This window comes from Cupressus sempervirens, chromosome 10 (assembly GCF_028749045.1).
Source record: "Cupressus sempervirens isolate cs-2001-9-10 chromosome 10, ASM2874904v1, whole genome shotgun sequence".
In the NCBI taxonomy this organism is placed as follows: Eukaryota; Viridiplantae; Streptophyta; class Pinopsida; order Cupressales; family Cupressaceae; genus Cupressus; species Cupressus sempervirens.
In genome coordinates, this window is record NC_143127.1 from 853,008,088 (window position 1) to 853,296,445 (window position 288,358).

The window sequence follows — 288,358 nt, forward strand, 5'->3', positions numbered from 1 at the left end:
ACTAAGAAGTCCACATTTAACAAGGTGATTAAATCCTTTAACAAGTTCACATTCAAAAGTGTAATTTGAAAAAATTTAATAGGGTTGGCTTGTAACAGAGCTCACTTCAAAAGAGTGAAAATATTGGTGACATTTTACGAGTACTTTTTCCTAAATTTGGTGTCTATGTTAAATCCTTGTGTTAAACTTGTGTGGATGTTATTTTCGGTGTTTAGTGTTTATATTTATATTCTACAAGTCTTTTATATTTAGGATAGTGTACTAGTAGTTGATGTTACTAAAAGTTGAATATAGAAATCAAGCTATGGAATGTTAAGATCTGAAGTAGTGTAAGTGTTTGTTTGTTCAATTGGTACATTTAGACCTTAGATAATTGATCTAAGCCCCCCCAGTTATTTCAAATATTATAATACGATTATGGCCATTACCCATGATAAAAAGAAATACACATTCACATCGTTTCATAATCCTTCACAACAAATTATTCTAAGAAATTATTTCTATCTAGATAAATAAAAGAGTAAAAGTTTTTTTATTCTATGAAATCATATGGAGTATATTTTCATCACTCAAAAATTCATTTTAAGTGGATTACATTAGTATTTCTCTAATAACACCCATTTTGGTCAACTTTATATTGAGTACTATTTCATTTTTTAAAATCTTTAACTACAATAAATTATATCAAGAATACCTCTTTATAAACTGTCCTGAATTTAACTAAGCTTAAGTAAAGAAGAGAATAGCCACCCTTACAAATTGATCATATATTTTTTAATTTAGTTAATAAGTTAATAAATATCCTTTAGACCAACATTCCTAGTCTTGCATTTTGTATCATTGGCAATGCTTAGGAAAAGACATTTAATGCATTTTTATCCTTAATTTCTATTGTTATCAATCTTGGCATCCATCATAATTCAATGAAAATAAAGCTTAATACACCATTAAAAGACATAAAATCCTATTTAAATAAGCACAAAAGCTTTAATGGATATCCTAAAATCATCCCCCAACCAAATAATTTTATTTTATCCCTCATTTTATGTCTAATATTATCAAGCAAATTCAAGTACATATTCACTATCATAGTTTCTCCCAATTCAAAATGTTAGGATTTAGTATTTTTCTTGCATACAAATCCCATCAAGTTAAAACAAAAACCATTTGAAAGTGTATAAAAATATACTATCAAATTCTAGACAACTCTAATTTTTTGATAGTTGAATTTGAAGTTACCAAATACTTGTATCAAAAACTTTGATAGTCAAGTTTTGGAGATGTATTTGAAAAGAATTATGGGATCTTTCTTTTCAAAACATGGAAAAAATTGAAAGTTATGTAAATTAAAGTATAAAACCCCAATATACCTTACAAAGGTGGATTTTTAATGATTTACATCAATAAGATGAAGATATATATGTCTATCATTGAGAACTATAGAGAAAATGATATTAAAATGCAACCCTTATTATTCAAACTTTCAATAAATCACCAATCTCATTAGTTACAAACTGAAAGCTAGTATTTAAGTATCTTTAAGTTTTATCTTCAATTTCTTAAAACTATTTTTAACTATCTTGGACAATAGTTTCTAGTTATACTAAAATTAGTGGAATGTTCTATCATGGAAGGATGCTTTACATCACATATCCTCCCCTATAATTGGGAAACCATCAAAACTCTTTGAAATCATCCTATACACTTATAATATCTTGTATATCCATATGGAATTGAATTTTTATATGTGATTTCAATCATCTTCATTAAAAAAATGCTATTGATGGATTCAAATCATCTAAATTGGAGAAATCAATGAGAGGATTTTCATAGCATCAAGTAAGCCATCACACTACCTCTTTCACTAGAAGTAGAAAGACACTTCATGAATTTTCACTTCGAGCTCATTCACCTTTTGAATAACATAACTATTCTTGTGTGTTTACTTATTTCAAAATTGTCTGACCAATACACATTCACATAGTACCATCCTTCTTAACAAGATTATATTATAAGTAATCATTTATTGTAATTGATCAATAAAAAAATTATTCTAAGAGATCACTTTTTGGAAAACTTTATCCTCCCTCTATGAAACATTGTTATTATTATTTAAATCTATATTTTAAGTGGACAAAATTATTTTTTCACTAATAATGCCCCTTGAGGCCAACTATATATTAACTATTATTTCATTATTTTCAAATATTTAGTTGTGAATTATCATTAGTAGAGAGAATATCTCCATAATACATAGGATTCTTAGAATGTTTATGGATTTAATTGTGTTACTATTTTTCCATCAAATTTTTGGATGACACTCTATAAATTATCATGTTAAGGATACCTCTATGCATACCCTCCTTAGTTTCACTAAGCTCAAATTAAAAGAGAGAATACCCACCCTTATAAATTGATCTTATATTATTAATATTTAACTTAAATAATTTAATAAATCCCCATTAGACCAACATTGACAACCCTTGAACTGGATTTATAAGTCTAGGAGTATGGAGCTTCAATTTTGGATATCAAAATGGGATACATATTCTTCTACATAAATCACTACTATCATACAAATAGATAACAAACCACCAATATCTATCATAGAAGTTCTTATAACAAAAATGTGTATATCTAGGTTTTGTTTAGTGCAATAAAATAAAATGTTCTTCCATTTCATGCAATTTCGATTCAAATAAATATTTCAATGATCTAAATGAATGTAATTAAATGATTTTAAATATACATAAACAAAATTAAAAAATCAATTTATAAAATACTTTGTTGATTTTTTTATTTAAAAAAATTAGTAGGTATAGAACCAAATTTCACAAAGTTCTTCATTATCTTTTCTAATATTTCCAGAGCAGCAACTATTGAGTAGGGTATGGACATCCAACAAAGCATGGTGGAAGGGTATACATTTTTCATCTTTAAAGGATATAATTTAAAAATAAATAAAATTAAAAAAAAATCATTGAGGACATAGTTTTTTATGAATGTGAATGAGTAGGGTATGGACATCCAACAAAGCATGGTGGAAGGGTATACAGTTTTCATCTGTAAAGGATATAATTTTTTAAAAATAAAATAAAATAAAATCATTGAAGACATAATTTTTTATGAATGTGAATGTGAATAATTATCTGTATTCTTAACGCTATCATATATTCACAATAGATGAAAGATAGGATAGAAAAATAAATAAAAATTAACCACTCTAACTATGATGAATGAAAACAAGACGACACAACATTATAATGGACATTTAATTTCCAATGAATGTTATTCTTAACACTATCCTATATAGGATAGATGAAGCATATGCTCAAAAAAAATTTAATTGGCCCAACTACGATAAATGAAAGAAGAAGGCACTATCAAAGAATGAAGTGAAACATAAAATAAAATAATAAATTCTTGATAGGAACAATATTCCCTTTCCAATCCAAGATCTCTAACTTTGACAAAATCCTACTATACTAAGAGGATTACCTTCCTCAATCTGAGGGAAATGAAGAAATGATTGGCACTGACTTATCTTTATACTTATGTAGATGTGCCCAATTCCTAGTATAACTAGACACCAAAATATGTATTCTTTAAAATAGTGGGGTTCCTTCTAGTTTACTCTTTATAAGCCAAAAATGATTAATTTTTTTATATTTCTTCATATTAGCATTACCTAAGAATCAATGAAGGATCTTCAAAAGCCCTTTGCGAATAGCTATGTTAAAGCTATTATTTTATAAATTTATTGAAAGGTAGGATAAAAGTACATAGCTAAAATAGAATAAATAAAAATAGAGCCTCTAAAGCTAGAATGAAATGATTGGAATGCATAGTATTTATAAATTAATCGATTGTGTTAAATTATGACAACCGGTTCTTGCAGTGCCCTGATAAATATATCTTGCACTCTCCTCAATATATATTTTGTAAGCCAAGGATACTATATGTCATTACTATTAATTTTTTTTAAATGGAATTTAATAAGTGGATACTAGAAGAAATAATCTACACTTATGTCTACACAAACATTAAGAGTGATCTTGAGATTGAGAACATCTAATAACTTAAGTTTAACTATGTGTTGAGTTATAAAAATTTAGCATCCATCACACACACAAATGAGTGGTTTATTATTATGGTAGGTCTTCACTAGAATTTTAGATATAGGCTATTATGACTAATTTAGTAACAATCTATGAGTTAGTTGAATTATTTTTCTCTAAAAATAATACACAAATTTGACACCCTTGAAATGAAAAAACCTTGCATTCTTTTTAAAAACTCACCATTTCATAGGTTCCACCATTTTTAGACTTTGAAAGTACTAAGTTGAAATATCTTGTGCAAGATATATATCTTTTAAAATTAATTCTATTAAGAATGATGCATGTAGAAGCACTGCAGGAGAAAATTCATGTAGAGGATTCATATCTTTATGGTTGAAGTGGGTTGTCAATTGTTGTGGGATTATATTGTAATGAAAAATGAGAAACTATAATCCCATGTTTTTATTTTTTAGATATTGCTTGAATTTATCAAAATTCTCAAAATAACTCCTCTCATCATAATTATGATGAATGTGGGTATATTTATTTTTAAAACACCTTTTTCTTTGGATATGTTCAGAAACTACACCGAAATGTACTAGTGTCATTAAGGGAGTATGGGGTAGGAGAACCTTGAAGACAAATGTAATACTCATAGAATTCTATGAACCTAAACTATGTAGTAAGGTGTTCTAAATAGGTTAGCAACTAATGGACTATTTTTTCTTGTAATAATGATCCAATTTTAAAGCCATAACATGTTTTCAATGCATACTCCTATGTGGTCAAAACAAGTTGAAAGGTCAATAATAGAGTAGGAATTAATGTTTTGTGTTATTAGAAGGATTTTAGATCATAAATAATATATTTATGATTTTGTTAAATGTTTGGGTAAAAGATGTCAAAAATGTCAAAATGTTGCTCGAGAACTTTTTGACAACAAATTGTGCCTTTTGGGCTCTAGCCAAACTTATCCTTCCAATAATCATGAACACTTAAAAAGTCAAATAATGGAGTTATTTTGTGCCTACATAAGGGCATGTATGTAAAAAATATACATGGTTGTTGTATTTTTATGAATGAAGAAAACAAATGTTAATTTTCTTACAATTTTCCTCTTTGTTCATCCTATTATTCTTCCATAATGATTGGTGGTGATTTAAATTGAACAAACATGCAGAGCTATATTAAGTAGGATGACACTAAACTTATAGGAGTATGGAGATTTTTAGAAGCAACTTACTAAGATCCGGTTTGGAACCCTCTCCATTTCAAGGGTTTGGACATCAAATGCCCCTAACATGATTTTCCATTGTGGTAAATTCATCGACCTAGGAGGAAAGTGCATAGAGCTTATGTGAAATATGATCCCAAAATAATTTTTAAGGGATGTTTTTGGGAGTCAAAGATTTTGAAATCCCTAACATGGTATCTTCATGTGATCAATTTGTAAAGAAGGGTAAATTATTGTGCATATGAGCATTTTGAATGGATCAACCCAATTTGATTATGGGATTGATGTTCTGAGGTTTTTCTTATCACTATTGAAATAATTTCCTTGTTCTTTCAAATCCATTGGAGGACACGTACTTTATAATTCAAGCCTAATTAGGCCTAGTAGACCTAATTAGCCAAATAAGTGTTTACACAATAGGAGGGTGAGTTAGAACTTGCAGCTTTGGAAACTAAAACAAATTGAAAAAAGGTGGTCAGAAATCAAATTAATTTGAGAGGCCCTTTGGATAGTTCAAGAAATAATATAAAATTACTCATTAGGTCAACTTGATTCAATCAAGCCTATTTCCTAGTAAAGTTTTGGTAGTCAATGAAATAGTTGTAGAATATTACCAATGGTGGTGGGATTGAGATATCTTGAGTATGGTAAGTATTCTTTGATCCACTCCATATTAACATGGATTAATTTTCATGCATATAGAGAGTAGGTCCTACTCTATCTGGGATTAGGTCAAGTAAGTGATCTTAAGGATCTTGTATATAGATTACCTCTATATTTGTGATGAAGTCTCTAAAGCTCCAAAAGCACTAGAAATATCATTTAGGACCTTAAGGTGATAAGGGACCTTATGATTGTTGGGTTTGTACACCAAAGTTGATTAGTTTGTCAACATAGTCCAAAGAAAACAAGTTTCCATGTTGGCTCTGCTTTACCATCACTAGAAGCATAATAAAATGTCTTCTAATATCTAGGTTTTAAGTTTCTCATTTTATGTTTAGCGAAACTTTCTAGAAATCTAGATAAAAAAATGAAAAATACTTTTTACATGCAAAATATTTCAAAGACAATTTTCCTTCACACTTACCTTAACCTCTCGATAACATCTTAGAAATCATGGTTTCAAACTTTTCTTGTTCCCTTTCCTCTTTATTAATTTCTACTAATTCATTAAAATATCTACCAAATCTTGCAAAACTAGTAGAATGTGTAGAAATATCACAATAAATTTTATTTTTTCCTTTAAACTTTAGGTAAATAGTCGCTAAGCTTATTCATTTTAAAGGTTAATAACTTACTAGTTATTGCTTCTCTTGTTTCATGCATAATAGTGTTTTTATCCTCAGTAGAAACCCACCTTGCTTCCAGAGAAAGATAAGATACTCAAATCCATAGTACAAAATCACTTTTGTATATGAATGTTAGATGTATCATATAATAGGAGACATAAGAAAATGCCAACATCTAAAATAAATTAATAAAATTAGTTAGGGATAAAATTGTAACAAGTGTCATAATCATAGTATTCAAAGGGTAAATTAATATGTTTAAAATTAGAAAATTAAATCTCAATGAAAATTTAGAATTATATATGATTTAATAATATTAATTATAGATATTATAGATAAGATATGGTCACATGAGTTGTATTGAATCCTCCAAGTTTGAAGTAAAACAATATTTTATATAGTGTATTTAAAAAAAAAAATTAAACAACTTTATTAGAAAAATCTAAATAAAATGCATGGATATAAAAATAGTTTACACAAGCTAATAATCTTTACTGCTAGTGAGGAATGGTAACCTAATAATTAATGAATATAAGTAAATAGGAAATAAGTGTACTTAGTGCTATTAGATAAACACACACGAGGACAAGTTAGGGTATTATAGACAACCCACCATTATGGATATGTATGGTGCATTCAATCATGTACAATGTAGCACATGGCCTAGTTATGTTCACTTTGTGTATTGTTTCTTAACTTCTATGATTCCCCATATATATGGATTATTGATATCTTAACCTTGTAAGGATAATAATAGACCAAGGGAATATGGTCTCCTTGCTCAATATGGACAAATAATTGAACATATCAATCTCTATTCATACCTATGTTCCTAAACTGATTGTATCAAATGAATCTTTTTGTGTCTACATATTAAAGAATATAATTGTTTTAAGTAGTAATCAATTTTTTTTTGAAATGTAAAATAATTCAAATAAATGTGTTGAATTTCTTCAAACACAATGACATACTAGTATATTAGATCAGTATGTATTTAGTTTACAAAAAAAAATGAAACCTAAGAATTAACTTCATTTAAATTTAGCTAAGATAAATTTATAATTGTGACAAATATTCCTTAACCATAAATTTATAAAACCCATATCACATAGTATCAAATGAAAATTTGCATAAAAATTTGCTATCTTGATTAATTGAAATAATCATCTTATAATTAGGAATAAAAAGAAAATTAAAAATAATAAAAACACGGTAACATACGAATTTCATTTACTATTTTGGGATTTTTTCTAATGATATCGGGTAAGAATAAATCGAATAACTTCTGGCATCTTCACGAGTCGGCAGCTGGGTGAATCATTAGCTATTTTATTAAACCATATATATTTGTTCCTCTGATCTTATGTTATTTTACCACCATTCCCAAGCTTCTATTCAGTTGTAGGAATCAGTTTGGTTGGTTGCTATCATAGCTGTTCTTTCTCTTCCCCTAAACCTTCTATATATTCATGTTCCTCCGATCATAACTTATTGAGAAGGTTTATAAAAATCATAGATAATTAAGTAAATTTAGAGAAGAACGCGAAGATGCAGATATTCGTGAAGAGCCTGAAAGGAGAACCTATCACCCTTGAGGTCGAGAGCCGTGACACTATCGAAAATGTCAAGGCAAAAATACAAGTGAGTGTTAACATTTGTAAAAAATTAGGTCTTCTGAATTTCATTCTTTTTACTAATTGGCATTTGAGTGATAGAAACTTTTATTTCAATATTTTTAGATTATTTCTTTAAGTGTGGGCCGTTTCATCTTTTATGTAAGATGAGTGGTGTATCTTAGCAGTAGCTTTTGTACGTTGATTGCTGTCTTGGGCATATTTTTCTACTTGCATTGAGTTTAGACTGAAATTGACTGTGTTGCTGCAGGCAGGGGAGGGTATCGCAGCAGATCAGCAGCGGCTGATATATAATGGGAAAGAAATGGAAGATGGAAGAAAAATTTCGGATTACAACATCCAAAAGGAATCAACTCTTCTTTCGAGATTGGGGTTAAGGGGAGGCCTTTCCATCAAGGTGAAAACCCTAACTGGGAAAGAGGTGGAGCTTAATATCCAACCCACTGATACCGTTCAACGGATCAAAGAGATGGTTGAGGAAAAGGAAAGAATACCACCGCTACAGCAAAGGTAGGAAGTTTTGTTGACATAATTGTAGCATCCTTAGGAGTTTCAATTTCATGGTATTTTAAAAGAATGGAAAGAGGCAAGATATATGGAATGGTATTTCATAATGAATATTGTCGTGCAGACTCATATGTGGTGGAAGGCAAATGAATGATGATGGTAAACTCGAACAATATGATGTTGAGGGAGGCTGTGTTCTACACCTTGTACTTGCTTTACGCGGTGGCTGCTAGTAATTTTTCTTAGAACTATGCATTAGTAATAGTCGGCATTCTTCTGTCTGCAGCTTTTATGGTGCTGTTCGTAGGCCTCTTATTTGTTGAAAGGGAAAACATTTTGAACAAAGCATTTACGCTATTTTGCTCCATTATTGTTTTTTCCTCTTAACTATCTCAAAATCTACATGTTTTGCATCTCGGTGTTTGATTTTCATATCTGCTTGGCAATGCAGAAATTAATAAATATGGAGACAAACATTCATTTTATTTTATCTATTGATTAATTTGGAACAATGAATATCTATGTGAGTGACCTTGATGCCTGTCATAATGCTGGGTTAGCATTACTATTCATAGATGGTATTAAACAGAAGTATCTTATGCTTAATCCTTGCAGCACTTCGTCAATATAGAAAGATTGTTTTGCATTAGCCCAGATGTTTTTTGCATTTTATAGTTAGAAGGCTTAGTTCTGTACTTGTGTCTCAACTAAAGATCTATTTTTATGTTCTCTTTGGTATCTGACGGATTTTAATCTAAGGAGAGCTTAGTTTGGGCTTGAAAGCTCTTTGGCTGAATGAGTTTGTGGCTTAAGACAAGTCGTGAGTCTAAATGTATCTAAAAGATTCATGTTCTAGAGGAATATATTTGTTGTAATAACATAGATTCTTTTACTAACGTAGTTTTTCTAAATCTAGATTGTTTGTGAGAGATTCAAGTGAGACAAACCTCTAAATTCAAATTGTAAGATCTAGGAAAAACGATTTGTCTTTGCCTCTCGGCCTTGGTTGCATATGGTTATGTTCACAGACATAAAAATTGGTCCAAATTTTCAACAGAATCTTCGTCATGTTAAACTATAGTTATTCTTTGGACACACTTCTTTTTAAAGAATAAAATTATTGCTTCTTCTCAAATCTTTTAAGCATTTTTGTCTTTGAAATCTGGTTCCCTAGTCTCAAGTTATCAAAGGTTAATGAAGCATTCCAAAAAACGTGTTTCATTTCAAAATCTGAACTTTTCCATCAAAAAGGTTAAGATATGTTTCCAAAATACATGTTTTCATTTCAATCATTAACCATTAACCTTATCTAAAAAGATTAAGGTTTGGGCTCTAAAACACTTATTTCAGTTTCAAATCTTAACATCTCCACTTTAAAAAAAAAGGTTAAGATAAATTGCTAAAATTAACCTCTCATCCAAAAAGTTCAGATAAGAAGTTCAAAATAAACATTTTCAAAACAGTTATTAACTTTTTTTTTCAGCTGATAAAAATAAAATATTGAAAAGTGGAGAGAATAGGTAAATACAGAACCAAAGAGAAGGCGTCCAATTTTGACAAACTAGCATCACTGCTTGTATATGATGAAGAGCTCCAAATGTTTCAAAGAAACTGAAGAGTATCTTATACGCATCTATCAACCTACGACACAATTACAATGTTGTAGGAGATTCTTAAGACATTTTTGCAATGAATTTAGTGGTCCATGTGAGTTTGAAGGTAACGAATAAGTTGAATAATGATTGGTAATTCTCAAGTCCACTCCCAAGGCCAGTTTGCAGATGTAAGTTTCAAAGCAATTAGCAGCGGAGTTTTGAAGTTTTAAGAGGGAACATGTTGAAGCTTATTACATTCCAACCCACGTGCAAATGCCCTCGCCTTTAATGAAATCTCATTTGCGCTTCCTTTTAACAATACATGAGAACCCTTTGACATAATACTCCATGATGGGAATCGCCTTCATTAGCTTAGTGGATTAATCTAAAATATCAAGATTGTAAATGGGTCAACGCAGGTGCACAATTCTCTCCTTCATGCCTGCGCACGGAAGGGACATCTTCACATGAGCAGTCAGTGTGTCGATGAGGATCACTTAGACTTGAGGATACCTTGAACAAAACGAACCTGCAGTGTAGTACATTGCCTCACACCATGAATGTGAACAATCCACGTGGGTAAGGAATTCCTTGAGCGCCTCATTACTAACCCACGATACTACCTAATGTTTTAAAATTTGAATATCTGTACTCTCAACCCGTGGCATCTAGAATGGTGGAGGTACAACCACAGTCACGGGTCATTTGATGTAATGCCTCGATAGAAAGGTGGTGAGCATGGACAGAGCATGTAAACTGTTTACCGGAATGCTTGACAAGCTTAGGGTCATTATAGAGAAGTCGTATAATGCATAGCGTTCCAGTAAGCACCCCGTGGTCTTGATCAAGTGGGAGGCAATTGTGCAATGTCACTAAGAATCAGCTCCATTGGCATTGAATCCGCAGGCATTGAATCTCTTCTCACAATGGGTCTCGAATGGGCTCAAAACCATGCCATGCAAAACTCAATGACTTGCTGAGAGAATTTAAGAAGAATGGCAAGGCATGTGAAATGCTTGACAAAATGAAATGCTCGTGTCTTCCTCCTGGCCCACAGCTCTAGAAGCTTCACTGAGCTTATCTTCAAACATTGAGTATGTGAGTATCACACCCCGATCTTGGTTTACCTGTGAACGCACAAAGGAACCACTCAAGCACACGCATTGAAAGAAAAACTGTGTGTACATGTCATTGTCTGGAATCCAATCAAGTATGCAGTTGTGAATCATTGTGCTACTTTCAATAATCACAAAATGCTAAGTTCGCAGATGATATTACCACACCAATAGAGTCATGTGAGCTATCTGTTTTCTCTTAAATATATCGTCAAGGACAGGTCATCCAAATTCAGATTATCATCCTTGGCAAGTGACAACTTACATATAGAATGGGGTGTCATATACGTTATCCAGAGCCTTAAGAAATGACAGATTTGGTATGATAAAATAAACACAGAATAGCAATATCAAAGAATTCAGGGTGGTATCAAAAGAATTACACAGAAATATTCAGTCCAATACAATTTGTGCATGTGATTAAATGATCTTCAGTAGTACCCCTATGAATGCTTAGTACGAGATCCTGAACATGGTGATTCTCAGGTCAAATGCATAATGGCAAGCTGCATGTAGGCAAAATGTATAATCACTTGACAAAATGATTCAAAGTAACGATGGAATATACAATTATGAGATGTGAGACCAAACAATCACATGGATTGTAGTGGTTGAGAGTTGTACACAAAATGAAGTGTTCAATCATGTCTTAAGCTTGTCTCGATAAAATGAAAATAGTGAGCATGGAAGCTAAATCACCACCTTGGTTGTAGTTATAGATATCAAGTTCATCTTTTGATTCTATTTGTAAAGTTGTAGGAGGAGCCACCATCTAGAAGAATGGCCGATATGTGATCAAAGTTTAGATGAAGAAATTCTTTGACATAGTCCAAGTTTAGATTTTTCATCTAAGTTAAGACTACAAAAGCTCTCTCAAAACACATAATTGGAGGAAGTTATTAACCACTAGGTAGTAGTTCGTAACCTCTATCTCTATAAATAGGATCATTTTGGCTTTGTAAGGGACTTTTTTGGACTTTGGAATATGAGAACACTTATGTTAGAATTTTGGTGATAAGATAATATTTGGAAAGTGTGTACAGATTTTGTCTTTGTAATCGAAAATTCTTCTTAGCTTCTTAGTGCAAAAAAATAAAAGAATGTGCAATTTGAGTTCTCTTCTTTCAAAATCTAAATGGTTAAAAATGTTGATTCTCTTTGTAGTAAGCATTTTCATGGTATTATGCAAATGTTTATGAATCTTTGAATCAACCTTGTGCTAGTGGCAATTCTCAAGAGTAGATCTTGATTGTTGTTATTAGTGGTTTAAGTTAGTCCCAGAAATTTGTGAAGTCATGTGGTGGATTCGTCATCAATAACTTTCTCTCTATCTTTCAAGTTTTAATTCATTTTTATTGAAAAATCAAATACACCCATAACACAAGGGTGCTGCCCCTCTCAAATGCATAGGAAGATTGTAATCTGGTAATGATTGGTTTCAATCTCTCCAACTGTTGGTACAATTGTCATTTTTTACAGGGCAAACAGGGTCAATTTAAGAAATTGTTATCACAGTGACAAATCTATTTACCAACATGTCAACAACATATGATCCATTGTCAGTAGTAAACTTCTAAAGTGAAGTGGAATAGAGAGAATTATTTACAATGGTAATGATAAATGCACACATGCCTTAATCATAGGCCCTAATACTATAAACCTAACTACTTAGAGTTTGTCTATAAACTAGATATGCAAAAGAGTTTGTTTATGAACAAACGTTATCTCTATGAGTATATGCTATGAGAAGTAAAGGAAGGGTATCCGTGTAGAAAAGAAATAGTTGAGTTCTATTTAGAAATTTTTAGTTTTCTTATAATTTTATTTGGAAAGGTTTCTTTTCAAAAAGATTAACAAAACTATTCAAAGAGGCCATTTTGATTTGAATAAGTAAAGCAGTATTATGTTTTGAGAAAAACTAAAAAGCATAATATTGATTGGGTTTAATAATAAAAGCATTATGGTCATTAAAAAGATTATAAAAAAATAGAATAGAAACAGTATTGTTTCTCTTGTTAGAACAATTTACACTATGTGAATTCCTGAGCAAAGAGTCTAAAACACATGCCAATAAATTGCAAGAAATTATGAAAACAATATTAAAGTAATGAAGAACAATATTTTTAATCAATGAAATAGAAAAACTTGGGAGGAGATATCGATAGAAAAAAAAAGTAGATTTTATGAGAGAAAATAATAGTTCATATTGAATCAGTACAAAGCCCTTGGCCCTGACGGGTTCCCCATACCTTCTTCCAGGTTTTTTAGGACATTTTTAAGTATGACGTTGTTCATGCTATAGGAGACTTTTTTAGAATAGGGAAGCAATGGAAGGAACTCAATCAAACCTTCATTGTTCTCATTCCTAAGTTTGAGGACACCCAAAGGATGTAGATCTTTGCTAAAGTTATAGTGAATCACCTCAAGACCCTCCTTGACAAATTTATTAGTCCTCATCAGAATGGCTATGCCTAGAAGATAGATTCTTGACATAGTCATAACTACTCATGAGGTGATACACTCAAAGGAAAAATCTAAAAACCCAAATATGGCCCTTAAACTTGATATTTCTAAAGCTTATGATAAGGTTAGGCATAACCTTTTGTTTGACATTCTTGCCAAACTTGGCTTTAATGAGAGGGTCCTACAAATTATTAAGAATGTTGTGACTTTTGTTACCTTCTTGGTTATTGTTAATGGTGCCCTAGGTAACTTATTCTCTTCCTCTCAAGACCTTCATCAATGTGACCCCTATCCCCTTATCTCTTTATTGTTGTTATAGAAGTTTTAAACTGAAATATTGTCACTTTATCTAACTCTGGTAAAATTAAGGGTATCAAGCCTACTTCTTGGTGCCTCCCCCAAGTCCTACAATAGTTTTTGGATGATTTTTTTCTATTTGGCATCTCTTCCATCCATGAAGCTAGAGGGTGGAAGGACACCCTGACTCTGTATGCTCTAGTCTCTGGCCAATGTGTAAACCACCACAAAAGTAAAGTTTATTTTTTCAACACTTGTGCCAGTCTACAAGAAAAGGTTACTAGCATCCTTGGGTGCTAGGAGGTGATCCTCCATGAAACCTATCTTGGTTTACTACTCACTATTAAGGAGATCCTAAACCATTTCTAGAATGGCCTTGTGGGATGTCTCCAAAGAAAGCTAGTAGGGTGGAAAGGGAAAATATTGAGTAATGTTGGGAAAATTCAACTCCTCTCAGCCTCCCTAAAAGGCATCTTGGTGTATTTCCTATCTATTTTCAATCTCCCAGGCCAATTTAGAGATATCATTGAAAAAAATTCAGCATAATTTCCTGTGGACTAGAACTAAAGAAAAGGAAAGAATGACCCTAGTTAGCTAGGAGAAAGTTTGCAAGCCTAAAGCTTAAGGAGAATTGAGTCTAAGAAGAATTGGAAAATTGAATCAGGCTCCATTAACTAAAATTGGCTAGAAGTTAGTGAATTCCCAAGGTAGCTGGAGTAACATCATAATAGCCAAATAGTTTGGGGAATTGTCTTCCCACCAATTTATAGTGGCACAGGCTCTGTCCTAGGGCTTTAAGGTCTGGAATAACATTGTTAACACCTAAAAGATCCTAAGAAAAGGGTGTCATTATATCATGGAGAATGGTAATTCAAAGACCTTTGGTAAGACCAATGGATCCATGAGGAACCCCTCATGCAAACTAAGTTTTCCCCTTTGCATGAGATGTGCACTAGAATGTATGGCCCTTGGACTCGGGACTTTATTAGGGCACCCCTAAAATAAATGGATTACTTTTGGAAATCTCTAGCCAAGACAATTGATTTTAGCTCGAGAACTGTAGAATCTCTTTCACACCTATAGGATTCCCCTCATCCTAGTTGAGGACTCCTTGGTGTGGAAACTCACACCCACGGGGGAGTTTACTATTAAGCTTGCTTATATTAGTGGGCTAGCAGGGGAAGCGACACATGCCGATTGGTGAAAAGCTTGGCACCCTTGGAATCTACCTAAAATAAACTTATTTTGGTGGTTGACTCTACATGGGTCAATCCTCACTATTGACAACCTCCAGTGGTGTGCTTGCCAACTTGCCAACTATTGCATTTGATGCCTCAAAGATGTTGAATCCATTATGCACGTACTTATCCATTGTTCCTTTGCCATGGACGTGTGAAGGGAGGTTCTTGCTTTATTGGGAGTTGGTTGGTGTATGGATAATGAGTTGAAGAAATTTTCCCACTGGGAGGGCCTGACTACCCACCCTTATCTTAGAAACCTTTGGTTGATTCTCCCACCTTATGTCTCATAGAAAATGTGGAAGGAGAAAAAAAATAGGATTTTCAAGGAGCAAGCCACAACTAGCTTGGGGTGGCCCAAATAATGTTATCAAGATTGCAAAGGAATGTAGCCAGATTTGGTGATGGAAACTTCCCCCGCCGCCCCCACCCCCGCCCCCCGCCCCCCCTCCACTTTCATCCCTCAAGTGAAACTAATAGGAAGTGGGCTTTGGCTTGGAACATGGCACCAATGGTGACATAGTTTGACAATTCCAAAATCCACCCCCCCCCCCCCCGCCCCCCCTCCACTTTCATCCCTCAAGTGAAACTAATAGGAAGTGGGCTTTGGCTTGGAACATGGCACCAATGGTGACATAGTTTGACAATTCCAAAATCCAAGAAAGAAAGGATACAGTTTGGCACTACCCCCCAAGTATTGGATAAAGTTAAATTTTGATGGGTCGGCCATGATGGGCAACAGTGTTGTGGGGGGTATCCTCTGGAACAACATGAGAAAGTTGGTGGCCACTTATTCAATAAATTATGGTGAAGGTTCTAATAATAAAGCTGAGATGATTGTGCCTTTGTCTAAAAATGGCGAGAACTCAGGGAGAAACTAAGCTGATCATAGAGGGGGACTCTATGCTAATCATCAAAGCTGCTAAGGCAAAGGGAAAACGCAATTGGTCAGTTAAAATAATTATCGATGAAATACAAATGATGATGGAGGATTATCAATATATCCGCATGGCACATATATATATCGGGAATGAAATAGCGTATGACGTTGCCAAAGCAGGCCACAGTGTCATGCAGTTAGTGGAATGAGATGGTGCTAGTTTATTGCCATCATCAACTCAAATGGTGATTGAAATGGAGCATACCTCCAATAATGACACATGAAATATCAAATTAAGTGGTAGGTCTCCTTGTCTACACATGACCATTAGAATGTGTGCTCAGTAAGGGGGTTTTTTGGCATGTTTGGATGTTGATTAACATTTATGTTTTGACTACCATGAACATTGATGACTACAGTAAAAAGACGTAGAGGGTGATATTCAGTAAGATTTAACGATTAATTTCATAATAACCATAAAGGTAGGTTGGTTAATTCCAACAATTGGCAATGAGCATTTGCGGATGGAAACGATTTGCCCATGCATACTGTTATAGGAGATTTTGGATTTTTGGGAAATATTGCGGATTCATGATGACTATACAATGTGTTTTGACATTTTATATTTTGCAACTCTAAAACCTGGTGCAAGGCTATGTCATCGGAAGAGTTTGTTGCGGACCCGGGCAAAAGAAAACATTGAGGGCTGAGGATTTTCCTCTAGATGGCAAGAAATGGCAAAGGCAAGGTAAGGTCAATGAGGAGGCAAGTTTATAGAAATTCTTCAAATCCAAGGAAGAACCAACAAGATTGTGTGATGGGTTTGTGTAGGCTGCCCTCCCTAAGCCTTGGGATACCATTTGCTATGTGATATTAGATACTTGGAGGACAATTGTCAGGAACTATGTTATTATCATTTTCCTATCCTAAATCATTTCAGAAATCTTGACCTTATTTCCTTTCTGTTTCTGCTACTGCAATCGGTGGAGGATAGTATCTTTAAGACTAAAAAGAAAGACAAGGAGGGGAAACCCTTCTACCTTATCCACTAAAGACTGATATATAAACTTTTCATCCAGCACTTGACTCATATATGGAGGAAGGAAAATAACTGATTATGCTAAACTCGAACAATATGGTGTTGAGGGAGGCTGTGTTCTACACCTTGTACTGAAATTACGCGGTGGCTGCTAATAACTTTTTCTTAGAACTATGCATTAGTAATAGTCGGTATTCTTCTGTCTGCAGCTTTTATGGTGCTGTTCGTATGCCCCTTATTTGTACAAGCATTTACGCTATTATGCTCCATTATTATTTTTCCCTCTTAACTATCTCAAAATCTACATGTTTTGCATCTCGGTGTTTGATTTTCATATCTGCTTGGCAATGCAGAAATTAATAAATATGGAGACAAACATTCATTTTATTTTATATATTGATTAATCTGGAACAATGAATATCTATGTGAGTGACCTTGATGCCTGTCATGACGCTGGGTTAGCATTACTATTCGTTGATGGTATTTAACAGAAGTATCTTATGCTTAATCCTTGCGGCACTTCGTCAATATAGAAAGATTGTTTTGCATTACACCAGATGTCTTTTGCATTTTATAGTTAGAAGGCTTAGGTCTGTACTTGTGTCTCAACTAAAGATCTATTTTTATGTTCTCTTTGGTATCTGACGGATCTTAATCTAAGGAGAGCTTAGTTTGGGCTTGAAAGCTCTTTGACTGAATGAGTTTGTTGCTGAAGACAAGTCGTGATTCTAAATGTATCTAAAAGATTGATGTTCTAATAAACATACATTCTTTTCCTAACCTAGTTTTATTGAGCCTAGATTGTTTATGAGATACTCAAGTGAAACAAACCTCTAAATTCAAATTGTAAGATCTAGGAAAAACGATTTGTCTTCGCCTCTCAACCTTGGCTGCATGGTTAAAAACATATGAACCGTTGTTGGTAGTAAATTTCTCAAGTGAAGTGGAATAGAGAGAATTATTTACAATGGTAAGAATAAATGCACACATGCCTTAATCACAAGCCCTAATAATAGAAACCTAACTGCATTCACCATGACCAACACTTCAAACAGCCCCACTGTCCTTAGAGGTTGTCTATAAACTAGATATGCACGAGAGTTTGTTTATGAATAAACGTTATCTCTTTCATAGATTTATATGAAATTTCTATGAGTGTATGCTGCAAGAAGTAGAGGAAGGGTAACCATGTATAAAACAAATAGCTAAGTTCTATTTGGAAAATTTTCGTTTTCTTATAGTTTTATTTGTAAAGGTCTCTTTTCAAAAATATTAACAAAACCATTCAAAGAGGCCAATTTGAATAAGTAAAGCAGTATTATATTTTGAGAAATACTAAAAAGCATAATATTCACGGGGTTTAATAATAAGAGCATTGTGGTCATTAAAAAGATACAAAAAAATAAGAATAGAAACAGTAGTGTTTCCCTTGTTAGAGCAAATTTACATCTGTGTGAATTGCTGGCCAAAGAGTAGAAAACACATGCCAAAAAATTGCAAGAAATTATGCAAACAATATTAAAGTAATATAGAACAATACTTTTAATTAATAAAATAGAAAACCTCCGCAGGAGTGCTCTATAGAAAAAAAAGTACATTTTATTAGAGAAAATAACAGTTCCAAGAATTTCAATAGTAGGATGAAAAAGAATAAAATAATTAAAGCTTGTTTTTTCCTTTCTTACTATATGTTTATATTTTTACAATGCGTACTATCCTCATAAAATGTGTCAACATGGGAACTAAAGATATGAAGATTTCAAAAATTTATAATAATTAAAACTAAATTGAGTAGGAAGAAAATCATATCATGATGATAGTATATAAAGAATAAACTAATATGCATTCTCAAAAACTAAGTGAAAGATAATTATTTTATAAAAATAAATTAAAATTTTACAAAATTACAAATGAGTGATTTTTTCTTATTAATTAGAATATATATATGGGAAACATTATATTTATATTAATAATAACTAGTTCAAAAGAGCTCCTAGAGAAAAGAACTAGAAAAGAAAAACTATGATCATTGTCTTATACAGAAAAGGAATGCAAAACAAGAAATACTGCATCAAGAGAGAGTATCTATCAACACTAATGGATCTTGTCTTAGGGATTGTAAGATAAAGAATATAGTAACTACAAAGAGGCAAAAACTCATATGAATTCCCAAAGACAAGACCCAGAGCCCAGTGAAAAATGTCACAAAGATTACTGTCCCTAAGCTACATCGAAAAATCCATTTAAGAACATTATATTAGAAAGCCATCTAATGCAAGTGTAATCTAGGACCTTGACCTGCATATAATATCTCAAAAGAGCAAGTGAGATCCATAAAAGAAAAAACATGTGAAATCATAGAGAAGTCATGGTTTACTGTCAAATAAAAAATGAGGGTTCAATCTTATTCAAAACATATTCTTTTGTAATAATATTAACCAAGTTTGGGAGATAAAGGAGGTTAAGTGGGAAAAGTAAAGAGTAAATATAAACACCATCAGTATTCAAATTAGTCAGACAATCAACTAAAAGATTTTCTTCTCTATAAGTATGCATGATGTAACATTTAAAGATTGAATCAAGAAGAGACTATACTTGATGTAATATATATTGTATGGACCAACTAGGTACAAGATTATTAATACATGAATTAATAATAATTGATGAATCCGCTTCAACATGTAGCTTAGAAATAGAAAGTGATTTTGCAAGTTCCAAACTAAAAAGCATGGCCAAGGCCTCAGCTTTGTTATTGGTACTCTAACGGAGAGAAGAAGAATTTTCTACAATCACATGACCTTTAAAATCTCTAATGACTATGCCATAGCTAGAGCTACCTAGATTTCATCTAGAGGCCCCATCAAAATTGAGTTTAAAATAACCCTCACTTGGAGGAATCCACTTGGTTTGTGCTCGGATAAGAGGAATCTTGGGAGGACAAAATGGAGCAAGAAGATGAGGGAAAAGTAAACCCTTCCACCACTAAATAATGTAGCCATCCCAAGGAGAAAAAAAAATGTTTAACCTTATATTTACTTACTGAAGCATTAACAAGCTCAATAGTTGATCTCTCTAATCCTTCCAAAAATTGAGATATTGGAGATGATGTCTGTCTAATATTTCTCTTGTTTCTTTTCCATCAAATTTCTCATACTACAAATGCTAGGATGCACTTCCGAAGACATGAAAAAATTGATTTAGAGTATAATATTAGCCATGCTTGGAATAAATCCCATAGATATTTTGTGCAAAAGGGCAGTTTAAGAGGAGGTGGTCTATTGTTTTTATAGCTTGCAGACATTGCACACAGTTAAAGGGATCATAAATGCTCAATCTATGAAGATGATCACTAGTTAAAATTTGATTCTTAAGTGCAAGCCATGCAAAGCATCTTTCTTTTGGTAGGATTGAGCTATTCCAGTAGAATTCAAAAGCACGATACGTGGTCTGATTATATTGGTTGTGTTGGAGAGCCAAGTATCCTACTTTAATAGAGTATTTACCATCTTTAGCTGCAACCCAAAAGAGGTAAAATGGATGATTATACATAAAGACATTTCTTTCAGCTAGAGCTTGTTTGAAAGAAGCAACGTGGTTATGGGATATGGGAAGAGTTGAGGGTCTTGCCAAATGACTAGCTCTGTGAATCTATGAATAGATGAGACATAAGTAGAAAATGATGTCCCCCAAGCTTCAATCACTATGTTTGAAAAATCCTTTAGCGAATCAATAGTGGCCGGGGGAGGAGATTTTTGAAAGTTATTTTTTGATAGATTAGTCTCTTGAAGAAAGACTAGATCACATTAGATAGCATCAAGACACTGCTTGATCCTATTACATTTGTCAGGGGCATTAATGCCCATGACATTCTATGAGAGGATCTTCATACTAATAAGGAGCACTCTTGTCTCTCCTTGCCAATCATTTAGATGTAGGAAAATTACCATCCAAAGTTGATTGGATCCCTGCATCAACTTCTATTTTAACTTTAGATGCTTTCGACGGTCTACCCCTAGGTTTAGAAAATTTCATAGTTATAGGAGATGTGTAGAGGGGGGGTTTCAATATAGACAATCTCTAGGAGAAATAAAAACTAATATTAGTAAGAAGTGGACCATCACAGAGGGACCTAATCTGACTAGAACTATCTATTTGAGCAATAGACTTTTGGATCTAAAACATTCATGGAGTTGTCCAACCTAGGTGAAGGGGGATCTAAATTAAAGTTTAAACTATCCTCATGTGGGTCATGGAGCATGTTATCTTCATCAAAGAATTTGGGAGGAATTGGAATAGTACACTCTACTGCTAAAATTTGGGCATATACAAAAGATAATGAATGTCCTTGGGAAACTAATGCATCTTCTAATCTAGACAAGAAAGAAAGAGGTTGATCATTAAAAATGAGCTCATTAACAACAAAATCCATCTCAGAGGGATGAATAACATCTTCTTCACTGGCACTCAGGTATGTAATTGCAAGTTTAGAAGGTTTCAATGATGTGAAAAGAGATTGATGTAGACTTATATAGTTATCTCGATGAGTATTCCATTCAGAAACAAGATGGGTCAAAAACAACATAGTATAGCTAAGGAAAATCTAAATAAAATGAATAGATATAAACATAATTTACAACTACTAAGGATTGATAATAAAAAATTAATGAATATAAATTATGTGTGTTTGGCTCTATCAAATGAATACATGTATTTGAATATATATTATTAAAATTAAAATTGATGGTTGCATTAGAAAAAAAGTATTTGTTGAAATGTGTGAAAGAAAGTTATTTATTAGGCACAATCCATCATTATGGGTCTATCTTGTACATTTAAACTTGTAAAATGTATTATATTCAAATATACATTCCTAACATTTGTATAGAAAGATCAAATATTTTGTGAAGCACTAACTTTCTTTTTTGGTGACGACAAGTTGGTGGAAGTATGAAATTAGAGATTGCACAAAACTACACAATCTATATATGTTGAAACTATTATATTTTAATGAAAAATGATATAGACACAAATTTTACATACAATAAGTTGTTATGTAGAAGTATTGTTGAACATAATTTTTCATATAGTCTTAGCCTTTTACAATCTATTAACTTGGGAACTACATGAACATTTTAGAGATTTCTAGTTGGTAGTATTTTGTATCTTACAACTATAAATTTTTGTATTTAACAATTATAAAACTTAATATTTTGCATGTTATTTTGCTATAATTATTAATGTAGAATTTATCAAAAAATAATAATTGTAAAATGTATGTAGTGTTTAAATTGTTCAACATATATACCTACAAATAATTTTGGTTTAAGTAGATATTAGATAGTGTTCGGGTTGGTTTTATAGATAATCCAAGAAAATTAGATACTAATTTATGTTTACTCTTGTTTAGAAAAGTTAACCATCACTATCGTTTTCGTCAACTAGAGCATAATGCATTGTTGAAACATTAGCTTCCTCTTTCCATAGTAGCACAATAATTTATATTACTCATGATTCTAATTTTCATTGTAGTATCTATTATCATATATTTGAAATTTAAAAAGTGTCACATTGTTGCTTTTTTTCCCATAATTTTTTTGATGAATAGTTCCTTCATTATATTAAAAAAATAGAATAAAGTTACATATTCAAAAAAAAAGGGGCTAGGGGAAATAAGACCGCCCCACAAGTTCATATGGCCAAAGGCCAGAAATCAACTATTCATCAAAAGAAACTCTTAGAAAACATAAAAATCCTCAAGATGCCAATGCAATCCCAACCAAAGGAGGAGGATCCTTATCATCAGAGCCCCACCCAAGTGTGGTGCGAGTACATAGCTTAGGGGGAGCCCATCTATCATTAGTAGCATTAGCATTATCTTCATCCTTCTCTCTCTTAGGCTTGTGAGCAGAAATGGCTAAGTCCAGCCAGGAAAACACCCACTTGGGTCTGAGTGCGTTGAGGGCCAACAAGTAGTAGGAGTAGTAGGAGGAGCTATTAGGGACCACCCTGAGCCAAGCCTCCAAGGAGGCAAGGTAGAGAAGTGTCGACCACTAGATCCTCCAGAAGAGCGGCACCAACCAAAAGCACCACCACTGGGAGAGCAGTGCGGTAGAGAGCGAGGTGTGTGTGAGAAGCAAGTAGAATTGCTACATCCTCAACAATGACTACAAGGAGGAGTACGATCACTAGAGGCCAAATCCAATGGAACATGAGCTACCATACAAGGGGCATTTCCCCAATGAGCCAAGAGCTCCTATAAGTAAGCGACCTCCAAAGCCACTTTATTTGTTTGTACTTGAATCTGCAACATGACATTGTTATAAATACATACTTTAGCATACATAGTAACATTAATGTCAAGTGTTTTGTGAGAATAAATAGATGTATTGTGATCTTTCCAAATGGTAAATAATATCTCCAATCTAAAAGCATGCCATATCTGGGTGTACTTGAAGGGTATGTGAGTATTGTCATCTAGAACAACCGTATGCCAAGAAAAAGCTTTTGGGTGGAAGAGGTAAAAGAGATCATGGATCCATTGCCAGTAACATTGATCCCATCTACATAACCAAAAAATGTGCAAAAAGGTCTCTGATTGACCACTAAAAGGGCAACGGGGGTCAAGAACACCTAGGTACTATAGCCAAGGGCCCAAAGGAAAGCCTTGGAAAAGAATACAGTAGGAAAAATATGCAATTTTAGGTTCAATAATGGCTTTCCACACAATGAAGAACCTATAACTCCAAGTACGGTGAGAAGATTGCAAATGCCATTGATGGTTGAGAGCTTCAACCATGGGTAGGTGAGGAACTAGCCATTGGTAGCCCAACCTAGGCTTATAGCTAGTTACTAGGGTGTCTGGATACTACTTCCAGTCTTTCCACCAAGGGCAAGAGGATTGAATTCCTACTTTATGTAACAAATGTGGAGGCAACATAGAAACTAGAAGATGAAAGGTTTGTTGATATGGACGAGTGAGCTAGAATTGCACTTTCATATCCTCCCACAATTGTAAGATTATAGTAACTTTGGAGAAAAGGTCTTTAGGGGTCCTTATGCAATGTTTTAAAAAATGTAGAGCACTTGCCCCATGCACTTTAGCCAGGGGAACACCTTGGGTAGAAAATAAAGGTGACCACAAGAGATTGTGTTGCTTCATAGAGAGCCCATCTCTAAACCCATTGCCAAGCCAATGAAGCCAACCATTAACTACTTCCTAGGCTTTCCAAATAATCTTGGCAACAAAAGCACCCTGAATCTAGATAGGTTCAATGGTGACAAGAAGGGTCTGAAATCCAATCCACTTATAGGCTAACCAGTGAACTAGAAAGCCTAAAAAAATACAATGTCTTAACAAAATCTTCTAGGCTTCATTGCTGGAAAGAGATTGGATGACCCATTTGGCACATAAAGAAATAACTTTCTTCTGGGTGGATAGTAAGCCTAGGCCACCAAACTCTTTGGGAAGACAACAAAAATCCTGGGAGACTCTATGAAAGCCTTGATGAGAAGCATTTGATGCCTAGAGGAAGTCATGTAATAGGCACTCAAGTTTGAGATAAGAGGCCTTTGAAGGAACCCAATAGGATGAATAGTACACATGGGTGGTGGCCAACACTTTGGAACAAATCTAGAATTTTCCCACAAGGAAGAGAGGTTTGGTGATCCAATACTCTATCTTCTTTTCTATTCTAGTAAGAATCACATTCTAAAGCTCGACGATAGAGGCTTGCAAGGAAAAGGGATGCCCGAAAAATGAAAGACTTCCCCATGGTAAACCCATCTCCATTGATATTTCCCAAGCCAACTAGGATAGGGAAGGGAATACTACCTATAGCAAAGGGTTTGTGCCACTAAATAGTACACCCTGAAGCAAGACAAAATGTGTTAAGACATTGGGAAGTGGAGGAAAGATTCTCTTCATCCTAAATGAGAGTGAGGAAGGAGTCATCTAGAAAATGACCATTCACAAGATAATCAAGGGAATTAAAAAGAAAAATACCATGGACCCTCCCTTGTGAGATGGCATTTGCGAACAAATACCCAAAACCTTTGGCTACCAACACATATAAAGTGGGTGCCAATGGGAAGCCTTGTTGAATTGAATGATAAAGGCCAAAGGCTTGAGACTAATAGCCATTAATGGAAATGCAAATAGAGGAATCCCCAAAAAGCATCTAGACTGACTATAAAAAAAAGTAGGGCCAAACCCAAATGCCTGAAGCATTGCAAGGATGACAAGCCACTCAATCTGGTCATAAGCTTTGGAAAAATCAATCTTGAGAAAGATAGCCTATTGCTTGGAATGTCAAGCCTATTCCATCCCTTCCCACATAGAAATTATATTGTCCAAGATGTAATAGTATTTGATAAAACCCATTTATTCAAGGTGAATGATCTAAGGAAGAAGATGATGGATTTTAAGAGAGAGAGCCTTGGCAATGATCTTGTAGAAGACATTCAAAAAATTGAAGGTCTTACAATTGCATATATTTTCAGGGTCACCTAACTTAGGTATGAATTTGATATTCCCCTTGTTATTGATATTTCCTAGAGAGTAGGAATTCTAGGCCTCAATGTAAGCCTTATGTAGGTCTAGTCCAATCTCATCCCAAAAGATTTTGTAAAATTCATGAGGGAAACCATCACAGCTAGGGACCTTATCATCTACCATGGAGAAGAAAACTTCCTTGAGGTCTACTAAAGTGAGCTTTTATTCATAGAATGCATATTTTTTTGGAGCAACTCTTTTAGGAGTGACATCTAAACAAACCTGCAAGGCTTGATTCTGGGCTTTTGAGGGACCCTGTACTGTGAAAAAAAAATCATAGTGGTAAATGAAAGCTTGGAGAATGTTAGGAAGCTCACAAAAGGTATGCTAACCCTCCCAAATGCATTGGATCCCCATCGCAGAATGGCGAGCCATTAACACATTGAAAAGTTTCTTCGAAGCTTGATCACCAACCTCCAGTGAGTGAAAGTGGGCTTTGAATTAAGCTCCCTGGGTAGTATAATTGTTTGCAAACTACTTTTGATGGTAAAGATTAGTAAGCTGAACCTAGAGATCTATATCAAACATATTCATGGCTAGAACTTTAGTGCCTATAAAAATATCTTTGGTAGTGGCCTCATAGGATCTCTTTCTCTAACTGGCCAACTACCTCCCATAAATGTGAAAAAAAACTCATAGTAGGGGTGATGGCATCATTCCACCACTAAATCCACCTAGAGGAAGATTGAGGCCTAGGTTCAAGGCTCCAAGATTGTAAAATATGAGTAGAAGTGGGCGGATGTGACAGCACTAAAGTATTAAGGTAAAACTAAGTTTTATAATTATAAGGAGGGGTAGAATGCCAGGTAGTAGAGAAGTGGATGGGAAAATGGTCAGAAAGAGTCACATCAGGTAGGGGAGTGACAGGTAGCAGACTTGTGTGAGAAAAAGAAATAAAGGACTGAGCAAAAATCATATCACAGTCCAACCTTTTAAGGAACTTGTTAGCTTCCTCTCAAAACTTGGACCATGTGTACCAAAAACCATCAGTCTGGCAGAAATTAACATTGGGATAAAAAAGACCCAACTTGTTCCATATGTAAAACTAGGCTTCTCACTCTCCAGCTAACCATCAAAAATGTAGAAGGCCCACTTTATCGATAGCCAACTCAACCATATTAAAATCTTTGCAGAATATCTAGGTGGTAGGTGACAAAGAACTAGCTAGCCACCTACACAAGTATGAGTGATCAACTGCATCATTAGGGGCATAGATATTGACAATGCGAAATAAATGATTTTGAAAAGATAAAAAAATTCAAACAACTCCTTGCTTGGGGTTAGAACCATGGGAAATAATAAAAGGGAAAAGCCAAGGGGAGAAGAGAGTGACTGCACCACCTTCACCAGCTTCATTTTGACAAGAAAAGCTAACATATCACATGGCAAGATGAGTTGAGAAGAAACCTAGAGACTTTGATCTCTTATAGGTGCAAAACATCAATATTGCCAAGCCTATGCTTGGTATCATGAACAAAATATTTTCTAAGTAGGTCTATTAGCCCCCACACATTCTAAGAGAGAAAATTCATATCAAAATAGCTTTCATATTCTCCTCATCACAAAGCGAGGAAAAGTTGTTATATAAGAAAGTAGATGATTCAAACAAGGGGTCACCCAAAGTTATGGCTCTTCAATTATCCCTAGTGATAGAAACTACATTTTGACCTTTAGGGCTATGAGAGTGACAAAGAGATAGAGAGGAAATCATGGAAGCTGCTTGAGGCACTTGATCCCAAGTGGCTTGGACCTTTGACTATTATGTCCCGTACAATGCAAGGTTTAAAATAGGTGGCGGTACAACCATGGGAGCCTCAAGTGTTGTGGGGGCAAGAGGAGCCACACTAGAGCTGGGACGGTTGGGTTCTCAAGAAATAGGGCTTGGCTTAGTAGTACCCTTTCCTTTCTTGACAACCATTGTCCATTCATCCTTTTTAATGGCCAGAGCTGGATTGGGTTCCTATACCAAAGAGTGATTGTGCTTGGAAAGAGGATAATCCTTTATCTTGTGGCTAACAGATCGACACCAAAAGTAGGTATTCAAGAGATTTAGTTAAAGCACCTTTTGGGTAAAGGTGGTAGCATGAATCTAAATTTCCATGAATTCCTTAAAGTCCCTATAGAGGTTGACCTCAACACAGACCCTCCGCTAATGGCAGGCATTGAAAAATTTGTTTAGTTCGACACAAATCACTTTGTCCATAATTTGGGAAATTTTTAGGAGGAAAGACCAGTAAGCGATGGGTAACCCAGGAAATTCTATCCAAACTAGAACCCTAAGTTTATAGTCATCTGAGACACAAAAGTCTCATAAACATCTATGAAAAACAAGCAGAGATGAGTGAACTGTCCATGACCCATGGCTGAAAATAATCTCAACCTAGGAGGGATTACCAAAACAAAACAAAAGGAAGCCCTTAGTGAGGCTCTGAATCCCTTCAGGGCGAATCTCGTGGGGGGTCAAGGCCTTGGTTACCCATTCATGTAGCATGCTTTTAGATGGAGTGCAACCCACAAAATACCAAAGAAGAGTTTGGGTTTCTATCGATTGACAAGCATATTCAAAAGTAGACATATTCAAAACCAGGTTAGGAGAGGAATTACCTTGTGAAATACCTTGGGCACAAATTTGTGCGAGTTTTTTCTCGATAGGGCTGTTTTTGTATGTAGGAACAACTCTAGCACTAGCAGCATCTAAAGGGATGGAGAAGGCCGAGGCCATTATATCCTAAAGTAAATTCCCACACTAAATGTGGAATGATAGACAGTAAGGTAGAAAAGGGCTCAGACACAAGCTATACAAACCCTAGAAAAGTACATTTCCTCTCAAAACACGAAAACTAGCTCATTTCTTGTAATTTTAATGATTTAAGGTTCGTTAAAATATCAAATAAATTTAATAAATAGAAGAGAATAATGTCCAATATATGAATGACCTTGCAATAAAATAATTTTAATGATTTAATAAATTAAAAAAATTATATATTTACTTTTGCAAAATTTGATTAAAATAAAAAATATTAATCATTAATTAAGTATATGAGCACAATAGTTGATATTATGCTATACTATTGCAATCACGTGCCTTAGTAGTGATTAATTTTTTTCAATTTTAAATTATTTTATCTAAGTATTTAAATGGAAATTTATTATCACTTTTCATTTTTCTACTGATTATTTTAATTTTCTAAATCATTAAAATTATTCTAATCTAATTTGATTGGCTAATATATCTGAGTGTTATAGAGGGCACTTTTAGAAAACACTAACTATATCATGAGGCAACATTTTAGAATGATCCTATATATTAAAATATATAAAAAAATTAATATTTTTAGATTAATTGTCTCTCTTATAGTTTTAGATTAAAAATCACCTGACTTGCTAATAGGTTAAATACTTAATTTATGTTTTAGGTCATAACATTATCCCAATTTAATGTCTAATGTCCAATTTATATTGAATTCATGCTATTTAAAAGTATCTTAACTACAAATGGATTCTTTATCAAACTTTTATTATCTATGTTCAACTATTTAATAAATTTATTTAATAATTTAATAAACTAGAAATTATGGCAAATTATGACAAATAAAAGCCACTGTGTGGCACTTGTGTTACTAGAAATCTTGATCTTGTGGAAAATCTTTATTATAAGTTTTACAAAACCATAGGTCAAATTTTTGATATACTTACCAAATCCATTTCAAATGAATGTAACATTAAGGGCAATATATGAGTAAGAACTATTGTATTTTTTTTTAATGTTTACCAATGTCATCATTTGACAAACGATTACTTTGTTCTTACATGTTTATGAAATATTTGTATTTATAGGATTCATCAATTGTAAATAAAACCTCTCTTCTTCTTCCTTTTGTATGTTACATTGTAGCTTCTTCTTATTTGTACATTTTGTGAAGAAGTTCTACTATTTTCCATTTGATGGTATCAACATATATAACCTTTTTCAAGTACGCTCTTCACCATTTAAGCTAGCACTTATTTGTTTCTTTACCTATTGGTTTATCTCTCTAGAGTATTCAATCTCCTATTTTAGAGCTAATGATACGTCCTATCCATGCTACTCTTGGATTTCCTCTTGATGCTCCATCATAGTTTAATTTTTTCCATCTAATTCGAGGTAGAACCCATCTAGTTGTAGGTTTTTCTTGGTGTAAATTAAAGGTAGGTTAATTAAATTTGTCAAATTCTTTTTCATTTCAGCATCCCATTCTAAAAATGATCCTTCTTCTTTTACAACTTTTCTTAGGGTCTATACATAACCTTTGTAATGCAAGTTTCTATTTTATTGAGAAGGGAGTGGATGTTGAGTTTTGAATTTACAAAAATACTCGTATTTCATTCTTTCCAAATTTCCCACAAGAGGATAGAAGGAGAGATTTCCATAATTTACCATCTATCTTACCTTTTCATTTAGTAGGCCAACTCATTAAATGCTTTTATAAATTCTCTAATAGTGTAGAAGACAAATTCAACATCTTACTAAGCCATCTCCAAAAAAATTGCATGAAAAGACATAGATATAATATATGATGTGTTGTTTCTAAGTTTTCTTTAAACATAGTGGACATCTACATGGTCCCTTGAAGGCCATCTTGCTCAACCTTTCAACTATAACTATCCTCTTTTGAATTTCTAACCAAAGGAATAATCCTTCTTTGGGTAAGCATGATGAATCCCAACATAGCTTAAGGGAAATGCATGTCTTTTCTCATCTTTATGGTGAGGTTAATTTCATATCCTCTCTTTACACTATACTTCCCATCTTTATGATACTAGCCTATCCTCTCTATTTATGTGATTGACCTATCTTTAATTGAGGGTCTATTTAGAGATTTCTTTTTCTTCATATGTTCAATCTATTTCTTTCAAAGATATTGATTTCCATAGATCGTTCCCATTTACTCTTTCTTGAATCTTATAGTTGGCTAATTGATTACCCCATAGGTTTATTCAAGAAATTTTTATATTAATAGGGAGGTTGAGAGAGTCCAGGGGGGATGCCCATCCTAGAAATCTTCCCTAAATAAAGCTTCATTTCTATTTATTGCATCCCAACTTAAGAATTTGTTGATAAGATTTTGATATTTCAACATAAAGTTCCATATCTTGGATCCTTTGGGTGAATTACCAACTCTGAATAAAGATGTTGGGTCAATGTAGTTTCAATATTTATGATATAGGATATAAACCCATTTATTGTTTCATTATTGGTACATTCTCCAAACTATTTTTGCACCTAATGCTTCCTCCTGCCAATTTAGGTTGTTGATTCCCAACCCTCCCACTTCTTTGGGTTTCCATATATTATCCCAGTTTATGAGTGCCAATTTCTTTTTCTCTTCCAATCGTTTCCAAAAAAATTCCTAACTTTTCCTTCAAGTTTTTCATTCACACTCTTGGGTAAATATGACAATAGGTATGTATGAATATCTAAAAGAACCACTTTAATTTTTAGATTTATTCCTACCTTGGTCAGCCATCTCCATTTCCAATTTTATGTTTTCTTTGCTATTTTTTCTAATATGCTATTCCATGTTTTGACACTTTTCCTATATCTTTCTAAATATATCCCTAGATACCTACATTGGAATACACCTTTTTTAAATCTCATTTCTATAAATATGACTTCCTTCATTTCTTCTTCTAGATTGATGAAAAAATTATCTATTTTTTCTACATTTACTTTTTGCCTAGATGCTTCCATGTATTTTAGTATAATTTGTCTAAAATTTTGAGCTTCTATTATTGTACTTTCCCCAGGTATAATAGTGTCATCTATGATTTTTTTATGTGAGACATTCAGGGTATTTTTTTCTTTCATCACTCCTTAAATTTTTCCTCATGTTTGTGCTTTAGTTATTGCTCTACCAAATCCTTTTTCCATAATAATAAATAGAAAGGTGAAATAGGATCTCCTTGCCTAAGACCTCTTAAAATATTAAGAAAATGTTCTAGTGAACCATTAATAAAAAATGAGATCTTTGGAGTTGATATACAATTAAAAGTAATATTTATCCATTTTCATAAGAGCCCAAAGGCTTCTAATGTTTTAAAAAGGAACTGCAATCTAACATATCATAAGCTTTTCGTGTGTCTAGTTTCATGAGCATGTATTCTTTTTTGTTAATTTTTGCTAAGTGTATAGTTTCTTGAATGATTGTAATTTCATCCAGAATAGATCTACCTAGTACAAATCTGGTTTTCTCTATTGAAATGAGATTAGGTAGGATACTCTTTATCCTAAGAGCTAGTGTTTTGGATAATATTTTATATATTGTATTACATAATGCTATCAGTCTGAAATCTCTAGGTCTTCCATGATTCATTTTCTTAGGAATAAGTGTTAAGAAGGTATGATTAGTCTTTGACAGTATTGACCCAAAATTCCTTGTTGCTTCAATTTCTTTAAAAAGTTCTACTCCTTTGATATCTCAACATTTTTGGAAGAAAAATGCTTGAAATCCATTGAGTTCTAGAGATTTGTTTGGGTTCATACTAAATAAATCTTGTTGGATATTCTCTAATGTAAAAGTGTTTTTTTTTTTTTTTTTTTTTAAATTAGTTGTTTGAAGCATTGACCAATTGGGGGATATTTTCTAGTAGAGCTTCTTAAGCTTTCAAATAAGAGAAATTGAAGTTGTTAAGAATAGTCTTATGGATTACTGTTCTTAAATTCCTTTATTGTTTTTTATTTTTTGGATTCTATTTATTGATCTATTATTAATGGTGCTATTGTGAAATAAAATTTTATTTTGGTCCCATGCTTGTAGCTAGTTTTCTAGATAGATTTTTGTTTCTTGTATATTTCCTCTTTTGCTAATATAGATTCCTATTTTGTTAATAATTCTTTTTCTTTACAATATTTCTAATTATCCATGCCTCTTTTAATGATATCCTCATTTAGTTTTTTTTCTCTTCATTTTCTCATTTTTCTTTGAAAATATTATTAAAATGGGTTTTGTTCCATTTTAGAATTCGTTCTTTTAATAATTTAAGTTTAGAAACAAAGAAAAACCTTCTTGATACTATAAATTTTCCTTCTTTCCACCATCTTCTAATGTTGTCCATGAAGAAATCATCCATAAACCACATTTTTTACATTTAAATGGGTTCCTTGCTAGTTTAAGAGGCTCTAAAAGTTCAATACTATTTGGAAAATGATTTTTGCATGTAAAGGGTAGAATGGGGGAATTGTAATGTCAATTCCAAGTCACCAAGATCTTCTTTGATAAAAAAATCAATATAATCTTTCTACTATACAACAAAACCCTTTTCTTCTATTGTTCCACATGTACACCCCATTATTGGTTGGTATATCCAATAAATTGTTACCATGTTCCCGTTCTCTAAAATCTATCATTACTTGATTTACTAAGCGTATCCCACCAAATTTCTCTTCCAATTTTAGGATAGAATCAAAATCTCCACTAATAGTAATACACTTATTGATATCATCCATAAAGTGACTAATATCATTCCATATCTTTTTTTCTCTACTATTTGGATTGGCCCAAATACATTAATCAGAGTAAATTGTATATTATGTCTAAAAATTTTAATTATGCTCCCCATCCAATTGTTTTTAGTGGTTATCTTGGTGTTTGATGCTATTTTCTGAGGGCTCCAGATTATTCTTATGCCTCCTCAAGATCCATTAGATTCTATTAGATCCATATTCCAACTGCCTAGTTTCTTTTCTAATTTATTGCCTTCCTCTTTGTTTAGTTTAGTTTTTTGAATTAGAATGTGATTCAAATAAAGTTAAATTCCTCTTTAGCAAGCATTTCTTGCTAGAGTCATTTAGTCCTCTAAGATTCCATGTTGTTACCCTCATTGGTGTATGGGAAGGTCCTTCCCCTTTACTACTTTCATAATTTCACTTATCTTTTTCTGGTCCATTGATTGCCCTATTATAGAGCTTAGCTCCTGAAGTGATTCTCTCCCCCTCTTCTTTTTTTGTTTGCCATAGTTTGGGTTTTCACACCTTCTTGATTAATTGTTATTCCAAGGTTTTTCAAGTAGTTTTGGTCCTTTGTTAAGCTATCTATAGCATTAACTATTTTTGAATCCTTTTCTACTTCTTCTATTTCATTCGACATCCTTTCTTCTATCTTAGTTTCAATGAAGTCTTGGTCCCTATCGCTTTCCTCTCCTTGCTATACTATTATTTCTGACTTTTCTAGACATTTATCTCTTATTAAGACACCAAATTCTTCCCAAGCTTGGTTGTTGATTATTTTTCTACTCATGTTCATTCTCTATTCCTCCCCTTCACTCTAGCCTTCTATACTAGCAACCTCTATTAGGTCAAGGGAGGTTGCTACTTCAATAGGCATTTCAATAACCTCTTTTTGATTGCTATTATTTTCTCATTATTTTTTGTTATCATTTCTTACCATGGAGTCCTCTCCATTTTTTGCCATTTGCCAAAAATTGTGAGATCTATTAGTTTTTTTCTTTCCAATAGTAATATTACTCTAATGATTTGAAGAAGTTGGTGGAATTATAACTTCCTTAGAGCATTGTTCTTTATTGTATGTTTTCTTTAGATCATCTTCTTTGTTTCTTTTTTCTATGATGTCTATTTGTGTTGAGAGTTCTTATGTTCTAAATGTGTCATCTATCATACTTCTATCTAATCCTTTATATTAGTTTAAGTCAATAGTAGGTTGTGTATCAATTATTTGAATTCACTTAGACTTTTCTCTATTTCTCTTCTAATTGTGTTGGACATAATTCACAATGCTATAAACTTTTTATTTTTTGATAACACTTAGACATGTTTGTTATCTGCATAGTTTCCTATGTTCCCTTTTTCTACTCTATCTATAAGTTCTCACTCTTCTCTTCCTCTTGTTATAGTCTCTCATCTAGTTAGCTCTTGTTTGGATTCCTTACTCCCTTTTTTAATTTCCACAATTTTTCTAGATTTGAAGTTAGTTTTAGATTCTCTCGTTGATTTGCAGAGTCCATATTTTTTATTTTCTTAATTTAACCTTAATATTTTGCAAATTTTAGACTATATATAGATCTATTTGTTATAATCCTTTTGTTTATTTCCTGAGATCCTACTTCTAGATTTAGTAAAACTTTGATGTCACTTGATAGATGATCTCCTACTTCTAATCCTATGAAATTTCCTAGGACTCTTCTTATAAATGTTCTATAATTTGAGATTGATTTAATTTTGGGGATATTGATTTATTGCAAAGCCATGTTGGAACTATGTTTTGTTTTATTGTTTGTTCACTTAGGTTTGGTTCCCATGAAAAAAAAATTAATGCATGTCCTCTAAAGAACCATTGAGAATTAGAAATCATCTTATTTGTAACATTAATATTTCTATAATGAAAGTAAATTAATTTACTCAAAATTATAGAGATACTTACCTTGTCATTGAACACTCCCTGTATCTAGCTTCTTAATTTGTAAATTTTCCTACCTAGGCCATTCCAATATCCATATAAACTAACTCTCTAACATTCATTCCATCTTTGTTCCAAATGATGGTTGCTAATAATTTCAATTTAAGAGTGGCCTATATTTGTGGAAGTAGTTTGAATCTTCTTATTTTCTAGAAATTTATTGACCCTATTATAAGGGGATTTTCAAAAAGGTTCAATTGTGATAGTTTTATTCTCTAAGATTTCTTCGCTAAAGGATCCAAATTTAAACTAAACTAATTTCTTAGGTAAGGTTTTCCTTTGTGACAGAATATATGGACTTGAGTTTAAGGGAGAATTCAAAAGAGGTAAATAAGTCGAGACAATTTAAATTCTAAAGGTACCTTATCCACTACTAATATTTTGGAAGGCATCAGAAGAGTGATCATATATGTGTTGTTAATCTTTGTCCTATTTGACCTTTGAGATCTTATTGTAGTTGTCATGATCTCTCCTTTGGTGTAAAATTCACTTCTTCTTTTTGTGAAAAAAGAATTTTATTTATCTATGTTTTTACATCTATGGCTCTATTTTTTAGTAGCTCTCTTTCCCTAAGATTTCTTTCTCCCATATTTTAGGCTACCAAAAGTTTTTATTTTCTAATTTTTCTAGGGTTTCTGACTGTTTTCCACCCATTGTCCCTAGCCATTCCATTCAGATTTATTTTTTCTATGAATGATGTTTCTTAAATCCTTTAATTAGAGGTCTTAGGGATAAAATATTGAATTTTATTTTTTTGCATTGTGTTCTTCATGGAATTTGATTAGGGCTTCAAAAATATTTCTACAAATCACTCTGTCGGCATGTGGAAATTTTAAATTCTTGGCTCTGAATGGGATGCTTTTTTTATTAATGTGACATACTTTTTCATATGTCTAATTACTTTTTTTCAAGCAAGGCTACCCCTTGCCAATTTTTTTCTGACTTATTTTGAAACAATACTTAATAAGTGCACTTACATAACAAAATGTTCTTCATCTTCATACAAATGGTGTTCAAATAAATGTTTCAATTATCAAAATGAATGAAATTAATTTATTTTAAAGATACATAAATAACTTAATAAATCACACTAACTTTTATAAAATAAAAAATCAATTCATAAAATACAATGTTGAAATTTGGTTTAAAAATTATTAGTTGTAGAATCACATTTCAAAAAGTTCTTCATTATTATTTTTTAATATTTCCAAAGTGACAACTATTGAGGAGGGTAAGAACATCCAACAAAGCATGGTGGAAGGGTATCCCTTTTAATCTATAAAGGATAGGATTTTTTTATCAATTTTTTTAGTTGTACACATTTAGTTTTTTATGAATGTGAATGTGAATAATTATCTCTATTCTTAACACTATCCTATATTTGTAATAAATGAAGGATAGAATAGAAACAAAATTAATCACTCTAACTACATTGAATGAAAAGAGGAAACAAGCTATTATAATGCACATTAAATTTCTCATGAATGTGAATAAGAACAATTATTTCTATTCTTATGACTATCCTATATTTACAGTAGATTAAATACATGCCTTAAAAAAAAAAATCAGTCCAATGAAAACAAGAAGGCACTATTAAAGAATCAAGTGACACACAATTTGTGACAAGTACTACGTAGTGACATGTACTTGCATTATAATTTAATTGTGATTGTATTAAATATATAGAATATAAATTGTTATATTTTATATTTTAAATAAATTTGATTTAGTCTAATTCAAATATTCTTTTATTCAAGACTTATATTATAGTTAGAAAATTATTGTCAAATGTAAAAAATAATTCATAATTAATAAATTTTAGAGTATAGTTGTAAAAAAGCTAATAGAATTGTTGAATAAAAAAGAAAAAATTTACATTAATTAATTTTAATGTAGGCAATTCCTTTTTAGCATGAAGCTAAACAATGTAATTAGCATTAAAACTAATATATGTTATTACTATATGTGGTATCTATTTCTTATATTTTGATTACAATTGATCTTTTTAACATATATTAAATTCACTTCAGTTATAAATTTATTTTTTTATATTACATTGTTTTTTTTTAAATGCACTTCATTCTTTCCAAAAATGTCTAACATAACACAATTTTACTAATTATTATTCAAACATTTTTTTATCACAATAACCCAAATATACCTAAAAATCTATGTAACTATATTTTATTACATTTTACTTGCTACAATCTAGATTAAACATTAATATGAGGGTAGCATAATTTTATAATTTTTTTATATTTATTTTTAAAAAATTAAAATTTTATTTTATATATATATATATTTTTTTTCTATATTCATTATTAATGATATACTAGCATAAATGCTCTTTAACAATAGAAATTTTGTCGAAAAGATTGCAATATGGAGAACCTCTTTAAAAAGGGCTCCTATAACACAAAACCAATTTAGGAAATCATGCAATTCGTATAAAATATAAATCTTATAAGTGAAGAAAAATTTGGCTAATAGATGATAAACTAATATAGTACTTGTGCAAAGTCAATGCAATAGTACTAGCCTATTAACTTATCTTTTTTCTTGCATAGATGTTAGTGTCGATCTACTCTAATTTTGAAAAAACCCTACTATGCTAAAGTGAGTACATTCATGAATAAGAGGGAAATGAAGAAATGATCGACACTAACTTATCATTTTCCTTATGTAGATTTGGTTAATTCCTAGTACAACTACACACTAGAATATGCATTCTTTAAAGTAGTGTGGTTGCTTCTAGTTTACTCTTTATGAGACAAAAATGATTTTAATTTTTCTATTTGTTCATATTAGCATTACATAATAATCAATGAAGGATTCTTTAAAAGCCCTTCCCAACTAGCTATGTTAAAGTTATTATTTTCTAGATTTATTGAAAGGGAGGATAAAAGTACACAATTCAAGTAGAATAAATAAAAAGAGATCCTCAAAAGCTATAATGAAATTATTGGAATATATAGTATTTATGAGTCAATAAATTGTGCTAAATTATGATAAGTGGTTCTTACAATTATGCCCTAATAAATATATCTCGCACTCTCCTCAGTATCTACATGGATTTTTTTAGCCAAGGATACTATATGCAATTACTCCTAAAGTTAAAAAATGGAGTTTAATAAGTGTCTACTAGTAGAAATAATTCATACTTATGTCTATAAAAATATCAAATTGACCTACAAATTGACAACATATGATATCTTAAGTTGAAGTATGTGTTGAACAATGAGAATTTAGAATCAATCAGACACACAAACAAGTGGTTTTTTATTATGGTAGGTCTTGACTTGAGTTCTAGATACAGGATGATATGACTAACTTAATAACAAACTTTGAGATAGAAAAACTATTTTTCCTAAAAGATAATACATAAATGTGACACTATTGAAATGAAAAACCTTGCATTCTTTAAAAAAAAATCATTTCACCATTTCATAGGTTCCACTGTTTTTAGACTTTGAAACTAGTAAGTGAAATGTATAAGCACTCCAATAGAAAATTCATGTAGAGAACTCATATCTTTATATCTTCTCAAAATACTATTCCAAGCCCATAAACAAGGAAATGATCTATAATTTATACTTGAAGTTGTTTCTCAGGTGTTGTAAGATGATGTTGTAATTAAAAATTAGAAACAATAAACCCATGGTTTATTTGTAGAATTGCTTGCATTCATCAAAATTCAAAAAAAAAACTCCTATTGTTACAATTGTGATAACTGTGGGTAATATTTCTTTTTTAAATACCCAAACTACCTTGTTCAATGGACATGTTCATTAGCAATTGCACCCAAATGCACTAATGCCATTAAGGAAGTAAGAGGTAGGAGAACCTTGAAGACAAATTTAATACTCATGGAATTCCATGAATGTAAACTATTTAGTAAGGTCTCCTAAATATGTTAGGGGCTTACACACCATTTTTGCTTGTACTATTGACCCAATTTTAATAGAATTGCCATGTTTTAGATGCATACTCCTACATAGCCAAAACTAGACAGAAGGTCAATAATAGCATAGAAATTAATATTTTTAGTTATTACGAGGATTTTAGATCATAATGAATCTATTGATGATGTTATAAAGGTTTGAGTGAAAGTTGTAAAAAAGTGTCAAAATGTTGCTTGACACGTTTTTGACAACAAATTGTGCCTTTTGGCCTCTAGCCAAACTAATCCTTCCAATAGTCATGAGAACTAAAAGGACTATTCATGGAGTTATTTTGTGCCTACATAAGAGCTACTATGTAAAAATCACACATGGTTGTTGGATTTTTATGAATGAAGAAATCAAAAGTTCTAATTTTCTTAGAATTTTCTAGTTTTTCCATTTTGTTATTCTTCCAAAATTATTGGTGGTGATTTAAATTGAACACAAATGCAGAGGTATATTAAGTAGGATGGCACTAAATTTGGAGGACTTTGGATATTTTTATATGCAACTTGTACTAAGATCTAGTTTGAAACTCTCTCCATTTCAAGGGTTTGGACTTCAAATAACCATGACATGGGGTAAACGCAGAAACCTGTGTCACTTTTTATAAAGAAATAAGATATTAGAATGTGATAGTTCAAAATTAATGACAAAAAAAGTGGTATTTGTTTTAAGGATTTGAAGATGATGTAAACTGATGAAATGTTTAGAAATGGATAAATTTTATCCCTATAATTTTTATTAAAATTTTGAATGAGAATTTATTCATTTTAAAAATTTTTGAAGTCCCTTTTTAAACTGTAAAAAGTATAGGGTGTAGTTCCCGTTAAACAAGTATATGCAAATCATCCTTTTTTTTCTAATTTGAAAATATCTTATAGATGACATAGCTAGGGAAGAAAAAGGTAAATGTTTTTCATGTATATTTTTTTCATTATAAGTACTCAAGCTCGACCTTAGTAGAATCCAATTTTCTTTTTTTCCTATCAAAGCTTCCCTATCAAATCTACACCTTCAAAAAAAATTACATATTCATGAAGAGGACTCTCTCCTCTAGACATAAATTTAATTATTTTATTTTTTTGATATGACTTACTATTTTTTTCCTTTCTTGGAGAAGCGTCTTCTTAATTGTTGAAATATTGACTTATAATATTTTTAAATTATAACATATTATAACTAATAAAAAAACTCCAGAATTTTTATAATGATGATATTGAATCTAAGATCTATAAAAGGGTATTTTAAGTTTTTGAAAACAATTTAGTTTTCATAGAGAAATGAGCTTTGACCAAAATAGATTTTGGTATTCTAAATGGTGACACAAATCTATGGGTTTACCCCATGATTTTCAATTTTAGGAATTTCATGGACCTAGAAGGAAATTGACTACAGTTCATGTAAAATAGGATCCCAAAATAATTTTTTAGGAAAGTGTTGGGTAGTCATAAACTTTGCAAACCCTAACGAGGTATCTTCATGTGATCTATTTATAAAGAAGGGTAAATTATTGTGCATATGAGCATTTAGAATGGATCAAACCAATTTGATTATGGGATTGATGTTCCAAGGATTTTTTTTATCACTATTAAATAATTTTCTTGTTCTTTCCAATCCATTTGAGGACATATACTTTGTAATTCAAGCCTAATTAGGCATAGTAGTCCTAATTAGCCAAATAAGTGGTTAGACATTATGAGGGGGAGTTGAAACTTATAGCTTAGGAAACTGAAATAAATTGACAAATGGTGGTGAAAAGTCAATTAATTTGAGATTTCCTTTGTATACTTGGTGAAATAAGGAAAAATTACACATTAGGTCAACCTGATTCAATTAGGCCTCCTTCCTAGTCAAGTTTTTGTGTTGAATGAAATATTTGTAAAATATTATCAATGGTGGTTGATTTGAGGTATCTTAACCATGAAAAATATTGTTTTATCCACTCCATGTTAACATGAAGACATTTTCATGAATAACTATATTACCTTACTCTATGTGGGATTAGGTCTAGTAAGTCATCTTAAGGATCTTGTCACACAGATTAATTCTATCTTTTTTATAAAGCTTGTAAATCCCCAAAAGCACTACAAATATTATTTTGAACCCTAAGGTAATAAAAAGTCTTGATTGTTGGGTTGTAGAAAAAAGTTCATTAGCTTATAGTCAATATAGGCAAAGAAAATCAAGTTTCCATTTTGGCTCCACTTCACCATCACTAGAAGCATAATAAGATGTCTTCTAATATCTAGGTTTAAAGTTCCTTATTTTATGTTTAGGGACACTCTCTGGACATCTAGATGCCAAATAAAAATATTTTTACTTGCAAAATATTTCAACTCCAATATTCCTTCACACTTACCTTAATCTCATGATAATATCTTAGCAAATATGGTTTCTAAATATTCTCGTTTCCTTTCATCTTCATCAATTTCTTCTTATTCCTTAGCATATCTACCAAATCTTGCAAAACTTCTAGAATTTGTAGAAATATCATCATCAATGTTATTTGTATCTTTAAATGTCAATTCTATGATAGGTAAATAGTCTCCAAGTTTAATCATTTTAAAGGCTAATACCTTAGTAGTTATTATTTCTCTTGCTACATGCACAATAGTTTTTGTCTTTTGACTAGAAACCCAACTTGGTGTCATAGAAAGATAAGACACTTAAATCCATAGCATAAAATTACATTTGTATATTATTTCTAGATGTATCATATACTAGGAGACAAACGAAAATTTTCCAACATCTAAAATAAATAACTTAGAAATAGCTAGGGATAAAATTGTAACAAGAGTCATAATCATAGTATAAAAAGGATAAATGAATATGTATTCTCAAACACTAATTGAAAGGTGGATGTATATAAGAATTTAAAATTATAAAAGTAAATCTCAAATAATATTTATAATTATATATTATTTGGTAATATTAATTATAAATATTATAGTTAAGATAAGGTTGTATGAGCTCTATTGAATTCTCCAATTTTGAAGTAAAACAATATATTTTATAGTGTATATTTTTTTTTTTAAATAAACAACTTTATTAGAAAAATTTAAATAAAATACATAGCTATAAATAGAGTTTACACAAGCTAATAATCTTTACCACTAGAGAGGAATGATAACCTAATAAATATCAAATATAACTAAATAGGAAAGAAGTGTACTTAGTTATATTAGATGAACACACACATGAGTACAAGTAAGGGAATTATGGACAATCCATCATTATGGATATGTATGGTACTTTCAATCTTGTATAATGTAGCAAATGGACCAGTTATCTTTACCTTGTGTATTGTGTCTTAACTTCTACGATTTCCAATATATATGGATTTTTGATATTTGAACCTTGTTAGGATACTAGTAGACTAGGGGGATATTCTCTCCTTGCTCAATATGGACAAATAATTGAACATATCAATCTCTTTTCATGCATATGTTCCTAAAATGTGTGTATCAAAAGAATATTTTTGTGTGAGGATATTAAAGAATATGAATGTAAATAGTAATCATTTATTTTTGATTCTAAAATAATTCAAATAAATGCATTGAATTTATTTAAACACAAGGACATAATATTACATTAAATCAGTATGTATTTAGTTTACAGAAAGAATGAAAACTAAGAATTAATTTCATTTAAATTTAGTTAGACAAAATTTGTAATTGTGACAAAAATCCAATGATTACAAATTTATCATAGAAGATGAAAAAATTGAATAACTATATTCATAAACAAGTAAGTAGCGGGTCTCATAGAGTACGAAATGAAAATTTGCACAAAATTTTACTATCTTTATAAATTGAAATAAACATATTATAATAAACTTTAAAAAAAATTGAAAAAAAGACTGTAACATAATAATTTCATTTACTATATGGAATGTTTTGTAATAATATTGGATCAAAATAAGTCAAATACCCTTCCCCATCTTCACGTGTTGGAAGCTATGTGAATTAATAGTTATTTCATTAATCCATATATATATATATGTGTGTGTGTGTGTGTGTGTGTGTGTGTGTGTTCCTCTCATCTTATTTATTTTTACCACCATTCATATGGTTTTTTTCAGTTGTAGGAATCAGTTTGGTTGGTTGCTATCATATTTGTTCTTTCCCTTCCTTAAAACCATCTATATGTTCATGTTCCTCCAAGCATAAATTATTGAGGAGGTTTATAGAAATCATATATAATTAGACAAATTTAGAGAAGAACGCAAAGATACAGATATTCATGAACAACCTGAGAGGAGAAACAATCACCCTTGAGGTTGAGAGTTGTGATACTATTAAAAATGTCGAGGAAAAAATTCCAATGGGCATTAACATTTGTATAGAATTAGGTCTTTTGAGTTTCATTCATTTAAGGAGGATTCTAACCCTAGACTTTATACTATTTAGGAGTTGATATGCATAAGGATTGTATGCACATGTGAAGGTGTAAATCAAACTTTCATAAACATTTGAAGGAAAGAGAAGTCAAAGTAGTGAAGGACTAAATAGAGTTATAAGCTTAGGAAGATTCTAATCCTAGAATCTATACCATTTAAGAGTTGATATGCAGAAGGAGTGTATGCGCATGTAAATGTGTAAATCAAAATTTTGGAAACATTCCAAGAAATGAGCAATCAGAGTAGTGAAGGACTGAATAGAGTTATTGTAGTGCATGCCCTCATTCACATCTTTCTGGACAGATTGTGGTTATTTTTGTCGGACTATGTTAGACTAGTTTTATGTTGATGATTAGTAGCTTTGTTATGAGACTATCAGACATTATATTATGGATTCAGTTGATTTATGATGGGATTATTTAGACTCTACATTTCATGTATTCATGATGATTATTACATTGCTTTCAGTTATTGATGATGATTTGTTAGATGGTTTATTATCATATGTATTTTATTATGGATACTTACCCCATACTTGCATGTGTATGTTGTGCATGTTTGTTTTTATGTATGGCATTTCTGATGTGGTTAATGAAGGGAGTCGTAGTCACCTACTAGTTGGGATCTACACGATGCACCACTTCTTTCCATTTCCTGTTTAGCTTAGCATATATATATATATATAATGTACATGCATGGTTTTTATGCAAGTTGCAGGTACTGGGTATCGACTTCCCTAAATTTCCAAGATGAGCGCATCCTATCGCACTATGTCAATGGTAAGAGAGGGGAGATAAATTCTCAATTCCAAATTCCAAACCCTTAAACTATTTGTCCTAGAGAGATAGGACAAGTATCTGAATATTTTACCTTATGAATGTGTTGGATGACATAATTCATGATTTTTAACCCTTTAGACTGATTTTGTATGAATTGTTCTATGATGGGTTTTCATATTTTATCTTGGAGGTCTATGGTGAATTATCTATTACTTAAGTCTTAAATAAATAGATTTAATTAATAAAATTAATTATTTGGGAAAAATTAATATAATATCATGACCTTTAGATATTTTGATTTTAATTAATTAAATGAGAATTAATTGAGAAAAAGAATTAAATAAAAGAAATTAGAAGTTAAAATTAATAATAATTATAAAATAATAATAAGAAAAGTAATAAAAGAATCAAAATAAAAGTTATAAGCTTGCCTAGGAGTAAATGCACCTCTTGATTGCACTTATGTGAACAACATAGGAGTTAGTGCATCAATTAAACACATGGTGTCTGCAACCTTATGATCATCTAGAAGGTCAGAATAGACTCATGCCTAGTTGTCAACACCTTCTAGTTGTTTCTAGAGACATTCTAGGTGCTTCTTGAAAGTTCTTTATATTCAGGCACTCCTAGAAGCTTAGGGAGAGCATTTTGGAGAGCATTTTTGGAGGACTCGAGAATGTGGGAGAAGGAAGGAGCTTGCTCTGTAATTTTTGAGGAGAAGCGAATTAGCATCGGTGTCCGAGTAGACACTTGTGATTTTTCCTATGTTATTCCCACTTCTTGCACTTCTTGTCTTCTTCGTGTCTTCTGAATACTTTTTGAGGATTCTATGTGTGAATGTTCCAATTATTTTAATCTTGTCATGGAAATTTAATTCTTATGTGAGAAAACTCCTCATTCATAGATCTGATAAAATTATGGAGCTAGGGTTAAAATTTATAGTCAAACCTATTAGAAGAATTATTGGGTAAATTTAGAAAAAAAATGTTATTCTTAGAAGCCCTTTAAATTATGTATATCTCTCATTTTTAAATATTACATATTTGTACAAATCTGCATGCTTGTATATATATATATATATATATATATATATATATATATATATATATATATATATATATGTATGTATGTATTTATGTATGTATGTATGTATGTATGTATGTATGTATGTATTTATTTTTTAAAATACGTTTGTCATATCATAGTAGAAAAATTGTTTAAGGAAATTCTTTATTAAAAATTGAAATATCAAAATTTCGTACTGGGTCGAACGTTAGTAAAAATGTTTTGGAAAAACTTTATTAAAATTTGGAGGGGGGACAGAACCCACACCCCCATACTCTCTGTCCTCATGAGTACCTACTGTCGCAAGCACTGCGATGACAGAGGGTACGAAGTACCCGCTGTCGCTACAGGCCCTGTGACTGTAGGGTACCGCATGCCAACGAAGGTACTTCATAAATATGTGTTATGTGTTATGAAATTTGATGGGGGTGAAATCAAATTTCTCCATTTCAATTTTCTTAAAACATTTTAAAATATTATTATTATCACTAAATATAATAATTATATATATATATATATGTATGTATATATGTAAGTATGTATATATGTTATTTATAATTAATAATTATTAAATTTGTTAAAATTTTTGTATTAATAGATCTTTTCTTTTAATAATAAATTAATATAAGTTTAATTTAATTATTTAATTGACTTGAATTATGATAATGAAAAGAATTGGTAAATTTTCATGTCTAAAATTTACAATGTAAATTTGATGGGGGTCATTTTTAATTAATGTCTCAATCATTAGAATATTTGGTAAATTGATTCTAGGGTTATGGGAAATTTTAAACTAGTACATGGGTTAAGTAATAATGTGCAAAATTTCTCCACTCAATATTTAATTTTGAAAATGAAAACTAAGACCTCCACATTCCATTCAATTATGTAATTTTAAAACAAAACCCAAAAATGTGCTTGCATTGTGTATTCTCTATGCTATCTATTTTGGGTTTTTGGGTTGACTAGTGTTGACCAGTTATAGGACGTCTACCAGAGGCTCAAGGGTTATGATTGTGATGTCATGATGATGTTTTTTGATTTCAATCTTTATAAACCCAACCATGGTTATGTGATGGAATTCTCTATGAGATATCTGTATTTATTGATTGTTATTGCTTTCCAGTCTTCCTGCGTGAAGCTGAGAATCATATGTATGAGAAATTTGACTTAAGCATTTTGATTCATCGATCAATTATACTTGGGTATGCTTTCCAGTCATTGGATGGAATTGAATCGTTATCTGATCTTGATGATGTGATGTTGGGACATATTTTGACTCAAACATTTTGGAGTCTACGATCAGTATTATTTTGAGATACTTTTGGTTGCTTATTAAGAACCAAGGATTATTGTGATTATTAGGGATACCTTCAGTTGCCAATAGAGAACTGTTGTGGTCATGATTATCTATGGATGATTTCTAGTTGACTCATGGAGATTTGATGTTTATATTGTGGATTATCTTTTGTGATTTTGAGATTTATGATTCCATGAGCTTAGGGTAGGTTATCTACTTGTAGTGTCGAGAAGTGGCTTGCAATGGGGGTCGAGGCCCTAAGAGGCTGCTAGGGTAACTCATTGTAAGTTGTCTTAATAAGTGAAAACACTCACACCTAATATTGACATAATGAACCTAAAAAGATAATTGTTTGTTCTTACCCATGCCTTGAGTGCTAGTATAGACTAGGATGGGAGTAGAGAGAACGCTTGGTTGCGACCTTGCATTTTGTAGTATGCCTCATCTATATGAGAGGATACTAGTGGCTGCACAGGGATCACTAGGGGGCCGGGGTCTATTGGGAGACTACCAGGGTAACTCTAATGTGATCCGTGTGATGACACTTTCCCGCTTGCATAGTAGGTTTCCTACATGTCATTGTGTGCCTCTGGGATTAGATGTCAATATTGTGTTGGAACCTTTGAGTTACTATACTTTTAGGATTCCTTGACTTAGAGAGTATTTATTCTATGTGATTTGAAAACCTGTTTGGGACTTGAGATAATCTCCTTAATGCAGTGGGAGTGGACTATTTAGGTTCCATGCAGTCAAGTGGTAGTGCTTTATTACTCTTATCATTTGAGATTCGTTTGTGTCATGCCCAAACTACGGGGCAAAAACACACACAACTTTCTTTTTTTTTTTTTTCAATTTAAAATTTTAATAATAATTAAAATGCTCTAAGTTTTACTCTGATCTCAAGCAAGAGAAGTGAAGGTTCACTACAATACAACTCAAGTTTAAAAGTCTAGAGGATGATTACAATGCTAAGATTTTGAAGCTTTCGTTATTAGACTGATATCAATCATAAGATACGTTATTATTTTTAGCTTACAACAATATGAAACAATTATTTAAATCATAATGTAAATGTATTCGAATCTAGATTAATTGAAAGATATCTAAATCAAAAACCACTATAAATCTCTTTGACAAATATTGATTGACAATCTAACCGATATTGTAAAGTCACTTTTAAGAAAAATAATTAACTACAATTAAAACTATATATATATATATATATATCTAAAATTTATTAACTTTAAACATTTCAACTATCTTAACATAAAAATTAACTATCTAATCTTACTAAATTTAAATGATGATAGAACCTAAAATTTAATATTAATTTAGCATGATACTTAATTCACAACAAAATTAAACTTATCCTTTTAATTCTAATAAGATCACCATTCAAACACCAATTTATTTAATCACTAAATTAAGACTATAATTATAACTAAGCTATATTAAAACATATATATATTTAAAAAAATACTAACTAATTTAAAATCTAAACTATATTATATTTAATATTAATTTGATACTAAACTAACTTAATTTGATATAAAATAACTAATAGCTAATCATCAAAATATACCTATAACATCATGTCAAAAAAATTAACTACTTAAAATATGATAATAAACTAACACTACTAATTATATAATAAATTTTAAAACAAATAGCTTAAATAAATGTATCAACATAACCAAATTTACTACTAATCCATTTATTAAATTAACTAACTAAATTTTAAAACATAAAAATTACATTTCCTAAATCAAAGCTATCTAATAAACTTAAACTAACTAGCAAATAAACTAATCTAACCTAACTAACATCTAAACTAACCCCTTAACACTCTAATTTAATTTAATCATAAAATAAAACACAAACTAAAATTAACAACAAACTAACTCACATACTAAACAACTAAACTATAATCATAAAAATTTAATAACAAACTAACCTATACTAACATCTAAACCCTACTCTAACCCTAAACTCCCACTCCATTTTGCCCCACTCCCACCGGTCACATCAGTCTCCCAAACCCCCAAATGCCTGCGCAATACCAAGCGCTGCAACAAGTACAATGCTCTACCCAAGGGGGGGGGGGGGGGGGGGGGGGGGGTCAAGTGCAGACTAAGGCCTTTATACATGCGCAGGCCAAAACTTGAAATAGAGGGTGACCATCATGCAAAGGTTTTAAACAAACTTTAATCTTTTCATGGTTAGTCAACATTGATGGAGGGGACAGAGGGTCACGTCATCCATATGATGACCAAAGACTTTGCAAAAACTTAAAACATTTTTAAAACCTCCTTCCAAATTGACATTCACCAAGGTGAGGGAATACATTAATGACATAAAGTTTATATGGTAGGAAAATATATTAGTAGCTAGGATATTTGGATTTTTATAAAGTATTGGTTTTAATTCATTGAGGGTCTATTATTTTATTAGTCTGTAATAGTATCAACTATATTTGTGTTTGCCATACAATTTCTAGAATGATATATGTGCTACTATAGGCTTTTTTTTTTACATGCATTTTGAAACTTACTTGTTGGTTTAAGTCTTACTATGGAGTCTTATAGGATTGGTGTTTTTAATTCTTAATGATATTAACTTATCATCTTATTAAACATCATGCTCAACAAAAAAACTATTGCAAGATCATCAAAATTTACGTCAATCTCTGATGAATTCCTGGTTAATAATTTCCATTAACCCCAAATGCTATGCATTTCAATGATACCTACATTTCATGGAATAATCATCTAAATATTCATTTAACTATCTATTATAACTGATGGAGCACAAATTGAATAACATAGTGACTAAACTAATCTTAGGGCAATTGAGAAAATAAAGAGATCAGAATGATAATGCTCTATTCATTTTGAAGGGAGTATCAAAACACACCAAGTTCTTTCCTCTATTGTGTTTCAAATTTAATTTTGGATATCTAGACATAATTCTTTCCTGCATGTTCTTGCAAATTTACTTTCAACACAACCAACCATGAACTAAATCATATCAAACTCAAAGGAGATACCATACATTTACAAATTGAATCTTGCATAATTGAACATCATCGTTTCATCTTATCTTTGATATACATTCATATGATGAAATAAAATATGAAAACTTCAAGAGAAGCAAAAATTACTCAATCACTTATTTTATTAACAACCTGATTCAAGGGCTCAGTCGGGAAAGAAATAAGAAGAAAACCTGGAATCGTGGCCACTACAACAAAATTGAAATTACAAATTACATAGGATAACAATCCCAATTACAACAATTTAATTGAGTTTTCTTCATGACCCTCATCAAGGGATTCATAATGATTTTTGCAACACATTTCAAGAACCATGGAGGAAACATAGTTCTGATCAGGTGACAACAAGCATGACCAAGAACCATTCAACCATGCATATTCACACAAGGTTATCACTATATGATTCACAATGAATCAACACTAGGGAAAGGTGGATTCTTCCAACCAAGAGAAGTCAAGCACAACACCAAATAGATGCCCAATCGGGGCTATAAACCAAGAACTTTCGTTCTTCCATTTCAACATACCATAATCATACAAGGTTTGTGCTGACAGGTAGGGGCCCATAACACCCTACCCTTTCTCCCTCTTCTCATCCTGAGAAGAGACTCTACACTGGTTGGAGTCCAACTAAACAAACCTGAAAAGAAATGATCCAAAATAACATGCTTTTCAAATCTTCCCAACATACCCACAAACATACAAACATTAAAAAAACAACAAGGTAGCATAAGCATGAATCAAGAATAAAATCTAAACAAGGGAGATGACAATTCCTACCTTCACAAAGAGGTAATGGCAATGAACAAGTTTGAATAGAGCTTCCCTTTCCTTGCTTCAATCTTCAAGAACTCCTCTCTAAATGTGGATATTGGGTAACAACCTCCACTAGACCAAGAAAGGCCTCTAAATAAGCCTCAAACTCAACCACCCAAAAGGATCAATAACTTCTCCCACCCACTAACAATTCTAGAAACTCCTAACTCAACCCACACTATGGTTAATCACTAAGTGGAGATGAGGTAAGGCAACTCATGGTAACCACTTGCAATTTTCGCACATAGGCAAAAAGAGACTTTTTGAGTTACCTCAAAAGTCAATAAAAGGGGCTTAGGGGTTGGAAAAGACCCCTAACACATACCCATACCCTTTGGGTATAATTATTTCATGTTTTGAAGCCTTAAAAATAGGTTTAGAGCCAAACAAAATCTAGGAATAGAATAGGACCAACTAACAACTCAAAAAAATGCAGATTAAGCACTAATCCAGATTAGGGTGACTAAACTTGATTAAGAACCAAATTAGAAAAATGACACTAACTAAATTTGACCCAGGTCCAAAGGTTACATAGCTAACCGTAATCAGCACACTGAAGAACATAAACAATTCACGAGTGTCAAGTGACAACACAAGAACACAATCACGAACATTAACATTTACTGATCACATAAGGATACATACATACATCTCACAGTTAAAATACTTGAATTACGAACAAAAAGGTTTTCAAAATTAACACATAGAGATCAGTTATCTTCCTCCGTCGATTTCCTTGGCTAAAATATCTGCACACTCATTGCACACATTAGTAGTCCCAAAAATCACATGTACATATGTATATATATACATATCAAAAAATCACATAAATTGAAACATACATCAATAAGGGTTTCATTCATCCTACTTATATCCTTAATTATAAAGATTCCAAAATCAATGTGTTAATCCTACATTTTACTTAATTCATGAACATACATATACCTAACACCTTAAATGAAGAACATCAAATATCTAGAAGTAACATCACATAGCATGAAATAATATAATATGTTCAAGTATCTGATAATGTCTCGACATCCCAAGCCGTGAGTATCAAAAAGATAAAGTAACAACTAAGGCTACAAAGGGTCGAGGCGAGGCCTCACTGTTTGAGACACCGTAGCTGATGCATTCATGATTATGATGGTGGACATGTATCCTTATATTGATGATTTTCATATGTTAGATGATTATATCTTATGCTTTACTTTTTATGTTAGATTAATTTCTGCATATGATGTAGTATGATTTAGGAGTGACATTCCTACTATGTTAATACCAATGATCTATTTGGTGATTTGGAATTTTATGCACAGAGGGATGGCTAGGACCCATGATGGTCTGATGATGCTATTAACGGTTAGGAGGAACCGTACACTTAGTTAATTATGTTTGATGATTTATGGTTATCTCTTATGATGATGTATCATGTATGATGTATGGTTTCATTTATGTTGTTGCATCATGGATTAGATTTAGGATGATGATGTACTTTATTTCACATATGTATATTCTTTTTAGCCTATCATACCCTGTGACATGTACAATGGATGATTGAGCATTCGAAAATGTAATTTATGAACTTTGGACTTTTCATTACTGTTTCATGTGGATGTTGTATTAGATGGATTCATTAATAGTTAATTTAGATGTGATTCAACGTTAAGGGATCGTTAAAGTATGTAACCGGTTATGTATGTTTATGTTTACTTTCATTTGGATTGTTTCTATTGCTTCCATTACTATGCATAAGTTGTAGATGGTTTTACTTCCATGTTTAAAAAAAAAAAATGCTACCAAACTTAGTGAAATTCTAGGTTAATTCTTTTGATCCCTTGGCAGGGTGTTATAGTTATAATATTAGGTTCTCAAATCAAAGATACAACAAAGAGGAGACCCAAGATCATATTGTAGAGAAAATTGATGGTTAGGTACTAAATCAGTTATTTGGTAATTTAGGCAAGGTAAATCTCTTTACAAAGTAGTCCTCGTAGACCTATGTAAACCTCCTAAGAGAGTCTTTACATAATTGTGAGTCTAAAATCCTTTAACAAGGTGAGACCTAATAGTCTCTTTAGCTTTTAATAGGGCAGACCCGTCAAGGGTAGATCATATCTTATGATCAAATAATGTAACCCTAATAGGTTAACTTTATTGTTGCAACCATGAAGATTTATGAGTCTCATCCCAACCCTAGTTTTACCTTTATGTTAAAGTGTTTCTAGGTAACCAAATCATTGTGTTATGTGTTTAACATTTTATGGATGTGATGTATCTCATTTATGTTTTAGCATTAAAGTTTGAATGATAGACCTATGAGATAAATTAGGTGTGGATTGTGAAATTGGTTTTGAAGATAAAAATTTAAGATCCATATTTACCCCACCCTCTCAATATCTTTTTTCTAATATACTTATTCCAAAATCCCACTCCATTGTGAGACCTCACTTTGATACCACTTGGTAGGATTAACTATAGACATAAAAATAAGTTACATACAAATGTAACCAATAGGAGAAAATAAATCACAAAGAAGAGAACAAAAGACACAAAGATTTAATGTGGTTCACCCAATCCTTGGGCTATGTCCACCAAATGAGTCTAATATTATTATTATACAGTGATTATATAATCTACAATCTCTTAAAGCTCAATACTGCTGCAAGAAGCTACAATATCATCATACATTATGACATCCCTAACCCTAAGCCCTTTTATACATGCTTTTGATGTTTACAAAATTAGGTCTAGAATAATTTGTCCAATAGAAAAATAATCATTGGGTTAAATTTTAGAAAAATAGCTTCCCTAGGACCTTGTATGGGGTGCTAGTCCTTGACACTATCTTGGAGACACTTCCCTAAAAACCCATCGAAATAATCTTTGGGGAAAATGCACCGAATAAAGTGACAAAATATTAACCTTCGAGTCTAATTAGGCTCTACATCACAACACTTTTTTTGGGTTTTAAAATGGAGGTTGTAATATTTAATTTGATTTATTTTTTGGGTGCAACAAGATAGTAGAATCCTTTGTAGTGTCCTTTGCTACCTCTTTGCAAAATATTATAGTGGGGTGCTAGTTCGAATTGATAGGAAAATGAAGAGTTTTATTAGAATTTTGTGAAGCCTTATGTCTAGGTGTTGGAGTAGGTGATTTTGAGGTGTTTTGTGATATTATGGTTACCATTTCCATACTACTTGATTGTATCTCCTTCTATGGGACTTGGCCAATTACATCTCTTTAACTTACCTTTACTAATTGTGATCTTTCCTTTACTATATCAATTTTTCTTGCATCAAAATGCTTAAAAGTAGGTAAAATTGAAACATAACACCATAGTAAACCCTCCAAAATTTTATTTTAATCAATTCTATCAATCATAAGAGAATATTTATGACTCTTGTCAAGAATTATAGAAAAACTTTCATGAGATATAACACTCATATTATTCAAAAATTCAATCAACAACATATTTCATGAGTCCCAAACCAAAAGCCAAGGATATTTAAAGAATATCAATTAATGTTGGAACTTCTTAAAACGATTTTATATCAAATTGGACTTTAGCTTCTAGTTCATCAAAAAACTAGAGAAATGTTGCATTATGAGAGGATGCTTTGCATCACATATCCTCCCAAAAATTTGGATAACCCTTGCATCTATTTGGAATCATCCTATAGCATTATACTCACTTGCAATTTCTCTATATTAATGTGACTTCCATGATTTTATTTTGATCGTCTTTAATTGGAGAATTCTTGATAGATTTTCCATACCATCATGTGAGCCAACAAGTTGCATCTTTAATTATAAATAGGAAGGTGATTTGTATATTTCTCCTATTATTACATTTATCTTTTGAATAGAATAACTATTCTTTATGATTTAATAATTTTTAAACCATGTGGTTCCAATACACACTCACATAGTAGGAAAGAGACTACACCACAATACTCAATTACGAGTCTCTTATCTACGAAGTCTTACAATTGAGTGTACTTGAGATTAACTAATAATAATAATTAATCATGACAAAAAATAATAATTAGCCTTGGATTAAGTCCATTACCCATCAAAAATAGATATACACATTCACATAGTTTCATCCTTCTTTCACAAAAAACTACTCTAAGGAAGCATTTATAGTGATTAATAAAAAAAAAAGTTTTTATTCTACAAAATCATATATTGCATAACTTCATCTTGCATATATGTGTTATAAAGGCTAGGGTTGTCATTTAACTAAAACATTAACCTGTCAATGCTCGATACAACCAATAGTCTTATATAACCATAGGAGGTGGTTAAGCCATGTTGTGAATCCAATGAGGGGCTCTAGCCCACTCCCAACAATATGAAACATAGTCATTATTAGCTCCAAAAGTCATTTTATGTGGATTACCTTAGATTTTTTCTAATAAATCCCCTTGGGACCAACTTTATATTTTGTACTATTAAATTTTTTCTAATCTTTAGCTATGATTAATTATGTCGAGAACACATCTACATAGATCATTCCTAGTTTAACCAAGCTTAAAGTAAAGGAGAGAATATCCACCCTTATAAATTGATCATATATTATTCAAATTTAGTTAACAAGTTAATAAATCCCCATTAGACTATCATTTGTAACCTTGCTTTGTGTATCCTTGGCAATGCCTAGGTGAAGACATTTAAAGCATTATTATCCTTAATTCTCATTGTTATCAATCTTGACATGCATCATAATCAAGTTAAATTGAAACCTAATACACCACTAAAAGGTGTAAAATCTTATTCAAATTATCATGAAATATTTAATGGATATCCTATAATTTTCCCCCAAGAAAGTAGTTTTATTTTGATTTTAATTGAAGTACATGTGATGTTGGCATGACATCATATCAAAGAAAATAAAATGTAGGTTGCCCCAGAGAAGGGAGGAGAATCCTGATGCCCCCTCACGAAAATTGTGCAAAAAATACAAATTTGGGCAATTTTCGTGAAAAGGTTGCAGAACAGAAAGAAGGGAAAGAAAGAAATGAGAAAACATGATGAAAATATGGAGAAATCATGAGACAGGCAGGGCTCAGAGTGAAGAAGGGTGCAAATGGGGTCCACGGGGTCTACATAAGCCTCCAAGGGACCTATAGGAAGGTCATTGTCAAACCATGAGAAGAGCATCCAGAGCAGCTATGGACCCGATCGAGAGATTGCAACTTGGTGAGCGTGTTCGGGAGCACCAAACACTAGCCGCGATGGGGGCACCGGTGAGTCATCTGATCCTCCTGGTAATTTGATAGGTAGATTAGGTTAGATGCATTTATGATGCCCTAAATGTGGTGAAACACAATCTTGGGCAGAGACGAGAGTCTTCATCTTGTCGTCTACGAAGACGACAAAGAAGGGATACCTGCGCCTGCGAAGACAACAAGAAGCATCCTGTCATCTGCGCAGACGCCAAGGCTGCGGCAAGACCATCGAAGATGATAGACCCTAGTCTGTTGTCTACGCAATAGGGACAGTGTATCAGAGATGACAGAGCTTGTCGTGTCATCTTCACGATCAAAGCGGAGACAAAAACATAGGTTTTGCGTAAGCGTAGACCAGTGTCTCCGTTGATTGGCGTCTGCATTGATCAGCGTCTATGCCGATCAACATCTGCGCTGGACATAATAAAAATAAGAAATGGTGAGCATGAAATGCCCCATTCTGGAAATGAAATGACTGACTTACTGCATGTCCATGCTGCAGGAGGGTATGGTGCTTTTTAGGTCACAGGAACACTATCCACCGACTATGGTGATACAGGAGAGACTGACAGACACGAATTGGGGACACGTGTAGTTGTGTGGACTAGAGCATGTCCACGAGTGGCTAGACTTGAGAGCTCACACAGCATAGCTATCGGCTCTCATAGAGCGATAGAATACACCCACAGGGAGCTTCCATCTACCGAAAGGGGAGGCCACCATCACCCTCCTGGATGTGTGGCGAATCCTGAGAGTACCTATCAGAGGCACATACCTAGAGTATGTAGTTGAGGGAGCTGATCCCTTCCTGAGAGAGTGTTTTGGCAAGCGACGACAGAGACTACCAGTACAATGATCTTGGTTATCCTGGCGGGGAGCCTTGGAGCAGAGACTACCGAGACTGGTGGTATATCTAGCCTCTTTGATATGGCAGATGCTACCAGATCATGCAGGGCATGGGTGGCCTATTGGCTGGGCATGGGTGTTGAGCACCCTATTATAGGAGGATGGCGAGGTCTACTGCTGGGGACAGACCATCTTAGCAGAGTTATATCATGACTTACATATGTGTGCATACCGGACACAGCGTACTATGGGACCAGGACTGACACTACTGATGGTCTGGTCTTGGGAGCACATCGGGGTTACTCGACCCATCACACGGAGAGAGACCAAGCAGCTTGGAGAGCCATATGCATGCAGATATCAACCTCCTATCCAGTATACATCGACAAAGTCAGTGGGATTCTGGCATAGGTGCCTGGATGAGATCATCATGTTTGACTGGACTCCTTATGATGGAGTGGAGCACTAGGGAAGAGTACAGGCGACAGGGGGTGAGGATGATACAGAGGATCAGATGTATCTCCCATTTACTCAGACTGATTACTAGATTATTGGTCGATCCACTCACGTGATCATGCGATATATGCCTTCTCAGGTGCGACGACAGCTTGGGCGTATGCAGGATGTGGTTCTAGACAGATTCCTGTATCTTGTTGTGACCTGCGAGTATGGTCGGCTGTGGGGTCAGGGGACAACGCTACAATTCGCCCAAGCATCGTGGTTACCATTGGATAGAGTGCCATGGGTTCATGGTCAGGATAGGGGAGACACTGGTATGACACCGGCATATGCACAGTGGTGGGCAGCACACCAACCAGTCAAACTGACAGTGCCTAGAGTAGTTCCACCAGTAGAGTAGGCACAGGGGGAGGGAGATGGTGTAGGAGATGGGGGACAGGCTACTATGGTAGCTGTGCTAGCTCAGGGGGCACAACAGGGAACACATGGTCGCAGGGCAGTTGCTAGGAGGGGTGTCGTAGCAGCACAGGTGCCACCACAGAGGAGACCTCAGATACAAGCACAGGCACAGGCACAGGCACAAGTACCACCACAGGTGCCTCCACAGAGATAGGCACTAGGAGAGGAGCCAGACATAGTCAGGGTTGAGCAGGATAATCTACAAGTAGAGGTTGCCAGGCTATAGGCAGAGGTACAGCTGCAGAGAGTCAGAGTAGAGAGCACATAGGAGGCACTAGCAGCGTTACAGGCATGAGTGGATGCAGGGGATTTTGTGAGTATGGCAGTTCATGCTGATGCCGAGGAGCTAGCGAGAGTAAAGGGAGAGGTGGCTACCTTTCATGCCGAGCGAGCGACATATCAGGCTTAGGTCGATGAGTATCGCAGGCAGCGAGACATAGCGAGGCAGATGGTTACACCAGGGGCCAGCATGACAGTGATGCATGAGGCCATCTTAGCCAGGCGATCTGAGGCATGGGCAGTATGAGAGGCTATCTATTATAGGTCACTATATCATGATGGCGTACCTGCCGACCAGCGATAGCCTGATTTTGAGAGAGGGGCTAGTTCCTGGACCACGGGTTGCAGAGCTAGATCAGAGTAGTCAGTAGGGCAGAGCCAACCACCTCGAGGGGGTGACACAGGAGGAGCAGGACCCTCATAGCATGTTTCCTGGATTTTGTATAGAGACTCGATACTTTGACAGATATGTGCAGATGCAGCGAGTTTTTTGATGATGCATTTGTACTATATGATTCTACATGTATTTGAACTGTACAAACATTGATTCTTTTGAGATATATACCTGATGATTCCATATGTGTATGAGTGTTTATGATGCATATGTATGGAATTTTTGTGATGCTTATGAGACTGACATTTATGATGTAGGATGTGATGTATCTTTTCTATATACTATATGATGCTTAACATATGTGATGCAGATTAGCTAGCGATTATGAGACTTATGCATCATGATATGTATGTGCCCCTAAATGTAATGTTAATGCTAAAATGAACTAGACTATCTAATGAGCACTAAGAAATGTAATTTGATGAGTAAACTAATGCAATCTATATTGAACAATTAATGTAACTTAAAAGAATGAAAAATGAACACTCCATCTAAAGATGCAACCTAATGAATATCTGTCAAAAATCATCATCTATAAAGATCTAGGAGCATAGCATAGGAGGAGGACATAAATAGAACCTTGTCTCAAGCACGACTCGAATGAAACCCTATACTACATGGACCCTAACTAAGTGAAAACAAGGGATTCTGTTGTGTTTATATGGAGAGCACACCATTAGTTTTATTTTGCAAAAAGAGTGTATGCATTATATGCTATAGAAGCATAAATGTTAAAGCTCTTTTGCGTAATTTCCCCCATTGTGGCAGGCAGTAATATCCGAGACAAACACACAATAAAAATAATAAAAGACATAAAGAAAATACAACAAACCAAACAAAATAGACTTCATGACCAAGTAGTCTTTTATCTCACAATTCCTGCCAAGAGCCTTAAGTCTAGAAAAGTGAAAGTCCCCATATTGCCTACAGGAAGGACTCAACCTACAAGGAAATGTTGAGTCAAGTGTTTTGTGATAATATGATTATGTAATTCCGGCAGGGGTTTGTGAAACGAACGAACTTCTCGAATCATAAGCCTCCAAAAAGGTGATTTTATGTGTATCCAAGTGTGGTTACTATCATAAGAGTGTGCAATAGAATGCGATTAAACAACCATTTGACAGGAAGCATGCAAGAATGAAAATGAAAAAAAATGAAGCCTCACGGACAAGAGGTCTTTGTTGGATTTAGGAACAAGCAAAAAATTAAGTACTTTGCACAAATGGAAAAGGAATAATGGTAGGACATGAAAGGTTTGGATAGACAATGTATTGGCATTTTTTTTTTTTTTTTTAAATTTTTTTTTTTTTTTTTTTTGGGTTTTTTCAGGACCTTTTAAACGACTATACAAGATCTACAAATGCTCAAGCATAAAAGCGCTTGAGATGCTGAATATTTACAGGTTTAGGGAGTGGATCCCCCTCAGGTGTAGCAATCTGATATGCCCCAAAACCATACTTGGCTGTAACAACGAATGGACCTAGCCAATTTGCTTCAAATTTTCCTTTCTTTTCATGGTTCTAGAGATTCCTCATATTATGTTGTAGCACTAGATCACCCACTTCAAATTCTCTCGGCTGGACCCTCTTATTATATTGTAGTTGGAGGCGATATTGATACACGTGAAGGTGATTAAGGGCGCGGAGGCATCTCTCATCAAGGAGTGCCAGCTCTTGCAAGCGAGCAACTTGGTATTCTTCATCGGATATAAGGTTTTGTAGAGAGACTCTACGGCGGGTAACTCAATCTCAATGGGTAATATGGCTTCAGAACCATAGATGAGGGAGAATGGAGTGGCTCTTGTGGGGGTGTGAATGGAGGTTCAATAGGCCCAAAGTGTTGGAGCAATCTGGAGATGCCAATTACGGCCAGCTGCATCAACAGTTTTCTTTAGGATTTTCAGGAGGGTTTTATTTGTGGCTTCAGCTTGGCCATTTCCTTGAGGGTAGTATCTGGTGGAGAAATAATGGGTTATTCCAAATTTTCGGCATAATGTGGCTACTTCTTGGTTTTTAAATGGGGTTCCATTATCAGTGATAATATCTTGATGTATACCAAAGCGACAAATAATATAGTTGAGGATAAATTTAGAAATTTGCTTGCCGGTGATGTAGGTTAAGGGAATGGCTTCAACCCATTTCATGAAATACTCAATTGCATCAATAATATACTTGTGGCCATTAGAAGAATTAGGATACACTTGACCAACAAGATCAAATCCCCAACGGGAAAAGGGCCATGGTGTGATGGTAGGTTGCAAGTCTTGGGCAGGAGCGTGTATCAAATCGCCATGCTGTTGACAAGGGATACATCTCTTCACAAAATGATATGCATCTGCTTCCATAGTGGGCCAATAATAGCCTGTCCTAAGAAGCTTTTTTGCTAATGTAAAGCCGCTAGAGTGGGCACCACAAATCCCTTGGTGAACCTCTTCTAACGCCATTTTGGCTTCATCTAAATTGAGACATCAGAGGAGGGTTCCATCAAAGTGTTTTCGGAAAAGGGTATCACCTATAATGGTATAGCGAGCAACTCGGCGAATAAAGGTCTTACTTTGGTTTGGAGTGAGGGTTATGGGAATAGTTTAATGACATAGATAGGAAAAGATATCGACATACCATGGGGACTCAGGACCAACAATCTTGCACACCACTTTAGAATCGTTGTGCTCATAAGCAGAAGTAACAAGATTCTCAACAAGAAACTCACATTTTGGACTATATTCTGGCATGGCAATCATAGAAGCAATAGTGGCCATGGCATCTGCTACTTTATTGTTAGCCCTTGGAACTTGTTGAAAGACAATTTCTGTAAAGTGTTGTTTAAGATTCTCAACTATTTGGCGGTAGGGCAACAATTTTTCATCTTTGGTGTGATATTCATCAGTTACTTGTTTGATAACCAGTTGTGAGCCTCCATAGACAAGAAGGTTCTTAATATTCCATTTAATGGCTTGGCGCATTCCTGTCACTAATGCTTCATACTCAGCTATGTTATTTGTACAAGGGAATGAAATTTTGTAGGACTTAGGAATTAAATCCCCTTGTGGCATTACAAACAAAACTCTTGCCCCTGATCCCTTCTTTGTAAAGGATCCATCAAAAAACAATTTCCATGATATACTAGGGGCTATAGTCATAATGGTATCATCTAGAAAGTCTGCCACAATAGGGTGATTGCTTGGAAGTGGTGCTTCAGCTAACTGATCTGCGATTACTTGTCCCTTAATAGCTTTACGATCCTTATACACAATGTCAAATTCACTTAGGATTAAGACCCACTTTGTTGCTCGACCAATGAGGGCGGCTTTTGACAATAGGTACTTGAGTGGATCAATTTTGGCAATGAGAAATGTAGTATGGTTAAGCATATAATGGCATAGTTTTTGTGTACAAAAGACCACGGCCAAACATGCTTTTTCAATAGGAGTGTAATTAAGCTCATAACCAACTAGTGTTCGACTGAGGTAATATATGGCTTGTTCATTTCCATTATCATCTAATTGTGCCAGGAGTGCTCCTAAGGCAACTGAAGTAGCTGAAATGTACAAGATCAATGGTCGTCCTATTACTGGAGGGACTAAGACTAGAGGATTAACCAAATATGCCTTGATTTGTTCAAATGCTTTTTCGCACAAGCAATCCCATTGAAACTGATTTCCTTTATGAAGCAAATGCTGAAGGGGATGAACTTTATCAGCTAGCTATGACATGAATCTTCTGATTGATTGTAATATTCCTTGAAAACTATGAAGCTCTCTTAATGAGGAAGGAGGAGGCATATCCATGATGGCCTTTACTTTTGCAGGGTCTACTTTAATTCCTCTTCTGGATACAATGTAACCTAATAATTTATCGGATTTGACCCCAAATACACATTTTTTTGGATTAAGGTGCACTTTGTACTTTTCCAATCTTTCAAAAATAGTAGTAAGGACATCAATGTGGGCTTCTCTAGTCTTGGATTTTCCTAAGATGTCATCAACATAGTCCTCCATTATGATGTGTAGAAGATCATGGAATATGGTAGTCATTGCGCGTTGATATGTGGCACCAGCATTTTTCAAACCAAAGGGCATGACTTGATAACAAAAGGTTCCCCAAGGCATGATAAATGCCGTTTTATGTTGATCTTCTTCCGCAATTTTGATTTGGTTATAACTGGAAAATCCATCCATCAAAGACAACATCTCATGTCTAGCCGTCAGATCCACTATGATGTCTATGTTGGGTAGTGGAAAATCATCCTTAGGACATGCAAGATTCAAGTCTCAAAAATTAGAACAAACATGAATGCCCCCAGACGCTTTTCCTACTGGCACAATATTGGAGATCCACTCAGGATAGTCAATGGGTCGAATGAACTTTGCTTCTAGCATCTTTTGTAATTCTGCCTTGACTAGAAGTGCTACCTTAGGATGCATTTTACGCAACTTTTGTTTTACTGGCTTAATTTTGGGATCAACTGTCAAATGATGTGCTACCAAATCTGTATCCAATCCAGGCATATCCTTATAGGTCCAAGCAAAATTGATCTTTCGTTTTGTCAAGAATATTGTCATACCTTTTTGTTCTTTAGGACTCAAGGTGGCAGCAATGTAGGTAATCTGCGGATTATCTTCTGTTCCCAAGTTTATTGCAATAGTGTCTTCATTCAAAATGGATGACTTTTCTGGTGGCAAGGATCTGAATGGAAAATTCAACTCTCCCTCTTCTGGCACCTCTAGGAGGTTTTCACTAGAGGATGTTTCTTTGATTTTTTTATTTTCTTTTTCTTTTTCACTTTTGCGACTAAGAGAGTTGATTTGGCTACCAAAGTAGGCTTTTTCATCATATTGGATCTCATGCTCATAATCTCGAAGATTCTTAAGGCCAAAAAGTGCCATCACTGCCTCATCAGACTTACAAATGTCCAAACTTGGTGGCGTATCTTGAAGGTCCCAGTCTACCATGTCAGGGTTCTTGAGAGGTAGATCAACGGATGAAAGGTCATTTACGGTAATGGTATGGACACGATTGTTTAGGTCATCTTCAATGTATTGGAAAGGCACTTCAAAGAATTCCTCCTCTTCAGTCTCAGATTTAGGTTCGGCCAAATAGTTGTCAGCAAAGGTAACCTTAGGTTTGAGGGAACCCAAACCGCTTCTTTTAGGATAGCTATTAGCTTCTAAGGGTTGTCTAATTCTATTTTCATTTGGGCCAGGACCAGTACCATGATACCCCATGCTTTCAACAATGGGAAGTTCTTTGACATATTTGTCCTTAGGAAACTCCACAGGTTCATCTTTGCCATCATAATATAACCAATCTAAAATATTATCTTCCATGTGTTCATCACTAAGGGAACCCCAATGTTCAAATGTCATTTTTTTAACTTGCATGGTGTCCCTATTAGTAGAGGATGGAAATTGTGAAGGCTTTCTAAGGGAACGAGGGGAGAGTGGTAATTGTACAATACACAAGGCATTTTTGAACTTATACTCTCCCATTCCCAAGTCAGTAAATGTGGTCTTTTTCCCTGTAGTGTTAACTTTAACAACTTCAACTTTCTCTTTTCCTTTACGAGAATTTGAATGCTCATGGGCTAATTTTGGTACTATATGGGAAGCAGTTTCTTTAATGACAAGAGACTTAGGTATGACTGCAGAAAACTCACTTATGGGACAAAGATTTGTTGGAGTACCTTCCAATCTTCTACAAAATTCAAAAGGTGTGGGATCCCCTGGAATTGTAACTTCTCTTCCTTGGTGCGGGAATTTCAAACATTGATGATAGGTGGAAGGCACTGCTTTGAGAGTATGTATCCATGGTCTACCAAGCAAGATGTTATATGGCAAATCTAAATCTAGGACATGACATTCAGTATTGATAATGGCTGGTCCAACTTTGAGAGGCAACATAATAACTCCTTTTGATTCCCTTTCTCTTTCATCATATGCCTTTATAGTAATTCTTTTGCTAGAATCGAGGAGATCCTTTGGAAGTCCCAGGAAATGAATCATCTGTAATGTACAAAGATTTAGACCGGATCCATTGTCTATGAGGATTCTTTTTATTTTATGTCGTTGTATGAGGACTTCAATATGGAGCGACATATTATGGTTGCGATTGGGAGCTTGGAAATCTTTATCTGTGAAGACCAAATGTTTTTGAGCGGCAAGTTTTCCAATTATGGCGGTGAATTGGGCAGCATTTATATTATCAGGGACATAGGACTTTAAAAGGGCTTTTTCCAAGATTTCCTTATGTACAGGCGAGGTGGTAAGAAGCTCAAGGATGGATATTTGTGCAGGAGTCTTACCTAGTTGGGATAACACATCATAGCGTGAAGCGGGCCTTTGTGGAGTGGATGGTACAGCAGGCACATGTGGAGCTGGTGAATTATTGTTATTAGGAGTAGCTACTTGCAAGGTGAGTCTTCCACGTTGAGTGGTTGCATCACAATCAGCTGCTTGTAAGACAAGGGTATTCACATGAGTGTCTACCCTTTCGATGTGACCACACAAGGAGTCAAAACTACATATATCGTTGGTATCTATTTTTCCACACAAGGAGTTAAACCCTGATATGTGGTTAGTAGAGTAATCATAAGGTACAACATTTGATGTGGAGGCTTGATTCGTATTATTGTTACCATCGTTGTGATCAGGAAATGGCTTTTGAAATATTTTCAACTTAGCATTCTTAGAGGAAGGACCTCCTTCCACTTCAATTTCTCCATTATCAACAAGGTTTTGGATAAACACCTTGAGTTTGAAACACTTATTGGTATCATGTCCTTTGACGCAATGGTACTTGCAATATTCATTTTCTTGATACCACCTAGGTTTTGGTTGATTTTCATCAAAAGGACATGTATTAGGAAACACCATTAAGTTATGATCTACCACCTTTTGAAAGATGGCTTCCAATGGTTCACAGAAGTTGGTGAACGTCCTGTTTCGATCATAATCACGATTGTAATTGTTATGCGGAAAGAATCAAGTTTACTGATTACCCTGGTTGTCTTGATTTGAGTTATTGTTGTTGCAGTTGCGGTAATTATTATTGCTACCTCCTCAAAGTTTTTTGACATCCATAACACCATCATGTGTAACACCCCTATTCTTAGACCATGATCTAGGCTTGTTATCATTGTTTGATTCATTGTGAGAAGATGAAGAACTATAATTTTTGATGGTGCCTTTTTCTAAAAGTCCACTTTCAATGTTTTTACCCTTTTTGATTAGAGTAGGAAAGTCCTCAGGACTCGCCATTTTCAAGTGAAAGAACATTTCGGGTATCAAATTTTTGATGAACATAAGTACAAGATGAGAGTCCTCAATTCTTTATGGCATACGACTAGCAAGATGTCTCCATCTTTGCAAGAAATTGGCAAAAGTTTCTCCATTTCATTGCTTGGTATTACACAAGTCACTTAATGAAACTTGATTGTCCGTGTTGTAAGAGTATTGTGCTATGAACTTATTTGCCAACTCATCAAAGGTAGAATGAGAATCCTTAGGTAGATTTATGAACCACTCAAATGCAGGGCCTCCAAGACTTCATGGAAAGAGCCTCTTAAGGTAATCATCACTGTATGCCACCTCTTGACACAAAATATAGAATTCCCTTATATGTGTGACAGGGCATGTTTTTCCCATATATTTGTCAAACTTTGGAATCTCGAAACTAACTGGGAATGGAGTAACAGGAACAGATTTATCAAAAGGACAAATCTCACCAAGAGACAAGTGTTTTACCCCTTTATTGTTTGTGTTGTGCACCTCATTTTGTAGTTCATGAATCATTTGAGTGAGGTGTGTTACTTCAGAGCTCGTTTGGGCTTGTGACTGCTGGGGTGGTGGAGTTGTTCCATTTGAACCACCTTGCCTATATGCACTTGTTGCATTTGGCGCAGATTTTTTTACCATGGTTATAGGCACATGCAACTAAGGTGAAGGTGTAGGCTATGTAGAAATGACGATTGGTTGAGTTGGTGCTTGACTAATACCAAGGCCTCCTACATTTGAAGTTGTTGAGATGTTTTGTGGAGTATTAGCATATGTGGAAAAATTCTATAGAGCGTTGATGAATTGTTGAAAGATATCAGGGTTGGTTTGAAGCGTTGGTTTTGGTAAAGTGCTAGATGTGGGCATTGCACTAGTTGTCACCGTAGGTCCTTTTCCTTTGCTTGATGTTGGTATTGCACTTGAACTAGGTGCTAAGGGAGCACCACCTTTCTTGACTTGAGTAAATAGGATGTTCTCATCGAAACTTGTAGGAATGTTAATACCATCCTTGATCAGATTTAAGAATATGTCGATCTTTTTTTCCTTAATGGATTTCTCCATCATCTCTACATTGTAAGGGTCTGCAAGGAAGGTCTTAACCTCACTAGAAATATCACCAAAACCAATAGGGTCTTCATCTTGGTCTACTTCTTCATCATTATCACCTGGATTGCTATTATGAAAAGGTTGTTGTGGCTCTTGGATATTAGGCATACCAAGGTTCGGATTAGAGGGAAACACATCCCCTAATGAAGTTGTACCTGCAGGAGGAAGATTCTCCATTACTGATTGCTTTGTTGATTCCCACAAATGTGTTTTGGGGTTGAATGTAAACCTTCTTGATCGTGTATTTACCATACAAGAATGGCCAAATGATGAATGAAGGCTTATGAGAGAAATAGAAAATGAAAATGAGAGCTCTTAACCTTAGATGATCAGTGGATCAACTACCCAAATTTGAACAAGAGACCTTAGTTTAGCAAAAAAAATGATATTGAAAGATAATAGTATCCTTTTCTTACCAAAGATAGTCAAATATGATCTTGTAGGCAAGATAAGACACCAAATGGATCACTTACTATTTGGAGACTGACTTGTGGTCCCAAATAAGCAAGATAAGATATTCAGTGAACTGCTTACTATTTGGAGATTGACTTGTGATCCCAAATAAGTAAGACTTGAGTATCCTTCTCCCACCAAAGATAGTCAAATATGATCTTATAGGCAAGATAGGACACTAAATAGATTTCTTACTATTTGGAGACTGACTTGTGGTCCCAAATAAGAGAATGTGATTAGGATAAGGTGTTTGCTTATGGATGTAAGGTCTAATGTCACGATAAAAAGATGTTTTTAGGTTTTTAGCTCTCTTAGAAGGAAGTTTGAAGATGGGAGAAATGGAAATGAATAAGAAAGACGAATGTATGATGGCCACTTGTACAGTTGATTCAATTTTCATTTACAAGAAATAAGAACCTTGGGTTTATACCTGGGAAAATAGACCAGTTCCGCAGTTTTCCATTATAGGTGATCCTATCATAGCGGTCTTGCCTAGCTTCTTCTTTTTGGATGTCCTTGATCACGTAGGTAAATTGTTTATCACCGTGGTTTAGTCTCTTCCTTTCTTTGTAGACAAGGGGTTTGGACAGTTTCACTTTCTTATGCTTGGTCTGGTTGACTTTTTTGGTCATGGCAAGAACAAAACAAGACTCCAACTTTTTGACATCAAAAATAAACTCAACCACAACTCAAAAACATGACTCTAGTGCAAAAACTTCCCAAAAGATGAGCGTGAGTCAAAGAGACCTCACCTAACCTATCTTACTGCAAAGGTTCCCTCACAATTTCACTCATTTTTTTTAAATTATTTATTTATTTATTTATTTATTTTATTTTTTGATTATTTAAACAAACACACCAAACACAACAACAATCCTAATAAGGCTGATACTAGGCTGTACAAGGCTTAGCTAAAGAGCATCCTCGATATACACTAGGTACGTAAGGCTCAATTCTATAGATGAAAGGAAATACTTCCACACAGCCAGGGGGAAACAATAACCCAATCTCCTCCTTCACTTCCCAAAGGTATAAAGTTCTTTGGGGCTTAGCCAAGAGTGACAATATTTACACTTCCAAGAGAGGTGTCTTTCGATTCACCTCCCGATTTTTATACTCCGCCTGAACACTAGAGTTGAGGTCATCCCAAGGGGTGATGAAATCCCTAAGCAGGCCTCCTAATAAAATGAAAAACAAATCCACTTATTTCTTGTGCACCCAAGGTCACCCAAAGGCGCGAGGGGAGAGAATACATAGGTGGATTTGGGGTTTAAAAGACACTTGTTCGTTATCCACAAAAATTTAGGTTTGCTACTCTAATTGAAGACACGCATGTTTAAAGCATACAAGGTTCTTTCCAACTTTAAATAACAGAAAATAAAGTACTAAAAGAAAATGCTAAAAATGAAAATACCGAAACGAAAATACTGAAATGAAAATGCTGAAAAGAAGTTAATTTTCTTTAAGGCTTTGAATGTGAGTTCATTTTAAGACCCAAATCCAAATGTGCTCTATACTAAATGTACCATTGAAAATGCTCCAATTTCAAATGTGACCAAGCCTTTTTTTGCACTTTAGTTCATCCTCTAACACAAATCTTCGACCTGCAAACTCACAAAATGCTCAAGAAAACTGTTAACTGTTAGTTTAAATCTTGATAGTCATAGATGCCAATAATCGGAGATGCCAAAACATGGAGATGACGCAGATGACAAAACATAGAGCGCAGACGACAAAGTGCAGAATGAAGATGCCAAACCGCAAAACGCAGATGCCAAAATATAGAGCGCAGATGCCAAAATGCAGAGCGTAGACACCAAACTGCAAAGCATAAACGCTAAAACAAAAATCAAAGATGCTAAAATGAAAATCAGAGACGCCAATTTTAGATCGCAGACGACAGATCAGAGAGCAAGAATGACAGAGAAATAACCGAAGACGAAAAAAACCCTAATGTAGACGACAGAATAATCAATACACAGACGCAAAAAGAAAAGAACCTAATTTTTCAGCGGCGGCGCAGATGCTTGTTCTCGGAGACGCTGATATGCGGAGATGCTGATATGCATAGATGCGCAACGTGAACGGCACTGCGACTATCAGAGATGAAAAAATGCTATTTCAATCTAATATGCAAAAAATTGTATTAGCAGATTTTTGAAGCGAGATCAAGGATGTGGGTCCCACCAGGCATGCCAAAATGTGTGCTGGAAAAATGTACAAATTACTGGAAGCCTAAGGAATCAAGCTAAAATAAATTCTCAAAAGCAACCAACAAACCAAAATTCCAACCACCTCTAATACTCAACAAGGGCAGCTATGTGTAGCCATTGTTGGTGTATCCTTGATGGAGGGTATATTTGGTATGCTCTCACAAACACAACAATAAGTAAGTCCCTTGTGTGGAAGTGAAAATGTGAGTGTGAGTGCAAAGATGAATGTGCAATATGATCCTAGACTATATGAAAAGGAGAATACTTTCAAGATATGACTATGGAGGAAGTCACACTCAAAGGTATTCTATGAAATTATGAAAACTATCTAGAGATGCAAGCTATAACTAAATGAAAACTAAAATTAGAATGTAAACTGAATATGCAAGATGTAAGCTATAACTAGAATGAAAGCTAAACTAGAATGTAAAACTAAATGTGCATGCACCACAAAAACTAAAATTCAATACAAAATATAAATCTTATCCACTATCAAATCACTAAAATGTAGCCTATGAACTCCATATGAAACGTACCTATAATGCAAGCTCTCAATGTGGTGACTCTAGACTCAACGCGACGGCGTATTGATGCAATCCAATAATCCTCTCTATGCCATGCTTGAGACAAGACTTCTATTTAAAGACTCTCAGGAAACATCTAGAGGGTGTCTAGAAGATAAGGATAAGGATTAAGCACCTTATCTCCTTATCTCATACCCTTGGTTGGGAGGATAAAATTATGAGGTGGCACATGTGTGTAGAAAGTTCTCAAGTTGTAGACACCATGTGCTTAAAAAGAAATGAAAAACCCTTATGATGACAACTCATAAGAATACACATACTCTTAGGCTCATAGATTAGGATTTAAATTAAATTAAATAAAAATTTAATTTAATTTAGGTCTAGAAGAAATTAATAGGATATGGAGGATAAAATAAATAAAATTTATTTTAAAAAAGAAATAAATGGAGAATCATGTGTTAATTAAATTTAACACATTAAGGCTAGGAAGTATTTAAATTAAATTTAAATACTTGGGCCAAAAGTGAACCTATTTAATTAAAATAATTTTAATTAAATAAGTAGAAGAATGTGGCTATTGTTAATTAAATTAATAAAGTCATTCGGGACAATTTTTAGTGTATACAGTACATATTCACTATCATAGGTTCTTCTAATTCAACATGTTAGGGTCTAGAATTTCTCCTTCCATAAAAATACCAACAAGGTAAAACAGAATTTTTTTAAAGTGTATATAAATCTACTACAAAATTCTAGACAACTAGAATTTCTTGACACTTGAATTCCATGTTATCAAAAAATTTATATGAAAACCTTTGATAGTCAAGGTTTGAAGGTGTATTTGAAAAGTATTGTTCGATCTCTCTTCTCAAAGCATGGGAAAAAAATTGAAAATTGGTTAAATTAAAATATAACAACTTCAATATACCTTCTAAATTTTTATTTTTAATTAATAAGATCAATTATTGAGAACTATAGAGAAAATAGAATTAAAATAGAACTTTTATTATTCAAACTTTCAATAAATCACCAATCTCAGTAGTTCCAAAACAAAAGTTGGTATTTGAATATACTTAAGGTACTTGTTATTTTCTTAAATCCATTTAAAACTAGTTTGGACAATAGTTTCTAATTATACAAAAATTAGTGTAATTTTTCATCATGGGAGAATGTCTTGCATCACATATTCTCAAGAATAATTAAAGAACAATAAAAATTATTTGAAACCATCTATACCCTTATAAGATATTTATTATCCATATGAAAGTTAGTTTCCTTATTGGATTTGGATCATCTTTATAGAAAAAAATATATTGAAAACTTTGGATCATTTTCGATTGTAAAATTCATTGATGTCTTTTTCACCACATCAGGTGAGCCATCAAGTTACCTCTTTCACTACAAATAGAAAGATAGTTCATGCATTTTACCTATGAGCTCAATCATATTTGAAATAAGATAAATATTCTTGATAGTTTACTTATTTCAAAACTATGTAACTAATACACATTCACATAGTACCATCCTCCATCACAAGAAACTATTAGAAGGAAGCCTTTATAGTGAGCAACGCATGATTTTATTCTATAAGATCATATTTTTATAAACTATTTCCTTTCTTTATGAAAAATTGTTCTTATTAACTCAAACTATATTTTGAGTGCATCAAGTTATTTTTTCTCTAATTATTCCCATTCAGGCCAACTCTACATTGGGTATTGTAATACCATGCTTGGGGATACTTGGAACAAGAATAAATAAAGTCCAATACATTTTTTTCAGGAATAAATCATGAACAAATACAAAACAAACATGCAACTGGTCACAAAGATTACAATGGAAGACTTAACCAAACAATCCAAGTAGCCAACGATCTCCAAGCATCACTACTTACCAACACATATGTTAGCCAATATGTGAGCTAAAAATGCAATGTCCATTTTCAATTATAATGAACATACAAGGAATATTTATTAGCGATCCTAAAAGCTAACTAAGCTTGAAATCATAAAAAAATGTCCAAGTCTAAAATCCTAAAAGCTCTTAGGATCTAGAATCTTATCTTAACTCCAAGAGGTCTAGAACCTAGCTCAAATTAATGGTCGTATATATAAAATATATCTTAAGTATAAGTGAAGAAGTAAGAAGGGAATGTAATTTATACTAAAATGATAGATTTTATATCGAAACTATCAAGATCTAGGAAGGTGTACAACCTAATAGCGTATCAAAAACTCCAAATATTATTTCCTAAAATCATACAAAAATGCTCCATGTTTGTTGTGTAAAGAAGTACAATATTACATACTTGTACAAGCAAATGTATGCATGCATGAGAAAGTACCATGCTTCACACAAGAGAATGCTACTTCAAGTGAGTAAACACCTTAAGCCTGAATAAACATTAGCTCAGATGAGTAAATGTTAGGCCACACAAGAGTACATTCTCTCATAGAAGCATCTACCAAGTCCTATGCGAGAGAATGCTTACATCACACAAGGAAATGTATCTCTAATGTAAAATTTACTAACAACATAATTAAGATACATAATAGGAAGTATAATAAGAGTAAATTCTCAATATCGGGGAGTACCTAAAACACAAATATCGAGGCCTAAACATTCTAGAGAATGGAACACATTATACATGCTAATAAAGGAGAATCTAACATCTAACTATTTAATCCATAGCATCTAATATAATGAGACAAAAGGAAAACATCATAGTGAACATATATGTGCACAAATCAACTATCTCAATACACCAAAATAACATAAATCTAATGTGAAATATATGCTAGAAAGAAACAAAGAACTATATGAGCATCTAGCTCCAAGACTAAACTAGAAGAATGCTAACACTATATGCCTATCTCCAATAGTGGTATAGATAGCAACATATCCCAATCATGTGGTACCTATTGGACCACTCTTGTTGTGTTGATGAAGATAGTGATCCCACAAAAAGTACAAACAATACAGTCATCCATGGCTAACACATGTAAGTGCATGCTCATTGTCTCTTGTGTTGGCTCACCACTTACAAGTAGGTCAAAAAAAATAAGGCTTGGATAAGCAACAATAAAACACCAAGTATAAAAATTACTTAATCAAGCACATTACTCAAAGTATGCATTCGACATGTATCCCAATGCATGAAGAATAGATCCATGGTCAAATTGGAATACTCATGAATAATACAAGTTTACAACCAACATGAGTACCTAGAAACACCTAAGAAAACTCAACAACACACAAATAAAGGAAAAGTAAAAAAATGCCAAATATTCAATATTGACGAAAATCAATCAATATTGAAAACCTCTTTTCAATTGGGTATAAAATCCCTAAATATCAAATTAAATTCAAGTTTAGAGTTTATATGTAAAAAATGGCTAGCAAAATAGTTAAAAAACCCAAAACCCCAAGTCAAGAGGTAGTCAAATGCTCATACCTACCCAACTAGATAGAGAAAACATATAGTAATAGAGGAGAACACTAGTTCTCTAGATCCTAATAAATTACTAGCCAACAAAGACTCTAACATGGAGTTGAAACATAAAAATGGGGGAGCCCTACCTAGCAACCAAAAGGGAAAATATGGGAATGGTCATGATAAAATAAATGCTCTACTAAAGCTACCAAAAGTCTCAAAAAATCAAGGTTTTGCGAGCCAGATCCATCGAGATAAACCTTGCATTGATCCCATGCCAACAACTCCCACAATAAGAAAAATAGTAATTCCTCCTTAAGACAGTTTTGGGATTTTTCTCTCAAGAATCAAATGTGAAAGTGAGAAGTTAGAAAGAACTCACTCTTTGGGATATATATATTCACTCCATAAGTGAAATATTAAAATAGAAAAATAACTGTCTCTTTTAATTATACCCCGTTTTAACTCTTATCAAATTGAGCAATTTTAATTAAATAGAATTCAACTATGGAAAAGTTTCTGATAATAAAAATAATAAAATTCTCTTAAGACATTTGATCACAATACTCCTTGGTTATTTCTACAAAAAATGTGGACATCTAATTACATAAATATAATACTAGTCTAGCCACAATTACAAATGAATATAAATTTATTAAATTGTTAGAAAGTTTGATTAAATCATTAAATAAGATATATTGCCCATACATGGATGAAATTTACTAAGTACAAATAGTTGAATCACTAACTCCATGTGCCACTACTGAGGATATAAATTATGCACCTCAAAGAACACGATCAAGACCAATTTTGTATAATAATATAATCAAAGTGATAAATGCATTAATTACATAATTAGTCATTTATTTAATTACATCAAAATAACCTATTTAATTATTTCACTACATAATAAAATATCCCAAGGAAAGAATGAAGTAAGTATCCGTAGCATCAAATAATAGTATCCAAAATCCAATAAGTCCACCATATAATCATAAACAAAGTATATGTCTGAATACAAAATAACCAAATCTCATCATCATTCAGATATAATCAAACTAAAAAACATAACATCTATCATCTATGATACTAGAAATCAAAATATAATATCCCAGCATAAGTTCATCATGAATGTCATCCAACATAGGCTAGCTCTAAGAAGCCTATAAAAGATAAGGGTAAAAATATCCCAACTATGTAGCATCCTCCCAAGTAGTAGAAGACTCATCATTTAGGTTCTAGAGGACCCCTACCAACTCACATCTAGAGATATAGAGATAAGGTACAAGTTCACATTGATTCAACTTCAACTATTGCCACATATAGAGATAATTCAAAAGGTAGTCTCAACTCCTAGAGATATTTTCATGAAAGAGAAAAACATTTCACACATTCTAGGATTTATTGATCTAGCTTCTAAGATAGAAATTCAATTTCAAATTTTGGAACAGGTACATGAAAGTTACAATTGAGCCTATGCCAATATTGTGGCAAGTCATCAATAATTCTTTGATAAATTTCAGTTAGCCCCTATAGCCCCAAGTTCTATCATTGACTAAAACAAGGGGGGATGAGGAATGAAGTTGATAAGGATAAGAAAGAATAAAAGGGGGAATAAAATATTAAGAAAGGGGGAGATGATAAATAAAGGAGAAGAAATATGAAGATCACAAATCAGATATAAGATTGTACAACATAAGTTTTGGTCTCAAGGGGAGAATACATATTTGAACAAAATAATTTCATGAAAAAATGTTTTTTCTTCTAATTTCAAAGGGGAAGATTGTTGATCTCTAAACCTATATTGTTTAATAGTTTCCAAAAGTCATTTACCAGTAAATATTATAAGGTCATCACATGGACTAAGTTATCTAGTGAAGGTCGAGCATACAATGCTTATACGAAGCAGGATGGTTATTTTTTAGCATTTAGTAGTGACAGAGAAGATGAATATGTTGAGTAATATAGTTGGAGCTGACTGATATAGTTGAGACCAAGAATTATTATAGGTTATAATGTGCTGAAAAAATAGGTATATAAAAGTAGAGCAACAACATAAACATTTATACATGACCATGCATTAGATCATTCAAGTGTTGAGTACTTCAAATTTGATATCTTAGTTTGTAATTGCACAAACTCATATGTAAACCATTTTGGTCACATTTTCTATGATATTTGATATTTGTTGAGATAGATAAGGATTTGATCTCATGTTATTAAAGAAGGCACTAATCCCAAGGTATACAATTCAACCAATACAAAAAATGATAAGTGTAATTCATTAATAAAGATCTAAAAGCTTCACTGAATGTCTATTTGAGGAGGATTATAACCTTAGAATCTGTACTATTGAGGAGCCGATATGTGTAAAGTGTGTATGTACATGTGGAGGTGTAAATCAAACTTTTAGAGACATTCTAAGTGGAGAGAAATTAGAGTAGTGAATGATTGAACAAAGTTACAATAACTGGAGATTATATTAGAGATGTGACAAAGATCGCCTTGTAGAAAAAACTGAGAGTTAGGTACTAAATAAGTTATTTGGTATTTGAGACAAGATAAATCTCTTAATAGAGTGGTTTTAATACACCTATGTAGACCTCCTAAAAGAGTCCTTCCATCATTGTGAATATAAAATCCTTTAACAAGGTGAGATCTAATAGTCTCTTTAGATTTTAACATGGAAAACCTATCATGGGGTAGATCATATCTTATGATCAAACAATGTCACCCTAACACATTAATATTATTGTTGCAATTGTGAAAATTTGTGAGTTTCATCCCAACCCCAGTCTTACCTTCATCTTGAAGTGTATCTAGGTAATTGAATCATTGTGTTATGTGTGGAACATTTTATGGATGTGATGTATTTCATTTATGTTTTAGTATTACATTTTTAATGATAGATCTATGAGATAAATTAGGTGTGGATTGTGAAATTGGTTTTAAAGATAAAATTTTAAGATCCATATTCACCCCACCCTCTCAATATCTTGTTTCACACATACTTATACCAAAATCTCACTCAACCATGAGACCTTCCTACAAATGATAGATAAATATTTCATGACACTTCACTTTGATACCATAAATACATGCAAATATAATCAATATGAGAAAATAAACCATAAAGAAGAGAACACAAGAGACAAAGATTTAATGTGGTTCACCCAATCCTTGGGGTACATCCACCAAATGACTCCAATTTTATTTTTATATAGTGATTATAATATACAACCCCTTATAGCTCAATACTGCTACAATAAGCTACAATATCATCATAGATTATGAGATCCGTAACCCTAAGCCATTTTATAGATTTTTTTGTTGCTTACAAAGTTAGGGCTTGAATAAGTTATCCAATAGAAAAATAGAAGTCACCACATTTTACTGAAATAGCTTCCTTAGGACCCTGCAAAGGGTGCTACTCCTTGACTCTATCTTGGAGGTGCCTCCCTAAAAATCTATCATAATAATTTTAGGAGAAACTACACCGAATAAAGTTGGAAACTATTAACCTTCAAGTCTAATTAGGCTCTACATCACAACACTTTTTCTAGGTGTTAAAATGGAGGTTTTAATCATTTATTTGATTTTTTTTGGTGGATCAAGATAGTAGAAGCCTAAAAAGGGCTTAGGTTTTGTGCTTATTTCATAAGGTGATGCAAAAATTAGTTCTTGCAGTGGTATTGAGTTGTAAGGGATTATGGATTGTAATCAATTTGTAATCACTGGATCGTAAAATATTGGACTTGCTATTTGGTGGACGCAGCCCACGGTTTGGGTGAAGCACATTAAATCTTGATGTCTTGTGTTATTTTCTATGTGATGTATTATTTTCTAATATTGGTTATATTTTCATGTAATTTTTATTTATGTTTGTGGTTTAACACTAACAACTGGTAATGGGGCAATGTTTTTTTTCAGTTATCCTTTGCATGAAAGTCTCATGGTTGAGTGGGAGTCTCATAGTTGAGTGGGAGCAATGGAAAATGAGGGTAAGCTAAGGGTTGGTAGGTTTAATGGGTAGAACTTCTAGTTATGGAAGATGCAAATTGAAGACTATCTTTATCAGAAGGATTTATGGAAGTCATTGGAAGGCAAAGCCAAGAATTAGGGATCTATGTCAAATGTTGAATGGGATCTTTTGGATAGAAAGGAACTTAGAAGAATTTGATTATGCCTAGTGCCATCAGTGGCATTTAATATTACAAAAGCAAAGACAACAAAAGAGTTAATGAAAAGCCTAGCGACATTGTATGAAAAGCCCTCCACTTGAAACAAGGTATTTCTCATGAAGCATTTATTTAATATGAAAATCGCTAAAGGTAGATCTATTGTAGATCATTTATATGAGTTTAATACTATTACAAATTAGTTATCTTCTATGGGTATCAATTTTGATGAAGAAATTAGGGCTGTCTTGATTTTGTGTTCTTTGCCTGAAAGTTGGAATGGCTTGGTAATGGCTATGAGTAATTCTATTCTTGGATCTAGTACACTAAAATATGATGATGTTATTGGTTCTATTTTGAGAGAGGAAACTCATAGGAAATCCTCAAGTGGATCTATATCTGGAAGTTCTTTGAACGCACAAAGTTGAGGTAGAATGATTGAGAGAGGAAGAAATTTTAGAAATCATGGGAAATCAAGAGAAAAGTCAAAGGGGAGGAGGTCTCAATTGAGAGGACCAAATGAGTACTAGTACTATGAGAAACTAGGGCATAAAAAGAAAGATTCTTGGAATTGAAAGAAAAATGAAGGTGATAAAATAGATGTAGACAAGGAGGCAAATGTGGTAAGTAAAAAATTTGAAGAGGATGTTTTGCTTCTGCCTTTAGAAAGTGTTTATGATTCATGGGTTTTAGATTCTGGTGCTTCATTTCATGCTACACCTCATAGAGGTTACTTCATTGATTATGTCCAAGGGGATTTTTAACTTGTTTATTTGGGGGATAATGAACCATGTTGAATTGTTGGAAACAAAAAAATTAAGGTTAAGTTGCATAATGGGAATCATTGGCTACTACATAAGGTAAGACATGTTCCAAGGCTAAGTAGGAATTTAATTTTAGTAGGGAAACTTGGTGATGAGGGTTGTGTATTTACTTTTAATGATAAAAGTTGGAAGGTTTCAAAAGGTTCCCTTGTAGTAGAAAAAGGTGTGAAAGTAGGCACCTTATATCTTTGTATAGGTCATATTGTTCCTTCTACTTTAATTATTTAAGAGAAAAATGAATGTTCAAGAACAATTATTGCAATTGAGCAGGGAAAACAAATAGTTACTATAGATTATGATACAACACTATGGCACAACAGACTTGGGCACATTAGTGAGAAAGGTATGAAAGTACTTCATTCAAAGAAATTTTTACTAGGTCTAAAATGTGTTAATATGGATTTCTATGAAATTTGTGTGTATGGAAAATAAAAGAGAGTGAGTTTTGTGAAGACTGGAAAGGAAGATAAAAAGGAGAAATTAGAGCTTGTGCATACAAATGTATGAGGACTAGCCTAGGTTTCTTCCCTTGATGGCTCTCACTATTATGTTACATTCATTGATGATGCAACTAGAAATGTATGGGTTTATCTCCTTAGACGAAAATCTAATGTATTTCAAACTTTTAAGAAATGGAAATGCTTGGTTGAAAATGAGACTAGTAAAAAATTAAAATGTCTCAGATCTAACAATGGTAGTGAGTATTACAATCATGAATTTGAAGATTATTGCTCAACTAATGGTATTCATAGATAGAAAACTATTCCAAGGACTCCATAGCAAAAAGGAGTGGCTGAACGCATGAATAGGACCATAATGGAGCATGCAAGGAACATGAGGTTGCATGCTGGATTGCCCTTGGACATGTGGGTGGAGGCTATCAAAACTACTATATATTTTATTAATAGAGGTCCCTCTACTCCTTTGGGCTATGGTATTCTAGAGGAAGCATGCGCTGGTAAGAATGTGAGTTATTCTTTTCTCAAAACCTTTAGTTTTGAAGATTTTTCTCATATAGATTTTGAAAATAGAAACAAGCTGGAAGCTAAGTCAAGGAAATTTGTATTTTTTGGATATGGCATTAATGAATTTGTTTATAGGCTTTGGGATTTTGAAAATCATAAAATTGTAAGAAGCAAGGATGTCATATTCAATGAGAAACTGTTGTACAAAGATCTATTGCAGCAACATGAGAAGAAACGAGATGATTATGTAGTGCTAGATGATACTTCAAAATCTGGTGTTCCAGCCATTCCTCATTATGTGCAACAACGGTGACAAAAAATACCATACACACCAGTGAATGTTAGATGGTCAACAAGACAAATTAGACCTCCAAAATATTTTCTCCCTCTTTGAATTCTATTTTACTTATTGATGTTGGTGAACCTAAATGTTATTATGAAGCTGTATAGGTGGATACTGAAATTCAATGGAAGTCTACAATGAAATATGAAATGGACTCTTTTCTAAAGAATAAGACATGGGATTACTGCAAGTTGCCTGTAGGTAAAAGAGCGTTAAAAAATAAGTGGGTTTACAAGTTAAAAGAAGAGGATGGAGGTAATAAAATAATTAACACCTTATTGGAACTTCATTAAGCCTTATGTTTGAGTTTAGGAGTAGATGAGTTTGAGGAGCTTGGTGATATTATAGGCACTATTTCCCTACTACTTGATTGTATGACCCTTTGGGGGACTTGGCTAATTACATTGCTTTAGCTTACCTTACTAATTGTGATCTTTCCTTTCGTAAATAAATTTTACTTGCATCAAAATATTTAAACATAGGGGAAATTTAAATATAGCAGCCTAATAAACATTCTACAATTTTATTTTAATGAATTTTATCAATCATAAGAAAATATTTATGAATCTCATCTAGAATTATAATGAAAATGTCATAAAAAATATCACTCTTATTATTAAAATATTTGATTAACCACATATCTAATGAATCCCAAATAAAAAGACATGCATATTTTAAGACCCTTGATTAATTTTGTAACTAATTACAACTATTTTTATAAACTTAGACTTTAGTTTCTAGTTAATCTAAAAACTAGAGAAATGTTGCATCACGAGAGGATACTTTGCATCACATATCCTCCCCAACACTTGGATAACCCTTAAAGCTATTTGGAATCATCCTATACCAATCTCTATATTAATGTGAATTCCATGATTTTATTTGGACCATCTTTAATTGGAAAATTTTTGATAGATTTTCCATAGCATCATGTGAGGCAAAAAGTTGCATCTTTCATTATAAATAGAAAGTTGATTTATGTATTTTACCTATTATTTCATTCATCTTTTGAATAGGATAACTATTCATTATGGTTTAATCATTTTTAAAACCATTTGGTCCCAATAAAAGATCACATTACTTAGGAAAGAGACAATAACACATTACTGAATTGTGAGTCTCTTATCTACGAAGTCTTAGGATCAAGTTTACTTGAGATTAACTAGTAATAATAATTAATCATGACAAAAAATAATATTGATCCTTGGATTAAGTCCATTACCCTTGAAAAATATAAATACACATTCACATAGGCTCATCCTTCTTTCACAAAAAACTATTCTAAGGAAGCATTTGTAGTGATTAATAAAAGAATAAATGTCTTTATTCTATAATATCATATATTTTAAGACTTTATCTTGCATATATGTACTAGAAAGGCAAGGGTTGTCATTTCACTAAAAGATTGACTTGCCAATGCTTGATAGAACCAATGGTCTTATATAACCATAGAAGGCGGTTAAGCCATATGGTGAATCTTGTGAGGGACAGTGGCCCACTCCCAACAATATGAAACACAATCATTCTTAGCTCAAAAAGTTAGTTTATGTTAATTACATTATATTTCATCTAATAAATCCTCTTTGGGCCAACTTTATATTTTGTACTATTAATTTTTTTCTAATCTTTAGCTATGATTAATTATGTCTTGAACACATTTGCATAGATCATCCCTAGTTTAACCAAGCTTAAAGTAAAGTAGAGAATAGCCACCCTTATAAATTGGTCATATATTATTCATGTTTAGTTAATAAGTTAATGAATCACCATTAGGCGATAATTTTTAACCTTGCATTGTGTATCCCTGAAAATGCTTAGGAGAAGACATTTAAAGCATTATTATCCTTAATTCTCATTATTATTAGTCTTGACATGCATCCTAATCAAGTTAAATTGAAACCTAATACACCACTAAAAGGTGTAAAATCATATTCAAATGATCACAAAATATTTTATTGATATCCTATAATCTTCTCACAAGAAAATAATTTTATTTTTATTAAATTGAAGTACATATTCACTATCATAGGTTCTTTCAATTCAAAATGCTAGGGTTTAGTATTTATCATTCCATAAAAATACCATCAAGGTAAAAAAATTTTTTTTAAAGTGTATAGAAATATACTACAAAATCCTAGACAACTAGAATTTTTTGAGACTTCAATTTCAACTTATCGAAGCAATTGTATGAAAACCTTTTATAGTCAAGGTTTGAAGGTGTATTTGAAAAGAACTATTGGATAACTCTTCTCAAAGCATGAAAAAAATTAAAGTTGGTTAAATTGAAATATGACAACCCCAATAAGCCTCACATATTTTTATTTTTAATTAATTACATCAATCATTGAGAACTATAGAGAAAATGGTATTAAAATAGAACTTATATTATTCAACCTTTTTATTAATCACCAATCTCATCGGTTCCAAACAAAAACTTGGTATTTAAATTTACTTAAGGTACATTTTATTTGACTAAATACATTTTGAAAGAGTTTGGACAATACTATCTAGTTATACCAAAATTAGTGTAATATTTTATCATGGGAGGATTCCTTGCCTCACTTATTCCCCCAAACATTTGGACAACCATATTATTTGAAATCATCCTATACCCTTATAAAATCTTTCTTATCTATATGAAAGTTACTTTCCTTATTGGATTTATATTATCTTCATAAAAAAAGAACCTATTGGAAACTTTGGAACATTTTCAAATGGAGAAGTTGTTGATATATTTTTCATAACATTAGGTGAGCTGTAAAGTTGTTTCTTTGACTAGAAACAGAAAGATACTCTACATGCATTTTACCTATGAGCTCATTCATCTTTAAAATAGGATAATATTCCTTGTGGTATACTTATTTGAAAGCCATGTGATGAATACACATTCACATTGTATCATTCTATATCATAAGAAACTATAAGAAGGAAGCATTTATAGTGAGCAATACATGTTTTTATTCTATGAGATCATAATTTTAAAAAAAAGTTCCTTTCTCTATGAAACTTTTTTTTTTTAACTCAAACTATATTTTGAGTGCATTAAGTTGATTTTTATCTAATTATTCCCATTGAGGCCAACTCTATATTGAGTACTATAATGCCCTTCTTGGAGATCCTTGCAAGAAGAATATAGAAAAGCCAATACATTTTTTTCAAGGAATAAATCATGAAAACATACAAAACCAACATGCAATTGATCAAAAAGATTGCAATAGAAGACTTAACCAAATAATCCAAGCAGACACTATTCTCCAAGCATCACTACTTACCAACACATATATTAACCAATATGTGAGCTAAACATATAATTCTATTTCTAATTATAATGAACATACAAGGAATATTGATTAACCATCCTGAAAGATAACTAAGCCTAAAATCCTAAAAAACTATCTATGCTTGAAATCCTCAAACCCATTAGGATCTAGAATCTTTATCCTAACTCCTAGAGTTCTGGAACTTAGCTCAAATTAATGGTCATATATAAAAAAAAATATCTTAAGTATAAGTGAATAAGTAAGAAGGGAATGCCACTTAAATGATGGATCTTTTATATCCCAACTATCAAGATCTAGAAAGGTGTACAACCCAATGGAATTATTGTTTCTCTAATTATGCCCACTAAGACCAACTATATATTTAGGCAATGCCCTACCCAGAGTTTCTTGGAACAAGAATAAATAAAATCTCATACATTTTTTTAAGGAATAAAGTATGAACACATACAAAACCAACATGCAACTCATCTCAAAGATTATAACAAAAGACTTAACCAGACAATCCAAGCAACCAATGCTCCCTAAGAATCACTACTTACCAACACATACATTGACCAATATGTGAGCTAAGCATATAGTGTTCATTTCTAATTATAAAAAACATATATAAAATATTGATTAGCCATCCACAAATGTTACTAACCTTGAAATCCTATAAAATTATTTAAGTCTAAAATCCTATAGTTGCATTGTTCTACTGACATCCCTTTTTCAGGGTCTTTTTGGTTTTGACCACATTGTTCCAAATCTTGGAGCCTTGGGGGAGAGCTTGTGCCCAAGGGAATTATTGGGGAGACAATCCTCTAAGATATTTAGCCTTGAAAATATTATACCAGGTGCCCTAAAAGCTCACCAAATTCTAATCAATTTTGGTTAATATAGCCTTATTCAAGTGTCCTATTCCTCTTAAATTTAGGCCTCCAAAATATTTTGGTCAACACACTATCTCCCAACTAACCAAAATTCATTCGTGACTTCTCTTCAATGTTGGACCTAAATATTTTCCACTAGATTTTATTAATAATGTCTCTTAACCTACCTAGAATTTTTAAAATGGAGAGGAAATACACCAAGATGCCTTGTAGGGAGGTTGAGAGTAATTGAAGTTTCCCAACATTACTCAACATTTTCCCTTTTTATCCTTCTAGTCCTTTTTGGAATTGTTCAACCAGACCATTCCAAAACCAATTGGGGATTGCCTTTATTGTAAGTGGCAAACCTAGATAAGTATCAGGGAGAGATGCCTCCTAGAAGCCAAGAATGCCTATCATCTTTTCCCTAAAAATGGTAATGGTATTAATGAAAAATACTTTTATTTTATGGTAATTTATGCATTGACCAGATGCCAGTGCATATTGATTAAGGGTGTCTTTCCATTCTCTAGATTCATGGATGGAGGAGATGCCAAATAATATGGTATCTTCAACAAATTACTATATTATTTTTGGGGGGCACTAGGAGGTAGGTTTAATACCTTTAATTTTAGTAGAGTTAGTCAAAGAAACTAAATTTCCTCTTAACACTTCTACTATAATAATAAAAAGATAGGAAGATAGGGGGTCACCTTGGTGAAGACCTTGGGAGGAAGAAAAGAAATTGCTAGGGGCTCCATTAATGATCACCGAGAAAGTAACAAAGGTGAAAAAAAAATTATACAATACTATTAACCTTCTTATATAGCCAAGTTTGGCCAAAATAGCAAAGAGGAATTCATACCTAACATTATCATAAGCTTTGGAAAAATCCAGCTTAAGTGCCATACTTGGCTTCTTAGACCTTTTCATAAAGTGTATCACCTCATGTGTTGTAATAACCAAGTCAAGAATCTTCCTCCTAGGCATGAAACCATTCTAAAAGGGGGCCAATGAATTTTTCTAGGAGGGGCTTAATGTGATTCACCATAACCTTAGCAAGTGCCTTATAAATAGTGTTACATAAGTTGATCGGTCTAAAGTTTTCCAATCTCCAAAGGTCCTTCATCTTAGGAATGAGAAAAATGAAGGTTTATTTAAGTTCTTTTAGGAGCTTTCCTATCCTAACAAAGTTACAAGAAGTATGGATAACATTGTACTTGACAATGTCCTAGAATTTCTCAAAGAAAGTTGGAGGTAACCCATTAGGATTGGGGGATTTATATTGGTCCATACTAAAAGAAACCATTCTAACTTCCACTTCTTTGACCTTCCACATCATCTTCTCACTCATTTGATAATTCATTGTGGGTTGAAATGACCTCAAGATATCTATCTAGATGTTGCTTTTAACTTGGGCTACCAGGGGGTTGTACATTTCCTAGAAATAGAAATTGACTTTATCCTCTATTTGTTCCATTTCAGTGACCTCATGTTCAATATCATCCATCAAAATATTGATAGTGTTGAAATATTTTTTCTTCTTGAGGCTTATTTGTGGAAAAATATTGTGTTTTTTCCTCCCTCCTTTAACCATTAGACCCAAGATATTTGTTTCAAATAAACTTCTTCCCTATTCAGGAGGGTTTTCCATTCATCTCTACACTTCCTCTCCTCTTGTTGTTTCTTGATCCACATGTTTCTTTGTATAAGTTGCATTCAAAGAGCTTCCAAGTTTTTTTTAGTAGCATTCTTTTCCTTGTCAATAATCTCAAACAATGATTTTCTCCAAGCTCCCACCTCCTTTCTAACTCTGTCCAGTTTCCTAGCAATTCAAAATATGATCATTCCTTCCATCGGTTCCTTCCACCATTATGTAATAAAGTCTCTAAAATCAACATATAAATACCACATGATCTCAAACCTAAATGACCTCCATCTAGTAACCTTTTGATACTAGGAGAGAAGCAACATCAAATGATCTAATATGGTCCTTGGATTGAACTTAAGGGAGGTGTGTAGGAGAATGTCCCATCTAAAGGAGATAAGAGCCCTTTTGAGTCTAACTTGAATTAAGTTTTTCCCCAATCTTTTACTAGACTAATTAAAAGTATAACCTTGGAAATCAATATCAATCATTTCATTTCTTCTCGAGAAATCCTCCAAGTGCTACATGCTCTTTGGAAAATCGTCCAAATCCTCCAATTTTTTTGAAGCATATAGAGGGTGTTGAAATCTCCTATTCACAAAATTCTCCCTTGTCCCATGGAATCAACCACAATGGTAGCCTCATTCCAAACAAAAATCCTATTGTTATGAGTGTTGGAGGCATAGAAATTAAAAGTAGTCCAGCTACTAGATTGGGTTGTGAAATTTGTGGCAACAAAATGGGTGCTGAAAAAAATATCCACACACACAACCCTATTGGGATTCCACATCGTAGCAATGCCACCAAAAGCTCCATTAGTATCACTATAGTTATATTTAGTGCCTCGCTACATATAATTAGCCACTTTCACAAAAACTTGTGCAATCATTTTCACTTCCTGTAAAGGAATCATATCAGTGTTCAATTCAATGATCTTCTATTTGATTTTATACTACTTCCTAGGGTTATTTAGCCTTCTTACATTCTAGGATATGATCTTCATCTTTTATGGTTTTGGGTCTCCTTTGGGGTTTTTTCTTTCCCCTATGTAATGTCATTTTCTATTTCCTTTTGATAGATGTTCTTGGTTGTAGATCTCCCTATGCTTGCAATTGAACCACCATCCACCATGTTCCCCCCTCTAATCTTTCTCTCTGCGACCATCCATTCCACATCATTACTTAGGAACTCAAGGATTTGGCCCAAAATAATAGGGGAAAATACTTCCACTATACTAGGTAGGGAAACCACAAGGATTCTATTAGTAGGTGGAGGGCTAGCCCCCAAGTCAAGGGATGGGGTGTAGTATCTCCTAGTCCCCCATAGAAGCCATTTCTTTGTCTAGAAACCCCTCTCCTAGATCTTGCAACTCTAGGGTCTACATGTTCACAATCTCCCCCTCTTCATAAGCAACATCATTCTTGTCTTCATCTTGCACAACAACCAACTCATTCATCAGTGTTCTTGTGCTCTCACTCATGCAAGGGGTTCCATTTAGCCAAGACTCCCCCAAACTAGTTTTGATGGTTTCTGAGGTTTTGGGGGAAACAATGCTTTGTGCAGATTTCAAGCTTTCAACCACCTCTACACCTAAGGATGAGACCTAATTCTTGAGTTTCTCACTCATTAGGCATTCTACAAAGAGATGGCCAAAGCTATTACATTTTTGGTAGAAAGGAACATCATTCTCTACACCAATGGTTGCAACCATGTTCCCATTTAGATTTCAAGTCCACCATGGTTGGTAGGGGTTTATTCATTTCCACGTTCACATAGATCCTAGTGAAACCTAGTTTGAGGTTTGAGCTAGTCATCGAGTCCATTTTAATGAACTTCCCAAATGAGCTACCAATCCATCTAAAGACACACTCATCCTAGAATTCCAAGGGTAGTCCATGTAAGAGGATCTAGACCAAGGAGGATCTATAAAGATCACTTACTGGGTTAAAACCCAATTTCTATTTCACCAACATCAAGTGATGGTTTACAAAGTTCCAAGAACTAGCCATGATCACATACATATCTTTTTTAGCCTCTAAACAAGAAAAGGACCCCAGTTATCATAGAGGTGGAAACAAAGCCCATAAGTTTCCACTTTGTCGAGCACCATTTTTTGACCATATCCATTATAGGTCAAAAAGAGACCAACTTTCATACGAGGTAGAAGGTAAACTCTAAGGAAATTGAGTCCACCACAATATCAAAAAGGGAGATTAGGGGTCCTATGGGACCTGAAGAGGACATTGGTTTAGCCCCATAATCAATAAGAGTCTTGAATCCAACAATAGCCCCCATCCAATTTGACTTTGGGGGCCAAACAAGAAAAATCGTTAGGAATGACACTAGGTTCCATTGAAAGAGAAGCATCCTCATGAAAAAGGATGTGGCCATTCAGGGATTTTGCAATCACCTTAAAATCTAGACAAATGGGGGCTAGATAAAGTGTGGGGAGAGGTGGAGGGGGGCTCCATCCCTCCATAGACCAAGAGGGCATGGAGGCAAGAAGGAGTTCAAGGTGGAAAAATAGAAGGGCAGTGGAGTTGCAAAGTGGAAAAAATGTTATTCATAATATCCTCTAATATGTTAACAAAGGATATTAGATCAATAGGAGTATAGAAGGAGATATTGACCATAAATTATGGTAAAAATTAGAGTAGCCATATTTTAGAATTCCTCTTCCAAAAATTAATAGATTAATAAGAAATGTGGCTTACCAATTTAATTTATTACATAACTAATGCCGACAATCCTAGGTGAAGGTTCAGTCATAAAGAAAGTGCCCATATATTTCAGGTTTATTTTCACAAAGTGGGCATCTAGGTGGTACTTCAAAGACCATCTTTATGAACTCTTTCTTTGGTTGTTAGAATTTTATTTTGAAGAGCAACTCAAAGGAAGATACCTAGTTTCAACATAGATTACAGATCACAACATAGATTTAGAGGCATGACAATCTTATACTCTTGTTAAGAGATTATTATCTTTTTATATCCTAGTTTGAATTTATAAATTCTATCTCTCAAGGATCCCTAAATTAATTTTTCTTTCCTACCTTTATGATTTTCCTTTCTACTTCTTAAAAAATGATTAAAATGTATTTTTCTTGTGAGGAAAGTGGAGTTCCATCTAGAGTTTTCAATTGCGACCATCCATATTGATTATCATCAATTTTGATTTTATAATCATTTTCATTCTTACCCCCACAAAGATGAAAGAGTTTTTTTATGTTTATAGGTAGATTTATACTATTTAGAGAAGGGCTCTCATCCCATTAATCTTTCCAAAATAAAGCATCCTGCTCTAAACTGATATCCAAAGTTAAGTTATTAGCTACTAATAGATGATAGTTCAACATAAAGTTCTAAACTATTGAACATGTAGGAGGGTTTGTAGTTCTAAAAAGTTACAATGGTTTATTATTGTTTAATTATTTATGATATAAAATCTTGGCACATCTACTATTATGTTCTTTAAACATTATCCAATTAAGTTTTTCCCAGAATGCCTTAATTTGCCAACTCAATTTTTTTATTCCTAGGCCTCCAAATTTGTTTGGTTGACATTTCTTTTTTCCATTTTATTAAATATTTTCTCTTATTTGTTCTACCTTTCAAAAATATTTTTTGAAATTTTAGAGTCTAATTTTATTTTTACACTTTTAGATAGGAGAAGACATGATATATGATATTCAGAGCTGGCCAAAAATACTACTTTGATCATAGTCACTCTACTAGCTTTAGTTAACCATTTCCCTTTTCAACTTACCATTTTTTCATCAACTTTTAAAAAAATTGTATCCCAAGCTTTAATTTCTTTAATGCCTTTTTCAAGTTGAATAGCAAGGTATTTGCATGCAAATGTTCCTTTTTTAAATTCCATTGTCCTACAAATTTCTCTCCCCACTTCCTTTTTGTATTAATTAAGAAAATCTTTTATTTGTTAACATTTACTTTTTGACCCGATGCTTCCATATAATTATTTCTTAATTTCTTAAAATTTTGAGATTCTTCCAAAGTGCTTTCTCTTCATACAATTGTATCATTTCCAAATTGTTGATGTGTTATTTTTTAGGGACCTCCTTAGTTACAATGTTTCCTTTAATTTTCCTTTATGTTTGAACCTTTATTATAGATCTTCTAAAATTGTGTACCAAAATAACGAAGAAAAAGGTGACATAGGATACCCTTTTCTTATTCCTCTAGATATGCTAAAAGAAACCTTTAGAGGTATCATTTATGAGGAGTGACATTTTAGGCCTCAAAATTTAATTATCTATTAAGTTTATTGGTTCATGAGAGAATCCAAAAGCTTTGAGTGTTTTGAATAAGAATCTTCAATCCACTTAATTACATGTTTTTTGGTTATCTAACTTTTTTAGCATGCAATATTCTTTTTTAATTTGTATAGAACAAATTAATTCTTGAATTATGATAATATCATTGACAATGGACCTATTAGGAACAAAACATATATGTTCCTCTAAAATGTTCTTTGGTAGTACTTTTTTAATTCTAATTACTAGTGCTTTTGAGAGTATTTTTAAAATTGTGTTACATAAGACTATGGGCCTAAAATCTCCTAAATCCATATGTTCACATTTATTTGGAATTAAAGCTTAGAATGTATTATTAATTTTAGTTAGAAGGGGTCTAGAATTCCTTTTTGCCTCAATAGACTTCCAAATATCATCTCCCAAAATATTCCAACATTTTTTTAAAGAAAAAGACTTGAAAGCCATCTAGGCCTAGAGATTTATCAAGATTAAGATGAAAAGGGTGTTCTCTACTAAATTTTTTATGTAATTTTTAATTATCTTTTATAGTTATTATTTTTAGAATATATTGGAATAACTTATTCTAAGCTATAGAATTCGATGATTAAAAATTAGTAAATATATCTTTACAGTAAGTCACGAAGGTTTCTACTATATCTCATTTGGGTTTTCAATTACCCTTCCTAAATTATCTTTGATGTTTGTTATTTTATAAATATCTATCCTATGAATTGTACTATTATGGAAAAAAATTAAGTATTTCTATCACCTTCTAAAATCCCCATTTCTCCTTATTTTTGCTTCTAGAATATTTTGTCTTTTGCTAGGATATTTTCCTATTTAGCTAGAAGTTCTTTTTCTTTGATATATTTTTCATTATCCATTCCTACCCTTATGATTTGTACAATTAAGTTTTTCAATTCTTCCTCATTCTCTATTTCTTCTTTAAAATATGTTATTTAAAATGATATTTATTCCATTTGATTATTTTTTTTTTAATGATTTCAATTTGTCTATAAAACAAAACATTCTTAATCCTTCAAATTTCTCTTTCTGTCACCATTGAAATATGGTATTAATAAAGTTTTTATCTAGAAACCACATTTTTATTCACTTAAATGGATTCCTTAATGGTTTTTGTAGATCAATAAAACATTCTTAATCCTTTAAATTTCTCTTTGTGTCACCATTGAAATATGTTATTAATAAGGTTTTTTTCTAGAAACCACATTTTTCTACACTTAAATGGATTCATTAATGGTTTTTGTAGATCACCTATTTGTAGTCAAGTTAGATAGTGATCAGTTCTCACTTTGGGAGAATTATTGAATTGAAAGGATAATTAAAAGATATTAAATTTCCTTTAAAAAAAATTCTATCCAATATGAAGCTGGGTCATCTATTATTCTATGTGAAAGCCTCGTTAGATGTTGGAATGTCAATAGTGTTATATTTTGTGAACCATGTTTTGAAATCTACTATTACCTAGTTAATAACTATGGATCCACCTTCTTTTTTTCTTGAGCTTAGTATTGCATTAAAATCCCCCGAAATGAAAATATTTTATTGTGAATTTAACTCTAAATAAATACTAATCTCATTCCAAATTTCTTTTTATTTGTCATTGGAGTTGTCACATACACATTAATAAGTAGGAATTAAGTTTTAGTTTTGAAGTTTTTTACTCTCCCACCATGTACTTATTATTAGATACAAGTGAAGTTAAATCTACCCTCCTAAGATCCCATATAATACCAATCCCACCCGAGGCTACTACTAATTCATTTAGTTTCATTTTTTAATAACCTAGTTTTCTTTTAAATTTTTCTCCATCTGCCTTGTTAAGTATAGCTTCTTCTAATAATACTATATCTAATTCAAATAATGTTAAATTGCAGTTATGTAGGATTTTTTTATTATGGAAGTTTAGGCCCCAAGAATATTTTATGTTGTGGCTCTCCGAGGTAGAACTTCCCCTTCCCTACATTTAAAAGATTGTTAATCTTGGTTTTATTACCATCCAAATTTGTAGCTACTCTAAGTTCAACTAAGGATTTCCTTCCTCTCTTCTTTTTAAATATTCTGCATGTTCTAACCCTTACAAATTTGCTATAATCAAAAGGTTGTCTAAAGTTTTACTAGCATTTTGTACACTTGTAGAAGTAGATTTAGCTTTGTCTTTATTTGAGTATTCTATTTCTAATTCATTCATAATTTTGTTTCTAATTCTTCTATTATCCTCATCCATATATATCTCCCTATTATGTTCTTAATTTGATTATTTAATCCATTTATTTTGTCCATATCTTTTTGAAATACTTCTATTTCCTAGATCTGATACTCCTCTCAATTTCAGATTTTCTTACTTTATTCATATCTAGATTATCCAAAATATAATTATCTAAAAAATCTTCTTGATTTAACAATTCAAATTCTCCTAAAATTTTCTCTAGGTTAATATGAATATGTCTACAAGATCCTATACTTTATCTGAATGTCTAATAATATGTTTTTATTTGACATTGATACTTTATATTCCTTGGTCTCTTCTGAATTGAGTGTTTCTATATTATCCTCTAAATCCTCATCTTCAAATTCCTCCTTATCCATTTCTATATTTCTGTCAACTAACATTTTTTTTTGCTTTATCACTTCTTCCCTTTCTTCATCTTCTAATTCAAAATCAAGGTCCTCAATAAACTAGTCCTTATCTAATTCAACTTCAAGAGATTTTAAAACCATGTTAGAGTTGTGTTTATCTTGGAGTATCACATTTTTATTTTCCTCTATATCTATTATCTAATATATTGTTTTGGAATCTTTTTCCTTATTATCCTAAAGCTTGGGAGAAGCCATTTTATCAGTTATTTCTTTACTTTGCTCTATAACTCTATACTTGAATTGAAAATGTTCATTGTTAGACAATATCCTTTGAATGAACCTTTTCTCCATGGATGTTGTATGGGTTTGAACTAATAGATGTTCTTGGTGATCTTTCTCCCATAGAAGTATTTTATATGTCAAATCATTCTGAATGAGAATTAAATGCTTATTTAGTCTTTTTAAAGGTCTAGATTTCCTATAATGTCTTCAATAAACAATCATTAACTTTCGCATTGGTCACACTATTGAAGTTTATTGATATTGTCCTTTGAACTAGCAATTCCATCTTTCTCAAATGCACTATCACTAGGATTTTCCTTCATTATTGTTGTTGTGACATTTTTGAGATTTTCTTGATCCCCTTCTTGGGATTTGGACTTTAGATTATTAGGGTTGAGTAATTTATCATAGTTCTCTTTTTCTATTTCTTCCACTATTTCTCCTTCTTCGAGCACTTTTTCTAGGGAATATATTTCAGTAAACCATGATCGAATCTTGCCTATTTTGTTTTGAGTCAATATTGTAGGATTATCAAAATGTTCAAATTGTATAATTCCTTAGATATGTGTTGTCTTATCTTGATTTCTATTGGGGGGATTTGGGAGATCTAATTTAATAATTTTTGTTTTTTCTATATATTTGAATCTTGTATTTTTGCCATTCCTTTCTATTAGTACTATGTCTTATATATGAACTTCAAATTTTACTATTTGAATGTTATATATAGATCTATTAGTAATTATTTTTATGGGTTTAAACTAAAGATGATATGGTTTGATATAAACTAAAATCTTAATGTCACAAAATTCTCTCATTGGAAATCCTATACTTTTGGATTTAATCGCCACCCACCTTGGTAGGTTATGGTTTTTGACATAATCCTCATCAAAGTTGAGGGATCATTCTCAAAAACTTAATGCTGAACTTGATATAAAAGAAAAGAGCCCTGAAAGAAATTTGTCTCGCATATCGTTACAACTACAATTCAAATAAGCTAGATGATTAAACATAGAGGATATACTTAGTATTTTTCCTGAGAATCTTTCCAACCATTTTGTTAGTTTAGAATCCTTCATTTTAGGTCCATTCTAGAATGCAAAAATGCTTTGCTCCTAGCACTTGAAACAACATTCTCTACTTTGTATATTGTTGTTGATGAGGAAATTCTCATTGAATTTACTTTTTATGTGACGCCACTCCTGTCTTTTATTTTGCCCGATTGATAGTCTTAGATGATTATCTTTTGGATTCTTCCCCTAGTATTTCTCTATATATTTAGTTTTGGTAAAGAAATCGATTGGCTTTTAATTGCAGTTTGTCCACTTCCTTCTAGGCTAGGATAGTTTTACAGATGGACGACTGAAGAAATCTAGCTGTAATGTTCTCGCCTGCATCATCAACTGTTTGGAGAACTTTAAAGTTTATTTGATAAGATGAGTGATTTAGCATATTTTGTTTGATTAAAATGTCCAGATGTTTTCACACTAAAATTAGCACTTCCAGATTGTTGCCTGTTTTCTCTTTTTTAATTATATATTTTCTTTTTAAATTTACTCGAGTCTGCTTCAAAATTTCTCATGACTTTGCCACTTGAATTTGTTTCTCCTCGACTGTTTATTTAATCTTCTCTTAACTATTGCAATCTGTTCTTCACTTCTCAGTTTTTTTTTTCATTTTTTGTAATTCAATTTAGAATAACATAAACCCTCAAATAAACCAAGACAACAATTTCTATATATCTTCTCTTTTAATATTCTCCTTCTTCTTCCATATAGTTTGATTCACTAATGATTTGTATTATTTTCTTTTGGTCGATTCTAAAAAAATTAGTAATAATTTATTCCTTTTTGCAATTTAAATGCAGCACCCTTCTGTGTCTCTGGAATCAGTAGAGCTGCAATGCACCTAGTAGATCCGTGAAAGGATTTAATCAAAGAAATACAATAGATGCAATAAGAAGAAATACACAACACCAGATTTATCCTGGTTCACCACAATAGTGGCTACGTCCAGACTGCAGAGTATTAGATTAATGTGTAAAAAGATGATTCCAAAATGAGCAGAGTAGCATATAAAAAGGCTCCAATAATATTACAAATGAAAGGTCTCTAGAAACTAAGAGACACGCTTATTGGAGGGGAGAAACGAGTGATCATTGGCCTTCACCATATCAACAAACTCCCACCTAAAGGACAACCAATGCTGCAACTGACCACCCAATACCCTGCTCAAAGAATGATTTATCTTTTCTTCACAAGCCCAAGAGAACTTCTAGTACATTCAAACTTCTCTTTGGCAACAACCTTTGTGAATATATCAACCGGATTGATCTTGGTGTCAATCTTGACAACATTCAGCTTGCCCTCTTCGACTACATGATGAACAAAGTGAGCATGTGCATCAACATGCTTGGAGTGACGTTGTGATGACTGATTATGTGCCATGAAGATTCCACTATGGCTGTCACGAAATAGATTATATTCATTTTGATGAACTTTCAAGCCACCAAGTAACCGCTGAAGCCAAATCATTTCCGTTGCACCTTTGGAAAGAGCAAAGTATTCAGCTTCAGCTGAAGAAAGAGCAATGCAATGTTACAACTGTGAAGCCCAACTAATTGCAGCTCCAGAAAATGTGGAGGTGTAACCTGTGGTAGACCTTCATTTGTCCAAGTCTCTGGCAAGATTAGAATAAGTGTAACCTTGTAGTTGAACTTTGTTTTTTCCAAAACATAAGACATAATCTGAAGTAACTTTAAGATACCTTAGTATCCATTTGACGGCTTCCCAATGAGCTTTTTTGGGATTGCTCATGAACCTGCTCACAACTCCCACCATATGAGAAATGTAAAAGCAAGTAGAAACCATAGCATACATAATGCTACCAATGGCTGATCTGTAGGGAATTTTCTCCATAAATTATTTTTCTTCTTGTGTTTTAGGACATAATTCAAAAGTTAATCAAAAGTGACCAGCAAGAGGAATAGGAGTTACTTTTGCATCAGCTATGCCAAATCTTTCAACAACTTTGTCAATGTATTATTTTTGAGACAAAGTGATTTCTCTCTTTTTCCTATCCCTTGTGATTGTCATGCCAAGAATCTTTTTAGCCGCCCTTAAGTCTTTCATTGCAAATTTTTTTGCCAATTTTTGCTTCAACTCTTTAACTATTCTTTTGTTTGTGCCAGCTACTAACATATCATCGACATAAAGAAGAAGGATGAAAAACTCACCACTTGGAAGTTTCTTGAAGTAAACACATGGGTTTGATTCACATCTTATGAAATTATGCTCAGTCATGAAGCGATGAAATTTTACATACCACTATCTTGGGGCTTGTTTCAGGCCATACAAGCTCCAATTTAATCTACAATAAAGATGTTCAAGTCCCTTCTTTATAAACCCTTGAGGCTGCTCCATGTAAAGTTCTTTATCTACATCACCATGTAGGAATGTGGTTTTCACATCAAGCTATTCTAACTCAAGATCCCACGCTGCTGCTAATCCCAAAACACTTTGAATAGTTGTCATCTTGACAACCAAGGAGAAGATTTCATTGAAATCTATCCCTTTTTCTTGATCAAATCCCTTTACCACCAATCTGGCTTCGAAGCAATTATTTCCTTTCACTTCGTCTTTCACATGATATATCCACTTGTTCCTAAGTGATCTTCGATTAGGTGGAAGAGAGACCAAATCCTAGGTTCGATTCTTGAGTAAAGAATCCATTTCTTCACGCATCAGTGTTTTCCATTTATCACTATTGACATCTTTGAGAGCTGCTTTGTAGGTAGACGGTTCTAAAAATTTTGAAGCTAGAATTGAAGTTTCTACTTCTTCAGCGTACAATAATTCATAATCTGAGAGTTTAGCCAGCATTATCCTTTCTCTAGTGGATCTTCTCATTTGGGGTGCTCTATTCTCTAGTTGAACCAATTCAAATGGAGAACCAGTTACTCTAGTTCGTTGATTTAAATTTTGAATGCCCTCTCTACTATTGGAGAACCAATTATCATAAGATTCATGCATAGGACTTTGGCCATTGATTGGATTTCTGGGCTCTGAATTTCCTTTAACATCCCTGTTGGATGTCCCAGTCTCACCAGTAAAGTCCCTTGAAAATTTTTGCATATTCTCTATCTGGACTAATCTCACAGTGTTATGGGAGCAAGAGCTAGCAATGTTTGTTAACTACTAGTTCAAAGACTCAAAGTTAGTTGTTTGCAGTCTAGTGTGTTGAGTGTGCACTCCATTGAGGGGAGTTTTGACCACCTACGGATCAATTTGCACACCTCGTGAAATAGCTCTAACACATTGTGGATGGAGTTCTGCACCCTACGCATTAACCTCTGTTACCTATGTTTGAACCCAGTTTTATTTGCCCCTTGTGGATTATGTGCAAGCTGCAGATTAGTTGGACCTACACTCTAAAATTTCCCATGTGTATTGCCAAGGTTGTGGCTTGAGTTCCCACCATTCTCAAAGGGATATGGTGACACATGTTTACTGTGAGTACCCTGTATATAGATGGGATTTCCGTGGATATCAATTGGCACAACCTGCGAATTTACCTCAAATCCCTGCCTCCATGGACTGGCCTTAGCAACATGCTGATTACATAGACCCTATAGATTACTCTCATCCTCCAAGTTGATGTCATGTGGTTCTATTTTCCCACCCTGCATCTGTGGATGAGCATTATAGTCCCTACCAATGTTATCCTACGGGTTGTTAGTGTTTTCCACACTATGTCGTGCATCCCATTCATTGTTTGGATGCGTTTCTGTGGGAGTTAAAAAAGATCATAGGTATGAAAGGTCTTGGTTACCAACACCACGGTGATTTAGACATAGTTGGCTATCATCCCTTGACTAATAGCCCAATGTAGTAAGAGGATCCCTTGAGCTTTGGTTTGAAAAAATTTCACAAACTTGATCATGATGGAGAGACAAATTCTTGTCATGAGAAGAGATATCAAAAAACTCTTGTGTAGAACTATCATCATGTCCTGTGTCCATGGACTGGCCTTAGCAACATGTTGATTACATAGACCCTATAGATTACTCTCATCCTCCAAGTTGATGTCATGTGGTTCTATTTTCCCACCCTGCATCTGTGGATGAGCATTATAGTCCCTACCAATGTTATCCTACGGGTTGTTAGTGTTTTCCACACTATGTCGTGCATCCCATTCATTGTTTGGATGCATTTCTGTGGGAGTTACAAAAGATCATAGGTATGAAAGGTCTTGGTTACCAACACCACGGTGATTTAGACATAGTTGGCTATCATCGCTTGACTAATAGCCCAATGTAGTAAGAGGATCCCTTGAACTTTGGTTTGAAAAACTTTCACAAACTTGATCGTGATGGAGAGACAAATTCTTGTCATGAGAAGAGATATCAAAAAACTCTTGTGTAGAACTATCATCATGTCCTGTGTTCCTAGGAGTGGAAGAAGATGATAAATTTGGAAATAGTACAGAGGTGGGACTATACGAGATATTTTCAGGAACTATTTGTGGATTCAATCCAACATTCCTTTGTGCAGCGATTGGCACAAATTATTTTTTAGACATTTCATGAGAATGTAATACTGGAAATGTTTTCTCATTGAAGACAATGTCTCTGCTTCTAATAATTTTCTTATCAATTAAACTCCAAAGCTTGAAGCCAAACTGATCCTCTCCATATCCAACAAATATGAAGGGCTTGGATTTAGGATCTAGCTTGTGTCTCTTTTCTTTGGGCACATGTGCAAAAGCTTGACAACCAAAAACTTTAAGATGAGAGTAAGAAATTCTTCTACCTTGCCATTCCTCTTCGGAAATTACTAAGTTCAACCTTGAAGAAGGACTTCGATTAATGAGATAGATGGCTGTATTACATGCCTCAGCCTAGAATTATTTGCCCAAAACTACATTTGAAACCATACACCGAGCTTTCTCCATTATTGTCTTGTTGAGTCTTTTCGCTACCCATTTTATTGAGGGGTGTAGGGTACAACTTTCACCCTACGAATACCATTATTTGCACAATAATTGTCAAACTCCAGGGAACAAAACTCACCTCCATTATCCATTTTTAAACATTTGGTCTTATGATCCCTTTGGTTTTCAACAAGAGCTTTGAAAACTTTAAACTTAGAAAAAACTTCAGATTTATTTGCCATCATGTATATCCATACTTTCCTAGTACAATCATCAAGGAACATAACAAAAAAATTTGAACCTCCTAAAGAGCTTACCTCAACCGGACCAAAGACATCCGAGTGTACAAGTTCCAATGGTTTTTCTTTGAGATTATGTCCATCTTTCAAGAAGCTGACTCGCTTTTGCTTTCTGTAAAGGAAATGTTCACAAAATTCCAAACTTTTTGATTAGAGACCCAGTAGTTGATCCCTTTTGAGCATTATCTCAAGGCCCTTTTTGCTCATGTGGCCTAATCTTTGATGCCAAAGTGTTGCATCGCTACCCATGACTATCATAGCAGCCCCTATTTCAGTATGGTTCTCAAGAAGATAAAGGTTACCAACTTTGTTTCCCTTGGCAATTATTCTCGAACCCTTGGTAACTTTCCAAGTATTCAGATATAAGAATGGATAATATCCTTGTGCAAAGACCTAACTGATAGAAATCAGATTTTACTTTAATTTGGGAACATGGCGAACATTTTTTAACAACCATTTCCCTCCATCTTCCAGCTGTAACAAAATGTCACCTCTGCCAAGTATTTCGTAGGATTTTTTGTCTCCAAGAAATACCTCTCCAAATTGACCTTCATGGTAGTTTTTGAAACAATGTGTACATGAAGTAGCATGGAAAGAAGCTCTAAAATCTATCCCCCAAGAATCTAATTTTGTGTCACTTGTAGAAAGAACTAAAGCACTTTCATCTTTCTAATAGGCTGTATTTTCTTCCATGTTTCTCACATTTTCTTGTGCTTTCTTGTAAGCCCGACAATTTCTCTTTTTGTGGCCAAGCTTACCATAAAACCAACATTCACCATTCCTACCTCTTGACCTTGAATGATTGGGTGACTTTGATCTTCATTGATTGTAATTATTATTTCCTCTATGATGGCTTCTTCCTCTTCTCTTAGTGCTGACCATAGTGAGAGCATCATTGGATGAGGAGTCTTTGTTACTCCTTCTCATGTCTTCACTTAATAAAGTGGAAATAACTTCATCGTATGCCAGCTTTGACTTCATAGAGTTTGAAGTACTTATAGCTATAACTATGAGATCCCAAGTGTCAGTTAAAGACCATAACAAGATGATGGCTTTGGATTCGTCATCTTGAGTCATACCGATCGAGCTTTCTTGACATAGTAGGGTATTCAAATCATTTATATGATTGGACATTATAGTCCCTTCCTTCGTTTTTAGTTTGTAGAGTTTCTTCATAATGAAGATTTTGTTTGCAGTCGATGCCATTTGATAGATATTCTGAAGTATTTCCCAAAATTCTTTTGTTGACTTCTCATTTGAGAAATTGAACAAGACATTTTCCTCTAGCGAGACAAAAATGGATGCCATCACCTTCTCATCCATCTTTTCCCAATCTTCATCAGTCATTGTAGATGATTTCTTAGACTATCCTTCGATTATGAGACACAAGTCTTGCTTAACCAGCAAGGAGTGCATCTGCACTTTCCACAATCTATAATTCTTGCCTGTAAATTTCTCTATTTTCAAATCCTCCATCGTTCCAAAAAATTCAACACCGATTTCCCAATCTGCACAACTTGTGCTCTGATACCAATTGAAAGGATTTAATCAGAGAAATACAATAGACACAATAAGAAGAAATACACAATACCAGATTTATCCTAGTTCACCACAATAGTGGCTATGTCCAAACTGCAGAGTATTAGATTAATGTGTAAAAAGATGATTACAAAATGAGCAGAGCAACATATAAAAAGGCTCCAATAATATTACAAATGAAAGGTCTCTAGAAAACAAGAGACATGGTTATTGGAGGGAAGAAACAAGTGACCATTGGCCTTCACCACATCAACAATCTAGTTTTTGTTTAGAAGCAACTTCTAAATGCGCATATGCTCTCCTCCTAAGCTTATTGATGCCTTAAATGGGTTGATAATGGAAACCCATACTCAAACACTAGTCTGAAACCCCAAATCGTAGCTTACTATGATGATAGTCGTAGCCTAAATTCACATGCAGGCAATAGAAATGAAGGTCCAAGCCTCCAAAAAAGGCACGAACCCTCAAAACTATTGTCACAGGTCTGAATCATAGTTTGGAGCTATTAAAAATATCTCAGATTCAAGTCATTAAAAACTTTATGCTTCCATTTTTAGATATATAATTTTTAATTTAAAGTTATATATTTTTCATTAAAACAAATTTGGAAAAAAGAGGGGTACAATTGGTGCAGGGGTACCTTAAGAACAAGAACAAAAGGAGAATATGACATCTTACATGATATATTTAAATTCATTTGAGTCCATTTTCTCAATATGTAAAGGCTAGAGAATCTATTTGTAATAAGTTGTCAAAATTGTCTAAGCAGGTCTTAAAGTGGTAAAAAAGGTATAAAATATGAAAGAATGTTCTATAAAGGCTAAAATTAATGTAAAATGTATATTTAAGTCCATTTTATGGTGATTCAAGTATCATGCAACGATTTGTCAATGTTAGAGTTCAACTTGTAAAAGTTGTAATGCAAAATGCATAAAATGTTGTCATGAAAATGAATCATGATTAAAAGAATTTAAGGAGTTGGTTCAAAAGGTAGTTGGGAAGTTGTAAACTACCAAAGACTCTGTAAAAACTGACATATGGTCGAACCAAAGTATAATATAAGGAAATAGTTACATTTGAAACAAATTTGGAGTGACTTTAAGTTATTGTTTTTATTGGTTTAATTCATTTTTTCTACTAGCTTTAGGTCTTGTATGCCCATGTACAGCCATAAACCATGTATAATCTTTACAATGAATCTATACAATGAATAAGTTATGACAATTTTGATAAAAGTTGTTATTTGCATATTTGAGCATACCCAACTACAATTAGATTGAATATTTGGTGTAGACACATTTGGATGAATCAGGAATTCTAATTATATTCAATGGAATTTTATGTAAAATATCTTTTATTTACAATTTGTTTTAGTTATTTTCATTAAAATTTGTCTAAGTTATGTGTATTAGAGTGAAGACTATGTTTTAAAGATATCCATTGAAGTTACATGAATAGATTAGTGTTTTGGTACTTATCTATGAATTGGAAAACTTGATGGATTATATCTTCATAAACTAGACTTGTATATTATTAATTTTATAATAGTTTGGTATCATTTGGAATTGGTTTGAGAAAGTTATTGTATGCCCTAGGTAGGGTTACTAGTTTTACTTATGGTTTATAATAGTAACGTTGGGTCTTAATGAAGAGATGATAAATTGAAAGGTATTTAATGAATTAGGATAAGATTTTTATATGTGTAATAAATCCTAATTTGGGATAATTCCTCCAAATGGTTTGGAAAGAATTTTTCAAAAGCAAAAGCTTTGAATAATAAAATTTGATAGAAAAATCAAGATATGTGAATTGAAAAAGGTTGATATTTTTGTGTTGAAAAATGTTTTGTTTTACCCCATGAGATGCCTCTAACAATGGAATTTATTTCATGGATGTTGAGGGGATTATCATATATCCTACTTATGTGTTGGTTTATAGGATACTCTACATCATATTGGTATCAGAGGTTGAAGGTCTTCAATGTGTGGTTAGAGCACCAAAGGAGGCAATCCACACTAGGACCTTAAAGATTCAATTTTGATTTATCAATGAGTTTTTGGTTGTAGGTACTCATACATCTCATTTTTAAATGAAGATGTTGTGTTGTTGTGATGATAGGAGAGGAAGTTCTTTTAAGGGCCATGGGAAGGTCCAAAAGATGCCACAAGACTAGGGAAAAGAGGAAGGATGAGACTCCTAGGTGAGGCACATGGGAAAGTTATTTTTGATGAGTTCAAAGCAGCAAGGTAAAGGTGGACCTTTGATTGATAAGGAACCATAGAGTTTTAGTAATTAATTCCCTACTGATAGGAGTATTTTATAATATGATATTGAAAAATCTCGCTTCCTTAAAGACAAAGATTCTAGTGATATTAAAGGTAAAGATGAAGATTTTTGGTCTAATATTTTCTTGCAGGTTATTGATTCCTTGTTTCCAAGAGACTTGGAAAATTTTCAAGGTTGGGAGTATGGTGTAGGGGCACCTTAATAATAAGAGCACAAGGAGGTTAATATATCTTATATGCTATATTTAAATTCATTTCAGTCATTTGAGTCCTTTTTGTCAAGATGTAAAGGCTAAAAAAGTCGTTTGTAATAAGTTGTCAAAATTTTGCAAGGATGTCTTAAAGTGGTCAAAATGGTAAAAAATATGAAATAATTCCCAATAAAGGATAAGGTTAATGTAAAATGTATATTTAAGTCCATTTTAGGGTGATTCAAGTTTCCATGCAAAATGCATAAAATGTTGTCATGAAAATGTATCATGATTAAAAGAATATAAGGAGTTGGTTCAAAAGGTAATTAGAATTTTGAAACAATCAAAGATTCTATTAAAACTTATTTATGGTTGAACTAGAGTAAAATGTACGAAAATAGTTACATTTGAAACAAATCTAGAGTGATTCTAAGTTGCTGTTTTGATTGCTTTTTCAGTTTTTCTACTAGTTTTAGGTCTTTTATTCGCATTTACATATTTTAAAACATATATAATCTATAAAAATTGATATTAGGATGAATAATAGTTCTTTTGGATTTGGTTTTAGTTTATTTGATTGAGAAATGAATAAGTTATAGAAGTTTTTGTAAAAGTTGTTATTTGCAGATTTGAGGATACTTGACTATAGTCAAATTGAAATGTTTGGTGTGAACACATTTGGATGAATCAAGAATTCTAATTATATGAAATGGACTTTTATGTAAACTATATTTTATTTAAAAAATTTTTTAGCTATTTTCGTTTGGATTTGTGTAAGTTATGTGAACTGGAGTGAAGATTGGGTTTTAAATATCTCCATTGAAGTTATAGGAATGGATTGGTATTTTGGAAATTATCTATGATTTGAAAAAATTGATGGCTTATAAATTCAGAAATTGTTAATTTGAAATTTGTTTTTTGTTATTTGAAATTGTTTTGAGAAAGTTATTATATGTCCTAGACAGGGTTACTGGTTTTACTTCTGGTTTATGACACTAAACTTGGGTCTTGACAAAGAGATGATAACTTGAAAGAAATTTAATGTATTGGAATAAGGTTTGTATATGTGATATAAAGCCTGATTTTTGACAATTCATCCAAATGGTTTGGAAATAAAGTTCCAGAAACAAAAGTTATGAATAATGGAATTCGATATAGAAACTAGGATATGAAAATTAAGAAAGGTTGATATTTTTGTCTTGAAAAATGTTTTGTTTTACCTCATGAGATGCCTCTAAAAATGGAATTTATTTTATGGATGTTGATGGGATCAGCATATATTACAATTATTGGTTAGTTTATAGGATACTCCACATCAAAAATTTATTACTTGATGGAAAGGATTACAACAAGTTGAGCTAAGCAACGAACTCTATCTTGATCAACAAGTCCATCAAATTACAATAATAGATCAAGAGGTAGCTACCCCTTATCCATAATATTCCAACATAGTGCATTAATAGAACCCCATTTCGCCAAACAATCAGTAGCTCTATTCCATTTGCAAGGAAACTAAGTAAACCTAATGAACTCTATAGAGGTACAAAAGAGGAGAGTTTGATTAACAAGAATAGCTAGTTACCAACTAACATCCTCAAGCTCCTACGAAGTAAGCAAGTTCACCATGACTTGGGAGTTAGACTCACTCTATAATATTGTACCATCCCCTCAAAAAACATTGTTCCACAACATATACTATGGCCAGAGCCTCCATGAGATTATTAGTGTGGAAACCCTTATGCACTGAAAAAAAGAATTTAACTTCATCAAAGCTACAATGAGCCACTCCCCACATATCGGGAGGTCTTGGATTCCCTTGGGAAGAACCATCAGTGTCAACTTTAAGAACTCCATTAGAAGGAGTCCAATGCCCCTCCTGATTTACCCATTGCTTCCATTGTTGTCGAGGTTGTTTGGGAACTTTTTGATACTATTGAGCTATAGCCCCATCCTAAAGATGTAAAGTGAGGAGATTGTGTATAGAAAGATCAGTCAGATCCATGCCCTATCTAGCTCAAACTTTTCTTGACTAGTTTCCTAACTAGAATGTGAGATCTTCCACCAAAGATGGATAACACTAAATTAAAACAAATTCAAAGTTATATATTTTATACTAATTGTGAAGATAAAATTTCTTGATGGAGATTAAAATAACTATAATCATATATTAAAAATTAATATTATAATATTATTAAATAGTATTATATTAATAATCAAGTTTATATAAAATTCCTTGTGTTGTTTGATCTCGCGGGGTGATCTTGTATCCCCAACCACTTTTTTTGTGAATACGTATCCTTAAATTTTAATTAATGGAAAAGGTATATTCATAAAAAGAAAAGTACATATTTAATATAGTATGTTATGAAATATATTCATATTATTAATTTTTAATGAAAAATTGGAAAACACAGAAGGGCATTAGAAAAATAAATATTTATAAATTATAATATGGATGAAAAATCTTCCCAAAAAATATACAATATGGAGGAAGTTAAGTTTAAAAAAACTACCTTAAAACAAAATTCGATATGCAAACAAATAGGTTTTTTTTTTTGCAAAATTTATCTAAGTATAAATCTCAAATTTGTAAAATCTATAATTTTTAAGAAAGAAAAAAAAATTGAAGTCTTCTCATTGGTTTAAATTAATTGAATATTTGGGTAGAGTGGTTGCAATAGTATTGTACAACAAGTGTGTTGATCTCAGATTGTTTTTGTCGAGTGTTAACATACTTAAGTCATTTACTTAGTTCATGCCGAACAAGTAATGCATGTCGAGTATAACATGTAAATATTAGACATGCCAAGTAATTCAAGTGCTAAGTAAATAGTAGCTACTAAGAAGTTCAAGTGTCAAGTCAGAACAATGTATGCCGAGCATTAGAGACTTCATATGCGAAGTAACACAGATTGGATATATTTTTGTAATGGAACAAACAACTATGTAAACCATTTTTAAGTCAACTTAAGCATATATTTTGATCTTTTGGAGATACAGACAAATCTATATGTGGATTACTTATATGCAATTACATATAGCCAGTAATAAAGTGGGAAGGTTTAAGCAACAAAATTGATGAATCTCAGCCATAGATTCATACCTAACCCTAAGCCACCTAAGTCTTCATAAGGAGGATGGAGCCCTAAATTTTTAATGATGTTGAGAGAATTGCAAAGGGGTGAATGATCAAATTGGAGGAGAAATGAAGAAAATTTGTAGAGAATTCAAGGTGACTTAGTAGTGGGTAAAAGCATCGATCTATGTCACCCTTTGGGGTATCCCACAGGGTAACAGCTGAAAGGGTTATGGCCAGAAGGGTTCTTTTGGCCATACAAATGTGGTGCTTTCCCCCATCTATGTGGCGAGTGGAGTTATGGTCAAAAACCTTGTGGTTGAAAGGGTTTTGGCCATAACCTTGGTGGTATAATAAAAAATGAAAAACCACTTGCAGACGGTCATTTTTACTATAGCGATTTCCAGCAGTGGTCAGAGTGTTTCGATTGTAACTAGTAAGTGGCTTTTTTTTTTTCTTTTTTTTTCTTTTTAGTTATTACATGTTAGCACTAGTTAAATTAAATGTTGTAAAGTGTTTTAGTAATTAAATTAATTATATTTTGATTGTTTTAGTAGTTGATTATTTAGACTAGTTAACTTTTTTTATATAGTTAGGTCAATATGTTAGGTAAAGAACTATATAGTATTTTTTAATTAAATATCTATTAAATAATAAATGTAGATTTTGCATCAAAAATAGAAAATTCAAGTTGAGACCTAGATAACTAAAGTGATTACATTTGATAAAACATTAGCATAGTACAAACCTATATAGATAAATAACATGTAACTTGAAACATTAGGTAGAACTAAACTATATTAGTTCTAGTTGTTCAAACTTGAAAACTTAAAAAACCAACTTCAAACTTTGAAAACTTGAAAACTATAACATGAAACTTGAAAAACTTGTTAAGACCTCAAGATAGCTAAAAATTAGTTACATTTTAGAAAACATTAACATAGTAAACCTATGTACTAAATAACATGTGCATTTTTTTGTTCACATACATGAGCTAGATGTGCATATTTGAGATAGATGTTCACATACATGAGCTAGATATACTAAATAAAATTTAACTTTCAGTTTTATATGTACTTACATGTATATCTTAACTCTACATTTATAGATAGAGATATTCTTTGCATATATCATTATGGCATCTGGTACTGGTGGAGCACCTACATGCTTAAGGGAGGCTAGTGTTTAGTGTGGGGGTCATAATGTTGAGTAAAGCACAACATGTAGACCAATATCATGCTCTAAGAAGAGACAATGTTTGTTTATAGATATTGTTGCTAGGTTATGTCATGCTATAGCATATCTTAATTCTACACTATTGGCTTCTACCACTCTCCCTAATAGGGAGAAGATTATTTCTATGAGAGATGAGTTATGCCATATGATTGAGATGATAGAGATGTACAACCCATTTGATGATATCAGTATTGAGAATTTTTACTCTTCCCTTTTTCACAGTGTCACTGGCACTATGAAGTATACATAGATTGATAGTGAGGACTCCACCGCTATGGTGAAAACTATTTTTCCCTTTTATATAGAAAAGCCTAGGGTTAGATGTTATTTAAGTATGAAGTGTATAGATCAGCTTGTTGCACCATTTATATATCCTCAGTGGTTAGCTGCACATCACAGTTGTCCATAGAAAGATGAGTTTCCTCTGTATTTCTACAAACAATTGTTAGCATAATTTCATTTACATCATGATGTCGATTATGAAGATTTTCTACATCATGTTGGATAGGACCATGGTAGATTGTTAGAGATATTTAGACCTGAGGACACCCCTGTGCTCATTAATAAATGGGCAATGGTGGGTCCAAACCTTTTGGTCATGCCAAGAGCTCCATAGATTGTTGTTGTGGGTATGATTGTTCCCGATGATACAGTCAGGAGTTAGATATATTCTATCATTTCCATAGTTGATACACACTTATAGGAGATGTCTTTAGATCGATGTGGTAGATATATGTTACGATCTCATGGTCCCAGTTCGACAAGTGCATCCTCTAACACAGAAGTTAATGATCTATATGAGGTAGCAGTATACCATCTCCACTAGAGGTTTCTGGTATATCAGATGTGGATGCATTGCATTGTATGGTATCTTATTTAGCATTTGATCTTCTTGGTTCATATCAGGCATTGCCAATAGTCATAGGGATTCCTCTTCATGATAGTGGTGGACATATAAGCCATATTCTCTCACACATAGTAGGATTACAGCTCTCACAGAGATAGGATGATATCCTTTCACATTCTACAATATCTACTACTATAGAGGGCCCTACAACACCTATCTCCATGCCTACTCAAGATCCTAGAGCACCTGCTCCTATACAACTTGGCCCTACAACACCCACCCCCGCCACCTCCTACAGTACCCCCATACTTAGGCCCCCATAGTATGACAAGGTCTATTTACCACTATGATTTTAGATGAGATGGTTAACCTGGACCAAGCTACTCTATCACTACATGATTCAAATATTAGTCAGATTGGTAGAGCATTACATGAAGCTATAGTAAATATTATAAATTTATATGTTTAAATTTATTTGTGACTATAATTTACACATGTATACTTTTTTAGCATACTCAAGATCTTTTATACATGTACTTAGGTATATACATGTATTCTTGAGTGATTCAATTTAACTTGTGTACATGTACATGTGTGCTCTATAGGGTTTTAGTGATAGTATGTTGCATTTTGGAGATGTTCAGACCTCGATAGATCCTGCACGACATGAGTCATAGGTATGTTATGTATTTTTAATTATATATTTGAGAGATATATATTTTAAATATGATATAATACATGCATGTATACATGTGTAATTTTATAATTTTACAAATTTATTTCATTTGACATAGGGTTCAGATCCAGATCGTAGAGCCTTTTAGGGTCATGGATTAGGAGGGAGATGTGGTTGATCTTATTTTACATGTCTATTTCATTGATGTTGGGACATTATATATATATATATATATATATATATATATATATATATATACACACACATGTCATTTTAGATATTTTGATATTGAGATGTATGTTATTTCAGACATGTGTTATTTTAAATACTTTTATATGGATATGTATGTTATTTCAAATACATGTGTTATTTCAGATACTTTTATATGGATAGATGTTATTTCAAAGACATTTGATACATGGTAATTTAGAGACATTTGATGTGGTATTTTGGAGACATTTTATATGGTATTTGGATACATTTTACATTGGCACATACATCATTTCATAGATGTGTTATTTTAGATAGATGTACATATTATGTTCATGTCTTATGTTCATGTTGAATATATGTATGTTTTCAATATTCATATTTTTATTTCATAGATCATGTGTTATTTTGTACATGTGTTACAAAATTTAATCAATAAATTTAATACATATTTAAGAACATAAAGAGTACTAGTAAAGAATACATGATGTGAACTACAACATTTTATCACTACATTTAATACATATGAGAACACAAAGAATACATACAAACATAAAGAATGTAATACATGCTATTATAGAATCAATTTTAAGAGTGCATTTAATCAGTAAAGGGGTTGTCCTAATAGGTTGTTTTAAGGGGTTGTCTTAAGGGGAGGTCCTAAGGGGAAGTCTTAAGGGGAAGTCTTAAGGGCAGGTTGTAAGGGGAACTCCTAGAATGGGATGTCTTAAGGGGAAGTCTTAAGGGGAGGTCCTAAGGGAAAGTCCTAATGAGATGTACATGTACATATATATATACATGAAACCATACACAAAATATACATAACAATACATGTCCATAACTAAATTTAATACATATAAAAACACAAATAATACATGTACAGACATAAAGAATGTAATACGTTCTATAAAATCACTTTTCAGAGTGCATTCATTTAGTAAAGGGGTTGTCCTAATAGGATGTCTTAAGTGGTTGTCTTAAGGGGAGGTCATAAGGGGAACTCCTTGAATGGGATGTCTTAAGGGGTTGTCTTAATGGGAAGTCTTAAGGGATGGTCATAAGGGGAACTCCCTAGAATGGGATGTCTTAAGGGGTTGTCTTAAGGGGAAGTCTTAAGAGGAGATCTTAAGGGGAAGTCCTAATGGGATGTATGTACATATATATACATGAAACCATACACAAATATAAATAAAAATACATGGAACATCACTAAATTTAAAACATATAAGAACACAAAGAATACATGTACAAACATAAATAATGTAATATGTGCTATAGAATCAATTTTAAATATGCATTTACATGAAATAAAAATAACAATACATGAATGTTCATAATTTGTACCATATATCCAAGATCCATAATGAAATCTACATATAAATTTATAAAATATATATCCATAATGATGTGTATGTAACTAGTAAATATGAAAGTATGCTTGAGTTGTATATAAAAAATAAGTGCAAATAGCTCTAAACTAGAGCTCCACAACCATTGTATTGTTAGGATCCTCTTTAGATTTAATTATTTCCACTTTTGATTTCCATGACGTGCTCTTCTTGGTATTGCATTGAATTGCAACTTTGTTGCTACAACATGGTTACTATATTGTAAAACCTTTTATCTAGGCATGTATTCAATAAATTCAATACCACTGTCGGTTACCCTAATTTGTTGATAATATGTTCCTTCAATAGTAACTGATCCAATTGGATATAATTGTCCATCAACATCTATAGTTCCTTCTAGATTCTTGTGTTTTTCTTTTGTGCATCTTAGAAGATAATAGTCTACATTTTCTACATTATCTACTAAGGCTTGGACAACAAAAATTTCTTCTTCAATGTACATAAAAATAGACATGTTTATAAAGTTAAAATTTTAATGAACATACATGTGTGTCATATATATGTACATATGCCACAAACTTGGCATAACTAAATTAGAAACATGCTCATAATCAGCTCAATATATAGGATCATGAATGTCAATGTCAATGTTAGCATCTTCAAAAGGAGGCTTTCTAACTATGTCCTTCAAATCCCAATCTAAAACATATCCACTCACAATATTTTCACCTACACTCATTGGATTGTCCTTCATGTAGTTATCAAAAAACCATGATTTTATCATACTTTAATCATTGGGGGTTTGTGGTGCCCTTTACTCACCACTTGATGTAAACTTCTAATACTAGAAATCGATTGACAATGATAAGGATTAGATTGATCTATATCTATTACAAATACAGACAATTTAATTAAAAACTTGAATTATAATAATATGTACACACATACATGTATTATATCAAATAAATAAATAAATTTAATACTTGTACCTTTCATTTCCCAAAAATAACACTTATAAATATTCAATATCTCGAGTAGCAAAATGATCTTTGCACCATTCAACAATTTCTTGTGCACTATTTATCCTATTACCTTCAATAACACGCACATGTAGATATATAATTTAAAATACATTAAATGTGTGTGTGTGTGTGTGTGTGTGTGTGTGTGTCTAGAGAGAATCTGTATACATGTATATATGTTATAAGTAGATCAAGAACATACTAAATGTATGTACATGTACGTACCTACTGTATATGAGCAATGTTAGTATGCTAATAGAAACCAAGTTGAAATAAAGCTTCTACAAACTAAACAAAATTCATAAACTTCAAGATAGACTAAGATGAGCTCTCAATTGAGAATATGAGCCATTGATGGGCTCTCTCAATGAGAAGCTCTCTTGTTGAGTGGCTTTGTCTAAATAGATAGGATGTATGCTCAAGCTTATGCTTCAAAAAGGGCTTCAAATGGAGTTGGAATTTGGGTGTGAGAGTATGGTTTTGATGTAAAATGGCTTCTTAAAATGGCATTATGACTTTACTTCATGGATTGTGTTGTTTTGCAAAGGGGGAGGATCCAATTTATAGGCAAGAGGCTTGAGGGACTGAGGACTAAAATGCAAGGATGGGGAAAAGCTCATGGAGGGCTCAGATTGCATGAGAGGAGAGCACATGGATTGTGCTTCCTTACAGCCAATCAGGGAGTGACACATGTCATAGTGTGAGAGGATGGAGGAAAGGGGAAGGATGAGTCAACAAAGGAGGCTCAAGGGATAAAATCTTCATAAAGACCCTCATAATGGCTTGTAAGAGCAATGAAAGGTCTTGGAAGAGTCATTTATGGCCTAGTGGGCTTCATAAAGTTTTATGGTTGGGATATTTTGAGGGAGATGAGAGGAATTTCGACTTGGGCTTGATTAGGGAGGTTTTAAGCTTGCTTAGGCTTGTGCAAATGATTAGAGGATGGATTAGGATGGTTTAGGATTAGCTTAGGGATAGGCAAGTGGATGGCATTTAATGAGGGTGGGTGAAGGAGGAGATATTTGTTAACTTTGGCTTGGGTTAGTAAGTCTTAACCCATATTTAGGGAATGTGACAAGGTTAGGAGGGGATTAGGATTAGGTTTAAAGACATCTTCTAGAAGAGTCTAGTCTTTGGATGAGGATAAATACTTTCTAGAATAGTCTAGAACTTCCTAGGATGAGGATGAAGACTTTCTAGAAGAGTCTAGATTTTCTTAGGATGAGGATAAATAAGGTTTTAGGAAATAAATAAAGTTTTATTTATTGCACAAGGGTTTGGGTTGAGGAGATATTTATTAAAACTTTTTTAATAAACATGAGAATTAAAATTTAATCTTAATTAAATATTTTGAGTTGGGATTAGGGGTAGGAAATGATGGGATTAGCCTTTAATCAAAATTAAAGAAGGATTAGAAGATTTTGGAAGAGGTTAGTGGTCTTAAGGAAATTGGCCATGTTTTGGGCAAAAAATTTTTTTTAAATTTATTTTGGATTTTTTGGTCAATTTATTAATTAAATAATTAATAAATAAGGAAATAATGTTTAAATAAGATTTAAAAATTTTTGGGAACATTTTTGGGAGGGATTCCTTAATTAAATATTTTTAATTAAGATAAAGGGATTTAATGGCATAAAAATAAATTAATTAATTAATAAATGGTGATATCATTAGGATTTTTTTCAGAAAATAAAAATATGTTATTTTCTAAAGGTTTTAGGTGTCTACATTTTGCCCCTCTTTGATGTGATGCCACAAGTGGCATGGCATCAAAGATAAGAAAATAAGATGCCCAAGGCTAAAGTAGAAGAGGAGAGAATGGACTGTGAGATGCCCCCTCAAGAAGGCGGCAGGGAGAGAAAGCGAGGCTCGATGACTTCTTGAAAAGTATAAGAATCCAAGATGAGCAAGGAGACTCAAATTGGCTTAAGAGAAGAGGTTTAGTTAGCTCAAACTTTCACTATGGGATAATGATAAAGGAGAATCAGATGCACAAGAGGAAGCAAGCTTAAGACTTCAAGGATTGTAGAGGATGAAGGAGCAGAGTGCTATAAAAAGGAATCCAAGATAGGGAGATGGATGAGGAGATTATAAAGCTGATGCAACAGGATTTCAAAGAGTCAGATGGGTGGAAGATGGATTTCAGAGATCCCTAGGATTAGGATTGTGGATCTCGAAAGATGAGGCTTGGTGGATTGATTGGATTGGTTGATCCCTAAGACTAGGATTGTGGATCCCTAAAGCTAAAAGTGAAGATTGATTCAAAGAGATACTGATGCATAAGCTAGGCTAGGAGAGATAGATGCTGGATATGGATGGGGGATAATGGAGATGAAGGGATTCCATTGAAGCTTTTTTGAGCAAGGGGATACTTCAAAGAGAAGTACCACCATGTAGTTGAGCACTAGATTTGCTATAGGACTGTTGGTTAATTGCCAAAGTTACCAAGAACATCAAGGCCTTTTCACCAACTGTCCAGAGGACTGACGAACTGACTCAAAACAAACACGCAAGGATTTCCCTAACATCACACATGAATCTTAGAAGAATCAGAGTGGAACCGACACTGGGTAACCCACAAGCAGAAAAGAAAAATAAACAAAAGACCTGATCAAGACCTTACGTTCAAATTGCCCCATTCGCAGTATACCATGATATGGAAGATCATGGCAACCTTGAGGAGGGAACAAAAGATTGTTTGGAAAAGATACTTCAAGATCCAAAAGCGAATATTCCAAATCAAAAGAAAGAAAAAATCCAAAAGAGAACCATTTGCCAACAAGATGGGTGGGATGAGGTACTAACGGACCAAGATCAGACATGAGAAAAGCTATATCCTACAAGGATCTATCGGAGAGCACCTAAGCTAATGGATCTAGATGAATTATGCATCTGGCAAGTTGAACTAAGAAGGATAACACTTTGGTGATAGGAGATCTAGCTAAAGGATGCATTGGAATAGCTAACCAAGGGTTGTGCAATGTGTGCAAGATGCTGATCAAAGAGGAACTGACACGAAAGCTAGATAGATACAATGGTACTAAGCTAAAGAGGATGTACAAGCTCATAGACCAAGATATGTTACAAATGTACAAGGTTGTTCATGTTTTGGTTTTGTGAGATGGAAATGTTTGGGAAGGGTGGGATGTCTGCAATAGTTGATAGGCAGATAGGTAGATGGTTTGCAAAAAGCTTAAGAAAAATGGGATTCTCCGTGTGCACGTGATAAGATACAAGCTAGGATACAAGATTTGGTATATAATACAAGCTAGAATATGGTACAAGCTCTGGACAAGATTTGGATATACAAGCTATCATACAAGGGATGATACAAGATTTACAAGCTAGGGAACAAGATTTACAAGCCGAGGTACAAGATTTACAAGCTAAGGTATTTACAAGCTTCATTAGATTTTGGATATTTGGTTGGAACACCAAGGGAACAAGTAGGTATGTTATGGGATGGTGGGTGGATGGATGAGGGATAGGATAGTGATAGATAATGGATAAGTCTTAGTACACAAGGCACCTGAATTACTAGGTTTTCACCAAGGTACCTATCCAAGGTGCTTGAATTGCCAAGTTTTCACTATTGGATGCTTATTTCTCTTTACTATTTTTTTTTGTAATTTTAAAAAGCTGGGTATACCAAGGATCTTCAAGCATAAAAATTCTTGAGATGAATGATGTTAGTAGGATCATTCAAGAGTTCTCCTTCCAGTGTAGATAGCTTATAGGCTCCGGAGCCAAAGGAGGCAGTGACAACATAAGGACCAAGTCAGGTAGGTTCAAACTTGCCTTTCTTTTCTCAATCAGCTTGGACTTTCATGTTTTCTTTGAGGACCATGTCGCTCAGCTGAAAGTGTCATGGAAGCACCTTCTTGTTGAAATTTCTTTTGAGACGAGTTTGATAGACTGTGAGATGATCATAGGCTTGTTTTCACTTCTCATCTAAGAGATCTAGCTAGGTGAGCCGAGCTACTTTGTATTCTTCATCTGATATTTGACCTTGAAAAGATATGTGCAAGGAGGGAAGTTCAACCTCTATGGGTAGTACTACTTCTGTACCATAGACTAGGGAGTATGGAGTTGTTCCTATGGATGAATGGAAGGAGGTTCAATAGGCCCATAGGGCTGGATTTATTTGTAGGTGCTAATCATGACCAGAATCATTGACAACTTTCTTTAGGATTTTTAGGAGGGTTTTGTTAGTTGCCTCTACTTGGCCATTACCTTGTTGGAAATATGGGCTAGAGAAGTGGTGATGGATGCAGAGGGAAGTGCATAATTCTTCCATGTTGAAATTTTCAAAGTTACCTGCATGGTCGGTGAAGATGGTGGATGGGATACCAAAGCAGCAAACAATGTGGTACAAGATGAACTTGGAGACCTGAACTCATATAGCTAAGACTAGGGGGACTACTTCCACCCACTTAGTGAAATAGTCTGTAGTTGTTATTATCCATTTATGTCCATCATATGAGAGAGGTGTGATAGTTCCAACTAGATCATGGCCCCAACATGAAAAGGGCCAAGGTGGTGCAATAGGCTATAGATCCTATACTGGAGCATGCATGAGATTTTCATGCTGCTAACATGGTAGAGACTTTATAAAAAAGTCATAAGAGTCTTCTTCAATGGTAGGCCAGTAGTAGCCTTCTCTAAGGATTTGTCGTGCTAGGAAAATACCACTCGTGTGGGCACTGCAAAGTTTGGAGTGTACTTTTTTAATGCCATTGTGGCCTCATTTTCATCTAAACATCAAGAGAGAGTATCATGATAACCTTGATGATATAGGGTATTGGCTATGATAACATAGCAGGATGATTTTCAGATGAGGTTCTGGCGTTGGGTACGTGTGAGGTGAGGGGAGATGATACCATCATTAAGGTAAGTGTGAATCTCATGGTACCAAGGGGATTGGGGACCAACCAAGATACAAACATGATTTGAATCATCATTCGCATAGGCAGGTGTGAGGAGCTACTCGACTAAAAACTCATACTGTGTAGCCGCTTGGCAAATTTCCAAGCGTGAGCTGATAGTAGCCATAGCGTTTGCTGCTTTGTTTTGCATTCAAGACACTTGTGTAAACTGAATCTTTGTAAAATGTTGGGTCAGCTGATCAACTATCTCTTTGTAGGTTAATAGCTTTTCATCTTTGGTTTGATATTCATTTAGGGCTTTCTTGATGATGAGCTGAGAATCACCAAAGATTTGTAACGCAGTGATGTTCCATTCTGTAGCTATCTTTCATCCTACTATGAGACCATCATATTTAGCTATATTGTTGGTGCTAGGGAATTGTAGCTTGAAGGCTTTTGGAATGTAATCTCCTTGAGGTATCACCAACAATATTCCTACCCCTGATCCATGAGATGTATATGAGCCATCAAAATAAAGTCTCCATGGGGGTTGTTCTTCAATTAGATAGATATGTGCATCTGGAAATTCTAACATCAAAGGATATGCATCTATTAGAGGTTTATCAGCTAGGTGATCTACTATAGCTTGCCCTTTGATTGCCTTTCTGTCCACATACTAGATGTCAAATTCACTAAGGAGCATACCCATTTGGCCAAATGGCCTGTAAGTGCTATTCTGGAGAGCATATACTTGAGAGGGTCGATCTTGGAGACTAGTTGGATGGTATGACTTAGCATGTAGTGGCAAAGCTTTTGAGTTGAGAAAACAACTGCCAAACAAGCTTTTTCCATAGGATTATAATTGAATTCATAACCAACTAGGGTTCTACTGATGTAGTAGATGGCTCTTTCTTTGTCGTAGTCATCGAGCTATGCTAGAAGTGCCCCTAGAGCAGTAGGCGTTACTGATATGTACAAGATCAAGGGATGACCAGGAACTGGTGGAACCAAGATAGGTGGATTGATGAGATACTACTTGAGATGATTGAAGCTGTGTTGACATAAAGGATCCCACTTGAAGTTTTCATCCTTCAGTAAGTGTGCAAACAGTGTACACTTATTTGCAAACTGGGAGATGAAGCGGTGAATAGATTGAAGCTTTCCCTAAAGAGTGCAAAGTTGTCATAGTGTCTGGGGAGGATGCATGTCTAAGATAGCCTTGACCTTCTTGGGGTCAATCTCTATACCTCATTTAGAAACTATAAAGCCTAGAAGCTTTCCAAATGTGACCCCAAAGAAACACTTCTTAGGATTCAGCATGAGATGATATTTGGCTAACCTATCAAAGACCTTCTCCAAGTCAGCAAGCTGATCCATGAAGGTGTGAGATTTAACCAAGATATCATCCACATAATCCTCCAAAATGCTATGGATAAGATCATGGAAAATGGCTATCATAGCTCTTTGATAGGTAGCCCGTACATTCTTTAGGCCAAAAGGCATCATGTTGTAGCAAAAGGTTCCCCAAGGGGTAGTGAATGTTGTCTTATGTTGATCCTCTTCTACAATCTTGATTTGATTATACCCAAAAAATCCATCCATGAGGGATAGATTTTTATGTCCAGCTATAAGATCTACATTCATATCTATGTTGGGCAAGGGAAAATCATCTTTTGGACAAGCTTTGTTAAGATCTCTGAAATCAGTGTAGATTCTGATGTCACCAGAAGGTTTAGTGATGGGGACCATGTTGGAGATCCACTCTGAGTAGTCGATAGGCCGGATAACCTTAGTAGCTAACATTCTTTCTAATTTAGCTTTGACCAGTAATGCCACCTTGGGGTGCATTTTTCTAAGCTTTTGTCTGACAGGCTTGATCTTTGGATTGACTACAAGGTGATGAACTACAAACTTTGGATCAAGTCCTGGCATGTCCTAATATGACCATGCAAATTGGCCAATGTTCTCTCTTAAGACCTCAAAGAGGAGGTCAACTTGGTCTTGTGATAGGGATGCAGTAATGTGAACAAGTCTGGGGATTTCTAAAGAACCGATGTTGACTTCTCTAGTATCCTCAATTAGAATACAAGACACCTCTGGTCGATTATCTTGAGGAGGTAACGCTAAATCCTCATGTTCTGCTTGTGGCTCTGGATTTTCTTGCTGAGGGGTTTTCTTCACTGCCTTAGCTAGTCTCAGATTCAAATTAGTTCCAGTTTTGGGTGTATTGAAACTAGGTTGGGGATTTTCTCCAAAATACCCCTTGGGATCTAGCTTATAGAGATATAGGCAGAATCTAGCTTTGTTTTCTTGTGAGGATTTTTGGGTCCCATGAATCTCAGAAGCACTTCCTCTGATGTGAACTCATCAATGTGTATGATGCTTGGTTGGTCCCAATCTATGAGTTGTGGATGGGTGAGTGGTAGGTCAATGAAATGGATGGATAGTTCTTGGAGAACAGAGTCTCCCAGGGAGATTTGGTCTGGGATATCGTCGTAAGTTCTCTTTTCGACTTCCTCAGGAATGTCTTCAATTTTGACAAGGTCATGGTGAATGTTCAAAAAAGCATGACCATTCTCATTGGTGCCCCTAGTTGTGGGTATGCCAAAGCCAAGACCTGACTTCATCTCCCACTGGTGTGCTTCGATGGGGCATTGCATGCCTTTTTCTTCTAGTCCTAGACCACCACCTTGATAGTTCTATTTTTTAGTGATGAGCTTATGTTCTTGAGGATACTTCTGGCTGTAGTGATCAAGGTGTGCTTGATTTCTTCAAGGTGCATCCTTATGTAACCAATTGTTGATATCTGGAGTGAGCTCCTCATGAAGAGGGATTTTTGAGGATACAAAGGTTGTTGGGCCAAATTGTTGTAAGGAAACTTGGCAAAACATATATATCTATATATATATAACCATCATTTTCACATAACCCATAATAGATCTAAAATAAACACGGAATTAAAATCCACATGCAAGAGAATAGACAACATACCCATAAAATGTGACACAAGATATACCCTGGGAAACCCTCATTGAGGGAAAAACCTAGCCTCCAAAAGCATCCATCATCATGTATTATTCAGCAAAAAATACCATTGCCATACAACCATGGAAGCCTTCATGGCCATAGCCAAAATCGAGAAAACTATGTGAACAAGCATGAATCCACACATCCCATGCCATGCTTCCAACCTTCACAAATGCTCCCTTGGCTAACCTGTCAAGCCTTGTCCTACTCGACTCTTGCCTTTTGTCTTCTCCTTGTCACTCTCTTTCTCTCACTACAACAACTACCCTTGTGGCTGCTTATATAGTAGCAAGTCCCACAAAACCACCAAGTGGTATTACATAAACCATGTGCTAAAACCATGGGCTACCTAATCTACTAACCCCACATTTAATATTGGGCATTTAATTATTTCCCCCAATATTAAATAATTACATCAAATATTATCACAATGTTACAATACAACTCATCAAGAATATTTCATGGGAATCTTTACATGTTGCACGTCCATCTAGGTACAACATTACATAATAAAATAAAATAATAAAATAACAATATTATGCAATGTGTGCAACACCCATTATCTCAACAATCTCCCACTTGTTGTATACAGTGCATAGGGTCAATCCATAGCCACACAAATGAACAAGGGAACAATCCCTCCCAGCACATCCACCATCATGGATCAAAATACACCAAGTGCTCCATCCTGGTACCTGCAAAAAAATCAAAGTATCCAACATCTCGATCATGAATGATCTCACCTCCTATTATGCCACTCCGACTAGACATACATAGAAGCCATCCAAAGAGAAAGCCACCCAACCTGTCGCATTAGAAGATCATAAAATCCTATACCAACTAAAATTCCAAGCACAAAAAACCTGATCCAAAGGTAATCACATGTATCCATAGTTGTCAAAATATCCATAGCTGAAATAGCACCCACAGCAAGTGCCAAACCCATCCAACTATCCATACCTCAAAGGTATAACAAGTGAATCTCATATCACCGACATATCCAATCTATAACCTACAATCACAAGCCTCAAGAGCAATACCTACCACATATATACCAAGAAGCTCCCACTGCAAAAGATAATGTCAAATCTATAACCAATCCACTCAACACATCTCAAAGAAGTGAATCCATGTAGCATCAAGGACATCCACAATACATAAATTGATATCCTACAAGAATAACTCTCATAACAAGTCTCCAATGCTCTCCCAAGTTCACAACCAACAGAGGAAAGAGATAAAGGAATAACCATGTCATCTCTCACATGACATACATGAGCACAAACCAGTGATCACAATCTCCAACCAATCTCAAATCCAATGTAGGAAAAAATTGAACATCCAAGAAGATAACCAAGACTAGAGAAACCATGCAAATTATAACCTGTATCATGTCCTTCTACACACACCTCTAGATGTAAACTGTGCAAGTATGATCTCCTCCATAAGACCCCAACAAGAAGCCTCAACAACACCCAAACTATACCATATAACTAATCATGGATGTAAGCCTCTCACAAAAAGATCAAACTCAATAAACCATTCCTAAACCAAGGAATAACCATTCCTAATCCAAGGAAAATGCCCAATATAAAACCATCTCCCAAACTCAACCAGCATAACAACATATGCACATGGAGATAACCAATGCTAAAACCATCTCTCAAATGAACCCTCCAAAACTAACTCATGTACCATAGCTCAAGATCCATATCCATGAAAGACAAGCATAAATATAATGCAACTGAGATAAACAATGGGCTATACCTCTCAAGTAGCAAACTGCTGAGTAGACCAAGAGTGGGGAATGAGAATGCTCATCAAGATACCCAAGTCTCCAACCAAGACTCATCTAAGAACAATCTCCTCTTAAGTCCATATCAGGTGACTGCCCCTCGGACTTCTTGCTGAAACCATCAACCGTCCCAACAAATACTTCTCTAATCCAAGAGAAATCAGCATCACCACCATCTCTAAGTATCCATGAGTACCTATAACCAATCAATCCATGCCAACTCCAAATGCAACATAGCAATATCATGAAGTATCCAGCTTATGATCAATGTACTCAATACCAAGAAACTAAAACAAGATCAATGTCAAAGTTCCAACCATGGCCTCAGGAACATAAACATGACAACATGATCTAACCATCTCAACCAAAGAGATAACATTCTCCACATGAACATACTATAACATGTCACAACTCTAAACGTGTATCAAGAGTATACCATGACATAATAATGAAACCATCCTCATACCAAGGATAACATGTCAAATAAAAGCATAAGCCACACCTTTGCCAAGAACCCTGTAAGTCTTCAAGATGCAACCATCTCCACACACCATGAAGAAAAACATCTCCACATACCAAGAAGAACCATCTCCATATACCATGAAGATAACCAAGAACTCCATGAGTCCTCAAGATCTAACCATCTTCACACATCATGAAGATAACAAGTGCACCATGCAAATGTCAAAGATGCTTTTGCAGCAACAGGATCTAAGACAAACTTCCAACATCTGCAAACACTCAATAAATATATTAATGCCAACAACTCCCACTCAACCGTGGTACCAAGTCACCTATGGCATCATAGAATCCATCCTCTCCAAACCAAGAAGATATAAACCAAACTAGGAACTAATCCTGCACTGTCACCCCATCACTGTCACAAGCTCCCACTAAACCATGTATCCAAGCTATCCATGACATAATGATGGAAAAAACCATCTTCTAACCATGAGAACCAACCAAAGCATCAAAACAAAAAGAACTCAAAGTGCACATCATGAGCTCCTCAAAAGAAACCAAATAACCATGATCCTCAACCAAGAAGATATACCACCAAAACTATATCAGAAATCCAAGCTAATGAACATCAAAGATGTACTTGTATATCCAATCATGTCATACCAAAATCCATGACACCATGATCACATCCATGAATCGAGCATCTGGCTCTCAATATGTCCAACCTATCAACATAGTCAACCACAATCCTCTGCCATGACTATACCTGGTAACAACATCTTATCCCTTCTACATAAAAAAATAGTAAATCATGTGACTTAGGGCATAGACAACCCAAATCCAAGCCACCAATCTAAATATGCATCAATAATGAAATATCAATGGGCAAAGACAACCCATAACCAAGCTATAAATGCAACCTATAAGTATAGACTGCTTACAAAAATGTACAACTTGTAGATCCAACAAGTCATCATGCATATCCAAATCCAAACACTGATAACCAATTCATCATGAGACCAATCCGAAATATGAACTGAGTATACAATGACATCAAATCTTAAATCTCCAATGCCATAAACTCACAATGTTACCATAGTCAAAATATATTAATAAACTGTTCAAATCAATATATCAACAAATAAATCATGCCAAACCTGCACCAAATTTGAACTAATTTTTAGAGCTCTCCAAGAGCTTTCTATTGACTACTTGAAGTCCAAAATCTGACTCCGTATGCCCAAGTTATGCCCTAATCCATGCTCAAAATAAACAACATCTGACTTTAGGGCTCTTAAAACCTAACAAAATTTCAAAATCATAGAACCAAACCTACACCATCTTGTAGTGCTCTGAATTAGCTTTCCAATGCCTATAAGAACTCTGAAATTCGATATTTTGAGAGAAATTTATGGCCATTTTACTAAGATAGTCTTTTTACCATTTTCAGTACGATTTTTCATTTTTTATTTTTTTCAGTGACAAAAATTCTGACGGGATTAAATTTGATGGCCACGATGGGCTGAAACCAAAAAACTCTTTCATTTCCTCTGAACATGGCCAAACTAGGGCATATTATATATCAAATTTTATGGAAATGTCGACCCAGATCCAATGGTGAGGTTTGTTTTTACCCAGGAGGTCATTTCTGCATGCTACCCCCAAAAACCCTCATTTAAATGAAACACTGAAAAAACCCTTTTGTCCAGCAATTTCACATGCCCAAATCTTTTAACATCCCATCATAACAGCAAACCCAAAACCCTTAGATCTGCAATAAATCATTCATATATCTTGCCCTTTCTTTTTTATCCTCTCATGCATTCCCATGGATTCAATCTAGGGTTACAATAATAAAACCATAGCTCTAATACCACTTGTAAGGAAACTTGGCAATATATATATATATATATATATATATATATATATATATATATATATATATATATATATATATATATATATATATATATATATATATATATATATAACTACCGTTTTCACATAACCCATAATAGATCTAAAATAAACACGGAATTAAAATCCACATGCAAGAGAATAGACAACATACCCATAAAATGTGACACAAGATATACCCTGGGAAACCCTCATTGAGGGAAAAACCCAGCCTCCAAAAGCATCCATCATCATGTATTATTCAGCAAAAAATACCATTGCCATACAACCATGGAAGCCTTCATGGCCATAGCCACAACCGAAAAAACTATGTGAACAAGCATGAATCCAGACATCCCATGCCATGCTTCCAACCTTCACAAATGCTCCCTTGGCTAACCTATCAAGCCTTGTCCTGCTCGACTCTTGCCTTTTGTCTTCTCCTTGTCACTCTCTTTCTCTCACTACAACAATTACCCTTATGGCTGCTTATATAGTAGCAAGTCCCACAAAACCACCAAGTGGTATTACATAAACCATGTGCTAAAACCATGTGCTACCTAATCCACTGACCCCACATTTAATATTGGGCATTTAATTATTTCCCCCAATATTAAATAATTACATCAAATATTATCACAATGTTACAATACAACTCATCAAGAATATTTCATGGGAATCTTTACATGTTGCACGTCCATCTAGGTACAACATTACATAATAAAATAACAATATTATGCAATGTGTGCAACACCCATTATCTCAACAATTGTTTGTATCAAGGAGGTGGAGTCTCCTTAGATTTTTTATATGTCGATCATCCATGGGCGTGTGGATCAAGTGGAAGTGCCCCGATAGAAAATGCATCTGATAGACTATACTCTCCACAGCCTTTGTTATTGATCTTCACAGTAGATAGCGTGGAGGCAAGGATGGTTTATGGGTCATTACAAGTGTGGGATGAGCTAGCAATGGCTATGCCAATATCAATTCTAGGGAAATGGTTTCTATATGAGGCTTCAACCGCATTGCAGGAAGCAAAGGGTTCTGGATCGGCATGGATGGTTACCTCAGTGCCCTGATGTGAAAATTTGATGCACTGATGGTAAGTGGATGGAATGGATTTCATGGCATGAATCCATGGGTGACCGAGGAGGATGTTGAATGGTAGGTTTAGATCAATAACATGGCAGAGTGTTTCTTGGATGACTAGTCCAACCTTCATTGGCAGCAAAATAGTTCCTTCTGTGGTTCTTTCCAAGTTGTCATAAGTTTTGATGGTGATAACTTCACTGATGATATCTACCTCAGTATACCTAGCTTGTTTTATGAATTTTAGGGTACAAATATTCAAGGCTGATCCATTATCTATCATTACTCTTTTTATGGCAAAATTGGATACCATAATGGTTATGTGGAGCGGAAGGGTGTGATCTGGCTTGACCACGGGTATCTCGGTGGGTTTGAAAGATAGGGCACATGAGGATGAAAGGTGTCCAAATAGATTATGAAAATTTGTAGCATTGATATTTGAAGGGACATGGGATTCTATGAGAGCATTGTCAAGGATACTTTTGTGCATAGGACTAGTGTGAAGAAGGTCTAAAATGAAGATTTGGGCTGGCATGTTCCCAAGGTGTTCCAAGATATTGTACTGGCTTTTTGATGGAGCTGATTGTGCTGGTGAAACTTGTGGACCTGGGATGTTAAATCATGCTCTTCGAGTGGTGACTGCAAACTCATTATTTGGGCCTTGGATATTGATAACATTTACAGAAGGCTCTTTCTTGGATATACAACCTATGAGGCTACCATAGTCTATATAGGATGAAGTGTGGTCATTGTTCTTCCCATGCTATTGGTTTGGCTAGTAGTTGTTGATGTTGTTGTTGTTGGTTTGGATAGGTGCTTTTCCAAGATTTTGGTTATTGTGAGGAGGAAAAGAATTTTGATAGATCTGTAAGCCTGAATTGGGAGAGGTTTGGGCACCAACGGTGATTTCTTTTTGATCAATGAGGTCCTGCACATAATCTTTCAGTTTCATGCATCTGAGGGTGGTGTGAACTTTTACCCTATGAAATTTGTAGTACTCATTGTCTTTGTACCATGCAGCTTTGGATTGGCTTGGGTCAATTTGATGAGGTTTTCCTTGACTAACTTTTCAAAAATGACATCCAATGGCTCACCAAGGGGTGTATAGTTTCTAGGCGGAGGTTGGAGTCTAGGCTTTTGCCTTGCAACTACATTGATGGCATTAGCTTGATTGCTAGATCTTTGGAAGTTGGGTCTTGGATTGTGGTTTTGATAGCTTTGGTTATTCTGCTATTGGTAGTTGATAGCTTGCTGATTGTTTGGTTGATATGGTGGGTTGGACTGATTTCGGGAAGGACCAACAATATTCACATGTCTGGTGTCAGTGATGCCATCTGTTGCAACGTGCTTGTTTTTGTTCCAATACCTAGACTTGTCATTTGAATGTGTTTGATTTTGGTTGGCTTCCTTTTAAATCTTGACCACACCATCTTTAATGAGTCCTTGCTCAAGGATGATTCCTTTCTCTTTGATATCTTTGTAGGTCTTCAAATAATTCATGGTCATGTGGTGAGCCAAGCTGGGATGGGCACTATCAATAAACATTTTCACCAAATGGCGCTCTGGCAAGGTGCAAGATATGCGGGTGGTAAGGGTTTTCCATCTTTGCAGATATTTAGGAAGGCTTTCTCCACCTTTTTGCTTAGTGTGGAAGAGACCAACTAATGATAGCTCTATTTCAACAAGATGGGCATATTGGGCTACAAATGCCTCAAACAATTCAGCAAAGTTTCTAATTGTGCCATATGGGATTCTATAAAACCATTCAAGAGCTGGTCTGGCCAAGCTTTTGGGAAAAGGGTACAAGAGGAAGACATCATTGTATGCCACTTCTTGGTAGTGCATGTAAAATTCTTTGATATGTGTGATAGGGTCTCCTTTTCCTCTAAATTTGTCAAACTTGGGTATCTCAAAGTGTTTGGAAAATGGTGTCATGGTAATGGCTCTATCAAATGGGTAAGGACAAACATTCTCAAACTTGAAGGTTTTTGGATCATTTCCCTCCTGGATGTTCTTCAAAGCTATCTTCATGGCTTCCCATTCTAAACTAATGGGTGATGGATGGGGTGCCCCTAATGTAGGAGTGCCCTGAGGTAGGTATGTGCTAGATGGGGCAATGGAATATGGATGGCTTTGGGGTATGGGCTGGTAAGGATTGTACATGGCTTGGGATACTAAATGGTGGATGATGGGTTGCTGAGGTGGAGGTGGCACATATTGGTGCATGTGTTGTGAGGCTTGCTCTTGATATTGGATTTGAGGTTGGGATTGAGGCACATAAGCTAGCTGTAAGATAAATGGATTTCTTTGTGGAGGAAGGTATAAGATGGGTGTGAAGCTTGGGGAAAGGATCGGGGAGCTTGTGGAACTTGAATTTGGATTTGAGGAGTTTGACCAATATATGTGGGCTATGCCCCCATCTGGGAAGGTGTCTGCATGGCAAAAGAGACCAAGTAATTGGTGGTTGGTGGTGGTGGATTTCCTCATAGAAGTGGCATAGAAAAATAGTTGGTAATAGGAGGTAATGGATTAGTTCGTGGTAGAGGTGGTGGGAATTGAAAGCTTGGGAATGGAACTGATGGGGTTTGATAGCTCGATGGCTAGATTTGAAAGCTTGGTAGAGTGGGGGCAGGAGCTTGGGTCACTTGAGAGCTTGGCAGAACATTGGTAGTAGCTTGTGGGGTTTGATAGCTTTGTGGAGTGAGGGTAGTAGCTTGTGGATTTGTGGCTGATGGTACTGAGCTCCAAGGACCTAGTGGAAATGATGGAATTGTGCTCTGAGCTGAGGTAAACAAGCTGGGGGTGATGAAAGGTTGATTACTTGACCCCATGGGTGGCATCCTGGTTGTATATTGCTAATTTTGGCCAAAGATACTAGCACTAATTTGGGAGATGGGTGGATTCGAAAGGCTAGGTTGGAGAGCAATAGAAACAATAGTAAAGGGAGTGAATGATGAGGTGTTTTGGGTGAAGGGGGTTTGGGATGGAGTAGTGTGGACCAATGGTGGAGTGGTGGTGGCTGGATTGGCTTGTGGAAGGGAGATTTCAACTTGAGTGGAGGCTTGTATGTTTGGGTCTGTTGGATCATATGGGGTGGGTTGAGGCTCTTCTTTTGGCACATAGTGAGGATAATTTGAATTATAAGAGCCTATTGGGAGTGGTAGTTTCCCAAACAATGGGTGAGATGGTTTTGAAAAGGGAGGAGGTCTTCCAAAGTTGAAGACTCTAATGTTGTCCATTCAAAAATTAGCCATGATTATTTCTTTGTTCATGTCTATAATGGCATTCACTAATATTGCATTTCCTAATTGGTTCATGAAAGCTTCAATGTCAGTAGGTGATGGTATAGTGTTCTCTAGGCTAAAGGATGTTTGATTGCTCAAGGGGAGCGAAGCTATTTGATCCAAATGATAGGGTTTCATTGTTTCCTTCTTCTTCTTGCCTAAGCGAGTGATGGGTGGCATGAAAATGTAGAATGTTTCCTAGGGATGAGATGCAACAATGCTAACGGATGCAAAAGGGGAAGGCTTTTCTATGCAAATGATTTCCTAGGTTAAGGCAAAGCTATATGAAAAAACCTAAGGAGGATTGGGTTGGGGATTCTAACTTCAAAGATATGTTGCCAAAGCATGAAAGGTCTGCTTTCCTATGTTCAAGCTTAGTGGTGATTGTGTCAACTTAAGGATAGACTGGTGATCCTTTAGGAAGAACACGAGATTGACCACTTGTGGATCCCAACCTTTAGCTCAAGGTGATGAGGGAGAACAAGTTACAAAGCTAGATTACCCTAGACAAAGCTCTGTCAAAGGGATAACCTTGGTGGGATTGGTGGATTTGGAAGATGGTAGGAATAGCAGAACTTTTGGCAAGGTGACAACAATTTTGAAGGCTTGGATGTGAATTTTTTGGATTGTTGGCTAGATGGTTTGGTTCTAAATGAGATGGATGAGCTAAAATGCTAAAGGGGAGGACTAAAGATGGCTGGCTTTCCTAGAAGGATGACTCTAAAGTGAAGCTTATGCAAGAATATGTGGAGAAACAAGTGGGTCTAATCATAGAAATCATGCCTAGTTGGTAATGCATAAGCAGGGTTAACTCCTGGATGTTGGTTAAGTTGGATAGTGCGATCTAACCAGGCATCTTAAAGGGCTTCATCGGCAACTTTGTCCTCTGCTTTGTGGATTTTGGCAATTCGAGGGCTTGGTGTTATTTCCTTTCTCTTGGCTAAAAGTTCTTGGTATGCCTGAGATGGCTTGAGTTTGGCTTTGTGAAACTTTTATTTGGGTTTGGGTTGTTCTGACATAAGTTGTTGAATTTGCTTGGCTTTGAGAGATCTCAGTTGTTTTGCTTCGACTTGTTCAACTTCTAAAATAGGTAGTGACTACGCTAAGTGTTTCCTAAGCTAGGATTGACCAAGTTTGGCAAACATTCATTCAATAAGTAAAAGATCAAGCAATAGATAGAAACAACCAGATAGAAGTTTTGATTCCTAGAATGTGATGCTTGCACCAAGGAGTGTGTATTTTTTACAAATGTTTTGATCAGTCACTTCAAACACATTAACACCCTAGATGGTTGTTTGCAAGGCTGACAGCTAGTTTAGCTAGGGAGTCCTTGATATACCCAAGGTACGACAGGCCCGGGTCCGTAGATGAAACCAAAAAGATGTCACACAGCCAAGAGGAGTGGTAACCCACTTTTCCTCTTTCACTTCTCAAGGGTATAAATTTCCTTGAGGCTTAGCCTGAGTGACAAAATCTTGATTTCAAGAGAGGTGTCTTTGGATTCACCTCTCAATTTTTATACTCTGTTGGAACGCTAGAGTTGAGGTCGTCCAAGGGGTGATGAAATCCCCAAGCAGGCCTCCTCAAAAGGGAAACAAGGTTTTGGATCCTAATCTTATGCACCCAAGATGGCCTCGAAAGATGACAAGGGGAGAGAAGACTTGGATGACCTTGGGCTAAAAAAAATGTTTGTTCTTTTTCCAACTGATGCTTAAGTTTTCTGATCTAGATTTTGAAAACATACATGTTTAGGATGCAATTTTTATTCCAACTTTGAAGCATTTGACAAAAGTAAAATCGATTGAAGAATGAATACAAGAAGAAGAGTTAGGGTTAACAAAAAAGTAAACCCACACGCTAGGAGGCCCTCCACGTCAAGTATCAATTAATTTCTTTTAAGGCATTCAAAAGTTGGTGTGATTTTGTTTTAAGCCCAAAATAAAGATGTGTGAAATTTGATTTCAATCGCATGCCTGGAGGCCCTCCACGTCAAGATTTGTTCAAATTTTAATGCCCAAATGAAGTGTTAGCAAGCCTAATGTGCATTCAAGGAATTTTTAAATTTAGAAAAACTAATAAAAACACAAGTGAAGTTTCATCTTTGTGGAGCACTTACTACCCTCTTAGAAGGACCAATCCCCATAGATGGGGCTGAGATTGCAACCAATGGTTAAATTGATGGGTGATTAAAGAGGGTGAGTCCAACTACAAACTCACTTAAAGTGTCTTTATTTGGTTTTTATAATTTAGGAAGTCTCTAGAATGTAGATTTGTTTTATGCCCCAAAAGATGATTATTTGATATATGGCATTCAAGATTGGATTTTTTTTTTTAATCATGCATTCATAAAAAAAATAAAATTTGATTTTAATCCATGGCACTCAAGAGTGATTCTAGCAACATGCATTCAAATACTTGTGGTTAAACATTCAATTCTTTCCTTTGAGCATTCAAGATTGAGATTTTGTGTGTTGTTTTAAGAACTTTGAAGTGTTTTGTTTTGACCTTAGATCATTCAAGATTGTTTTGGACTCAAAAGTGAAAATGACTCTTTGGACTTTGGTTTTCATTCAAGATTTTGTGTTCTAGTTTGCATATTTTAAGCCCAAAAATGATGTTCCTAGATTGTTTTGATGCATAAAAAATCTAAAAAACATTCAAGATTTTACAACGAGACATTTTTTTGGAACAAATAACAAAGCTTTTTAGGACAATTTTGGCAACCATTTAGGACTCTTAGTTTTCATGAGATTTTTAAAAGAACTTTAAAATATTTGCAAATGAGGTTCATTTTATCCTTGATTGATGCTTTGAGTTTGATTTAGATTTTAGTTGCACTTAGTGTTGATTTTGAATCTTTTGAAATGGAAAATTGAAGTTCTTTTTAAATTTCTAAAAATGAAGTGTTCCTAACTTTGCATGAATGCATCTAAAACCTTGATGTTGCAAGGATGCAAATGATTGGATTGGTTTAGTTTCACTTGTTAAAAGATTTTTTATTTTTTTTTGCAAATTTTTAGTTTTTAATGGATTTAAGTATGATTTAGGGGTTCATTTTAAGCACTAAAAAGAAGTGTGTATGATTTTGCTTCCTTAAAAAAAAAAAAAAAAAAGTCCAAGATCTCCCACAAGAAGAAGAAGAAGAAGTAGATGGAATAAGAAGAATATAGACAAGAAGAGGAAGAAGAATTCCAAGTGCTTTGTCGACCTATAAGCTTGAAAATTTTATAAACACTATGAGATAGACTATGAGTTCCTTTGTCTTCTTCATGCTCATGTGGACCTACAAAACCAATTTATACAATCTTACCAATCACAAAAACAAGCAAGATTAGCCAAAATTAGCAAATTACATACAAAACTTGACTAAAAAAGCTAATGAAGATGACCCATGCGGGGTCCCACCGGGTGTGCCAAAATCTATATGAGCAATGATAGTATGCTAATAGAAACAAAATTTAAATAAAGCTTCTACAAACTAAACAAAATTCATAAACTTCAAGATAGACTAAGATGAACTCTCAATTGAGAATATGAGCCATTAAGCGCTCTCTCAATGAGAAGCTCTCTTATTGAGTGGCTTTTTCTAAATAGATAGGATGTATGCTCAAGCTTATGCTTTAAAAAAGGCTTCAAATGAAGTTGGAATTTGGGTGTGAGTGTATGATTTTGATGTAAAATAGCTTCTTAAAATGGTATTATGACTTTACTTAGGCAAGAGGCTTGAGGGATTGAGGACTAAGATGCAAGGATGGGGAAAAGGTCATGGAGGGCTCAGATTGCATGAGTGGAGAGCACATGGATTGTGCTTCACTTACAACCAATCAGAGAGTGACACATGTCACAGGGTTAGAGGATGGAGGAAAGGGGAAGGATGAGTCAACAAAGGAGGCTCAAGGGATAAAATCTTCATAAAGACCCTCATAATGGCTTGTAAGAGGAATGAAAGGGCTTGAAAGATTCATTTATGGCCTAGTGGGCTTCAAAAAGTTTTATGAATGGGATATTTTGAGGGAGATGAGAGGAATTTCGACTTGAGCTTGATTAGGAAGGTTTTAAGGTTCCTTAGGCTTGTGCAAATGATTAGAGGATGGATTAGGATGGTTTAGGATTAGCTTAGGGATAGGAAAGTGGATGGCATTTAATGAGGGTGGGTGAAGGAGGAGATATTTGTTAACTTTGGCTTGGGTTAGTAAGTCTTAACCCATGTTTAGGGAATGTGACAAGGTTAGGAGGGGATTAGGATTAGGTTTAAAGACATCTTCTAGAAGAGTCTAGACTTTGGATGAGGATAAAGACTTTCTAGAATAGTCTAGAACTTCCTAGGATGAGGATGAAGACTTTCTAGAAGAGTCTACATCTTCTTAGGATGAGGGTAAATAAGGTTTTTAGGAAATAAATAAAGTTTTATTGATTTCAAGGGTTTGGGTTGAGGAGATATTTATTAAAACTTTTTTAATAAACATGAGGATTAATATTTAATCTTAATTAAATATTTTGAGTTGGGATTAGGGGTAGGAAATGATGGGATTAGCCTTTAATCAAAATTAAAGAAGGATTAGAAGATTTTGGAAGAGGTTAGTGGTCTTAAGGAAATTGGACATGTTTTGGGCAAAAAATAATTTTTTTATTTATTTTGGGTTTTTTGTTCAATTTATTCATTAAATAATTAATAAATAAGAAAATAATGTTTAAATAAGATTTAAACATTTTTGGGAGGGATTCCTTAATTAAATATTTTTAATTAAGATAAAGGGATTTAATGGCATAAAAATTAATTAATTAATTAATTAATAAATGATGATGTCATCAGAAATTTTTTCAGAAAATAAAAATACTTTATTTTCTAAAGGTTTTAGGTGTCTACACCTACAGGTTCATGTTGTCAAAGTGTGCACTATATACATGCTCTTGCTCCATTGTGCTCCCCTTTTCCTTGTCCACTTTCAAAGAAGTTCCACAAAAACCTAACATTGCTTCTAGCATTTTGCATGGATAACCGATTAAATGCTTTTGTAGATTTAAATTGTCCTATGAGTTCATGAAATAAGATTAAAAAATAATTATATAAATCAAATTGAAATACATGTACAAATCAATATAAGTTTTTCATTTAAAGTTAAATAAAAAATGTACATGTTTATACATACACTAACCTGCACAAACATCAGACTAGATCCATTTTTCTAAAACATTTATTGCATGATTTCTATGATCTTTTGAGAACATTGTAAAACAATGAGCAACATAGCTCCTATCATAAAATCCATCATCACTAATATAGAAATGAACCTCCTTGATGATAATGTGTTCATTTTCCTCTGGAATTTCTATCTCATCCACCTCAAATTGTGCATGTCTATAAGTCACTTGAACAAATATTGCAACTTGTTTAGAAAGAAAATATTGCCCTTGAAGCTCTATTTGAGGTGAAAATGTATAGTTCTCAAAATAGTCTACAACTAAAAGAATACAACAAGGTGCAAAAAAAATTGAATCACAAATTCTTTTAGCTTGCCATCATGCACCATGACAATGTTGGATATGTGGATATATCAATGGATGGAACTTATAGTTCATAAACTCATCATACTGCAATTCACTCTCCTTCAATACAATTCTTTTGGATTCAACTCCTATCTTATTTCGGTATGTCTCATATTCATATCTCATCCATGAAACTAGTGTTGATTCATCAATATTCTCATTCTGTAGTGGAATTTAGATAAATGGACAATTTGGACATTGATTTATGATGCATTGTACTTTGAACTCATCTGAATCTTCTAATTTTCCACATAATATAGACTTCAAAAATTGTGACATACTACTAGTGATGACCAAATTTTGATCAAGTACTGCCATAACTTTTCTATATGATTGGAAGTGTAGATGAAATTCAACATGGTCTCGACATCAAGAAGTTTCGTGTATCTTATTTATCCATACAAAGGAAGGACATAGACTCTCAAACATTCTTTGACATATTTTCACATTTGGAAATTCTTGCTTGAATGTTTGAAAGAATTCACTTTTTAGTATATCTATAAAATGTTTTGGATGTTCAATTTTAGCCCCTATCTCTTGATCTTTAATTTTTATAGTATCATGTCTATTGGAAGAAACACAAGATGATGTGGTCCAAAATTCAATAACCTATATTTTTACATCTTCAAAAAAAAAATCTTTTTGAGGAACTCTGCAAATATTCACCAAATTATTCTCAATGTTTTCATCTAGCATATTTCTCCTCCTATTGTATCTTTGAATAGTTCTTCTAGATATATGTAGTAAATTAGAAATTTCAGATACTTGTTTTCTATGTGTCAACTTTTTACTAGATATAGTAGTCATCAACTCTACGTGCAGTGCTCAAATTGCCTCCTTGAGTTATGTTGTTAATTTTGTTATAAGAAGTTTGCAAATTTTCAACTATTATTTTGTTAACATTATGCACATGGTTTTTCCTGTTATCAACACCCAACAACTCCAAAATAGGCCTCATATATTTTCTCCTAAATAACTTGACAAATAATTGTGCCTTTCCAAATATACTTTTGTTTTTGAAATATTCATCCTATATGTTTTGGCAATGCTTTTTAATAGTGTTCTCTTTTACCATTTCTGTAGATGGAATTTGACTAAAAAGTAGGTCCTCATTCAAATCCATCAAATTTCCTACACCTAATAATATGTTTCTATCATTAGAACTACCAATTTGTTCATCTTCGCGAGTCTAGTCCTCTTCATTACTCTCATCTTCTTCATTAACTTTGGTAGGTTGGTTTTGATTACATTTTGTATGACCTTTCATTTTGTCATCTTTTATTCTATCATATTTCCCTGATCTAGCCTTTTTATTACCCATTCAATACTTTGACCTACAAGAAAATATTTTAATTTAGATTCCACTAGAAATGTATTTCAATACTTCCATATAGAGTACATAAAATAAATAGGTGAAAAAATAACTAATAGACGATCCTTTGCAATTGTCGTTAAACTCTAGGAAACAATTGATAAACACAGCTTCAAAAAAAAATTATTTTTGAAAATGCTCCTTTAAATTTCAAAATTCACTATGCATTATTTAAATTATAAATTAAAATTAAAATCTAATTATTTTATATATGAAACCACCAATGTAACCACGGGCAGTTTTTGGGTCGACAGGGGTTACGGCTAAACCTGTTACAACCAAAAGGGTTGTGGCTAAAATCCTTTCCATAGTAATTGCCTATGTGGCATTCTAAGTGGCAGCCACACAAGCAAAAGATGCAATTTTTGAAAAAAAATTCACTTTGAATACTAATTTCTCCATCCAAATTGAAGTTTTCTAAAAACTAAAAATACCCTTTTGAAGATCTTGGAGTTAAGATTATGGTCATATAATTTTTGTAGTATTTTGATTATTTAAAATATGTTATATTTATAAAATATTACAAGTAGGTCTTTTAAGATTCAACAAGATGTCCATTCAAAAAAGGAAAAAAAATAGTAAATCATGTTCAAAAAATAAAAGCTTTATGTGTAGCTCTAGAGGAGAGAGTAATCTTCAAGAATATGTAATTTGTTTTAAAAAAATGTAGATTTGACAGGAAAATTTTGGCATGAAAAAAATTGTTAATTTTTGATAAGTTCAACTTTGAACACTTATAACTTGAAACATATAAGTCCAAAATCTTTTTTTTTTGTCCACTAGGTATACGTGTCAACTATAACATAGTTCAAAATTAGACAAAAATATGATCATTTGCACATAGTTGTTTGGTGGGAACAAAACTCTATCTTTTTAGCATTTAAAAGAAATTTAAAAATAAACTTTAAAATTTTTAAAATGATAAAATTTTGACTCAATTAAAAAGTAAAAACTTATAGACATAAACTTCAGCCAATTTTACACATTTCATTAGTTTACATCATCTACAAATTCTAAACACAAATGTCCCTTTTCTATCATTAAAGTTGAACAATTTAAGTTCTGATATCCTTTTCCTTTATAAAAGGGTGACACATGTTTGTGCTTTTACCCTAGTAAGAGTGAATTGTAGAATCAATTAAGTAAAGAATAGAGGAGGAAACAATATTGATACATCAGATCATGAAGGATAAAATTAGAGATTGAATAGAGAAGATCTCTTATCAAACAAGCAAGTGCCAACTGTAGCATCTATGCTGAGACATTTTGACTGGTGATCTTAGTTAAATCTCTTAACAGAGTAGTCTTAATAGGGTGTATGAAATCCTTTAACAAAATTCTTACTTAATATTAAGTTTATGTCCTCTAACAAGGAATACTTCTAATAAGGTGTTGAAATCCTCTAACAAGGCAGGACTTAATAGTCTTTCTAAAGTTTTAATAGGGCGGGCCTTTCACAGAGTAGATCATGATTCATGGTCAAACCATTATAACCTTAATTGGGAACATTTTATTGCTATAGTATTGAAGATTTGTGGGTGTCATCCCCACCCCAATTTTACCTTCTCATTTGGAGCATTTATAGGTAATAATATCTAGTGTTAAGTGTGTGTGTGTGTGTGTGTGTGTGTGTGTGTGTGTGTGTGTGTGTATGTGTGATTACATGTTTACATGATTGATGCGTATGATTTATATGTTATTTTAGAATATTAATGCATGTGATGTATGAATTCTAAAAGTATTATGGGTCTAAGTTTAAATTCATATTTCAACCCCCCCCCCCCCCCACCCTTCAAAAGTTGACTTATTTCCCACTTGTAATTCCAACAATTGGTATTAGAGATTTGTTCTTTGAAAAAGAAGCTTTGCCGCTTAGAGGAAAGATCTTGAAATGGAAGTCTACAAATTGGTAAAGGCTATTAAGAAATAGGAGATTGAAATTCATCTTATACTACATCAACTGAATGAAGCTAGAGATTTTTTAAAGAGTTCCTTGAAGAGAAGGAAAGAAATTGCTATTGCAAAGAATGATACACGATACACAGAGATAGGCACCACCAAGCTATTTGTAGATGGTAACTCCAGTGAATTTGATGTAGTAGTTGCAAACTTGATGGAAAAGAACAAGATCCAAGCTAAAGAGATCATAAATCTCAAGTTGGAGTAAGAATCAAAATCTATACTACTATGTGAGATGACTGAACAAAAGAAGAAAGCCATGGAAGGCAAAGCCATGATTGAAGAAGAAAAAAGAATTCTAGAAAATAGTTTGGTAGAAAAGTCAATGGAGATAACCAAGATCTCCAAAATGCAATTGGATACTCTAAGTCAAATGATGACTACCAACTATGAACTAAATGTCAAGGACATTGAGATAACCACATTGAATTTGTAGAATGAACAATTGCAAAATGACCTAAAAAGAGATAAGGAATTTGTTGAAAGTCTCAACTAGGAAAATGAAAACATCAAATACTTTGAGCAATTAGTGAGATCTCCTAGATCTAACAAGATACATCATGATTGGGTTACACAAGCACTAAAGAAGGAGAATCATCCAAAGTCATTGAAGAAAGAACAACAAAAGAAAGAAATTGAAACCTACTTGTCATAGTTGTGGAAAGAAAGGACATATTGCTAATGTGTGTAGAAGCAACAATACAAATAAAAAAATATGTTTCATTGTCATAAGTGCAACAAAGAAGGTCATCAGGAACATGAATTTAGAACCAAGACCATGAACACACCAAGATTTGAAGTATAATGCTACAACTATCAAAAGTATGGACATAGAGTTTTTGAGTGCAGATCCAAATCCATGTGGTCATCAAACAAGCTAGCAAAGGTAAAAAGATATGGAAACTATTATAATTTGGATTACAATACAAGATATAGTTGTCACTATTGTTAAGAATATGGACATGTTCCTAAGAATTGTATTAGGAAACACTTCAGTGGTAACTACAAAATATGGTTGAGTCAAATTACATGTTTTAGCTATTTCAAGACTAGTCACATTAGTAGGCATTGTCCAACTAGGTCAAAGGCACCAAGTTGTGAATTTGATAAAGGAAAAGGAAAAGAAAATGTTGAACATGTTAGAGATGAGATGAACAAGATGTGGAAAATGAAAGATGCTTCCAGCAAATCAAATGCAGAAGGGATCACTTCACCTAATGGGTCAAGTGGTCATGCCTCATCAAACTAGACAATCAAGAGGTATGTGGACTGCTATTTAAAGTGTTATATCATACATTAGTTCCAAAAGAAGTTAGTACTAAAAGGACTACATTACCATGAATGAAGATGCAAGATGTTGAAAATTCAAGAATAAATCTTTAAGTTTTCATGCTGTTGCCAAGCATAAAAAAATTTCAATGGATGCTGAGTGGAATGCTAGTTGATGTTGAGTCTATAGTAGCTATTGAGTGATGGTAATATTAATGCATTTTGAATGATTCTAAAATCAATTTGATGTCAAGTTTACAGCTGTACAAGCACTAAGCATTAAATGCAAGGGTTTTGAAGGGTATATGGTCATTTTTCACTCATTTTTTTCTTATTTCAAATTTTAGCAAGAGAAAACAGATTAGAAGGCAACTCAAAAACTTGTTCAAAGAATTTGTAAAGATTTCTATGATGAACTCAAACCAACATATATATTTTACAAGGTATTTATCACAAGCCAAGCTACATAGTTTTAATTTGCACAAACCCTAGTTTGAGAAGAATGGTATCTAGCTTGAGGAATGTAGAAGGGAAATAGGTTTTAAATGTTTAGCTTGTAAGTAACGAAATCAAACAACCCATATTCAAAGCCAACCTTGACATAGCATACAAATAAGATTCCTCTGGCACACTTTCAATGACCCCACCTAATATTATTGTCAGTGTAGTTTTTTATTTTTCTTATTTTGCTAGGTTTTTCCTACACTTTTAATAATCTCGCTTAGGTTAATAAAGCATGTCTTATTAGGTGAATGGTTGTGAGGTGTCACCTTCCTACATGTGAGCATCAATTAGCTATCTTGGGAAGATACTTTGCTATCTTTAGTCCGATAGATGGTTTCTCCTCATTGGTTGGTGTTGCCACCTCCTACCTCTTCCTAGCCTATATAAGCATGCTACCTGGCTTGTATTTGCATCTCTTGTTTTTGCATCCTCTTAATGCTATTTTGCTTCCATCATTTGCATTACTCTCTTGGAGACTAACTCTATGATGCTATTTTGATTTTGTATCATTTGCATTCATAGTTTAGATATCTACTCTTTGCACTAGTTTTCTGGGTTATTAATCTTTTCAGATTCTAACATGGTATCAGAGCTTTTCTATGTGCAAGAGTAGATTTTAGTTTCCTTATTTGAGAGATTCGGGGGGGGGCAAATAAACTTTATTGTAGTTTTTTGAAAAATGAAGTATGCTCTTCTCTTGCATCTTTGGATGATCTTGAGAATCAGAAAAGTTTTGACAAAAACAGTTTTTGTCTGGGGTTTCAATCTCAAATCTGACAACCAACTTGCATATTTGGAGTTTTCAATCAGTTTTGCAGGTTCCAACATGCCATTGATGGACTTAAGAAGCTGATCTAGCATTTGCATGTCATATTTTGGTTGCTGGGGCTGTTTTCTGATTTTTGGAGTCATTTTTTACTATTAAAGGCATCTGATTTACACTACAGCAACATTTTTTGTTCATCAACAAGAAAAACGCTTTCTGGGTTTTGTTCGCAGCCCCGAAAAACTATCTGGGTATCTTTTAGAGTTTGCATGCAAGCTTTATATTTTTTAGAATCGAGTATGCAAAGCTACATCCATACCCCTCTCCGTTGACAGCCGCAGATTTGAATGCAGTTTTCAAATGTCTCGTTCTTGCTCATACAGACTCTGATTTTGATGATTCTTGATATGAACTTGGCTATTTTTTTGTGCTCTATCCACTAGTGGAGTTATTTTTTGATTTTCATGCATGAATTCTTCAGAAATTGTAGATTCTCAGTCATGACTGTGCACAGTTCTCATTTTAGAAACTTCGGAGGATCATAACTTTCTCATACGACCTCGTATCGAGGTGATTCTTTTTTTAAAAGTGCATGATTTTTCAAGTAGATCGCAGTGGTACTATATGTTTCCTTGATTACTATGCCCAAGTTTCACTTTTAGCATATGCTCTTCATGAGGAGGCCCTGTCAGTTTTTCTTCCATAACTTGAGCATACAGACGTATTTTTTTGATCCAAAAAATGCATCAAAAATTTGGTTCTGAGATGGAGATAATGGTACAGGTGTTTTTTATTTTTGCTACAGTCTGGTTGCCTATTTTGGTAGTCAAAGCTAGATGTTCTATTTTTCCTTCTGGGAGCCATAGCTCGCTCATTCAGACTCTTTTCTAGGCTTGCTAGATATCATTGAAAAGCTGGTTTTGTGAGTTATTCATTTACAGAGATCTTTTATCCAGATTCTACTCCAGGTTCTTTCTCCTCCGAGTTTTGCACTTTCGCACTTTGGTGGATTACTTGGATTCTATAGGTCCTAGAATCTCTTCTTCTGTTCTTTTGGCTCACTCTTCTTTCTAACTTCTGAGCATTGCATGCTTCTATTCTGTTGCATTCCTTTTTCTGTAAACGCACTGAGATAAAGTGCCTACTTTTGCGTATCTAAGATCTTGTACACCTTGTGTTTGTCTGTACTCGCACTCAGTTATAAAGTGCCATGGGGGGTTATGATGTTTTGCCATTTTGTGCTCATCCACCTTTGTCAAGTGAATTTTTCTTCCACGACATTAGCCCATGCAGTGTGTCAGTGACACCGCCCTTTATCCTGAGCTTGTACTTCTATTGCACTATTGGTGTTCTTGATTCTTCTTCTTGCAGATGTTTTTGGCATTTCATTTCAGTGTTCCTGTCATCCCTCTCCTTGTTCAACATTATGGGGGGTTCACTTATTGTTCTATGCTTCTTTGGTTGATGGTTCATGCCTTCTATTTCTAGGGAGGTTCTACAGATCTACATTTTGATAGAGTTTGCAACTTCATGCTTCAGAGATGCTTCATGCTCTTTTTTGTTCCTCTCTTTGGGACATTTCCTAGATTGGAGGCTTAGTTTCCTTCATCTAGTTCTTTTTCTTGTATTGGGTACCTGATCAGGCCTTGTTGTCGGGACCCATTTCTACATCCACCTAAGATTCTCTTATGGGGGGGTGTTAGTGTAGTTTTTTATTTTTCTTATTTTGCTAGGTTTTTCCTACACTTTTAATAATCTCGCTTAGGTTAATAAAGCATGTCTTATTAGGTGAATGGTTGTGAGGTGTCACCTTCCTACATGTGAGCATCAATTAGCTATCTTGAGAAGATACTTTGCTATCTTTAGTCTGATAGATGGTTGCTCCTTATTAGTTGGTATTGCCACCTCCTCCCTCTTCCTAGTCTATATAAGCATGCTACCTGGCTTGTATTTGTATCTCTTGTTTTTGCATTATCTTAATGCTATTTTGCTTCCAGCATTTGCATTACTCTCTTGGAGACTAACTCTATGATGCTATTTTGATTTTGTATCATTTGCATTCATAGTTTAGATATTTACTCTTTGCACTAGTTTTCTAGGATATTAATCTTTTGAGATTCTTACAATTATTATGGTTCAAGATGTAAGGAATTGTTATAATTGTAAAATTGGTAGCATTGGAGACCTAGAAATCAAAGAATCTTATGAAAAATTATGTGATAATGGTTTTCTAAAAGAAGAATATGACATTGTTGAGAGAAAGGGTTTGACCCTTGCCCTAGATTTTTCTAGTGTTTTCAAGACTGGATCGATTAAAATTTTGTTAAGTCAAAGAGGATAATTCATAGGGTAACTAGCTACCCAACCCTTGATCAGCCGAAGACTATGTGGAGCAACTCCAAAGAAGTGATATAGAGGAACACAAGGGAAAAATGGAACAAGAGAGGGATGACAACTGAGACTATCACTGATCCACTATTAGACTTTTCTATTAGGGTAATCTCACACAAATTCTATCAATCTAGCAAACCAAATAGTGTACCTTGTATTGCAGTAGACCTTGGTTATAAAATTCTAAAGAAAGATCATACTTATGATCTAGCTAAGCTACAATTGCAACAATTGATGGAAAATCTTAGATCTATAAGGAAAACCAAAAGTGCACAATGCAAGTTCGATGCAATACTTGTCTACATATTCTTTTATATATAGAATACATTCCCTTCTTTTGATATAGTTGGATGGAAGACCAATAGGTCAATTATAGTGCAAATCAATGAGTGTATTGAACAACTGGGAGAAAATTTTAAAATATTGATGACTAGCTATAACTTTGAGAACTTTAAGAAGTTAATAAAGCAAAAAATGAGGATATCTATTTCATTGGTTAAGTAACACTACAATGATACATGCCTTCTAGTTGATGTTGATTACACCTTTCTAAATGTTGACACACCAAGGGTCAGATGCCTAAGACCAGTTGAATATGAGATCAATGTTGATGAAGCATCAACAACAATCATAGCACTCCTAGCAAACAAAATTTACAAGACTACTAAAATCTTTGGGAATTATGATGTGATGAAATCAAAAATTGAAATGGAATTGAAAACTACTTCCATGCTTAAGAAGAAAGATAAACTAGTAAAGAAGCTAAAAGCTAAATTTGATGAAGGTGTAGGTAACGATGAAGAGGAAGAAGATGAAGTGGAAGAAGAAAGAGAAGAAGAAAAAACACAAGGACCTCTTGCATTAACCCAAAGCATGGGAGAGGACAAGGAAGAAAATTAAATAAAATCTATCAAGGAAGAAGAATCCAAGGAAGCACCCACACAAGCCAAGCCAAAGATGAGAATGGCTAAGGCAAATAAAGTTGTCAAACCTAGCCCAAGAAAGCCTACTTCTCCTACCACTAGAGCAAGCACATGTGCAAATACACAAAAGGTCAAGGAGAAGACTAAGGCTACAGATCAAGGAAGCTAAGTGCACAAGAAATAGAGAATAAAATGTGTTGCACAACCTAACTCACATGAAGAAAACACTGAATTAGATGATTTAAGTCAATTAATTAGATGATTTAAGTCAATTCAAAGTAGTAAGTCACAAACCACTTTTTGATATTGAAAATGTATGTGAAAATGTTAGAAATAATGTAGATTTGTCTGGATTTAAGCATATTGATTTTGAAAAACTTGAAAAAGAAGAATAGAAGTTAGTTGAAGAAGCCCTATATGAAATGATTTCTAAATTTAAGACAACACCATTAAAATTTTCTAACTCGGTACCCAAGAAATTGTATGATTTAGTTGAGCAAAAAATGGAATTATTGTTTAAATTTGGGAAAACAAATAAGGGAAACTACTTTGGCCAAAGTAATGCTAGAATTCACAAAAGGTTAGATTGCTAAGGCTACTAAGAAAAATGGAGTTAGGTTTAAACCTAAGTATAGAGCCTTCAAAATTCTTCAAAATAATATCGAAGATGTGGTCAAGAAATCCATCCAAGTATGGAAACTTATATATGGGTTGACCACTATAAAATAATAAAAAACTAACCCTTTTGAGGTTAAAGATGATGATAAAGAAGATGATGACTGACAAGAAGATGAGAATAAAGATAATATAGTTGGGGAAGAAACATAAAAGCAAGATGAAGACATGGCTAGAACTAAACAACAACACGATGAACAGAGTGTGCAAGACACACAAGTGTCGAGTGTCAGTCCCCAACATGACACAGTCAAGTCAACTAAAACTATTATTGTTAAGGATGTTCCTTATGTTTCAGCTCGAAACATTGATCCACTGACTAAAGATGACTTGAAGAAAATATTGGACTAATCTACACTACAAGAAAATTGATGTGACAATCTACTTTTGGTTAGTGTAGATGAGCTCCAAAAGGCAATAACTAATATCACAAGGGACAAGGTGAATCCAAAAGAACCACCTTTTGTCATCCATTTAGTTAGTTAAGCACAAATTTTGATTCAAACTATAGTAGATACATCCACTAAGGTTGATACACTTGTGAAAGTTGTTACTCTTGAGAAGAAGCAGGCAAAAGAGAAAGACAAAGTAGGACAGGTAGATTCTCCTATACCTAAAGCACAAGGACTAGTTGTTTTCATGTCATTGTATTAGAAAAGAGCCAATTTGAAGAAGGTGTGAAAACACCTAAGATAAAAGAGCAAGAATCCATCTAGGCACTAGTAACTCTACCAACATCTAGCACTTCTCCTACAAAATTTCTTCAGAAGCTAAGCACAGAAGCTATACCATTGTAGACCTCAGTGCCAAGCTCAAGCTATTCAAAAGCTGAAAAGGTATTTCACTATGGTGATATCACTCTTGATGAAGAGATTATTATTCCTAAGTTTTATTATGACACAATGACATTAGATCAAATAAGCATTTTGCAAAAGCTTTAGAGAAGAAAAAGCATCAAGAAATGCTTAGGAGAGAGCACAGGAAAAAGCAAGGATTTCAAGACATTAAAGACATCTTTTTGGATGTATTTAACCTACTCTTGAAGAGACCAAGCCACTACTAGAGCAATTATTAGACATGGTGGAAAAGGTCAACAATGAAGACATTGATATAACTGCTAAACTTTTAGAGTGGTCAAAAAAGTAGTTCCAGAGCAAGGTCAATGAGAAGATATCTAGTGAGATAGCACTAACTAGTTACATTGGCAACAAAGGTTGAGGATGTGAAGAAGGTACTTGAGAATATATTCTCATTTTACACCAAATTGTGTGATCCTACATGATTCACCCAAGAGACGAGACATCATATTCTAAACCTAGAGATAAATCTCAATATATCAAGTACAAGGTTACATCAAAACCCAGCTCAGAGTGAGAAGTATTTTCATACATTGCTTCAAACACAAAGTCAATTAGTTGTGTTAATATTAAAAGAGGCTAGCATAAGAGACAAATTGACATGTATCTAGGCATTTCTTACCTGTCATATGGAGATATTGTACAAGGACCTAGGCTATGCAAAAACTTTTCTAAAGAAAGACCCCAATCATTTTACTCTAGATGGCCTAGTACACCTTGCTGCCAATCTTGCCATCCAACTCAAGTCACTGGATGTACATGTGACAACTGGGATGCAGCTCTTAAAATTATAATGGAGGTCCATAAATAATTTTTGGACAAACACACTATATGTGTATAGCCCATTTGACATAAGTGTCAGAAAAGGGGGAGAATATCCTATGGGGGAGATAGAAAAAAAGGGAGAGAAAAAAAGAAGGGAGAGAATAAACAAAGGGGGGGCAAGATAGAAATAGAGCATAATGAAAGAGTATATGTGAATTGAAGTCAAACCGTATCAATTAGTAGAGACAAATCTACTCAGAATGGAGAACATATTTTGGATACAGAACAAACATATTAACTCAGGGGGAGTTATAAATTTTAAGGTATATAGGTTATTACAAAATTTTGAAAATTTTGAAGGTCTGTATATAAGCTAAGTCATGGATATGTTATACTTAAGAAGATTAGATTGATTATGTATATTCAAGTGTTTTTGACAATCATGTCAAAGGGGGAGATTGTTGATCTCAAATTGGTTTTGACAAGTGAGTGTCAACACACTTAATTCATTTACTCAGTTCATGTCAAACTAGTAATGCATGTCGAGTTGCAATGAGTGCCAAGTTACTCATGTGCTGAGTCACTCAAGTACTAAGTAGATAGACCATGCTAAGTGATTCAAGTGCTAAGTAAATAGTAGATGCTAAGCAGTTCAGGCGTTGTGACAAAATAGTGTATGCCAAGCATTAGAGACTTCATATGCCGAGTAACACAAATTGGACATATTTGTTTGTAATGGCACAAACAACTATGCAAACTATTTTTCAGCTGACTTAAGGATAAATTTTGGTCTTTTAGAGATAAGGAAAAATCTATATGTAGATTCCCTATGTAATTACATGCAACCAATCAAAAAATTGGAAGGTTTAAGTGGAAAAATGGATTAATCCCAGCCATAGATTCATACCTAACCCTAAGCCACCTAAGTCTTCTGAAGGAGGAAAAAGCACTAAATTTTTAATGATGTTGAGAGCATTGTAAAGGGGTGAGTGATCAAAATGGAGGAGTGAACAAGATAGTTTGCAAAGCATTCAAGGTGACTTAGTAGTAAGAGTGAATTGAAAAATTAGTTAAGTGAATAACAAAGGAGGAAACAACATTGATACATCAGCTCATGAAGGATCAAATCAGAGATTGGATAGAGAAGATATCTTATTAGGCAAGCAAGTGCCAACTATAGGATCTATGTTGAGACATTTTGAAAGTGATTTTAGTTAAATCTCTTAATAAAGTAGTCTTAATAGGTTGTATGAAATCCTTTAACAAAGTGCTTACTTAATTGTAAGTTGAAGTCCTCTAACAAAGAAAACTTCTAATAGGGTGTTGAAATCCTCTAACAAGGTGGGACATAATAGTCTTTGTAAGCCTTTAATAGGGTAGGTCTTTCACAGGGTAGGTCACGATTCATGGTCAAACTATTGTAACCTTAATTGGATACACTTTATTGCTGCAATAGTGAATTTTTTTGGTGTCATCCCCAACCCCAGTTTTACCTTCTCATTTCGGGGGTTTTTGGGTAATCATGTTTGGTGTTAAGTTTGTGTGTTTTATTACACATTTACATGATTAATGCATATTCTTTATATATTATTTTAGTATATAAATGGATGTGATGTTTGATTGGTGAAAGTTTTATGGGTCCAAGTTTAAACTCCTGATTCATGCCCTGCCCCCCACAAGAGGTTTACTCCTTTCCCACTTGTAATTCCAACAAAGTGATTAATGGTTTAAAAATAATAAATTGTAGAGCCCATCTATTTTTCTCATATTTTTATTAGTACTTTCCATAGGAAACTACTATTGTAATCAAATTTATTTAACTCTTTATTATTTGATTTTTTTTAACCAATCAAGAACAACTAAATCTATTATATGCAAGCTATTTATAGTTATAGTAATGTTTACATACTCATTTTTCAAGTTTATCAATCTTTTCTATATAATTTTATTTCATCTTATTGATAAGACTTTTGAGGTGGGGTCTTGCAGACACTTTCTTCAAAGCATTGGTAATATTTTTTTTTTTACCTTTCTTCCAAAGAAGATAATGGTTGGTAAAAATGGTTATCCCAATCTTCCAGGAGTTATACTAACTTTCACTCATCATGTTGGCCTATTCAGACTTCTCATCTCATTTTTTATTCATAACCATCTTATATATTTTAAGTTCGTTAAAGATAATTCTTGATGAGGCTTAAATACAACTGCTATTTAAAATAAATATAATATCTTCAAAGGAATGTATGCGAATGCAAAAATCTACTATAGAATTTTTTTTTGAAAATAGATTTACATACTTGAAATATATGTGCACTTTAGTTCCTAATTGTTGATTGCGTTTAACTCATGCTTCCATATACTAAATGTAGTCCATTTGATCGCTAAATTAAATTTACTCTTGTAACATTTGCAAAGGGTACTACTGCCCTACCTTTAGATTTAACAACTTGACTATTACCAAGTTCTGAATGCTTCCATTTTACATGCGATAGTGTTAGGTAGGTCTAGTTATTATCATCTCTTGCATGCCTATGTCTAGAAAATCTCTATAGATTTTTTCCATGAATTCATGCATAGCAAAACTATGTAACATGATATCAGCCAGGTATCCAAATTTTTAATTTGATCCATAAGTAGTATAGGAGTTATTATCATTTCTTACATGTCTATGTGTAGAAAATTTGTTATAGATTTTTTCAATGAATTCATGCAAAGAAAAACTATGTAACAAGATATTAGGTAGGTATCCAACTTTCTAATCCAATCCATAAGTAGTAGAGGACTTGAAAATTGACTCACCAAAGAGCATCAAGACCATAATTATTTATTCTTACATGTTAAAAATACTTAGTCTAGGAAGTATTGTGTTGTTTCCTTGAGAAACTTCAAGATCTATATATCGAGCATGTCTTGTCTCAATAATAATCATATGGTTTGTCAACACATGACCTCATTGTATTCTTCTTGGAATGTCAAAGCTATAAGTATACCCTATGTCTTGATACTAAAAAAGAATCAGATAGTTTTATAGGAATCATGACCATTTTACAACACATGGATTCATTTCTAATAAAGGGAGCAATCAAATCTATCCATAGTGGAGAACTTCCTACAAACCCAAATCTTTAGGTAGTTGCACTCTTTGATCTCAAACTAGGGTAGGATTAAACAAAGTGATGCAAGATAGATATATCTAATGGTGAATATAGGATCAATTCTTCATTTCTATCTAAGGACAACCACTATGTGGCAGAGTATGAACTATCTATTGGAATGATACTACAATTGCACAAGTATAATAGTCCAACAATAACTAAATCAAGGTAAGTGTATGTGAATCTTGTCATATAATATCATTACATTATCCCTATTATAAGGTCTAAATTTGAAAGGTATGTAACCTAAGATGTATAAAATGTAGAGGTGGATGGTGATAGGGGACATGCAAATTGTTGAAAAAAACCATGAACCTATCAACCATCCTGAACCCATAAGGAAAGAGATACAACACCAGGTAGAAGGCACAATGGGTAATAATAATGCCTCACATATGATCTTGATGAAGCATAAAAGTGTATGCTTTGGAATATAGGGTCTACCAATAATAACCAAAAGGCCAAGTGTTCCTAGTGCTATCAAAGACTTAAACCCATACAAGAAAAGATGGGTCATAACATGTCGGGATACAAATAAAGGAGACAAGAGGCAATATACAAATCAATGGGGCCCTAGGTGTGTGTTCAGCTTTGTTATTATAGATGATGAGGGATCTAAAGCACATGTAACTAGTTTTAATGAAGCTGCTAATCTACACTTCCCAAATATAGAGAAAGCTAAAATATACACTGTTAGAAATGATTTAGAATAACTAAGAGGGGGGGAATGAATCAGTTATTCAATGTCTTAATGCCTAATTCAAACTTTTTCACTAAGTTTAGTGAGTCCATTCAACCATTCATTCATCCAAGCTTTAACTTTCCTATTTAACAAGTTACTATAAATCAACATGCAAGTGTAAGAAATAAAAGATCAACACATAACACAATGATTTATGTGGAAACCTAATTTGGGAAAAACCACCAATAACATGCTACTCAATTCTCACTCTTTTGAAGTGATGCCCTATTAAAGGCTTACAACACACTGGTAAATGTGACCTTGTTAGAGGATTTAACCACCCTATTAGAAGTGAGCCCAGTTAGAGGACTTTAGAACATTCACTTGGAATACCACCCTATTAAAGGATTTACAAATGGCTATTAAACCAACCTAAGTCCATAGGATTTCCATATCTAATACAATTTCTAGAGAGTATTGCAAAATCTTTGATATGATTACAACACACAACTTAGCTTGCAGATTTTAGATCACTTCTCAACTCATACCATTACCTAGCTTTTATTCTCTACAACCCTTGATAGCTTGCCCTCCTTTAAAGCTTTGTCTCCTTGAGTCTCCATGCTCACTATACTAGTGCAATCATCTCTTCTTGACCACTTGTGGAAGTAGAGTCCTTATGCTCTATTATTCAACTAGTTGTCTTCACCTTGACACCCTTTCAACCACTTCTCAATTTGACACTTCATCAATAGTAGCATCAACATCATTTGCTTCCTAGTCTATGACTCCTTAAATAGAAGTCTTGGAGCTCATTTACTATTTGATTATTCCAGTCTTTAATTTCAATTTGTATGGATTAGGTGGGATTCATTGTATCTAACCCATATTTTGTTTCCTCTAGAAATATCTTGAATTTAATCCTTTTGAATTCATCAAAAAATGGTTTTACATAAAATTATGTGCCACTAGCTCATCATCCTTATCCTCCAATTGATACACAAAATTCTAGATAGCAACTATATCGGCTCAGATTTGGCGAATCTTCATCATTTCAAATAATGCAGTAGCTCAACACTATTGAAATCCTAATGCTCGACACATACTATGTTACTCGGCATCAATTGTGTTTTTACTGATGCTCAACACCAAAAGTTCACTCAACACCTGATACTTTTCTTGGCACTTGAACTTCACTTGGCATACACTAGATTTTCCTTTTGCTTAGCTCCAACTAAGAATTTTGTTGGCTTCTTCTAGCTTTCTCGGCACCCACTAATGAACTTAGTTTAAGTTTTGCAGTTAACCTTGTTAGAACTTATTCCTCCAATGTTTCTAAGTGTGACCAACCTCTATGTCTTTGAGTATGTTATTAATACATCATTTAACCATTATCTTAACTAATCCTTGCACTACATTACAACATCATAACTTAACCTTTCCCTTAGGTGCTCTTGTTACATCTTGTTGATCAAATCCTCTTCATCAATCAACTAAGTGATAGTACTTGGATCTTATAAGAAATTGTCATTCCTACAGATAGCATGTTTGAAATCAATGACAAAACAATGATCGAAAACATTATGTTAACAACAAACTCCCTTTTTAATCTTCAACAATGAGCTTTTCAATCAGATTTCCAACATACACCCTTTCAGGTGGAGATGTAAAATTCACCAATAAAATATATAACAAGCTAAATAGTGGATTGGAAATCATATTATCAATAGATTCTAGGATCACTCCCTTGCAAGATGACAATACTATTCCAAGACACTACTTCCATTTTACGCCCATTGCTGGTATTGAAAACATGAGTGATAATAGAACTACCAACATCATTGGAGTTGCCACTTTTGTAAGGCCATCATCAATGTTGGAAAGAAGAGATAACATAGAAGTACTGAAGCATACTATATATGACCATTAGATAAGTCTAGCACCACTATAGATCTCACTATTTGAGGTATACTAGTAAGGAAAGAAGGTAACCAAATATATTAGTAGTACAAACAACATTAAGGCACTATGGTTGTAGTAAAGAATGGTTAGGTTAGTCACTATAATAGAAAGCTAATCACAACATCAACTGCTACTACTTTGGCCATAGATCAAGAAATTAAAGAGGCCTAAGACATTTGAAATTGGTACAATGAAGTTAGAGAGAGAATAAAAGCCATCTTGATTGGGAGTACCACTTTGAGGATGTCCATAGCAAGGATAACAATCTTTCATATATGAGAAAAAATTAGAGAGCATGTCTCAACCTCTTCACTGTATAGTGAAAGGTACTATGATGAGTATCAAGGAAGATGATTTTTACTTTCTAGCCTACCCTTCTAAAATTGGAGAATGCCAATGTAACAAAAGGCTAACCACAAAAATAGATGGGATGTGGTTGTGTACAAAGTGTAATGTGATTCATTCTAAGTATGATTATAGGTATCTACTACAAATGAAGACTGAAGACCATACAAATACACTATGGACCATTGCATTCAATGAAGTTGTGACCTAGCTACTTGATAGTTCTATAAAAGAGTTATGTTGCATTGACTCTTCAGGAGAAGATGACAATTATGCCCAATGAGTTATAAGAGATGCTCGAAACAAATATTATTTGTTTAGCCTAATCTGCAAGAAAAAGACATACAACAACATAGACTGACTTAAAGCTATTGTAGAGGAGATTGACCTTGTAGACTTTGTAGCCGAGAGTAACAATCTTTTGAAAAGTATCAAGAACATGTGCACTAGTAGCCATATCCAAGAATCAGTTGTTCCATGCTCCATATCCTTAAACATGTATACAAATTGTCCTTCATTTCCATGCCTGTGTAGTGGCCAAACATCAGCTATCTCATGTGTTAAATATATAGTTTTTCATTGTTCATATGTAATCTACAAAAAAAATGAAGTCTCATCAATGCCTCATTGTCCATTGTAAAGTACACTTTATGATGTTATCTTATGTACCATGAATCAGCCTTATCTGATAATGAGTTATTCCATGCTTCATATCCTCAAATATGTGTACACATTGTCCTTCATTTCCATAATATTGTCCTTCATTTCTATGATTGTTCAATAACCAAACATCACCTTTATCATGTGTTATATACATAGTTTTGCATTGTCCCTATGTAATGTACAAAACAAATAAAGTCTCATTGATGCCTCATTTTCCACTCTACTGTACATGAATTATTACTAGATATGTGTGCTTTATGATGTTATCTTGTGTACCCTGAATTTGAGGTAATGGATGTTGTTTTGAGATTATATTCATAGTGCTCTATGATTTATAGTGCCATGCATGATGTTGATTACTCTAGTTATTTACTTCCCTCAATATCTTCTCAAAATAATCAAAAAATGTTTTTGTAGTGTAGTATTTTTTACATAATGGTTTCTTAGGTATCATATGCAACCCATAGACAAATTTGTATAGTTTATACATCACCCTAAATAAATTACACTAGATGGGTATTCCTTGGAAATTATTGACACCACTTTCATGAAATAAGGATGACTATCTTTGCACATTATTTGCCAACTCCCTACATAAATTAGAATAGATGGGTATTCCTTGGAAATTATTGTCACAACTTTGATAAAATAACACATGGCCATATTTGTGCATTATTTAATAGCTCAATGCTTAAAGAACATAGTACCACATAAAGATGAGTCAACATGTACATAAAGTGAGATAAAATAATGATTGAAATCTATTGTCTAGATATGCTAAGGACTAGAACTACTATGATAGATGACTTCATCAAACACATAGATTTGAATGGTACTTACAATGAGCTGAGACTCAACTCCATGGTTGTACAAGAAGAATTGCTTCAAATGCATTTGATTAGATGTCACCTACCATTACAACACAATTTGGACCACATGTTTCTAGACCCAAGTATTTTAGAATTAATCAATTGTAGTACTTGTAACCCAATGGATATACGTAATCTTCCAAGCAAGTTATGGTTCCAACTACCATCCATAACAACTATACTAGAGTATTGCTGAAATTTGAGAAATATGGATAGAACAAATGCTCTAGATGCCCCAAATCAATACTCTTAGATTAGGAAGTTTACAATACCATGGTGAAATATTCAGGCTACAATTTTGGTGTATCTCAAACATGATGTGGAATCAAGAATTTGTACAATGGTGGGGGCCATAGGGAGTCTACTTAACCATACAAATTGAAGAAAGGATTAGAAAAAATGCAACAAAAAAAACAACAATGTGGACAAAAATAGATTATATGTTTTCTTTGATACTATATCCTACCACAGGCAACTAGGGTCTATGTCATAGATTTAGGCATCTTTATTGGTTTGATGAGTTATACCCAATGTCGAAAGAATTGGTACCTCCTGCATTTTAGCACAATGTAGTCCTTCAAAATACTACAAGGGCTTTGTAACATAGACCTTTGTAGAAGAAAATTCTCGCATAATTATAGTACTACTAAATTACAACATACTATTTATTTAATTATTGCACTGCTTGTTTTTTCTTAGATATAATGTTCATGTAATTATTGCCCCAACTTACTATAGGTTGTTTATAAAACTATATCACTATTTTTTTATAATAGCCTAGGAGTGATGATTGTAATCATCAATTAAATCTTTTATGGAAATACCATCACAAACTTATCTCGATGCACTATACTAAAATTCTTTGTCTTGTGAACCAACTTCTTGACATTTCCAAAAAGGCTTCATATAGCTTTAGATGTCACTTATAATAACATTATTTGATATTCTTTGCATTCAAAACCATAATTTCTAAATCAATCAATAAATTTGCTAAACAAATCTTCACTTTTTTGAACATATGTCTAATAATATTCAAATCCATGTTCCTCTACATTATTATGATTCCATGTGATTTAGATAATGGACAATATGGATTCCTATATATTTACATATGTAATACAATACAAAGATGTGGGATTCATCATAGCTAGAAACACAAATTATAACCAAATCAACCATCTAGTTGTAAACGAGTAGTACTTGAGTGAGGATTACATTAGTTCATCTTCATATCATTTTCACACCAAAGAAGAGACAATGTTATTCTAATCTTCTTTTTGACTTAGATGTTAATGACATGGGCATTACATGTGTTGTTTAAAGAGTTATGATTCACTAATTGTTGCAAAAAAAAACAAATGGATATATCCAACAATGAACCACTTCCAACTCAAAATTATGATAAATGAAAAATGAAAGAAAGATTAGGAATATTATGCTCTTCATTAAGAAAAGATATTGGCACGTAGATGAGAACATCATAGGCAATGTGTAATGGTACAACAAAATACTAAGAATGAAATACTTTTGTGATCATTCATCATCAAATCACATACTATGGTGGACCTACTAGTAAGATATAAAGGAACCAAGAAAAAAAAAATTGGGCCCATTGAGCCTAAATAGAGCAATCATAATGGACCTACCAAAATGAATCACATACTACAGTGGAGCTACTAGGAAGATACAAGTGAACTAATACAAAACAAATTAAGCCCACCAAGCTTGCAACAAAGGATCCACAACAACTATACTAGGACTACTATGCTTTCCACAAAGAGAATATAATATCTCATAGACATACAAATAAAAGAGATCAAGTTCAATACAACTCCCAAGTAGCCCAAAAACAATGGTGTAAAGAAAGTGCAAAGAAATGGCATTATCGTAAATATTGCAAGGAACAAGAAAATGCACTAGAAGCTACAAAAGGCATGAATAGCCACATAACTCCACCATCATCCCCTACTCAGATATATACCACTTCAAAGATACCAATAGGTTGCCAAGGAATAGATAATAACTATACAGATAGCAGAGGTGAATCATAGAAATTTAGGCAACAAATAGATGAGCTATAGATTATACAAAGTTGCAGGCTTTGTAATGAAAGCTACCTAGGCTTGACCTTGCAAAGATCTGTGGCATGACCCACATGAACAAAATCTTCTAGAGAAAGTTGCATACCATGATTCTCTACATTAAACAAGATGGACCTAGGTGAGCAACTAGATGTTCGACTAAGATTAACCGAAATAGAAGAAATGCTCATTGCTAGAGTCAAACCTATCATACAAGTAATGTAGGTTTTTGATAGTAATATAAATACCATGGACACATCATCAAATTTAGGGAAGATATTAAAATTATTTTGATGGTGCTTCCTCATCGCAACCTATAATTAGACATACTCATTGTACAAAATAAATGCAATCAAACTCACTGTTATGACTACTACATGAGTAGGAGCCATGTTAGGGATTCTTTTCTCTACAAAATAAAATATGACAAATACTATTTTGATATAAGTATAGATGTAGATTTCCTACTTTCCCTATCAGAATAGAGTACATATGTCTCAAGCATGTTAACCACCATCATATCTATACATGACATCAAACTACCTAAAAGTGATATGGAGCTAAACAAGATAAATATAGATGCAGACCAAAATATAGATATTAGGCCCCAAACATCATCGATAATTACAAAAATAAGCAACATGTCTACCTTCTTGGCTCATTATAGCTCCTATTGCAGTACCACTAGCATCATACTCTACTTCAAACACCTTGTTAAAATCAAGAATTTCTAAAATAAGCTGCTCAGTAGTCTTTTGTTTCAACAGATTAAAACTCTTATCTGCTACTATAGTCCACTTAAATTCTTTCATATCCCCTCTCATTGTTTCAGTTAAGTGTCCACAAATACTACTAAAACCTCTTATGAATATTTTGTAAAAACTACCCAGTCCATGAAAAGATCTTACATTTGTCACACTCCTTGGAGTAGGCCATTCAAGGTTAGCCTTCACTTTCTCTAGGTCCATTTTTAGACCTTCTTCTGAGACTACAAATCATAGGTACACTGACAACTTATTTACAAAAATGCACTTCTTCAAGTTTATCAGCAACTTCTCTTCCCTCAACTTATCAAACACCTAACAAATAAGGATCAAATACTCCTTTAGTTTCTTACTAAAGATCAAAATATCATCTAGGTAATCAATAGAAAAGTGTAGACGCTCAAAAATGGTTCACATCTATGGTCTCAACACTTCTTCATACTAATTTTTCCCATTTTCTCATTCTACTAACTTTGATCTTTTGGCCAGATTGACCATATTTTGTCATGTGTATCCGCTTTCACATCAATTTCATATCAACTCGAAATCAGATCAAATCAAGTCAAAAAAATATCAAATCAACTCGAAATCACCTCAAATCAACTCAAAATCATTCAAAATCAGTCCTAATCAACCCAAAAAATATCAAACATCCCAAATCAATCATCATTTGTTCGACTCCTAGGTATTGTTATGGCTTTCAATGCCTTGCAAATCTATCAACCTATCAATGTTATCAATCTGACCTTAGCACTATCATGGCTCTCAATGCTAGGTCAAACTATCATTCATATCATTCAATCTTTGACATTGTTGAGGCTTTCAATGTCAGATCATGGCATCATCGACCATTTTAATAACACTGACAATGTTCATCGATGTTATTATGATCAAACCTTATCAATCAATTTCAATCTTGTAGCATTTATAATGTTGGTTAAATGTTACATATCAACCAATTCATGTCATGTGTCCTTGGCATGTTATCAATTTCAATCTATCAATCAATTTGACCATGGCTTTGGTCTACTTTCCATCATCTTATTTGATATCCATCATCATTACATTTTTATCAAAGGGTACAGTCACATTCATTTAATCAATTTGGCCAATCATTTACTAATTCTCTGTATAGGATTAAATAACCCATAATTTAATCTTATTCTTTCTAGTTATTCTTCCTAATTATAATCCTTAGTTAATTAATTTTATTAATTAATTGGTTTATCATCTACAAACCATGGAAATTCTTAATTTCCCAAGTCCCATTTTCCATCATTAATTCCATTTTCTACTAATTCTTTTTTTTTTTTGTGGAATAAAGGGATTTTTAATTCGGATATTCCATAAAATATTACATCATCATATGACACCTCGTGGATTCTCCTTCGACACTTGGCTGAGACTTCTCATAATCAAATATTCTTATTCTCTTACACATGTCTCTATTTGGCTTCTTTGTCATAGATTCTTGGCTTTAAGTGGGTTGAGGTGTCTTATGACGCGTCATAGATTCTCTTCCACATTTAGCCAAGCTTGACTTGCATGTGTCATAGAATCTCACAATTGGCATATTCTATCATATGCGTCATAAGAATCTCTTGCCACATTGCATATCTATGGGTGACAAATCCAATGCTCTCACCCTCCATGTCAATTATAAGATGGACCCCCTTTCTCTCATTTTAGATTTGAATGCTGAAGTTTTGAAAATCCAAATCTTTGAATCTCTACTTCTTTGCATTTTGCATTCTTGCTCTCACATAAAATCACACTTCAAGTATTCTCATGGCTTTATCCCTATCATAGGCTCTTTGCTTCAATCTTGTGTGAACTATAGGAAAATTGGAGCTACAATCATTTGGAGAAGAAAGAAGTACATGGGAGCTACAAATAGAAAAGGGAGTTTTTAATTATGTTTTCTTTCTTTTGATTAGTTTGGCTTTCATGGTAGACTAGTGGGTGCTAACCTATGTTGATTGATTTTGTGATTTTCTCATAGTGTGTTATGCATTTAACCCATTTTCTGGTCCTACATTTGGTGAACCTAATGTGAACATGCATATCTAACTTGGGTTTTCTTGTTTTGTGCTTGTAGGTGCAAGGAAGGAGCTCACTTGGAAGGGTATAATGACTATCTGCTCTTCCTTTTCACAGCTAGATTAATCAGGGGGTCCAGTAAAATGCTTATATGTTGTTTTTTCATGCATTCTATTAGCTTGCTATCCTAGGGCACACTCTTCTCTATTAGGGCACACTTGGGACCCCTAGGAGCAGTTTTAGGAGCCCAGAAACAACCAAAATCTCATTCTGTTGTTTCCAACTTACCAACTGCACCCATCTAGGCCCCAATTGCATCATTTACATATTCTACACTATTTGGGCGCACTTGGGACTGTAGCTTTGAAAATTTCAATTTCTGGGTCTTGACTAGGCACCCATTTCTCCACACCCTGCACCTGACTTCCCAACTACACCCTAAAACTACCAACTGCACCCAACTGGGCCCCAACTATGTCATTGACATATTCTACACTATTTTTGTGCACTTGGGTATGTATAGAGGCATTTTGGCCTTCTGGGGAGCAATTTGCACTGTCGAAGCACAGCTAGGTTCATAGTAAGCACATGCACCAATCAAAATCTGCATTTCAAGCTCCTATCACTCTCTAGGACATAGATTAGGTGATTTTGTATTACTGATGATCTATTTGCAACATGTGATGATCGTTGGATGAAGATATGATCATAACAAACTACTGATATGTGTGCTTTGTAGGACATTGTCAAAGACTTTGTGTGTCTTTCAAAACTATGTGTGTGGATTTCCTAGATTAGATAACATTTCATTTGGTGCTTAAAAAGAACCTTTTTCTTTTTTGCCTGGCGTGTCTACAATGTTAAATCCTGAGGAGTTTCATTGGATGTATCCTCTCCCCTCGCCATTCGTGGATCTTGGGTGTAAGAGAAATCTATGTAACTTCTATAGGAGGCCTGCCTTGGACCAAGATACTCGATATTGGGTATGCCAAGGGATGACCTCAGAGTGATAACGGGCAAAATCCAGGTCAATATTCCAACTGCTATATAAAATTTGATTATGGTGAAAGCTATGTCGATGGTGTTTCTGTGTGATAGCTCTCCTCCAATACCCTTGTGGTGCGTCAAACCCTAGTTCTCGGGGCTGGGAGACCTTCTGCAGAAGTTTATCATTCACTTGTCGAACGGAATGCCCTTACTAAAAACTATGTTTTAGTGGCCAAAATCCTCTCTATCCATTGGCTCAAGGGGTCACCCATGCCTGTGAAGACATCCTACATTCTCACGGTCCTTAGTAGAGGCAACAGTCCCTTGGGAAGCGGATCTTGGTAGCCTCGAGAAGTGAGTGCACTATAAGGAGGAGCTTGTGGTGCCAAGATCCTAGGTTGTCTACTCTGGATAAGTGTGGCTGAACTTTGGTTCAAATAGGAATTCAGTAGATATAGTCCTAAAAGCCTAGGTTGTGGTGTGTTTGTTAGCTTTCTACAATAGCTATTCATGTCTTCATGTGTCTTGCGTGTGTGTAAAACATAATCAAGATAAAAGAAAAACTTTTAATTTACACCTTGTATATCATTTGAACTTGTCAAAACATCACACATTTCCAAAAAATTTCAACCTTTATCAAACTTTGCAAACTTTCGTTCAACACACTCAAACCTTGGAAAACATGTTGACTTGTGCTCCTAAATGTGCTTGGCAAAACATAGATCTCACACTGGCATAGACTTCACTTGCATTCATCCTAGTATAGGCCTCATTCATGCATCATATAGACTTCATATTGCACCTTTTAGTTCTCATTTAATATCTATTACCTTTCATATTGCATCCATTTAGGTTTAGCTTACTTTTCTTAGTTTTTGCATTCCCATCTCAAAATCAGCACTTTGCATTCACCGCCTTGCATCTTTACATATCTATTCATCATATTGACCACTTTATCCATCATTTTGGGTGTTCTAATCATCATTTTGAGCATCCAAACTTGCGCTAACACTGTCCTCTACCATTTACCTCTCTATGACATCAATCTTGAAACCATAGCTTCCAGAATTGACTCAATTTTAGCCCAACTTACCAACTGTGCCCAGAAACTACCAACTATGCCCAACTACATCATTAATGTAGTTTGCACTATCTAGGCACACTTGGTGGTCTTGAGATCCAGTTTTGGGTTCCAAATAACATTTTGGGGCTTCAACAATGTCCTTAGGTACCTAGTTAGCTCCCCTTGCACTAGCTTGCCCAGATTTGCATTCTACATCACCTAATCATCATCACCTTCACTTAAGACATAATTCTATACATCATAACCTTCATTTTTCATCTCCCAACCCATCCTAACATCAACCCCAGCATCCTGGCTTCTTGGCATGTCAGTTTGGTAACCATACCCCTCAAAATCAATAAACATTCTTCCTAGCTTAGCAACTACGCCCAAACCGGCTCCAAGTGGATCAATGATGTATTTGGTACTATTAGGGAAAAATTTGCACTATTAGGGTGCACTTGGGTACCTGCATGATCATTTTGGGCCTTCAAACTGCACTTTAGGACCCCAAAATTGCATCTAGGAGCCTCTAGACCTCCCCGTTTTGCACTTGACCCAAAACCATATCTTGCACCCAAAATCCCCTTTTGCATCATAGGCATTTTCTATATCGCATATCTACTCAGCATCATCACCATTTTGAGTCATCTAAACGTCATTTTGAACCCCCAAAACCTTTGAATTTAGTCAAAAATCTAAACAAAGTATGAGTCTTAGAGTATCTCCTAGTGTTGACGAATAATGGATCTTGACTAGTCTTTTTCTCTTTTCTTATCATTTTCTTTTGTCAAAATCTATCTATGTCTTGATATATTTGACCTTGTCATCTTTTATCAATTTGATCTTTTCATCTTTTATCAGTTTTTGGTCAAGTTCCAAAATCCTTTATCACAAGGTTAAACTCCTACACAAAATACTTTCTAAAAGATTTTAACTAAGTTCAAAACTTTCCATACACCCTTGTCATAGCATAATCATATCCCTAGCATCCCCAAACGTCATTTTGACTTACCCTAGTGGTATATCCCCTTCATATTGCATTGATCAAAATCCTTAGCATCATTTTCACTACCAAACCCTATCAAATTGTCCATCAACCAAATTACCTTCTTGAGCATTTACCCTCATTTTGAATGTCCCAAACATTATTAAAAACCCTAGAAAACCATCCTTTGCATAGTCTACCTTGCACACACCAACCTTTAGCATCCATAGAAAGTCCAAAACATAACCCTAATTGTCATTTTGCATACCTTAGAGTCATTTTCATCCCCTCTAGTCAAACTTCAAAACATCACCTTGCATTTGCATTTGCATAACATCCCTAGGACATTTGCACTTTGCACATCAAAACCATAGTTCATCTAGCATTTCCTCACATTGCATAACATTCCTAAACACTTAAAAATCCCAAAAACACTCATATCTTTCATACCCACCACTTTAAATCACCCAAAACACTCAAAAATTCCATTGCATTTGCACTCTTAGGTATCATGCCAGCACTTACTAGGACACAATCAGCTCAGAGACCCAAGGAACTCTATCAACCTTTGTTTTTTGAGGTAAAAGCACAACCAAAACCTTGTCCAAGACAAAGAAAGAGAAAGAAAAACCAACAAACCTTTGACGAAGACCAAATCGAGGCATCACAACCATTACTAGCAGACCCCTTGAACATGTTTCTGCAAGATTCTCATAATCAAGCTATGGCACAAAAAACCTTGAAAAATGCACCTACCATGAGATTTCCTCCAAAAACTTCCCCCACACATGGGATGGTTCAATGGAGTCTTGACTTTGAACCTATATTCGTGCCAATGCCACCAAGAGGAGGAAGTGTACCAACCTCACCTAAAGATGAAGAATCACATTCCTTTGAATTTAGCCAACCTAACACATCAAACGTACAACAAGTTATTATACACCTAAGTGATGAATTTGACACTGATTATGGCATCACTAATGAAGAAATGGCTAGGGCATGTCAAGACAAAAGTTTTCGCAAGAACTTCAAACGTTTGGTAGCACAAGAAATTGTCAAATTTAACCCAAACTTGGAAGGTCCTAGGTCCAAAAATCAAACCAACACAAAAATTGAAAACATCCAACCCATGATAAATTTGGACTTAGAAAAGGGAAAACAACTTTTGGAGTTTTCAAAAACAATAATGGCACCTATAAGGTCCCATCAAGAACCAACAATTGAAATCCTCGAAAGTACATTTGAACACATCAATGTTAACCCCTTGTTTGATGAAATACCACCAAGCCCTAAACACCCCAAAAGGACATTAAGACTTGATTTTAGTCACATAATGAAACAAAAAGATGCACCTAAAGGGACCCATGCTCTAGGGATGCCAAACATACCTTCTTTGGAGGAAAATCAACAAAGTACACCTTTGCTTCTAACTTTACCCTATGCTACGACATCAAACACTATGGAGCCTCTCATAAATACAACATGTGAAACATCAAGTGCCACCATCCCTATAGATGCACAAAGGAAAAGTCTTATTGACATTACACCCATTCCTAACATGGACACATCTCATAGTCGAGTCAATATGATGTCGCAAGTAGGAACATCTAAAACACAAAGGTACCAAAACAAAAATAAAAACATGACATTCAATTCTCAAGGACTTAGTCAACCCCCACGACAACAAAAACCTACAATGGTACAAGGACTCAACACTTCCAAGGCACAACCAAGTCTACATCCGATTGACACACATCCCACATATTAACAACAACATCAAACACAATGAAAACAACCACAAGTGGGGCAAACATCCAACATTCCTAACACACAATCCCATATGGACCCACTTGACTTACACAAAATTTATCAACAACAATTTCTCAGCAATTCCAACAACAACAAATGATGTTTTCTAAACAACAAGAGCAACTCAAGCAACAGTTGGAATACCAAAAATGCCTTGAGCAAAAAATTGCATACCAGCAACATTTGTTACAACAACATGTGCCACAATAACCTCAACAGATACCTCTAGAACAACAAGCATGCACATGGTCTCACATACAACCAATAGAGGTATCCCAACAACAACCACAACACACGGCACAACAACAACACATGGTACAACAATCACAGTCAATCCCACAACAAGTGCCACATCAAATACCACAACAAGTTCCCCAACAACAGGGACCTTTCTGTCTTTGAGGTGCCAACATACCTCCACCACCTAGCAACACTTCATCAGACTCATCAGACACAGAAATGTCAGAACCAAGTAGACATAGTTCTCGCCACAGCAAACGGTCTACTCATAGACACAAAATACTTGAAGGAAAGACCATCATGCAAAACCCTAATGAGGAACTATTACAACAATTCAAACAACTTTCCAAACAAGTCGAGGCATTGGGAGTCCAAAAGAAATAGGTTCTATATATAGAAAGGGACCTACGTCCTAATCCATTCGATAAAAGTCTGTATATGCCTCCATTCCCAAAACACTTTGAAGTTCCAAGGTTTGAAAAATACCGAGGAAAAGGCAACCCTATTGACCACATCAAAGAATTTTGTGCTTCATGTACTGAACTCAGTGATGAACCCACTCACCTTATGAGATTGTTCCCTCGTTCTCCAGGGGGGCCCGCACTTGAATGGTACTCCAAACTTCCTGGTAATATCAAATCTTGGTCAGAGCTAGCAGACAAGTTTATCTCCCACTTTTCCTTTAACATTACAAATGAGGTAACATTTTTTGATTTTTGCTCAACTAAACAAAATATGGGAGAATCATTCATCACATTCGTACTGCATTGGAGAAGCTTAGTTAGTCAATGCTCACTAGACATTCCTGAAGAACAACAAGTAAACTTGTGCATTGAAAACTTAGTCTCAAACTTAATGTATGAACTCAAAATCAAGAGTCCAAGAACCATTTCTAAACTAATGAAAAAAGTGGCTGGTATTGAAGATGCTCTTATCTGTAAGGGAATCCTCAAGATAAATAAAGAAAACACAAGCACCAACTCGTCTAATGACAAGGCAAAATTTTTCTCCAAAAACAAGAATGTGACTAATGATGGCATTGTGGATGCTTGCACAATTAGTATAGCACAACCTCAATTGACTTTGAAAGGTGTAAACCCTACAAATTCACAAACCTCTAATCAAACATTAGCTCCACAATAGAAAACTGAGACTCCCACACAAGATAAACCTCAAAGACATCCTAGAACCAAAGACAAGAAATTCACACCATTGGGAATACCACTTGAGATTGCATTACAATAGTTACTGAGTAATAACTTTGTGCAATTACCCCAAATCAAAGATGAACCATTGACTAAAGTTGATTGGTGGGATGACAAAAAGTATTGTGATTACCATTGCACCAAAGGACACAAAACTTCATCATGCTTCCAACTGAAACATGTAATACAAGACCTTATTGATGATGGTGTCATCACAGTTGATCCATCACTATTAGCATCCAAATCTGATCACACTATTTTCAAAGATCCTTTGGGTAATCATGACAAAGAGAAACCCTCAAGTTCAAACTCAAACTCATAAGGTAATGTGAATTACACACGTACCAACTATGACTACGCCATCAATTGCTTTAATGAGTCTGACTTTCGCATATCCACATTCATAGTAAAGGCTAAAAACCCTTGTTGTTCTATCACTACAAGTCGTAGCAAGATTACCCTACCTGGAGCCCCAGCTAGAGCTACTACTTCTACTAGACCTATACCCCCATCTAGACCTACTACTCATACTTCAGCTGATTATAGCCTTGTTGAATAACTCGGTAAAACCCCTACACAAATATCCATTTTGGACCTCCTGCGTGCATCGCCCCAACACCAAAAGATCTTGGAGCAAGCCCTTAAAGAGTCAATAGTACTAGATAACATGGATGTTGCCCAATTCCAAGCCATGGTTGGGAACCTATCCGCGTCACAACATATCACATTTTCACCCTAAGATAGTCCTAAGGAAAAATCTAACCACAATGATCCCCTCCACCTTGAAGTCTTTGTCTGCAATGTTAGAGTCAGACATGTCTTAATAGATGGAGGAGCGAGACTGAATATCTGTACACTTAAAGTAGTCAAAGGTTTGGGGTATTCTGAAAATGATGTGGATCCCTCTTGAAGGATCACAATCAAAGCCTATGATGAGGGTGAGCATTTCTCTACAGGGGTTATCATCTTACCTATTAGAGTTGGTCTAGCTACTAAGAACACTTTATTCCAAGTCCTAGATATAGAAATGAAATGTAACATGATACTAGGCCGCCCATGGATCCATGCTATGAAAGTAGTTCCTTCTACATATCACCAATGCCTAAAGTTCTCCTATAAAAATATAGAGGTAACCATCCCTGGTGATCCAGATCCCTTCCAGTTTTGTGCCAATCTTAGAGGAAACACTAGATACCAAGTCCCAACAAACCATGTAGTAAATCCAATAGAGTCCTCCAAGTATGTTGATCCTTCCACACTCACACCCGCAACCAAAGGAAATCTTAAATTACAAGACCAAGGTTGCGGTGAGTACTCCATGTCTCATGCCTTTTAAATTGGGAAACTTCCTTTATCCCCCAAGTCATGTGGTAAACCTCAGATTATACAAAACAAGCCTAAGTTGGCACTTCAAAACAAACCTTCTATGGAATTCACTAGTGGAGGCGGGCTACATGAAGAACACGTCTATGAAAATACCTCTACATGGATTGAAAAGGCTAAAGCAGAACAAGAAATTACTCCCTTATCCCCCGACAGGTATGGACCTAGATTCACCATCATGCAAAAAAGGGATATGATGGATGTAATGGTCTAGGACTCCAAAAAAATAGCATTGTTCAACCCATCATTGCATCAGGACAACCTCATAGCTTGGGACTTGGATTCAAACCATTTTTTTTGGGTCTTCCTAATACCGAGTCATCCTCATCTGAGGAGGTGAATGCTTGAAATGATGACAAGGAATCTAAGAATAACCAACCCGAACCCACCCAATTTGTATCTAACATTGAAAATATTGATACCTCCTTTGGTCTTGATCATATGTTTGCAGACCCAGATAGCTTACCTATTGAAGATAAATATGTTAATCCACCTATCACTCAAACCAACTCTTCACCTTGGATCGAAACATTTTGGGATCCAAGCTCTCCTGCTTTTGAACATGATCTTGACGACATCACTGAAGAAAATATCCATATATATGCCTTGGACCAAAGCTTATTCAACATCAATGATGGCATTTCCTTAGTTTTTCTTGAACTTATTGATTGGGACCAACAAGGACCACCAATGTTTGATCAGTTTGAAAATGATGATGCCATCGCAAAATTCTTTGAGCTCCATGAAGATGTACCAGAAGGTGATCACAAGTCTAGATTTTCCATTAATCTAAACATCATGGCATATTTTGGGGAGTCAACTCCATCTTCTAGTCACAAAATTGAGAAAATAACCAAAAAAGACACAAATAGGTCTCTTGGTGAAAATCGAAAGGTGCCATTAGAACATAAAAAAGTAAAAATAAAGGATGTATCTGAGGGTGAAAACCTCTCTGAGGTGCCTGAGGATGGAAGATTGGACACACTCCCATTAAAGGAAAAATCAGCATTACTTGTGGAAATGACAGAAGAGATTAATCTGGGAACTCCTAACAACCCCAAAATCATACACTTTGCAGCCTCATTATCACCAGAAGAGAAGGATGAATTTATTAGATTTTTTCTAGAGAGGCAGATCAACTTTGCTTGGTCTTACGCAAATATGCCTAGATTAGATCCTAAACTAGTCATTCATCACTTACCACTAAAACCAGGAATGAAACCAGTAAAGAAAAAGTTGAGGAAAATGCATCCTCAAGTGGCTCTCCTTGTCAAAGCTAAATTAAAGAAACTATTGGATGTCGGCTTCATAATACCCATTGATTATGCAAAGTGGATATGTAATCTAGTACCAATAAGAAAACACTCTAGGGGCATCCAGATATGCACTGATTTTCATGATCTTAACAAGACATGTCCCAAGGATGATTTTCCTCTACCAAACATAGATATCATTGTAGACACGACAGCTGGGTATGAGATGTTATCACTAATGGATGGCTTTTTTGGCTATAATCAAATAAGAATCACCCTTGAAGATCAACACAAGAAAGCTTTCACATGTCCTTTGGGAACATACTGTAGGAATGTCATGCCATTTGGTCTTAAAAATGCTGGGGCAACATATCAAAGAGCAATGACTACCATCTTCCATGATTTCATGCACATCCTCATGGAAGACTATGTTGATGACTTACTTTGCAAATCTTATAAAAGGAAAGAACACTTGGGCATCCAAGATCAGATATTCACCAGAATGGAAAGCTATAAGCTTCATCTAAGTCCAAAAAAGTGTGTATTTAGAGTTGTCTTTGGAAAGCTCCTAGGCTACATTGTTTCTCAATGAGGCATTGAAGTGGATCTTGAGAAAGTAAAAGCAATACTTGACATGCCTCCTCCAACAAATCTAAAAAACCTAAGAGGGCTACAAGGAAGATTGCAATCTATCCGCAGATTCATTGCACAATTGGCCGATAAGTGTCACTCCTTTAAAAACCTCTTATGTAAAGGAGTATACTTTCAATGGAATAAGCAGTGCCAAGAATCTTTCCAACAACTCAAGGATTATCTTCTACATCCACCAATTTTAATGGCTCCTATTCCAAGCAAACCATTTATCCTATATATATTTGCTACAGATACAGCATTAGGGGCTTTCCTAGCACAAAATGATGAACAAGGAAGAGAGCGAGCCATATATTACATCAGTAGAACACTTGTGGGCTATGAGCTAAATTATTCACTAATTGAACGAGCATGCCTTGCTATTATCTTTGCAACCCAAAAGCTTAGACATTACATGCTCCATCAGAAAATAATGCTCATCTCTAAGATTGACCCACTGAAATATCTCCTTAGTAGGGCTGCTCTCATAGGATGCTTAGCCAAATGGGTCATGGTCCTTAGTGAATTTGACATAGAATATGTACACAAAAAAGTAATCAAAGGGCAAGTGATAGTAGATCAATTAACAAAAGTGCCTATGTCAGATGATCAACCCATTTTAATAGCCTTTCCAGATGAAGCCATATTTCACATGGATGTAGCTAACAAATGGAAGCTTTATTTTGATGGATCACATACATGAAATGGTTCAGGAGCTGGCATTATGTTTATCACTCCTCAAGGAGACATAATCCCCAAGTCATATATGATTACATTTCACTATACAAAAAACATAGTAGAATATAAGGCACTGATCACAGGGCTCAAGATAGCTATCCAATGGAGCATTCAACATTTACAAGTCTTTGGGGATTCCTAGTTGGTCATCCACCAAGTCAATGATGACTATGAAACCAAAGATGATAAACTAATGCCCTACAAGAAGATGGCAAACTTCCTTAAGTCTAAATTTGTTACTACATCTTTTCATCAGCTACCAAGAATACACAACAAGCAAGCTGATGCTATGGCTACCATCACTTCTATGATTGATATGCCTCAAAATTTGGAATGTTGTGAATTCCTTGTTGAGCAACTTTTGATTCCAACATTCGAGCTCTCCCAATCTGAGTTTGTGTGTGAACTTGTTGGTCCCAACTCTCCTTGGTATCAAGACATTTATGATTACCTACATGCCCAAATCCTACCACTCAACTTATCCAAAAATGATCGACGAGCCTTTATTCGTCAAGTTGCTAGATATGTCATCATCAGTGACACCCTTTACAAAAGATCTTTTGACCAAACCCTTCTCAGATGCCTTGACTTGCAAGAATCTAAAACTACCTTGCATGAGGTTCATGAAGGTATATGTGGAGACCATTTCAATGGTCTAAGTCTAGCCAAGAAGCTTGTTAGAGCTGGGTATTATTGGCCCACCATGGAATAGGATGCCCATGACTTTGCCAAAATATGCCATAAGTGTCAGATACATAGCAATCTAATCCATGCACCATCACAAGAGTTGTAGCTAGTCATATCACCATGGCCCTTTTCACAATGGGCATTTGATCTCATCAAAGCTATTTCTCCTTCATCCTCTAATGGTCACAAGTTCATTATCACGGCAACAGAATATTTTACCAAGTGAGTTGAAGCTGTCCCCTTGACCTTCACCACCGGCAATCAGATCTCTAGGTTTATTCTAAACTATATCATATGTTGGTATGGAGTCCCCTTGGCTATTATTAGTGACCATGGTACTCCATTTCAAAACAAATATGTAGACAAGCTTTGCGAGAAGTACAACATATACCATGGATATTCTAGTATTTACCATCCACAACGCAATGGCCAACCAAAAGCATCTAACAAGACCATCATTAAGATTCTCCAAAAGATTGTCAATGATTCGGGCCAAGACTAGCACCTCCAGCTAAATCCAACTCTTTGGGCATATCGAAGAAGTGTTCATGCTCCTACTAGTGCAACACCATACTCTCTTTTCTATGGCACTGAGGCCATACTTCCCATTGAAGTTAAAATTCCATCATTAAGAGTATCCCTACAAGATGTTGTTGATGATAAAAACTACCGAATATCTAGGCTTCATGAGCTGGAAATGATTGATGAACGAAGAGGAGCTGCCTTGAAACACTTTTAAGCTTACCAAAATTGACTCAAATAGAGCTATAACAAGAAAGTCTGAGGTTTTCATTTTGAGGTAGGTGATCTGGTCCTAAAGATGAATTACAAGACACAACAACACAGAGAAAAACAAGGCAAATTTGAGCCAAATTGGGAAGGACCTTATATAGTTACTGCATCTTTTGGATCCGAAGTATATCAACTTGCAACTCTAGAGGGTGAACCATTGCCCATGTCCATCAACAACATGCATCTTTGCAAATACTACACTTGATTCTATCTAAAAGTCCTAAAAAAATACCAAAAAAATTGAAAAATGTCATGAAAAAAAAAAAAGGATGCCTTGATGAAAACCTGGAAAATAGGCATCTTGGCACGAAAATTTGAGTCAAGAGAAAAATTCCATCCAAAAGTGAAAACTTGGCAAACAAGCGCCATGTGTAATCAGTTATTGCTCCTCCATCTATTAGGATTCCATCTGGTCTTTTCCCCCTCTATCATTCCTTGATCATACCCTTCATATTGCAAGACATCCTTGCTTCCTTATCATGGCTCACGAACTGGTTAATGTCCTTCGTTACCTTTCTTAAGTATCACCTGTCTACACACACACTCTATCATTGGCCTCTGTACATAATTTGCATCTTGTCTGGGGGCATATTACCTACATGGTGCGTAAGTTTGAATTTGAACTAGGGGCATACCTCTAAGGGCTTTTTATCCATTGGATCTATCACATAACGGATTGGCGCTAACACTTGTATATGATTATAAGATCCTGAAAAAATCCCTAAAAATCATAAAATGTCCTGAAAAAGTCCCTAAAAATCATAAAATGTCTTGAGAAAATCTATAAAAATCACATAATGTCCTAAAAAAATCCTTGAAAATTTAAATATGATCCTAAAAAAATCCCTAAAAATCATAAAATGTCCTGAGACAATCTATAAAAATCACATAATGTCCAGAAAAAAAATCCTAAACATTCAAATAAGATCCTAAAAAAATCACTAAAAACCATAACATGTCTTGAAAAAAGCACTAAAAATCATAAAATGTCCTGAAATAAACCCTAAAAATCGTAAAATGTCTTGAAGAAATTAGTTACACAAAAAAATCAAATATCCCCACAAAACCCTAAAAATCACAAAACCCATCAAAAATTTGCAATAAACCTTGTACATACTCACTGTGCATAACCACCTCTTTTGTGTAAACACTTGCACTTTGCAGACTAAAACCCAAAGCACTACACTTCAATGCCAATCACAATATCTGAGCAATAGGAACCAACAATCAATCCAACATGTCACTATGAACTTATCAACTGAATCCACAACCAGTGCTATCACATCATCAACATGTCAAACACCATCTAAACACCTAAAACACTAAAAAGAAAGTAATAATGGACAAGATTAGCTATTGGCTCATGCTGTTTAGTGAGTGATTTATTTCTTGCTTTGTTTTTCTTTGATCATTTTCCTATGCCACTCAATGATATAAAACTAATCTATGAGGGTGGTCGAGATGGTTCATGGTCATCTTTTTCTATTTTTGTCTGTTACAATGTACCTTTGAGAGTTTGGGGCATGTACATATGCCTTAGGAAGGACAAGGTCATTTTTTTTTTGCATTGTGATTATTTACACAAGAGGCTTGCATTTGCACTCTGGCCCTTTATGCCATGATGCATTGCATTCCATTTTGCCATATCAAAATAAAGCTCCATTTGACATATAGTGAACTTTCTACAAGCAAAAGTCTTCCCATCATACTAACAATTCTTCACCTCATTTCCTTGATCTTCTGCATCTTCTTCATTTGCTACCTTGGTCTCGTACTCTGATACACCAAAAACATTGTCATCTTGCATTCCTGCATATGTTAGAACGGTTCAAAGTAATAAATATGGCATTCACATTTCATTTTCATCCATGTTACATTTCATTTGCATTCATATCATTTTACATTTCATTTGCATTCATTTACACCCTTTCCATATCTTTCACATAACATTAAGCATTTGTTCATGAGAAAAACACGTGGCAAAAAATAAAAGATGGCATTTCCTACACCTAACATGCAATAAATCAACACATGATTTCATCATATATAAGTCCACACAAAAAGCATAAATGCATCCATATAAAACATCTAAAGCATATGCATAACATAACATATAGGAATCATAACATAAGTCATCATCTAGTCCATAACATATAGTCATCATAACATAAGGACATCCCATAAATGTCGCACAAAAGTATCAGAGTATGTGACCATGGTTTGCATCAACACTAACTGCCTGTAGGTGTGAACCATGAAAGAGCATAATAGAAGCCAAAAAGTAACATAGAAAGGCCCCTCTATATGTGAGTTTGTTAGTGTCATCCTATGCTATCCCTAGCCCCATCGTCTCTATCTAGCCATGAGGATGATCCCTCTACTCTTTGTGGTGGTCTCATAGGCCCCATCACCCCCGCACTACTCTGTGTACTCTGTGTCCTGTGGGAATGAGACCTTGATGCACGGAAACTCTCTACTCTCTGCCCTGGTGGTACCACCCTCTCATACTAATCTCACCAATACTGTGCCTCCATGTGAGCCTTACTCATCATCATTGCTATATCTCGAAAGTTTGCATCTCTAATGTTTTTGATGAATTCTTGAGACTCTTGTCTTGCCATCTCAACCCTAGCCTGGTCTCTCTCAGCCATCACCTGATCTCTCTCCACTATAACCGCATCTCTCTTGCCTAAACAATATCCCTCTCTACCACAACCTAACCCAACTAAATCTGTAGCCCTCTGATCACCTCCAAGAGATCTAAATGACTAGGCCCTACCTGTACTGGTATTAATGCTCTCTCAGTGTCATCCATGGGATCCTCCTCCGCATCCATCATAGTTGCATCCCTATCCTCCCAGTAGTCATCTCCATCCCCACCCACACTCCCTCCACCCTCCTCATCCTTAGCTCCCTCATCCTCTCTCAAAGTAGCCTCCTCATCATCACCCTCATCCTGACCCTCATCATCCCCTACCTCATCCTCGTCACCCTCATCATCACCCTCTCCATCCCCCCTCTCATCATCCTTAGTGTCACCTCCCTCCTCATCATCAGCATCATCAAATCCCTCCTCATCCTATCCCCCATCCTCGTCCTCCTCATATCCTCCTCATCCTGTGGCCTCCCTTGGGGTACTGGTACTGTTGGATCTATCAATGGTCTCAATCGATGTTGTGCAAACCACATATCATATGTTGTTATTGTACCTGCATCCACTATATCTATTGCTGCCCCCCATAGCCTCGGCTGTAACTCTGCGAACTGTGCATATGCTACCTATGTCTTCATGGGTGGTCCCCACTCTCGCACCTCTGCTCTAGATTGAGCAAACAATGCTAACCCTGTAGGTACATCCTGTGTCTCCCCAAACTGTCTTCGCACTAGCTCTGGTAGGTACATCTCTATAACCAAGTGACTAATCACTATGTGCCCTATGAGGTAGCGCTCCCACCTATAATATGGTAAGTGGATTTCATCATCATCCCTTCCGGGGAAAGCTATATATGGTCTCCATATGAAATGAGTCATCATGTCTATCTGATGGAAAAAATACCTCACATATCCCAATGGCCCTCGGGCTAGGACACCTCTATAACTATAAGCATATGGAATATCGTCCACCAAAACTCGATCTACCAGAGGCCTAAATATTGCAATAAGCTCATATGCCCAAATCTGTAATAATGTGCCACCAATGTTGAAGGATAGTCCCCCTCTGTATGCTACCTGATGCAGATAATAATATAACATCCCCAACATGCATGGGCTCCAAGCAAACATCATGCCCTCCATAATCATCTGCTCTAGTAATCGACCCCATCCAACTAGGAATCCATGTCCCCATCTATCAGGTATCAACAATCCACCAATCACCCAACAGATCACAACTATCAGTCACTCATGGCGTGCCACTAATAAGTCCCATCCAATCTAGTAATCTCAGATCCCTAGCTCTGCATCTCTGCACCCAAATAGTTGATGTAGAGCTGCTCGCCCTATAGCCAGGTCATACACTGCTAGCTCTCCATGGATTGGGATCCTAAGGATGTGCCATACTTCCTCTAGTGTCACAGACACCTCCCCAGTCGGTAGGTGGAATGAACTATACTCTGAATGCCACCTCTCTGTCAAAGCTTTCAGCAAAGCCCTATTCCCCCTCACCTCTGTCATAAATGTCACATGATATAATCCCAACATAGCTAATATCCCTCATTCACCAGGTGTCATCTGATGATGTAGTGCAAGGCTTTGTGGCTTATGTCCTCGCACTCGTAGCAAGGGTAGCTCCTCCTACATTATCACATAGCCTATGTCAACCTTCTATGGTTTGCATCTAGTTTACCCCACTTTTGACCCAAGTTTAACTTAGTTTGACTCTAGTTTGACTAAGTTTGACTTTTCTTTTGAGCGTGTCTAGCTAATTTGACTTGTGTTTTGAACTCTTCCTAGGGTTTTGAACATGTTTCCCAAGTTTCGGGTCATTTCGAGCTTGTTTGCATCATTTTGACCCTATCCCTATCCATCGATCAACCTTTTTCTCCTCTGTCAAACCTAAGTTTGACCAAGTTTGTTTTCTTTTTTATTATCCTAGCCTTAGTTAACCTATGTTTTCAATTCTTCCTAGGTTTTTGAACATGTATTCCAAATTTTGAGTCATTCCGAGTCCGTTTGCACCCATTTGAGCCCTTTGCATGATTCCCTGTCAGCATTTACCTTAGTTTGACCCACATCTGCCCTATATTTGACCAAATTCTTAGCATTTTGACCACCTTGACTACATTTTCTCATGTTTCTAACATCCACCTAGGGTTATGCTAACCCATACCAAGTTCCAGGTCGATCCGAGACCATTCAGACCCTGATTAGAGCCCCAGAACATCCTAGGGCGCAGTTGGGGTTCCCAACTGCATCATTGACGCACTTGGTCATACCAACTACATCATTGACACACTTGGGAATGCCAACTACATCATTGATGCGCTTGGATGTGTTTTGGGCATAGTTGGGGCATTTGGAAGCCCTAATTGGCCCCAGGACCCCCGGTTGACCCTATTTGACCTCGTTTCCCCCTGACAGACTCCTAGGTGCCTAAAAAGTAGTAAAAAAGCCTCAAAATACAGAAAAAAGCATGAAAAAAAGTAAAAATTACAAAGACGGCCTCAATGTACTCACCATAGGTCTAGCATCTGCTCGTCGTCAAAAGGTCCGCACTCGTTCACCACGATGTTACTCCCTAGGTAGTCGATCCATCCTCCTTGCTCCAGAGCTCTTTTCTTCCAAATGAGAGAGTGAAAATGACCTTCAAAATCCTCCGAAAGCCCTTTTATAGCTTTCTGCTACCTAGATGGTTGTGCCAAAGACCCTTTTTGTGTTGCTCACGATGCCTATTTACACTCCAGAGGCCATAACTTTTGCGTTTTAACTCCGATTTTTGATCCGTCAATTCCTATGGCTTTGTTTTCCCATTGTCGATGAAATTGACCTATCATATGCCTATTTTGGTCAATTTCTCAAGGGGGCATAAGTATATACCACATCGTTAGGGCATGCTTTTATGGCTTTTACGTTAGCATTCTTTGACACAACGCTCTAAATCACATTGTATCAAAGAGGGGCAAAATATAGACGCTCAAAAATGGTTTGCATCTACAATTTCATCACTTCTTCATACTAATTTTTCCCATCTTATCATTCTAATAACTTTGATCTTTTGGCCAGATTGACCATATTTCATCATTTGTATCCGCTTTCACATCAATTTCATATCAACTTGAAATCACATCGAATCAACCCAAAACCATATCAAATCAACTCAAAACCATATCAAATCAACTCAGAATCACCCCAAATCAACTCAAAATCATTCAAAATAAGTCGTAATCAACCCAAAACATATCAAACATCCCAAATCAATCATCATTTGTTCGACTCCTAGGTATTGTTGTGGCTTTCAGTGCCTTGGAAATCTATCAACCTATCAATCTTATCAATCTCACCTTAGTACTGTCATGGCTCTCAATGATAGGTCCAACTATCATTCATATCATTCAATATTTGAAATTATTGAGGCTTTATGTCAGATCATGGCATCATTGACCATTTTAATAACATTGACAATGTTCGTCGATGTTATTATGATCAAACCTTATCAATCAATTTCAATCTTGTAGCATTTACAATGTTGGTTAAATGTTACATATCAACCAATTCATGTCATGTGTCCTTGGCATGTTATCAATTTCAATCTATCAATCAATTTTACCATGGCTTTGGTCTACTTTCCAGCATCTTATTCGATATCCATCATCGTTACATTTTTATCAAAGGGTACAGTCGCATTCATTTAATCAATTTGGCCAATCATCTACTAATTCTCTGTATAGGATTAAATAACCCATAATTTAATCCTATTCTTTCTAATTATTCTTCCTAATTATAATCCTCAATTAATTAATTTTATTAATTAATTAGTTTATCATCTACAAACCATGGAAATTCTTAATTTCCCAAGTTCCATTTTTCATCATTAATTCCATTTTCTACTAATTCTTTTTTTTTTTGTGGAATAAAGGGATTTTTAATTTGGATATTCCATAAAATATTACATCATCATATGACAACTCATGGATTCTCCTTTGACACTTGGCTGAGGCTTCTCATAATCAAATATTCTTATTCTCTTACACATGTCTCTATTTGGCTTCTTTGTCATAGATTCTTGGCTTTAAGTGGTCTGAGGTGTCTTATGACGTGTCATAGATTCTCTTCCACATTTAGCTAAGTTTGACTTGCATGTGTCATAGAATCTCACAATTGGCATATTCTATCATATGCGTCATAGGAATCTCTTGCTACATTACATATCTATGGGTGACAAATCCAATGCTCTCACCCTCCATGTCAATTATAAGATGGACCCCCTTTCTCTCATTTTGGATCTGAATGTTGAAGTTTTTAAAATCCAAATCTTTGAATCTCTACTTCTTTTCATTTTGCATTCTTGCTCTCACATAAAATCACACTTCAAGTATTTTCATGGTTTTATCCCTATCATAGGCTCTTTGCTTCAATCTTGTGTGCACTATAGGTAAATTGGAGCTACAATCATTTGGAGAAGAAAGAAGGACATGGGAGCTACAAATGGAAAAGGGAGTTTTTAATTATATTTGTTTTCTTTTGATTAGTTTGGCTTTCATGGTAGACTAGTGGGTGCTAACATATGTTGATTGAGTTTGTGATTTTCTCATAGTGTGTTATGCATTTAACCCGTTTTTTGGTCCTACACAAAGTTATCTAGAAACTCCTTGAATACCTCATTCATGAGCTGCATTAAAGTGCTGAGTGCATTGGTTAGCCCAAAAGGCATGACTAACCAGTCATATAGTCCTTCTTTTGTCTTGAAAGTAGTCTTCCACTCATCACCTTCTTTGATGCAAATCTGATGGTATGTACTTTTCAGATCTATCTTTGTGAAATACTTAGCTCCACTCAAATAGTCCATAATATCATCCATCCTTGGAAATGGAAATCTATACTTGATTGTGATCTTGTTGATAGGGTGAGAATCTATACACATCCTCCATTCTCCATTCTTCTTTGTTACTAGTGTGGCTGGTACAACACATGGACTCTGACTCTCTCTTGAATCAACCCCTTCTACAACAACTTATTAACTTGTTTGTTCAACTCTTCACTTTCTACTGGTGTAATTCAATGCACTACCTTGTTTGGAAAATTGGCTCTTAGAGACAAATCCATCTGGTGACTGATCTTTCGCATTGGCAAAAATCCATTAGGTACATTATTTGATATAATATTAGAAAACTCTTTGACCATATATGTAACTTCTGCAGACACCTCCTCTACTTCTACAGGCACCTTCTCATGCTTCATACCTTTGAGAAACTCTTTTCTATCAACAAAACATATTCTGGCACCACTACATACCTTTTCTTCTTTCTCCTTCAATGGCTTCAACTTATGTTTCACTCCATCCTTGGTTGAAGTGTAGGTATTTTCTCACACATCATGTACAACATGTTTGTCAAATTGCCATGGCCTACCTAGCAACATATGACATATATCTGTAGGTATGATATCAAAAACTACCTCATCATGGTAAATTCCAATCCTGAACTTCACTGAGCACTAGTCATTGATCATGACCTTGTGGTCATCTTGCACCCATGAAATATGGTATGGATGTGGGTGTTTCTATCTATTCAGCTTCAACTTGGAGACCATCATTTCTAACACTAGACTATTAGTACTTCCACCATCAATGATCACATCACAACACTTATCTTCACATCTACATCTTGTGTGAAACAAACACCTTTGATTAGGTTCATTCTCACCATTCAGAAGGACTCTTTTGTTAACTAGGACTTCTCCCCTATTAGAATCCTCAAAATGTGAGGATCTAGCATCTTCATCAACATGTACAACTTGTAATACCCCAAAATTGGCTCATTGCCATTATACCAATTCTAGTCTATTTCTGATAATTTATAAGTCCTATTCTAATAGGCAATTCTCATTCTGCTATTCGCTACTTGACTTAATTGTCAGATGCAGAAAACCCTAATCTGCATTCATCATATTTCTTATTTAATTCCTATAGTACGTACTCATATTAGTCGCATTAAACCTACTTGATTTAATTATAATTTAATTATAATTTAATTATAATTTAATTATTAAGTATTTGTACTTTAATTAAATTATATTATATCCTAAGGCTAGTGTACTATGGAATTAAATTTATTTAATTTAATAAATACGCTTATCTTGATTAATTAAATGTAATTATTTAATTAAATGGGAAAGGTATTTCTAATTAATTAAATAAAATTATTTAATTAAATGGAGTACTTATTTCTAATTAATTAAACAAAGTTATTTAATTAAATGGGAAGTCATTCCTAATTAATTAAATGAAGTTATTTAATTAAATAAGAAAAGTGTCTCTAATTAATTAAAGATTATTTAATTAAATAGAAAAAGTAATTATGAGAGCATATCTCATTTTATTAAATTAAATATCTCAACAAAATCTCTCTTCAGTTCAAAAAGGGAAATTTCCAGTTCACTATTGATCAAAAATGAGTTAAATTAGTTAACTCCCTTTTCTACTCAAATTGAATCAGTTAACTCCTTATTTTACTCAAATTAAATCTGTTAACTCCCTTTAATTTGGGAATCTCCCTTTATGACTGAACCTCATCTTCAATCCTGACCGTTGATCTGAATCGATCTCAACCATTGATGGATTTTAGGAAAGTCTATTTAAGAGACCATCATCTCTTCATTTTAGGATGTTGAATGAGAATTTGCATCAAATTGTTGCTGGATTGTGCATTCATTTGAGCTCCCTACTTGCATATTCATTTTCTAGTTTAATTCTCATCTAGATTTAATATGCATACATTTAGTATAATTTCTTTTACATGTTCTTAGATTAAATGTGCATACTCTATTCTAGATTAATCTGCATTCTCATATAGATTAGTCACATTTTCTTTCAAATCCTTCGTTCTTACAGGGTCTGGTTGCTTAAACACCTTGAATCTGAGGATATCTGACAAGCAATTCCCTTTAGATAGAAGGCAACAAGTTGCTTTGGAGGCTGATTTTTGGATGAACAATCCAATGTTCATTTTGGGATGAATCCACATACAATGACCGTGTTGAAGTGTGTGTGTTAGCAGAGGCCACATATTCACGCATACATTTCGGGTGCCCACCGTGGGACCCAAAAATCAATTTTTCTGGCCTCTTTCTATTTTTTTAAATTATTCTTTTTTTCTCTATCCTTACTGTTCTGTACAGATTCGGGAATCTTCGCACAAGATTGTTCATTTTCGTGCGAGGATCTAGAATCTTCGCGTGAAGATTCTTTTCACATCGAGTGTGAGAAAGTTCTTTGGCATGCGAAACTTCGCATGAAACCTGTTTCTTCACATGAGCCGAATATAATTTCGCGCGAGCCGAATTTAATTTTGCACGGGCCGTAAAACTTCTTCGCGTGGACTATCAGGAATTTTGCACGAAACTCTGCTAACAGAGGCAATTTTTTGCAGTGATTTTTGTGTTTTCTGGTTTTTTTGCTGATTGTTCGTGGTTTCTTGTGTTTCTGTGTTTTCTATTTTTTTTGGAACAACATAGCAGCAATTTTCAAGACGATGGGAAAAGCGTGATAAAGTCACTAAAAATAGGTAAAATTTACTAAGCGTGTTATGAGGGTCACCAGGTAACCTTCCTCAGCTGATAACACTTCATTTGGATCTAAAACAAACATCTCTCATGTTGAGCTTGTGTGTGTTTCCTTTCGTATTTTCATTTTACAACACATGCATAATTTGATACTAGGGTGTGATCTTTGTTAGTATTCATTTAGCAAGCTTAGGTACTAGTGATAGATTTAGATAGCTATCTTGGGTTATTGGACTCACTAATTCGCCAGCCCCTTGTTCCACCCTGTGGTTATAAGATTAGCACCATGTTAAAGGGGAGGGGTCTACAGGACAAAAGCATTAAAGGCTCCACTAGGCAACCCTTTTGTGCTTTCTAGAACTCGCTAGTTTCTAAGTTTTGGACTTGCGTTGGCTTGTGTAAAGGGTTAAATGTTCCACATCTTTGAACTCACCTCACATTAGTTAAAGCGTTAAGTGTACCACCTTGTGCTCTTTGATTTCTTTTGGATAGATTTGCTTTCAAAAATTAACATCTATACACACATAGTAATTAAGCCCCCATGAACACTATTCATGGATCTTGAGGGAGTGGGTTCCTAGTGAAACTCCTCTCTAAAATGGATTCCTTGTAGGTGGGGAGGATACTTTGAGCATCTCGTAGATAGATGAATCTTCAACTTGTTGATTAAGGCATCCTTTCTCCAGAGAGGTTGATAGATCACAGGGAGATGATATCATAGATCTTTAAGAGATAATCTTAGTTTAGCATGTCGGATTAATCTTAATGATTTAATTGGGCTAAAGGTGAAAAGGTGTCAAAACCTTGAATCTGGAAGCTAAGTCCCCTTGTGGTATACTATTGTGAGTCAGTCACCTTTAGAGAGGGTTAACTGTAGCAAACAATCCCTCTACAGGGAAAACTATGATGACGGAACCTCAAGCAGTAATAGCCATTTTCGCCATGGTAGTGACAACTGCTATATAAATGTCCTTGTGGAAGAAATCTCCATGAGTGTGATTCATTTTGGGTTGTTAGATCTCCCTAGTAGCTCTTGAAGATTAAGTTCTCGGACTGTGTCAAAACCTCAGTGCGCTGAGATTGGAGGTCACCCCTGTGAGTCATAAAAGTTGTAGAGTCAAACCATTACTAAATACCTTAGAGAAGCCAACTTTTATTTTCTAGAGATGTATGTGTGATTGCAAAACTCTTTGAAAATGTACACAAATAGCTCTCTTAGGGATTAGCACAAACTAAGTCACTTGATTGTTCATGCGTAAGGTTGCTTTTGCCCTTGCTCATTGTTTTTAGACGTGCTTGAAATCACTTGCTTGCTATTCTATGTGCCTGTTTATCTGCCTAGTTATTGGAATGATCAAAAATTTTGTCAAAATTACCTGTTGTGAAACTATTCTTCCCTTTCGCGCGAAATCATTTGGGTCTCGCGCAAAATCATCTAGCTCTTGCGCAAAGCCATTTTGTCCCCGCACGAAATTAAACTTCTATTGTGCATCTTTGCACGATCCGTAAACATTCTCATGCTAAATTAAAAACTGTTACTAATCTTCGCATGAGACAGAAACATCTTCGTGCGGCCCATAAAACTTCTTCATGCGACCCATAAAGGTTTTTCGCGTGAGACTTTATATCAGCATTACCAATTTGAGTTTGTTCTAGCTATTTACCACCTGCACGCTATCCTTTTTTGCATGCATTTATTGCTCTCTATTTGCAAACAGCCCTGAAATAGTGACACTTTGCTTAACTGAAGGCTTGTGTCTTATACCTTGACTAGTCTCGTCTCATAAGTATTTTGGTCCTCGTCTTAATGCTTGTCATACTTTATGTCACAGTGGTCATAATCTCTAGCTATTCTAGCCTTTAAATTAGACCATTTGTGCCTTAGTGAAAAACATTCTTGCTATTATCTTGTCCTTTTTGAGACTCAGTCTTAGTGTAGTCCTTGTCTAGGTTCTAGCTTCTTGTCCTTTCCTATGACTGTTACAACCAGAAGCGGCAAAATGTTTTATCCTGATAACATTAGATGTGGTCATGCTAGGGGTCGTAATCGCGGTAGAGGTAGCTTACCTTTCGCTATGCAATCTGTATCCAGTTTGGCTAGTGAGGCATCTTCACGATCTTCCTCACCTGCAAGGTCATCTCAAGTTCAACAAACATGTTCCAATTTGCAAAAAATTAGGAATCCTTTTTACCAAGAGGATACTAAAATAGGTAGAGGTCCTACATTCCCAAATATAATGTATGATCCTTTCTCCACAAACCCTTTTGAAACACAACGTATAGAAACTGAACACATTCCTATAATGACTAATCATGAACCTGAACAGGGTAGTCATAGTCGATATCAAGAACAACCTAGAGATGACAAGGAGAAAGAGAAAGAATATGACACTGATGAGGAATAGGAAGAGGTGGAAATCCTTCCTGAACACATAGCAAAATGTCAAAGAGACAAGAACTTTCAGAAGGTCATGGGAATCTTACTCAATGAAGAGAAAGAAAAGTACTTTCTCAAACTTGCCCAAGAGAGAGCTAAACTACCCACACATTTCAATGTGGAGACTATTATCACATGTGAAGAAGAAACTAAGACCGCTAAACTCCAAAAACAACTAAAAATTATGCAAGACCAATTGGCTCAAATGATGCATGAGAAAGAGAAACCCAAAAAGACATACACATTGGACGCTCTTTGTTCATTCCCATTTGATAAAAGTATAAACATGCCACCTTTCCCACGAGGTGTAGAACTACCCAGATATGAAAAGTACTTTGGTACTACTGATCCCCAAGATCACTTGTAAGAATTTGGTGCTTTTTCTATGGAGTTTATACACAATCAAACGTATCTCATGCATTTACTCTCTAGAAGCCTAGGTGGTCAGGGTTTGGAGTGGTTCTGACATTTACCTCCTGGTATCAAGACGTTTGATGAAATTGCTAATTCATTTGTTCAAAAATATTCTCATAACATTCAAAATCCTGTAAATATTCGAGATCTATGCAACCTTAAATAGAAGGTTGGTGAGCCTTTTCTCACTTTCCTCCAACGGTGGAGACAACTTTACACTAAGTATTCCCGTAAAATCCCAAAAATAGAGAAGCTCGACATTTTCACTGATAACCTCTTACCTGATTTCGAGTATAGAGTCCAACTACAAGGTCCATGTACCTTTGAAGACATGATTACATAGGCTATCCGTATCAAAGAATTTATGGTCAAGAAAGGTGAGCTCACTCTTCAGAGAGACTCAAAACAAGGTTCCACTTCCAATAGGGATAAAACCAAACATGTCAACAAGAACTTAGAGATTGTACATCATGGGGTTGTTGATAATTTCACACCAAAACCTACTAAAGCCACATTTAATCTCACAGATTGCCTCAAAGCAGCCAAAAATGCTGAGAAGCCTCCTCCTGATAATAAGGCGTCTGGGAACAAATTGAGATATTCATGGGCAACACGACCCAAGCGAGAGTATATGCCTTTGGGAGAACCTTTGGATGTGGTTTACAAAACATTGCTACAACACAAGCTTATCTCACCAATGGATAACCCTCGTCCCTATGATCCACAACCACATCCACCATGGTGGAATGAGACCTCATTTTGTGAGTATCACCAAAACAAGGGACACAAAACCAGCAACTGTATAAACTTGCGTCATAAAGTCCAGGACATGATTGATTCTAGTGAACTTGTGGTAGATGGACATAACAAAAACTCAAACCACAAGGTGTTCAAAGAGCCTTTCCCAGCTTATGAAAAAGGATAGACTTTGAAACTAGAACCCTATAATAAGGTCAACTATACGTATTCCAATGATGACAATGTCATTCACATGGTTGAACCTATAGATTCTAAATACTGCAATGTTATTACTATAAAGGGGAAGCAAGATAATGATAAACCCAGGACACCATTTGTCTTGAGAGGCCCTACTTCCAATAACATGGATAATGTGTCTTCGCAACACTGTGCTAATGCTGTTACTCGCTCTCATGCGAAATTGGTTCTCAAAGGCCCTACACCTCCTACTTCAAATCTTGAACAACATAAGGACAAAACCCTTGCTGGTCCATCCGATAAAGGTGCAAAATACACAACGAACTTGACTGCAACCAATTATAGTGTTCTAGATCAATTGAAATGAACCAATGCTCACATTTCCATATTTGAGTTGCTTAAAATATCACCTACTCATAGGCAAATTCTGGACAAAGCCCTCACTGAGCCAAACGTTCCTCAAGATCTTGATCTGGAGCAATTTCAATCCATGCTAGGTCACCTGACCTCACCTCATCTTATGACCTTCTCCAAGGAGGATGACAACTCACTGAATCACCCACACAATTAGCCTCTACACATTGAGGTTATGATCCACTAGACACGTGTTCCTCAGGTACTCATTGACAATGGCGCTGGCCTAAACATTGTTTCTGCTGCTCTGCTTAGATAATTGGATTATTCTGAGGACTCTGTTGATCCTCGATGAAAGATCACTATTAAATCATATGATGAATTAGAACAAAAGTCACTAGGTCTTGTGACTTTACCAATTCGCGTTGGTCCTATCGAAAGGGATGTCACCTACCAGGTGCTTGGCATTCCCTTAGCCTACAACATTCTGTTGGGACAGCCATGGATACATGAGATGCACACTATGCCATCCACATACCACCAATGCATTAAATTCCCATTTCATGACTCCAAAGTTACTATTCCTGCCACTACTAGCTACACTTGCAATATGCTCAAAGCTGTTGATTCTTTTGTCCCTGCTAACTGTGAGTCTACTGATTGTCACAACAATAAGCTGAAACAAATTGAGCAGTCAATTAAATTGAAAGAAACTAGTATGGGAGAGTACCACATGGAACCAGTGCTATCATTAACATCTATTCTAGAGTGCCCTCGACATTTTGGGAGACCCTCAGAAGCAAAGAAGTCGTTCGTGTTGACACCTCAGACCAATTTTAATGGCTCTTTTGTCAAAGCTACAATTCCCTTAGAAGATGAAAGCGAAAATAGAGCCATTGCTGCATGGCTTTACAAAGAAGAGGCTCTAGTAGACCTCACAGAACAAGCTTGAGAAATCACTCCTAAGAAGTATGGGCCTGGTCTTAAGCTTATAAAGCATTTTGGTTACAAGGGAATTGGCCCTATTGGGTGCAATAACAATGGTTTAATAGATCCTATCAAAGAAATAGCTCGAAGCAATAGTGACACAAATGGCCTAGGGTTTAAGAAGGTCCCTTTCCATTTGGGATCCAATAAATTCATACCCATACTTGAGAGTTCATCTAAAAATGAGTCACAATCTGAGTCAGGTACTTGAGAGGAAGAATTTGATGATGAGGATTCTTACCCACATCCTATTCCTTATGATCTTGCTAAATTCTTTGCTGAGCTAGATGACTTTGTGCCATGTGTTAGCACTGTGGATGATACTAGTGATTCTTCTGAGGAAAATGCTGAGCAACTCAAATATCATTCAGAAAAGGGAGAATCTAGTCAGTCATGCCATATTGAGTATTTGTGTAAGAATCCAGAGGCCGAAGGAGAGTATGTCCCTATCACTATTGGGGAGTTCTATAGTCTCTCACCATGTAGCACCAATTCTCATGAATATGAATTTGAAAATCTTTCAGAAGCAACTACTGATAAAGACATTGACCAAGTGCATGTCTATGAAAATCAAATCGAATTGAGTGAAACGTCTAGGGATAGGTCATAGGGGTCTGATCCAACTAGTGTCCTAGAGTTGTTAATTACTAATGTTCATACTCTAAGGCATTTAAATACACTTATGGGTGAGGTTGTCGTAGGTCTTGAATTTTTGGTCCACGCATTTAATGACTATACTGTGAACGCAATTGAACCAGTCACTACTCTCTGACTCGCACATCCCAAGCTTATAGACTGGAACCCCAATGCATCTAATGAAGTCCCCACATTCCAGAATGACTATGCTCTTTCCTGTTACCTAAACACTGTCAAACCTATAACGTCTTCCACCAATGAGAAAAGCATCAACATGACTAAGGCCGACATCAAATATCTTAGTCACATAATTAAAAAGAAAAAATGCAAGATGTCCAATAGTGAAAACCACATTGTGGTAGTGTCAGATCCCAAAAAAGTTTAAAAAAAAGACGTATCCAAGGGTGAAAACCTCTCTGAGGTGCCCACGGATGAGATATTTGATGTCCTTCCCAGTCACTTTTAGGAGAGGTCATCAGTGTTAGTAGAGCCAACACAGCCAATTAACCTGGGCACAGAAGAACATCCTCATGTGATACATCTGGCTCAGTCATTGTCAATTGAAGAAAAGGAACAATGCATTGCCTTTTTCAAGGAGAAGAAAATAAATTTTTCCTGAACATATTCAGACATGCCAGGATTGGATCCTGATCTTATCATGCATCACTTGTCCATAGCACCAGGCATCAAACCAGTTAAATAGAAGCTTCAGAAAATACATTCTCATGTTGCATTGTTAGTCAAATCTGAATTGGAGAAACTTCTGAAGGTTGGTTTCATTCGTGCCATTGATTATGCTGAATGGATATCCAATATTGTCCCTATGTCCAAGCACGATAAGTCTATCAGAGTTTGTAAAGACTTCTATGATCTTAACTTGGCATGTCCTAAAGATGACTTTCCGCTCCCTAATATTGATATGATTGTGGACATGAAAGTTGGCTATGAGATGTACTCACTTATGGATGGTTTTTTTGGATACAATCAGATAAAAATTGCACCAGAAGATCAAGAGAAAACAACTTTCACATGTGCATGGGGAACCTTTTGTTGGAATGTGATTCCATTTGGTTTAAATAATGCTAGAGCTACATATCAGCGGGGTGTTACTACAATTTTCCATGACATGATGCATAGAACTATGGAGGACTATGTTGGTGATACCTTGGTCAAAAGCACTAAATGGAATACTCATTTGCATGATTTGGGACCAATCCTAGATCGTATGGAAAAGTTTAGTCTTCGGCTCAATCCTAAGAAATGCACATTTGGTTTCACATTAGGAAAACTATTAGGATATATTGTTTCTACAAAGGGAATTGAAGTAGATCCAAAAAAATTACAAGCAATAATGGACATGCCACCACCTCAAAAGATCAGTCAGATGAGAGAACTACATGGAAGGCTTCAATCTATTCACAGATTTATTTCACAATTGGTGGATAAATCACAACTCTTCACAAAGACCTTACATAAGGCTGTGAAATTCAATTGGAGCTAGGATTGTGAGAAAAGCTTAACACAGATTAAATAATATCTTGTCAATCCACCAATCCTAATGCCTCCTATGCATGGGAAGCCTTTGCTTTTATACATTTCAGCCACTAAAACATCTTTGGGAATCCTGTTGGCTCAAGAAGACAATGACAACAAAGAAAGAGCTATTTATTACTTGAGCCGAACATTGGTCTCTTATGAGAAAAACTACAACATTATTGAGAAAGCTTGCTTGGCAGTTGTCTTTGCTTCCCAAAAGTTGAGACACTACATGCTTTCCCACACTACACAGCTTGTGGCTAAAATAGATCCATTAAAGTACTTGCTCAGTAAGGCAGCTCTCATAGGAAGATTGGTTAAATGGGTCATGATACTAAGTGAGTTTGACATCCAATATGTTGAATGCAAAGCTATAAAGGGACAGGCAATTGTAGACCAGTTGGCTGAGGCACCCATACAGAGTCTTCTACCAATAAACATTGATTTTCCAGTTGAGTCAATTCTAACACTCACTCACCATACATGGGTTATGTTCTTCGATGGGTCCTTCACACAACAAGGATCAGGTGCTAGATTACTTTTCATCACACCATAGAGATACTCATTGCCCAAAGCGTACAAGATTATGTTTCCTTGTACAAATAACATTGCTAAATATGAAGCTTTGATCAATGGTATGAAAATTGCAGCTGAATGGAGAGTAGATTAGTTGGATATCTTCGGTGACTCTTAGCTTGTCATCAACCAAGTAAATGATGTGTATCAAAAAAAGGATGAAAAACTAATTCCTTACAAATGCATGGTTGATGGCTTGATGAAATATTTTGCACACATCATCTTCCAACAAGTTCCACACATAGATAATAAAGCAGCTGATGCCATGGCCACTCTGGCCTCCCTTCTACAAATGCCAGAAACTGATCTCTGACACAAGTTCTTGGTGGAAGCGTTACACTACCCAGCCTATGAAACACTTGATTCCAGGATGATATATTAAATTATAGGACAAGAATCATCCCGCTACCATCACATCTATTCCTACCTTCGTAATCAAACTATTTGGAAAGGTCTTACCCGAAATGAGAAATGTTACCTAATCCATAATGCTTCACATTATGTCATTATTGCTGATGATTTGTATAGGAGAGGTCTCGACAAAACACTCCTTAGTTGTTTAGAACCCGACAAGTCCAAGCATGCACTAATTGACATTCATGAAAGAATTTGCAGATCTCATTCCAATGGCCTAACGCTAGCTCGCAAACTCCTTCGTGCTGGTTACTACTGGCCTAAAATGGAGCAAGAAGCTGTTAAATATGCTAGGTCCTACAAGCAGTGTCAGCTACACAGGAATCTCATTCATGCTCTAGCTAGAGAGTTGATTCCCTCTACTACAACATGGCCATTTCAAAAATGGGCCTTTGACTTGGTGGGACATATTCACCCAACCTCTTCTAATGGACATAAGTTCATTATCACCGCTATAGATTATTTCACGAAATGGGTAGAGGCAGTCCCTCTCACAATTGCTGATGGAAAAATTGTAGCACTTTTTATTACACACTACATCATCTATAGATATGGTATACCATCCTCAATCATTACTAACAGTGGAGGATAGTTCAAAAATAAAGACCTCAAAGAACTGTGCAAGAAATTCAAGATTACACAACATTGGTCTTCCATTTATTACCCCCAGGTTAATGGCCAAGTTGAGGCATCCAACAAGGCAATCCTCAAAATTCTTCATCACACAATCAGTAAGTCAGGGAGAGACTGGCATCTCCAAATCAATCCAGCCCTATGGGCATATAGAACAAGCATTAGAACTCCAATGGGCACAACTCCTTTTGCGTTGGTGTATGGGGCGGATGTTGTACTTCTAATAGAGGTTGAGATTCCTACTTTGACAATCTCCATGAAAGGCCTTATCACTGATGATGACTATAGGATAGCTTGGATTCAAGAGCTTGTATTGCTGAATGAACGACAACAAGTGGCTTGTGATCATCTACAAGCATATCAATAAAGAATGGCACGAAGCTACAATAGGAGAATTAGGCCACGTGACTTCCAGCTGGGTGATCTCGTCCTGAGAGAGCACCCTAAGAATCAACAACAACGAATGCAAAAGGGAAAGTTTGAACCAAACTGGCTAGGTCCTTACATCATTACTGCAGTATATGGATCTGGTGCCTATCAACTTTCCACAACCGAAGGAGAAGTGCTTAAAGAGCTTATGAACACTCTCGACCTAAAGCGGTTTTAAAGTTGATTCAATCTCAGCAAGCTCTCTGTACGTATTTAAATGTCCTAAAAAAAATCTAAAAATTAGAAAAAGTCCAGAAATTTAAAAAAAAAAAAAAAAAACTTACCAAGAAGGTGAAAACCTGGTAAATAGGTGCCTCTTTTTCCCGATGCTCCATCTTGTAGCACATCTTCTGGCTATTCTGTACAGTCACTTTCATGCTTTCTCTTTTCTACTTTTCTTGCTCGTGTATCCATGGATTGAGTCTTGTCATAGCTCGGGGGCATTCCCCCTTAGTGTCACTCTTTTTGAGGTTCTCCTCATAGAATTTCCTTCGCGACAGTCACTAGTCATTCTGACTGTGTCTGCCTACTATCACCAGTGTCACTCTTTTTTTGAGATTCTTCTCATAGAATCTCCTACGTGACAGTCACCAGTGATCCTCACTGCGTCTGCCTACTGTTGCCAATGTCACTCTCTTTTAGAGATTCTCCTCATAGAATCTCCTTCGCGACAGTCATCGGTGGTCCTCACTACGTCTGCCTACTATCTCTAGTGTCACTCTTTTTAAGATTCTCCTCATAGAATCTCTTTCACAATAGTCACTAGTTCTTTCAGCTATGTCTTTCTACTGTTGCTAAGTCATGTCTCCAGATTCCTTTATGAAAAATCTCTTTTGCATCAGTCACTAGTCATCCTGGCTATGTCTGTCTACTGTCACTCAGTCCATCTTAGGTTCTTCACCATGAAGATTCCTCTTTGACCTCAGTCACCAGTTGTTCTAACTACGTCTACCTACTATCATCACCCTACTGAAGAGATTTCTTTCAACATGTTTTGGACATTGACACTTGATATCAATCCCAAAAATACTGAATTCAAAAAATGATATACTTGTTTGGATATGCTGAGCATTTTCTTTGTTTTCTTTTTTTTGCTTTATCATATCTCCTCGAGCAACTCAATGATGTCATCTTCAACTAGAGAAGTAATGACTGGGGGCATGATCTTTTCTTGGCTTTCTGTTTGTGGTTTAGTTCCAATAAGTTGATATATTCCTATAAGAGGGGTGTCCACTATAAGAGCCTCTATCTCATATTGGATGGCCGTGTGTACCTCGACTCCTTTAATATGAATATGCCAATAATTTTGGTTCTTCTCCTTGTTTGTTGGAGTAAACTCTTCATGCTACAATAAATATTGATACTTGTCCTGTTAAGTGAACATACGTGTCAGTGCGAGTATATCTAGCACACTTCTGTCTCAGGTTACGAACGCAAGGGTCGTTGCAGATAGAATGAATACTTAATACTTAGAATAAGAGGAATCTCCCCTGTGTTTGATGTGCCTGTCATACAAGAAAAATTCAAGTCATCCTAGCATTTATGCTTTGATGCTTATGTTAACTTGGTACATTAAAAGGGACAAACGTTCTGGTCATTCTAGCTTCTTGTGCCTCGAATGCTTACATTTAATCCTGACATCCCAATAACATATGTTATATTCATATTTTCATGATTGCAAAGTCAGTGGGATTTGTATAACATATGAGCTTTATTTTATATCCAGTGATGATAAATCATTGAGGTTTGGTAACCAGACCTAGGGTTGCATTTTACATAGTCTTGCATTACATACTTCATTTGCATTAGCACACAATTTGATGGTAATTCTATTCATACTCCACATGTATCAAATTCTTCCATGGCTGCACAAGCATTTGGTTCATCAATTCACACTTCTCAATGGAATACTTGTGACTATCAAACAAAAACACGCAACACTACGTCAGATGTTAGTTCATACATATATGTTCTCTCCAAGTACAACACACATCTCATGTACATCAAAGCAAAACAAAATAGACAATGACATGTACACAGGAATACTTGGCTCAAAATCTTGTATATATATATATATATATATATATATATATATATATATATATATATATATATATATATATATATATATATATATATCAAAGAATGGGTCAATACAAAAATGGGCGCTACTCAAGGACAATCAATCAAAAATGACACATGCAGTGCTAGCACACCAATCAATACATAGCCAGAGATCAAAAAAATCATCATCAGACACAGAGCATCTAACTCTATCCTGAACTCTCTCCTCTAAGAGGAGTAGGAGTAGGGGCAGTAGGTGGCGGAGGCGGTGGTGGCATATCCAGCCTGACAGGAGGTCGTGCACCTCCAGACTCTCACGCATACTGAGAGAATCATTGAACTTGCAATGTCTCATCAGGTACTGCACTAGTATATGCCACATAATAATATGTTGCCCGAGTTGATTGGAAGTGGATCTCATCCTATGCTAGCTCCAATCTCCACTCTGCAGTCTCCGTGCACTCTCTCTGAAAATTTGTCTCTCGCTATCGCTCTACCAGTTGCGCATCCCTAACTACCACTGCAATCTGCAACTCTCCCAACTGTCGGGAAGCTGCACAAAGCCACTCTTGGTACCACCGTACCACATCCTATACCACACCTGTCAACTGATCTGGCATATCCTCATCAACCATCTTTGGTGCCTGCTGCTATAGAGGTGCCTACTGTGGTGGCGGTACCTGTGGCTATGGAGGTACTTGCTGCTATGGGACCTCCTACTGAGGGGCCTGCTCCTTTGTCGTCTAACTCCTCTACCAATTGTGTCCTGCCCCACTGCCCCTAGCACCTGGGTCTGATCCCATCTGATGTGGGGGAATAGGCATCTGCTGTACCCAAGGAATAGGCTATGGAGGTACTTTCTGCTATGGGACCTCCTACTGAGGGGCCTACTCCTTTGTCCTCTACCTCCTTCGCCAATTGTGTCCTACCCCACTGCCCCTAGCACCTGGGTCTGATCCCATCTGACGTGGGGGAATAGGCATCTATTATACCCAGTGTTGGACTTGTGGTGGCATCTGTGGCTGTGCCTGCTGCTGTTGGGGCACCTGTCCCTATCCCTGTACCTGCCTTACCATCCCTAGTGGATCTGTGAAGTGTGGAAATGGATGGCTCATCAAAAATTTCTGATATGTAGGCGTCATCCCTGCATCTACTACCTTTGGCAGGTAGTCCCACTCAACAGCAGCTAAACTGTAGATATCTATCATGGATCGCCCTAGATCCATCCGTGGAGGCCATCCTCGCTCAATATCCTTCTACACCCTGGCATAGGCACAATACTTAGGTGAAATATCCTATGGTCGGCCATACTACTTCCACACTCATGAGATGACAAATCTCTCGATCACTGATGTCATCTTGCCCGCCAGCGGTCGAGACCTAAACATCCATGGCAACTCTCTGGGGGCATCATCCCAGTCCTCTATCTCTCTCTAGGGTCACCATATAACGGACACCAGGTCATCAAGATGTGTTTGCCAGTGCTCAGTCTTACCCAGGTGGGCTTGGGTAATATGCCCTCGATATCTATATATGTAGGGCTCCATCGGCTCCCGAGCATCCTCAAAAATTGGCCTACATACAAGAAGATGCTCTTAGGCCCAGATCTATAGAACATAAACTCCTGCTACCATGGTCTTCTTCTCATGGAAGATGACCTCGTGCATCTCATGGAAAAGGTGAGCAAACATGCACTAACCCCACCCGAAGATCTCTGGTGCCTCCAGCATCCTACGAAGCATGATACCCCATCTACACTCCAACCCATGCTGTCCCTTGTCAAGACATAAAAAGAAGCTCAAGAATATACCTAGCACGGATGCCAACCTGTGTGTGGGTCCATAAGTATGCATCAACTCATCCCAACTGATGGCCCTGCCTCTCAGTAGCTCTCTCCTGAATACAATGGAAAGTGTCTCTGTCCCTAATCGAGGCACTGTATCATAGACGACCCGGGTGCCATGAAATGGGATCCTCAGTATCCTCCATATATCCTCTAGGGTAATCGTCATCTCACCCATCAGAAAATGAAATGTGTTCATGTCTGAATGCAAATGCTCTACCAAAGCAGTCAGTAAGTCGTGATTCACCATCACGGCTGGAATCTAGCATAGTGAAGACAAACCCAATCGGGCAATGTGTGCTCGATCTGTGTCATCCAAACTCTACAATAACTCTCCATATGGAAGATAATGACATCTAAATGAAATGTCTCCGAAGACCTCCTACACACACAACAAAAAAATGACAAACAAACGATCAGTATCAAGTCAAAATGAAGCATCAAAATGAAATAAAATGCAATTTCTAAGTGCAAAATTACAAAACTATCATGGAATTTCGTGCGAGATTCATGAAATCTCATACGAAAACATTCAGTTTCGTGCGAAATAATTCTTTCTTCGCATGAAGAATCTAACCTTCATGCAAAGATAGAGTTCTCCATGCGAGAAAAGAGATTCTCGTGTGAAACACAAATTGCCTCGCGCAGAGAATCTCCACCTTCGTACGAAACCAAAATTGTCCTGCGCGAAGATCCTCCAACCGTGAGCAAAGAAACAACCTATCCTATTTGTTCACATGAAGAAAAAAGATCTTCACGTGAGAAGAGATCAGTCTCGCGTGAAGAAAGAATTAACAATCCTTAAACATCCTAAAATGTGCAATAAATGACCTCAAAATGCGTGAAAGCAAAAGTACGAATATGGGAAATTGATGACTCATCGATGGTTCATAGTCTACTAGCTGGCTATGTTGTTTGGAGCTCTCAAAAAGATGATATCTCACGTTCACTGCCATGTCTCTATCAGAGCTCAAAATCACTACAAGACAAAAGCACAAATGAATTGAAAATGACCCTTCGAGCCTTTATATAGGTGTTCACCAAATTTTTCAAATTGCTCAGATTTGCGCAAAAATCACACCCCTAGCTAATTGGACCGTTCTGGATCCATTTTTGAGATCAAATTCAAAATTTGACACACCTAAGATCTTCAAAATTACATTTTAAAATTTTGGGAATCGACACGATCGAACGCTTGTGCAGCCCAAATCTTTCTGATACTTTGTGATTCTTGGAATCCTTTCAACTTTACATTATCCATATTTTCAAAATTCTTTTTGAAAATAGTCAACTCAAGTCAATCATGGTTAAATCTGGTCAATATTTGGTCAAACTTGGTCTTTGCAACTTTCCAATCATTTCAAATAAACCCTGAATCTTCTTCAAATCATTCTGATCTCTTCTAGATTTTGTTGAATCTCAAATTTCTTCTATATCTCATGATGTATTGCTTCAATCATATTTATGGTGTGTCATCTTTCGATTTCGCTCCCGAGGGGGCAGGATGATTACATCATTAAATACTTATTGCTCAAGGCATCTAGTTCCCCTCTTATGTCCTAGTGACTTGGGGCATTTTGTTCCCTTCTATCTGGCATCTTTGCCATCTATCTTATCTTTTCATCAATTGATGAACCTTATAACAACTCTTCTCAGAGTTCGATAGACAGGTATTGGGACAATCTAAACCCTGACTCCTGAGAATCAAACCTCGTTCTGGGGATGATTCTATGACTCATGATTGGACCTTGTTATCTTTTTTCGATCTTAAGTATCTAGGTGTTCTATCTGGATCCTTGAAGGTTAAGCTCTATTCTGGAGATAGTCTTCTAAATACTTTCATTCTTAGGTATCTAGATGTTCTATCTGGATCCTTAAAGGTTAAACTTTGTTCTGGAGAAACCTTTTAAGTGCTTATCAATTTCATGTATCTAGACGTTATGTTTGGATCCTTAAAGATTACGCTCTGTACTGGAGATAGTCTTTTAAATGCTACCAATCTTAGGTATCTAGGTGCTCTACTTGGATTCCTTGGGATTAAGCTCTGTTCTAGAGATAGTCCTTAAAAGCTTATCAATTGGTCTCTGTGTCATCAACTTTGGAACCAATCTCATCTTCACATCATGCTTTCTGATATTCTTTGAATTGAACGTGTTGCTCACACATTCATTCAAAGAGGAGAAAAGTGTAATACCCCAAAATTGGCTCATTACCATTATACCAATTCTGGTCTATTTCTGATAATTTCTAAGCCCTATTCTAATAGGCAATTCTCATTCTGCTATTCCCTACTTGACTTAATTGTCAGATGCAGAAAACCCTAATCTGCATTCATCATATTTCTTATTTAATTCTTATAGTATGTACTCATATTAGTCACATTAAACCTACTTGATTTAATTATAATTTAATTATTAAGTATTTATACTTTAATTAAATTAAATTATATCCTAAGGCTAATGTACTATGGAATTAAATTTATTTAATTTAATAAATACACTTATCTTGATTAATTAAATGGGAAAGGTATTTCTAATTAATTAAATGAAATTATTTAATTAAATGGATTACTTACTTCTAATTAATTAAAAAAAGTTATTTAATTAAATGGGAAGCCATTCCTAATTAATTAAATGACGTTATTTAATTAAATAAGAAAAGTGTCTCTAATTAATTAAAGATTATTTAATTAAATAGAAAAAGTAATTATGAGAGCATATCTCATTTTATTAAATTAAATATCTCAACAAAATCTCTCTTCAGTTCAAAAAGGGAAATTTTCAGTTCACTATTGATCAAAAATGAGTTAAATCAGTTAACTCCTTTTTCTACTCAAATTGAATCAGTTAACTCCTTATTTTACTCAAATTAAATCTGTTAACTCCCTTTAATTTGGGAATCTCCCTTTATGACTGAACCTCATCTTCAATCTTGACCGTTGATCCGAATCGATCTCAACCGTTGATGTATTTCAGGAAAGTCTATTTAAGAGACCCTCATCTCTTCATTTTAGGAGGTTGAATGAGAATTTGCATCGAATTTTTGTTGGATTGTGCATTCATTTGAGCTCCCTACTTTCGTATTCATTTTCTAGTTTAATTCTCATCTAGATTTAATATGCATACATTTAGTATAATTTCTTTTACATGTTCTTAGATTAAACGTGCATACTCTATTCTAGATTAATCTGCATTCTCATATAGATTAGTCACATTTTTTTTCAAATCCTTCATTCTTACAGGGTTTGGTTGCTTAAGCACCTCGAATCTGAGGATGCAAGCAATTCCCTTTAGATAGAAGGCAACAGGTCGCTTTGTAGGCTGATTTTTGGATGAACAATCCAATGTTCATTCATGGATGAATCTGCATACAATGACTGTGTTGAAGTGTGTGTGTTAGCAGAGGCCACATATTCACACATACACAACTCTAGCTTGGCCTTCTTTTATTCAATTTATCATTCCTTGGTGCTAGGAACATTCAACTGCTCTATGCACTTCTTCTCTATAGTGAAAACATTTCCCACGAAAGCCTCCTCATCTAGATCCTTGTCATTTGCCTCTTCCTCTCTAATATCTATTATTTTGATCATGAAAATGATTGGAATTATTTCCCCTATGGTTCTAACTGCTACTTCTAGCCTCATCCTTTTTCTTCTGATCATCATTACGACCACCATAAGATCATCTGCCAGATCTTCCACCATGACCTTTTCAACTATTCTTGTTCTCAAACTTCTTTCTTAGTTTCTCCTCAACTCGTAGGGAAAACTGGTATTCCTCCTTAATACTACTCATTCAAACAAGACTCATATTGTCTTGGATGCTTAGCCTTAATCCATAAAGATAATGGACCACTTTCTACTTATCAACTTCTACATGATCGGTTCTAATGAGAACTCAGTATAACTCTTCGATATACTCTTGAACGATTTTCCTGCTTGCTTCAATCCTTGCATTTTCTTCAACAAATCAAGGTCATAATCCATGGGAATGAGTTTCTTCTTTAGTTTAGCTATCATCTGTTCCCATCTAGTGATTTTGTCCTTTCCCTTTCTATTTCTCTCTAGCTAAACCTCCTACCACTAGATCTTTGCATGTCCCTTCAGTTTAATTAACTGCTTGGATTTTTTTGAATTCTCTTAAATAATAATTTTAAAATTATAATTAGCTTTGCTCATTGAAATTTGTTACTTCTAATTAATTCATCCTTCTATTTTATTTATATAATTTAACTTTTCACATTTGGTCATAGTTTTCAAATTCATTTTTCATCTCTCAAATGCACATTTAAACTTCTCTCATCTTCTTTTATTACTTGCATATAATGTGAACTATTCTCTTACAATTCTAATATTAAATTATAAAATATTATAAAATATTTTTAAAATAATACAATGATAAAAGATTTGAAAAATTTGTAGATTACATTTAATTAAATAAATAATATTAATATGTTTATATTAGAAATAATAAATATTTTACATTTTTATTTAAGTTTTAATAATAGAATTAAAGTATAATTCTTAAATGTCATTTCGTATTTTATTTAAATATTAATGTATAAATATTATAAATAAATTTTTTTCTTTTTCTACAATATTTTATCAACAATTATCATTTTAAGCTAATATTAGATAAATATAAAAATTTAAAATAATAGCTATATCAAATATTTAATTATTTCACAATATTTTATTTTATGATAAAATTGATATAAAACGGATCTTCTAGGGTAACATTGGTTGCAATATGAAAAGAAAGAAAACTATATTATTACTATACTACTAATCTATACTACTAACCATTATGCGCCCCTTGTTTTATCTTTAAATGAAAATATTAAGTATTAAGGTAATAATATATATTTTAAAATTATTATATTCATACTTTATACACTTAACTTAAAATAATTATATTTATTAAAATTTTAATATTATTTAGTTTTTAATCTTTAAACAATAATTATTTATAAAAAATAAATAAATAATTTCAAATAATATAATTAGTTCAATATTTTATCTCTTTTATAATAACTAAATCTAAAAAATTATAATTTATAATTTTATGAGAATATATTTATTGTATATTATAGTTTTTTAATATATTGTTTACATCATTTTTTCATTGTAATAAATATTTTGAAAATAAACATGGTCTGCTACTAGTGTAGTACTTGCCTATAGATAAATAAATATAGTTAATAATAATTTTAGTTTTATATGTAAATGCAATGATTAATTAATTGTATTTATTTTAAGTTAAAAATATATTAATATTGTAATTATGATTTGTGCTCTATTGTACTATGAAATTTACCAAACGATAAATGATTAATATATTTCATGTTATTCATCTTGATAATGACAGGAGAAAAGTGGTTGGAATTAAAAAGGGTTTCAATCATAAAGCAATATTTAAAGATGGAATATTGAGAAATTTAAAATGCTTCTATGAGAAGGGCTATTAGTCATTCTTGAATACATTTTTGATATATATAAGAAAATAATAGTAGAATTTTAATATAATTAATGTGTTTTTAGAGGAGCTTTATAGTCAAGGTTTGATGAAGATTATATAAGTGAACTTTCTATTTGTGTTATTGTTATAAGACTTTTAAGGGTAGAAAACTCTTGAAAAAAAATTATAACTATAGAGTGTAAGATATTATTGTTCTTTGGCCACAATATTGTAAAATTGCCTATTTATATCAATTCATATATATACTATTTTTTATGTATTAAATAGTAGCTAGGAAAAGAGGAGTTGACCCAAGATTACAATATGTTAGAGGCCAGCCAATAATCATTCAATAGTAGTCCATCCTATTCCTTTTCTAAACATAAAAAACAAACCATGTTCACAAATAAGATAAAAATCCTTCCTACTAATAATACTAAACTGAAAAACATAGTAGCAACTCATACTATAGGTTATGCTATAATTTTTGCAATGTTTCAAATTATACATATTAGACCCACTGGACACATAGTTTATAAAATACAAAATCATAACAAAAAAATTAAAACAAAAGCTTAGGGGCTAGCTCCCTTCTTTGTCACATGGGTCATTCTTAACAACCATGTCTTCCTCCTCCTTCATGGGTTTGTCTAGTAGGGTCTTACACCAATGGTCCACTAGGAAGCTATAGAGAGAGAGAGAGAGAGAGAGAGAGAGAGAGAGAGAGAGAGAGAGAGAGAGAGAGAGAGAGAGAGAGAGAGAGAGAGAGAGAGACAGAGAGAGACAGAGAGAGAGAGAGATATTTCACTTTCTTTTCCCACATTTTTCTCCTCATTATTAACCTAAAAAAGATATAGAGTTCTGGCCACCGAATATATTACCTTAGTGCTGTACTTAGCAAGGGTCAAATTGCCAATACAAGGTCTTTTGGTTCTCCACAAGTTCATGCAAGGTTTTCTCTAGCCTATCCATCCTAGTTTTACTTTTATCTTTCTCATGGGGGGTCCCTCTTCCTTCTCCCCACCCACCTCTACATTCATTGTAGAAGAAGTGATATCACCACCCAAGCTCTTGTCTAGGGAAGGTTTACCTTCAAGGTTATCATAAACATGGGATGAGCTAGTGCTATCTTTACTCTTGGAACCAAGGTGCATCATTTTCAATTTCATCTTCCTTGTAGGCTTGGTCTCCACCTTTGTAGATTCATAGCTCACATCCTTTTTGGGTGGGGCTCTAAATTTTTCCATTTTGAGTCTCTTTCTTGATCTCCTAGTGACTTTATTGCTTCTACTAGTATCAGTATCTAGTCAATAACACTAATATCATTCCTGATACAAGGGGAATTTTTGACAATAAATTTCAAGGCCAACCTAGGTCTCAGGTTGCTAGAAACCTAAGGGGTAGAAATGGCTAGGGGGTCAACAATCAAGGGTGGGTTGAGGGCTTGGTAGAATTTGTAGAGCTTGAACATAAGGTCCTGGTGAAGAATTTTAAAAGGTCACCCTTCTTCCCTCTTTTTCCAGGTGTTAAAAACACTATCTTCCACTAAATGTAGAATGATATGGGGAAACAAGATTAAATCACTATTTCAAAAATGTTTTAAAATTGGATACTGGTAATAGTAAAGCACTTGAAAAAAATCCTCAAGTGTGATGTATCATGTGATAACATAGAAAAAGACATTGCAGAGCTTAGGAAGATCCTCTTTGGAAAAGATGCCATGAATGTGCATTGATTTCTCCTTAGAGTGGAAGAATTTTTGCAAACTCACCTCATCCAAAACTCTAGGTTGCTTATGCCAACTCTTTTCCTTGATAGATAGACTACCCACATTTGCAATGAGTTCCTTTGTGATTTAAAAATAAATCCCATTAACATTCACCTTTTTGTTAGCCCAAGAGTATACAAATTGCATGGACACATGATCGTGAAACCCTTCAATACACTCCATGAAGGAAAAATGATATCCTTCCCTTGAATAAACCCATGTTGATTCACTATCCTTAATGTAGTCCTCAAACTTATCTAGCTCAGTGTAGTTAGATTTAGTACCCATGGTTCCTTCCCCAAGCCTAATTACAAAACCCTCAGTATCCACCAACATACCCCTATTGGAGGTAGGATCCTGAATAAGAGATTTTTTAAAACTTTATCAATGTGAATGACCTTATGGTAATAATTGATCACTGCATTATGATCACAATGCATCACACTTTCCAAACAAGACCTTATCTTTGCACGTATGAAGAGTACCTTCCCAACTATGCTCAAGGAATGCTAGAGGTACCACCATCCCATTCTATGATGCATTAGAAATTTGAAATTATGATCCTTTAGTGTGCCTATCCTTCATGGCTAATTTTTTGTTTGATAGATACCCATGGAACTTCTTTTCACCTTCATCATAAATGTTTCCAGTGGGCATACCATAAAGGATAAAAAATTCAAAACCCTCCCTTTCATTAATTTCATCATCACATTTAACCCATAATGAATCCTGCCCTCCTAGCTCAATGAAGACTTGCCACCTATTATAACCCTTCATATGGTGCCAATATATTTTCTTTCACTATCCATCTGAAGTTGGGTGAATAGTTGGATCTAGATAACATCATCCAATTTTTGCATCCCATTAAAAAATTGTCCTATCCCTCTCAGGTAATTAGCCACGATGTTTCCTTCCCAATAGACATGGTCCACCGTAACCTTCAGAAGTCTACTGATCTATTTACAAATTTCTTGGATAATTGATCTAATCATCCAATTTCTATTTCTATCACCTTTCAGAGCTTTAATAAATAACACATAATCCCCTTTGATAGCTAATGTTTTCATTCTTATTGCTTCCACTATATTCATGCCCCATAGAAGGGCCAAGGCTTCTGCTTAATTATTTGATCCACTTCCATAGCTTCCCACATAGGAACCAACAAGCCTTCCTATTTCATCACAGATAACCCCACCAGCCGTAGTCCTTCCCTCAATTGTAGATCCATCAAAGTTTAGTGTCATCCATCAAGCATGGGAGGTTGCCACATCGTGTTGCATCTGGCATTGATTTTGGTATTGTCAAATTTTACCACCCTTTGGCTAAGGTACCATGAGTTTGCCCATTTAGTATCATAGTCACTCTAAGGGTTTATAGAGAGTCTCATTAATCTCCATGGTGTTAACACCATACTATATTATCCACAAGTATGATTCATTAATATAAATAAATTCTTAAACATAATTAAAAATATATAATCCATAAACATATTTTTCTTACCTTCTTCTTTTCTTGGTCCATGTGACACTATCCTTTGTCAATCCTTCAATGAATTATTCCTTCTAGATTATCTCAACTCTATATTTACTCTCTAAATATTTTCTAATGATAAGGAAAGGATAAAATATAATTTTTGTATTTCTTCTTTTCTAAGAGTCACAATCTTTCATCATACAAATCCATTGAAAAGTAATAACACTTTATAGTTATAATCCATTCAAAAAGTTACAACATTTCATATAACTAAAATCCTTTGGAAAAGTCTCAATAGTTTATAATCACTTTTTATTTGAAGAGTCGGTAACTATTCATAATTATGACCCTTTCAAAGGTTCACATCCTCTCAACATCATTGATTCATTTTGAGAAAGTCACTTTCTTATTTTCTTCATCTTGATTTCCTCTTCCATTATTCCTTTTGGAACTCCTATCTTCTCCTCCTTTTTATATCTTGATTTTAAGGGGTCATATGCATTTTTCAAACATCTCTTGACTTTTTCATTGGATTTAGTTAATTTATATTATTCTATGTTATATTAGTTATTTACTTCTTCATTTATATTTCATTATCATTTGTTATTAAATTCTATGTAAAAAGTTAACATACTTTCTACAATATTGTCTCTATATTTAATTTTATTTCTCTATTTAATCATTGAAAGTTTATTATTTTTTAAATATTTAAAATATAATACTAAATATTATTTCATGATAATATATATTAAATAATAATAATAATTTATTTCTATATTTTAGTATTAGTTTTAATATAACTTTACTATCATTATTTATTTAATAACATTGTATTATCTAATTATTATTAAAATTCTATTGTCAAATGAGGGGATATGAAAATGAAAAAAGTTTTCAGATGTATTTGGAGTTGAAGTTGTACATCTAAGATGATTTATTTAATAACATTGTATTATCTAATTATTATTAAAATTCTATTGTCAAATGAGGGGATATGAAAATGAAAAAAGTTTTCAGATGTATTTGGAGTTGAAGTTGTACATCTAAGATGATTTAAAAATTTAAGAGGAATGATAGGTTGAGGAGAGAAATTTTTTATGGAGGTCATTCACAAAATCATTCTAACTATACATTCCAAGCGTCATCCTTATTAACAGATTCTTTAAAAACCTTTCAACATCATCAATAGACTAAAAACAATTTGACCACACACACAAATTTCATTTACATCTATTCAAAAATAAATATCAAACATAAGCAAACACGTCGCTCCCGAGTGAATAGTTAATTCACTTAAATCCTCCTGTCATTAATCCGTTAACACCTTTCGAAAGCTTCTATTCAGTTGTAACAATTAGTTTGGTTGGTTACTATAATATCAGTTCTATATCTTCCCTTGAACCTCTCTATATAATCACGTTCCTCCGATCAAATCTTATTAAGGAAGTTTAAGGAATCATATATTACTGAACACGTTTAGTGAAGAAAGAAAAGATGTAGATATTTGTGAAAACCATGACAGGGAAAACAATCACCATTGAGGTGAACAGTAGCGATACCATCGAGAATGTGAAGGCGAGAGTTAAAGTGGTGTTATCAATCGTACGAGATTTGAGTTTTTCTAAATATCCTTCCTTTTGATAATTTGGATTTTAATGATATTGAATTTTGTTTTTGATGTTGTCTCTGTCTCATAGTTAAGGGATTTCAGCTTTCTGTAAGAATTATTAAGTTACTGTTAATATGTTTCATTGCTTGTGTTGTTCCAGGGGGACGTCCCAACAGATCATCAGTGGTTGGTTTTTGGTGGGAAAAAAATGGAAGAAGGACGAACTCTTGCGGATTATAATATCCAAAATGAATCAACTTTGTATTTTATGTTTGGATTAAGGGGGGGCCTTTCCATCAAGGTGAAAACCCTACCTGGTAAAGAGGTTGATCTTAATATTGAACCCACTGATACCGTCCAACGGATCAAAGAGATGGTCGAGGAAAAGGAGGGAATAACACCACTACAGCAAAGGTAGAAAGCTTTGTTGAGATAATTGCAGCTTTTTTAGGAGTTTCAATTTCATGGTATTTTATAGAATTGAAAGAGGTAAGATATATGGTAAGGTGTTAAAACAACAAAATATTACTACTTGTTGATCTTCATGATGAATATTGTCCTGCAGGCTCATATATTCGGAAGGCAAATGAATGATAATGCTAAACTCGAAGAATATGGTGTTAAGGGAGGCTGTGTTCTACACCTTGTACTTGCTTTGCGCGGTGGCTGCTAATAAAAAATTTCAGAGTTATATATCAGTTGGACGGCTTGAACATTATTTACTAGGGCTTAATTTTAGATTGTCAGATTAACTACTGTTTTTTCAAGATTTTCAATCTTAATTTATCCCTTAGAATGTGATGTTTAAGAATAACCTGCACCAGTGATAATAGCCATTTTCCTGCTGCAGCTTTAATGGTGCTGTTGAAATGGCAAAAGTTATGAATAAAACATTTACGCTATTTTGCTCGATGATTTACTTTTTCCTCTGACAATCTTTAAATCTACATGTTACGCATCGCGATGTTTAATTTTCATATCTGCTTGTCAATGCAGAAACTAATAAATATGAATACAGCATTCATTTTATTTCAGATATTGATGAATAAGGAAGAACAGGTATCTGCGCGAGAGACCTCAATTCTTGTCTTCAGGATGTGGTTTGCACGTATATTCATATCTCAGTATCCATTTGGACGTTGACATAAAAATTTGTTGAGAAGTATTATAGCAACGTACAATATGCTAATCGAGTTAAAAAGTTAATTATAACCGTGCGGAGAATTATGAAATATGCTGTAATGTATTAGTGGTGTCAAACAATTAAATCTACCTTGAATTGGATATATCGATCATTTTTATCTCATCCGCAAATGAATCCAGACCAAGTGCAGCATAACTGAATGGCGATGCACTTAGTAGAAACAAACCTAAGTGCACTAAATAGAAAATTTATTGCTGCGTTGGCATTAGTATTCATTAATGAATGTTCAAAGAAACGTATGTGTGAATGTTCCTGAAATGTTTGAACTTGCTTGATCTAGCCGTTAAGATTGTATAAAGTAAATTCTAATGGTAGTTTTTCTCTACACTCTTTTTCATGAGAAAAAGAGTTCTATAAGAAAACCAAGTAGATCGCCAAAATCAGGAGGAGATATCAGTCACCTTGTACAACTTTAAGACTTTTCCCCTTGTTTTCTCTCTTATACACATCTTAAATGATAGGCATACACTCCTCAACTAGAATTGTCATTCATTTTGTCTTCCTTCAAAAAATAAATGAAAAAATAGTACTTGTCGTTCAAGCAATGTGACCATAAAAGCCAGAGCCTCAATACTCCAACTGTATCTTGAATAATACTAAATAGAGCTGCAAGAGTTAGAACAACAAATTGTATTCGCGTTTCAATCTTGGCTGCACGTGACCAACAACATATGAACCATATCAACCACTATAAGTGAAAAACTTCTCTTAAGTAGTGGAAGAGTGAGACTTCTTACAATGGTAACAGTTGCACACATGCCACAATAGAAACCAATGTGCACTCACCATGGCCATCCCTTCTAACATTACAGTTTGCCTACAAACTAGATATGCATCAGAATGTGTTTCTAAACAAAATGCTCTAAAAACAGGTAGTTAAAATTTCAATTAGGAACTTTGAGTTTTCTTATAATTTTATTTTTCAAAGTTTCTTTTGAAAAGAATTACAAAACCATTCAAAGAAGCCAGTTTGACAAGAAAAATCAGACCAAAGAAGTGATGCATAAAAATTTCCTATTTACGAGGCTTAATAATAATAACATTGTGATCACCAACTTGGTCCATAAAAGGCTAAGTTTTGTTGGAGTAACGGAATTCCATCCCCTTCCCGATTACTTTCCCATCCCCACTAAGCTTTGGGATTTTTTGCAATCTTGGCCAACTCTATACACAAATTCTCTATTTGCTAATATATGGGTCATTATACCAGCCATTGTCATTTGATCTACTTGGTGGGATAGAAATAAAAACGATATTTTGAAAGGTTGTTTCTACTATCCGAGTGTTTCAGAAAAGGTTGGTTTCTTCAATTGTGGAATCATTAAATTCATTATCTTCCAATATTTCCTCGAGTTCTTCTCAATTCTCATCTTGGGATAATGACAAGAAGAAGCATTCACTCTTCTTAATGGTATTCAAAGTTCAATTCAAATAGGTTTTTTGGGGATCCATATGGAGGGGGATTCTCAAATCATAATTCAAGTTGTTCAATAGAGATCATGTTAGAATAGAAATTATATTATGTTCTTCAAAAGTGTTGCTCATTGTTAGACAAGTTTTTCTTTTATGTGATTTCTCACACATATAGAGAAAGTAATAGGTTGGCTAACTACATGGAAGATATGACAATTGATAAAGATCTGGTGAATATTTTTCCTAATTTTTAAAATAAGGTTTTATTCCCTGCTCCTTTTCATATTGTTGATGAGGAAGACACATGTGCCTATTCAGTGTTCTGGACCAAAGTTGTAAAGGTTCGATAGCGATTATGGATTATGATGTAAATACTTCTTTAATATTAACAAAATTATTGGCTCTTTATGCCTTTAGTTTTTAAAAAAAATCAAAAATCAAAAATTGTGTTCATTAAAAGGAACAAAATCCTTTAAAATGGGAACAATAGCATTTACCATGTTAGAAAGGAAATGGTTGCCATTGCACCAAAAGATCAACTTGTTAATGTCAAATACAACCAATAGTATTATACAACCACAGGAGGTGGTTAAGCCATGTCACAAACCTTACGAGGGATGCTAGCCCACTACCAACAACCCCCTCCCACTGTGACTCATCGTGGCTTGTAAGATTCGAACTTGTGATGTTTGATACAACCAATAGTCTTATACACCTGCATGTGGTAGTTAAGCCATGTCGCAAACCCTATAAGGGACACTGGCCCACTGCCAAAAGTTAGAACAGTGATTTACATCATGTAAATTGTTGAGAAAAGACTAGAAAACACTTGCCAATAAATGCCTAGATATTATGAAAATAAAATATCAAAGTGGGTAAAGAACATCTTTGGTCAATAAAATAGAAACATTGGAGAGATCTATAGAAGAAAAAGTAGATTTTATCAAAGAAAATAATAGTTTATACTTTTCAAATTTTAAATATTAACATTTTGAAGGCAAAATCAACATTGCAACCCAAGTTGAATCTATGTCTTCCTTTGAAAAGTCTGATGTTAGATATGGTAAAAGCTTTAGAAGTTAAGTCTAAAAGCATGTGAATTGTTCATCAAAATGTCTAAAGAGATGGTGTCACAAAGCTATAGAGATTGACAAATAAAATTTGGAACCGTACACAACGAGTTCAACTTTTTTTGTTAGAAATGTAGTCTTGGGAAAAGGAAAGCAATAAATTATTTGCAGATTGTGGGAAAATAGATTCACAAGGAAGGATTCAAAATATGGACTTCACAAGAGGAGCTTTCAAAAAATTTAGTCATACCAAGGTCAATGTTTGATGTTCATGCACATGCTAGCTACCTTGCAATGATTGCATATGTGTGCATGCTAAATGTGGAGCTAGCTATAGAGAGTGCACATGAATTATTCAACCTATTAGAAATTTAATGTGGTTGGTTAGTTTCCCATGGAGCTAAATGCCTACCTACCCACCTAACCCTCATCAATTTGGTAGGTGAGTTTGAAATCCAAATGAGAGGGAAAACATTTTGACAGAAGGAATGAATTTGATTCATTCGATGAAAGAAACACATTAAAGAGTAGAAGAAAAGTGCAGAGCAAAGCACAAAGTAGAGCAGGAAGAAGATCAAAAGATCAAGTTAGAGTTTAGAGAATAGAAGGAAGGTTTAGGAAGAAGATAGTATTTGCAATAGCATGGATCTTGACCACCATGTTCTCTGTGAGTGTGTATTGCTTTGTCATGTGAAGTAGTGATTGCTCTAGGCTCATTATATGTAGCCTTTAGAAATGTAACTTTAAGTTTGAGTTTAGTTTTATCAATTTGAAGTTTCTAATGTTTTGTGGTTGAAGCTAAATACGCCTAGATTTTGTAATAGTTTAGCCTAGTTGAATAGAAAGCAAGAAAGAAAGTAGGTATACAAATATTTATTATCTCCTCTCTCTTTCTTATTGTATGGTATTTTTTATATGAGAATTTCATACTTGGAAGCTTCATTGTTATGCTCTTTGTGTTTTAGTAGGGGAAATTTTTAGACAAGAAGTCTATTAAAAGATCACTCAATTTTTGTAAAATGTGTTGTCTTTACTAAGTCCACCAAGTTTCTCTATTCAGTCCTTACCAAGTTCACTCAATTCCTTGTTATTGACTAAGCTCACTTGGCATCCTCTATGTTGAGCTCTACCTTGTAATAGTAACCGAGCTCACTAGGCATCCATTCTACTGAGCTCACTTGGTATACATTGTGTCGAGTTGCCCTCTTGCTGCTGAGCTCACTCAACTCCTTCACATGCCAAGTAACTCGATACCATCTCCTTGCCACTTGGCATGGGCTCTTGTGTCAAGGAAAACTATCACTTAGTATTGTTTGTTGGCAAGCAACTTTTAAGGGTTGTGATTTATTTTTCACATGGTATCAAAGCTTTGTGGCTCCACATCCATAGTAGGTTAGGGCATTTGTTTTTTCTAGAAAATTGACATGGCAGGAGATGCAGGAAAGATATGGCAGCAGCCAACATCTTTTAATGAACATAATTATGATATATGGGCAAAGAAGATGAAAACCATAATTGTAGCTAATGACTTGTGGGAATTTGTGATCAATGGATTCAATGATGTCACAATCCCAACACTGCATGCTACTCTCACAAACCCATAGAAGACTTAGTTGAAAGAGTCAAGGACAAAGGATACAAAGGCATTAAGTTTGATTGAGGCAGTAATGATAGAGATAATCTTCCCTAAGATTGTAGCAACAAATTACGCAAAGGAAGCATTGGATATACTTGAGACTAACTTCAACAAAACTGATAAGGTTAGAGTAGTGAAGCTACAAATTATCAGAAGGGAGTTTGAGAACCTTTAGATGAAGGGAAATGAACCTATTGTTGTGTTCATCTCATGGATCTCCACTTTGATAAAGCAGCTCAAATCAAATGGAGAAGATTATGAAGAGTACAGGATTGCAGAAAAGATATTGAGGAGTTTACTTTAGAAATATGACAACCTGGTGATGTTCATTGAGGAAGCAAAGGACCTCACCACATTGACCATGGATGAGTTGATGGGAATTCTTCAAATCCATGAGCACCGGATCAATAGATTAGCAAAAACTTCCCAAGAGTAGTCTTTCAAGGCTCAAGAGAATTAAAGAGGTAGGGGGAAGGGAAGAAATGGCTCTAGTAGAGGCTCAAGAAATAAAGATTGTTAAAGGAATGGTCAAAGGAATGTTGGTGCAGAAAGCTCAGGATGAGCAAGCAACCAAGAGGGAGCAAACACCTCTCAAAACAACTCTGGAGGAGGTAAAAATAATTATAACTTCAACAAGAGAAATGTTCAATAGTACTACTATCATAAGTATGGGCATTATACAAGTGAATACTGGTACAAGTAGGGTGATAAGTCAAAGCAAAATGCAAATGTGGCTAATGTGAACATGGGAAATGCAAACAATCCCATAGCCTTTATCATGTGCAACATTGGTGAAGAAGACAACCCTGAGGTCTAGTACCTAGTTAGTGGTTGGAGAAACCACATGAGTGGTAATGAAACTTTAATTTCTTTTATTGATAAGACTTTTAAGTCTAAAATTAAGATGGGAAATAATGGAACCATTTCCATAATGGGAAAAGGATCTATCATGGTCCACACCAAGCAAGGTGAGAAGAAGGAGATGTAAAATGTATATTTTTTCCTTGGTATGAAGAAAAACTTGATGAATGTTGGATAACTCATTCAAAATGGATACAAATTACTAATGCAAAATGATAAGTGTGTCATCCATGAAAAGGATGGGAGTAATAGATTGCTTGTAACACTCTAGATGACAAAGGATCATATGTTAACTTTGAGGATAGAGACATGCTTCTCTTCTCAAGTCAGTGCTACACCTCCCAAGCATGCATGTACAATAGTACATCATCTGTCAGTTCTTAGGAGCATGATTAAAGACCCCTCCAAGATTTGGCATCTCAGGTATGGAAATCTTGGCTTTGTTGATTTAAATTTATTGTCCAAGAAAATAATGGTATATGGTTTTCTAAGCATAGTATATTCATATGACAAGTGTGAGGCTTGCATTTTGGGTAAGCAACATAGGCTTCCCTTTAATACTAAAAATTCTAGAAGGGCTAGGGCACCATTAGAGTTGGTGCATTCTTAACTAGTAGGTCCTATACAAACTACTTCAATTAGGGGGAGTTCTTATTTTATGAAACTTATAGATGATTTCAGTCATAGGACATGAGTGTATTTTTGAAGAACAAACCTAAGGCATTTGATAAATTTTTTTGAATTTAAAGTGCTAGCTGAAAAGGAATGTGGATGTGTTATGTAAAGGTCCTTAGATCAGATAGAGGAGGGGAGTATATCTCCAATTTTTTTGTAAATTTTTGTAGGAAGAATGGCATAAAGAAAGAGCTCAAAGCCAGTTATACTCTACATGAAATAGGAGTGGCTGAGAGGAAGAATAGAACCATTTCTGAAATGGAAAGAAGAATTATGAAAGAAAATGGATTTTCAACTGAATATTGGGGAAATTTTGTAGCAACAATAGTGTACATGATCAATAGGTATCCTACAAAGTCAATTTGTGACAAGAGTCCTCTTGAGGCATGGTCAAGGAACAAATGAATAGTTGAGCACTTCAAAGTGTGTGGATGTGTAGCATATGCACACAAGTGCCTAAGGAACAAAGGAAAAAGATAGATGATGAAGGAGTGAAGTGCATCTTCATGGGTTATAGCTCAAAATCAAAGGCTTATAGATTGTATGGTCCTATCACTAAGAAGATCATCATTTCAAGAGATGTGAAGTTTCTGGAAAATCAATCATGGGATGGCTTGGCTAACGCATCTTCAAGAATTTTGAGAAAATTGTTGAGTATTGATGTGGAAGAGGAAAAAATTGGTGATGAGAAAGAAGATGGAGCATCAAACCTTGAAAATTACAGGCAATGGAAAAAAGGAAAGCAACCCCTTACGTGTTGAGCAACAACTTCAAGCACTTCAAGACATCCCCGAGTTATTATGCAAACTAGTAGCAGTAGCAATACTAAAAGTTTAGATCCCAGTCTTGCTTCCCTATTACCAAGAAATACTAAAAGTCTAAGGGAGATATGACAAGATGAAAGGTATGAGGGAGGTTATGATGAGAGTGTAAATTTTGCATTATTTTCTAACAGTGATCCAATTTATTTTAAGGAAGCTATGAAGAAAGAGAAATGGTGTAATGCCATGGATTAGGAAATAGGTGCTATTTAAAGAAATGAGATATGGGAGTTAACTACTTTGTCTCCCAAGAAGCAAGTAATTGGAGTGAAATGGGTTTACAAGACCTAGTGCAATGCTGAAGGAAAAATAGATATGCATAAGGCATGTTTAGTGGTCAAGGGGTACAAGTAGTAGTATGACAGAGATTACGATGAAATATATGCCCCTGTTGCAAGAACGGAAACCATACATGTGGTAATAACAATTTCATCCCAACACGAATGAAAGGTGTATCAAATGGATGTGAAGTTTTCCCTCTTGAATGGTGTATTGAAAGAAGAAGTCTATGTGGAGAAGCCACCTAGTTATGAAGTTTTGGGTGAGGAATACAAGGTGTATAGATTGAAGAGTGCCCTATATGGACTCAAGAAAGCTCCATGGGCATGGTACAATAGGATTGACTCATACTTGATGAGCAATGGCTTTAGAAAAAGCGATGGTGAGCCCACTCTCTACATCAAGGTAGCAAATGGTAAATTATTGATTGTTGTCATTTATGTTGATATCTTAGCCTTCACTATAAATGAAAATTTTCTAATTGGTGAGTTCAAAGAGGGCATGAAGAATGAATTTGAAATGACACATGAGTAAAAGCACAAACCTGTGTCACCTTTTATAAAGAAATAGGATATCAAAATGTGATAGTTCAACATTAATGACAAAAAAAAATGGCATTTGTGTTTAGAATATGAAGAAAATGTAAACTGATGAAATGCATGGAATCAGATGAATTTTAAGCCTATAATTTTTTTTTTTTTTGAGTAAGAATTTATTCATTTTATTTTATTTTGAAGTCCTTTTTTAAACTATAAAAAGTATAGGGTGCAGTTCCTGTCAAACAAGTATATGGAAATCATCTTCTTTTGTTCTAATTTGAAAATATCTTAAGAGGGAGTAAAGAAAATTTAATAAATGAAATTAAATTAATTCTTTACTCTAACACCCCCCTTAAGATGAGCAACAATGCAACTACAAACAATGTAGAAAGAGCAAGGAAACTATAATGCAAAGCTTAAAGAAAAATTGGGTCCCGGCAATAAGGCCTGATGAGGTACCCAATAACAACTAAATCTCTATGAAATAGAGAAATAGAGAAAACCTAGTGGGAAAAACTCTACTCCAAAAAGAGATAGCAGTAAAAGAAGGAAGGAAGGACTCATCATCGAGACCCCCCAAGGACAACTTCCTTCACCCCAAGCATAGAATGCAGCTGAAGATACCGTGGGGATGCAAAAGGTTTAATGAAGATGTCTGCAACTTGCTCAGTAGTAGGAATGTACTCCAAGGTCAAGGCACCATCCTGAATGAGATGCCTGATGAAGTGCATGTGAAGGTCAATGTGCTTGGTTCGCTGATGCTCAATAGGGTTGCATGAAATGTGTATAGCACTCTGACTGTCACACCATAGAAAGGTGGGACTATCAGGAGGAAATCCAAACTTTTTCATCAACTATCAAAGCCACAAAACCTCCTGACTAGCTAATACAGCTTCCCTGTATTATGCCTCTGTAGATGATAATGCATGAGCATGCTGCTTTTTGCAAGATCATGTGATAAGACCAGAACCAAGACAAAATACAAAACTAGAAGTAGACTTGTGATCATCAATGTCACCAGCCCAATCTGAATCTGTGAAACCAACAATGTGAGGATCTCTTGATGTGTAGTGAATGCCATAACATGTTGTACCTCTAATATAGCTTAAGATATGTTGTACCACAAAGGAAATATCAGGATGTGTGTGTGTTTCAGGTACAAAAAACTACCCACAAGCTATCTATATAGAGTGGAATCCATTATAGGAGTAGAGCAAGTAGTAGATAAAACAACACCTGACTGAAAAGGTGTAGGGGTAGGCTTGCAATCAAGCATGTCGAATCTTTGAAGCATATCAAGAGCATACTTTTGTTGGAGTATGGCTATCCCATCTAAAGACTAAACAACCTATAGGCCAAAAAAATAGTGCATAAGTCCAAGATTTGTCATCTAGAATTGCTCTCTCAATGCGTGTTAAACACTCTATATCATGGAGACTAAGCTTCCTATGATGATGAGGTCATCAACATAAAGCACAAGAATCAATAAGTTAGCCCCATGATGCTTAGTGTAAACTATAGGATTGGAATGACACTAAGTGAATTGTGAAGCAAGCAAGAAGGAATACATCTTCTCATACCAAACCCTAGGAGCCTATTTGAGACCATATAAAGACCTCCTAAGCTGGCATACCAATGAAGAGTCCTGGACAAAACCATGAGGCTTCTCCATGTAAATCTCCTCATGAAGGTCTCCATGCAAAAAAGCACTCTTTGTGTCCATCTAAAAAACTATCCAACCCTATGAAGCTATTAGAGAGAGTACAAGGCAAATAGAATTCATCTTGGCAACAGAGGCAAAGGTCTCAAAGTAATCAATACCCTCAACCTATGAAAAACCCTTTGCAACAAGACGTGCCTTGTACCTATCTATAGAACCATCTGTAGCATATTTGGTATGGTACACCCAATGACACCGAACCAACTTTCTTTCTTTCGAAAGAGGAAAAAGATCCCATGTGTGGTTCTTCATCAAAGAAGAGTAATCCTCATCCATAGCCCTATCCCACTATGAGCGTCCTATCACCTGTGAAAAATTCTAAGGATCATCGAAAATGGCATGACTCAAAAGGCCACTACCTATAGTCTGAGAACAAGTATGACAAACATCTGTAGGATCACCTACCAGAGGTCCAACTACACCAACAATATCATGAGCCCACTTGGGCACTCGTGGAACATCTGGTGGAGGAGGTAAAGGGGGATCAATCTCAAGATCTTCCTCAGAGGAGGCATAATCTTGTAGAGGAGTAGATGAAGTACTGGGTAGTGAAGAAGAAGCTAAAGATGGAGGATCCATAGAAGGATAACACTCATCAAACTGAACATCTCACTAAAACAAGACATCTCTGGAATTAGGATCAAACAACCTGTATGCTTTTACATCCTCACAGAAGCCAACAAAAATGAGTAGTCAGCTCTTCTTCTCCATGGCTTTCCGTTGAGCATCTGGAATAAATGCCCAAGCCTCACTACCAAAAATGTTTAAAGTAGAAACATCAAGCTTGACATGAGTCCAAGCTTCCTTAGGAGTCATGTGTCACAATGCCTAATGAGGCATCTGATTTTTAATATAATTGGCACAATTGATAGCCTTAGCCCAAAATGAAGAGCTCATAGCACGAGACTGTATCATACAATTGGCCATCTCCCATAATGTCATGTTCTTTCTCTCAGCAACCCCATTCTGTTGAGGTGTATGGGGAACAGAGAACTAATGCTGTAAACCATGCTCAGTGCAAAAATATTTGAAAGACTAATTCACATATTCCCCCCCATTGTTAGTGTAGATATGCTTGACTAAAAGACCAGACTGCTTCTCCACAAAAGTCTTAAAGATTCAAAATGAATCAAAGACATCAGACTTGTACTTCAAAAAGTACACCCATGTGCGTCTAGAGAAGTCATCAATGAAGGTGAGTACATATCGAGCACCTAAAAAAGATGGAGTGGGAAATGACATAATATCACTATGTATCAACTCCAATGGTGGCTTAGCACATGTGGATCTACCTGTCAAAAAAGGATCTCTGTGATATTTGCCAAGTGCACAACCTTGACACACACTGTCAGTACAAGAGATCTAAGGTAACCCAATCACTAGCTCCTGTGTACTCATCTGTTGTAGATATCTATAATTGACATGGACAAAATTCTCATGCCAAAGTTTTCTCACTATGTCTGCATGAGTAGTGAGAGAAACACCTATAGAATCAGAGCTCTCAAAGCCATCAAATAGATATAAGTGAGACTGAAGATCAACACTCCCTGTAGCAATAACCAAATTAGGATTATCGAGGTCTCGAATAACCACATCATGTGGTGAGAACTCAATAGTCTTTCCAGAGCCTGAATGACAACTCTAAAAGATAGACAAGAGGTTTGTAGAAATGGCTGGAACCAAGAGAACATCCTGTAGTGAACCACCCTCTAAAGAGATAGTTCCTAAACCTGTGACTAAAAGCTAAGAAGAATCACCAACTACAATCTATGTAGTAACACTCTAAGAAAGTGAGGTAACCAAATCAAGTGTGTGTCATATGATGGGAAGCTCCAGAATCAAGAATCCATGAAGCTGGAGAAGATAATGTGTGTGCAGAAAGAGAATGTCCTTTCCCTATAGGTGGAGGTGGAGGCTTCGGAGAAGCAATCTTGGACTACTGCATAGCCTCCTCTAATGCCTCAAGATGTTTCCAACACTTGAAAATTAGATTTCCTTCCTTGCCACAAAAATTGCAAGGTTCACCTGTATACTTCTTAGTCTTGGAGGAAGACTCACCAGACTTAGAAGTATTACCCTTCTAAGAGGGTTTTTGAGCATTTGATTTGGGCGGAGGCTTAGAGGAACTCTCATTGCTTGTTGAATCTATCTTATGCTTCAATTTTGTCTTTGACTTTCCTGTAGATGTCTGAGCTACCAATGCCTTTGTCTTAGAACTAGTCATAGTATCCAACTGTGTGAGTTTTGACTACTCTCTAGTCAAGAGATCACAAAAGACCTGAAAAGAAGGCATAAAAAATCAATTCCCCAAAGCATCTTTGGTGGAATAGAATGCGGAAGCAAATATCTAAAAATTCCCTTGAAGCTTTGAGAGAATCAAATAGATGCACTCAGTATCAGTCTTCATCTTTCCACAACTCTACAACAAGGATCTCTGTAGAGTAAACTTCATCAAGAATTCATCAATAGTCAGAAAGGAATCCGGTGCAAGTGTTGTAAGCTTTGTCTCTATCTGAAGTGCCTTGAACTCATTCACAGTACCAAACAAGCCTTCAAGCTTGGTCCACATAGCCAAAGGAGTATTACACCCATCCAAATGAGACTGTAAACTATTTGATACCTGTAATGCAATCAATCTGATTGCCTCATCCATTTTGTTTTGATGTTGCATGACCTCAAAAGGCCTCTAAAGAACAGGTTGAATGGCATCTAAACATGACCACAACCCTTTTGACCAGAGAAGCCAAGTCATTGAGGTCTTCCAAGTGTGATAATTATGAGGGGTCAGAAGTTCTAGAGAAGAAGTGGTCTTGGCCATTGTTTTAGAAAGGATTTTTTTTTGTTTTTTGATATACTGATATAATAACAGAAAATAATATAAAAATGCCCCCCCACAATGCAATAAACCGAACCCCAACATACAAATAGATTGTGTAAATGAGATAAGAGAAAAAAGGCTTCAAATATGAATAAAAAATAACTGGTACCAAATACTGGTGAAAAGACTAAGAATCTAGAAAGTGCTTGAAAAGAGCTTTCTAGCACTTTTTTTGGATCAAAAAATGGAGCTATAACAAAGAAGTTATGCCCCCAGGAAGATAGAAGTCATCAACAGACTTCAAATGCCAAAACAGGTATCATTCTAGAAAAAAAAACCAAAAAATTCCTTCTTCTTCATCTCCATCTCAAAACCAGCTTTTCGATGCTTCTTTTGGAACTGAAAAAGACCCCTGTATGCGAGAGTTATCGCAAAAAAAAAAAGGGTCCCCCATAAGCAATAAAAAATATTTAATATTTTTTTTTTTTAAATAATTTTAAAAAAACACGCCACTACTGGAAGTGGCAAAGCAGAGTGGGGCTTGGAGGCAACGGAGCCAGAGTATAAAAAATTTGCAGTGGGTGGAGAAAAATCGGCATCGGGAAACAGAGCAACCAGTTAAGATGCAAACACCGACAATCAGCAAAAAACCACCAGGAAACAAGTCTGCGGTGCTGAGAAAAAGTATCCTGCACTAGAAAATGGGTTGTGGTCTTTTTTAATATTTTTTTTTGAAAAAATTACCTCGATTTGCGTGTAGGAGGCCATATGGCCTTCTGGGTAAGAAAAAATTGCCTCCCAAATCAACTTTGTCCAAATCGGACAAATTTTATATGGAAATAGGAGTTTTGACACCTTTTGGATCCATTTGTGATGTCTGTTTGGTCTCAACCTGCTTCAAAAATCAGTGACCCCCCTGTTTTCTCAAAAAATACCTAAAAAATTCTAGATCTGTTCTAACAAACCCTTGTTCTCCTTTTTCTCCAAATAACGAACAAGTTGTAGCAGATCTGGTTCTGATACCATGAAGGATTTGATCAACAAAAATCCACAATGTCTTCGAGTACCTGCATGCAAAATCCTATAACAAAAGAAAAAGACAAGAGGAGGCAAAGGGTTTTTCTTTGAAAAATGTGCTAATGTATTTTCAGAAATGAAAAAGATAACCAAATACAAAAAAGATCAATCCTTATAAAATGAGATCAAAACCCAAAAAAGGGTAACCTAAAAGGGAAAAGCCATTTAATAATTACTAATTAATTATTAAATAGAGATGCAAAAGGTGCATAAAGTAAAATCTTAAGAAGGGACTAAAGTGAATTTAATAAATGAAATTAAATTAACGCTTTACTCTAACAAAAACCACTAGTAACATGCTACTCTTTTTTCACTCTTCTAAGGTGATGCCTTTTGAAAGGCCAACCTTGTTAAAGGTTACAATGTGCACTGTTAAATGTGACCTAGTTAAAAGATTTCAATCACCCAATTAAAAGTGAGCCTTGTTAGAGGACTTTAGGCCATTCACTTGGAATGCCACCCTATTAAAGGGTTTACTAATGACTATTAAGTCAACCTTGTAAAATCCAAAGGATTTACCCTACACTGATACAATTATTAGAGAGTAATAGTAGAGCTTTGATCTTACACAACTTACAACTTCTCTTGTAGATTATAGATCTCTATTTAGTCCTCCATTCTGCTTGTCCTTTACACTTTGCAGTTCCAATAGCTTGTTCACCCTTCAAGCATAAATCTCCTTAAGCCTTCTTGCTTAGTATGCGATTTAGATTCTTCTCTTGGTCACTTGGTGAAGCAAAACTCTTTAATTCCTTCTCCTCCTTGGATGCATGCATTTGACAACCTTGCTTCATGACTAGACATTCCTATAAATAGGAAATTAAGATACCTATTTTCCATCATCCATTTTAGGGTTTTCATGGATTAGGTAGGATATAATGTATCTACCCCATATCTTGTATCTCTTCTAGAAACTTCTTCCTAGAATCCATTAGATTTTTCCTCCAAAATGGTTTACATAAAATTTTGTGCCACAAGCTCATTAATCTTTTCTTCCTCCTAGTTCAAAAGTTTCAAGAAAATAAACTTGTCAACTTAGATTTGGTGAATCTATGATCTTTTTCATAATGCAATAGCTTGCCATTATCAATATTCTAATGCTTGGAACATATTGCATTGCTCAGCATCAATTGGATTTTTTTGGTGGTTGGCATCAACTAAAAAATTACTGGACATCAACTAAAGTTTATTGGTGCTTAGTATTAACTAAACTTTACTCAACATCCACTAGAATTTTCTTTCACTCAACTCCAACTGACTTTCTACTCAAATATCACTAACTTTGCTCAACCCCTACTATCCACTCGTTCAAGCTTGGTAGATAAGCTTTGTTTTGACATGTTCTTATAAACTTTCTTAGTGTAGCCAACATTTGTAACCTTAAGTAGATCATCAATACATCATGTAATCACTATCTTAAGTGATCCTTGTACTTCATTACATAATCATAACTCCACCTTTCTTGTAGGTGCTTTTGTTGCATCTTGTTGATCAAATCCTCCTCATCAATCAGCTAAGTGATATTACTTGAATCTTATAAGCAATTTTCTTACTAGAAAATAGCAGGTTCAACATCAGTGACAAAAAAATGATTAAAACACATAATAATCTCCCTCATAAAAATATTTCTAATCAATGATCTTTTCAATCAGATTTCAACAATCTCCCTCTTTGGCATTGATGGCAAACCAAATTGATCAACCAAGTCAATCAAATGATGAACATTTTTGTTCAATCACACTAACTAGGTAAAAATAGCAAGGCAATACCAAAAAGAAAACTTGTATTGAAATTGCTCACTCTATCAGCAACTTCCATCTTGTAAATAGGTTAAAAAAATATAAAGTTCCCTTTGAGTTCCTTCTTATGCCTCTCTTTCATACTAAATTGATCAAAAGAATATCTCCCTCTGATAATTATCCTTCTAACTCTCTGATCAATGACGCCCTCTTTGTTCTAATTCTTTCTCTAATTGCTTTCTCCCTCTCTTATCTTGCTCATTTCTCCTTCTTAGCTTTTGATCAAAGTCTACCATTTCTCCCTCTTTGACAAAAATGCCAAAGACATATACCAAACACTTGGCATCTTCAATGTATGTAGTATAAGCTTTTGTAGTTTCTTCAATTTCTCCATCTATCACCTTGCTTGTGACTGATTTGAATTTTTCATCTCTGAGATTACTTTAGGTAGTTCCTAAAGTAAGATCCACTGCATCAGTTTGTATTATGTGAACATTAGATTCTTTGATGCAAGGCACTCCCTGTAGGTCCCACTTGTCGTTGCACCAAAAACCATGACTATTAGTGAACATGGAACACCACATAATTAACCACCTGTGGGCAGGGGAGCACGTTGCATCACCCAACAATCTCCCCCTCGACGTGCATACCAGGTGCTTACACGGGTCAGGAAGGCACCGGGGAGATTTGAACCCATGACCAGGCCAAAACCAAGCTCTAATACCAATTGTAGGTCCCACTTGCCATTGTACCAAAAATAATGACTATTAGTGAACATGGAACACCACATAATTAACCACCTATGGGCAGGGGAGCGCGTCGCATCACCCAACACTCCCTTTGTCTCTTACATAGCCTTTGATAGGGGTATCACCCCTAGTTTACCTCTTAGATACTCGTAAGCATCCTTAGGTAATTCTTTTGTGAAGATATCAAAAATTTTCTCCTTTGTGTTAACATATTCTATTTTCACCTCTTTATCTTGAACCAACTCTCTTACATGATGATACTTCATTGCACTGTGCTTTTTGTTTGTATGCATTATTTGATCCTTTGATATATGGATAACACTTGTATTGTCACAATAAAGTATCACCAATTCCTTGATTTCTTCCTTCATTCCCTTAAGTAACTATTTGATCCATAAAATGTTTTTGTAGTTGATAGTAGGAACAACATATTCTACTTCAGTAGTAGGTTGGGAAGTATAACTCTACTTCTTTCTAGTCCATGTAACTAGTCTTTTTCCTAAGAAGAAAGTTCCTCCACTGGTGCTCTTTCTGTCATCAATGTTTCCAACCCAATCAACATTAATGTAGGCTCTTAGTTCAAACTCTTCATTCTTCTTATAGTATAAACTAAATTATTTGGTTCCCTTTAAGTATCTCATTATTCTCTTCATAGCCATCAAGTGATTCTCTTTGGGATCTACAAAGAATATTGCAACTATCCCTACAAAAAATGCAATATCAAGTATGTTATGCACTACATATTATAATTTTCCAATCATGGATCTATATAATGTTTGATTCACCTCAGCTTAATCATCATTCTTTAATAGCTTAAATCTTGTCACCATAGGTGTACTTACTAGTTTTGATTCCTCTAATCCAAATGTCTTCAATATCTCTTTGATGTACTTTGACTAAGTGATATATATACCATACTTCATCTAGTATACTTGTAGTCCCACAAATAATTTGATGTCTCCAAAAATAGACATTTCAAATTCTTGCTTCATCTAATTTTCAAACTTCTTACATAAAGAATCTTTTCCTCCAAATATGATATCATCAACAAATATTTTAGATAATAAAATACCTTTGTCTTTTTTGTCTTCATGTACAATTTTTTGTTATCATCAATCCTTTCAAATCCAATCTTCATAAGATAAGTATGAAGTCTTTCATATCACGCTCTTGGTGCTTGTTTCAATCCAGATAGAGATTTGAGTAGTCTGCATTCCATGTTCTTATTGTCAACATCAATGAATCCTTCTAGTTGTTCCATGTAGACTTCCTCTTCCAGTATGCTATTTAGAAATGCAGATTTACCATCCATCTTATAAACTTTGAAACCTTTGCATGTAGTATAAGCAAGTAGAGTTCTTACTCCTTCCATTCTTGCAATAGGGGAAAATGTTTCACCATAGTCAATTCCTTCTTCCTGTGCATATCCTTTGCAAAATAATCTTGCTTTGTTTCTTGTCACTTCACCATTCTCATCTAGCTTATTTCTGAATACCCATTTGGTTCCAATCACATTCTTATCTTCTGGTCCATGAACTAAGCTCCATATTTTGTTCTTCTCTATCTATTTAATTTCTTCTTCCATAGCCTTGTACCAGTCATCATCTTCTAACACGTCTTTTATTGTCTTAGGTTCCTTCATGCTTAAAAAACATGATTCACTTGTCACTCTACTTTTTTTCATTGGTATAGCATGCTTGTTTCTAATGATTTGATTTGTAGGATGATGTCTTTTGACATATTTAGATATTCTTGGTTCAGTTCTTGTATCTACATTTTGTCTCTTAGCTTTAGAGTCACTATGTACATCTCTATCAGGTATCTCAACATCTCTTTCATGTATATCAATTTCAAAGTCAGAATGTGTATTTTCTTCATTTTGCAACTTGACATTTGAATGTAGCTTAGTTCTTGAATGCAACTTGACATTCTTGAATTTCCAACTTGATTTGTAACATCTTCTTCAATAGGCATTCCTTCATAGAAGTATACAAATGATTTGTATTCTTCTAGTACTTTCACAAGTTTAGCCTCATGTACTTTTGTAAATTCATCAAAATTCACATTTGCATTTTCCAAAATTTTAATAGTGTTAGAATTTGAACACTTATAGGCTTTACTTCTTATGGAGTAATCAAGGAATATTTCTCCTTCACTTTTTGCATCAAGCTTTCCATTCTTAACATCTTTAAGAATATAACATTTTCTTCAAAATACCTTAAAGTATTTTACATTGGGTGGATATCCATACCATAATTCAAAAGGTGTTGAGTGAGTACCTTTCTGGACTTGCACATAGTTTAAAGTGTAAACATCAGTACTTATAGCTTTTCTCCATTATTTCAGAGCAATATTTTTCTCCATCATAAGTGTTTTGGCACAGTTCATTATAGACCTATTTCTTCTTTTAGCAACAAATAATATAATGTACTTATCTCATTTGTAGCTTTGCACATGAATAGGTCCACATAAGTTAGTATGAACAATCTCTAGTATTTCTTTAGAGGTATAACATTTACTCTTAAAGCTTGACTTTGTCATTTTTCCTAGCTGACATTGTTTGCACACTATATTATTAGGTTTCTTCAACTTAGGCAATCCTCTAACTTTCTTCATGTTACTGATACTAACCAAGTTATCAAAATTAACATGACATAACCTTTTGTTCCATAGCCATACATCATCAAATCTTGTAACAAAACAAGTGGTATCCTCTATATCTAGATAGAATAGATTACTTCTAATTTGATGACCTTTTCCAACCAGCTTTCTATTAGTATCATATATCTTAGAAATATTATTTTCAAACTCAACTTTGCATCCCAAATTTTTTGATTGTGACACACTTAACAAGTTATAATTTAATCCTTCAACATAGTAAGCATTTTTAGATGAAATTGTGTCTGTGAGTTTGATGGACCCTTTTCCTTTTACCAAACATGGTGCATAATTACCAAATCTTACACTATTTTCTTTATAACAAGTTAAGGTAATGAACTTACTTTTGTCTCCAGCCATGTGATGTGAACATCCACTATCAATGATCCACTTATCATTTTTGTTCACATGAGTCACAAGTGTAGTTGCCTCATCCTCATCAGATTCATCCTTCATTTCAACATACACCACTTCATCATCATGTTCATTAGACTTATCTTTGCTTCCCTCTTTATCAATGTATCATGACTTCCTTCCTTTGTATTTGTAATCTCTTTTGTCATCTTCTCTTCTATTTTTGTACTTGTTTCCTTCTTTGTAATTCTTATTTTGTGTACATCTTGCAGCAATATGACCAAGTTCATTGCAATTAAAACAAATGATGGGTAACTTACCTTTTAACTTGTCTTTACCTCTATGAAATCTTCTTGCTAGTAGTACTTCCAATTGTTTAATGTCTTCCTCATTTGTATCACTGTCACCGGATGCATACTTTATCTTCTTCTTTTTCTTCTTCTTCTTCTACTTTGTACCATTAGAATCTTTCAATAATAATTTAGCTTTGAAAGTAGATTCAAGACTTTCTGGTTTGTAATTGTCAAAGTTAGATAGCTCAAAATTAATAAGTCTACCTACTAGACCTTCAAGGGTTAGATTATTTCCTAGTATACATATCAATTCTTGAATTGCAGAAACTCTAATAGCTTAAACATGTAGTAATGTCCTCAAGACTTTACTTAATATAGTATCATCATCTATTTTAATAGTAGCACTTTTTATTGCACTAAAAACTTCTTTTGTCCTAGCAACATATTGAGCAATATTTTCACCTTCTTCCATTCTCATGTCATCAAACTTACCTCTTAGACTTTCAAATTTGGCTCTTTGAACATTTTTTTCTCCTCCATAGATGGTAGTCAGGGTATCCCATATCTTCTTTGTAGTGTCACGTCCTTTGATATCATCAAATTTAGCATAGCTTAGGGTAGAGGCAATCTCCAACATCGTCTGATTGTGTTCTTTCTTCTTTTTCATATCTTTAGCAGTTAGGGCTCCTATTGGATCAACATATTTCACTAAAATGGTAGATTATGTATGATCTCCAAGTCCTCCAAGGTGTAGCTTCATCAAACTTTTTCATGCAAAAATGTTATCTCTGTTAAGCTTGGGTACATCTCTTTTTGACATCTTGATCTTTGTGCTTCTAGTACCTTCAAACTAGTCTTCTTAAGCAAATGGCTCTGATACCAATTGTTGTAACTCTTCAGAATAAATGGGAGGGTGGTGAATCAATTATTCAAGGTCTAGATGTACAAATAAAAATTTTCTTAATTTAGTGAACCCATAAGACACTCATATTCGTGGATGCAAAAAAATGAATATGTGAATACTTAAAACTTACAAGTTATTGTCTAGTCAAATTGCAAAAATGTAAAGTATGAAACACAACACATTCATCAACACACTTGACATAATGATTTAACGTGGAAACTCAATTTGGGAAAACCACTAGTAACATGCTACTTTTTTTCACTATTTTGAAGTGATGCCCTGTGAAAGGTCAACCCTATTAAATGTTACAATACACACTATTAAATGTGACCCAATTAAAAGATTTCAATCACCCTATTAAAAGTGAGCTTTGTTAAAGGACTTTAGGCTATTCACTTGGAATTTGACCCTATTAAAGGATTTACTAATGACTGTTAAGTCAACCTTAATCCAAAGGATTTACCCTAGACTAATACAATTGTTCGAGAGTAAGAGTTGAGCTTTGATTTGACACAACTAACAACTTCTCTTGAGATGATAGATATATATTTAGTCCTTCATTTTTCTTGGCCTTTACACTTTTTAGTTCCAATAGTTTGTTTACCCTTCAAGCATAAATCTCCTTAAGCCTTCTTGCTTAGTATGCCATACAGATTCTTCTCTTGGTCACTTAACAAAGAAAAACTCTTGAATTCCTTCTCTTCCTTGGATTCTTGCATCTAACAACCTTGGTTCATGACCAGACATTCCTATAAATAGGAAATTAAGATACTTTTCCATTTTCCATCATCCATTTTAGGGTTTTGATGGATTGGGTAGGATACAATGTATCTACCCCATATCTTGTATCTCTTCTAGAAACTTCTTCCCATAATCCAATTGAATTCACCCTCAAAATGGTTTACATAAAATTTTGTTCCACCAACTTATCAATCTTATTTTCCTCATGGTTCACAAGTTTCATGAAAATAAACTTGTTGGCTTATATTTGGTAAATCTATGATCTTCGTCATAATACAGCAACTTGACATTATCAATCTTCTAATGCTTGACACATACTGCATTGCTTGGTATTAACTATAAAATAACTCAGCATCAACTGGATTTTTTTGGTGCTCAATATCAACTAAAGATTACTAATGCTTGGCATCAACTATCTTGCTCAACATCCACTAGAATTTTCTTTCACTTGGCTCCAACTAACTTTCTACTTGGCTTGCACTAACTTTGCTTGGCACCTACTATCCACTTGATCAAATTTGGTAGATAAGCTTTGTTTTAATTTGTTCTTCTAAACTTTCTTAGTGTAGCCAACATTTGTAACCCTAAGTATATCTTCAATACATCATGCCATCACTATCATAATAGATTCTTGTACTTCATTACATAATCATAAGTCAACCTTTCCTCTAGGTTCTTTTGTTACATCTTGTTGATCAAATCCTCCTCATCAATCAACTAAGTGATAGTAATTGAATTTTATAATCAATTTTCTTACCAAAAAATAGCAAGTTTGACATTAGTGACAAAATAATGATTGAAACACATAACAATATCCCTCGTAACAATCTTTTTAATCAATGGTCTTTTCAATCAGATTTCAACATTTTGTATGTATTGCAGAGAATGATTTTAGGTTGGGTGGTTACACTGATAGTGGTTGGGCTAAAAGTTTAGATGATAGGAAGAGCCCTTCTAGATACATGTTTCATATGGGATTAGGTGCAATTTCATGGGAATCAAAGAAGAAACCTATTGTTGCTCAATCTACAATAGAGCCTAAACACATAACAATAAATGCAGTAGCATGTAAAGATATTTAGTTAAGGAGAATCTTAACAGATTTGAATAAAAGGAAAGAGGATGGAACCACAATCTTTTGTGAAAATATCTCTTTAATAGCATTGTCCAAAAATCTAGACTTCCATGGGAAATTGATATCAGATATCACTTCATCAGAGAGTTGGTGGAGAATGGAAATGTCAAGATGAAATTTTGCAAGTCTGAGTAGCAACTAGCAGACATTTTTACAAAGCCTTTGGGCATTGGAACTTTTGTGCACCTAAGAGAGAGTCTTGGTGTAGTTGATTTGGATCAAGAGTGATCCTTGTTTTATGTGGCTTAGGAAAAAGGGGGAGTGCTTGAAATTTAATGAGGTCAGTCGATTTCCATTAGAGCCAAACATCCACCTACTTGCCTGACCCTCATTAACTTGGTAGGTGAATTTGAAATCCAAATAAGAGGGAAAACAATTTGACAAAAGGAATGAATATGGTTCATTTAATGAGAGAGATAGATTAGAGAGTAAAGGAAAAGTACAAAGTAGAGCACAGAGAAGAGAAGGAAGAAGATCCATGGATCAAATCTAAGGTTTGAGAATAGAAGGAAGGTTTACGAAGAACATAATGTTTGCAACGACATGGATCTTGACTACCTTTTTCTCTATGAGTTTGTATTATTTTTCTATGAAGCAGTGATTGCTCTAGGATCATTTTATGTAGCCTTTAGAATTTTAAGTTTAAGTTTGAGTTTAGTTTTATCAGTTTGAAGTTTCTAGTATTTTATGGTTAAAGCTGACTACTCCCATATCTTGTAATAGTTTAACCTAGTTGAGTAGAAAGAAAGCAAGCAAGTAGGCATACAAATCTTTGTTGTGTCCTCTCCATTTCTTATTTTGTGGTATTTTGTATTTGAGAAGTTCATATTTTGAAGCTTCATTATTGTTCTCTCTGTATTTTAATGGTGGAAATGTTCAGACAAGAAGTATGTTAAAAGATCACTTAGTTTTTGTAAGATGTGTTGTCTTTACCGAGTCCACCAAGGTTCTCTCTATAGTCCTTATCGAGTTCACTCTATTCCCTTTTATTGACTAAGCTCACTCAACATCCTCTGTGTTGAGCTCCACCTTGCAAAGGTGACCTAGCTCACACAGCATACACTATTTCAAGTTTCTCTCTTGCTACTAAGCTCACACGGCTCCTTGACATGTCAATTAACTCGACATAATCTCACGGTCACTTGGCACCTTCTTGTGCCGAACAAAATTGTCACTCAGCATTGTTTGTTGCTGATCAAAAATTTAGTGTTGTATTTTATTTTTCACACAATTGAATACCTCAAGCCATGCATTAAATCTAATGAACGAAAAAGTGCCTAAAAATAAATAAAGCATGTGAACTATTTGGCAGAATTCCAAACCTGAATGTACCCACAATCATCTATTGGAGTCGCTGCCTTGTTTGATAAAATATCGGCAATATGTCACCTCATCAAATGTGATGAATTTTCCTCGAAGGCATGGATATAATTTTATAAGGTGGAATCATAAAATAAGGAAATAATGAAAGATGACCATAAATTTCAATGATCGATGCCAAAAAGACTCACTGTACATAGTGTTTGCAAAGATATGAAACATAGCATGCATGAAAACCTCATCTATGGATAGAATTTGTATTGAAAGACATAAAATATGGTTGTTGGGTGCAATTTTAGGCACTAACTATGAATTTGGAAAGGAATTGAGGAATTTTTAAGCTATAAAGGTACATACAAATGTTAATGCAATTTTTGAAAATTTCTGAATTAAGGGGATGGGTAGGTCAAATAGAAATGCTGACAAAAGTTGGGGTTTTCAAATTCATTAGAGCTTTCTCATTCTAAAGATTCAAATGGAGAAAGGTATTACAAAAATGGAAGCCAAAGCCTTAATTCTAGAGACAAGACATAGACATTTTTAAGTGTTGTAAAGGATTGATCTAACCAATGGAGATGGCTTGATACATCCAAATTCAAATTATTTATGTAAGCTTTAGGTTTAAGAGGAATGATGAAAATATGATGAAATTAAAATGAATAAATACTTCAACATAACTTGATTCTTGATTCTTCATCATAGTTATAAGTAGCAAATTGCTACATTTGAAAGTGTTGACTTTTGCTACTTTTCATCAAATGTTAAGGATTTGACCATTTTTATTTAATTTATGCAAATTTAATTAACCTCACCAAAATTACATAACTAGGAGCTAGTTATTAACCATAGAGGAGTCATTCTTAACCTCAAGCCTATATAGGGGATCATTTGGTTTTGTAAAGGGCACCTTTTGGACTTTGGATTTAGGGAACACTTATGTTAGAATTTTGATGATAAGAAATTTTTTGGGAAGTGCACATACAAATTGTCTTTGTAAGAAAAAAAATCTCTTATGTTCTTGGTGCAAGAAAATAAAGGAAAGTGCATTTTGAGTTCTTTTTCTAAAACCTAAATTGTTAAAGCGTGAAAGTGTTAATTCTCTTTGCATTCAAATTTTCCATAGTATTATGCAAATGTTCATGAATCTTGAATCAATGTTGTGCTAATGATCATTTTCAAGTGTAGCTCATGATTCTCCTTATTATTAGTTTTTGTTAATCTAAGAAAGATTTGAGGTCATTTGGTGCATTCATCTTCAGTAGATTTTTCTCTATCCTTTAAGTTCAAATACATTTATATTGAAAAATCAAAACTTATAGCATATGAGGGAGATGTCCCTCTAAATGTAAAGGAAGGTTGTATATCAAGGGCCTATCCAACCATTGGGAATTGATTTACCACACACATTCCATTGTAAAAAATCATACATTTTTCAAATGACAAATCTATTTACCAACGAGCTTGTATTTTACTAAAGAGTTTATTTAAAGATCATATCTCACTAGGGACGTTTAGAGAAGTAAAGATGTAAATTTGTGTAGATGCTAATTTGAGAAACAATCACCATTGTTGTTGAGAGAAATGATTATTATGTTATAATTAATATGTTTTTTTCTAAGTTTATGAATAAAACCCAAGTATTGATCTCTTATCATAGATGGGTGCTTAATTATAAACTAATAAATTTTATTTTAAGAGATTTATATATTTCTACTTGTATTGAGACTCTTGTATAGGTCAACATTGCAATTCACTATTATTTGTTAAATAAATAAATAGATAAAGAGACATATTTTGATTTAAAAAAGGCATGAATAGGGTCTTGAACCCAGATAATAGCAATAAACTTTCTCCATCTCTACTCTAGGCCATTAAGCCAAGAATAAATAAAAAGATATATCACAACATCATAAACAAAGAATGATTATTACCATAGATTAGAGAAGAAAGTATTTTTATTTATTGATTTGTGTAAGTACATTGCCTCTATTTATAGAGGCCTTTGCAACATCTAGATTATGAAATCATAAAACCAAATGAATTTTCATCTTAACTAATTCTCCATTTTGATGATTGCATAAGGAGATAAGTCCTAGTCTATGTGAAGATATGGCTCCCTATTGCAGAAATTTTAAGAACATTTAGCACATACTGCAATTTAGTTAAAACTAAGAGTGCACACATGGAGATTTTAACTAATTTTATCCAACAATCCTTAATTTCTATCAGTAATGGATCTTTATGTCGAAAAAATTATTACAATAAAAAATTCAAGATAGACATTAAGTCTTCTTAGGTACCTATTTACAACATAAAATATCAGTTCCTCTAGCCGGTTCACCTATAACCATTTGGGATTTCTCCCATTAGTAGAATGATTTTTTTCTTTAGGTTTCTTATCCAAAAAAGTGGGTTTGGCTTACCACAAACCCTTCAAAGACCTTACAGATATATCATCTCACTGATGGGGAAACTATCTTTGAGCTTTCCTCCTTTCTGAAATCTCACTTTTCATGGATACCTTGCTGAAGAGTGATTCTAATTCATTTAAGCCATTTGTAATCCTTATTGAAAATTAAAACTTCAATAGATCTTTATAAATAATCATACTCAAACATTTGTACTTAAATGAGCCTTTGATCATACCTCTAATCTTTTGAAAACTAGATCCATAGCTCCATTCAAAGTTCATTTTTAAGTAGTTCTATATATAATTATTTTTACACACTCTATTCCAACATGTATTTTTACTATGACTCTTTAAAACACAAATATTAAATGGATGTAGATCCCAACACTTGTCTTTTGTGTCCTTTCTTGTTACAATTTGAACATTGTATATGTTGTTTACATTGACCACTTTTACTTGAAGCCATATCATCATTCCTTCATCTGTTGTATGTCTTACTCCTTTATACTTTCGTGTCATTTTTATCTCAATAGGATTTTTAATTCGATGTTCATGTTTACCCAATCCTTTACCTTTGTAGGCCATTTTCTTCATGATATTCCAACCAACACTCTAATCCAAACTAGTATTATTTGTAAGAACATTGTCCTTTTCCTTTTTAGATTCTCTATTATATTTAGAAAAATCACACGTATTAAGTGATGATTCCAAATATTGTATACTACATGAAATATCACCTAATAATTTTGTCTTCAAACATGCGTTTCTCAAAGTAAGTGATTGATTTAATTCATCTTTTAACACACTATTCTCCTCTTCCAATTTTAAATTTTTTCTCTCTAACTCTCCATTTCTCTTTTTAATGTATTCAAACAACTTTAACACTATTATTTTTTTTTAAGATTTTCATTTGCATCTATTTAAACTGTAATAACTCCAACCAGTTATAACTTTATGGAATGCCAAATCCTTCTCAAATTTAATTGTTTGACATTTTGTCAAACACATTGCAAGAAAAATTTGATACCAATGTAATATCCCTTGCCCAAACTGACTAATTTTAGCTCAAGGAATATTGTCTAACACCTATATGATGCCTTTCTCTTTTCCAATTTTTTTTGTTTCAGATTGTTTGATATAGTTTGAATGATGCTAAGAAATTTAGTATGTTCACAAAAGATATTTCAATACCTCTTACAATGAACTAACATGTGAGTGCAGTTCTTTTTAGTATTTTCAATGCATATACATGGAAACTAGATATGGAATGCATACCTACAACCAACTAACATTTTGACAAACAATTGGAATACAACTATTATGCTAATCATATTTACTATTATATGGAAATTTTTTCTAAAAAATGGTATGAAACATATATCTCCTTTATTGAATTCATTCCCATGCACAATGTTGCTATGAATTTGTCAAGACAAATGGACTTACAATAATGACTACAAAAATGCAAAATTTGATTCTGAGTTATCACTTACAATAGCAAAATTATGTGCCTAAGATTACAATGCTACCTACTAATAGTTACAATAAGAACCTGATAATAGTGATGCCCACAGATGGAGATGAAAATTGTAATTGAAATCAAGCATAAATATTGTAGCATAGGTACTATAGCAAGACACTATTCACGCATACTATAGCAGCTAGCAATAAATATTTTCTCCAATTTAAGCACAAATAGAACTCTAGAATGAAGCTCTCATGAATGTCAAATTTAGTAGATATTTCATCACCTAAAATGGTTGCAATAGTGAAGAATTGATTCTCTCCAATGGATAACTAAAATTAGAAACCCTTAACTTTTGCTTCGAAGTTTATATCAAATGCAATTGACAATAATTGGATGCCTAGAAATGAAGCTCTCACCTCTATGTATTCTTTTCCTTCACCCTTCTTGAAGGAAATAAAATATTATTTAATTGCATTCTCTAGAAGCTTCCCCTTTTTCAATATAATAATTAGTTGTACTTGTAGAAAATGCACTCGCTAGAAGCTTCCTACTTTTCAATACAATAATTATTGTGCTTCTAGAAATTTAAATCAATTAAATATAAAGTCACCTTTTGATAAATATGTATTTATTGAATTTATTTTATTTTATTTCTCCTTATTTCTCCACTTAGCCCAAGGAGAATGAAAAAATAAGAACTCCATTGAGGGTCTAAAAGATGGGGAACATTATAGTCCCCCCTCCTTGAAATTATTTATCCTCAATCAATCTAGCAACACAATGAACTCCAACCTCCACCTGGATCCCAAATGAAGTATTATTTGACATCCCTATGGATACTAAACCAACTAGAAACCAACATCATCAGGACCAACCACATGTCATGTAGCCTAGCACCCAAAACTTGTGTTGATGATGTAGAAGTTAGAATGTCACTAGAAGGAAACTTCATAGAAGATCTATGAAACCTCTTCTTCCCTGTATCCACCCACATAATATATATTGGACTGGAATTTTAATCATCATCAAAAATTTTTGAAAAATTTGTACCTATAGGAGAACCATATGCACTCATGCTAGTTGTATCAATAATAGGTGTAGCCACAATAAAATATATGGACACAAGAACAACACTAACTATCACAACAAAAATCTGAAGTGAGAATGTTGTTGATGAAAAATCATAATCATCAAAATGAATGTCATCATCAAAACACACATCAACAATTGCATGCATACTACTAGACTCCTCATTGGATGGTTCAACTAGCATAGAAAGTGGCTGCTAATATGATAGTATCTTTGCATGCTCATACTCCCACTATTGTTGCATCACTATCAAATACATGATCCAAAGAACTCATGGTAGAAAATGCATCATCTGACTTAACCAAATATGAATTCTCATCACCTTCCAGCTTAGTTGTACCCAACTTGAATGCAGTATCTCATAAGAAATATGCCACAAATATCAAGCCACAACTGTGTCATCACATTTTGCTCTTCAAAAAAGTGATATTATGCTCTGCTCAAATCTTGAATTTGAAATTGGTTGGGTCATGCATTTGTGGTTTTGATTCATCTCATTCACTAGCACATCCAACTATTTCACAAAACCCTATATCTCAAAATCTTTAACCCTTGGTAGAGAAGTATGCCCTCTATGAGTATAATGAATACCAAACCTTTTGTCACCATCAATAATGCTAAAAACCAAGTCCTCTAGCTATGGGTCAAAAGAAAAGTGATGAGCACTCTTCATAGTTTAATGCTGATAAAAACTCCCAATCTCTATCAAATGCTCATCATCATCAAATTGGGAATTAGAAGATGGATCCAGTCACTGACTTAGAACTCTTGGTCTAGTAGGATCCTAGGAAACCCTCTTAGCAAACCCAGCCACAAACTCTCTATCGAGAAACATTGTAGCCAAGGTCTCTAGAGTCATCCTCACCAATCATTATATAGAACAAGAGCCACAAATGCAAGTACCCTTAGATATACTATATGAAACCTCCTAAAAATGTGAGCTCTCAAGAAAATACTCCATGAATGACTCAGTACAGTAGAAATTATATGTGGAAGCATCAATCTACTCCCTTGAAATCTACAGTTGATCCCTTTGAAAATGTTACAATGCCAACTATACAATGCTACCAGCTGTATGAAATGAAGAAATAGTTTCACTTCTACTAGAAGGAAGAAAATCACCATGAGAGTCAATTTTTATTGATGCTCTAACCTCCTCTATATATACTACACTCATATCCTAAATGAATGTGTTTGCCACATCATCAAATCCCTCATCCTCAATTGTAGAAGAAAACTCACCACCGACCATAACATGTAACTGAATAGGGTCTGGGGCTGGTGTCGACTATACCCATTCTAACTTCACTACAACCTCATCCAACTGTGGTTGTGACTCTTGAAGAGCCAATTGAGTATACTAAAGAGAGGCCATAGCCACCTCAAACTCTCTCGTGATCTCAAACACCTCCTTGTCTGTCCCTAACAACATCTTATAACAGGTATGACCTCACTTTAGAAGGTAATTTGTGTTAGCAACTAACTAAGAGTAACTATGCTTAAATATCCTAGTAGCCTCTCAAAGCGCATGAACTCTTCTAGAGAATGAGTATTATCACCATGCTTATCAAAAATAGGATCACTCCAACCAAATGTTGCTAACATCTAATAGATAGCATCATAATCCTTAAGAGCTAAAGAAATGTTACTATCACTCACCTTTAGTTGGCAAGTCACATGATGCCTCTATAATCCCTAACTCCTATGCAATCTCTCTGTCTCACTAACTGCACTGAGATAGCAAACTAAATTAGAACTCTCCACCACAAGATTTCTCATACCAGTGCTATCTTCCTTGCATAATTTTGCATCCAACATACAATTACCATGTACCTCAATGAACTCCTCATCTAAAGAAATGGAAGCATTTTATGTATCAATCCCATTGCATTTATGAGATTCCACCTCAATAGTATGACCCTGTAAGAATCAATCTTGGGACTCATCCAAAACCTCCTTAGAGTCATCACCCAATATCTGAAAAAGGGTGTAATACCCAGTACATCTCATAGCATCATCAAATGGATCATTGGATGTGTCCATACTATCTACATTGACATCTCCTCACAAAGCCTCAACTGGGGATTCTTGCCTCTGCACACATGACCCAGTGCCAGGTTGCAAATCAGTAATACTAGAGCATAAACCCACATCTACTAACTCTACTAAAACACCCACATCACTAACATCATAGCTGACTAACTCTATACATGCCTCTTTCCACCCAAGAAAGCAACTTCCTCCTACACTATAGCAATACCATAAGATCTCACATACAAATCTCCAATAGTAATCTTGTCCTCGAGAGAGTCAAAAGTATCAGTGGTAACAACTACATCAACTCTCTCTACAATAACTATAATAACTACTCTAGGAGTGTTAACCTACCAAAGCTCAGTGCCACTAAGTCCATCGTCAAAACTATAGATAGGACTAGTAGGTGCTATACTAAATATAGGTACATTTTCATCAAGGACATCTATTGAGGAAAACTCAAGCTTCCTTCCCTACAACCTCAATGTTGGCCTTCTAAAAGAAGAAACCATATACCTAGTCGCCCTTTCAATTGTCTTTGGATTTGGCAAGCTCTCCATCAATCTTTGTTGATGAATTTTAAGTCTCTTCATACTCTCTTGTAAAGCATTCAACTTCATGTTAACTTGGTCATTACTCCACTAACCTCTAAAAACTGTTAGTCCTCCTCTGTTTGTCCATGGCTAGAAAATGTTAGAGTACTACTCACTCCAAATGCAACAAAAAATCTGATACTAATATAAATTTTCTACCCCATAGGATGGCAAGAAACCACTCTAATACCAATGTAATAACCCCAACCATTTATAAATTTGTGAAACACCAAATCCTTCACAAATTCAATTGTTTGAAATTTTGTCAAATACTTTGCAAGAAAACTCTAATACCAATGTAATATCCCTTGCCCAAACTAACTACTTTTAGCTCAAGGAATATTATCTAACACTTGTATGTTGCCTTTCTCTTTTTTGATTTTTTGTGCTTCAGATTGTTTGATATAGTTTTAATGATGCTAAGAAATTCAGTACGTTCACAAATGATATTACAATACCTCTTACAATGAACTAACATGCAAGTGCAGTTCTTTTTAGTATTTTCAATGCATATACATGGAAACTAGATATGGAATGCATGCCTATAGGCAACCAAAGTTTTGACAAACAATTGGCATAAAACTATTATGCTGATCATATATGTTGTTAGATGGACATTTCATCAAACAAACGGTATGCAACATATATCTCCTTTATTAAATTCATTCTCATGTGTAATGTTGCTATGAATTCTCCAAGACAAATGGGCTTACAATAATGACTACAACGGTGCCAAATCTGATTCTAAGTTATCAATTACAACAACAAAATTATATGCCTAAGATTACAAATGCTAACTACGAATAGTTGCAAGAGGAACCTAATAATAATGGTGCCCATGGATGGAGATGAAAGTTGCAATTAGAATTAAGCATAAATATTGTAGCGTGGGTACTCTAGCATGGCATTGTTCATGCATACTATAGCAGCCAACAATAAATGTATTCTCCAATTTAAGCACAAATAGAACTCTAGAATGAAGCTCTCCTTAATGCCAAATTCAATGGATATTTCACCATCTTAAATGGTTGAAACACTAAAGAATTAGCACTCTCCACTAACTAACTGAAATTAGAAACCCTTAGTTTCTTCTCCCAAGTTTATATCAAATGCAATTGACAATAATCGAATGCCTGAAAATGAAGCTCCTACCTCTATTTATTCTTTTCCTTCACCCTTCTAGAAGGAAATAAAATATTATTTAATTTCACTCTCTAGAAGCTTCCCCCTTTCCAATAGAATAATTAGTTGTGCTTCTAGAAACTTAAATTAATTGAATATAAAGTCACCTTTAGATTTATTTATTTATTTATTTTAATTTAATTTATATTTCTCCTTATTTCTCCACTTAGCCTTAGGAGAATGAAAAGCTAAGAACTCCATTGAGGATCTAAAAAGATGGGGAACATTACATAAACACCAATCTCATTAAAAATTGTACAACTTCCTACTCTCATATCCTTTCTTAACTTTGTCACTTCTTCTTTAAAAGGTTTTTTTTCAAAAACTAAACTTATATTATATTTCTTCACCTGCCTTAATTCTTGTTGTAAATTATCTATCTCTAGAATTAAGTTTGCATTCTCCTTTAACATTGGTGTACCTTGCTTACCCATTATAATTAATCCACAAATAATAAATTTTTGAGTTTCCAACATTTTATTCACCTATTAATTAAGCCAACATATGAACAACCAACCTTCCCTTCTCTTCAACAATCTTTTACCAATCAATTTTTATTCTCCTTTAGGAAGAAACTTGAAAAAAAAAACAATGTATTCCACCACCCATCGTGGCTTTCCAATCACCCAAAAATTTCTTTGTTGCCAAGTATTCTTAACTACTTTCTTAATTTTGTTCTTTGGCACCATATCTCCATGCTTGTCTTCTTTCCCCCACTCAAGGAGCTACTACCTATGTCTTGATACCATCTAATGTGAAGAAATGTTATCGGTTGTTAGGATATATAGGGACAAAAAAAATGCCCCTAAATAACTTGCGTCCCTTATTTGTGTCTATTTTGAAGTTTTAAAATAGGTTTTAGGCTTTTTTGAAATAGGTTTATCTCCTAATTATAAATTCCTCCTTGTGGGAAAATGAGCCCCAATTAGCCCTAGACTGTTTTCCTCTTGCAATTTTCTCTCAACCTTTCCAAAACAAATAAAAAATAAACATATAATTAGATACATATCTTGACTCTCTATAACATACATTTATAGGTAGGATTGTTTTGGAATGTATATTCTAAATCTTTGCTATGCCCTATTTTTAGGCTTAAGAAACTAGCACTTTTACAAAGGAAGTACAAGAAATACTTAATCCAACCTACAAAACCTTGCACACTATTGAGTTTTGGTCTCAATTAGAGGTTTTTATAATCAAATTTAGTCAATGTCTTTATTTAATATGAAATCCCAAAAACCCTCTTCACATTTGCTGTAAAATGAGGGTTTCTTCATTCAACTTATCACAATGACTTGTGGGATCAATTGGTTAAATCTATAGTAGATCCTTTATGTCCTAAAACTTCTCCAACCATAAAAAATGAAGTTTCCTTCAACCAAATCATCTATTGCTACAAGCTAACCTGAAGATTCCTTTACCTGTCTTCAAAAATTCCATGGGGCACCCCTACAATCTTTAGTTTTCTTGCATATTAAAGGTTAGAATGGTATAATAAATGTATGTGAGGATCATTTCCTTGAGAATAAATGTTCCATTGAAGAAATGGATTCCAAAATTTAAGCTTCTATTGAAACTCGTTAATGAAATATATAATTTCCTTAAGGCCAGTTAGAGTACAACAACAAATAAACTAAAAAAGGAATCAACCAAGCATTCAAGGAATTTCAATAGGTCTATATCAAAGTTCTCCAACCATTAAGATGCCAAAATCAATAAGAAATGAAAGAAAATATAGGGGAAACCTTTGTTTTTATTGCAAAAATCCAAAATCAGGTTGCATAGTCACATGTGCATTCATATATCTAATATTTCCATATGTATAGAGGCTTAAATAGTTGTCATTTAACTTCTTCAACCAAATCTTGGAGGTTAGAAGTTGTTAAAATGCATAATAAGCACAAAATAGAATTTCCCTCCTAAATCAAGGTAAGTTTTACAATTCAAAATTTTGAATTTGTAACTTACAATTTATTGACTATTTGGAACTTCCAACCTATCAAACCTTAATAAATAACTTTATATTATTATTCTAGGTCCTCTAAACTACTTTAGATCCCTTCTAGACCTATATATCTCATTATATTCTCATTTTAATACTAGGGTTCTAATAGCCATTATATTCCCATTTTAGTACTAGGATTGTTATTAGAACCCTTCGGATGATTTGTCTTTACATTGAAATTATTATATTCAAGGCCATAATTAGCTATAGGACTCTCCAATTGACCTTGTGACTTCCGTACTATATCCAATCCTCCTCGAAGCTTCATTACTTTTATATCATGGCTCATTCAAAGTCTTACTAAGATTCATTTTTATGTCACAACAATATTCTAACAGCCACAAATTTATCTTAGAACATAAAAGAACCCAAATATTATATATATAAACCGAGTAAAGAGTATAAAATGAGAATTTGAAAAATTATATATAGCATCTGAATCTTCTCATGATAATCTATAAATATAAATGAATCTTCCAGCTATACCTGTGCATAATAGATCAAACATTCACCCGGGTAAATGATTACTTCTTTCATAAAACCTCTTGTTCTGATTCTGTTACCAGCTGCCCTCGGAAGCTTCTATTCAGTTGTAGGAATTAGTTTGGTTGGTTACTATCATATCAGTTCTTTATCTTCGCTTGAAGCTTTGCATATATATTCATGTTACTCCGATCATATCTAATTAAGGAGGTTTCAAAGCTAATATACTACCGAGGACGTTTAGAGAAGATAGAAAAGATGCAGGTATTCGTGAAGACTCTCACAGGAAAAACGATCACCCTTGAGGTAGACAGCAGCGATACCATCGAGCATGTCAAGGCAAAAGTTAAAGTGGTGTTATTAATTGTACGAGATTGAGTGTTTCTATATTTCCTTTCTTTTAATGATTAAGAACTTATTTTTAACATTTTGAAGTTGGTTTTTCTATATAGTCTCTGTGTCAGAGTTAAGGAATTTCATCTCTCTCAGAATTATTAACGTTATCATTAGTATGTTTTTTTTTGGGTTTTTTATTAATTTCTTTTGGAAGATGGGTTTGGATTGTAATAACTGACTTTTATATATATATATATATATATATATATATATATATAGATATATATATATATATTGATTATTTTTATTTTAGAGGTTGATTATGAGTTGGGAATGTAATTGACTGTGTTGTTCCAGGAGGACGTCCCAGCAGATCATCAGTGGTTGATATTTGGTGGGAAGAAAATGGAAGAAGGACGAACTCTTGCTGATTATAACATCCAGAATGAATCAACTCTCTATTTTATGTTTGGGTTAAGGGGAGGCCTTTCCGTGAAGGTGAAAACCCTAACTGGAAAAGAGGTTGACTTTAATATTGAACCCACTGATAGCGTCCAACGGATCAAAGAGATGGTCGAGGAAAAGGAGGGAATACCACCACTGCAGCAAAGGTATAAAGTTTTGTTGAGATAAGTGAATCTTTATTAGAAGTTTGAATTTCATGGTATTTTATAGAATGGAAATAGGCAAGACATATCGTAAGGTGTTGAAACAATAAAATACTATTTGTTGATCTCCATGATGCATATTGTTCTGCAGGCTCATATATGCGGGAAGACAAATGAATGATGATGCTAAACTGGAACAATATGGTATTGAGGGAGGCTGTGTTCTACACCTTGTACTTGCTTTGCGCGGTGGCTGTTATTAAATTTGTTTAGAAATATGCACCAGTGGTAGCTGACATTCTTCTTTCTACAGCTTTAATGGCGATTTCATGTGTGCCTTATTTGTTGAAAGGGAACAAAAATATTATTAATAAAGCAACAAAATATTAATAAAGCATTCATATTATTTTGGTTCATGATTATTTTTCCTGTTAACATTCTTAAATTTACATTTTTTATATCTTGATAGTTGATTTTTGTTAAGAATTGAAACACAAAAGAATACTAAATGATTTACATCTTATTGAACAATCTAGGCTTATAAATAGCCTTTACAATCTAAACTGAATGAGAGCACGTTGACAGCTAATCAACGTGATAAGTGCAACAAGAAATGCTAAACAAGTTCCCTAAAGACTAGGGCTTATTCAAACTAAAAGCAAAACCTAAACAGAACCTCTATACTAGAAACCTAAACAAAACTCCTATACCAGAAACCTAAACAAAACTCCTATACCAAAAACCTAAATAGAACTCCTAATAGAAACCTAAACTTTCTCTTCATTCCCTCCCTTAAACTAGTTCCCAACTACAACTAGTTTAAATCAGGAACTTGGCAAACTCCCAACTGACTTCGAGACCTTTGAAATGCATCCAATGTGAGGGGCTTTGTCATCATGTTTGCCAATTGATCTTGTGTTCTACAATAAAGCAACTATACTGCTCCTTCTTGTGTGAGATCATGAAGAAAATGCAAGCGCACATCTATGTGCTTGCTTCGACCATGTAACATAGGGTTCTTTGATAGTTTAATTGTGGAACTATTGTCACAAAAGATTGTAGGACACTTACTTTCCTCTAGACTCAGCTTCTCAAGTATCCTCTTCATCTAAATAGCTTGACTAGCACAAGCAACTGCAACTACAAATTCTGCTTCAGTGATTGACAGTGTGACTATAGGTTGTTTTCTTGAGGACCAAGCAACAGCCCCAGAACCAAACATGAAGACATAGCCTAATGTGCTTTTCCTATCTTCTACATCTCCTACATAGTCGCTATCTACATAACCAACTAGACCTTCACACCCTCCCTTCTTGTAAAAAACTCCAAGTCCAGTGGTTCCCTTCAAGTACCTTAGTATTCTCTTGGCTCCCAACAAGTGTAACTCGGTTGGTTTAGCCATGTACTTACTAATCAAGCTTACTACAAACATCAAGTCTAGCCTAGTAGCTGTTAAGTACATGAGGCAACCCACCATTTGCTTAAAAAAAGTCTCATCAACACCAACCCCATTCTCATCTTTAGAAAGTTTACAACCTCTAACAATGGGATTATGGACCGAATTGCTATTCTCCATCCTGAACCTCTTCAACACCTCCAAAGCATATTTTCTCTAGCAAATGTAAATTCCATCCGACCTCTGCAACACTTCTATCCCAAGAAAAAACCTCATTCTTCCCAAATCAGTCGTATCAAACTCCCTCAACATAGAATTCTTAAATTCAGCCAACATAAAATCATCATTGCCAGTAAATATTAAATCATCTACATATAAACTGAAAATGAGAATCTTACCTCCCTTATTTTCTTTAATGAACAAAGTATCTTCACTATAACACTTCTCGAATCCTTCACTTATGAAGTGTGATTCAATATGACTGAACCAAGCTCATGGAGCTTGTTTCAGTCCATAGAGGGCTTTCTTTAACTTGTATACTTTGTGAGGATTGTTCTTCAGCTCATATCCCTTAGGGCACTTCACGTATACTTCTTCATTGAGTTCCCCATGTAGGAAGGCAGATTTTACATCAAGTTGATAGAGATTCCATCCTTTTTGAGCTGCTAGAGCCACAATCATTCTTACTGTATCCATTCTTGCAACTGGTGCAAACACCTCTGTATATTCTATCCCTTGTTGTTGCACATACCCCTTGGCCACCAAATGAGCCTTGAACTTGTCCACTTCTCCATTCTCCTTGAGTTTGGTCTTATAGACCCACTTCACCCCAATCTTCTTTGCACTTGTAGGTAGATCAGTGAGTTCCCATGTGTTGTTTCTTTTTATAGCCTTTATCTCCATGTCCATGGCTGTCCTCCAGTTGTCATGCTTCACTGCCTCCTCAAAATGTACTAGATCTGTTGAAGAAAATAGGGCCAAATCAGCACTATCTTCTTCCACTAAAAGACCTTCCCCACTTCATAATCTCTCATCCACCCCGGGGGCCTTCTAGCTCTTCCTCCATCAAAATTGAATGATACTTCTTCATTCCCATCAGTTTGCGAACTACCAACTGGTTCCTCAATGAATTCTTTTTCTTCTTAACTCTATGTACCATCATTCTTAGCATCCACTTCCTTAGTATCTTCTTTTATCATCCCATTCCAGATTAACCATTATTTTTTCTTCATAACTCCTATCCTAGTTCCAAGACTTGTCTTCCTCAAACACTACATCCCTACTAATTACAATCTTCTTTGCAACTGGATCATGGAGTCTATATGCCTTAGACTCTTCACTTACTCCCAATAACACATAGGCGAAGCTCTTTGCATCTAGCTTTGTCCTTCTCACATCAAGAATATGCACATATGCCATGCATCCGAAAACCCTAAAATGGTCAACTGAGGGTTTACTTCCACTCCAAGCTTCCTCAGGTGTTTGATTCTTTACAACCAATGTAGGACTCTGATTTAGAACATATGTTGTCCAGTTTACCGCCTCTGGCCAGAAGTTCTTAGGAATCCTCATTTCAAACAACATTCATTGAACCATGTTCATCATTGTTCAGTTTTTCCTTTTAGCTACTCCATTCTGTTGTGGAATATATGTTGCAGTTAATTGTCTCTTGATGCCATGCTCTGAGCAAAACTCATTGAATTCGGATGATGTGAACTCTCCTCCTCAATCTGTTCTCAAACATTTTATATACCCTCGTATTTATTTCTCAACATGACTCTTAAAGCTTTTGAATATGCTTAATGATTTAGATTTTTCTACTAAAAAATAAGTCCATTGTTTTCTAGTAAAGTCATCAATAAAGCATATAATGTACCTTTTCTTACTATTGGAGATGGGAGAGATTGGCCCACAAATGTCTGTATGAAAAAGCTAAAGCTTATCTGTGGCCCTCTAATTTCTCTTCTTTGGGATTGAATCCCTGTGTTGCTTCCCAATCATACAGTTACCACACATTGTTGATGGATTCTTCAACTGAGGTATCCCATGCACCATCTTCTTGAACTGGAGTATCCTCAATCCTTTGTAACTAAAATGTCCATAGCGACAGTGCCATAAGTGTGCCAAGTCCTGAGTGGAAGTGTAGAGACAGGCTGGCTTTTGAGGCAATGAGTTTGCTAGCAACACAAACATCCGATTTGTTGTCATGTCGGTCTGTATTATGAGCCCTTTCTCTGGATGGTAAATCTTGAGCTTTCCACATTGAATGAAAATTGTCAATCATCTTTCTTGTAGTTGACCAATGCTCAAAAGATTGTTCTTTAGTTCGGGTACAAAAAATACTTCACTAACAACATGTGTAAAGCCACTTACTTCCAATTTCATGTTGCCTTTCCCTAACACAACCATCCTTATGTTATTTCCTAGCTTCACCTTATGCCTAAATTCCTCATTTAGTTCACAAAACAAGCTCTTGTCACCACACATCCAAAGTCATAGAAACAAACGTCTTCCCTTCGAGCATCGTTCATCTCCACATATGACATAAGAAACATCTCTTCTTTTTCTTCTCCTACTTCACCGTAGTTGGCTTCCATATCCCAGCTTGGACACTCAGATTGAAAGTGTCCCATCTTGTGGTACTTATAGCATTCCATTGTGGATTTTTCATAGGACTGGTGGCCTCTCCCTCTTCCTCTGCCTCTATATGTACCTTGACCCCATCCTCTTACACCATACCTATCTTCAAAGGTTATCTTGAGTGCTTGTTCTTCTCCTATATGGCGCTGTAATTTTTGCTCATGGACAATTAGAGAACTCTGTAGTTCATCAATGGAAAGTTGATCGACATCTTTCAATTCCTCGATCGAGAAAATAACATAGTTAAACTTCTCACTCAATGATTTGAGAATCTTCTCAACCACTATGATTTCTTGCATCCACTCTCCATATGTTTGCATCCTATTGGCCATGGACAACACTCTTGAGAAGTACTCGGAGACTCCTTCTCTAGTCTTCATCTCTAGGATTTCAAACTCTCTACAGAGAGCTTGTAGATGTGATCTCTTAACCCTAGCACTCCCTTGAAACTTCTTCTTCATAGACTCCCAAATTTTTTTGGAAGTATCCTTCATGAGAATGGTCTCTAATATCACCCGATCTATGGCCTAAAAGAGATAATTTTTTACTTTCGATTCTTTCAGCTTCAATTCATCTAGCTCCTTTCATAGTGCTTCTATCTATGTCGCTCCATCCTGTGGCTTAGCATAGCCCATCTCTATCAATCCCCAATATTCCTTGGATCATAGAAAGTTCTCCATCAACATGCTCCAATGGTCATAGTGACCATCGAAGCAAGGGATGGCTAGCTGCAAAAATTCCCTTCGGTTGTCATCTTCTTTGCTACTACAAAGAAACCTCAAAGGTTTCTGCTTTGATTTTGTCAAGCCCAGTGGGAGCTCTAATACCAGAATGTTAAGAATTGAAACAAAAAAGAATACTAAATGATTCTGGGAATGACTTACATCTTATTGAACAATCTAGGCTTATAAATAGCCTTTACAATCTAAACTAAATGAGAAAAACAAGAGCATGTTGATAGCACGTTGACAGTTAATCAACGTGATAAGTGCAACAAGAAATGCTAAACAAGTTCCCTAAAGACTAGGGCTTATTCAAACTAAAAACAAAAACTAAATAGAACTCCTAATAGAAACCTAAACTTTCTCTTCAATTTTCATATCTACTTGGCAATGAAGGAAATAATAAATATGAATACCAACATTCATTTTTTAATTAGATAGTACTTGAATATTTAAAATGGAGAGAAATGAATATATGCAGGAGCAAGCTGTTTACCTGTCATGATGTTGTAGTTTGTATTTATAACAAAAGGAATGGGATGTAGCATGTGGTGTGTTGGTCTAAATTTTCACATGACAAAATTCCTTTGTCCAGGTATAAAAATTCAGATTGTATCCATTAATGGTGAATAGGGTTTATAGCTAAGTCATCCTTTTGTTAGCCTTTGAAATTTTTTGTGAAAACCCTACATCTCATTCCATTTAAAATTTTTAGGCACGAATATTTGAAAAATCAACTTGGGAAAATATTATGTTTTTCTTTTATTTTTACGCACCCCTGAGTTACCTTTCCTCTCAAATTCCTCACCGTCTAATCTAAATAGATCTACCATTGTCGTTACCTCACTATAAGAACATGAGCACTTTTTATGTATAGCGAGATAGCGAGTGCCAAAAATTTATAAAATGGGACTGGAAAATGAAGATACAGTGGTCAAAGATTTGTCTTCTAGCCAACTTTTTAGTCACATATACCTTGCAAGTACTATCAAAATAGGAAAAGGGACCTAGTAAAAGTAGTCAGAAGTCAGCACCGGAATGAGGGTCTTTCCAATGCCTTGCTACCTCGCTATCGGCAAAACTAAGCATCTTATCATTAGCAAAGTAGCGAGGTGTCATGAAATCAAAGACACAGTGGCCTCAAAATTTCTCAATAACCATGGTTTGTCCAGGTGGCATAAAAAGCAATAACTACTATTGTTAGAAGTAGTTAGTAAGAGCAATGGTGATTCAATGGGTTATTGTATTTCATAGCGCCAAGTTTTATTAAAGTTACTAGAGCTTGCTACCTTGCTATCAAAAAAATTTGACATCTCATCATTAGTGAAGGAGCAAGGTGCCATGAAATCAACAGCCAGTGGGACCTCAAGTAACATGGATGGGTGACTAGGACTAAAGTAAGGTCATGTTAGGTGCCAGCAGGGTAGAATTTCCTATGTCATCAATACCTAGACCCATGCCCCATTCATAAAGTATATAAGGGATCCTAATCGTCAGATCAAGTTAGAATCAATAGTCCTCACTATCTCGCTATGGAAAGTTGCAAGTTGTTTACTCTATGTAACATAGTGAGTATGGGACCTACCACTCTTCAGGGTACTTGGTGTAGTTTCTCCACCTTTGATTTAGTCTCAGAGAAATAGCCATCACTGTCTCACCATGAAAATTTTCTCGGATGATACCTATAGCGAGGTAGCGAATGAGGGCCCACCACTATTCTTCTAAGTAGTACAGTAATATATCATCCACAAGATCAAGATCAAATCGATGGCTCTTGTTGCTTCGCTATGGCAAGGTGCTTGTTCTTTATGTATAGCGAAGTAGGGAGCTGTTGACATGTGTCCTCATTTGCCAGTGGGTCCAGAAAGAAGTGCCATCAAGGAAGGAGTTGTATACATGGGCAGTTTTCATTGGATTGACTAGCCAACTTGTCAAGTGCAATGCCAAGTTGTCTTTCTCTGTACCCCATGATCATAGGATTTTTAAAGATCGATGGCGTAGATTCAAACATAGAAGGTGGTGCCACTCTATGTATTAATTAGACATGAAAGCTTTGCATGTGAAGAAAAATAGAGTGTAATACAAAAAAATTTATCAGTTTCACCTTATGCGAACAAAGATTTTGAGCTATTCTTGAGCAGAAGCAATTACTGAAGAAGATCGTGTTGAAGTTTGGCAAGATTGTGAAGCAGTTTCTCTCGATAAATTTGCAGAAATACAGAGGAAGAAGGGGACAGAATTCAAGTAAGTAATCCTACTATAATCTTTGTAAGTATCTCAATTATGTAAAGCATAATCAAAGATGCCTCCGAAGAAGGGATTTTCAGGTCAAGTAAATTATTTGGATAGAAATGTACATGATGACTTGCTTGAGTTGTTGCCTGAGTCTATTCTAGAGATTGTATATGAGCAATGTTAGTATGCTAATAGAAACCAAATTTAAATAAAGCTTCTACAAACTAAAAAAAATTCATAAACTTCAAGATAGACTAAGATGAGCTCTCAATTGAGAATATGAGCCATTAATGGGCTCTCTCAATAAGAAGCTCTCTTGTTGAGTAGCTTTGTCTAAATGGATAGGATGTATGCTCAATATGCTTCCAAAGGCTTCAATGGATGATTGTGGATTTTTGGTGTGGATAGATGGCTTTAGTATGGATTTGGCTCTCAAAATAGCATTATAACTTTACTTCATGGATTGTGTTAAAATGGCTTGGGAGAGGATTCCTTAAATAGGCAAAGGGCTTGAGGGATCAAGGGCTAGGATGCAAGGATGGGAAAAAGCTCATAGAGGGCTTAGATTGCATGAGAGGAGAGCACATGGATTGTGCTTCCTTACAACCAATCAGGGAGTGACACATGTCACAAGGTGAGAGGATGGAGGAAAGGGCAAGGATGAGTCAACAAAGGAGGCTCAAGAGATAAAATCTTCATAAACACCCTTCATAAGTGCTTGTAAGAGCAATAAAAGGGCTTGTAAGAGTCATTTATGACCTAGTGGACTTCATAAAGTTTTATGGTTGAAATATTTTGAGGGTGATGAGAGCAATTTTGACTTGGACTTGATTAGGAGGGTTTTAAGCTTGTTTAGGCTTGTGCAAATGATTAGAGGATCGATTAGGATGGTTTAGGATTAGCTTAGGGATAGGCAAGTGGATGGCATTTAATGAGGGTGGGTGAAGGAGGAGATATTTGTTAACTTTGGCTTGGGTTAGTAAGTTTTAACCCATGTTTAGGGAATGTGACAAGGTTAGGAGGGGATTAGGATTAGGTTTAAAGAAATCTTCTAGAAGAGTCTAGATTTTGGATGAGGATAAAGACTTTCTAGAATAGTCTAGAATTTCCTAGGATGAGGATGAAGACTTTCTAGAAGAGTCTAGAACTTCTTAGGATGAGGATAAATTAAATTTTTAGGAAATAAATAAAGTTTTATTTATTTCAAGGGTTTGGGTTGAGGAGATATTTATTAAAACTTTTTTAATAAACATGAGGATTAATATTTAATCTTAATTAAATATTTTGAGTTGGGATTAGGGGTAGGAAATGATGGGATTAGCCTTTAATCAAAATTAAAGAAGGATTAGAAGATTTTGGAAGAGGTTAGTGGTCTTAAGGAAATTGGCCAACTTTTGGGCAAAAAATAAATTTTTTATTTATTTTGGGTTTTTTGGTCAATTTATTAATTAAATAATTAATAAATAAAGAAATAATGTTTAAATAAGATTTAAACATTTTTGGGAGGGATTTATTAATTAAATATTTTTAATTAAGATAAAGGGATTTAATGGCATAAAAATAAATTAATTAATTAAATAATTAATTAATTAATAAATGATGATGTCATCAGGAATTTTTTAGAAAATAAAAATACTTTATTTTCTAAAGGTTTCTTAGGTGTCTACATTTTGCCCCTCTTTGATGTGATGCCGCAAGTGGCATGACATCAAAGATAAGAAAATAAGATGCCCAAGGCTAGAGCAGAAGAGGAGAGAATGGACTGTGAGATGCCCCCTCAAGAAGGCAACGGGGAGAGAAAGTGAGGCTCGATGGCTTCTTGAAAAGTACAAGAATCTGAGATGAGCAAGAAGACTCAGATTTTCTTAAGAGAAGAGGTTTAGTTAGCTCAAACTCTCACTACGGGAGAATGATAAAGGGAGAATCATAGGCACAAGAGGAAGCAAGCTTAAGTTCTCAGGGATTACAGAGGATGAAGGAGCGGAGTGCTATAAAAAGGAATCCAGGATGGGGAGATGGATGAGGGGATTAAATAAGCTGATGCAAAAGGATTTCAAAGAGTCAGATTGGTGGAAGATGGGTTTCAGAGATCCCTAGGACTAGGATTGTGGATCTCGAAAGATGAGGCTTGGTGGATTGATTTGGATCAGTGGATCCCTAAGACTAGGATTGTGGATCCCTAAAGCTAAAGGTGAGGAGTGATTCAAAGAGATACAGATGCATAAGCTGGGGTAGGAGAGATGGATGTTGGATATGGATGGGGGATAATGGAGATGAAAGAAAACCATTGAAGCTTTTTGAGTGGGGGGATACTTCAAAGAGAAGTACCACCATGTAGTTGAGCACTAGATTTGCTATAGGACTGTTGGTTAATTGCCAAGGTTACCAAGAACATCAAGGCCTTTCCACCAACTATCCAGAGGACTGACAAACTGACTCAAAACAAAAATGCAAGGATTGCCCCAGCATCACACATGATTCCTAAAGGAAGCAGCGTGGAACCGACACTAGGTAACCCACAAGCAGAAAAGAAAAAAAATACAAAAGACATGATCAAGACCTTATGCTCTGATTGGCCCATTCATAGTATACCATGATATGGAAGATCGTGGAAACCTTGAGGAGGGAACAAGGAGATTGCTTGGAAAAGATATTTCAAGACCCAATAGGGAAGAGTCCAAATCAAAAGAAAGCGAAAATCCAAAAGAGAACCGTTTGCCAATGAGATGGGTAGGACGAGGTACTAACGGACCAAGATTAGACATGAGGAAAGCTATATCCTGCAAGGACCTATTGGAGAGCACCTAAGCTGGTGGATTTGGATGAGTGATGCATCTGGCAAGCTGAACTAAGAAAGATAACACTTTGGTGACAAGAAATCTAGCTAAAGGATGCATTGGAATAGCTAACCAAGATGTGCGATGGGTGCAAGATGTTGACCAAGGACAAACTGACATGAACACTGGATAGATACAATGGTACTAAGCTAAAGAGGATGTACAAGCTGACAGACCAAGATATTTACAAGCAGGCTAATCAAGATATGGTACAAGCTAACGGACCAAGATAGTTACAAGCAGGCAAAAGCTCAGGATGATAGGATAGCGGGATGGTTCGATGTTGTGCAAGATGCGAAAGCTAAGGGTGGGGTGATAGCGAAAGATGTGGATTTGGCAGGATGCATCCAATGATGATGAGAGATTTTGTGACCAAGGATAGCTAGAGGAGCAGGATGAGATGGCTGGATAGGATGGTAGATAGCTAGGATTATGATGGATATAAAGAGATGACATTGGGTTTGCATGAGGATAGCCTAGAGCTAGATACCAATGACAAGGGAGGATGGACAAGACAAGATCTCCAAGGAATATAGTGCCCACAATCAGAAGATAACATGCGGAAGGAGGTCTTATGATGGATGTGATAGGATTGAAGCTAGGATGGAAAAAGCTGAAGGGGCTAGGGAGATGGATGATAGATGAGATGATTGGCTGAAGCTACATAAGATTAGTGGATGGTTTGAGATGGAAGCTGGAGGATGGAGGATAGGTGGATAGATTGGAAGATGGAGTTGGATGTCAAGAGATGACCAAAAGCATGAGGGTGATAGGCTAAGCTGAGGATGGCGGGATTACGCATGACGCTTGTTTGCCAAGTTTTCATCATGGTACTTGTCCAAGGTGCTTGAATTTCCAAGTTCTCACCAGTGGACGCTTTATTTTTCTTTTCTTTTTTGACTTTTTGACTTTGGACTTAGCTGGAATGATTTTGGCTTTCTTAAGCTATTTTGGCTTATTTTTTGGGATTTTTCACTGGCTGTTGGAATGTTCAATTTTGTTGCTAGCTGTTGGTAAACCAGATGTGTGATTTATGCAATAGATCGGATTAGATGGGATTGATGGTAGGAGATGGAGGGATGACGATGCTGGAAAGGAGCATGAGATGGGGATGCTTGCAAGAGCAACATTGGCACATGTTGGGATGGGTGTGAAAAGAGCATATGGGGGATATATGGTAGATGCGGGTGTGATGGAGGATTTGTGGAAGCGTGCTTGGGGATATAGGCACCCAAGATGGAGTTAGGAGATGGGGGACATGAGTCACTAGATGGGGGATTAGCAATGGTGGATGTCATTATGCATTGGGTTTCAACTTTTTTCTTGGGGATCCACATGATTTTGGATTTTCTTTTCATAGGCTTTTGCATTGTTTTGCATTCTTTGATTGGATTTTGCCTTTTTGGAGTATGTCTTTTAGAATAGACATATGATTGCCTAGGATGTGGATTTTTAGCTTTATGTATTTTGAAGTTGGCATTTACATTGTTGTGGTAAGCTTTGGGAAGATGGTTAGGAGAAGCTTTGTGAGATGGAGAGGATATGAAAGAGCATGTAGGGGGATGATGATGGATGATGTGCCCTGATATGTGCCTTTGTTGATCTTGCATAGAAATGGATGGAATAGGATTTTTATGATGGCTAATAGGAGGATGGAGCATGGTAGATTTTGGGACATAGGGACCCAAAATGGATTTAGCGGATGAAGGGGGGATATGGTAGGTTGTTTTGGGTTGCAAAGATGGTGGAGGGGGGATGACATAAGATTTCTTGAAGGAGTGATGGGAGGCTGGCATGGTGGGCTTGGAGATAGGCTTGGTTTGGGGGTGTGGTGTACCAACACCTTTAGATGGTGAGCCTTTGGATACATATCCAAGACCATGAAATCCTAGATTTTTTTGTGCAATAATAGGCGCTTTGATTCCTTGCTCTTGTGGTCCTAAACCTTGACCTTGATAATGCCATCAATTGAGCATTTGAACAAGCTGAGGAAACTTTTTTCTTGCAGAAAATGGTAGAAGTGATTTATTAGGTGTATTGCAATGGGGAGATACTGTTCTTAATTCTTCTGTTGAGAGAGGGCCACCGTGGATGAATGTAAGTGAACCAAGAGGGTAGATTATAGATGGTGGAATAGCTTGGATAGGTGGTAAGATGGAAGCATGGAGTGGGGGAGATGGAAGGATAGGATCTTGATGTAGCTGGTGGGATGACAAGATATCTTGTAGTGGAGGAGATATGGCTTGAATTTTTGGAGATGGAGGAGATGGCGACTGCACTATGGATGGAAGACATAGTACGATGATATCTTCATTTATGATTTGGGGGATGTCAACATGCTTTTGGGTAGGATCTTGATAGGATTGGTTTGGAGTGGATGGTGCGATAGGAGGTGAAGGGATGGATTCTTCAAAGGCAGCAGATGGATAGATGGGAGATTCAGTAGTGGAGATGGGTGAGTAGAAGATGGATGCATAAGGGTCATCACTAGAGATTTGGGAAATGCTTGGAGGTGATGTGGATAGGATTTGGATGGATTTGACAGGTGGTGGGATTTTGATGCTTGCAGGAAGTGGAAGGATTTTAAACAATTTGATGGATGGTATGGGGATGATAGCTATGGGAGATGGAGGTGATATTATAGATGGGGAAGCTTCATCACTGACTACTTCACATGGTTGGATTAGATGACATGGCTTATCAACTGTTGGAGGTGACTTTTCTTGTATTTCCTCTAAGAGATTCCTTGGAGACTAGTGTGTTGAAGGTGGAGGTGGATTGACAGGAATAGCTAGTGTGATGGGGGTGGAAGATTGGAAGCTTGGTTGATGGCGTGATGGAGGGGAAGCTGGAATATCGGATGGCATGACTAGATAGTTTGGAATAACTCTTGGATTTGGGGGATGCTTGGGGGAATGTTTCTAAGGCTTTCAATATACCCATCATAGTCAACAAGATTTTCATCATCATTGGAATAGGAGGTGGCGAGAGAAAGGACAATGCGACCAAACACATCATGATAGGATTGGTACTTCATGATTTGATGATGAGTTTGATGGGGATGGGGTCTTGCATATGGATGAACACGGAAGCTCATGGTTGGATTTGGATTAAGCACAGATTTTGGAATGGCTGATGAAAGATTTCCTAGGGAGAGTCAAAGCTGCATGACAGACCTAAGGAGGATTGGCTAGAGATTTTTGGCTTTCTTGTGGATGGAAGACTTCAAGGGCATGTTGTCAAAAGGTGAGAGATTTGCTTTCCTATGCGCTCGATTCGATGGAGATTGTGTCAACTTAAGGATAGACTAATGATCCTATGGGCATGACACGAGATTGACCACTTGTGGATCCCAACCTTTAGGTCAAGGTGATGAGGGATAATAGGTGACAAAGCTAGATTACCCTAGACAAAACTCTGTCAAAAGGATAACCGTGGTGAGGCTAGTGGATTGGTCGGATTGATTGGATAACAAATTCTAGCAGAAATGACAACAACTCTTTAAAGGCTTGGGTGATTTTGGATTGGGTTGCTAGCTGGCTGGGGGGATGATTTGGATGGACTTTGGATTTGGGATTGTTCTAAGGAAAAGAACTAGATAGATTCGATTGCATCGGGGGAGCTTGGATGATTTTCTGATAAGGCAGTGACTACGCTAAGTATGCCTTGAGTTGGGAGATTTCTTCTTTTCTGGGATTTCGACCAAAATTGGCAAAAATTCATTCAAAAGCTATGAACAAACAAGCAGACAAAAGTTTTGAGCAAGCACGTCAAACACACCAACATCTTAGGAAGCTTTCTACAAGGATGAAATTTGGTTTAGCTAGGGAGTCCTCGATATACACAAGGTACGTGAGGCCCAAATCTGTAGATGAAACCAAAAAGATGTCACACAGCCGAGAGGAGCGGTAACCCACTTCTCCTCTTTCACTTCTCAAGGGTATAAAGTTCCTTGAGGCTTAGCCTGAGTGACAAAATTTTGATCCCAAGAGAGGTGTCTTTGGATTCACCTCCTGATCTTTATACTCCGCCGGAACGCTGGAGTTGAGGTCGTCCCAAGGGGTGATGAAATCCCCAAGCAGGGCTCCTAAAAAGTGTAAAACAAGACCACATACATAATCTTGGGCTTTAAAAGACACACGTTAATTCCAATTGATGATTTATATTTTGTAAGCTATGATTGAAGACACTTGTGATTATGGCATACAATGTTCATTCCAATTTGATAGCATCGTTAGCATAATGGAAGTCGAGAGATCGTCAACATAAGAAATGTGAGCGTCATTGAAAATGTGTCAAAACCATGCGATGTTCATTGATTGTTAGGCATTCAAGATTGAGTGTGAGTTTGTTTTAAGCCCAAAACAAAGATGTGTGAAACTCGATTGCCAAGCGCGCGCCCGGAGGCCCTCCACGTCAAGATTTGTCCAATTTTTATGCCCAAATGAAGTGTGAGCGAGATCAATGCACATTCAAAGAATTTTCTAACTTAAAAAAACCACTAAAGACCCAAGTGAGTGGAGTTTGATCTTTGTGGAGCACTTAACACCCTCTTAGGTAGACCCATCCCCATAGATGGTGCTGAGATTGCAACCAATGGTTAAATTGATGGGTGATTAAAGAGGGTGAGTCCAACTACAAACTTACTCAAAGTGTCTTTATTAGTTTTTATAACTTAGAAGATTTCAAAAATGTGGATTCTTTTTATGCCCCAAAAGATGATTATTTGATCTATGGCATTCAAGATTGGATTTTGTTGTTTTAGTCAAGCATTCATAAAAAAAACAAACTTTGATTTTAATCCATGGCACTCAAGAGTGATTTTAGCAACATGCATTCAAAGACAAGTGATTAAACATTCAAGTTTTTTCCTTTGAGCATTCAAGATTGAGATTTTGTGTGTTGTTTTAAGAACTTTGAAGTGCTTTGTTTTAACCTTAGATCATTCAAGATTTTTTTTGGACTCAAAAGTGAAAATGACTCTTTGTACTTTGCTTTTCATTCAAGATTTTGTGTTCTAGTTTGCATGTTTTAAGCCCAAAAATGATATTCCTAGATTGTTTTGATGCATGAAAAACTTAAGAAACATTCAAGATTTTGCAACAAGAGATTTGTTTGGAACAAATAACAAAGCTTTTTAGGACAATTTTGGCAACCATTTAGGACTCTTAGTTTTCATGAGATTTTTAAAAGAACTTTAACATATTTGCAAATGAGATTCATTTTATCCTTGATTGATGCTTTGAGTTTGATTTAGATTTTAGTGTGCACTTAGTGTTGATTTTGAACCTTTTGAAATGGAAACTTGAAGTTCATTTTAAATTCCCAAAAATGAAGTGTTCCTAACTTTGCATGAATGCATCTAAAACCTTGATGTTGCAAGGATGCAAATGATTAGATTGGTTTAGTTTCACTTGTTAAAAGATTTTTTCTTTTTTGCAAATTTTTAATTTTTTAATGGATTTAAGTATGATTTGGATTTTAAGCACTAAAAAGAAGTGTGTATGATTTTGCTTCCTTAAAAAAAAAATGGCCAAGATCTCCCACAAGAAGAAGAAGAAGAAGTAGATGGAATAAGAAGAATATAGACAAGAAGAGGAAGAAGAATTCCAAGTGCTTTGTCCACCTATAAGCTTGAAAAATCTGCAAATACTATGAGATAGACTATGAGTTCCTTTGTCTTTTTCATGCTCATGTGGACCTACAAAACCAATTTATACAATCCTACCAATCACAAAAACAAGAAAAATTAGCCAAAATTAGCAAATGACATACAAAACTTGACTTAAAAAGTTAATGAAGATGACCCATGTGGGGTCCCACCGGGTGTGCCAAAATGTATATGAGCAATGTTAGTATGCTAATAGAAACCAAATTTAAATAAAGCTTCTACAAACTAAAAAAAATTCATAAACTTCAAGATAGACTAAGATGAGCTCTCAATTGAGAATATGAGCCATTAATGGGCTCTCTCAATGAGAAGCTCTCTTGTTGAGTAGCTTTGTCTAAATGGATAGGATGTATGCTCAATATGCTTCCAAAGGCTTCAATGGATGATTGTGGATTTTTGGTGTGGATAGATGGATTTAGTATGGATTTGGCTCTCAAAATAGCATTATAACTTTACTTCATGGATTGTGTTAAAATGGCTTGGGAGAGGATTCCTTAAATAGGCAAAGGGCTTGAGGGATCAAAGGCTAGGATGCAAGGATGGGAAAAAGCTCATGGAGGGCTTAGATTGCATGAGAGGAGAGCACATGGATTGTGCTTCCATACAACCAATCAGGGAGTGACACATGTCACAGGGTGAGAGGATGGAGGAAAGGGCAAGGATGAATCAACAAAGGAGGCTCAAGAGATAAAATCTTCATAAAGACCCTTCATAAGTGCTTGTAAGAGCAATAAAAGGGCTTGTAAGAGTCATTTATGACCTAGTGGACTTCATAAAGTTTTATGGTTGAGATATTTTGAGGGTGATGAGAGCAATTTTGACTTGGACTTGATTAGGAGGGTTTTAAGCTTGTTTAGGCTTGTGCAAATGATTAGAGGATGGATTAGGATGGTTTAGGATTAGCTTAGGGATAGGCAAGTGGATGGCATTTAATGAGGGTGGGTGAAGGAGGAGATATTTGTTAACTTTGGCTTGAGTTAGTAAGTTTTAACCCATGTTTAGGGAATGTGACAAGGTTAGGAGGGGATTAGGATTAGGTTTAAAGACATCTTCTAGAAGAGTCTAGATTTTGGATGAGGATAAAGACTTTCTAGAATAGTCTAGAATTTCCTACGATGAGGATGAAGACTTTCTAGAAGAGTCTAGAACTTCTTAGGATGAGGATAAATTAGATTTTTAGGAAATAAATAAAGTTTTATTTATTTCAAGGGTTTGGGTTGAGGAGATATTTATTAAAACTTTTTTAATAAACATGAGGATTAATATTTAATCTTAATTAAATATTTTGAGTTGGGATTAGGGGTAGGAAATGATGGGATTAGCCTTTACTCGAAATTAAAGAAGGATTAGAAGATTTTGGAAGAGGTTAGTGGTCTTAACGAAATTGGCCAACTTTTGGGCAAAAAATAAATTTTTTATTTATTTTGGGTTTTTTCGTCAATTTATTAATTAAATAATTAATAAATAAGGAAATAATGTTTAAATAAGATTTAAACATTTTTGGGAGGGATTTCTTAATTAAATATTTTTAATTAAGATAAAGGGATTTAATGGCATAAAAATAAATAAATTAATTAAATAATTAATTAATTAATAAATGATGATGTCATCAGGAATTTTTTAGAAAATAAAAATACTTTATTTTCTAAAGTTTTTTTAGGTGTCTACATTTTGCCCCTCTTTGATGTGATGCTGCAAGTGGCATGACATCAAAGATAAGAAAATAAGATGCCCAAGGCTAGAGCAGAAGAGGAGAGAATGGACTGTGAGATGCCCCCTCAAGAAGGCAATGGGGCGAGAAAGCGAGGCTCGATGGCTTCTTGAAAAGTACAAGAATCTGAGATGAGCAAGAAGACTCAGATTTTCTTAAGAGAAGAGGTTTAGTTAGCTCAAACTCTCACTACGGGAGAATGATAAAGGGAGAATCATAGGCACAAGAGGAAGCAAGCTTAAGTTCTTAGGGATTACAGAGGATGAAGGAGCGGAGCGCTATAAAAAGGAATCCAGGATGGGGAGATGGATGAGGAGATTAAAAAAGCTGATGCAAAAGGATTTCAAAGAGTCAGATTGGCGGAAGATGGGTTTTGGAGATCCCTAGGACTAGGATTGTGGATCTCGAAAGATGAGGCTTGGTGGATTGATTTGGATCAGTGGATCCCTAAGACTAGGATTGTGGATCCCTAAAGCTAAAGGTGAGGAGTGATTCAAAGAGATACAGATGCATAAGCTGGGGTAGGAGAGATGGATGTTGGATATGGATGGGGGATAATGGAGATGAAGGAAAACCATTGAAGCTTTTTGAGTGGGGGTATACTTCAAAGAGAAGTGCCACCATGTAGTTGAGCACTAGATTTGCTATAGGACTGTTGGTTAATTGCCAAGGTTACCAAGAACATCAAGGCCTTTCCACCAACTGTCCAGAGGACTGACAAACTGACTCAAAACAAACATGCAAGGATTGCCCCAGCATCACACATGATTCCTAAAGGAAGCAGCGTGGAACCGACACTAGGTAACCCACAAGTAGAAAAGAAAAACAAACAAAAGACATGATCAAGACCTTAGGCTCTGATTGCCCCATTCGCAGTATACCATGATATGGAAGATCGTGGCAACCTTGAGGAGGGAACAAGGAGATTGCTTGGAAAAGATATTTCAAGACCCAATAGGGAAGAGTCCAAATCAAAAGAAAGCGAAAATCCAAAAGAGAACCGTTTGCCAACGAGATGGGTAGGAAGAGGTACTAATGGACCAAGATCAGACATGAGGAAAGCTATATCCTGCAAGGACCTATCGGAGAGCACCTAAGCTGGTGGATTTGGATGAGTGATGCATCTGGCAAGCTGAACTAAGAAAGATAACACTTTGGTGATAGGAAATCTAGCTAAAGGATGCATTGGAATAGCTAACCAAGATGTGCGATGGGTGCAAGATGTTGATCAAGGACAAACTGACATGAACATTGGATAGATACAATGGTACTAAGCTAAAGAGGATGTACAAGCTGATAGAACAATATATTTACAAGCAGGCTAATCAAGATATGGTACAAGCTAACGGACCAAGATAGTTACAAGCAGGAAAAAGCTCAGGATGATAGGATAGTGAGATAGTTCGATGTTGTGCAAGATGAAAAAGCTAAGGGTGGGGTGAGAGCGAAAGATATGGATTTGATAGGATGCATCCAATGATGATGAGAGATTTTGTGACCAAGGATAGCTAGAGGAGCAGGATGAGATGGCTGGATAGGATGGTAGATAGCTAGGATTATGATGGATATAAAGAGATGGCATTGGGTTTGCATGAGGATAGCCTAGAGCTAGATACCAATGACAAGGGAGGATGGACAAGACAAGATCTCCAAGGAATATAGTGCCCCCAATCAGAATATAACATGCGAAAGGAGGTCTTATGATGGATGTGATAGGATTGAAGCTAGGATGGAAAAAGCTGAAGGGGCTAGGGAGATGGATGATAGCTGAGATGATTGGGTGAAGCTGCATAAGATTAGTGGATGGTGTGAGATGGAAGCTGGAGGATGGAAGATAGGTGGATAGATTGGAAGATGGAGTTGGATGTCAAGAGATGACCAAAAGCATGAGGGTGATAGGCTAAGCTGGGGATGGTGGGATTACGCATGACGCTTGTTTGCCAAGTTTTCATCATGGTACTTGTCCAAGGTGCTTGAATTACCAAGTTTTCACCAGTGGACGCTTTATTTTTCTATTTAAGGTTGCTACATACTTTGGTAAAGAAATGGTTGTGAATAGAGAGCAAGAGGGGGAAGCACTACTAGTTCAATTATGGAGTGCAGATATGACTAGGGAAGAAGAAAATGCTAGTTTTGTTAGATTTGACAGGCACTTCGCCTCCAAATTGACGTGTCTCATATTGAGAGACAATCCTAGGATTCCTAAGGCACTAATGCACCTTTTTAGGCCTATGGACAAACCCCATAATCTAAAAGTTTTACATAATTAGGAAGATATCATCCCATATTCAGTTTCAATTATTATTAGAATATATGGATTCAAGGGAACACCCCATGTACTACCTTACCAGGTACCCTTAAAGGTAGGAGTAGCTGAATTCTTGTGGTAGTTGGGAGGAATAGAAGAAGCCTTTTTGCACAAAAGCGGAATAGGATCAATTTTTCCCACTTGTACAGTAACCCACTAGTTTGTATTAACCAAGGAAGGGTGGGTCTTCCTCTACAAATTTTTGGATCAGTACAAAATGGCAGTATCTCACTCTCATTTTTGTGATGCAGAAGGTTTCTTTAATTCTGCTCTTAGGCATAGGATCAAGCTTTGTCCAATTGAGCATGAATTTTATTTCTCTGAAGATGTAATAAGGAATGAGTACTCTCTGCAGGAGCAAGAAACAAAGAAAGAAAAATGGAGAGTCTACTCAAAAGTTTTGGATTTTATTAATTGTTTTGACAAAGATTACAACCCTCTTAGTAATGCTATAACTACTGCAGATAGAATAAATAAGCTTATGAGTACATTCCCCAAAATAATGGAGGTAATGAATGAGAAGAAGAAACATTTCATTGATTCTTTTCCAGATAAAGCTAGGGAAAAAATGAGAAGATTGGGTTTCACTCCCAATATAGGGGTAGGCCCACTAGTTGTGCAAAGGAGGTTAGGATATACTGTCATTCAGGATCAAAGGCCTATTGTGGATAAAGGAAAATAGATAGTTGAATCTACTAGTGTTGTTTTTGAAGAAAGGCCTCCTAAACCTTCTCCCAAGAGGAGAAAGACAATAAGGGAAGAGGAACCACATGATGAGAGTTACTCACCTTCACAAACCCCCATGAGAATTGAGGAGGAGTAGCTCACTGATGAGAAAATTGAACAAATGGGATCACAAGGGGGAGTTTTTGTTACCCAAGTAGAGATTGATGAAGGGAACCCCCAGGAGCCTCCTATGCCAAGTTTTGAGTTAACTGTAGTAAATTTCAGGGGAAGGGAATTAGACCCTATTTTGGAACAAGCCAGTTAGAAATTTTTTTCTGATGACAGTTTTGTAAGGTCTAGGGCTTTCCATCAATTTTCTTGGAGGGCAAACATGCACATTTTTGAGGAAAAATGTAAGAATATGAAAGTAGAGCATCTAGAAATGGATGAAGCCTCCATTCAAAGTCAAATAAAGGAACAAATGATTCAAGAGTTCCAAAACATAACCCCTAAAGAAGGGAGATAGATGGTAAAGGTTGCAAACATTTTATTATTCCCCAATTGGGACATTGTTGATGTCTTAATTTTTAATTCTGTGTCAAATAATTTGGGATTGTAAGATCCAAATAAAAAAGAGTTCTTGAGAACTGCATTTAGTAATGACCAAGCTGCTCTTGTCATGTGGTCATTGAAAAGAGGGTCCAAGGTTGCTCCATCACAGCTTGATGATTTAGGACTAACAGAGAGTATCATTGTGAGGAGAGTTGTTGATACCTCACATGTATAGGCAGCTCACATGAATGTAGATTACTCTCAATTTGCCTTGGCTACTGCAGAGAGGGAAGAAAAGGAAATGATTGAGTTGCAGAGAAAGTATGAGGTAGTTATAGATGCCTACAATAAAGAGGTAAAAAGGAGAATTGAGCTTGAGAACAAGCTAATAGGTAGGTCAATAGCACCAAGAATAACATACCCTCACCCCCCAGTTGAACCCTTCAAATCCACCCCCCTCATAGAAATACCAAATACACCCCAAAGGCCACAATACTACACTACTAAGGATTTTGAAGAAGAAAGGGGAAAATTGTGGGCCTTACATGTAGAGCTGGAGTCAAAATATGAAGATAAACTAAGAAAAGATCTCACATATTTGGGGGAGAAAGTTGAATGGCCACTAATTCATGATCACTTGGCTAGGGTGATCAGTATCTAGGAGGATTTGAAAGCCAATGATGAGGCCTTAAGGCCTATAGTGAATAAAGGGGTGAGAAGGGAGAAAGAAATGCCATTTTTGTGTTTTTCTATCATAAGGAATTCTAATGATCAAATTGAAAAAACCTTTGACATTGTTTCTGATCTTGCTAATTTTGACAATAAGAGGATTCATTTATAGAGAATAATAGTAGGCTACTTGAACAAGTACAAGAGCTTGAAATTTAGTTTGTTTCCTTGTGCCCTAGATAGAAGAAATAATTTCAAAAGAAAAGATGAATGCACGAAGGAACTTGATGATATTTTTTGTTTAAGGATGAATAGAATTGTAAATGAAACAAGGCATGTGTGGTGGGCTACCACAACAGAAGAAATGGTGAAGGCCCAAATATTCTTTGATTCTTCAAAACAATAATTTGTTGATATTGATAATGAGGCTGAATATGTATTTAAAAAATAGAGAGATATTTTGCAATTCAATTGGCCAAATGCCACACTGTTTGACAACTAGATGGTAGAAATAGCTCCTGGTGAATAGTTTGATGAAGATGAAACTTATAGTGATGAGGTGCAGGGTGAGGAGATCCAAATCATTGACACCATCACTACTCAGGTCCAACTAGAAGAAGAAGACAAGAATAATCAGTCACTTTCAGTTGCAGGCCTAGGACCATAGGATGCTGATACAAATGAAGAAGAGAAAAGGGTAGAAGTTACTCCCACCATATAGGATAAAGACAATGAAAACCCACAGGTGGAGATTAATGTGCAATCATTAGAACAATCTTCATCATTGGCTATCTTGGTAGTTGCATACAAAGGGAGATCAAAATAGCAGCCAAATCGGCAACAATAAAGGATGTGACAGAAGCAAACCCACCAAAAGGAATGTTTTGATTTGGACATCTTCTGTTACCTACATTTTTGTCATCTTGTGATAGGTGTATGTAAATATTTCTTGTAAAGGACACCTGTCATTTTCTCTTAGCCTGAAGCTTGTTGCATCTAACACTATATAAGTGAGATTCCAAGGCTAGAGAAACAGTCTGATTTCTATTGTTTCTAGGTGATATACTTAGTTTTTTAGTCCAATATTTTGAGCAAGTTTACAATGTATTTTCTCTACTAGTTCCTTAGAATACATGAATATAGAATGATCTCTATGTTTATTCTTGAGGTCATTCTAAATTTACTACAAATGTATACAATTTTCAAAGAAGATGAATACAAATTATGAGCTGTCCCCATATTAGTTCTTTTTGAATTTTGTCTCCTTTTGATTACTTGGTCATATTGATATTATATGAGTAAAGGTTTGTGCAATTGAATACAATCCAGTTAGGTTTTATATCTATTCATCATTGCTATTAGTTCAATAGATTAAGTAAAAGCTTTGATGAATTTGATAAGGTTGCTGCAGTAGTAGAAAGGATTTTTTGAATGATGAATTCTGATAAGAATTGCTGATAATATTTGTTGTAAGGCAAAAAGTTAGATCTAAGGATTTTTTGTAGACTCTAAACCCCAATGGATTAAGCACTGGTCAAATTGATTTAGCTGGAAGAGAAATGTGTCATAAATGGTTTTCAAATGTAGAATTATAATCAATTTTACTTGTATTTCCTGAAGATTTCAAAGTTGGCTAGTTCTTGTTAGCATGGAATGTTTTAGCTTCAATTAGCCACTATTGTTGAGAACATGTGCAGATCTATAGAAGAATTTTGGCCAGATCTGTTATATGGGATGTGTTTATCAAATTGTCAAGAATTATGCATGTATTTGAGGATTTGAGATGAGAATCAAAATGAAACTAAAATAATTCTCATACAGTGTTTCCCAGTCTTGAATCATCCCTGGGTATAACCACCCTAGTTTTGCAGAGCCTAAAGAGCAAAAAAGCACCCTTAGTTTTGTTGAAGTTGGGTCTAAATAGTTTGCACATATAATTGTTAATAGGAATTGGCTAGTCCTTAGATTGTGTGAGTGATGTCATTTTGGTATTAAGCCTTTTGTTGCTTAGTAGTTTTTCAAAACACCAACATGGTGTTGAAAAAGATAACTACTATCTTAGTCTCAATTCCATCATTGAAAAAAAATCTTTTCAACATTATTTTAATTCCACATTAAATAGGATGTATCAATCATATGATACCATGCCCAATTGGATCCAAACCAATTATAGTATACAACGAAGGCAGATGTAGTTGATAGAAAAAATTAATAGAGGTGTGCTTAATAGAAATCAATGGCAGCCAAGAAGACGATGATGGGGAATGCTTTTGAGTTGGGTTGTGCTAGGTAGAACCATGTTGGGGTTTGCAGTAGATGTGATGTGGTTTTATTAAGGTAGATTCTGATGAAGATGAAGACCCTGATGGATCTTGCTTCACTATTGGGTGGGTGGTATATGGAGAAAAATTGGTGGTTGTTTTCCATGTGGTATTTTCTTTCTCTAGATGAATTAGTGATCTTTGTTGCAACAGATTGGGGATTGTCTCTGGTGTTGCAGATTGGTGCCTATTTTCTCTAGAGCATTTTGTGTAGGGGTTATCCCTACCGAAAACACTACTATGTGGGGGTTGTGGTGTTTTATGGAGGTTATTAGGGGCCTTCCTTTTTTGGAGTAGTGTTTTAGGATGGAGGGGTTCTCTACCTTCAATAGATGGGTCAGATCTCTCCTCCCCTATAAAGCCCTTAGTCTTTGGTGGAGGTTTCCTCTGGTCTTCTCCTTCACTTTCCTATGTGCTATTGAGGTGGAGAACCTTATTGAGGTGGACGCAAAGCTTATGGAGGTAACTACTTGCTGGGGGAAAGTGGTGGTGAATGGGTTTAACATGTACTCTCCTTCTAATATTGACAAGTATCCCTTTCATTTTGCAAGAGATCAGGATTGTCAAAACATGTTTGAACAATATACTTCACATGGTGAAGAAGCTATGACTTCACACATAAATAATTTCATGTGGAGATGGGTGTTACTTCTTTCCAGGGTGGCCTAGCTAGATGTTGACCTTTGCCTAGACCCATAGTTGGAAAAAAGTCTTTTTTGGTCTTATTTTTTTGTTTCCCAAGATTTTCATTGACAACATTGACCATGGTTGGTGGTTCAGTCACTTGTGGACCTTTTTCTTTGACAAAGGAAGATATCATCTTATCGCATCTTTTACTACTAGGTGTTGGTAATATTTTAAGATATGATCTTATTGCATATTTCACTACTAGGTGTTGGTAATATTTTATTACTAGTGCCTACAGGTCTGATTGTCACTAATTGAAGCTTTTCTTAATTAAAAACATAAATAGTTCATAGGAATTTTATATTGCTTTAGCATTAGTATATATAGTAATAGTGGCCCTTAATAGAAATATTATTATTGATAATGAAGGATTGTTGGGAATTGTTCATACCTAATCCTACCAACCTGCTCTAATTTGAGAATTTCTATCTAAAATTTATTTATTTTTAAACATATGATCTAGGTAAATTTATTCTAGCTAAGTTATATATAGTCTCACACTTTTTAAATTGGAAATGTCTATTAAATGGATGTTTTATACTAGTTTGTATCAAAAATGGGATTTTAATAAAGCTTATGATATTTCTCAATAGCATATAAACACCGTTTTATAGAGCTCAAAGTCAAGAATATTCTCATGTAGATTTTATAGTTTTTTAATTAGATATAGTATATTGAAATTTAAAAATTCCACAACCACATATTTTAACACTCAAAAGGATGTCAATTTTAAGAAAGAAAAAAATTATCAATATCATATCAAAAAATTGTAAAAAATTATATGGCATTCTAGAGGAGAGAGTCCTCTTCTAGAATATATAATTTTTCTCCTAGTTAGAATATATATATTTTTTTAAATGTGGTGGGAAATGAAAACTATCAATTTTAGATGAGTCAAAATTTCAATCGTTATAAAAGAGAAAATATAGTTATAAAGCTTATTTTTATTTTTTAATGTTTTTAGATATATATGTTATCTATAACATAGTCTGATACCAAAGGGAAATAAGTTTATTTGCATATAGTTTTGTGGTGGGAACTAAACTCCTAATTTTTAGTGTTTTCTAGCACCTAAAAAATCATCTGTAAAAATTAGGAAAATTTATATCAATTCTTATTCCAAATAATAATTAAAAATTATAATCTTAATTTTTTCCATTTATGCATATTTCACTTGTTTACTTCATTTCTAAATTGAAAGTAATAATACCAAGTTTATGACATTGAAGGTGAACAACAATACTTTTGTTAGCCTTTTCTTTTACAAAATGGTGACATAGGTTTGTGCATTTACCCTGATTGTAATTTTTTCTTTTTATAATTTTAATTTTATATTTGTGGACATTATTAAGCAAAATCAACACTTTGTCCTATGCTTTTTTAGTGACTACAGATGCATTCAGTCTTTGTTTTATAAATATAATATTTTAGAAATAATATTAAATACACAAGATGTGGTTCGTCAATCTAATTTCTCCACCACCTAGCTCCCCTACTTTGTGCTCTCATTTTTTGCCATAGTGGCTTTCTGTTGGGTGTGATCTCCCCCTTACTCATCCCTATCTCATGTACCTTTTTCCTAGGCTTGGCTATCCAAATTACCCATCTTAACCATTGAGGTTACAATGCCATGTTCAAAATTCTAGGACTTTCCAGAATCTAGAGTAACAACTTTAAATACGTTAGAAAACTTGGAGGGAAAAGGGATGTCTTCCTCAATATTCTCAGTTTTCTCCTAAATTTTTGTTTCTTCTTCTTCCTATTCATTGTAGTTTCTTCTAGTGGCATTACATTTGGTACATGTCCCAAACTCTTTCCTGGAGATGTCCAATTTGGGTATGATAGGTTTGGTGGAGGGACTTTTCTCTCTTAATCACTTGCTATCCCAATTAGTGCTCTTACTCAATTTTTCTAGTTGTGGCCATGAGGTTCTCTTTAGATGTGTTTTTGGAAGGGGGAGTCAAGCTTTGAGTAGTTATTTTTAGAGGAGGGCTGATACTTAGAATTTGAGGGTGGAGGCCTTTATAAAAAAAATTAAAAATGGAACATCAAGGCTTGCTAGTAGAAAGTATAATTTTTTTCCCTCTTCACATTTTTCTATTATATTCCAAACAAATTCTTCCATAGAATGAAGGAAGAGAAAAGGAAAATAAATGCATTCTTGGTTTTGGAAATGTTTCGGGATAGGGAAATGATAGTAATAGCAAATCTTAACTCAGTATTCAAGGGTAATGTTGTGGTTTCACAATGCACACCCCATTTTGACTAGAAATGGGGACCCCCTACTCTTTTTTTTGGAACCCTAGTCTGAGGTCTAAATCTTTTAGGGTTTCATTTAGTGTTTCGTGTAAGATTTGGGATCTAGTTCAAAAACCTAGAGCCCAAATTTCATCAATGAGAGGAGATAAGTCCTTTTTATGAAGACTAAAGGCACACCAGTGCACCTAAGGAGGTGTGCTAGTGCACCAAAGTGCTAAAATGTGAGACAGAGAGGCATTTCACCTTTCGTGATGCTCAACACGAAAGATGTGTGGGGTCTATATGACCCCCCACCTTCATCTTCCAACTCCCTTCTATGTCTTCATTTATTTTTCAGAGCTCCTCTTTGCACAACACTGCACCTCCGAGGTGTGCATCCTCTACTTTCACCCTAAAAAACATTTTTAAAAACCATGTTAAAACTTCAAATATTAAGTTGTGCAGGTGCACACCTTATTCCACCTAACATAACCTAAAAAACTTTAAACAAGCACCAAAATCTTTATAAAAAGGTGCGTAGTAGCACACCTAATTAGGTGCACTACTACGCACACACTTTAAAAAACACAAAATTGTCTAAGTGCTTATATGGTGCACATCAGCACACCCCATAAGGTGTGTTACACATTAAATATGGTCAAATGAAGAAAGGCACACCAAGCACACGTATTAGGTGCACAGGTACATAGTTTTCTATTAAAGAGTTAAAGATTAGGTTTTTTTGGTCTTTTCAAATAATTATTGTTTTGGGTCCTAATCATGTTGTTACTAGGGTATAATTTATTAATTTTTCTTCAACTCCATACTAATGGACATGTTTTTTGTGCAGATTTGATGGCATCTTCATTATCCTCCCTTGCCAACAAGATGGTTCCAAAGCTGGTGGTATTCAAGTTTTAGGGTGTGCCAACGAAATCATAATTTTAGGATGAGTGATCAAAGATTCGGGACACCATGTTAGGTCATAAAAATTTGGGTGCATTCTTCACATTGAGAAAAAAACCAACAAAAAGGTCTCCCATGATATCCACCTTAATCTGATCAAGACTGGTTAATGCAATGTCGCATCTAGTTTCAGCACAGTCTTCAAAATTGATCATGACACTAACAAAGAGGTATGTTCCCAAAGAAAGGGTCATCAAGATCATAACTAGAGAGATAATCTTGTATCTCTGACCCAATAATATAGAGAAGGTATTTGATCTTCCAATGGTGGATCAGTTTATCAAATTAACCTACCACCAAGTAGAGAGATACTATAGGAAACATTTGGAGGAAGCCTCTGAAATCATATAGTCATCAAACCTCATTGAGAAGGTTCCTCTAGGGCAGAAGGTAGGAAAAGTGGATGTGAAAAGTGTATATGAGAAATATGTTAGCAAGTAATACTAATCTATTCAAGAACAAAAACATTAACTAGCATATAAACTATAACATAAATGAGAGACTAAAGAGGAAACACCAATTGGAAATGTGAGCCAAATGAATGGACTCTCCCAATGGGATTTAGCTCCTTGCTTGGTAGATGGGTCTAAAGATTGGGATGTATGCTCAAGGTTCCCAAAAACTAGCTTCAAATGGAGATGAAAAATGATAAATTGGTAGCTTTGTGAGCTCTCAATTTGGCATCATAAGGGTATGGTTGATGGCTTTTGGCTCTCAAAAGGGCATTATAACTTTAGCTCCAAGATTGTGATGAAATGGCTTGGGATGGGATTCAATTTATAGGCTAAGGGGTAGACGGATGGAGGGCTTATATGCAAGGATGGATGAAGGCTTAAGGAGGGCTAGGATGCACTCAAAGGAGAGCACATGGATTGTGCTTGTTTAGCACCAATGGGAAGGTGACACTTGTCACAAGGAGGATGAGTGTGAGAGGGTAGGGTAAAGGGTTGGTTAAAGGCATGATGAGTGGGGTTGATAATGCAAGAGAGATGTAAGAGGAATGAGTGTGGAAGAGGGAAGAGTGTGGAAGATGGGTGTAAGAGTCATGAGTGGGCTTGTAAGAGTCTTTTATGTTTTGTAAGAGCACTCATGACTTGGTGGTTGGGATTTTTGAGGGGAGACTTTGGTTTGGTTTAGGAAAGTCTTAAACTTGTTTAGGGAATGTGACAACATTAGTGGGTGGATTAGGCTTGGGTTTAGGATTAGTTTAGAGATGTTAGAGATGTGCAAGTGGATGGCATTAATGAGGTTGGGTGAGTTAGTGGCTAAGCTTGGTTAGTATGGGTGGATGGGGTGGATTAGGCTAAATGGAGGATTAGGGATAAGTTAGGGGTTTTTGGATTTGAGGATTTTATTTATCAAATATATTTTTTTAATAAATGGGGATTTTTGGAATTAGATAGAAGAATAGGATTTAATTGATAAATGATAGGTTATTTGATTTATCAATTAGGACTATAGATGATTAATTAAATTAATCAACTAGGGTATGACAAAGGATTAATTAAAAAGAAATTTAATTAATGATGCCTTTTTAGATAACTAAATAGGATTACTAAAATAGTGTAATCAAATTTAGGTGTCTACAAAAAGAGGGTACATGAAGGAAGATATTGGATACTCGATCATACTCTTGAGCAGATTCATGGGTTTGCACGCTTCTAGACATTTCAACATATGGATGGTGCATTTTATCAAGACCATCGAGACAATGAAGATGCCACTTGATTGGGCCTCCATTCTTAGCGAGAATTTAGGAGAGTAGCTAGTGGCAGTGAAGAATAACAAAAGGTTTTACATGACATCATACTAGGTGTACTTTTTAGCCGTAAGGGCGATGGAGTATCTAGGGCTCTATAAGAAGGGTAACATGCAAGATGCAAATGCATGGCCTTATATTGTATATCCTCAGCTGGTAAAGAAGAATATTGCAAAGAAAAGAAAAGAATATAAGATTTTAAATGATGCTTTCATATTCACAATAATTTGGTTTATAGAGGGAGATTATGAAAAGAGGATGTCAGTAGAGGTAGCTACTAAGATTTTAGAGGTTGGAACTTATTATATTTGATATCAAACATTTACATATTTGAGGGTAGCAGGTACAACTCTCAACCCTAAGAAGCTCCCTAGGTATCCTAGTGACAAACTTATTCTCCTGGAGATCTCTCAAAAACTCTTGTCTGAGTATGAAAGAGTTAGAAAGCAACACAAAATATGTTGGATGTGGCCTATGACTATAGGACCTTTCAAGGTGGATTACTGGCAAGATATTCCATCTTTTGAACGTGAATGTGATCAATATCCCTTGGATGAGTATAATTCCCCTCGGCCCTATTTTGATAACATCAGGAGAGTGAAATACTTAGCAGGTAAAATATTTCAGCATGAAGATCCCCTTGAAGATCATTGGAAAAATGCAATAGATGACTATGATGTCCGCATAAGGGACTATTGTAGGATGACTCTATATCTAGTAGAGAGTGATTTGAAGATAAACATTACATTTAAAACTATGCAATAAGATACAAAAGATCTTCTTGATCCATTATTCAATAGGGATAAGATTGGTGATAGACCTATAATGAATGTAGAGATTGACAAAGAAGAGAACTCAAACATTAATCATAGGGAAAGATATTTCATCAAATTGACAAATGATTGGATCAAGAGACCTTTCAAGCTTGATCCAATTCTTGAAATAATGATCTTCTATGCTCAAGCTTTCCTAGCTAAAGGTCAAGGAGAAAAAGTCACAATGCCTATATTTACACCCCAGTCACCAATAAGACTAGAAATGGTGCACCAACTTGATAGACCAATTGGATATTACAGGGCTTAGAAAGGAAAAGGTAAAGGAAAAAGGAAGAGGAATTCTCCTCAACAAGCTAAGCTAGAAGGGGGAGAAATTTAGGCACCTACATAGACTGGAGAAAAAAATGTACAAAGGTCAAAAATGTTGAAGCTGTAGAGAACCAAGACAATCTTCAAGTGCCACCAGTTGAGCAAGTGCCAAGAGGAAATGAAGTGGAAATCCAATAAATACATCAATAGTAGGTGAAAACCTCCCCCTCAACTCCTAAGGAAAGAAAGATCAAGGCTCTAGTCAAAAGGAGAGAAAAGGTCAATAGGAAAGTGATTCCTTTCCCGTTAATCCTTGAACCTATCTCGAAAGAAGAAAAAGAAGAGGATGATGAGGATGATGAGGATAATTTACCTTTGAACAAGAGGACTTGTATCATGAGAGCTACAGAGTTAGAAAGGAGAAGAAGCTCCACCATCACACCTCCATCTATTCCTGAACAACCCATTCAAACTACAACATCAGAAGATGAGATGCAACAATCGATAGATGAGCAGGATGTGGAAGGTATTGATATCTTTCAGATGTTAGATTTTGATTTTATGTTGGTGGGTACTAGATTGGTGGTAGCAAATATAGTAGACACTCCCAATAGTCAACCTCGGTAGGAGGATTGGAGTCAATTACCACCTTAGATACAAAGACTTGAAATAGTTCCACCTTCACCACATCATGTTACATTTTGTATGGATAAAGATTCTGTTACTCCCCTTCCTCCAAATAACAAAGAAGAATAGGTACAAGTAGGACAAGAGGAAGGGCCAAAATAAGTATCCACTGAGGAAGAGTTAGAAAAAGGGCAGATAAATGAACAACCTTAGCAAACTTCTAAAGACACTGAGGTGGGGACTACAAACTCTACAGATATAGAGACTCTTAGCGTGGATCTCTCACAGAAGAAGAAGACTCCAAAAAGGAGTGATAAGGGGAAGATTATAGTTGAGAAAACTCCTTCATCCTCAAAAGTTAAATCCCTAGTACAACATATCCCAAGGTGGCTAAGGAAAGAAGTAATAAGAAACAAAAGGTAACAATTCACTGCTGAAGAAGAGGATAGAATGGAACTAATTGAAGTTCTGAGGAAGCTTGAATTAACTCCAAAATATGCACAGGCATTAGCCTTCATTATGAGTGATTAGAGCTAGGACTTTTTTTCTCATGTGGCTATCCCTCCTCTACATTCAAATATTTAAGAATTGACTAGACAAGATTATCATATTAGGAGGTCATGCTTTGGAAGCCTACCTTGGATACTACTAAGCTAATGTTTACAATAGGAATGAAGAAGGTATTAAGGAGCTTAGAACAGGATGGGGCAAAATTGATAACACTTGAATGAAAAAATGAGATCCTAAAGGGATATCTAAGTTAATTTGTTGGTCCCTTAGACCTTGAGCATCTAGAGGAGACTTTGAATACAACAATAGAGAGAAGGGATAAGGGTGTGGTACAGTTGGACCCATTTTTTAGAACTTGTTAGCAACAGCGAGAAATTTTTGAGGAAAAGGGTGTATAGATCATTCAAGGAAATTTGAAGCTATTACACATCATGTAGGAGAATGTGGATAGGCTAGTAGCCATTTTAAATCAAGATTTTGGTCTAATGGATGAGATATATACTTGGGGAAAGGATTTGCAACCATTACAGGAAATTAAAGGCCAAAGGTATCAGATGTTGATCCAGGTGTATATGCAGCTAAGGAGCTAGACAAGATTGACGATTGGATCAAAAATATTGTACATGGGAATAAAGTAATGGAGATATTACATGTAAATATTCATAGGGTCAAGGATCAAGCCCAAGAGAAAATTTTGGAACCTAAGAAGCATTATAGTGATGCTTGTTTAGATATTTTTGAGGATGATACATGGGAGAAATTAATACCAATAGAGGTGGTAGTAGAGAAAATATAGAAAACATTTGAATATATTGCTAATGATGATGACATTGGGCAAGCATTTAGAACAGAGGAGGCATTATTAGATCTTGATGTGAAATTAGGTGATTTTGCAAAGACATGTATTGAAGTCAACAACTATAAGCAAAAGGTGAAAAATAAATATAAAGCCTTAGATTTTCTAGATGGGGCTCAATTCATTGAGATAATCAATAAATACAAGTGCAAATACCTAGACATATCTCTACTATAAAGGGGAACAAAACCCAGAAGCCAAAATTTTGATTTTGACACTTAGTGAAATTTTGCATTTTTGGAGCTTGCTTTCGAGGTGCACTATTGTGCAGGTGTTCTAGGAGCGTAGGTGCACCAAGTGTACTTCTTCAATAGTGCTCGAGAAGATTTTGAAGAATTTAGAGATGTGCCAACAATTAACTACTAGTTCTAAATTTAGAGTGTTCCATGCATCAAAAATGTATTCTAATAGTAGTTTAACTCCTATATACGCCTAGTAAAGAAGGAGCTCCTATTTTTGGCTCTTCCAGAAACTTCTAGATCAACTGAGGGCTTCCCCTTTCATATTTTCTCATGCTTTCTTTGTTTTATGACATGTAAAGGCTCATGCATCTAGTTAATGATATAAATATGGATGGAGTCCTACTTAACACTAGTTAGATAGTCATTTTGTACATAATTAGATTTGTTTTATTAATTTAGAAGCATATGATTGCATAAAGATATCTCTCATTCTCAACACAAATTCAGAAGAAGATTTCTTATAAATACGGTAATGTAATATGTATTCAAGGCCACCGTTATTTGGCAATAATATATACTTTTGGTGCTCGCATTTGGAGTGTAGTGATTCTTTTCTAAGTGTGTTATATTTTGTGGATATATGTTCATGGAATGTAATTGAGCCAAAAATTTATTCTGTTATTTTTGGTTGTGTAATCCTTTAATTCTAGTGTTTGCTATGGGTCTACAAATTTTCCTGACATACTTAGTTTGACAAGAAATCATCATATTGTTCCTGCATAGCTTTTCATCTTGCATGAGCACAATTTCCATGGTCTTGCAATTTGATGAAAAGTGAAACATCTTACGATTACTGAATTCCCATTGATGATTGAATCAGTGGAATTAAGGAAGCCCTACTCCTATTTTCATTGTTTACCCATTGATCTTTTCAAAAGCTTAACTCATTGACGTGTTATTTCCATAACTTATGTCCATTAGGATTTACTTTCATGTTTTTTGCTTAAATTTCTTGTCACATTATCTTCGTTATTCTCTTTACTAACCCCTTGGTTAAATTAGGAATTCATATAGTTACATCATTAAATTTCATTCATTCTAAAACAAAAAAATAAAAAAAATATATTTCTTTCTTGCATAAGAAAATTTTACATCTTATCTAAATCATTTAAGAACTAGCAAAGGCCTCCTTGTGAACATTGACATTTATCTTCAACTAGGCAGATTCTAGTAGGTTGCAAGATCACTCAGAACCTTGGAGTTGATCCTTGATTAGCTTTTCAAGAGAGGAGTTCAAAATAATTTATGTCATTAAGCATCGTGCAAAATGATAGCTCAAAAGGTGATATAATGCATGATAATAGACCATATTCCATGGATTTGGAAGCTTCTCACTAGAAAACCCACCATAGAAGTGAATAAAAGATTCGTCAAAGTGGAAGAAACTTCTGAGGATTGCTTCATCTTTAACTCTAGGCTACTTCCTCCACAATTTTCCTTCCAACTAGAGATGAGTGGTGCTGAGTGTCATTTCTTTTGTAACCCCAAAAGTCACTCTATCAATGGTGACCCAGTGTTTCTTCTTGGAATTGACAAATTACAAGGTAACCATCACATCATGGCTCTCTATGCTTTGCATAAATTGGATAAGTTTGCCTTCTTTCAGATAGGACCATGTCACTTTTTCATTCCTAAGAATCTTCTCAATTATCGATGGTTCTAGTATCAAACTCGCCCGTTCCATAACCTCATCATCATCTAGGTCAACAACTAACTCCTTGTCTTCCTCATTAATCTCAGTTACCATTTCCTACACCCAACTGATCATATTTTCAATAGAAATCAAAGACAAACCCTTGCAAAAAATGTAGTATTGTCTACAACTAAAGGGACCCCAAATGAATAAATCATAGCAATTAAGTTGAAATCAAGTGGCCATATCAATAAATCCTCATGACATTTCATTAACTCCATGTCTCAAGGTTTGGAATCCTTTCTTGGGTGGCATGAGAAATCTCCCCAAATTAGGTTTGGAATATCAACTTTCCCCTTTTCATTACAAATAATGATTAGCATTTCTTCACTAGAAGAAGTGTCATAAATAGAGGTTGCTTCTAGGATTATCACCATCATAGTACACCCAACTAAAATAGTAGGATAGCTATAGATCTTATCTAAACCCATCATGAAAGGAAAACCCTTATCATACATCAGGCTATGCGTCATAAATTAAATGCTTCTTTATGAACAAGCATTTTGATCATCACTAGGAGAACTTGCCCATCCCACTAAAATTGATCATTAATAATTTCATGTTTGTATCCTGCCAGGTTGTCTGCCACTTGGTTCCCTTTCCCATAAATGTGTTATATTCTGACGTCATTAATACTATTCATGATAGATTGGGTATCCCTGATAATTGATTTAGTGTTCTAGCTCATCTTATTCTCCCCCTTAACCACTTTATTGACTATCATAGAATCTGCAGCCACAATCAAATTTTAAATTATCATGCTCCTAGCTAACTTGATCCACCACAATTGTCCAAGTTCCTCAGTCTCATTACTCAAGAAATTTTTGCATTTCGTTGAGTATCCTCTAATACCATCAGATAGAGATTTTTGAATTATTCATCCCAAAGTAGCTCCCTCCACCTACTTAGATCCATCAAAATTCAACTTCAACCAGTTCATAGGGGTGGCTTCCATTAAGTTTGCATCCTCTAGATTGTCTTCAAATTATCCATTTCATCGATAATTTGATTAATACCCCACACTCTCTCCCAGGCCCGCTCAACATAGTCAGGGACTAGGAGTAAGGTTTCCACTTCCATATAAGTTCCCCCTCACTTATTCCTCCTATTGGCCTAGTTTTTCACCTATTATAAAACTCTTAAAATTGATTGTGAAAATTTAAGTATCCTTTGTATGATTAGGGTTTGTTATTCTCTTAATTAAATTGTGCCCTAGAAAATCCCTAATTTTTATGCCCTAATATTAGTTTTTGCTCTTGATTCCTTTGGAAATTGTTAAAATTGATCACACTTCTGAATTAAGGCTAGAGATTAAAAAAGACCCTAATACCTTTGAAAATTCTTTTTATAAGGTTTTTCTATAACCTTTCTAAATCTTTCATGGGGTTATCATTTTTCCCTAGCTTGTAACTCATTCTTAGCCCAAGGTTATGTCCTAGTTAACCCATGTATTGTTTTTCCTTGTTCAAAACCATTATTGTGAGTTACTTTTGGAAATGTTGATTTCACCCTAGATCAACAATCATCACATTATCATAGTTTCAAGATGCAAGAAGTTGACCCGAAGTAAGAAAGTGATAGCATGACACCTATCTAGTGGGACCTGAGGAAGTGCAAAAGTTAGTTGTTTCAATGAAACCATTGATCTCCTTTAGATCAATGGATGTCATATCTTCATAAATCTAAGATGCTCATTTTTTTAAAAGTGTGACATTATGACAAGTTGATAGGTGTCCCTATGAGACATTTTGGCTTCAAATAGTATAAAAGTAATCATCTTCCTAGTGATAGATGCAGATGGAGATGAACGATCATTGTAATCTCACAAAACTAAAGTACTCGGTCTTTAACCAAAGCAAGGTTGCAACATGATGACATGTGGAGCTTGTTGGACCAGACTAAATTGTGAGCCGTAGAAGAATATTGTCAACATAGTTTTCTAAATGACATGTTTTGATTGGTTATAGGTGTTGACTATAACAAAAGACATTGATCTCTTAAAGCTATCATATCTTGAGTTGATCAATGGATGTCACATTCTCACAATATAAATTGTTCAAAGTTTAACCAAAGAGAGAATGCAAGAACTTTCCACATATCCATGTGGGCCACACTATGCATATAGTTGAGGGTAAATATATTAACCATTCATCTGATGAAGATTGATAAATGTCACGTTCTCACAAGATGAAGATGCATGGTTTTAAACTAAATCAAGAAAAAAACATATTGACATGTGTCTCGGTGGACCCAAGTATTAAAATGAGTGCAACAATAACTAGGATCTTTTATAGTTGTAGGATGTGAAAGGATCAATAATGGTTGTATTCTCCCAAAATAAAAATGCTCAATTTTTAGCCAAAACAAGAATACAAAGTTTTGACATGTGTCCAACTTGCAAGTAATATAGTTGTTAAGTTTAAAACAAGACTGCCTGGCTGTGCCCAAATAAATAGCCAAATTTCAAATTTTTGGCATAACATGCATAATTTTACTCTTGAAGCATTAATGGTGAATCAAAGAAAATTTATGCAAAGGAAATATGCAAAAAAATTTCAATTCAATGCATAATCAGTTATAAAGTGAAATAGAATTGAAGCACAGAGAGTGAGAGCTTAGAATGTGATTTTCTCACATAGTGAATTGTTGCAAATAGAGTTTTTAGCTAAAGGAAGAAATTGAGGGTAAGTACGTAAAACTTTTGATTGTCTAACAAATTGTAGTTTGGATTGTATTAGATTGATATGATTCCCATAGGGTATACCTTCGGGGAGGGCCACTGCAAGAAAATTTTGTAAGGATAGGGCATCTACCATTGGTGACATCTCATACCCCTGAGTCATTGTTAAGAAAATATTTTAATCCTAGGGCACATGCACTCTTCTCCCTCTATAGAATTTTTGGTATGGATGAGCAAGATCATATCCAAGGATCCTTATTTTTTATTATTACTCAAACATTGTAGTGTGGTATGAGCTTGATCTTTGATTTTGCATCATATCTCATAAAATAAATCCATAATGGATTAATAGGCATCAGTAAGGCTAAGGTTCAGAAGCCCTTTTGTTGGTATTCATTGCTTATGTATATGTGTTTTTAGAAAGGAGTTTCTTCTTTCTCAAAGGAGATGAAGGTGGAGTTGGAAAAGGATGGGGAGAAGCTACCTATTTAGCTATGGAGTTTTGACATTATCTTGGAGGTTAAATATGTCAATTTTGTTCAGTTTGATGGGTTTTTTTTGCAAAGTTGTGGATTTTTTTATCTGGAGACAACCCCAAAATACCAAACCCTTACTAGAGCTAATCGGACCTAAAGAGCATGATAAGGGTCTAAAAGTGAGCCACAACTAGAGGGATATTATCCCATACTCTATATCTACTTTAGAGTATATGGTTTCCAAGGGAAATCTCATGTTCTTGACTATCAAGTGCCTCTAAAGGTTGGGATTGCAAAAATTTTATGGCAGATGGGAGGACTAGAAGAAAAAGAGCTAGAGGGCAGGTTCAAAGGCACAATTTTCCCCAATTTCACAGTCATCCACAATTTTGAATTTACCAAGGGAGGATGGACACATCTAGGTAATCTCTTAGATAGATATCAAATGGCTTAGTCTCATCATCATTTAATTGATCCTAAGGGTTTTTATGATAGGTTTAAAAATAAGATTAAAGGAAAATCATGTGAGCATATTGTTTATGTTCATGAGGTTATTATTAGAAATGAATTTTCCTTCCAAGAGTAGGAAGTAAAAAAGGAAAAGTGGAAAGATTATGGTTGAATTCTAGAGTTCATTAATGCTTTAGATAAGAACTATGATCCCCTTGCTAATATTAAATATTGGGGAGATAAAATTAATAAACTTATTAACAATTTTGTTGGGTTCATACAAACCTTTAATGAGAATAATGAAATTTTTGTTAGAGTACATAATTATTATTTACACTTTACTTAAGTTTAGTTAGGTGAATATATTTAGTTATTAGTTGTCATCTAGGAGTTCTTGACAACACAGGAGTTTGTTCCTACTTAGTCATACTTATCTTCTCACCTACATGGAGGATAATCCACCTTTTGTGGATCTATGCCTAGTTGTCACACTTATCTCCTAGCTCTTTCTAGCTTGTTCTAGAAGCTTCCTAGAGGCCTTAATAAATAGACTCTCCCATTGCATTTTTGTACAACAATTTTATTTTTTATAGTTGTGATATAATTTCTCTCACTTTGTTGAGTTTCTCAAAACCCTTGCTTTTCTTCTTGGGTTTCTCTACAACAAGTTATTTGCATGCAGGTGATCTTGGCAAGCTATGAAGTTGGATTTCATCAACTTCTACATGGTATTAGAGCCTCCCTACTACTTCCTAGTTTGAAGGATTTTTCAAAGCCATGATTCAGAGACACAAACTCAATTTTTTTTGTGATTTTTCTTCAATTGGGAGGAATGGCATTTTTCTAGGAACTTAAGCCTCAAACGAACACTACCATTGCTCTCAAAAGGCCCATTATAGTTAGAATTCATATTAAAAAAATATTTTTGGCTATTGTAGCATCAAGAAAAAAAAATTTTGCCCCCTAGTAGGGCATATGGATGCATTTAGTGTAAAAATTAAAAAAAATTGTAGAGCAGCTATTGCCTAGTGGCCACCGCTTTGCCACGGCGACACTGCCATCATGCAACTAGTGCACGGCCTAGGTGTTGCCGCCATGGGTAGCAAAGCTATAGTGTAGCCAGAACTTGGTTGTCACTTCGCAACCACCACTGCACCACCCACCCACCACCCTTAGCAACATTGCCTGTGTTCACCACCCCTATGGCCACCTCCACTAGTTGTGGCCTCCCTACATCAGCACCTACCACATGGTCATGCCATGTCATGAAGGCCAAACTATTCTACCACATGGAGGCCATGTGGCACTACCATGTGGTAGTCTTTTTTTGCCTTGATAGCCTCCAAGCCATCAATTTTAGGCCAATGAAATGCTGATGTTAGCATGATGTCAGCACTATATCAGTCTTCCTGCAAGCTCCATAGGTCCTTTTTGACCTACTCTTGGTTTTTTTGTTGTAACTTGAGCATACGGAGGTCTTTCTTGGATCCAAAAGAAGCACCAAAAAGCTGTTTCCAAGATAGAGACATTGGTGTAGGTATTTCCATGTTTTGATGGAGTTTTTTTGCCTATTTTGCAATCAATATTAGATGTTCTATTTTTAACTTCGGCAAGCATATCTTGTGCATCCTATCTCCATTTTTTGAAAGTGTTGAATTTTTGGAAAGCTAGTTCTATCTACTTTTTTAGAAATGCTATATTTTCCTTTAGATTCTACCCCATGCTCTTTCTATCATGTTTTTTGCATTCTACACTATGGTAGATATCTTGGGTGTTCCAAGTCTGAGGATTGTTTTCATGGCATGGGATCTTTTCTTTTGAGTTATACTTTCTGTTGTATCAACTTTTTTCCTTTTTTGATCATTGTTGATATCATTTGTATGCATCTTTATAAATGCACTGAGATAAAGTGTCATTCTTGCATTTTGGGATCCTAAATGTTGTTTTGAGTTAGTTGTACTTGTACTAGATTATAAAGTGCCATAGGGGGGTTAGTTGTATGCCATTTTGTGCCCTCTTCCTTCGTCAAGTGAGTGCCCCTTCCACAATATTAACCCCATGATGTGTCGGTGACATGTGCCTTTATAGGTGTTTGTACCTCTTTGTTTCTCTCATTATTCTTGGTTCTTTCTGTAGAGGACTTTTGGCCCACTTTCTCAGTTGCCTGCCACCTCACTCTTTTTACATTAAGGGGGGGTTCTTCTATTGCTTCTAATGCTTCCTTGGTTTGATGGTTCAATGGAGTGAGCTATGTATTGAATATTTGATCCTATATACTAGGAGATTGCAATGGTTGGCTACCTATGCATTTTAGTGAGATGGATCATCGACCATATAGACATTATCTTGTTCACAACTTTCTATTTCTATGGAGATTCTTTAGATTGACAACTTCCTTTTGATAGAGTTTGCAGCTTCTTCATGCTTTAGTGATATTCTTCGTGATCTTTTCTTTGTTCCTATTTTCTAGGACATTCCTCTAGTTGGATGCTTCTTCAGTCCTTCACTAGGTTTTCAACTATCTCTTTTTGGAGAGGTGTTTTTCTCACTAGGTTTTCTCCTTTGTCTCTAGTTTACAGATATTGCACTGCATTTCTTTGCATTTGTACATTGGTAAGTAACATGGCCTTGTTATCTAGACCCATTCTGCATTTCATCTTAGCTTTTGTAAGCTTAAGTGCATTTCCCTAAGTTGCACTTAAGGGGGGATGTTAGAGTAGATAATAATTATTTATTCTTTACTTAAGTTTACTTAGGTAAGTGCATTTAGTTATTAGTTGTCATCTAGGAGTTGTTGACAAGATGGGAGTTTGTTCCTACTTGGTCATACTTATCTTCTCACCTACATGGAGGATAATCCACCTTTTGTAGATGTATGCTTAGTTGTCACACTTATCTCCTAGCTCTTTCTAGCTTGTTCTAGAAGCTTCCTCAAGGCCTTTATAAATAGGCTCTCCCATTGTATTTTTGTACAACAATTTTATTTTTCATTGTTGCAATATAATTTCTCTCACTTTTTTGAGATTCTCCAAGCCCTTCCTTCTTTGGTTTCTGTTGGAAATAATCAAGACTATCAAGGTTACTGAGAGGGGAGGGGTGAATCAATAACCCTAAAACTTTAATTCAATTCTGCATAATATCATATTTACCTTTCATCCATCTAATCTACTGTATGCATGAAAAGATAAACATTTATAACACATGAACACACTAATTTGGTGACCCATAAACCTTCCAATTAGAAAGTAAAACTGGGGTGGGGATGATGCCCACAAAACTTCAATACTACAGTATAAAGTTGGTCGGTTAAGGCTTACAATGATCACTTCTGATGATCTTCCCTATTAGGAGCAAGTAGGATTGCTAGATTCACCTTGTTAGAGGATTTACAAACATACAATGAAGTATGCACTCTGTTAGGAGATTTACAAAAGACTGTTAAGTCTACCCTGTTAAAGGATTTACAAACTAGTTCACCTGTTAGGATGAAGTAGTGGATCTAGTTACAACTAATTTCTGATAAGATCCCTTGTGCTCTGATCACCTGATGTGATGGATATAGCTTTTCTGCATCAATTATTGACCTTGATGTATTCCTCTGTTCTGTTGGTGATTCACTTTTCCTCTTCTCAAAATATTGCAATATAACACCAACGATGATCAATATTTCATTATTTCAAATGATATATATCATTCCAATATTTACACTGGCAAGTTCGGCCAATCATAAGTGAACAAACATTACTGAGTCAGCCAGATAGTAGAAAAATTGGGTTCCTCAAACTGACTTGGTGACCTTCTGATACTCGGCATCTACTACAATACACTGCATTGTCATGCACTCAGTAAGAGTAGAGGCACGGTCCATACTAATCATTCTAAGTAGCTTGGAACTTGGTAACCATTGGTGACTCGGTGAATATTGTGTCACTTGGTAAAAACTAAATCCATTGATAACCTCCTTCACTTGGTAAACATTGATTCCTCCATTTACCTTGTTTACTTGGTAAACACTGATTCCTTCATTTACCTTGTTTACACGGTAAACACTAAGTTCTTTGTTTGCCTTGATCACTTGGTAAACACTAAGCTCTTTGTTTACCTTGATCACTCGGTAAACACTAAGTTATTTGTTTACCTTTATCACTTGGTAAACACTAAGTTCTACTAATGACTCAGTGAGCACTGACTACTTGGAGAACACTGTTCTGCTCAGTAACCATTATGAACTTGGTAAATACTGTTGAACTGCCCATATGCTCAATTTCCAAAGGAATGCTTAGTATAAACTGTAGACTGAGTGATGAGATCAGTAAGCATTCAAAATTGAATAAGTGTTGTAACTAATGACACATATATCATAATTCCAATAGTTTCTCTTTAGCAAGTTATTTGCATGCAGGTGATCTTAGTGAGTTGTGAAGTTAGCTTTCATCAACTTCTACAATTGTGATACAAGCCTACCCAAACTAGGCTATAGAAATTAAGAAGAGGTTCGAAAAAAAATCAATCATAAGCTTAGGTCAGTATACCTTACAAAAGAAGGTATGATATGTTTTGGCAAGAAGTGTACACATACTACATGTTCCTTTATATAAGGGGCAGCTTTTAGAAAGCCATCCCCCAACATGAATTGTTAAGAGGGAGAACCTGAGGGCCCTCTAATGCCACTCCTAGCCCTCACTATAGAATATTTGAGAGGGAATAGGATTGACCCTATTGTGGAGAAGGTAGAAAAGAGTTTTTTGGATGATGAAAATTTTGCGAAGTGTAGGGCCTTCATCCATTTTTTGTAGAGAAGTAACATTGGAAATTTTGAGGCAAAGTGCAAGAAAATAAAATCAAAGAAACCTATCAGATATGACTCTAACATTAAAGAGGAGGTAAAGGAAAATCTAATTCTAAACTCAACCAAATAACCCTTGCAAGGGGAGGATTTTTACTAAAGGATACATGAATAATGATACTACTAGAATGGGACATTGCTAATGCAATGATTGTAGTAAGGAAGGAAAAGAAAAGAAAATTTACATTTGAGGAAGAGGTACAACAAGCCCATAAAGGGGTAAAGTAAAATGATGATGACAAAGCCTTGGTCATGTGGTCCATTCAAAAGAGAGATATGCCAAGGGCCTAAGAAACTTTAGATTTTGAACACATAGGGACCCTAATGATCCTAAAAGTGGAAGAAGTGGACAGTGAGCAAGTAGCTGAAATGAATAAGAAGGTAGTTGATTTTGGGGTAGTAGTAATTGCCAAGGATAAGAACGAGTTACTTAAACTCAATGCAAAATTTGAAAAGTTTCTTGAGGCATATGGTGAAAGAAGTAGAAGAATAAATTAGATGGAGAAAATCATCTCAAATTTTCAAAAGAAACATGGCAAAATGAAATTAGGAGAAAAATCAAGCCATCTTTTGATTGCTTCTTCCCCAGCTCCTCGACCACCTACTAGACCCATAATTGAAGTCCTTGATATACCTCAACATCAGGGATGTACTGCTAAAGAGAGAAAGATCAAATTGTGGAATTTGCACAAGGAGTTGAGGACCCAACATGAGGATAGGATCATAGACTCAACTATGTTCCTAGTTGATAGAGTCATTTGGTCTATTTTTCATTTGGATATGTCAAGGTTGGTAGATATGTGAAAATAACTAAATAATAATGAAGGCACCTTGAGACAAAGTTTGAATAAGTGGATCAGTGGGAATGATGCCATCAGTAATTTGTGTTGTTCTGTAATTGACATTTTTTATGATCAAGTTGAGAAAAATTTTGATCAAGCACATGATCTACTAATTTTTGACCATAACAGAGATATGTTGCAAATAAAGTTGAAACTCTATTTTTATAGATATCTCAGTTAAAATTTTGACCTCTTTCCCATGCATTAAAAGGTTTAAGTTGTATAAAAGATAGAGAAGAATGGGGAAATGAGTTGAAGGAGTTCCTAAGCATTAGGATGAATGAGGTAGTAAAAAAAGAGAATTATATTTGGTTTGCAAGGACCAAAAAAGAAATTGTGCAAGCCCAATTATTTTTTGATTCTTTCAATCAAGATTTTGCTAGAATAAAGAATTTGGGGAAGGTTATGTTGAAGAGAGAGAAAGAAATATTGAGCTACAAGTGGCCAGATGACACAATTTTCAACAAGTGGATGATAGATTATTCTTTAGCTACATAGTTACTATAGGTGGATCCTTAGGAATGATTTGTAGACAAAGAAACAATTAGAGAGGAAAGGCAGTTAGTTGATCAAGTTGTTCAAATTGATAATGAGGAAAATGATCACAAGTACCCATATGTCAGAGCCAGGTGTAATAGAAGAGGAGTTGATGGTCCCACAACCTAATGAACAACACAAGGAAGAAACTCAATCATTAGGTACAATGGATGCATAAGAAACTACCAAAAAAAAAATTGGCCCCACCACAAAATGACCAATAAAGAAGTCATTATGTTACTAGGAAAAATTTCACCAGTTTTGTCTCTTCTCATACAAATCTTGATATTGATAGGTTTGTCCTTTTGTATTTCTTTTCATTTTATAGACATATGTCCTTTTGCCTCTAGGCCTGAAGCTTGTTGTAAATCACATTATATAAGTGAGTTTCCAAGGCTAGGGGATGGTCTGAATTTCTTTGCTACATAAGTATTTGTAAATTTTGAGTCAGTCCCTACATACTGTAAAACTATTCCAGAATTGAATATGAAAGTTAACAGTTGCTAGTTTACGTGCATTATTTTTTTGATAGGGATAATCACTAAATTATATACAGTTTCAAGGAAATGAATACAAATACCAAAAATTAGTTTTCATCCTAGATCTTGTCTTTGTTTTTTTCTCTAAGATTTAATAGCAAAGGTTATTAAGCTTCAATTGTAATTCACCTTGAATTATATTTCAATCTATTTTTTTCTAATAATCTAATAGATTATGTAAATTCTTAATTTAAGTTGAAAGAAAACTATGGTATTGGGTAAAGATATGATAAGAATGAGATCTAGAAATGAACATTGATAAGATCTTTATGCAAAGTGTTAAGATAAGATCCAAAAATAGGTGTTTGAGCTCTATGAGTTATAACCCAATGGACAAGCAACTGGCCATCCTTGTAAGTTGATCTAATTGGAATGCTTCACATAATGTAGAAAACTTATATCAATCAATCTTCTAATATTCTATTGTCTAAGAGTAAAATATCAACTTGTACTTAATTCATGGTGTCTAGGGTTTGATAAAATAGCTAGATATAATCTTTTTATTGCTATTGGATTAAAAGAAAAAAGGCTAAGTAAACTATTATTTCTAGAGTTTATGTTGTCAATATTGCCTTTAAAGTAAATAAGATTGAATTCCTAAGATAAATCTGTATGTATCTTGCATAATTCAAAGTGGAGAAGCATTTGGGTCTTATTAGTTGGTCCTTTTATTTTTATTTGTAGAACACCTAATATGGTTTCTAGGTAAGTCCTGGGTTTTCTAACTTTGTAAAAGGTAATTGAAATCTTGTCAAATACATGCTACTCAATAAGCTTGAATTCCTTTGCAAAATTAAGGAGCACGGCCAAGAACTTTTAATACTATAGGTTTCTAGAAAAGACCTGTCTGCATGGAGAAATATAAGAAGATGTCTTTTGTAGGCATACTTGGTTTTCCTCATTCCATTTCAAATGATTTAAGAGAGAAAGTCATTAAATTTTTAGCTAACAATGCTATAAATGGTGAAGAGAATCTTAGGAAGTTAATTGATATAATGAATGACTATGATGTAGAGCATGAGGATGTGGTGATAAAGTTATTTGTATATTCCCTTACTCAAGATGCAACAAATTGGTTTAGGAGGTTAACTGATGATAGAATTGGCTCATGGAATGATTTATAGAAGCTCTTCAAGGAATGATATGGTGATAACACCAATGTAAGTTTTATATTAAATGAGTTCAATAACATAAAAAAGAATCCAAATAAATCAACATTTGACTTTAATGTAAGATTTTAGAAGGGAATGTACAAGTTGTTCCAAGTGATGAGGTTAGGAGAAGATGTGTTTCTTACAACTTATTTCAATGATTTTGATAGTAAGATGGCTTACACCCTAAGTGATAAATATCCTAGAACATTAAGGGGTTCTTACAAAATGGTTGTCAATATTGGGAATAATAGAAAGGAATCTAGTAAGCTAGGGAGAAGCAATGACCCAAAATTGTTCAATCCAAGGGGTGATAGAAAAGAAGGTGAAAAGCTTGTTGTAACTATGAAACTTGAGGATGACAAAATGGATCAACTTTTGAGTTTTCTTAAAAATGTGAATCCACCAACACATCATGCTAAGAAGAAAAATACTATTTAAAAGTCTTAGTTCAATAATAACTAAAATAAGCATACTAGAATGTAGAATTATCCCTACACCACACACCGGAAAGATGGTAAACCCATTGCTAACCCTACCCAAGGCACAAAAGATAAAGGTAAACCATATATATTATAGAGAAATTATGTAATTATGATGGAAGATTCTTGGTGTATTATATGCCAATCCCTTGATTCTCCTAATTATTGTATTGTTGCCTAATCATTTTCTGCAAACTAGCAAGCCTAGGATGAAGAAGGAGAGGAAGGAAAGAACCATGAAGATTTAGCATATAATTTAATTAATTTATGTGACAATGGTGAAGAATCTAATCTGGAAGACTTTAAGATTAATGCTAGCAGTCATATATCTATACATATATATATACATACATATATATATATACATATACATATGTATACATATATATATATATATACATATATATATGTATATATACATATATATGTATATGTATATATGTATGTATATATATATGTATGTATATATATATACATATACATATATATATACATACATATATATATACATATACATATATATATGTATACATATGTATATATATATATGTATATGTATATATATATGTATAGATATATATATATATGTATAGATATATATATATATGTATAGATATATGTATATATGTATAGATATACATATATGTATATGTATATGTATATATATATGTATATGTATACATATATGTATATATGTATATATATATGTATATATATATGTATATGTATACATATATGTATATATATGTATATATATACATATATATATACATATATGTATACATATACATATATATATACATATATATATACATATACATATACATATATGTATATCTATACATATATACATATATATGTACATGTATATGTATATATACATATATATATACATATATACATATGTATATACATATATACATATGTATATACATATATACATATGTATATACATATATATATATGTATATACATATATATGTATATATACATATATATACATATATACATATATATGTATGTACATATATATGTACATACATATATATGTACATACATATATATGTACATATATATATATATATGTATATATATATGTGTACATATATATGTATGTACATATATATGTATATACATATATATATACATATATACATATATATGTATGTACATATATATATATATACATATATAAATACATATATATATATATACATATATAAATACATATATATATATATAAATATATATAAATACATATATATATATATATAAATACATATATATATATATATATAAATACATATATATATATATAAATACATATATATATATATATATATATATATATATATATATATACATATACATACATATATATATATATATACATATACATATACATACATATATATATATATATATATATACATATACATACATATATATATATATATATATATATATATATATATATATATATATATATATATATATATATATATATATATATATATATATATATATATATATATATATATATATATATATCAATTGCATCATCAACAAGTATTCTTAGATGATGATGAACAAGATGGGGATAAGACATGCAATATGACAAGAAAGGTTGAGTACATAAATTTGGGAAAGCCATCCAATGAAGAAATTGATAGAATAAGTATTAAGATTGTAGCCTAATTTCATAGTACATATAACCTTAGAAATATAATAGTGAACAATAATGTTGGAAAAGCATTTGGTATTTTCATCAAAGATATCACTCAAAAAATGGATGATGAAAATAAAGAGGATAACCCATTGATGACCAAGATCAAAGACACTAGGAACAAGAAGTGGGAATAGAAAAAGAAAGTATAGTTTGAAGGTGCAGAGACAGTCAAGGTCAATGTACAAGAAAAGAATAGAAATCATAATGTCATTAAGAAAAAGGAGGACCCGATTGTTCAAGCACAAGCCATTAGAGGTAATCTTTTCAAACCTATTATATATGATCATGTAGACATTATTTCCATGTTGTCACAAATTAATGTCAATGTCCCACTATCTGAAATGTTTAGGATAGAAGAAGACAAAGAACTACTATATTTGAGGTCAAATTTCAACCTTTAATTTTGACCAAGGCATTTTTTGGTTTGTTTAATTCTTTGTTTTTTTTAATTTATGAGCCTGATTTGGTTGTAATTTCAACCAAAATAGGCTCATTAAAAAATTATAAGAAAAAAAAAAGGAGCATGTAAGATTTATTTCACAATTTGGGCATTTTGGGCAAGAGCTAGTTTAGAGGTTTGCATTCTGAGGAACTTAAATTGGAGATTGGGGAGGGCTTTTCATTCTAGGGAGTGGGGGGGGTGGTGGTGTGGGTTTCTGGTGCTTGCAAAGGGCGGGGGGTGGGGTTGAAGAAGTTGAAGTATCATGGGGCATTTTTGCCTCATTGGGGTAAATTTCTAATGTTCTACCCATAATCATGTCGATGCCAAAATATTTCACCAGATCTAGATTATTGTTCATATATTGAAGTGTGTGAGATTCAACTATGTTAATCAATCTCAATGGAGATGATGTGAATGCATGCTTTAGAGGTCTATGGGTGTGAGATTCAAATGTGTTAATCCTAGTGGAGAAGATGTAAATGTACACTTTGGAGGTCTACAAGTGTGAGACTCAAATGTGTTAGTCCTGGTGGAAAAGACATGAATGTGCACTTTTTAGTTAGGTTTATGATTGACATGAGTTTGAAGATGTTTTCCTTCACACATCTGCTACACATTTCTTCAGTATTTGTGTCTATTCACATAGGTAGATTTTTTAATTTTTCTTTCTATAACATTAGAAATCTAATTAAATGAATTTCTAATGTTCTTCCCATAATC

At 34.7% G+C, this 288,358-nt stretch overlaps 1 protein-coding gene and 1 pseudogene across 5 annotated transcripts; one reads left to right on the plus strand and one right to left on the minus strand.

Annotated features, from left to right (window-relative positions):
- The first annotated feature begins 8,132 nt into the window (after positions 1-8,132).
- On the plus strand, positions 8,133-239,336 carry LOC149536689 (ubiquitin-NEDD8-like protein RUB2). Of its 5 annotated transcripts, XM_089803009.1 has the most exons (11): positions 8,133-8,229; positions 8,473-8,728; positions 8,850-8,953; positions 42,502-42,506; positions 202,751-202,837; positions 203,020-203,273; positions 203,425-203,521; positions 209,686-209,690; positions 238,388-238,480; positions 238,823-239,076; positions 239,225-239,336. In XM_089803009.1, exons 7-11 carry the CDS (start codon positions 203,446-203,448, stop codon positions 239,334-239,336), a joined length of 540 nt encoding a protein of 179 aa, XP_089659135.1. In that variant the 5' UTR covers positions 8,133-8,229; positions 8,473-8,728; positions 8,850-8,953; positions 42,502-42,506; positions 202,751-202,837; positions 203,020-203,273; positions 203,425-203,445. The 5 variants fall into 5 exon arrangements, with proteins under 5 accessions (XP_089659135.1, XP_089659136.1, XP_089659138.1 ...); XM_089803010.1 differs by lacking the exons at positions 203,425-203,521; positions 209,686-209,690 and having other exon boundaries at positions 203,020-203,160; XM_089803012.1 differs by lacking the exons at positions 8,850-8,953; positions 42,502-42,506; positions 203,425-203,521; positions 209,686-209,690 and having other exon boundaries at positions 8,473-8,615; positions 203,020-203,160.
- Positions 239,337-240,181: 845 nt separating this feature from the next.
- LOC149536690 (secreted RxLR effector protein 161 pseudogene) lies at positions 240,182-240,649 on the minus strand (annotated as a pseudogene).
- Positions 240,650-288,358: the final 47,709 nt, after the last annotated feature.

Excerpts from the sequence above, each read along its gene's own strand:
- LOC149536689 (XM_089803010.1), top strand. The coding sequence starts at position 8,133 with ATGCAGATATTCGTGAAGAGCCTGAAAGGAGAACCTATCACCCTTGAG. Across the intron at positions 8,230-8,472 it reads CAAGGCAAAAATACAAGTGA|GGGAGGGTATCGCAGCAGAT; the intron begins GTGTTAACATTT and ends TGCTGCAGGCAG. Across the intron at positions 202,838-203,019 it reads ATGTGAAGGCGAGAGTTAAA|GGGGACGTCCCAACAGATCA; the intron begins GTGGTGTTATCA and ends GTGTTGTTCCAG.